General features: G+C 40.8%; 13 protein-coding genes, 3 non-coding genes and 2 pseudogenes across 67 annotated transcripts; 4 read left to right on the top strand and 14 right to left on the bottom strand.

Annotated features, from left to right (window-relative positions):
• Positions 1-25,929: 25,929 nt before the first annotated feature.
• Positions 25,930-26,120, bottom strand: LOC138205483 (U2 spliceosomal RNA). Its single transcript, XR_011178877.1, has one exon. It is a non-coding gene; the product is annotated as a U2 spliceosomal RNA (small nuclear RNA).
• Positions 26,121-27,308: 1,188 nt separating this feature from the next.
• Positions 27,309-27,478, bottom strand: LOC138205489 (U2 spliceosomal RNA; annotated as a pseudogene).
• A 3,030-nt stretch (positions 27,479-30,508) lies between these two features.
• On the bottom strand, positions 30,509-30,591 carry LOC138205490 (U2 spliceosomal RNA; annotated as a pseudogene).
• Positions 30,592-31,179: 588 nt separating this feature from the next.
• LOC138205477 (U1 spliceosomal RNA) lies at positions 31,180-31,343 on the bottom strand. The gene has a single exon (XR_011178871.1). It is a non-coding gene; the product is annotated as a U1 spliceosomal RNA (small nuclear RNA).
• A 3,251-nt stretch (positions 31,344-34,594) lies between these two features.
• Positions 34,595-34,758, bottom strand: LOC138205478 (U1 spliceosomal RNA). The gene has a single exon (XR_011178872.1). It is a non-coding gene; the product is annotated as a U1 spliceosomal RNA (small nuclear RNA).
• Positions 34,759-37,054: 2,296 nt separating this feature from the next.
• Positions 37,055-40,082, bottom strand: LOC138205459 (THAP domain-containing protein 5-like). Its single transcript, XM_069161486.1, has 5 exons — positions 39,853-40,082; positions 39,131-39,314; positions 37,944-38,716; positions 37,584-37,770; positions 37,055-37,478 (listed from the first exon to the last, which is right to left on the bottom strand). The coding sequence occupies exons 1-5, from the start codon at positions 39,927-39,929 to the stop codon at positions 37,359-37,361; spliced, it is 1,341 nt and encodes a 446-aa protein (XP_069017587.1). The 5' UTR covers positions 39,930-40,082; the 3' UTR covers positions 37,055-37,358.
• Positions 40,083-40,576: 494 nt separating this feature from the next.
• ppp5c (protein phosphatase 5, catalytic subunit) lies at positions 40,577-46,811 on the bottom strand. The gene is made up of 13 exons (XM_069161429.1): positions 46,715-46,811; positions 45,481-45,722; positions 44,511-44,658; positions 44,188-44,309; positions 44,029-44,094; positions 43,795-43,893; positions 43,562-43,667; positions 43,193-43,335; positions 42,837-42,924; positions 42,714-42,754; positions 42,400-42,578; positions 42,226-42,307; positions 40,577-41,907 (listed from the first exon to the last, which is right to left on the bottom strand). The coding sequence occupies exons 1-13, from the start codon at positions 46,809-46,811 to the stop codon at positions 41,845-41,847; spliced, it is 1,476 nt and encodes a 491-aa protein (XP_069017530.1). The 3' UTR covers positions 40,577-41,844.
• A 12,548-nt stretch (positions 46,812-59,359) lies between these two features.
• On the bottom strand, positions 59,360-71,204 carry tgfb1a (transforming growth factor, beta 1a). The gene is made up of 6 exons (XM_069161054.1): positions 68,946-71,204; positions 64,617-64,901; positions 64,244-64,478; positions 63,434-63,584; positions 60,734-60,844; positions 59,360-60,625 (listed from the first exon to the last, which is right to left on the bottom strand). The coding sequence occupies exons 1-6, from the start codon at positions 69,274-69,276 to the stop codon at positions 60,578-60,580; spliced, it is 1,161 nt and encodes a 386-aa protein (XP_069017155.1). The 5' UTR covers positions 69,277-71,204; the 3' UTR covers positions 59,360-60,577.
• Positions 71,205-73,196: 1,992 nt separating this feature from the next.
• On the top strand, positions 73,197-79,476 carry LOC138205258 (cyclin-dependent kinase-like 1). 3 transcript variants are annotated; one of them, XM_069161056.1, is made up of 10 exons: positions 73,197-73,459; positions 73,690-73,878; positions 74,202-74,323; positions 75,213-75,285; positions 76,291-76,381; positions 76,749-76,949; positions 77,512-77,594; positions 77,701-77,757; positions 78,231-78,383; positions 78,613-79,476. In XM_069161056.1, exons 2-10 carry the CDS (start codon positions 73,711-73,713, stop codon positions 78,706-78,708), a joined length of 1,044 nt encoding a protein of 347 aa, XP_069017157.1. In that variant the 5' UTR covers positions 73,197-73,459; positions 73,690-73,710; the 3' UTR covers positions 78,709-79,476. The 3 variants fall into 3 exon arrangements, with proteins under 3 accessions (XP_069017157.1, XP_069017159.1, XP_069017158.1); XM_069161058.1 differs by having other exon boundaries at positions 78,231-78,377; XM_069161057.1 differs by having other exon boundaries at positions 73,197-73,449.
• A 458-nt stretch (positions 79,477-79,934) lies between these two features.
• On the bottom strand, positions 79,935-83,829 carry LOC138205255 (cytochrome P450 2F5-like). The gene is made up of 9 exons (XM_069161055.1): positions 83,527-83,829; positions 83,088-83,250; positions 82,659-82,808; positions 82,213-82,373; positions 81,606-81,782; positions 81,310-81,451; positions 80,836-81,023; positions 80,609-80,750; positions 79,935-80,447 (listed from the first exon to the last, which is right to left on the bottom strand). Exons 1-9 carry the CDS (start codon positions 83,722-83,724, stop codon positions 80,266-80,268), a joined length of 1,503 nt encoding a protein of 500 aa, XP_069017156.1. The 5' UTR covers positions 83,725-83,829; the 3' UTR covers positions 79,935-80,265.
• Positions 83,830-85,976: 2,147 nt separating this feature from the next.
• Positions 85,977-94,886, bottom strand: LOC138205259 (uncharacterized). Its single transcript, XM_069161059.1, has 6 exons — positions 94,504-94,886; positions 91,627-91,695; positions 89,343-89,601; positions 87,902-87,935; positions 87,576-87,762; positions 85,977-86,860 (listed from the first exon to the last, which is right to left on the bottom strand). The coding sequence occupies exons 2-6, from the start codon at positions 91,679-91,681 to the stop codon at positions 86,505-86,507; spliced, it is 891 nt and encodes a 296-aa protein (XP_069017160.1). The 5' UTR covers positions 91,682-91,695; positions 94,504-94,886; the 3' UTR covers positions 85,977-86,504.
• A 1,499-nt stretch (positions 94,887-96,385) lies between these two features.
• Positions 96,386-122,930, top strand: LOC138205260 (tyrosine-protein kinase receptor UFO). The gene is made up of 20 exons (XM_069161061.1): positions 96,386-97,004; positions 100,174-100,384; positions 100,802-100,902; positions 101,017-101,199; positions 104,362-104,442; positions 104,568-104,683; positions 106,822-107,017; positions 111,443-111,582; positions 111,773-111,917; positions 112,194-112,211; positions 112,958-113,087; positions 113,349-113,440; positions 115,438-115,533; positions 115,854-115,931; positions 116,406-116,498; positions 117,262-117,383; positions 117,940-118,049; positions 118,492-118,651; positions 119,248-119,384; positions 120,218-122,930. The coding sequence occupies exons 1-20, from the start codon at positions 96,842-96,844 to the stop codon at positions 120,663-120,665; spliced, it is 2,820 nt and encodes a 939-aa protein (XP_069017162.1). The 5' UTR covers positions 96,386-96,841; the 3' UTR covers positions 120,666-122,930.
• Positions 122,931-122,970: 40 nt separating this feature from the next.
• On the bottom strand, positions 122,971-128,983 carry LOC138205261 (galectin-4-like). Of its 42 annotated transcripts, none has more exons than XM_069161107.1 (20): positions 128,903-128,983; positions 127,955-128,043; positions 127,201-127,405; positions 126,847-126,960; positions 126,325-126,348; positions 126,210-126,236; positions 126,077-126,112; positions 125,910-125,945; positions 125,750-125,785; positions 125,590-125,625; positions 125,430-125,465; positions 125,110-125,145; positions 124,950-124,985; positions 124,790-124,825; positions 124,659-124,688; positions 124,436-124,465; positions 124,313-124,342; positions 123,637-123,725; positions 123,394-123,559; positions 122,971-123,303 (listed from the first exon to the last, which is right to left on the bottom strand). In XM_069161107.1, exons 1-20 carry the CDS (start codon positions 128,945-128,947, stop codon positions 123,157-123,159), a joined length of 1,284 nt encoding a protein of 427 aa, XP_069017208.1. In that variant the 5' UTR covers positions 128,948-128,983; the 3' UTR covers positions 122,971-123,156. The 42 variants fall into 42 exon arrangements, with proteins under 42 accessions (XP_069017208.1, XP_069017180.1, XP_069017179.1 ...); XM_069161079.1 differs by having other exon boundaries at positions 124,436-124,462; positions 126,210-126,239; XM_069161078.1 differs by having other exon boundaries at positions 126,210-126,239.
• A 1,568-nt stretch (positions 128,984-130,551) lies between these two features.
• On the bottom strand, positions 130,552-194,550 carry ryr1b (ryanodine receptor 1b (skeletal)). 8 transcript variants are annotated; one of them, XM_069161114.1, is made up of 108 exons: positions 194,178-194,549; positions 181,699-181,821; positions 181,494-181,595; positions 178,089-178,163; positions 177,878-177,956; positions 177,514-177,626; positions 175,659-175,758; positions 175,364-175,460; positions 175,195-175,269; positions 174,588-174,744; positions 174,316-174,480; positions 173,890-174,011; positions 173,583-173,769; positions 173,164-173,299; positions 172,956-173,051; positions 172,506-172,624; positions 172,162-172,295; positions 171,766-172,007; positions 171,480-171,672; positions 170,684-170,900; positions 170,482-170,586; positions 170,001-170,104; positions 169,811-169,894; positions 169,560-169,719; positions 169,174-169,321; positions 168,830-169,035; positions 168,235-168,409; positions 167,875-168,083; positions 167,443-167,789; positions 167,020-167,155; positions 166,660-166,820; positions 166,175-166,337; positions 165,997-166,083; positions 165,423-165,649; positions 164,320-164,764; positions 163,697-164,230; positions 163,359-163,559; positions 162,962-163,073; positions 162,695-162,841; positions 162,316-162,589; positions 161,968-162,085; positions 161,732-161,864; positions 161,452-161,546; positions 161,221-161,356; positions 160,944-161,127; positions 160,655-160,766; positions 160,425-160,545; positions 160,149-160,318; positions 159,835-160,055; positions 159,532-159,622; positions 159,162-159,302; positions 158,898-159,061; positions 158,306-158,384; positions 158,122-158,211; positions 157,888-158,028; positions 157,343-157,420; positions 157,162-157,237; positions 156,950-157,073; positions 156,751-156,866; positions 156,584-156,651; positions 156,285-156,406; positions 155,962-156,011; positions 155,005-155,065; positions 154,756-154,882; positions 154,556-154,664; positions 154,390-154,471; positions 154,044-154,174; positions 153,595-153,915; positions 153,256-153,496; positions 152,669-152,756; positions 152,480-152,572; positions 152,082-152,096; positions 150,371-150,541; positions 150,047-150,106; positions 149,801-149,935; positions 149,586-149,698; positions 149,379-149,475; positions 149,187-149,293; positions 149,044-149,095; positions 148,859-148,939; positions 145,756-145,855; positions 145,131-145,210; positions 144,877-144,953; positions 144,689-144,762; positions 144,213-144,230; positions 141,364-141,444; positions 140,992-141,080; positions 140,305-140,433; positions 139,895-139,999; positions 138,985-139,014; positions 138,149-138,178; positions 137,920-138,001; positions 136,523-137,832; positions 136,325-136,443; positions 135,839-136,013; positions 135,611-135,697; positions 135,074-135,328; positions 134,810-134,940; positions 134,235-134,277; positions 134,009-134,142; positions 133,844-133,904; positions 133,610-133,756; positions 133,366-133,500; positions 133,059-133,215; positions 132,889-132,953; positions 132,691-132,791; positions 132,474-132,525; positions 130,552-132,321 (listed from the first exon to the last, which is right to left on the bottom strand). In XM_069161114.1, the coding sequence occupies exons 1-108, from the start codon at positions 194,223-194,225 to the stop codon at positions 132,226-132,228; spliced, it is 15,282 nt and encodes a 5,093-aa protein (XP_069017215.1). In that variant the 5' UTR covers positions 194,226-194,549; the 3' UTR covers positions 130,552-132,225. The 8 variants fall into 8 exon arrangements, with proteins under 8 accessions (XP_069017215.1, XP_069017217.1, XP_069017216.1 ...); XM_069161116.1 differs by lacking the exon at positions 152,082-152,096 and having other exon boundaries at positions 148,877-148,939; positions 194,178-194,550; XM_069161115.1 differs by lacking the exon at positions 152,082-152,096.
• A 4,792-nt stretch (positions 194,551-199,342) lies between these two features.
• On the top strand, positions 199,343-212,019 carry rasgrp4 (RAS guanyl releasing protein 4). Its single transcript, XM_069161124.1, has 17 exons — positions 199,343-199,791; positions 204,617-204,792; positions 205,911-206,022; positions 206,244-206,306; positions 206,411-206,542; positions 206,670-206,811; positions 206,940-207,113; positions 207,268-207,384; positions 208,001-208,276; positions 208,392-208,472; positions 208,732-208,836; positions 208,971-209,080; positions 209,195-209,345; positions 209,432-209,468; positions 209,827-209,943; positions 210,043-210,245; positions 210,426-212,019. Exons 1-17 carry the CDS (start codon positions 199,721-199,723, stop codon positions 210,534-210,536), a joined length of 2,178 nt encoding a protein of 725 aa, XP_069017225.1. The 5' UTR covers positions 199,343-199,720; the 3' UTR covers positions 210,537-212,019.
• On the bottom strand, positions 211,556-221,491 carry hnrnpul1 (heterogeneous nuclear ribonucleoprotein U-like 1). The gene is made up of 16 exons (XM_069161122.1): positions 221,425-221,491; positions 220,673-220,947; positions 219,981-220,310; positions 219,177-219,393; positions 218,973-219,046; positions 218,337-218,476; positions 217,840-217,939; positions 217,602-217,714; positions 217,234-217,500; positions 216,749-216,871; positions 216,522-216,650; positions 214,524-214,692; positions 213,468-213,731; positions 213,187-213,335; positions 212,817-213,065; positions 211,556-212,491 (listed from the first exon to the last, which is right to left on the bottom strand). Exons 2-16 carry the CDS (start codon positions 220,896-220,898, stop codon positions 212,375-212,377), a joined length of 2,667 nt encoding a protein of 888 aa, XP_069017223.1. The 5' UTR covers positions 220,899-220,947; positions 221,425-221,491; the 3' UTR covers positions 211,556-212,374.
• A 720-nt stretch (positions 221,492-222,211) lies between these two features.
• Positions 222,212-224,538, bottom strand: opa3 (outer mitochondrial membrane lipid metabolism regulator OPA3). The gene is made up of 2 exons (XM_069161483.1): positions 224,364-224,538; positions 222,212-223,441 (listed from the first exon to the last, which is right to left on the bottom strand). Exons 1-2 carry the CDS (start codon positions 224,503-224,505, stop codon positions 223,113-223,115), a joined length of 471 nt encoding a protein of 156 aa, XP_069017584.1. The 5' UTR covers positions 224,506-224,538; the 3' UTR covers positions 222,212-223,112.
• A 721-nt stretch (positions 224,539-225,259) lies between these two features.
• ppp1r13l (protein phosphatase 1, regulatory subunit 13 like) lies at positions 225,260-238,333 on the top strand. Of its 2 annotated transcripts, none has more exons than XM_069161457.1 (13): positions 225,260-225,481; positions 230,524-230,586; positions 230,698-230,819; positions 231,105-231,693; positions 232,095-232,187; positions 232,320-232,408; positions 232,880-233,249; positions 233,358-233,830; positions 234,165-234,302; positions 235,476-235,609; positions 235,809-235,975; positions 236,602-236,795; positions 236,927-238,333. In XM_069161457.1, the coding sequence occupies exons 2-13, from the start codon at positions 230,550-230,552 to the stop codon at positions 236,960-236,962; spliced, it is 2,442 nt and encodes an 813-aa protein (XP_069017558.1). In that variant the 5' UTR covers positions 225,260-225,481; positions 230,524-230,549; the 3' UTR covers positions 236,963-238,333. The 2 variants fall into 2 exon arrangements, with proteins under 2 accessions (XP_069017558.1, XP_069017559.1); XM_069161458.1 differs by lacking the exon at positions 225,260-225,481 and adding an exon at positions 229,896-230,132.
• The last annotated feature ends 8,461 nt before the right edge of the window (positions 238,334-246,794 follow it).

Below are 246,794 nucleotides of genomic sequence, written 5' to 3' on the forward strand. Positions count from 1 at the left end.
AAAAGTCATACTATAGCATGTCGGCGAAAATATGAAAAAAAGTCATACTATAGCATGTCTTCTAAAATATGAAAAAAGTCATACTATAGCATGTTGTCTAAAATGTGAAAAAAAAGTCATACTATAGTATATCGTCGAAAATGTGAAAAAAAGTCATACTATAGCATGTCGGCGAAAATATGAAAAAAAGTCATACTATAGCATGTCGGCGAAAATATGAAAAAAAAGTCATACTATAGCATGTTGTCCAAAATATGAAAAAAAAGTCATACTATAGCATGTCTTCTAAAATATGAAAAAAGTCATACTATAGTATATCGTCGAAAATGTGAAAAAAAGTCATACTATAGCATGTCGGCGAAAATATGAAAAAAAGTCATACTATAGCATGTCTTCTAAAATATGAAAAAAAGTCATACTATAGCATGTTGTCTAAAATGTGAAAAAAAAGTCATACTATAGTATATCGTCGAAAATGTGAAAAAAAGTCATACTATAGCATGTCGGCGAAAATATGAAAAAAAGTCATACTATAGCATATCGTCCAAAATATGAAAAAAAGTCATACCATAGCATGTCGTCTAAAATATGAAAAAAAGTCATACTATAGCATGTCGTCTAAAATATGAAAAAAAAGTCATACTATAGCATGTCGTCTAAAATATGAAAAAAAAGTCATACTATAGCATGTCGTCTAAAATATGAAAAAAAAGTCATACTATAGCATGTCCAAAATATGAAAAAAAGTCATACTATAGCATGTCGTCTAAAATATGAAAAAAAAGTCATACTATAGCATGTCCAAAATATGAAAAAAAGTCATACTATAGCATGTCCAAAATATGAAAAAAAGTCATACTATAGTATGTCGTCTAAAATATGAAAAAAAAGTCATACTATAGCATGTCGTCTAAAATATGAAAAAAGTCATACTATAGCATGTCGTCTAAAATATGAAAAAAAGTCATACTATAGCATGTCGTCTAAAATATGAAAAAAAGTCATACTATAGCATGTCGTCTAAAATATGAAAAAAGTCATACTATAGCATGTCGTCTAAAATATGAAAAAAAAGTCATACTATAGCATGTCGTCTAAAATATGAAAAAAGTCATACTATAGCATGTCGTCTAAAATATGAAAAAAAGTCATACTATAGCATGTCGTCTAAAATATGAAAAAAAAGTCATACTATAGCATGTCGTCTAAAATATGAAAAAAGTCATACTATAGCATGTCGTCTAAAATATGAAAAAAAGTCATACTATAGCATGTCGTCTAAAATATGGAAAAAAGTCATACTATAGCATGTCGTCTAAAATATGAAAAAAAGTCATACTATAGCATGTCGTCTAAAATATGAAAAAAAGTCATACTATAGCATGTCGTCTAAAATATGAAAAAAAGTCATACTATAGCATGTCGTCTAAAATATGAAAAAAAGTCATACTATAGCATGTCGTCTAAAATATGAAAAAAAGTCATACTATAGCATGTCGTCTAAAATATGAAAAAAAGTCATACTATAGCATGTCGTCTAAAATATGAAAAAAAGTCATACTATAGCATGTCGTCTAAAATATGAAAAAAAGTCATACTATAGCATGTCGTCTAAAATATGAAAAAAAGTCATACTATAGCATGTCGTCTAAAATATGAAAAAAAGTCATACTATAGCATGTCGTCTAAAATATGAAAAAAAGTCATACTATAGTATATCGTCGAAAATGTGAAAAAAAGTCATACTATAGCATGTCGGCGAAAATATGAAAAAAAGTCATACTATAGCATGTCTTCTAAAATATGAAAAAAAGTCATACTATAGCATGTTGTCTAAAATGTGAAAAAAAAGTCATACTATAGTATATCGTCGAAAATGTGAAAAAAAGTCATACTATAGCATGTCGGCGAAAATATGAAAAAAAGTCATACTATAGCATGTCGGCGAAAATATGAAAAAAAAGTCATACTATAGCATGTTGTCCAAAATATGAAAAAAAAGTCATACTATAGCATGTCTTCTAAAATATGAAAAAAGTCATACTATAGTATATCGTCGAAAATGTGAAAAAAAGTCATACTATAGCATGTCGGCGAAAATATGAAAAAAAGTCATACTATAGCATGTCTTCTAAAATATGAAAAAAAGTCATACTATAGCATGTTGTCTAAAATGTGAAAAAAAAGTCATACTATAGTATATCGTCGAAAATGTGAAAAAAAGTCATACTATAGCATGTCGGCGAAAATATGAAAAAAAGTCATACTATAGCATATCGTCCAAAATATGAAAAAAAGTCATACCATAGCATGTCGTCTAAAATATGAAAAAAAGTCATACTATAGCATGTCGTCTAAAATATGAAAAAAAAGTCATACTATAGCATGTCGTCTAAAATATGAAAAAAAAGTCATACTATAGCATGTCGTCTAAAATATGGAAAAAAAGTCATACTATAGCATGTCATCTAAAATATGAAAAAAAGTCATACTATAGCATGTCGTCTAAAATATGAAAAAAAAGTCATACTATAGCATGTCGTCTAAAATATGGAAAAAAAGTCATACTATAGCATGTCGTCTAAAATATGAAAAAAGTCATACTATAGCATGTCGTCTAAAATATGAAAAAAAGTCATACTATAGTATGTCGTCTAAAATATGAAAAAAAAGTCATACTATAGCATGTTGTCTAAAATATGAAAAAAGTCATGCTATAGTATGTCGTCTAAAATATGAAAAAAAGTCATACTATAGCATGTCTAAAATATGAAAAAAAAGTCATACTATAGCATGTCGTCTAAAATATGAAAAAAAGTCATACTATAGCATGTCGTCTAAAATATGAAAAAAAAGTCATACTATATCATGTCTAAAATATGAAAAAAAGTCATACTATAGCATGTCGTCCAAAATATGAAAAAAAGTCATACTATAGCATGTCGGCGAAAATATGAATAAAAGTCATACTATAGCATGTTGTCTAAAATATGTAAAAAGTCATACTATAGCATGTCTAAAATATGAAAAAAAGTCATACTATAGCATGTCCAAAATATGAAAAAAGTCATAATATAGCATGTTGTCCAAAATATGAAAAAAAGTCATACTACAGCATGTCGTCTAAAATATGAAAAAGTCATACTATAGCATATTGTCTAAAATATGAAAAAAAGTCATACTATAGCATGTTGTCTAAAATATGTAAAAAGTCATACTATAGCATGTTGTCTAAAATATGAAAAAAAGTCATACTATAGCATGTCCAAAATATGAAAAAAAGTCATACTATAGCATGTTGTCCAAAATATGAAAAAAAGTCATACTACAGCATGTCGTCTAAAATATGAAAAAGTCATACTATAGCATATTGTCTAAAATATGAAAAAGTCATACTATAGCATATTGTCTAAAATATGAAAAAAAGTCATACTATAGCATGTTCAAAACATGAAAAAAAGTCATACTACAGCATGTCGGCGAAAATATGAAAAAGTCATACTATAGCATGTTGTCTAAAATATGAAAAAAGTCATACTCTAGCATGTCGTCCAAAATATGAAAAAAGTCATACTCTAGCATGTCGTCCAAAATGTGAAAAAAGTCATACTATAGCATTTCGTCTAAAATATGAAAAAAAAGTCATACTATAGCATGTCTTCTAAAATATGAAAAAAAGTCATACTATAGCATGTCGTCTAAAATATGAAAAAAAGTCATACTATAGCATTTCGTCTAAAATATGAAAAAAAAGTCATACTATAGCATGTCTTCTAAAATATGAAAAAAAAGTCATACTATAGCACGTCGTCCAAAATATGATAAAAAAGTCATACTATAGCATGTCCAAAATATGAAAAAAAGTCATACTATAGCATGTCCAAAATATGAAAAAAAGTCATACTATAGTATGTCGTCTAAAATATGAAAAAAAAGTCATACTATAGCATGTCCAAAATATGAAAAAAAGTCATACTATAGCATGTCGTCTAAAATATGAAAAAAAAGTCATACTATAGCATGTCCAAAATATGAAAAAAAGTCATACTATAGCATGTCCAAAATATGAAAAAAAGTCATACTATAGCATGTCGTCTAAAATATGGAAAAAAGTCATACTATAGCATGTCGTCTAAAATATGAAAAAAAGTCATACTATAGCATGTCGTCTAAAATATGAAAAAAAGTCATACTATAGCATGTCGTCTAAAATATGAAAAAAAGTCATACTATAGCATGTCGTCTAAAATATGAAAAAAAGTCATACTATAGCATGTCGTCTAAAATATGAAAAAAAGTCATACTATAGCATGTCGTCTAAAATATGAAAAAAAGTCATACTATAGCATGTCGTCTAAAATATGAAAAAAAGTCATACTATAGCATGTCGTCTAAAATATGAAAAAAAGTCATACTATAGCATGTCTTCTAAAATATGAAAAAAGTCATACTATAGTATATCGTCGAAAATGTGAAAAAAAGTCATACTATAGCATGTCGGCGAAAATATGAAAAAAAGTCATACTATAGCATGTCTTCTAAAATATGAAAAAAAGTCATACTATAGCATGTTGTCTAAAATGTGAAAAAAAAAGTCATACTATAGTATATCGTCGAAAATGTGAAAAAAAGTCATACTATAGCATGTCGGCGAAAATATGAAAAAAAGTCATACTATAGCATGTCGGCGAAAATATGAAAAAAAAGTCATACTATAGCATGTTGTCCAAAATATGAAAAAAAAGTCATACTATAGCATGTCTTCTAAAATATGAAAAAAGTCATACTATAGTATATCGTCGAAAATGTGAAAAAAAGTCATACTATAGCATGTCGGCGAAAATATGAAAAAAAGTCATACTATAGCATGTCTTCTAAAAATATGAAAAAAAGTCATACTATAGCATGTTGTCTAAAATGTGAAAAAAAAGTCATACTATAGTATATCGTCGAAAATGTGAAAAAAAGTCATACTATAGCATGTCGGCGAAAATATGAAAAAAAGTCATACTATAGCATATCGTCCAAAATATGAAAAAAAGTCATACCATAGCATGTCGTCTAAAATATGAAAAAAAGTCATACTATAGCATGTCGTCTAAAATATGAAAAAAAAAGTCATACTATAGCACGTCCAAAATATGATAAAAAAGTCATACTATAGCATGTCCAAAATATGAAAAAAAGTCATACTATAGCATGTCCAAAATATGAAAAAAAGTCATACCATAGTATGTCGTCTAAAATATGAAAAAAAAGTCATACTATAGCATGTCCAAAATATGAAAAAAAGTCATACTATAGCATGTCGTCTAAAATATGAAAAAAAGTCATACTATAGCATGTCCAAAATATGAAAAAAAGTCATACTATAGCATGTCCAAAATATGAAAAAAAAGTCATACTATAGTATGTCGTCTAAAATATGAAAAAAAAGTCATTACTATAGCATGTCGTCTAAAATATGAAAAAAAGTCATACTATAGCATGTCGTCTAAAATATGAAAAAAAAGTCATACTATAGCATGTCGTCTAAAATATGAAAAAAAGTCATACTATAGCATGTCGTCTAAAATATGGAAAAAAAGTCATACTATAGCATGTCGTCTAAAATATGAAAAAAAGTCATACTATAGCATGTCGTCTAAAATATGAAAAAAAGTCATACTATAGCATGTCGTCTAAAATATGAAAAAAAGTCATACTATAGCATGTCGTCTAAAATATGAAAAAAAGTCATACTATAGCATGTCGTCTAAAATATGAAAAAAAGTCATACTATAGCATGTCGTCTAAAATATGAAAAAAAGTCATACTATAGCATGTCGTCTAAAATATGAAAAAAAGTCATACTATAGCATGTCGTCTAAAATATGAAAAAAAGTCATACTATATAGCATGTCGTCTAAAATATGAAAAAAAGTCATACTATAGTATATCGTCGAAAATGTGAAAAAAAGTCATACTATAGCATGTCGGCGAAAATATGAAAAAAAGTCATACTATAGCATGTCTTCTAAAATATGAAAAAAGTCATACTATAGCATGTTGTCTAAAATGTGAAAAAAAAGTCATACTATAGTATATCGTCGAAAATGTGAAAAAAAGTCATACTATAGCATGTCGGCGAAAATATGAAAAAAAGTCATACTATAGCATGTCGGCGAAAATATGAAAAAAAAAGTCATACTATAGCATGTTGTCCAAAATATGAAAAAAAAGTCATACTATAGCATGTCTTCTAAAATATGAAAAAAGTCATACTATAGTATAATCGTCGAAAATGTGAAAAAAAGTCATACTATAGCATGTCGGCGAAAATATGAAAATAAGTCATACTATAGCATGTCTTCTAAAATATGAAAAAAAGTCATACTATAGCCTGTTGTCTAAAATGTGAAAAAAAAGTCATACTATAGTATATCGTCGAAAATGTGAAAAAAAAGTCATACTATAGCATGTCGGCGAAAATATGAAAAAAAGTCATACTATAGCATATCGTCCAAAATATGAAAAAAAGTCATACCATAGCATGTCGTCTAAAATATGAAAAAAAGTCATACTATAGCATGTCGTCTAAAATATGAAAAAAAAAGTCATACTATAGCATGTCGTCTAAAATATGAAAAAAAAGTCATACTATAGCATGTCGTCTAAAATATGAAAAAAAAGTCATACTATAGCATCGTCTAAAATATGAAAAAAAAGTCATACTATAGCATGTCCAAAATATGAAAAAAAAATTATACTATAGCATGTCCAAAATATGAAAAAAAGTCATACTATAGTATGTCGTCTAAAATATGAAAAAAAAGTCATACTATAGCATGTCGTCTAAATATGAAAAAAGTCATACTATAGCATGTCTTCTAAAATATGAAAAAAAGTCATACTATAGCATGTTGTCTAAAATGTGAAAAAAAAGTCATACTATAGTATATCGTCGAAAATGTGAAAAAAAGTCATACTATAGCATGTCGGCGAAAATATGAAAAAAAGTCATACTATAGCATGTCGGCGAAAATATGAAAAAAAAGTCATACTATAGCATGTTGTCCAAAATATGAAAAAAAAAGTCATACTATAGCATGTCTTCTAAAATATGAAAAAAGTCATACTATAGTATATCGTCGAAAATGTGAAAAAAAGTCATACTATAGCATGTCGGCGAAAATATGAAAAAAAGTCATACTATAGCATGTCTTCTAAAATATGAAAAAAAGTCATACTATAGCATGTTGTCTAAAATGTGAAAAAAAAGTCATACTATAGTATATCGTCGAAAATGTGAAAAAAAGTCATACTATAGCATGTCGGCGAAAATATGAAAAAAAGTCATACTATAGCATATCGTCCAAAATATGAAAAAAAGTCATACCATAGCATGTCGTCTAAAATATGAAAAAAAGTCATACTATAGCATGTCGTCTAAAATATGAAAAAAAAGTCATACTATAGCACGTCGTCCAAAATATGATAAAAAAGTCATACTATAGCATGTCCAAAATATGAAAAAAAGTCATACTATAGCATGTCCAAAATATGAAAAAAAGTCATACCATAGTATGTCGTCTAAAATATGAAAAAAAAAGTCATACTATAGCATGTCCAAAATATGAAAAAAAGTCATACTATAGCATGTCGTCTAAAATATGAAAAAAAGTCATACTATAGCATGTCCAAAATATGAAAAAAAGTCATACTATAGCATGTCCAAAATATGAAAAAAAGTCATACTATAGTATGTCGTCTAAAATATGAAAAAAAAGTCATACTATAGCATGTCGTCTAAAATATGAAAAAAGTCATACTATAGCATGTCGTCTAAAATATGAAAAAAAGTCATACTATAGCATGTCGTCTAAAATATGAAAAAAAGTCATACTATAGCATGTCGTCTAAAATATGGAAAAAAGTCATACTATAGCATGTCGTCTAAAATATGAAAAAAAGTCATACTATAGCATGTCGTCTAAAATATGAAAAAAAGTCATACTATAGCATGTCGTCTAAAATATGAAAAAAAGTCATACTATAGCATGTCGTCTAAAATATGAAAAAAAGTCATACTATAGCATGTCGTCTAAAATATGAAAAAAAGTCATACTATAGCATGTCGTCTAAAATATGAAAAAAAAGTCATACTATAGCATGTCGTCTAAAATATGAAAAAAAGTCATACTATAGCATGTCGTCTAAAATATGAAAAAAAGTCATACTATAGCATGTCGTCTAAAATATGAAAAAAAGTCATACTATAGCATGTCGTCTAAAATATGAAAAAAAGTCATACTATAGTATATCGTCGAAAATGTGAAAAAAAGTCATACTATAGCATGTCGGCGAAAATATGAAAAAAAGTCATACTATAGCATGTCTTCTAAAATATGAAAAAAGTCATACTATAGCATGTTGTCTAAAATGTGAAAAAAAAGTCATACTATAGTATATCGTCGAAAATGTGAAAAAAAGTCATACTATAGCATGTCGGCGAAAATATGAAAAAAAGTCATACTATAGCATGTCGGCGAAAATATGAAAAAAAAGTCATACTATAGCATGTTGTCCAAAATATGAAAAAAAAGTCATACTATAGCATGTCTTCTAAAATATGAAAAAAGTCATACTATAGTATATCGTCGAAAATGTGAAAAAAAGTCATACTATAGCATGTCGGCGAAAATATGAAAAAAAGTCATACTATAGCATGTCTTCTAAAATATGAAAAAAAGTCATACTATAGCCTGTTGTCTAAAATGTGAAAAAAAAGTCATACTATAGTATATCGTCGAAAATGTGAAAAAAAGTCATACTATAGCATATCGTCCAAAATATGAAAAAAAGTCATACCATAGCATGTCGTCTAAAATATGAAAAAAAGTCATACTATAGCATATCGTCCCAAAATATGAAAAAAAGTCATACTATAGCATGTCGGCGAAAATATGAAAAAAAGTCATACTATAGCATATCGTCCAAAATATGAAAAAAAGTCATACCATAGCATGTCGTCTAAAATATGAAAAAAAGTCATACTATAGCATGTCGTCTAAAATATGAAAAAAAAGTCATACTATAGCATGTCGTCTAAAATATGAAAAAAAAGTCATACTATAGCATGTCGTCTAAAATATGAAAAAAAAGTCATACTATAGCATGTCCAAAATATGAAAAAAAGTCATACTATAGCATGTCGTCTAAAATATGAAAAAAAAGTCATACTATAGCATGTCCAAAATATGAAAAAAAGTCATACTATAGCATGTCCAAAATATGAAAAAAAGTCATACTATAGTATGTCGTCTAAAATATGAAAAAAAAAGTCATACTATAGCATGTCGTCTAAAATATGAAAAAAGTCATACTATAGCATGTCGTCTAAAATATGAAAAAAAGTCATACTATAGCATGTCGTCTAAAATATGAAAAAAAGTCATACTATAGCATGTCGTCTAAAATATGGAAAAAAGTCATACTATAGCATGTCGTCTAAAATATGTGAAAAAAAGTCATACTATAGCATGTCGTCTAAAATATGAAAAAAAGTCATACTATAGCATGTCGTCTAAAATATGAAAAAAAGTCATACTATAGCATGTCGTCTAAAATATGAAAAAAAGTCATACTATAGCATGTCGTCTAAAATATGAAAAAAAAGTCATACTATAGCATGTCGTCTAAAATATGAAAAAAAGTCATACTATAGCATGTCGTCTAAAATATGAAAAAAAGTCATACTATAGCATGTCGTCTAAAATATGAAAAAAAGTCATACTATAGCATGTCGTCTAAAATATGACAAAAAGTCATACTATAGCATGTCGTCTAAAATATGAAAAAAAGTCATACTATAGTATATCGTCGAAAATGTGAAAAAAAGTCATACTATAGCATGTCGGCGAAAATATGAAAAAAAGTCATACTATAGCATGTCTTCTAAAATATGAAAAAAAAGTCATACTATAGCATGTTGTCTAAAATGTGAAAAAAAAGTCATACTATAGTATATCGTCGAAAATGTGAAAAAAAGTCATACTATAGCATGTTGTCTAAAATATGAAAAAAAGTCATACTATAGCATGTCGTCTAAAATATGGAAAAAAGTCATACTATAGCATGTCGTCTAAAATATGAAAAAAAGTCATACTATAGCATGTCGTCTAAAATATGAAAAAAAGTCATACTATAGCATGTCGTCTAAAATATGAAAAAAAGTCATACTATAGCATGTCGTCTAAAATATGAAAAAAGTCATACTATAGCATGTCGTCTAAAATATGAAAAAAAGTCATACTATAGCATGTCGTCTAAAATATGAAAAAAAGTCATACTATAGCATGTCGTCTAAAATATGAAAAAAAGTCATACTATAGCATGTCGTCTAAAATATGAAAAAAAGTCATACTATAGCATGTCGTCTAAAATATGAAAAAAAGTCATACTATAGCATGTCGTCTAAAATATGAAAAAAAGTCATACTATAGTATATCGTCGAAAATGTGAAAAAAAGTCATACTATAGCATGTCGGCGAAAATATGAAAAAAAGTCATACTATAGCATGTCTTCTAAAATATGAAAAAAGTCATACTATAGCATGTTGTCTAAAATGTGAAAAAAAAGTCATACTATAGTATATCGTCGAAAAATGTGAAAAAAAGTCATACTATAGCATGTCGGCGAAAATATGAAAAAAAGTCATACTATAGCATGTCGGCGAAAATATGAAAAAAAAGTCATACTATAGCATGTTGTCCAAAATATGAAAAAAAAAGTCATACTATAGCATGTCTTCTAAAATATGAAAAAAGTCATACTATAGTATATCGTCGAAAATGTGAAAAAAAGTCATACTATAGCATGTCGGCGAAAATATGAAAAAAAGTCATACTATAGCATGTCTTCTAAAATATGAAAAAAAGTCATACTATAGCCTGTTGTCTAAAATGTGAAAAAAAAGTCATACTATAGTATATCGTCGAAAATGTGAAAAAAAGTCATACTATAGCATATCGTCCAAAATATGAAAAAAAGTCATACCATAGCATGTCGTCTAAAATATGAAAAAAAGTCATACTATAGCATATCGTCCAAAATATGAAAAAAAGTCATACTATAGCATGTCGGCGAAAATATGAAAAAAAGTCATACTATAGCATATCGTCCAAAATATGAAAAAAAGTCATACCATAGCATGTCGTCCTAAAATATGAAAAAAAGTCATACTATAGCATGTCGTCTAAAATATGAAAAAAAAGTCATACTATAGCATGTCGTCTAAAATATGAAAAAAAAGTCATACTATAGCATGTCGTCTAAAATATGAAAAAAAAGTCATACTATAGCATGTCCAAAATATGAAAAAAAGTCATACTAATAGCATGTCGTCTAAAATATGAAAAAAAAAGTCATACTATAGCATGTCCAAAATATGAAAAAAAGTCATACTATAGCATGTCCAAAATATGAAAAAAAGTCATACTATAGTATGTCGTACTAAAATATTGAAAAAAAAGTCATACTATAGCATGTCGTCTAAAATATGAAAAAAGTCATACTATAGCATGTCGTAAAATATGAAAAAAAGTCATACTATAGCATGTCGTCTAAAATATGAAAAAAAGTCATACTATAGCATGTCGTCTAAAATATGGAAAAAAAGTCATACTATAGCATGTCGTCTAAAATATGAAAAAAAGTCATACTATAGCATGTCGTCTAAAATATGAAAAAAAGTCATACTATAGCATGTCGTCTAAAATATGAAAAAAAGTCATACTATAGCATGTCGTCTAAAATATGAAAAAAAGTCATACTATAGCATGTCGTCTAAAATATGAAAAAAAGTCATACTATAGCATGTCGTCTAAAATATGAAAAAAAGTCATACTATAGCATGTCGTCTAAAATATGAAAAAAAGTCATACTATAGCATGTCGTCTAAAATATGAAAAAAAGTCATACTATAGCATGTCGTCTAAAATATGAAAAAAAGTCATACTATAGCATGTCGTCTAAAATATGAAAAAAAGTCATACTATAGTATATCGTCGAAAATGTGAAAAAAAAGTCATACTATAGCATGTCGGCGAAAATATGAAAAAAAGTCATACTATAGCATGTCTTCTAAAATATGAAAAAAAGTCATACTATAGCATGTTGTCTAAAATGTGAAAAAAAAGTCATACTATAGTATATCGTCGAAAATGTGAAAAAAAGTCATACTATAGCATGTCGGCGAAAATATGAAAAAAAGTCATACTATAGCATGTCGGCGAAAATATGAAAAAAAAGTCATACTATAGCATGTTGTCCAAAATATGAAAAAAAAGTCATACTATAGCATGTCTTCTAAAATATGAAAAAAAGTCATACTATAGTATATCGTCGAAAATGTGAAAAAAAGTCATACTATAGCATGTCGGCGAAAATATGAAAAAAAGTCATACTATAGCATGTCTTCTAAAATATGAAAAAAACGTCATACTATAGCATGAAAAGTCATACTATAGTATATCGTCGAAAATGTGAAAAAAAGTCATACTATAGCATGTCGGCGAAAATATGAAAAAAAGTCATACTATAGCATATCGTCCAAAATATGAAAAAAAGTCATACCATAGCATGTCGTCTAAAATATGAAAAAAAGTCATACTATAGCATGTCGTCTAAAATATGAAAAAAAAGTCATACTATAGCACGTCGTCCAAAATATGATAAAAAAGTCATACTATAGCATGTCCAAAATATGAAAAAAAGTCATACTATAGCATGTCCAAAATATGAAAAAAAGTCATACCATAGTATGTCGTCTAAAATATGAAAAAAAAGTCATACTATAGCATGTCCAAAATATGAAAAAAAGTCATACTATAGCATGTCGTCTAAAATATGAAAAAAAGTCATACTATAGCATGTCCAAAATATGAAAAAAAGTCATACTATAGCATGTCCAAAATATGAAAAAAAGTCATACTATAGTATGTCGTCTAAAATATGAAAAAAAAGTCATACTATAGCATGTCGTCTAAAATATGAAAAAAGTCATACTATAGCATGTCGTCTAAAATATGAAAAAAAGTCATACTATAGCATGTCGTCTAAAATATGAAAAAAAGTCATACTATAGCATGTCGTCTAAAATATGGAAAAAAGTCATACTATAGCATGTCGTCTAAAATATGAAAAAAAGTCATACTATAGCATGTCGTCTAAAATATGAAAAAAAGTCATACTATAGCATGTCGTCTAAAATATGAAAAAAAGTCATACTATAGCATGTCGTCTAAAATATGAAAAAAAGTCATACTATAGCATGTCGTCTAAAATATGAAAAAAAGTCATACTATAGCATGTCGTCTAAAATATGAAAAAAAAGTCATACTATAGCATGTCGTCTAAAATATGAAAAAAAGTCATACTATAGCATGTCGTCTAAAATATGAAAAAAAGTCATACTATAGCATGTCGTCTCAAATATGAAAAAAAGTCATACTATAGTATATCGTCGAAAATGTGAAAAAAAGTCATACTATAGCATGTCGGCGAAAATATGAAAAAAAGTCATACTATAGCATGTCTTCTAAAATATGAAAAAAGTCATACTATAGCATGTTGTCTAAAATGTGAAAAAAAAGTCATACTATAGTATATCGTCGAAAATGTGAAAAAAAGTCATACTATAGCATGTCGGCGAAAATATGAAAAAAAGTCATACTATAGCATGTCGGCGAAAATATGAAAAAAAAGTCATACTATAGCATGTTGTCCAAAATATGAAAAAAAAGTCATACTATAGCATGTCTTCTAAAATATGAAAAAAGTCATACTATAGTATATCGTCGAAAATGTGAAAAAAAGTCATACTATAGCATGTCGGCGAAAATATGAAAAAAAGTCATACTATAGCATGTCTTCTAAAATATGAAAAAAAGTCATACTATAGCCTGTTGTCTAAAATGTGAAAAAAAAGTCATACTATAGTATATCGTCGAAAATGTGAAAAAAAGTCATACTATAGCATGTCGGCGAAAATATGAAAAAAAGTCATACTATAGCATATCGTCCAAAATATGAAAAAAAGTCATACCATAGCATGTCGTCTAAAATATGAAAAAAAGTCATACTATAGCATGTCGTCTAAAATATGAAAAAAAAGTCATACTATAGCATGTCGTCTAAAATATGAAAAAAAAGTCATACTATAGCATGTCGTCTAAAATATGAAAAAAAAGTCATACTATAGCATGTCGTCTAAAATATGAAAAAAAAGTCATACTATAGCATGTCCAAAATATGAAAAAAAATTATACTATAGCATGTCCAAAATATGAAAAAAAGTCATACTATAGTATGTCGTCTAAAATATGAAAAAAAAGTCATACTATAGCATGTCGTCTAAAATATGGAAAAAAGTCATACTATAGCATGTCTTCTAAAATATGAAAAAAAGTCATACTATAGCATGTTGTCTAAAATGTGAAAAAAAAGTCATACTATAGTATATCGTCGAAAATGTGAAAAAAAGTCATACTATAGCATGTCGGCGAAAATATGAAAAAAAGTCATACTATAGCATGTCTTCTAAAATATGAAAAAAGTCATACTATAGTATATCGTCGAAAATGTGAAAAAAAGTCATACTATAGCATGTCGGCGAAAATATGAAAAAAAGTCATACTATAGCATGTCTTCTAAAATATGAAAAAAAGTCATACTATAGCATGTTGTCTAAAATGTGAAAAAAAAGTCATACTATAGTATATCGTCGAAAATGTGAAAAAAAGTCATACTATAGCATGTCGGCGAAAATATGAAAAAAAGTCATACTATAGCATATCGTCCAAAATATGAAAAAAAGTCATACCATAGCATGTCGTCTAAAATATGAAAAAAAGTCATACTATAGCATGTCGTCTAAAATATGAAAAAAAAGTTATACTATAGCACGTCGTCCAAAATATGATAAAAAAGTCATACTATAGCATGTCCAAAATATGAAAAAAAGTCATACTATAGCATGTCCAAAATATGAAAAAAAGTCATACCATAGTATGTCGTCTAAAATATGAAAAAAAAGTCATACTATAGCATGTCCAAAATATGAAAAAAAGTCATACTATAGCATGTCGTCTAAAATATGAAAAAAAGTCATACTATAGCATGTCCAAAATATGAAAAAAAGTCATACTATAGCATGTCCAAAATATGAAAAAAAGTCATACTATAGTATGTCGTCTAAAATATGAAAAAAAAGTCATACTATAGCATGTCGTCTAAAATATGAAAAAAGTCATACTATAGCATGTCGTCTAAAATATGAAAAAAAGTCATACTATAGCATGTCGTCTAAAATATGAAAAAAAGTCATACTATAGCATGTCGTCTAAAATATGGAAAAAAGTCATACTATAGCATGTCGTCTAAAATATGAAAAAAAGTCATACTATAGCATGTCGTCTAAAATATGAAAAAAAGTCATACTATAGCATGTCGTCTAAAATATGAAAAAAAGTCATACTATAGCATGTCGTCTAAAATATGAAAAAAAGTCATACTATAGCATGTCGTCTAAAATATGAAAAAAAGTCATACTATAGCATGTCGTCTAAAATATGAAAAAAAGTCATACTATAGCATGTCGTCTAAAATATGAAAAAAAGTCATACTATAGCATGTCGTCTAAAATATGAAAAAAAGTCATACTATAGCATGTCGTCTAAAATATGAAAAAAGTCATACTATAGCATGTCGTCTAAAATATGAAAAAAAGTCATACTATAGCATGTCGTCTAAAATATGAAAAAAAGTCATACTATAGCATGTCGTCTAAAATATGAAAAAAAGTCATACTATAGCATGTCGTCTAAAATATGAAAAAAAGTCATACTATAGCATGTCGTCTAAAATATGAAAAAAAGTCATACTATAGCATGTCGTCTAAAATATGAAAAAAAGTCATACTATAGCATGTCGTCTAAAATATGAAAAAAAGTCATACTATAGCATGTCGTCTAAAATATGAAAAAAAGTCATACTATAGCATGTCGTCTAAAATATGAAAAAAAGTCATACTATAGTATATCGTCGAAAATGTGAAAAAAAGTCATACTATAGCATGTCGGCGAAAATATGAAAAAAAGTCATACTATAGCATGTCTTCTAAAATATGAAAAAAGTCATACTATAGCATGTTGTCTAAAATGTGAAAAAAAAGTCATACTATAGTATATCGTCGAAAATGTGAAAAAAAGTCATACTATAGCATGTCGGCGAAAATATGAAAAAAAGTCATACTATAGCATGTCGGCGAAAATATGAAAAAAAAGTCATACTATAGCATGTTGTCCAAAATATGAAAAAAAAGTCATACTATAGCATGTCTTCTAAAATATGAAAAAAGTCATACTATAGTATATCGTCGAAAATGTGAAAAAAAGTCATACTATAGCATGTCGGCGAAAATATGAAAAAAAGTCATACTATAGCATGTCTTCTAAAATATGAAAAAAAGTCATACTATAGCCTGTTGTCTAAAATGTGAAAAAAAAGTCATACTATAGTATATCGTCGAAAATGTGAAAAAAAGTCATACTATAGCATATCGTCCAAAATATGAAAAAAAGTCATACCATAGCATGTCGTCTAAAATATGAAAAAAAGTCATACTATAGCATATCGTCCAAAATATGAAAAAAAGTCATACTATAGCATGTCGGCGAAAATATGAAAAAAAGTCATACTATAGCATATCGTCCAAAATATGAAAAAAAGTCATACCATAGCATGTCGTCTAAAATATGAAAAAAAGTCATACTATAGCATGTCGTCTAAAATATGAAAAAAAAGTCATACTATAGCATGTCGTCTAAAATATGAAAAAAAAGTCATACTATAGCATGTCGTCTAAAATATGACAAAAAAGTCATACTATAGCATGTCCAAAATATGAAAAAAAGTCATACTATAGCATGTCGTCTAAAATATGAAAAAAAAGTCATACTATAGCATGTCCAAAATATGAAAAAAAGTCATACTATAGCATGTCCAAAATATGAAAAAAAGTCATACTATAGTATGTCGTCTAAAATATGAAAAAAAAGTCATACTATAGCATGTCGTCTAAAATATGAAAAAAGTCATACTATAGCATGTCGTCTAAAATATGAAAAAAAGTCATACTATAGCATGTCGTCTAAAATATGAAAAAAAGTCATACTATAGCATGTCGTCTAAAATATGGAAAAAAGTCATACTATAGCATGTCGTCTAAAATATGAAAAAAGTCATACTATAGCATGTCGTCTAAAATATGAAAAAAAGTCATACTATAGCATGTCGTCTAAAATATGAAAAAAAGTCATACTATAGCATGTCGTCTAAAATATGAAAAAAAGTCATACTATAGCATGTCGTCTAAAATATGAAAAAAAGTCATACTATAGCATGTCGTCTAAAATATGAAAAAAAGTCATACTATAGCATGTCGTCTAAAATATGAAAAAAAGTCATACTATAGCATGTCGTCTAAAATATGAAAAAAAGTCATACTATAGCATGTCGTCTAAAATATGAAAAAAAGTCATACTATAGTATATCGTCGAAAATGTGAAAAAAAGTCATACTATAGCATGTCGGCGAAAATATGAAAAAAAGTCATACTATAGCATGTCTTCTAAAATATGAAAAAAAGTCATACTATAGCATATCGTCCAAAATATGAAAAAAAGTCATACCATAGCATGTCGTCTAAAATATGAAAAAAAAGTCATACTATAGCATGTCGTCTAAAATATGAAAAAAAAGTCATACTATAGCATGTCGTCTAAAATATGAAAAAAAAGTCATACTATAGCATGTCGTCTAAAATATGACAAAAAAGTCATACTATAGCATGTCCAAAATATGAAAAAAAGTCATACTATAGCATGTCGTCTAAAATATGAAAAAAAAGTCATACTATAGCATGTCCAAAATATGAAAAAAAGTCATACTATAGCATGTCCAAAATATGAAAAAAAGTCATACTATAGTATGTCGTCTAAAATATGAAAAAAAAGTCATACTATAGCATGTCGTCTAAAATATGAAAAAAGTCATACTATAGCATGTCGTCTAAAATATGAAAAAAAGTCATACTATAGCATGTCGTCTAAAATATGAAAAAAAGTCATACTATAGCATGTCGTCTAAAATATGGAAAAAAGTCATACTATAGCATGTCGTCTAAAATATGAAAAAAAGTCATACTATAGCATGTCGTCTAAAATATGAAAAAAAGTCATACTATAGCATGTCGTCTAAAATATGAAAAAAAGTCATACTATAGCATGTCGTCTAAAATATGAAAAAAAGTCATACTATAGCATGTCGTCTAAAATATGAAAAAAAGTCATACTATAGCATGTCGTCTAAAATATGAAAAAAAGTCATACTATAGCATGTCGTCTAAAATATGAAAAAAAGTCATACTATAGCATGTCGTCTAAAATATGAAAAAAAGTCATACTATAGCATGTCGTCTAAAATATGAAAAAAAGTCATACTATAGTATATCGTCGAAAATGTGAAAAAAAGTCATACTATAGCATGTCGGCGAAAATATGAAAAAAAGTCATACTATAGCATGTCTTCTAAAATATGAAAAAAAGTCATACTATAGCATGTTGTCTAAAATGTGAAAAAAAAGTCATACTATAGTATATCGTCGAAAATGTGAAAAAAAGTCATACTATAGCATGTCGGCGAAAATATGAAAAAAAGTCATACTATAGCATGTCGGCGAAAATATGAAAAAAAAGTCATACTATAGCATGTTGTCCAAAATATGAAAAAAAAGTCATACTATAGCATGTCTTCTAAAATATGAAAAAAGTCATACTATAGTATATCGTCGAAAATGTGAAAAAAAGTCATACTATAGCATGTCGGCGAAAATATGAAAAAAAGTCATACTATAGCATGTCTTCTAAAATATGAAAAAAAGTCATACTATAGCATGTTGTCTAAAATGTGAAAAAAAAGTCATACTATAGTATATCGTCGAAAATGTGAAAAAAAGTCATACTATAGCATGTCGGCGAAAATATGAAAAAAAGTCATACTATAGCATATCGTCCAAAATATGAAAAAAAGTCATACCATAGCATGTCGTCTAAAATATGAAAAAAAGTCATACTATAGCATGTCGTCTAAAATATGAAAAAAAAGTCATACTATAGCATGTCGTCTAAAATATGAAAAAAAAGTCATACTATAGCATGTCGTCTAAAATATGGAAAAAAAGTCATACTATAGCATGTCATCTAAAATATGAAAAAAAGTCATACTATAGCATGTCGTCTAAAATATGAAAAAAAAGTCATACTATAGCATGTCGTCTAAAATATGGAAAAAAAGTCATACTATAGCATGTCGTCTAAAATATGAAAAAAGTCATACTATAGCATGTCGTCTAAAATATGAAAAAAAGTCATACTATAGTATGTCGTCTAAAATATGAAAAAAAAGTCATACTATAGCATGTCGTCTAAAATATGAAAAAAAGTCATACTATAGCATGTCGTCTAAAATATGAAAAAAAGTCATACTATAGCATGTCGTCTAAAATATGAAAAAAAGTCATACTATAGTATATCGTCGAAAATGTGAAAAAAAGTCATACTATAGCATGTCGGCGAAAATATGAAAAAAAGTCATACTATAGCATGTCTTCTAAAATATGAAAAAAAGTCATACTATAGCATGTTGTCTAAAATGTGAAAAAAAAGTCATACTATAGTATATCGTCGAAAATGTGAAAAAAAGTCATACTATAGCATGTCGGCGAAAATATGAAAAAAAGTCATACTATAGCATGTCGGCGAAAATATGAAAAAAAAGTCATACTATAGCATGTTGTCCAAAATATGAAAAAAAAGTCATACTATAGCATGTCTTCTAAAATATGAAAAAAGTCATACTATAGTATATCGTCGAAAATGTGAAAAAAAGTCATACTATAGCATGTCGGCGAAAATATGAAAAAAAGTCATACTATAGCATGTCTTCTAAAATATGAAAAAAAGTCATACTATAGCATGTTGTCTAAAATGTGAAAAAAAAGTCATACTATAGTATATCGTCGAAAATGTGAAAAAAAGTCATACTATAGCATGTCGGCGAAAATATGAAAAAAAGTCATACTATAGCATATCGTCCAAAATATGAAAAAAAGTCATACCATAGCATGTCGTCTAAAATATGAAAAAAAGTCATACTATAGCATGTCGTCTAAAATATGAAAAAAAAGTCATACTATAGCATGTCGTCTAAAATATGAAAAAAAAGTCATACTATAGCATGTCGTCTAAAATATGGAAAAAAAGTCATACTATAGCATGTCATCTAAAATATGAAAAAAAGTCATACTATAGCATGTCGTCTAAAATATGAAAAAAAAGTCATACTATAGCATGTCGTCTAAAATATGGAAAAAAAGTCATACTATAGCATGTCGTCTAAAATATGAAAAAAGTCATACTATAGCATGTCGTCTAAAATATGAAAAAAAGTCATACTATAGTATGTCGTCTAAAATATGAAAAAAAAGTCATACTATAGCATGTTGTCTAAAATATGAAAAAAGTCATGCTATAGTATGTCGTCTAAAATATGAAAAAAAGTCATACTATAGCATGTCTAAAATATGAAAAAAAGTCATACTATAGCATGTCTTCCAAAATATGAAAAAAAGTCATACTATAGCATGTCGGCGAAAATATGAATAAAAGTCATACTATAGCATGTTGTCTAAAATATGTAAAAAGTCATACTATAGCATGTCTAAAATATGAAAAAAAGTCATACTATAGCATGTCCAAAATATGAAAAAAGTCATAATATAGCATGTTGTCCAAAATATGAAAAAAAGTCATACTACAGCATGTCGTCTAAAATATGAAAAAGTCATACTATAGCATATTGTCTAAAATATGAAAAAAAGTCATACTATAGCATGTTGTCTAAAATATGTAAAAAGTCATACTATAGCATGTTGTCTAAAATATGAAAAAAAGTCATACTATAGCATGTCCAAAATATGAAAAAAAGTCATACTATAGCATGTTGTCCAAAATATGAAAAAAAGTCATACTACAGCATGTCGTCTAAAATATGAAAAAGTCATACTATAGCATATTGTCTAAAATATGAAAAAGTCATACTATAGCATATTGTCTAAAATATGAAAAAAAGTCATACTATAGCATGTTCAAAACATGAAAAAAAGTCATACTACAGCATGTCGGCGAAAATATGAAAAAGTCATACTATAGCATGTTGTCTAAAATATGAAAAAAGTCATACTCTAGCATGTCGTCCAAAATATGAAAAAAGTCATACTCTAGCATGTCGTCCAAAATGTGAAAAAAGTCATACTATAGCATTTCGTCTAAAATATGAAAAAAAAGTCATACTATAGCATGTCTTCTAAAATATGAAAAAAAGTCATACTATAGCATGTCGTCTAAAATATGAAAAAAAGTCATACTATAGCATTTCGTCTAAAATATGAAAAAAAAGTCATACTATAGCATGTCTTCTAAAATATGAAAAAAAAGTCATACTATAGCACGTCGTCCAAAATATGATAAAAAAGTCATACTATAGCATGTCCAAAATATGAAAAAAAGTCATACTATAGCATGTCCAAAATATGAAAAAAAGTCATACTATAGTATGTCGTCTAAAATATGAAAAAAAAGTCATACTATAGCATGTCCAAAATATGAAAAAAAGTCATACTATAGCATGTCGTCTAAAATGTGAAAAAAAAGTCATACTATAGCATGTCCAAAATATGAAAAAAAGTCATACTATAGCATGTCCAAAATATGAAAAAAAGTCATACTATAGCATGTCGTCTAAAATATGGAAAAAAGTCATACTATAGCATGTCGTCTAAAATATGAAAAAAAGTCATACTATAGCATGTCGTCTAAAATATGAAAAAAAGTCATACTATAGCATGTCGTCTAAAATATGAAAAAAAGTCATACTATAGCATGTCGTCTAAAATATGAAAAAAAGTCATACTATAGCATGTCGTCTAAAATATGAAAAAAAGTCATACTATAGCATGTCGTCTAAAATATGAAAAAAAGTCATACTATAGCATGTCGTCTAAAATATGAAAAAAAGTCATACTATAGCATGTCGTCTAAAATATGAAAAAAAGTCATACTATAGCATGTCGTCTAAAATATGAAAAAAAGTCATACTATAGCATGTTGTCCAAAATATGAAAAAAAGTCATACTATAGCATGTCGTCTAAAATATGGAAAAAAAGTCATACTATAGCATGTCGGCGAAAATATGAAAAAAAAGTCATACTATAGCATGTTGTCCAAAATATGAAAAAAAAGTCATACTATAGCATGTCTTCTAAAATATGAAAAAAGTCATACTATAGTATATCGTCGAAAATGTGAAAAAAAGTCATACTATAGCATGTCGGCGAAAATATGAAAAAAAAGTCATACTATAGCATGTCTTCTAAAATATGAAAAAAAGTCATACTATAGCATGTTGTCTAAAATGTGAAAAAAAAGTCATACTATAGTATATCGTCGAAAATGTGAAAAAAAGTCATACTATAGCATGTCGGCGAAAATATGAAAAAAAGTCATACTATAGCATGTCGGCGAAAATATGAAAAAAAAGTCATACTATAGCATGTTGTCCAAAATATGAAAAAAAAGTCATACTATAGCATGTCTTCTAAAATATGAAAAAAGTCATACTATAGTATATCGTCGAAAATGTGAAAAAAAGTCATACTATAGCATGTCGGCGAAAATATGAAAAAAAGTCATACTATAGCATGTCTTCTAAAATATGAAAAAAAGTCATACTATAGCATGTTGTCTAAAATGTGAAAAAAAAGTCATACTATAGTATATCGTCGAAAATGTGAAAAAAAGTCATACTATAGCATGTCGGCGAAAATATGAAAAAAAGTCATACTATAGCATATCGTCCAAAATATGAAAAAAAGTCATACCATAGCATGTCGTCTAAAATATGAAAAAAAGTCATACTATAGCATGTTGTCTAAAATATGTAAAAAGTCATACTATAGCATGTTGTCTAAAATATGAAAAAAAGTCATACTATAGCATGTCCAAAATATGAAAAAAAGTCATACTATAGCATGTTGTCCAAAATATGAAAAAAAGTCATACTACAGCATGTCGTCTAAAATATGAAAAAGTCATACTATAGCATATTGTCTAAAATATGAAAAAGTCATACTATAGCATATTGTCTAAAATATGAAAAAAAGTCATACTATAGCATGTTCAAAATATGAAAAAAAGTCATACTACAGCATGTCGGCGAAAATATGAAAAAGTCATACTATAGCATGTTGTCTAAAATATGAAAAAAGTCATACTCTAGCATGTCGTCCAAAATATGAAAAAAGTCATACTCTAGCATGTCGTCCAAAATGTGAAAAAAGTCATACTATAGCATTTCGTCTAAAATATGAAAAAAAAGTCATACTATAGCATGTCTTCTAAAATATGAAAAAAAGTCATACTATAGCATGTCGTCTAAAATATGAAAAAAAGTCATACTATAGCATTTCGTCTAAAATATGAAAAAAAAGTCATACTATAGCATGTCTTCTAAAATATGAAAAAAAAGTCATACTATAGCACGTCGTCCAAAATATGATAAAAAAGTCATACTATAGCATGTCCAAAATATGAAAAAAAGTCATACTATAGTATGTCGTCTAAAATATGAAAAAAAAGTCATACTATAGCATGTCCAAAATATGAAAAAAAGTCATACTATAGCATGTCGTCTAAAATATGAAAAAAAAGTCATACTATAGCATGTCCAAAATATGAAAAAAAGTCATACTATAGCATGTCCAAAATATGAAAAAAAGTCATACTATAGCATGTCGTCTAAAATATGGAAAAAAGTCATACTATAGCATGTCGTCTAAAATATGAAAAAAAGTCATACTATAGCATGTCGTCTAAAATATGAAAAAAAGTCATACTATAGCATGTCGTCTAAAATATGAAAAAAAGTCATACTATAGCATGTCGTCTAAAATATGAAAAAAAGTCATACTATAGCATGTCGTCTAAAATATGAAAAAAAGTCATACTATAGCATGTCGTCTAAAATATGAAAAAAAGTCATACTATAGCATGTCGTCTAAAATATGAAAAAAAGTCATACTATAGCATGTCGTCTAAAATATGAAAAAAAGTCATACTATAGCATGTCGTCTAAAATATGAAAAAAAGTCATACTATAGCATGTCGTCTAAAATATGAAAAAAAGTCATACTATAGCATGTTGTCCAAAATATGAAAAAAAGTCATACTATAGCATGTCGTCTAAAATATGGAAAAAAAGTCATACTATAGCATGTCGGCGAAAATATGAAAAAAAAGTCATACTATAGCATGTTGTCCAAAATATGAAAAAAAAGTCATACTATAGCATGTCTTCTAAAATATGAAAAAAGTCATACTATAGTATATCGTCGAAAATGTGAAAAAAAGTCATACTATAGCATGTCGGCGAAAATATGAAAAAAAGTCATACTATAGCATGTTGTCTAAAATGTGAAAAAAAAGTCATACTATAGCATGTCGGCGAAAATATGAAAAAAAGTCATACTATAGCATATCGTCCAAAATATGAAAAAAAGTCATACCATAGCATGTCGTCTAAAATATGAAAAAAAGTCATACTATAGCATGTCGGCGAAAATATGAAAAAAAGTCATACTATAGTATATCGTCGAAAATGTGAAAAAAAGTCATACTATAGCATGTCGGCGAAAATATGAAAAAAAGTCATACTATAGCATATCGTCCAAAATATGAAAAAAAGTCATACCATAGCATGTCGTCTAAAATATGAAAAAAAGTCATACTATAGCATGTCGTCTAAAATATGAAAAAAAAGTCATACTATAGCATGTCGTCTAAAATATGAAAAAAAAAGTCATACTATAGCATGTCGTCTAAAATATGGAAAAAAAGTCATACTATAGCATGTCATCTAAAATATGAAAAAAAGTCATACTATAGCATGTCGTCTAAAATATGAAAAAAAAGTCATACTATAGCATGTCTTCTAAAATATGGAAAAAAAGTCATACTATAGCATGTCGTCTAAAATATGAAAAAAGTCATACTATAGCATGTCGTCTAAAATATGAAAAAAAAGTCATACTATAGTATGTCGTCTAAAATATGAAAAAAAAGTCATACTATAGCATGTTGTCTAAAATATGAAAAAAGTCATGCTATAGTATGTCGTCTAAAATATGAAAAAAAAGTCATACTATAGCATGTTGTCTAAAATGTGAAAAAAATTCACACTATAGCATACCGTCCAAAATATGTAAAAAAACAAATTTATATTGATAAAAAATAAAATATTTAAAGGTTTTAAAAAAAAAGTGAAAAAAACAAAAAAACAAAACTACAATGTCACGACCAGGCTTAAAAGCCTTGACAAAAACCGAGGAGATGAAGGCCAAACAAAACTACTTTATTTAACATCCCACTAAAAACAATGAGTTCTCCGTATCTTATTACTATAATATATTATTTACCTGTCTATTAACACTACACAACAACATGCAGAGCTCCAGCACCATCTAGTGGAGAACAAAACAAACCGCGGGGATATTTAAGAGGAAGCCGAGGTATAGCAGAATATAATATGATAAAGCCTCCAAAAAGGCAAATCACTTTAGGTAAAAATAAGAACGTCCAAGAACGACGAAGAACATTTCTAGTAAAAACAATAGAGCTTTCACATCGATACTCGGTGCTCGGGCCCTAATGAGAAAACGTCAGAGATATAATGATGCTTAAGTAAGTTGGCTGTTTTATTATTAACACGTAGATGGGGGTGCACCGTTCCTGGAGGTACTGCAATACCAGGTCGATGCGTGGAGTGGACGGAGCAAGCCCCTATTCCATCTCCCTGCTCCAAAAATCAATTTAATATATGGTCCCCGGGTAGGGGACGTATCAGATATTAAACTGATAAGAACAGATACTACACTTGATCTTAGCCAAAAGGCCGAGAAGCGATACTGTTAACACGGCAGAGACAACGAGGTCATTCTCCACACTGTCAATCTCACTTCAGGTTGGAGAGACAAAAACTTTTTGGGGGTCATCGTACAATTATGTAACGATGTGCAGTTAATGGTGATGGTGCTGACAAGACAAGCAGGTTCGTAGAAAAGGTTGAAAAAGATTTTTTTCATTGAAAAAAGAAAGTTGTTCCGTTTTCCCATAATGCAATGCGGGTTAGTCACTTCAAAAGCTAACCGAAATTCGCCAATTTGATTTATTCATGCTCCCAATAAGAACGATCAACTCAACAGAAACTTCAGCTGAACCAAAGCAAAATCAAACTGCAGCAAAAAAAAAAAGAGTTTGATCCACATCTTACTTTCAGAAAAAGGAATACAAACACAAATCTCATCTTCCAGCTAACACTATAGCCACTTCCTGTTCCTTTGTTAACTAACATCCAGTCCTTCTGCTGCCACCTACCGGTCTGGAGTTTGAACAACTCTGGTTGTTTTAGAGCAGGATCGTAATCTGCAGTGGAGGATAAAACAATACAGTTCAACACCACCAACCGCAGCCAGCACGATCACAGAGCCTTTATAAAACTGTTTCAACAAAACTGGATCAATAATAACCTCTGTGAATGAATGGTTTATTGCAGGACTTTTATATTAGACTGAATTAGTTTTAGCTAGATGTACCTAAATAACTGCACATCTGCACAGGTTGCACATCTACAAATATTATATGCTTGTCTGAAAATGGTTAACAGCAAGACATTTTTTTATTAATAAAATCAATTCACAGCATATACAAAGTATTTTTAAGACCGTAAAACCACTTAAGAGGAACTACACAGTCGATCTTTTTACTTTTGGGGAATGAGCCAGAAAGCAATGAAATCTAACAAGAGAAAAAATATTTTGTGATAGTTAAAACATAAATCTAACACTGTTCTGAATATTTATTTTTCTTAAATGGTAATTATAAAAAAAATTAAAAGTATTTGTAACGAAAAAGAAACACTCAGGGCACTTATAAATAACCACAGTAATAAGAGGTCAGAAATATATACAACTCAAACTAAAAGTGTGATTATTCTATGGTTATTACACACGTTGAATATTATAGATGATGCCTACTAAATACTGCACCATAGAGTATTATTAACAGTTTCTTTAATTTATTATTAACAGGTATCGGAGGGTGCACCGTTCCTGGAGGTACTGCAATACCAGGTCGATGCGTAGAGTGGACGGAGCAAGCCCCTATTCCATCTCCCTGCTCCAAAAATCAATTTAATATATGGTCCCCGGGTAGGGGACGTATCAGATATTAAACTGATAAGAACAGATTTGTTTTTTTTTAGGTCCTTCACGCCTCTCAATACTTGCCTCGACCGCTGTTCCCTGACAGAGCCGAAGAACTTGGCTGTGCACTTCTCGTTCGTCTCCCTGTATTCCCCCCGTGCCTTCACCAGGTACGCTCAGGACCTACGCTCGTATAAGTCGCGGAGCTGCTCCTTGAGTGAATCGCAGGTGTGTCTATTAAGCTCCGCCCCGTGATTAGCACGCTCATACTCTGCCTTCAGAAGCCGCTGGAGACGGCGCACCTCCCGTTCGGCTCCCCTGGCCCTCCCCCGGGAGTATCCCCTGCAGTAATCCCGTATCCTCGCTTTTACCTCTTCCCACCACTCCACCACCCCGTCACACAAACCCCTCAGCCCCTGAAGTCGCTTTACAAGGCACACCATACCCTCCCGAAACCTTGTTTCGCTCAGCACACTGCAGTTCAATTTCCAGTAGCTCTGCCCAAAGGTCGGCCCTTGGAGCCCACACCCAAACATAATCCCATCATGGTCTGAAAAGAAAAGTGGTAGAAGCTTACCCGTAGTGACAACCAAAGCTTGGGTGAAGAAAATGTAATCCAGTCTCCTAGCGATCCCCCGGGAGTTTCTCCATGTGTCCCCATCCAGTGGGTGCCCAAGAACCCTACCACCATCCACCAAATTAAACGCTCTTATCAAAGAGGCAAATTTTGCTGCACTGCTGTCTCCCGTTCCTCCCATTTCACAATTTAAATCTCCTCCCAAAATGATGTGCCTATTTGTTGCGCAGTGCGGGGTGATGTCATCCACCAACCTTGATCTCGCCGCCACTTCCTGTGGCCCATAAACACAAATGGCCCTAAAATTGGAGCCCTGATACCCAAAATCAACCCCAATGGCTCTCCCCTGTGAAACCACAAAGGACCGCTCCACCCGCACGTCTTTGCTCCCGAACACGATCCCCACCCCTGAGCTATGCACCCCCCCCACACTCCAGACCGACTCCCCTGCCACCCATTCCCTTCTGAACCTCAGTGCATCCTCCCCATCCCGCAAGTGAACTTCCTGTAACATACCCACCACCTGCCTTTGTTTGGCAATAAACTGAAAAACAGCGTTCCTTTTCACCGGGTTCCGAATACCCCTTACGTTGTAGGATGCAACGGTAAACGCCCCCATATGAGAAATGGAAAAGAAAAATACACCAATACACGTGTCCCAAAATGCCAAAAGAAAACCCACACGTTCATACTGTTCATCACCGGGCCGGAGTCTATCCCTTGTAGAAATCCTCCGCGTTCGCCTGGTCCGCCCACGAGAAAGGGACAGTGTTCGACGATGAAACGGGCCTACCTGGGCCATCATACGCGTCACCCCCGGAGGGGGGGGGACATCCTCAAGATGCAGGGTGGTGTGTCGTACTCCAGCCCAAAGTCCACAGACTCCACCGTTCCCTGAGAGCGTCGTGGGAAAGACACGAGGTTGTCCTGTCCCGCTCCCTGTACTTGTGCGATCCCTGCGACATCCACTTCCGCAGCAGGTCCCTTTGTGACCGTTATCCGCCCCCCGACGAGGTCCGGTATGGAGGCCATACCAGGATCTTGCTCCCCCTGCTCCCTGGAACCAGCCACCCGCTGCTCTCCTCCATCTCCCCTAGCCTTCTTTGATGTCCCCTTTCTCTCCCCAGCTAGGCCGTCTGTCAACGCTCCCCCTCAAACACTTGTGACCCTTCCGGGCCCTCTCCTTTCTAGCTGCCGTGACCGACCCCCCTGAGGGACCCGGATCCACCCCGACCTGAGTCTTGGGCCCTGCTGTTTTCTCCGCCGTCGGCCCTCCGCCGTCCCCGCCAGCGCGCTGCCCTGCCTCTCTCCGGGTCCTTGCCTCATCCCCGGTCGCCTCCACCTCCTGCAGCTCCCGTATTGCGTCCTCAATCGGCCCAAATGACCCAGCGCTGTGGCGCTGTTCGGACCGGCCCTCCATCCTCACGATAGGTCCTGCTTCAGGGATCCCTTTAGCCACCTCTGCGAAAGAGCGACCCCAGTTTGGGCACGCCCTGTAAAGGTGCCCCAGCCCTCCACACCCATGGCATTTCTTTGGCCCATGGCAGTCCCTTGCCTCGTGGTCGGTGCTGCCGCAGAAATGGCACCCACCGCCCTTACAGTTGAGGGCGGCACGGTGGTGCAGTGGTTAGCATTGTCGCCTCACAGCAAAAAGGTTCCGGGTTTGAATCCGGTCCTGGGCCTTTCTGTGTGGAGTTTGCATGTTCTCCCTGTGCTTGCGTGGGTTCTCTCCGGGTTCTCCGGCTTCCTCCCATCATCCAAAAACATGCACCTCAGGTCAGGTTACCTGGCGCCGCGCTAGTGGCAGCCTGCTGCAGCAGCTCCCCCCTGAGAGCCCCCCTGCTGTAGGGAAGAAATTTCCCCTCGGGGATTAATGAAGTGTATAAAATCAAATAAAATCAAAAATCAAAATCAGTTCTCTTGCGCATGCCCGGACTTCCTGCACCGCTTACAAAAATCGGGTTGCCTGGCGTAATGGAGGAAACCCCTGTCCGCCCCCAGCTGGAAGAGAGCAGGGGGGTGTGCACAGGAGTCCTGACCCTCCGGATCCTGGTTTAGGAGAACCTGGAACTGCCTGCGGCCTGTCCAAAACCCCATTGGGTCTGACATACCTGGCGGCCGAGACCACCTCTGCATATTGTCCCAAAAACTCTGCCAGCACATGGTCGGTGACATAGGGGTTGTAGGTATGCACCGTAATGACCCTGAAGTTTGGCCTATCCAAACTCACAACGTTGAAGTCCTTCAGCAGGTCCTCCTCCGCTGGTTCCCGGCATGCAGCCACAACCTTGCCGCATTTTTCTTCCGTCACCATTGTGACATCATATGGGTTCTACCGCAAACAATACACATCCTCCACCTTCAGCTGGAGCTGACCACGAACGACTTTTACACAAAAGTCCTGCCTCACCATTGGGATCTCCTTCTCTTCCTTCCACTGAAACCTCACTGTGTTTCTCAGCCCCACCTTTGGAATCGGCTGGTTAGTACCCACGGCAGCCATGGCTCCATCCTAAGGCCTGGGCTCCGTACACCGCTCAGCTCCAAACCATAAACAGATACTACACTTGATCTTAGCCAAAAGGCCGAGAAGCAATACTGTTAATACGGCAGAGACAACGAGGTCATTCTCCACACTGTCAATCTCACTTCAGGTTGGAGAGACAAAAAAAAAAAAAGAAAAAAAGATGGGGGTCATCCTACAATTATGTAACGATGTGCAGTTAATGGTGATGGTGCTGACAAGACAAGCAGGTTTGTAGAAAAGGTTGAAAAAGATTATTTACATACTAAAAAATATAGCTCGTTTTCCCATAATTCATCGCTGTCATACATATCAAAAGCTCACCTAAAATCACCAATTTTATTGATCCATTCTCCTACTAATAACGATCAACTCAACAGGAAGTTCAGATGCACCAAAGCAAAATGAAACTGCAATCAAACAGTTTGATCCACATCTGATATTCAGAAAAAAAAGAATAAAATCATGTAAACCAACTTTTGTTTTTACTTTGTTGATTTGTTGACTGACTTCAGAGTAAAAAAAAAATAATAATAACAGAAGTAAAGTTAGAAACACAGCTCCTCTACAGTGTTTTTAAATGATGCAACAATATAAGACTGAACAACTAGATATATTATATCTGCTGAATGAAGGAGTTGTTTTATTTTCACCAAGTTATCAGGGGAGAGCGCGAACGCAGTCCCCCACTACCAGAAATTATGCAGTCGAGATTCCCACATTTGGGGAATTCGCAGTGGTCAGCACAGCCGGAGTGCAATGGCTGAGCCTCGCCCTGGGTGAACCACCTTCATGATCATGGTATCTCCCCTGCCAGGTAAGTATGAGTTGTACACATCACCGACGGGGAAGTCTTTCACACACAAACCGGGCAGACTGCCGGTGCTGACCGTCTACAAATGAACCAAAACCGCAGGCTGCGACTCCACACGATGTCAGTGTAGATGAAGAGGGTTTGTACCGAAGCCCACAATCATTATTCACCTTATATTTTAAGATAAAATACTGCTTACCCTATCCCATGATGCAATGCGGTATTTACATATCAAAAGCGATTGAAAGATCACCGACTTTAACTTACTACAAATGACAGAAAGCCAAACAGACGTTCAACTGAACCAAAACTAAATTATACTGCAGGAAAAAGAGTTAGATTCACATCATTAAAAAAAAAAAAAGAAGACTAAAAACACACAAATGGTGTTTTCAGCACTAGGATCACTTCCCATTTCTTTGTTTGCTTGTGGCGGGAAACATCCACATCTGCCATCTGCTGGTCTGGAGTGTGAACAGCAGAAGCTTTTGCATTTTGACAAATAGAATAAATTGTGAAACGTGAAACGTGAAAGTCCGTCCATCTGAAACGTATGAACAAACTTTTAAATCATTAAAATGTGCAAAAAATGGAGAATCGATCGCTCCGAGCTGAACGTCGCCGTTAAGTGCCCAACTGGAAACCAACTTCAGCTTCTTAAAACACGGTCAAAATAGTAAAACAAAAAACAAAAAACAGCGCACATACGTAACCGATGCTACATTGATAAACATATCAAAGGTAATTTATGTCCCCATTTATAGAAACCTTGGAGGCACGTCATGCTCTGCTCCAAAACACAAACTAAGCTTTCAAACACAAATAAATAAAAGAAACATGAAATAATTCAGGTGAAATAAATTTACCGAAGGTTGTTGTACACTCTGCTGGTAGTATGGGCCTGTTCATATTTATCAAATTCAACACTCACGTGTCTTTGAGTTCCCTCAAAGTGGTGTAGTGGTTAGTGCTGGTGCTCTGTGAGAAGGTCATTGGTTCAATTCCAGTTGGAAAATGCCATGTTTTTAAAAATATATTCTTTTTTTTTATCATCATTGGAAATTTAAAAAAAAAAGTCATACTAGGCATGTCGTCTAAAATATGAAAAAAAATAATAATTATATTGATAAAAAAGAAAAATATTTACGGGTTTTAAAAAAAAGGTGAAAAAAAAACAAAAAACTGTACAACGTCACGACCCGGCTTAAAAGCCTTGACAAAAACTGAGGAGAAGAAGGCCAAAAAAAACCTACTTTATTTAACATCCCACTAAAAACAATGAGTTCTCCGTATCGTATTAATATAATATATTATTTACCTGTCTATTAACACTACACAACAACATGCAGAGCTCCAGCACCATCTAGTGGAGAACAAAACAAACCGCGGGGCTATTTAAGACGAAGCAGAGGTAGAGCAGAGTGTAATATGATAAAGTCTCCAAAAAGGCAAATAACTTTACTAAAAATAAGAACGTCCAAGAATGACTAAGAACATTTTTAGGAAAAACAATAGAGCTTTCACACCGATACTCGGTGCTCGGGCCATAATGACAAAACGCCAGAGATATCATAATACTTAATTAACTGCTTTATTATTGACACGTAAATGGGGGTGCACTAGTGATGTTACTAGATGTGCCGACCCTTGCTTGTGTGGAGTAATGGAGGGGGCGTGTCCTCGAAGCCCGTGTGGAGGCTTGCTTCATTTAGGGGAGGAGCCAAAAATGATGACGTCAGAAGCCTCGCTGCTCGGCTGTACCACGTGACTGCTTCTGGAAGTGGTTCAGATTTTGCCAGGAGGTTTGACAGCAATATAAACCCCTCAGGCTCCATTCAAAATGTGGGTTGTTGGTGGAGAGTTGAGGTCAGTTGAGAGTTTGGATAGTTTGGAGAGTTTAGAGAGAGAGATAGTTTGGAGATTTAGGAGAGTGAGGAGAGAAGGAGGTGATAAGATGGAGTCAGCTAGGAAGAGGAGGATTTCCCGTGTGGGAACACTTTGATTTGATAACTCCTAATAAGGTAAATCTAACTCTATTTCAGACACATTAGGTTTGCTTATCAAGAACTGTATTTTTCACAGTTTCTTATTTTATTCAAAGGTGAGGTGTTTATTGTGCTCCAAGGAGTTGGGGTACAATAACAACACCTCATCCATGCTGAGGCGTTACCGTGCCTTGCATGAGAATAAGGAGGAAACTGGAGCTTCACCCAGCCAAGGTAAGTCATTACAACATTACAAATGCACCATCACAATTTTTCCCTGTTCACTTTTGTTTATTGTGCAAATAAAGACAGGTAGCAGACACTGTATTTATTCTCTTTTAACCAGCCACCAGAAAACAAGAGCTGGATGAAGCCCTCGTCTCCATGATAGTGAAGGACACACAGCCCTTCAGTATTGTGGATGATGTTGGATTCAGGGCATTTGTGTCCAAACTGGATCCTAATTATGTTCTCCCTACAAGGCAGGTATGTATGGGTGCATGCATGAAACAGATGAGTACTTTATTGTGTCTCACAGTTCAGCACTATATATTTTTTCCTTGAGGCTCTGAAGGCCATGGTGGAGGCCAAGTATGAGTCAGCTAAGGAGAAGGAGAAGGCTAAAGTGGAAAAGGTGGCTGCTGTTAGCCTTACTTCTGACATGTGGACATCCACAAAACCAAAAACTGTTGAGAAACTGTTATTTCTGAATAAAAAAGAATAAAATGTCCCCTGTCCTGTACATCATTGTCCAAGTTACACGAGCATATTCAGTCCCCTCTTCCTAGTTCCACAAACACTTCCACTGTCCTCTGCCTGCTTAAGCCCATGCCATTTTCCTAAAGTGACAGAAAAACATGATTACACAACCTGCCATATCATATGATACTACCATTTTGGGAAAATTTACACACACAGAATACATTCAAAAAATATGTTATTATGCACATATGTGATAATTTATGTACAGAAATTATTTGGTCATACATTTTAGTAATTCATAGTCATTCCCAACAGCCATAACAGACACAAACATTCAATACATCACATCACGTGGTTCAGATACAGCTGCCTGTCATTATACACTTGGCCAGTAGGTGGTTTCGTGTTCACATGAAGCTTCTAGAAATGAACCCTTTCTAGAACCAACTGACTGAAGTGGTTCGATGCCTCATGAGGCTTCATCTCACCATCACTCGGTGCAACAATATAAGACTGAACAACTAGATATATTATATCTGCTGAATGAAGGAGTTGTTTTATTTTCACCAAGTTATCAGGGGAGAGCGCGAACGCAGTCCCCCACTACCAGAAATTATGCAGTCGAGATTCCCACATTTGGGGAATTCGCAGTGGTCAGCACAGCCGGAGTGCAATGGCTGAGCCTCGCCCTGGGTGAACCACCTTCATGATCATGGTATCTCCCCTGCCAGGTAAGTATGAGTTGTACACATCACCGACGGGGAAGTCTTTCACACACAAACCGGGCAGACTGCCGGTGCTGACCGTCTACAAATGAACCAAAACCGCAGGCTGCGACTCCACACGATGTCAGTGTAGATGAAGAGGGTTTGTACCGAAGCCCACAATCATTATTCACCTTATATTTTAAGATAAAATACTGCTTACCCTATCCCATGATGCAATGCGGTATTTACATATCAAAAGCGATTGAAAGATCACCGACTTTAACTTACTACAAATGACAGAAAGCCAAACAGACGTTCAACTGAACCAAAACTAAATTATACTGCAGGAAAAAGAGTTAGATTCACATCATTAAAAAAAAAAGAGCAAAAACACAAATCGTGTTTTCAGCACTGAGATCACTTCCCGTTTCGTTGTTTGCTTGTGGTGTGAAACTAACATCCACATCTGCCATCTGCTGGTCTGGAGTGTGAACAGCAGAAGCTTTTGCATTTTGACAAATAGAATAAATTGTGAAACGTGAAACGTGAAAGTCCGTCCATCTGAAACGTATGAACAAACTTTTAAATCATTAAAATGTGCAAGAAATGGAGAATCGATCGCTCCGAGCTGAACGTCGCCGTTAAATGCCCAACTGGAAACCAAATTCAGCTTCTTAAAACGCGGTCAATAGTAAAACAAAAAACAGCACACATACTGATTCTACATTGATAAACGTATCAAAGGTAATTTACGTCCCCATTTATAGAAACGTTGGAGGCACGTCATGCTCTTCTCCAAAGCACAAACTAAGCTTTCAAACACAAATAAATAAAAATAAATATGAAATAATTCAGGTGAAATACAGTGGGTACGGAAAGTATTCAGACCCCTTTAAATTTTTCACTCTTTGTTTCATTGCAGCCATTTGCTAAAAATCAAAAAAGTTCATTTTATTTCTCATTAATGTACACTCAGCACCCCATCTTGACAGAAAAAAACAGAAATGTAGAAATTTGTGCAAATTTATTAAAAAAGAAAAACTGAAATATCACATGGTCATAAGTTTAGTAGGTCTGCTGGGCTGAGCAGGAAACGCAGAGCATCTTGTGTACATCATAAGGGGTTATTTCTAGAATATTCAAGGGGGATCCTGTGAAGAGTTATTTAAGCTACTTGGCAGACTGACTCCAGGTCACAATTTACAAGCACTTTATCAGCCTCTAGTGGAGAGCAGAGCGAACTGCAGGATTAAACTCGTGAACCAACAACATGTGAGCTGGAACAAACTGCCCCAATGTTGATTTAAAATCTAGATAACCCCCTAAATTACACTAGATTCATTCTTATTGAAGGCTGCCTGCATGTTTCAGCTGTTTAACGCAGATGTTCCAGTTGTTCTCGTCCATTCTGGGGTGGTTTTAGCTGTGTGTGTGTTTTTGGTCGTTATCCTGTTAAGAGGACTCTGGACCGGTCACGGAGACAGTTTTCTGACACATCTATTTTTATTAGATGTATATATATACAATTTTTATTGTATCATACTGGTGATTAAAGTCACATGTTTGGTAGCTGCTGTGTTTTCTTGCTAAACTTAAACTACAACTGCTTAGAAAAAGATAACTAAAAGGACTCATGATAAAAAAAAATGTTAAAGCTTGTTTTGTTTTACTGCTTCTTAAAGTCACAGAAGTTACCCTGTAGTTAATTTAGATAAGTTTTATGCACCAATATTGACCTAAAACCTACTGAACCCAATTAAGCCTCTGGAGGATTAAGGCCGTTTTGTAGAAGCAAATATTTGCTTTTTTCACCTCTTCCGATCCTTCAATGCATCACAATGTGCTTCTTTGATTACAGGACTGTGCAGCGAGACCACGTGGCAACCCACCATGAGAACATCCAGTTCAAACCCTCAAGTCTGGCACAAAGACCACCACAGCACTGATCAGGAGAACTTGTTGACTCTTTTTGAGAGTCTAATGGACCCTAGTGGCCATCAGTGGCATTGCACCAAAAAAACCTGTCAGAATATGTGCCCATTTCCTCTGAAATGACCTTTAATGATGCGTTAATGAAGCAAATTCAGGTGAAATCTTTCAAATAAAACTGAACACCAACCTTTACTCACTTAATCAAAGTCTTTTTAACATCCCTTTAATGTTAATGTTTTGTCAAAAATCATTTTTCACACGTTCTGTCAGCTGATAACTTTTAATGTGATTGTCTTTTTTAAAATTTGTATTATTTTATTCATGTTTAATTATAGAATGTATTGGAACCATGTTGCATGGTGATTCTGCTCTTTCAATAAAATTGATTGATTGATATACATTTTCACAAACAAAAATATTTTAATAAGTCAAACAAATGTTTGTTAAAGATGAGTTGGGTCGTGGGTAAACAACCTTAAAAAAAACAACACATTCAGCACGGTCATATATTAATCATCTATATTTGTGCAAAGCTCATAGCAGATGGACCAACACATTTTCCTCATTTCATCCACAGATTTTCTTTTGATTACACAAAACCAAAATTACGTAGCATTATTTCTTTTTTTAGCCTCGTTACTTGTATTTTGGCAAAGCGGGCAGCAGACAGACAGGTGAGATGTCCGTGGTCAGTTGGGTGTCACAGCTTTGCCTCTGCATTGTTCAGCGGCGTATACAAGTACGCACCGTCGTCCTCTTCGTAGATGATGGCAACAGTCTCGCCGGCATCCGACACCGCTGCACTGGTCTGCAGGTAAGCCTGAGGAAAGGAGGGGATGTGTGTGTGTGTGGGGGGGGGGGGGGGGTTAAATACTACAAATATAACACACAAAATGAACTCAAAAAAATAAATAAAATAAAATACCCTCTCAAGGAGCTGCAGGCGCTCTTCGTTCAGCAGGTTGTTTTGTCTCAGCTGACTGACGGTGTTCTCCAGGCCCAGAAGTTTCTCCAGGTGTCGGCGGTGTCGCTGCTGCAGCACTTTCACCTTTTTCTGCAGCTCAGCCACAATCGCCTCCAGCTGCTCCTTGCTCAAGCTGTTCTTGTGGTAGCTGTTCACGCAACACGAAAAGACACTGTATGAGCTGGAATACAGTCAGAGCTCACAGGAAACTGGCTAATTAAATCTGACCTCATGTAAACTGTGTTCTTGATTAAAACCAAATACATTTTTCTATGAGTGAAATTACAGCGAATGTAATTTAGATCAGGAGTCGGCGCTCACCAGTGCTCCTCCAGCTGAGGATCTTGCTGCTCCGCGTCGTCGTCCTCCGACTTGCCTTCGTCTCCGTCCTCCGTGTCCAGTCGCTCCACGGTGAGGACCAGCGACGTCGGGGGCGGCGCCACATGTTTGGACACGATGGGCACGGTGGACGTGATGGGCTTGGAGCTCAGAGCGGACGACAGCACCGTATCCGGGGAAATCACCTTTTGGGTGGAGGTTTCAGCGGGGAGAACATTCGGTATCGTCTCGAAGTAGGCGATGACTTGAGTTTCGTGGACGTCGGAGAACTCCTCCGTGGTGTAAGACGCATCTTCGACCGCATCGGAAGCTACGGCCTCGTCTGCGCAACCGAGCGCGGAGTCATTCAGGACCAGTTTGTGGCCTCGAGTTAAAAGGGTGGCGGTGATTCCATGAAGAAGCTCATCTCGCCCCTCGCCGGCAGGGCACTCGGACACGACGACCACCTCCGTGTTCTCTCCGCCGCTGCTTACGTCATCTACCGCGTGGAATAAAGTTAAAGGGAAATTCACCCCAGTTTCGAACCTGCCCGCGGACGCCAGCGGATCCGAGCCAGTCAGGACAGAACGGTCAGATTCTCCAACATCACTCAACTCCACCAAGCCGGTTTCTCCCTGTTCAGACGGGTTGACGGCGATCTCGTACAGGTGCACCGTGTGCAACGTGCTCTGCATCTCCACGCCGTCCAAAGCCGCCGTCCTGTCGTCTCGAAGACGCTTCGGCTTGTTGTCGCTGTGATCCGCGGCTTTCCGTTTCTAGAAGGAAGCGGGAAGAGTGTCAATCAAAAGCAACACGACAGAGTTTCACAGTTTCAACCGAGAGCAGCTGTCGGGTTGCAAACTAAAATACTTTCACATCGACTTCAGCCATCACCAAAATCTGTCATAACGTGCTCTTTGTAAATTGGAAATAATCGCTTCATACATGTGCTTTTTTACAACAACAACAACAACAAAAATCTTGCCAGATCACATATTTCAGTAGTTTTAAATTCAATTAAATTTAAAGCAGTAAAATGTTGAATAAACAGGAAAAAAAAAACAAAAAAAATCTGTGTTTATGTGTCGCAACTTTTTCAAGAGTTCAGTATTCAGCCAAATTATTTGCCAATAACGAGCAGCCCTTAAAATTTTATGACAACGCCCGTAGTTTTCTTTGTGCGCTTTTACCTCCGCCTCTTGGAAAACGGTGGGCACGGCGTCGCTCTCCAGGTACCGGATCCCCCATCGCACCTTAAAGCACGAAGGTGCAAAATGTTCGTGGCAGATATACTGGTGTCGAGAGGGGGTCCAGTTCTCACGTCCCATGTTCCTCAGCCACCGCTGCAGGCGGGCCGGGTCCTGCAGAGGGAACCTGGAAAAGATGGAAAAGACGCCAGGCGTCGGTCACACTCGTGCTTCCTTCAGGAGAAATACGGTCATAATGTTTGAAACTGGAGAACCACACGCCAACTCTCAGTCCACATCAGCAGAGCATCAGATACGGAGTGATCAGATTACAGACGCTCAACTCTTTGAAGGTTTTTTTTTTTTTTTTTTTGGCTCGTCATCCAAGAGTGACGTCATCAAACTCAAGTCTTTTTAATGGGTCAACTTCCAAGTTTAAGATGATCTTTAAAATCGGTTGCTCCATAAACCAAGACTCAAATCAAAAATAAATACAAATAAATACACTTAACTGCACATTTCCCAAAAAAATGACGATGTGAAATTTGAAATTAAAAAAAATATATATATATTTCAGGACAGCAAAAAGTTGTAAATATCGACGTGGCGCGGACCGACTCGTTGAACAGGAAAAGGCTGCTTGGATTAGAAGACGCCTCTTTAATCTGCTCTTATCTAAAAAAAATAAAATAAATAAAAAGCGTTAATTTAAATCAACAACTTACTTGTAGAAGCTCTTCCGGTCGGTTCCGCCGTTCCCGGAGTCATTCCTGCAGTTCGGTACCGAGCAGTACTTCGGCATCTCGTCGCGGACGTCAGGTGTCGCGGCAGCGAGCCGTCTTCGTGTCCGACTCGGTTCACAACAAGGTGAAACTCGTGTTTCCGCGTGTTTGTCAACTCACGGCGCGCAGTTAGCGAGCGAGATCAGCTGTCACACGGGTGACGTCAAATAATCGCGACCTAACCCCCCTCCTCTCCGGTCGCCGCATGGCTTTCTGAACTTCAAGTGAAAACGTCATCCACGCGAGTCGGTGACGTCAAGGAGCCACGAGGCGGAAGTTAGCTTCCTTTTTTTTTTTTCCACAGGTTCCATTTGGCACTAAAGAGGGAAGTCACGTGACTTCCAGCTCTGCGTCTTTTAACACAATAAAGGTCCCGTAGATTTAATCTAATATTGACTTTTTTTTTTTCCCATCCATCTATTTATTTTTTTGTGTATAGTTTGTGTCTGAAATTATTCATTGGTCTTACTTTAAAAAAAAAAAAAAAAAAAAAAAAAAAAAAAAAAAAAAACTTATTGTATTATAATTTTAAATTTGTTCTTATTGTGTGCACTTTTTTTTCTCCTAATTGTTTATATGCTGCTGTGAAGATTAAATGCCCCACCTCTTATCTGTCTATCTAAATGCAAAAACATGTGAAACTTACAAAACAAGCGCAGACGACAAGTTGACATAAATAAAGATACCAGCTCGTTTAAAAAAAAAAAAAAAAAAAATCACTGGACTGGCTTTTTTATTCAATATTTTTTTTCCAAACATAACACAGAATCTTTCATTGATACAGTATATATACATACACGTCAGTGTGTATTACTTTGTCTAAAAAGTTGAGGGCCGTTGGGACAATGCAGCTGTGCGTTTCAAGACAGGGTTGCATTTTGGACGTTTGTGTACTGCAGAAATCGATATATGAGGTGGTGAAGAAGCCTCCTGGGGATTCTAGCATGTGTTTGGAGACTCGGGTGCCATCAGTGTTCGCGTTACACCAAAGCTGATGTTGAAGAGCAGACTGTGTGCGGGAGCTTGTCGGGTCGAGTGGCACGATGACGATCGAGGGTGAAAACGTGGGAGAGCAGCAGCAGTTGTCTTCCCCAACAGGAAGCAGTGCGGCAGTACAAAGTAAAAATGTCACGAGCTACATGACTGAACCAGCTAAACACACCACTAATGGTAAAACAGCACCTTTAAGAATGTATCCGGAGACAACTAATCTCTCTCTTTTTTTTTTTTTTTTCTTGAGACTGGATTCACACCTGTAATTAAGATTTTATATTCCTGTAAAATAAAAAATAAAATAATAAAAAGAGAGACTGACATACTGTAGGTTGGTTTGAGAAACACTGATAGACATGCTGATGTTAAACCAGTTCACAAAGCTCGAAAACTGCAGGCCAACAGTACAATGCTGGGTTTCAGGGTCACAAGATCACTCCTTGCAAAAACGGAACATTTTCATTACAGATCTTTGGTACGCACCAGCGGTTTGATGCCATCTGCTGAGTATATCAGATATTTAAAAACCAAGGAGCTTGAAGAAGGGGAGGCTCGTCTGCTTTCTCAGGGTTGGATTCTTTACCCGGTGATGGAACAACAAGGAGCAGGAAAAATTGGTCAACGAGAAATGTGGGATTTTTTTTTTTCCTCCCCCCACAAACGTGAAGGAATACATCCCATTTCTGGAGTGGGCTGGTCTAAGTGATCTCCTCCCATCTGAACTACAACATGTGGGTTTGTTTTTTTTCTGCGTTCAACTAGCTGAAGTTTGTTGGGGAGAAGGATCCTTTAGGCCGAGCATGAGACGAGAGCATGTCCGAGCGCTGGGAGGGAATGAGGTGGCGGAGGAAGGGTGGGGTGGGGTGGGGTGGGGGTGGGGGGGGTGATTGGGTTCAGGTCCGACGGGAGGTCATCAGTGTCACAGACAGATTAGCGTGGCCTCTACATCATCCCCAACTGCATTAGCGTGTTGGCGTACGCCATGGGCTTGACATTCGGATGAGGCTGGAAGAAGAACGTGAGGAGGAACATCAGTTGAAGCTGCAACAAGCTTTTCAAAAGGTTTTAGTAGCTTGAACGGCCTGTTGCAAAGTTAACTTCCTTAAATAGTAGTCAAACTTGTGTTTTTAAACAATTTACTTCACAGACTTTTCAGATTCAAAGAAAGGTTCAAATTTTACAATGAAGCTCTTCAGTAAATTATTACCAAAACCAAAGGGCACAAAAACATGAACCATCTCAAACATACAAATCTCCCAGAACAATGAATTTGATTTCAGATAGAGTATATTAATACGACACACTAGTGAGTAGGTTACTGACCACAGCAGTGAACTGGTGAAATTCTGGCTTGAGGTCTGATCCCCTGAGGTGGATGTAAGCTCCTTTGTTTCCCATCTGATCACTGTGGAAAAGGCGCAATACGACATTAGAAAAATGAAAGTGTCCCGCCAAAGCGACAGCTGACTCATCGGTTTAGACGACGCCATTACTTACCAGTAGTTGGGTGCTGAGAACACGGTGATGCACTTCCCTGAGTGAGTGACCTCGTAGCCCTCACCTTTGACCTCATGACTACGCACGATGTAGTCCAGCTTGTTCTGTTCCAGGAAGCGCTCCGTCACGTCGGGCCCAAACTGGCAACTGACTCCTCTCTTGCTGACCGACCGGCCACTCTGCACGAGAGAGAGAGAGAGAGAGAGAGAGAGAGAGAGAGAGAGAGAGAGAGGAGGACAAAATCATTTTTAATCCAAAATGATGCTCATCCACCAGTGGAGACTCTGAATTAGACCTTTTGGGTGGGAACCGACCTGAGGCTGTGGATCCGACCAGAGCAGGTCACACATTGGACCTGTGAAAGAGCGGCAGAAGGTGATGAAATGGATCTGCTCTTCTCTACAGAGAGAGAGAGAGAATTTGGGGTCTGACCCTACCTGAGTCTGGAGGCTGTCTATTCCTGTCAATCTTCCTGAGGTCCTCCAATGTGACGCCGTCTTCACTGAACAGTCCCCCGTGCATCACCTGACATGCAGAATCTTTATTAGGACTGTGAGTGCAACCGCACAACAATAATCATCAGAGTCATATCTTCTCAGCAGTAAGTAGCATCCTATAAATAACAACAACACGATCGTATGAAAATATTACACCGCTTCCATTTATTGACTTAGGAAAATGATCAAAACGTGCCGCCATGAGTCAGAAACCTTTAACGGACGCCTGAGCTGGTAAACAACATCTAAACCATCCGCCGCAGTCACGTCTTCCAGTTCTCGTTGCCAAATCTTACCAGTACTTTGCTGTTGATACACTGTGCAAGAGGCAGCCACTGGAAGACCTCGCTGAAGAGTTGAAACATCTGGGCTGTGTACTTGGCTTTGACCTCCCCTTCGAAGCCGTACATCTGGTTCATGTTGTCCGTCTCGTGGTTGCCTGCAGGTATAAAGCTTCGTTACTGCACGTTGTACAATCCAGGTTTAATACGCTGATGCAAAAGTCTGTAATTTAACAGTCGGAGCGAAATGAAATATGAACACAAAAAAAAACGGCTTTCACTGTTGCTCTATAAACGCTACGACGGTAACCAGGGCGACGCATAATATATCGACATGTAACGGATGTGAAAACAATGCTCGGGCACACAAGTGAGCGCTCTCACCTCTGAGCAAGTGGAAGTTGTTGGGGTGGAGTAGCTTGAAGCCGAAGAGGGTGAGAATGACCTCGAGGGAGAAAGAGCCACGATCCACAAAGTCGCCATTGAACAGCTGGATGCTGCGGTTAAGCACTTAAAACGAACAGGTTCAGACATCACGGCACAAACCTGGAGGATGACCGGCCCGGACAAATATTTTTTAAACCCGACGTGTGGCCGTTCACACAACGAAAGGATACGTAAGGGTTGGTCTCTGAGGGTAAGCCGTTCAACTTGAAGATGTTGAGGAGGTCGTAGTATTGCCCGTGGGTGTCACCACAAATAGTAATTTTTTCTGCCTGTTGAAGAGAGAAACAGAATAGAGTCCAAAACAACAGATATTAAGTTCGTAGGCGTGCCAATAAAAAAACAATCTAGCTCTGCAGTCCCGTTACAGAGGAGGGAATATAATTATTTCTCTGGAAAGCTCTTACCTCTTTTAATGTGATTTCAACAAGACTCGGTAGTTTCGATAGAAGATCTTTCACTTGCACCAAAATCTGAAAGAGTACAACAATAATATGTACTACAGGTAATACTACTTTCAGAGAGTGTGCTGTATTTGATTATGTAATAAAAATAAACATGCTTACCTGGTAAGCACACTTTCTGTGCAGTTTCTTCTGGTCTTGGAACCAATCCATCATCTCGTTCATAAACGTCAACGTGACTTTTCCATCTTCGAGTTTGGGCCCCACGTAGTCGTCCTCGATCGCTGCAATGCAAGATCATCTTTAATTTCAAATATCACAAACAGTCAAGGATCGAATGGTTCACGCCGGCGCGTTTTGTTACCTTTCAGCTCCTGTTTTACATGTTTTGTTTAATCGGTGCAAAAAAAAACCCCGATTAAATCACACTATTATTACAACTGCAACATATTTTCTTTATATTCATGTAATAACAGGAAACTTACTCATGTTTTCAATGTCCAGAGAGTCAACAACAGATTTTTTGATCTCGTCACTGGCAATGGCTCGTTCAAAGGCCTTCTGTTTCACAATCTTGTTACATTCCTGAAACTTCATCCTCGCATCCTTGTCGTTCGGTCGAACCCTCACTACCTGTAATCAGACCAGGGAAAGGATATGACACAAACAGAGGCTAATCATCACCTGCAAAGAACATTAAATGAATGTTCATAAAAGTATATTAACAATAAAGGTTCTTATGCAAACGGCTTTCAGGTGGGTGAAAATCATTTGTGTGGTTCTGTAAATGGAGAACATTTAACCAAACCTGAAGAGGTAAATACAAGTAAACATACTTTTCTGACGTACAGATGGTATTCAACTCACAAAAGGAAGATTGCACACTTTCCTGTGGAACAGCAACAATATCCTTTTTATTTATTGCTGTTGGCACACAGGCGGTGAAAACTATGCATTTTAATCTGGGCTCATTTCATGTTAAAGACATTATGCAATAATTACTATCTATTAAAAGTGCCTTAAAAATATTGTAAAAACCCAATTTTTGTTTTATATAGTGGCCCCCCCGAAATGTTTTATTACATTTTCTTAACATGAATTAAGCCTATTATTTTCTCATAGGAAGTGTTTTTATTTTTTTTTGCATGTTACATCACATATTATGAAAAGCGCACAAACAACAATAAACAGCTTTGGTATGAGTCTATTCACGCTGCATCTAACTGGCTTCCTGAGTGGATTAAAGGATAATCCCCCGAAATACAGGGTTGTAAGGAAACATAAAGAGCCTAACGCGCAGTGACAGGTCAACGAATAGGACCGGAGGGCGCTTTCTTCAGAGAAAATCCAGATATAGGCTGTGCAATCGCTCATGTCCTGCATGTTTCGAGGTTCAGACAACATGACAGCGGAAAGCACGCAGCTGCCATCAATCAAAGTTGCTATATTTCTTACCGTTTCGTAGTCCTTAAGTGCAGCTTTAAACTTGCCCAGTGCCATGTTGGAGGTGGCCCGGCGGTAATATCCCTTAATGTAGTTTTTGTCTATCTCCAGGGCCTTCGTAGCATCTGCCAGGGCATAGCCATAGCACTCTGTGCGTAGGTATGCCAGGCTTCGGTTGCTGTAGTAGATGGCGTTGGATGGATTGAGCTCCAACGCCTCCGAGTAGTACTTGATAGCATTTTCATAGTCTTTATCTGAAAAACAAAAACAAATGTTAAACTCTTATTGGACTGAGTCTGTAATTCCAAACTACGGCAAAACAAAAATACTTAAAAAAAATAATGAATCTGAAGCAGTTAAGACACGTGATCAGTCTGGTATTATGCTGTCTATATTTTATTATCTATATTATTCATTGAAAGACAATAAGACAGATAAAGCTTTACTTGTGGTCCTGAATGATATCAGCACGTATTGCTGCGTGGGTTGGTTGATATGACCCTCAGAGTCACTAACGATGCAGACATTTTACATTGCACCCAGAAAACGTTAAAACGTGGTTTCGTAGCCGTGTTGTTGTTGTTTTTTTGTTTTTTAGACAGGCATCGGAACAGTCCACTTTCCATGACCGCGGCCTCGCGCATGCGCACTTCGACCCGCGGTTAAAACACCGGGGGCCTCCCCAAACTCAAACATCAGGACACATCTGTCGGGAGTCCGCGTCACAAAGACCGACTCGCATTTTCCACAACGTACGTGAACTAAAGCACACGGAAAGACTGGTCTTCGTCACAGATTTATTATTATTATTATTATTATTATTATTTTGGGGGAGGAGGGGGGGGGGGAGAAACCTCACTTAAAAGATCTAACGACAAACTGTCACAACTAAAAAAACAAACAAACATAAACAAACGGGGGTTTTGGCGCCACAGGGCCCCGAGCAGCGCGCCAAAAAAAAACCCCGCGACGGCACGCGCGATGCTGTCACCGTTTAGAAGGTTGGCACGCGAGCGGCTAACTAGCCGCGGCTAACTAGAGAGCTAGTTAGCCGCGCCGCCCGATCCAATGAATGGGCTTCACGGTTAGCACGCTCTCGTTAGCTTAGCTTAAGATGTGCCACCCGGCTCCGCGGCAACCGTTAACCGTGACGGCGTCACGCCGCCGTCGCAGCGAGCGATCGCGTTGATATCTGCCGCAAACTGCCCAAAACGAGCCGGTGACTTGACAGGTCTTCAACGTTTACCTTTAAAGTACTTATTCGCCTTCTCCTTGAGTAGCTCCGCATCATTGCCTCCCTCCGCCATCTTCTTCTTGCTGCCGTGTTCCGATCCGTGCGCCATTGACCGGACTGTCGTAAAGGTCGCAAAGTGCGGTTTTGCTCGAACTGTCGTTTTGTCGTTTGTCACTAGTTTTACTTTGAAGGACAAAAAAAGTCTTCCTGTTTGAGAGAAAATCACGAAAATTGTAATTAAGGGTAATTTATTAGACTGGTAAGTGATGTTAAAACACTTTACGGCTTGAAAATGCATCGAGTTCTCAAATAATGTGTGTATTTTATATTGAGGTTATAATGTCTGAAATGGAAACTGCATGTTTTTGTGGGAGTTTTTTTTTTCCATAATGATTGTCCAATATTTAATTTTCTGCAGTGTCCCGTTAATTTGAATTAAAGTAAAGTGCCTGTATGTCGGGATGTAGTTACGACACTGAGGTAATTTGAGTTTGTTATTCAAATACAGTATCCTAGATACAATATTTTCATTTGAGTTCTTGTAGTTTATTAACCAGCAGAGGTCAGGGCATACCTTCACATAAATACCCATAAAAAGCTGCATAATCCGTCTGGTTTGTAGGCACCCATGAAACTGCTGATAGAGCAAACTACGTTTATAAGAGGTTAACCATAACATTTTTAAGATGATGAGTAATGTGATAGAAACGAATCATTAGTTGAAGATTAGGTGAATGATTCCTGCAGGGGCCTGTTTTCCCATTTGTGTTTCAGGAATTATCACACTGAAAAAAAAAAAATAGCCTCCCCTCAAATGTATCCCTGACTGATCTGCAAAACAAAAACGAGAGGAACAAAAAGTCCGATTTAATTAACGTGTTACACGAAAGTATAGACTCACAAACTCCCTCTGATTGTATTCCAGATGCTTCCCGGCTTGAGGACGCTGCAGCGGAAATTTGGTCTTCCAGCGACCACAAACACAGCGATGAGGGGACACGGCACAGGTGCACCTCTTTACTCACGCACACATGGCGTCTGACGCACAACATAACTGGTTTGCAAAAAAAAACAAAAACATCACGCAACCTTGAACCCCTCTCACTTTTCAGGTTCTCTACGGTGTCTGTAATCAAACTGGTCTGTGGGTCGGGAGGGGAGGGGGGGTGGGGGGTGGTGGGAGAGGTCGGGGGGGGAGGGGGGGGGAGATTTTGGTGTATTTGAGTTTTGGTTAGAGGCATGTGGCACACAGAGAGGATACAGTCCAGTCCGGTCTGCTGCCCTGACGCACAAACAACATCCCACAGTGAAGAGTAAGAGGCCAAACACTCGGATGACTCACCGTGACCCCTGTCGTACACTTTCTGACCTCAGAGGGTGAGTTCACTTTCTCTTAGTAAGATTAGCTATGACTCGTCTTTCTCCGAGCCATAACACGTCTAGTTCTGTGATGGTTTTACTAGCAGCGCTCGCTGGAGGAAAAAGGGGGAAGAAAAAACAAAACAAAACAAAAAAAAAAACAACCCACGACGAGATTGCCCGAGAAGGAGCTGACGTTACAGCCTCGGCCCCACATGAGCGTAAACGCAGACAGTGAGTGGGAGAGACAGTGTGGGAGGGAGGGAGGGGTTTGCTGTCCTCTCGGGTGAGCGATGCATGAGTATGGGGCGTTGGAGGGGTCCTGAGAAAGTTAAAACAAATACGAACGGAGGAGCGCGGAGATATACGAGCAACCAGAGAAAGAGACGGATGAAGGTCAGGGGGGAATGTGAGTGACATTCCTGGGCCGCAAGCCAATGAACGATGAGGTCTGAGAGTGAGCGGAGGATATTGTTACATAGGTTTGGTCCAGACCTTGTTACTATTTATTATCCTGTAGCATATAAGACCGTTGCGTCGTGAATGTTTCGAAACACCCCCTTTAAGTCTTTCGCTCCGCCCCTTTACGCGTCATGTTCACTTTTTATTTTGTAGTTGCTGAAATAGCAGCAGTCTCCTCTGCTCCACTCTTTCCTAATAATTCACTAATGAGCGCCCGACTTCAGGGAGTCTGTGGGGGGTCGCACTTATTTGAACCATGTGTTTTTCTAGCGGGCAGGGAAAAGGATTAAAGCCAAATAAAAGATAAATATTTTTTTTAAAAAGCTCTTGAGCTCCACCCTATTACTTATTTATATCTATCTCGCATGTGCTTGTTTTAGATATTTGGGTCAACTGTTCGCGGGGCATTTCTCTTCTTTCTTTTTTTTTCCAATAGTGTGAGTCATGAATTGTCGGGATTGCTCACATTATACAGCAGCATTACAAAGTCTGTCCTTAATGTTCCAGTGAAACATCCTGTTGATCAGCATCACCATCAGCCACTGTGTGAAACAGTATCCCATTAATGACACATTGCGTGTTCACCGCTGCTAAAGAAGAGTGAAGGGTTGGAAATTTCATGTAATGCGGAAAAAAAGAACTGCGATGCATACCTGCCTACGAATTCTGCTGCTGCTTCACCTTTCCACATTAAAACCTCCTTCTGTTTCTGTGTTTCTTGGACCTGTAACCACGGTGGTACGGGTGGGGACCGGAGGAAAGTATATAAAAGCATTTGTGTTTATATTTTGTTGAGCGTCTGTTTACATTTCTTGAAATTACGCTTAAAATAAGGTTGTTGCCTTCAGTTCCTGCACTGAAATCAGATACAGTTTAAGTCCTGATGAGCAGTTATCATTTTATAAGAATCTGAATCCACATTAAAAAAAAACATACATTGTTTGCTTCTTTAATTATTTTTCTAACTTTTGCATTTAAACTTTGCAGGTTGAATAATGGGAATAATACATTATTTTCTCTGCTACACTGGTGTTTGTCAACAGTTTGATAAGACAGTGTTGCAGAGTTTTGATTATATTGTTCTGATGTAAACATTCATACTTCTTTCCACAAACAAAAACTGAATGAATCTAAACCCGTTTCTTTTTTATTGCCTGTTTCAAATTTGTCCAGTTGACTCTCACGTCCCTCGTCATTTCTTCTGTTGATTCAAAAAGGCTTAGTTAGGTTTTATATCATATTTGCTAACAGACTGAGAATTTTTTTTCCAATCAAACAAGGCAGTTTTGACTCATGAACTAACACAGTAAAGATGGCTGCTTTAGCCACTGAAACCACCGCTCCATACCTGAGTGTAAGCCCACACACAGCCTGAATGGAATCTATTCTTTACGGTGGAAATGTGAAGCAGACTATGGGAGGCTGTTTTTTTTTTTGTTTTTTTAATGGCTCATACCCAGCGGCCCCCTCCTGCCTGACTGGCACCACAGCCTTGTTAAAGGAAATTTAGAAAATGACCGACTAACCAGATAATTAGATTGAGTCAAAACAAATTGCAATGGGAAGTGAAAGCAGCCCAGATTCCTTCAGACTTAGATAGGGATGAAAGGAGATCTTGCATGAACTCCTGCTTTTTGCACCGGTCTGGCCTTATTTGTCCGTATCTGTGGATATTATGATAATTAACCACTTTGTATTTCCTACTTTTTTTTTTTTTTTTTCTTCCATTTTCCGTTGGTTTTTCCTTTGTCTGTGTCATCAGTCGGGGATTTTTTTTTTTTTTTTTTTCCCAACGTCCTCACATGTACATCCTTCTCTTCAAACACACCCCTCTCCCATTCACATCTTATTTTGTAATCCTTCTCTCATTTATATGCTTTCGGTGTATCCTCCTTTCTGTCTCTTTTTCTCATTGTGAGCAGCACCAGTGTTTGATGTGTGCTGGGCACGAGAACAAGGGATCGGATACACACCCCAAACAGGAAATGAGAAATTCAAGCAAATAGACCCGTGTCTGTGTGCCTCGGAGAGAGAGACAGAGGAATGTAGATAGGTGGAGCGGGGTCGGACGGTGGTTAACAAGACACGCTGATTCGAGAGGCTGCAAGTGTTCGAGGTGAAAATGTTGTTAAAGAGAGAGGAGGCGCATCCTGAGAATGATGTTTACCACTTGTCCTGCGTCTCTTCGTCGCCTCATGACATCAACCATCCAACATCCAGAGTGACATAAACTGCCATGTGACTAACCGTACATGGGATCTCGCCTTATTTTTTTTCTCAACATTACATTTTTAGTGCTCCTTTTTAGGCTGCGAAAGACACCAACAGCTGACTTGGGGTCAGACAAAGCTGTATTTGTTTGCTAATTTCACCTTGAGTTGACACCGGCCTTTGTGGGCTCTGCGTCGCACCCACAGCCCACATCTTTACTGGCGTCCTCGTCGGCAACCCTGATGGGGTTGAGCTCATAAAACAAGAAAGCGCCTTGGGATTATCCACCAAAAGCGCCAGTGGCACATAAGCAGAGCGCCTGTGTGACCTGCTGCAGCCCTTTCATCTGGCCATGTGGTTGTTGTGTTCACGCTACTTAACGGTAGCGACGACATGTTGTGGCGGCTAGTTTATTTTACATCGCAGGCTGCGCTCCTACTGTTTATGAGCAACGAGCGATCGAGCACAGCACACATGGTCAAGCTTTTCCACAGAAAGGAAGCCTCATCATAAGTGACTCAGGATGTCTGGGTACACATACTCTGGCCATTAGATGACTACGGGACTTAAAAGGGAAGGAAGACTTCAATAGTTCTCTGCGAACGAGGTGGAAAGAGAGACGGGCTGTTGAGAAAAACACCCCGGCGTCTCCAAACGGGGATCCAGCCGCGCGAATTGCCGAGATCTGATGTGGCGAGACGGCAATAACAAACAAACAACGCACCAGACAGACCAGCGTGTGACAAATATTCAAGACAAACTGTAAATATCAGTCAGTAGAACGACAAACACCACATAATAGCGTACGCACACTAACTTGAGAACACGTGTTTTTTTTTAGTCACTAATGAGACACTAAAACTTTGCCATGTCAATACCAGCTGTGAAGCACAAACACAGACTCAGAAACTCTGCGCAGCGTCTGAAAATATCCAGTAACACATAGGCAGGCCATCCAGGATGTTGTGGGGGAGTGTTTCCTCTTCCTGTTGCTCTTACTGTTGGACTTTCCTGTCAGTTAGCGTTTACTACTGACAGACCTTTGGGTGCCTTCCAGACTCATCCCTGAGTCTTTTTTTTTTTTTTTTTTTTTTTTTTTTTTATCTCTAGAGAGTGTAATTCCTTACTGTAAAGTCTTAGTTCACATCCTGTACTCTTGGGTGGCCAGTCAAGGGAAGCAGGATTAGATTTAGGTGTTCTTTGCAGCAGATGGCCTCTTTTCACCTATTTGTACCGCGGAGACCAGCCAGTAGATATATCAAGGCGAAAAGGAGGACCACCCTTCGTGGCTCAGTCACATGTGTTCATCAGGTGGTGTGAACTAAAAATCAACCGCAGATACTATCCGCCAACTTCCCAGTGGACCTCGGTCTTTTTGATCTCCGTCTTTATCGGCACTGTGGTCAGCAAGCAGATTACTCTTAATGAATTTGCTCACAGATGTCTCCGATGCTTCCACTGAAGGCATGTTGTGTGTGAAGCTCTCAGCCACTCCAATGTATTGAAAGTTAGCCTTTATGATTCAGAAGTGCTCGAGGGCTCGACTGATGCTGCGATCGACTGGCTTGAATTAGTGCCTATTGAAAGGTCTGGGTTCTGTTATACCTGCCGAACACTATTCCTTTCTTGTCCGTGTGTGTTGAGCACATGTGTGTGTACATGTGAGTGAATGTGCCAACGCAGCTGTCAAGTCTGGTATATTTGTTTGCTGCCCTAAAGTGTAGGAAGGAAGAGGCGCTTCACTGAAAGCAGTAAAAAAAACCAAACGTATTTTCAAAATACTACATACAGGTCTTGCTTACAGAATTTTTTTGTATTAGTATAGCTAAAAATAGAGTGTAGTATAAATAAAGATAACATATTACCAGCAGAAATGACATAAACTCGAAGTCATGATAACGTCATTTTTACAACCTTTTAAAATAGCTGGTAAGGATAGAGAATACTTTACCAACTTTATGTATATATATATATTGTGGTTTAATACATACACTGTGTTCGTCTATGTAATGTAGTGGAGTACAAGTTTAAAAGTGCAATAAAAAGAAACTTCAGTTGTGTCTTGTAAAACCACATTGTCCATTAAAAGGCGATAGTCACTGTAGCGTCCAGGTCGTCTGGCTTCAGGCCAGCTTTCACCGTTTTGGCAGTTTGGTCGAGTTTTGCGTATTCTTGCTCTGCTGCCAGCTGGTAGTTGTGACAGTTGGGAAGTTTGATTTTATGAACTCAGTAGCGGATCAACTAAAAACGTGGCGGTTAATACTTTATGGTTATCTGCGGTTTGTGTTGTTATTAGATGCACTAAACGTCCGTTTTTAATAGTCTAATCAAGGTCAGTACGCCTGGTTTGTTTGCTACATAAAGTAAGCCCCCTTTGCTAGATTGCCAGATGACAAGCTAATTGAGCTAGGCAGATACAGCTATGCTAACTGGTCTGAACCGCATATTCAATTCAATTCAACTTTATTTATATAGCGCCAAATCACCACACAGGTTATTTCATGGCACTTAACACATTAAAGTCCTTACAGCAAGACTTTACAATGTTATACAGAGAAACCCAACAATTCAACAATTAATATCAACAGCTGTTTGTATATGTATGAGTTCATGTATATGCGTGAGCCTCTGTGCATATATTCATATTGCACATCTACGTATGAGTGCGTCTGAATATATATATATGTTCCAAGTTGCGGTATGTGCATCGCATCATTGTTCGTGAGAGTGCATTGAATGGGAGGAGAAATGAGGAAGGCCTGCATGAACCATACACATAATTTCACCCGGCTGCCCGCTCCCAAAGTGCCCCAATCACAGGAAATGGGTGTAAAGGAATGACTCAGCTCGCTGTGACCTCCGACTCTCCCTAACACCCCCACCCTCTCCTTTAGGGCTGCTTTAATTAGAATAGCAACTCATTTGTTTTTCTTTGTCTCCACATTCAGTCTTCCTCTCTCGGCCTTTTAAAATGAGCGCATCCCAAGTTTGGTGATGACTCACAGCTTTCTCCTCCACCCATCGCTCTCATGCACTCTCCCTATCTCTTTGTAATTCAATTGGTCAAGATTTTGCCTTCAGTTCAGCGATGTTAAAAAAAAAACAACTAAAACAGCCGTCACACAGATGTATGCTCCTACCATACCTGCTCAGGTGTGTCCGATCCTCAAAATACCAACATGCTCAAACGCACAGTCTAGCTTTGATAGTGTCATGCTGAAGCGTTTATGTATTCACCAAGGCTCAGTTGCTCAAGGCTAACTGACAAACACACACACACACACACACACACACACATTTGTGTACCCGTGCACGTACACAAACACTCGCATGTTGCTTCAAAGGATGGCGTGTTGTAAACAGAGGGACTGGGAAGGAGGAATTTTGTTCTTTGGGGAATTCAGAGCTGGTGGGGAGAGAAAGGAGGGGTGGCGGCACGCTGACCTAATGTCCCTCTGAGCGGAGGCAATGGAGGAACAGGCTGCCGAGCTTTTCTCTCTGCTGTCGTAACCCTTGTGCGCCCATCAATACAGCTGAGAGCTCCACTGCCTCAGGAGGCTGCAGATCACAGTTGAATAATGAAAAACAGACCCTCCACCAAAAGCTACCCTCAAAACCTCACACCTCCCTAACCTCCCATTTATTCCAGAAGTAGAGTCAGGTTACTACGTGATACAAGCAGTGTGTGTGTGCAGGCGCACGTAGGTTCGTCGAGCGGGGAAGATGATATTTCTTTTTTGTTCACTGTGTCAGTTTAACGGCAGAGTTTGATTTGTAACTTAAGTCACACCTCACTTAATTGGAGTCAGCAGCATTGCCCCTGCTTTTACTACGTCTGTGCATCCGTGTGTGTGTGAGCTTGGACGAACGAGTACGTGGGATGAGTAATAGAGTGCGATTGAACTTATGTGTAGTCCCACCGGTGAGACTGAGAGCGTCAGTGCAGCCAAGCTCAATAAGGGGTCTGTGGAGAGCCGCTGCTCTGCCAGCGCTGGCATGCCTCTGGTCCGCTGGCTTCAGCCACTACACGGCTGCATGTTTCCAAAATCCTTCACTTTTCATTTGTGTACCACAAAAATGTGCCATTATGTTATGATGCCATAATCACACGGGATTTATCTGCACTGATCAACGTACTTTCTACGTTGACACAGAATCGTACAACTAATATAAGCTCCAAATAATGATCGTTTTGATCGTCAATTAATATGCTGGTCAGTTTCTTGAATGAATCGTATAATTAAGTCTTTAAACTGAAAGCAAATCCCCCAAAAATCACGTTTTCAGATGTTTTGTCCAACCAAATGTTAAAAAACCCAGACACAGTATGTTCAGTTTACATAAAGCAAAAAAAAAAAAAGAAGTTGTAATTCCTCAAATGAAAAGCTGCAATCTGGACCACCATTTAGTTCGACTATCCTTTAATCTTTTTGGCTCTGTAAAATGGGGTCACTTGGGCAAACATAGTTACAATTAAACCCAAATCTGCAGCCCTACAAATACTTTTAGACTCTTTTAGCTCATTGTTTTGGTTTTCCCAGCCAAGTAAAACATCTTGTTAAACAGCTGAATATGTTTCACAGCAATTGGAGGAGAACATTACGGCGCTAACTGAAGAGTGAACGCTGGACCGGCTTTTGGTTTGCAACAAAGACCTCTGATAATAAATTTAAGGCCGTCTGACTGACAGCTTGTTTAAAAGGTTTTCCGTCCCCAAGTCAACCGAAACAAAAACAACTGATAAACATTTTAAACTGCTGTTGTTGTGTTCACATCCAGTACAATACTACATTAGCCTTTAGTTTTTAACAACTCCAGAAAGAGGTTTCCGTTATAAAGTCAGTGAGTTACAGATGCTATTGTAATAAACGCTCGATGGGGGCAGCTATGGGACCCTCAAACATCGTCCCTCACCGACTCTTCCCTCCTCCTCGGTTGGGGCTGTGAGAGTGAACTTCTATTTCGAGGCTGCCTCTCCTCTGGGTGTAGGTCCTACATGGTCGTTGTTGTCTTTTCAGGGCCAGATCCTCTCCTCTGTTTATCACCCAGGGAGATGGTAGCTGTTTATAGGCGCTGATCTGTCCCTCTGTGTCCAGGGACACGGAGAGAGGTTCTGAGAGGGAAGGAAATGGATGGGCGGTACCGTGAGAAGGAGCCAGTCCAGAAATGTAATTGGTACCTTTCCTTTTTTAGAAAACATTTCTTACTTACTGAGGTCCAGCAAATGAGTCAGGGCATGGCATGCTGTTTAACTACACTCAGACACTCTCACACGGTTTGTCATACTTTCCCTTTGTACTTTTCACTTTGAAGAGAGCTTTTCTCCTCCGTCTTTGATCCTCTGTATCTTGAGCTATGATGTTCGCTACTGGTTATATACATGACAAAGAGCCCAGCCACCATCCGGTGAAGAGGAAATGAGCAATTTTCATTTACCAATTGTTGTTTTCCTTCAGTTAATTTCTAATTTGTAGTCATCAGTGCTAAAATATATTTGCTAAATTTCTAGCGAGCAAATGTGTGTGGTATTTTATTCCGTACTTCCCTCATTCATTCAGTCACCTACATCTTTTTTTTTCCCCCTCCCCTATCTCTTGCCTTGTTTAGTTCAGGTGAAAACTCAAAACTCTCAGGCAATCTTCAGAGAGCTGGCTGGGGTTAACAAAAAAGATTAGAGGGTAAAGAGAGAAAAGAGGAGACGAAGCAAGAGATATGGTTGGGTGGCTCACACTGTGATAAGCATCGCAACTTAAGCTGCAGGTGTGAAGGAGAGGGACGGCGGTAAAGGCAGGACAGGTGAAGAAGGGAAAATCTGTCAACTCACTTCTAACATTTTGCCCGATGTTTAACATGTAATGACTCACTGAACCGGTAGACAAAGGTGGTCGAGTCATGGATTAACTCATATGTATTACAATCTTGTTAACGTGTGTGTGTTAATATTTTAAGATTGTGTTAGCAAATTTATGCAATATAGTAATCTGGGTGAATTAGAAGAGGAAATAATCAAAACTTTTATGAATGTAACCTCAAACTATTTAAAATCCAGTGTATGAAGTGAAACAAAACAAAAAGACTACAATTGATTTAGCCTTTTAATACAGTTATAATATCTAACTTTATATTTATGACTAACTAAAGTAAGTAATCATAATAAAGAAATATCATATTCAAAACAGGCAAAAAAGTGAAACAAAAACATACATTTGTTCAGCCAGACGTCTTTTATCAAGAGTTACAATGAACATGTAAAATATAAACCAATATTATTTTTAAGAAAAAATAAAAATTTAAATTACAAAACAGTTGTAACTGGGAGTAGAAAGGCATGTTTGTTGATGTGTGTGTATTTGTGTGTGCTTGCACACAGACTCAGCACCTGGAGCAACAATGGATTTGAACAGCTGTGTGTTTGTGAAGCAAAGCTGCGCAGCAGCAGGACATCAGAGTCTGTTATTAAGGTCGTAGTCAGCTCCGTCTACGTCCACCAGGCTGCTTTACTGCTCCACTTTTAATGACCAGTTGTGGCAAAAGATTCATGGACATATAATTGCAAATGTCATAGATGTTGTAATAAGACAGAACCCGAAATAGCATTTGAAGACCAGCGGCGCGGCGAATCAGCTTTCATTTAACGTGATCAGTTTTCATTGTGAACTTGTAAAAATACCACAAAGAAAGAAATGGCTCGAGCAACATTACGTGAACAGAGCCTTTCATTTTTTTGCAGATAAACGAAGATGAAACACTGCATATGGATGCAATTAAAGGACCAATTATGTAAAAACTGATGAAGAGCAACAACAGAATGATTTTCTGGTTACTCATGCAGTCATAAACTCGGCACGTGGACTGTGTTAGTGGTAAACGAACACCTGCTTGACCTTGAAATGCTGCAGGCATCCATCTCAACTCTCCTCTCGTGTAACATTTGTATGCGTATTGAGGTGCTGCCTATAGTTGTCTTTGGACAGAGGGTTTTCTGGGATGTGCTTTTCTGTGGCAGGAGGTGTCAGCAGTTTGTTTCAGTCCCATAAAAAGCCAGAGGGCCTGAGAGGAAGCAGCTGTTGAGAAATGAACATTGGTTAGAAGGACAAGCCTACTTGAGTTTAACTTCCCTCAGGCCCTGTTCCATTAACACCGTGATAGATTTATGAGCCTCTTGACATTCATACACTTCGTTTGGTCATTACAGGGAAAATAAAAAAAAAACATTTTTAGAGTCAAATTTTAATGATCTTGTCTTCTCCAACAAAACTTATGTCTTTCGGTAATGATCTTGTTTTCTCGGGAACAAAAACAACTCTTTTAACACAGGCATTTTCCCTGCCAAGATAACACAGTGCATGTTATGCTTTGGCAGCATTAATAATCAAGACCTGGCAACAGATCATTCAGACTGATTTTGAGAGGTGATACAAGAGGGGATTCAATTATGCCGATCACGTTTCATTGCACTTTGTTTTTCGGTCTTCGACGAGCACTTTCCAAACAGGCGCTCTTGTGTGTTGTCTCATTGGAACAAAATTCCTGTGCTTTCTGGGTAACATGACCAGCTTTGGAACAAGATAGCACAGATCGCTGTCACCTTGTTAGCAGCACAAGCATCCCCCACACCACTCACTGGCACAAAGCTTATGTAAGGCATTTGATGTTGGTGCGCTGGAGCTGTGGCTGTGTGTCAGTGGGTTCAGTGTTTTCATGTGTATGTGTAGAGTATGTGTGTTTAATTTTCCATGTAGTCACTGCCCTTAAGTCTGGGACTTACCAACGGGTCTGGACCTGCTCTCCTCATTCCCAATTCAGCCTCATGGGCTGACAGTAATCCCTTGAGTACAGAGGGAGAGGGGTGGGGCTGGTAGGGTGGGGGTGGGGTGGACAAGGTGCATGTAGATAGTAAAAAATTTTGGTATGGCATGCATCCCTTCAGGTAAAGGGAGTGCCAAGAACGGGTCCATGTGTCCAGGAACTCCGGTGTTGGTTTGGCCGCTCACAAAGCCCAGCAGGACTTTCTGCTCTTCCTCAGTCAGTCCACGGTTGTCTAGAGTAAACAGGCATCCAGTGGTTGTCCAGAAATAGTTCACATGCACCTGGCACACTTTTCCACTGATCTGTGGATCTGTCTTCTACATTGGACAGTTCACAACCTAGTTTTACGATTTTATCATCTGCTAAAAGAAGTGTTATTTGTTCCCTGTGCATTCTCAGTGAGACAAATCCTCATCAGCAAAGAATTAGATGTGAGATATTTAAGGAGAAGAGTATTTGCATAAAGTGTAGGAGGAAAACCCGATGAAAAGTGGGTTTCATTGTTCCACAATGGTCCTGAACTGCAGCAAATGACGTTGCCATCTAAAGTCACAGTTTTGTTTTTGTAAAGTTACATTTCAGTAAAGATTTTTTCCACTTAAGTAGACTGAAACTGAAACTACTAAGACAAAACTGCATTATCTGGTTGCATTCACGTCCACATAATTGTGTATGTGCCAGTATGTCTTTCTTAATATTGCAAAATATTCTTAGAATCAAAACAAACACATGACCTGACAAGTGCAAAACACACTTACACAACACAATTAATTCTCTGCCAAGTGGAAACCTCTCCCAAAGTTTTCCACTCTGATGTGATAATTTAACATGTTTATTTCCAATTTTTTTTTAAATATTTACAAAAAACAAATTTCAAATAGCAAGTGCACTTTAAAAATGTGAAAAGCTGAAAAATGTGTTGGTTTTATTTGTAAAGCAAATCCCAGGAGCTGAATCAGATCTTGAGTCATGAAGAAAATATCACATTTCAGATGAAAGTAAAGACTTTCTCTGAAAATAAAAGACAATAATTTACCCATGTGTGATTTAAAAACAAACAAACAAAAAAACAATAACTCTGAGTGACTTCCCTAAAACCAACACCACAAACACATCCTGTGACCATCACCATCTAAAGACGTGGTGTCATCACTCGTATAACCCGCTGATATCACTCTCGGCTTTGACAGACCAGGAGGCTGCAAGGACAATCTGGCATTCAATTATGAACACAAAGATACTGACATTAAAGGCATTGTAAAAATCACATGGGCTGTAAAAACAAACAAAAGAAAGTACGACAGATGGACGGTTCCTGTGAAACGTTGCCTCGTTGGCTGAGGAGTCCACCCTTTCAGTCTTCGGGGGTTTCCCCAGGTTGGACTATCCCCTGTGTTGTTTTTTTCTTTCTGTCCTTTGCAATGTTGCTCGTTTCCCAAACACCTGCTGCCTTATCTTCCAGGAAAACCCCAACAACCACAGTTTACCACCTGGGATTAAGCACCTTTTTCTATGACCTCTTTGAAAGCTGATGTGGCAACCAGAAGGCAATCATCTGTGACAAATGAAAGTTTTTCCCATCAAGGTCACTTTGGTCCTCGTGTGCTTTTTTTAATTTTTTAATTTTTTAATTTTTTAATTTTACAAATCGTGGTAATCCTTCTCCATGTCAAACTGACACACTTTTATATGTATCATTTCTCTACAACTCTGTCCATCCAACAAATAAATAAATTCATTTCAAGACAGATATTTTTTTTGACTACTGCAAGAAGAAAAAAGTATATACATAAGAAATTATTATCTGTAGCATAAAGAAGTCCCAGGTTTGACGTGTGTCCAAATGCTATAATAGCAGAGCTTGAAGGAGAAAAGCTGGAGATCCTGTTGACTTTAAATATTTTGTTCCCCTTGTCCACATGACATCTGTGTCTTTGTCTCTGTCACATGCTCCTCTCTGGTGCCTCAAACACAACTTCTTCCATCCCTGTATGTTTTGAGAGGAGGCAGAGCGCAGTGTGCCATGCTGTATTTTTAGCTACACTTGCAGGACTTCACGATCATGTTGGACAGCTGCTCCACCTGAAAGTAAAAATGCACAGTAAATCATCTCTAAGTGTTGGCTTCCCACAAAAGGTTCTGTAAACATGTCGCCTCAGAATGACTGTTTCACAGCTGCGGTGTAGATACCTTGTGTTGCCTGCCCACGTAGTAGAGGATTGGCAGTGGCTCCAGTGCTTCGGGAACACAGCAGGGCTGGGCAGAGGCTCCTGGGTTGTGATGCTTATACAGAGCCAAAATCTATAAACAACAACATAATGGAAACATCAGAACACTGAGAACTCGAATCGCATCAGTTCATCACCAACAAGTTGTTTGCCAAAGCAGTTGTAATGCAGGATTAAGTTTTAGAGGATTTACAAGAGTGCTTTTGTTAACCACTTAAACACTCTTTCAATATTTCATTGACTCACTATTGTATGTCAAAGTGCTGCATTTTTTTTTTTTTAAACATCCACGAAAGTAATGGTTATTATCATTAATAATTAATATGTCGACATATCAACACAACGTTATCATTTCATTTTTCTTATTATTCAATTAATCAGTAAATCTATAATGTCAGGATATTAAGCAAGATGTCCATCCCAATATTCAGAGCCCTTGGTTACGTGTTCTAGTTGTGTTGAAAACTTGGGAGAAATCTGAGTCACTCAAGAGGGTGATTACTTAATAAGCCTTTAATCAGTCATGGCTGTTCAATCATAGTAAAAACTGCTGCCTACGCGTTTCAGCCTCTCAGACACTCATCAGGTCATCAGGTCATCAGATACAAATCAGCTGCCTTTGGGCTGTTCCTTATGTGTGTTGGTCAGTGGTCACGTGACCAGTATGGACCAATGAACTGTCACCCAGTACATGGGGAGCAGGTAAAGACACCTGATAGGAAACATAATGTCACGGACTAGAAACCAAATGCAAATATGAATCAAAACTCTCTTCATAGTTTAACATACATTTGGGAGGCTGTGGCTCAGACGGTAGAGTGGGTTGAACACTAATCAGAAGGTTGGTGGTTCAATCCCCAGCTCCTCCTGTCCACATGCCTAAGTGTCCTTGAGCAAGACACTGAACCCTAAGTTGCTCCCGATGGTGTACCATGGTGAATGTGCTCCTGATGGCAGCACCTTGCATGGTGATCTGTCTCATTAGTGTGTGAATGGGAAAACAATGTTAAAGCGCTTTGAGACCGAAAGGTGATAAAGCGCTATACAAGTACAGACCATTTACCATTTAAACATTAAGAGGCAAGAAACATTTAAACTGACCCAGTTTTACAAAGACAGGAAAAAAAAAACAAAGGCACAGTTACAAAAATGGAGACAAGTCAAGTTCTCCATTCAAACCAGGTTATTGTGTGGCTTTTAATGTGTAAATCCAAAATGATTCTCTTTGTAAGAGCCTTTTTAACCGGTCGCCGCCTCTCACTGACTTTTCTACACGCTCGGTACCAGATACCCTCAATGAATTACAGTTTCCGTGGTCAGCCTCTTTGTAATGTAAAGGCATTGGGTACTGTGGATTTCCAGTTCTAATAACATGTTTATGTTCAGCCAGTCTGGCTTTTAGTTCCATTTTGAGGTTCAAAGAGGTTCAAGATGACTTTTTTACAAATTTATCCTGAATGACAAACTTGTAAAAAGATGTTGAAGTTGAAATTGTAATCATTGCTGTAATATGATCAATACCAACTGCTTTACTGAAATAAGGCCTAAAGTAGAATATAAAGTCATTTATAAACTGCAGTACATCTTATGTTGTTTACAGACTTGAGTGTCCATGTGGCTGTTTTTCTACATTGAAAGAACAAAATGAAACTGAAAGCCAGACTGGCTGAACATAAACATGCTATTAGAACTGGCAACCCACAATACACAAAGGTTTTACATTACAAAGAGGCTAAACACGGAAACCCACGACAGGTTAAAAAGGCTCTTACAAAGAGAATAATTTTGGATCTACACATTAAAAGCCACGCAATGAATGGAGAACTTGATTTGTCTCCATTTTTGTAACTGTGCCTCTGTATTTTTTCTTTTTTTCTTCTCTTTTTGGAAAGTTGGGTCAGTTTAAATGTTACTTGCCTCTTAATGTTTAAATGTATGTTAACCAGTAAGAGATTGGCATGAAGGTTTTTACTATGATTAAACAGACATGACTTGATTAAAGGCTTTTTAATTCATCACCCTCTTGAGGGACTCAGATTTCTTCAAGTTTTCAACTCAAACTATTTGATCCCCAAACTGAGGAGTACCAGAGGGACATAGGGAGGGGGGGGGGTATCGTAAAAATATTCGTGTATAATCACCTGAAACACAGACTATGTTTGTTCTACATAGGGAGTGGGTCCCTTTCCACGGACCAAGCCAAGTTGCGCCGCCATGTTTCTACCATCGTCCCGAATGGACAAACCAAACACTGGCTCTAGAGGAGATTCTCTATCTGTACAATCAGCAACATCACTGCTAGATGACACTGAATCCTTCACACGGTTCCTTTAAGAAGCTGAAGCTTGATCGATTATCATTTAAGGACTAAGAATACGGCCAGGTGCCCCGCAGACATCCTCCGAATGCGGTTTGAGCAGATCGGATCTCAATGCATCCTCAATTTGCCTAAAGCGCGCTGTCAGCTGTTCTTAGACCTGTCCACTTGTGATCGGATCACCCTGGGTGTTAACACCAGGTGTGAATTGAGCTTAATTCAAAGCCTCTTAACAAGACCTGACTCTCATGCCACACACTTCACTACTTAATGTGATCGACTCTACTGTGTGCACGAAACAAACCAGCGAAGGGGAAAATCGTGTTTGCGGATTGCACAATTTACCTGCGAGTATTTGTTGTCAGCATTCCAGATGTAGGTGCAGGACCCCATGCAGTAGTTAGCATGGTAGCCTGTTGGCTTATGTATCCACTTCCAGCCCAGATCTTTCCTGAAGTCGATGTACAAGCTCCGCACACAGCAGGTCTCCGTTTGGCTACAGAAGAGGAAACAGGGGAACGTCTTGAGTGTGCGACGACGTGGTGGATGTGGTTACAGCACAGATGCCGTAGAAGGTATACAGAGGACACTCTCACGCCACCCAAACAAACTCCTGAAGATTTACTCTTTTTAAAAAAAAAAAATATTTATTTGTTTACTTTAAAGTCTGTCTGATGTGTTGCAGTCACATTCAAATCAAAATTGAATTGTAAAATCCAAACTGTCCCCTTAAAGCACCGAGCCGGTGATCCACTGGGGCTCAGAAGTCTTTGTCAATGGTTTGAACCCCACGTAGTCCTGTCCACACGCTGAAGTGTCCTGAAGCACAACATTACATTCACCCAAAGACCAGGCCGTGTGCTAGCGAGGCGGTTCCTAGCATCACTGCGTGGGTGTGTGTAACTGAATGAGAGGCGTATTGTAAAGTACTTCCTTCTAAGGTTGTAACATGCTGTGCAAATGCAGTCCATTTACCAAGCAGCTGATAAAAGGACCGCAGACATGTACAGTGGATAAACAGGACAAGCTGATGTTATTTGTTTCACGTGTCACTACATTTTTGAAGCTGGAAAGTTGCCCAGAACAGCTTTTTTTTTTTTTTTATTGTTATTGCGATGAAGTACAGGAGGATGTGACGTGTGCAGAATTGCTTACGCTGTGCAGGTGTCCCTCGTATCAGTGGAGCGTTTGCTGCGGGAGGTGAGGTGGCTGCTGATGTTCTGAGGGATGGACATAGTCAGGATGTAGGGTGGTTGCTGAGTCATCTTTAGCAAAAGTTGCGTGTCTCCCCGACTACTTCCGGTCCCGGAGACGGAAAAACTGAAGCCGCTGTCGGTACTTGTGTGGCCACATTCACAGAACAGCCGAAGTTGGAAGTTTTGTTCATCCTCTGGTAAGACAGAAATGTATTGAAATTGAGGAATTTAAAAACTGGTTGTTTCCTTTTGTATGTGAAGATTAATGTTATTTGGAAATGGACAGAGGTCATACTAGTACCAGATCAATAAATAAAGCTTGCATATCTCACCGGTCCCTGCAAGCCAGCGTCGCAGGGGTTCACTGACATCAAAGGACAGCCATTTGTCTCTCATGAGATTAGAGATGAAGCGGGAAGCGTGGTAGCGGGCTGCGTTCCCCACCATGTAGTACAGCTCCACTCGCTGCTCAGAAACAATGGTGGGTTTCTTGATGAGCATCCGAAGCTCTGCGCTGGTCAGCAGGCGGTAATCTCCCACGCTGTTCCGTATCTCAGAGATGTTGAAGGACATCGGAATGATTTTGGAGTTCATGGTGGTGTCCGAGTTATTTTGTTCTGTGTGATTTAAAGACAGGCAATGATTTGTTTTGTAGATTTCATGTAAAACGTGAAAAACAGAGGTCATCTATGAGCTGATCTGTTTGTTTGTGATATATTATGCCTAATATATTTACATTGGTTGTGTCACATTGCTTAGTGTTTATCTGTAAAGAATGGGGACCCCCCTTGATGGCAATTGTTATGTTTGGTCTGTTTCTAAGTGATTCCTGATCTGTGTTGTTTCTATTTTCTCTCACTTTTCTCAAGAGTAGCACTGAAAAGTTATGTAATCTATCTTGTGTCCCCGGAGGTCCACTGTGTTTCTGATCATTGCCAGACTACACTGAGTAAATAATCTTCACTGTGACATCTCTTGGTAAAGTAGATGTAATAGAATTTGGCAATGGGTCATTTAGGTACTCTAAGGGAACAATCAGTGGACATGTGTTTCAAAGTTAGTTTATATTCTCTTCTGAACTTTTCCTGCATTAGCTAATTATATTTTCTCTCTTGGTATTATGACTGTGTAATTTACTACGTAAAATAATACCTCGATAGTTATCATTCTGTTTATCATAAACTTAATCAAAAGGTTTTTTTCACAGTCTACACACTTGAGTGAAATTGAAATTGAGATTGTGTTCATAGTGTTACTCAATAATCATAACTGCAGCCAAACACTCATGTGCACCAGCTGCTGGAGAGCAGACCACAGTGAGAGTTTTGTTCTCTTAAACCATTGCTGCCCATATTTGCAACTTGAATTCCTGAGTCTGCCCATATCATGACAGCAGGAACATTCCCCTACAGAGCCTGATAAAAAGCAGAGCCAAGCTACTGGAGGCTTTAACACCATAAATCTGCCAGTGCTACGTCACAAAAGATTAAGTCGGACAGAGTCGTGCAAAGAGAAGCACGGGGAGGCAGAAGATCGAGAGTGGAAGATAGAGTAAGAGGCGGTAGGAGGGTAAATGCAAAGAAAACAGCAAAGTGAAGAATGCACTCATATGGATACGACTCACATTTGTTGAGAGGTGGAGGAGTGTGAGTGGGGGTGTGGAGAAATTGGAGATGTGTATCAATGGAGCGCAAGTTCTGGCCCAGGCCCAAAACCTCTACTCTGCCTCAGCCTGTCAAAGCAGAGAACTCTGCTCGCAGGTCCGGGAATTACTCCTTGATAGAAATTTCAACCCAGCCTTGCATACTTGTGCTGCATACTCAGTCCAGGCGGTACCAGGATACTCCATGTCACGGCTGCTTGTGTATCATCTACCAGTATCAACATCTGGGTAGTTGCTGATCTCGTGTTTCAACTCTTTGCAGTGAAACTGAAAAGAGCTGATGTAGGAACGGGAAATGAGATGACATTTTACTGGTCCCACCCAAATGTGTGGTCTTAAGGGCATGAATGAAAACGCAGAGCATCATGACGGTGTGTAGTACGCGGAGAGCAGTGAACCTGCAGAAACCAAGCAGCACAAAGTCCCTCGTCCCCGGATAGTTTGAGAAAAGTGAGATAAATGTGTTCGGGGTTAGAGAAGTGTTTGTGAAACAGGAAATTAAGTCACTTCCCTTAAGAAGCATTTTTGGCTGCAGTACCATAATTACGCCGAAGTTTTATCCTCACTTCTACTTTCTAATTAACACAGCTTGCATTGTCTCTGGAGGCCGGCCAAAAGTCCACAAAAGTTTGAGGCAACAAAGTGCAAAAGTTCTTCTCGGCGATCGGCTCGGATGATGCCTCTCTCTTCCAGGTCGGGGTAAAGATAGCACCCTGGGCTGCGTGCTATGGGTGTGGGGGGGGATTTGTGTGTTGATTCAGGGCCTATCCACAGGTAAGCGGGGACAGCTGTTGTGACAGGTAGGGAGACAGCTCTGTAATTACCAGTGGGAGGAACCAGATTCCAGCAACTGGCTAAATATCTGCCTCCCTTATACTCTGCTCCACCCTCCCACAGCCCGCTCATCGATGTCTTATTTCCTCCTCTCCACCATGTTTGACACATGCTGTGGGACCCCTGCTGTTACTCCTCTCCTCTTGTAACTATAATAATCACTCCAGAACACTGAAGTCATTTCACTCCTGAACAGTGCAAAGTGGCTGATTTCCAAAAGGGAGAAAAAGTTCCCTCTGTAAACGAGCTGAATTACACTTGGACGGCATCACGGTGAATTTGTGTGGGCTTCGAGGGAGGGATGTGACTGCTAACTTGGCTGAAGGAATTTAGCCTAATAAACCACACAATTACCATGATGGAGACTAAAACTATTACGTTCTTAACTGCTCTGCACACAAGTATGTATCCCTGGAGGAAACTGTGCATCGTAAAATTAAAAAACAAACTCAAATTTATATATATATATATATATATATATATATAAAGTTATTTTAATAGTTAAAACACAATCCTCCATCTGTTACACCTTATGGAAAAACAGAAGCTAGAATGTCTCCCTCCCTCTTGTGTGTCATTATCAATTATTGCAAAACAGTTCTTGATGAGCCTAAACATGAATTTGGTATTCTCCTTTTTTCCAGTGTGCGGAGGTCGACTTTGTTTCAAGGAGCCGGACTGGGCTAAGTGAGTGGATGGGTAGAAAACAAGCGCTCCCCATGGGCACCGCTCGCACCGGACCTGAGTCACTCACGACCCCAGTGGTCATCAGCCTGCCTTCCTTCCTGCCAAGCTGCCCTGTCACAAAACACGCTGTGAACACACTGATAATAAGCTCAGGAAACTCAGGAGAGAGAGAGAGAGAGAGAGAGAGAGAGAGAGAGAGAGAGAGAGAGAGACAGAGAGAGAGAGAGAGAGACAGACAGAGAGAGAGAGAGAGGAGTTATTGTGGTCAAATAGACACAGGAATGAAATGCAACATGCCCTGATGGAGAAAGAGATATGATGGAGAACAAGTGACAGGATAAGCAAGGGAGAATCCAATGCTCAAGTTACAGGAAAACCCCAATCCCTGAGGGACAAAGTGAGCGGGAGGAAAAGAAAAAAAAGAGAAAACGAAGAGGAATGAGACAGGGTTAGGGGGAATGAGTCCATTTCGTGTCTTCTCTCATCTAATTTTTCTGTTTTCCATCCTGTTCTTTGATTTTCATCTGAGCAGAACAAAATCGTGCCCTTCATTTTGAAAGTTGCTTTGTTCCCTCTTTGGTCTGCACACCCCTGAGCACGGTCCATCCACTCTAGTCTTTCTTTTGAAGTGGTGGATTAAAGGGGGATCGTGTGGATGCCTGCATGATATGGGTGAGGAGTATAGGCATGTAGAGAACAATGGAGCATAGAGACAGAACCCCCCCAAAAAAATACAAAATATGTTTATCATAATAGCTTGGGAGTCATTGCACAATTACAGCCAAAACCCATTTGGCTGAACAAACATGCAGCCTCGCCAAGCAAACAGCACAAATAAAACCGTAAAAATGCCCTTGGTGTAATGAAAGCAACATCGAGCATCGCACCAGCTGCGGCGCAAAGTCCAGCTAACATGTAACGTCTATGATCTCTGAACTCTCCAAGTTGCCTGGAGATGTTGGGTGGAGCTCATAAGGGGTACACATGTTGAGGGAATTTATGGACCTGATTGGAATCGACACTAGCCATCGGGCAAATACCGATAAATTGGGGCTGCCGCGGTTAAGTTTTGTCTGTCCCAGTGATCCACTTAAGACTTATTTGGGCTGAAATATAATTACGTAACATTCTGTTAAAGCACTTAACAACACCAACATTTGTCAAACCTTACAAACTTATTTGTCCCTCTGCCATTAGTAACTGTTATTTCAGATCATAAGAAGGAACCAGTTTTCTAAGTCTAAACTATAAGTACAGCTACAGGACATTTCCCTCTGCGCGCGTGTGTGTGTGTGTGTGTGTGTGTGTGTGTGTGTGTGTGTGTGTGTGTGTGTGTGTGTGTGTGTGTGTGTGTCTGTAAATGTAGGGGCACAAATCAGTCAATCAATCAATCAGTCCCTCATTCTTGACAATTGAGTTTGGCCTCACCAGGATTCATGACTTCTGTATTGTTGCTCTTGAGTTGTCTCATACTCACCGGTCATGTTGAACTTGTGTAGCACCTTGGCAAAGTACTCCTCCTCCTCCTGTTCTGTGGTGACGTCTGTCTGGACCTCGACCTGCTGCTCCTTCAGCATGTCCTTGGTGCTGTTGTAGAGGGACAGCAGGTTGCTGGGGATGTCTTCATCGTCTGAGGTCTGATCCGGCTCGGGCGCTTTTGGCAAACGCAGCTTGCTGAGGATCTGGCTCCTGATGGCCTCGATGCGCTTTTTCTTCACCATCTCCAGGTCCACAGTCTTACATGTAGACATGCTACTCACGCTGCCCACCGTGTACACGACCATCAGCATCAAGAACCCCAGTTTCATGGTGACTACTCTGACAGTGCAACCACTCAAACACTGCAATTCGTAGAGCAGATCCTCCCTCACCTTTTCTTTCACTGCCTGCCTCTGACCGGGGGATGCTTGGGGAACAGTGAATCACTCCGTGGAGAGGTGTTACTGACGCAAGGTGTTTACACACGGCAGAACAATTACAGCAGTGTGGAGAGTCCTGAAAATTTGTGTCCACAGCCGTCGCCACCGCTGTGAATAGCACCTAACACTCCTGTCTTCTTTGCATAGAAGCAGGTGGGGAGAATCCCAGTGGGCAGACAGACATCCAGTGATGAGCCAGCCTCTGACTCAGCCACGCAGGTAACAACAATGACGTCCCAGACTCTGAAGGGAGTCCACAGCTGAGCTGTCAAATGATAAAAGAGCTCATGCACACAAGACAGTTCCCCAAGACTCAGAAAGCCTCCAGAGCACGTGTCGGTCCAAAATCATCAAAATCTCAACACAACCTGGTTCTGTACTCACAGATCGACTGATATGTTTTCAATTTCTCCACTCGCAATATTAAATGGAGTCCTGTTTTATTCAGAGAAAGTATGTACCACCTCCACGTGTCCACTCACCACACAGTCTCTCATTACTTGTCCCCAGAGGCTAGTTGAATGTGAAAGGAGCTGAAGAACACTGAGTCGCAAGCTTTCTGTCCCGCTTGACCCACAAAAGGTCCCTTCACAGATCATTCAGCACTTCTCTGTATGAATTTAATGTCAGTTATGTCATCTCTAAAGGTCTTCATGAGGAAGAGAAGTTAGCAGTATAATGATCCTGTGCTTAAAGTGGAAAAAGTAAAAGTTTGATCAGATGACCTTTGGCTTCCTTTACAGGCCAGATAAAACTCTCAGGGGCTTTGAGTCAGCCCGGCGCGAACCAAATATCCACGCTGAAGCGAAAGGAAGTTTAGTCTGTACTTAAAACCTTTACTTTTACACAGTCATTCAACACAAGTGGCAAAACCTCTGCATATCCCTAACGAAAAACACTTGACAAACATGAGTTGCTCTCAGCTCTGACTACCTCTTTTTTTTTTTTCCTCTTTACCAACAACAGCATGTGATCTGTGAACAGCTGCAGTACACCAGCAATTGCTTTCAACGCCTGCGACTCATGCCCACTTCACAGACAGGGCAGCTGTCTCCTTATCCAGTCTCTTCATTCTCCGACCTGATAATATTATTCTGATTAAGATTAAAACGACACGAGCAGGTCTGCTATCCGACCTGTTAAACTGTCAGTGTCCAGGAAACGCCGTCCTCCTCAAACACATAAGAGTTTTACACACCTTCTCTTCTTTAAATGAGCGCACCATGCAGACAGCAGCAGCAGGAAAGAAAGTCCCTCTCAGCTTGCACTGTTCTGGCAAATTGTGAATGCAGGGCTCGTCTCTGTGCTTCTCTTCCCTCTATCCATCCAACGGTATCACCTCGTTTATGCCCTCCGTAGCTCCTTCACACCTTCTCCACTGACACGACTCCCTCTTCACACCTCTATTTAACCGTGCGTCGCTGCTCGTGCGCTCCCTCTCTCCTCCTGCTTGTCAGAGCTTGCTGGTGACAAAGTGATTTGTGGTGCGCTCAGATAACTTTTCTCTTGCACTCACTCGCTCTCTCTCTCTCTCTCTCTCTTTCTCAAACTCGTTTTTTTCTCTTTTTTTTCTGGTTCCTGTTGCTCGTCTAATAGAGCGAGGAGCTCTCCGCCCAGGAAATGAGGGTAACGGCCTCAGTGTAAAACATCTGCTGTTCAACAGAGCTCTGCTGCCTGACTTCTGTCCACATCAGGAAACCAAGACTTCAGAGGCACCATCTCTCTCTCTCTGTCTGTCTGTCTGTCTCTCACACGCCCTCCTGTCCTGTCTCTGTCTGCCACCGAGGCAGTGACTGACATGTCAACAAGCCTCGCATGATAAAAGTGTCTCACCGACGCTGCTTGGCTGAGGATGCGTAAAAGTTTGCCAGGCCGGAGAAGGAGCGGGTGTTAAAGTAGAGTTGGTGAATGTGAGGAGATGGGAGAGCCAGCAGGGCAGGGCTGTGTGGGTGCACCGTCCCGGGGTCTGGTTGCTTCTTAGAGGTCGGGTTGTGTATTTTCAAAAGGAAGGCTAGACTAAAACAAAGCAGTGATGGTTTCAATCATTTCGTCTCCGTCTGGAAGGATGATTCAACAGGGAAGTGAAGATAATTAACTGCCATTGTGCAGTTGATGGTCCTGGGAATTTTGTTAAAAGGTTTTTCCCGAATGTATTTCCTATTGGTGTCTATTCTTAGTTATGAAGAATAAGCTATTCATCAAACACTGGTATTAAAGGGTGACATTTAACACAAGGAAACGCGCAAAAATCCCCTAAAATAAACCCAGCAATAACACCAGCAATAACACACGTCAATGATCACTCAAACAAAGAAACCGTGGGCTATATTTGTATGTCAGCTTCTCTATTTCTCTGATTACCATTAATGATAAGATGATAAAAAAAATAAAAAATAAAGATGACTCAAATGTCAGCAACTATTACTGTAACGTGTGTTGGGAGTTTAGATGGGCATGGACTGCCACCTGGTGGGCAAACATGGTACTTTGTTTAAAAGGAGAATGATTCTCATAATATAATGCACCAACAAGTTTGGGGTCATCAACCTCAACCCCTTATGTTGCTGATACACATGTATAACAGCAGTGCAGAAATCTTTTCCTTGTATTATATTGTGTGACAGATCAAATAATTGCAGCAAAATTAGAAGAAGGAAAAGTCTTACATCCACCCAGAGCTTCATCCTTGATTAACATGCAGAAAATGTTCTTCTTTCACTCTTTCGACTGGATACGTACAGTTTTCTGTGATCGAATCCAGAGCATCAAATGGACCAAGATCACACAGGGTGATGTGAAAACAGAGGAAACCCCAGCTAAACTTTGCTGTAGCAACACCAAAGTGCACGGACCTTTGAACACGACAACCCTCCATGTCTCACTGACTCTGTACAACCAACCTGTCTGACCAATCTGCCATGCGGCATTTCATACCCTTCACCACAGGGCCTCGATGCCAACACCTCAAGGTGTCTGTGTGTCTCCGAGCACAAGAGTGCAACATGGAGTTGTCTGCTTTCTCATCATTCACCGTAAAGTCCTGAACGACTCTCTGTGTGATTCGGCTGAGAGCTGTGGCGAACATCGAGGTCTCTGAAGGAGGACACTGGGGGGAGAAAAATATTCACAGTCAACAGAGAGAACAGAGCAGGCTATAAATCACGTTACCGCATCAGAGTTGGCCCTTAATATATTTCACACGTGACACAAATCTGGAGCCTCTTTCAACGGTGTTTCCAACGGGTGAAAATCTTGAGCATTGGCGTTGAGGCTTGTCAAGGCCGAGATCCATTATGTTTCATGCTGTTGAGTACATTCAAATAGATTATTTGTATAAATTGTGTTGTTTTGGATGTAAAATCTGAATCTTCCAAGTAGGTAATTACAGCTGTCAGATACAGTAGTTGAGTACCAATAATATAGGCTACTTATTTTCCACCTCTGATTATAGAGAAGACAAAATAAAATGCAAGATAAGCGCACAAAAGTTTTATAATGACTGAAAAGTTATGAAAAAAATATAACTTTTAATTAATTTAATTAGCAAATGAACACTTTTAATTGTTAGGTAGGCTAAACTAACGTTATTGGCTGCTTCCACCTCACCTGTTGTCTTGCTGTCTCCATGGTTACGACGAACGTGTATTCACGTGCGTGTTTTAACTTACGTATCCAGCTTTGTGAATCGATACCGTCTGTGTGCCGTCTTATATTTGGTCTTTTCCTGCGCATTTTGTAAGAGGTAAGTTAAAAAAAAAAAAAAAGTGTCGTATTTAGCGGCCTGTTATTTCAGTGTTTATGGCGTCGGAGTAGGAATTACTTGGATTGAGTTGGTGCGCACCGTGCGCACAGGACATAATATACCCAAAAGGAGGGTTACCAAGGTAGTGACGACGCACCGGGGCGCGGAGGTAGCAGAAGTGTGAAGTAGTGTCGGACCTCCTTACTGCAACAATCAATTTAAGAGCAGAGAGCCTGAGAGAAATGGCAGCACGTAGCTGTATCTTTGCGGACTTCTGTAGGACTCTGGACACTCGATGAAGACGCTTTCAGATTCTGGACGTGAGTGCATGTACGTTTTGCCCCTCAGCCTTTTAAGTTACGATCATGCAGGAGATTTGACAAATTTAATAAAAAAAAAAATAAAAAAAAAAAAAAAATATCCTAATTGTAAGGTTAGTGTCAGGGGAAATAACTGCAGGCAGAAGGAAATGCCATTCACATGTGCAATATAATTTGATTTAAAAAGTAATGAAGTATAATAATTGTGGTGACGTTGTGAAAACATTTGCCTTTTGACAGGTGTCTGTCTCTAGCTGCCCAATGGAGAAGTATGAAAAACTGGCCAAAATCGGTGAGGGCTCCTATGGTGTGGTGTTCAAATGCAGACACAGAGACACCGGCCAGATAGTCGCCATCAAGAAGTTTGTGGAATCTGAAGATGACCCGGTCATTAAGAAGATTGCATTGCGAGAAATACGTATGCTGAAGGTGAGATTAATATTACCTCATAGTGTCACGTTTGTGTTAACAGCACAGGTAGACACGTGCACTCTTTAGGTTATATGTGTTTAAACGTTGAGAGTGTAATTATTATTATATGAACTTGTATACACAGTTGGGAGGAAATGCCAATGTAGAAAATAAAGAAAACATTATTAGGAGGCAGCAGAAAGGCTGCTTTTTTGAGTCAGTTAGCATTGGGGCAGATCATATATCCACTGTAGATTTAATTAAACATTAATCATGCATTTTGTCCAGCATGTTGGCCTGTAGCACTGACACAGTGTCTATGTTCTGCATTGGTCCTGCAGCAGCTGAAACACGTGAATCTGGTCAACCTGCTGGAGGTCTTCAGGAGGAAAAGACGGCTCCACTTGGTGTTTGAGTTCTGTGAACAGACGGTCCTAAATGAGCTGGACAAACACCCTCGAGGGTAGGTCAGGGGCAACCCGGCGGTGTAGACGTGCAGCAGACGCTGATCATGCTGCCATGCGATCTGTTGAGGTGTTGCTGATTAAAGTCTGAAAACATGCGTTTACTCTCTGAGTTGTTCTGGATTAGAGAGTTGTGAGACGCTGAAGCAGCACCTACTCTGAAACTCAAAGGAAATCATTTACTTTCCTCTTCAGAAGTGTGTCAAGTTCTCTATTTTTTTTTTTTACACAAGTAAAAGTGAGATTTTTTAGTTGTGATGGAGTATTTCTTATGTTGCTTTTAATTTAGTGAAGCATTTAATACCAAGGGATCTAGTTGAAGAAGTTTGCCATTGATTCGTTGTGTGAGCATTTACTTGACAAGAGTATTGCTTACAAGCGACGGGCAGCAGAAAGGAGCAGGGTGAATTACAAAGAGGGAGCCAAGACTGTTGCCAAGAGATCTCAAAGGCGGAGAATCTTGGCAGCTGAGCGAAGGGGGAATAGATCAAACAGATCAAAGTAATTTAAGGAAAACGGCCCTTCTCTGCGCTCCATGCTTTGAGGACTTCTCGTACAACCTACGATCACAAGATAAGATTTGAGTTTAGTGTTTGTCATGTGAACTCACACAGTAAAACCTAAACTACAATGGCTAGTTGTTGTCTGACCATTTTTCCTTTTCCAACCAGGCTGTGCAGCAGAAACTCTAGCTGCTCTTGAAAACAAAGGCGCTGCTGCTGCTGTTAGAGACGGGCCTATGGTTACCTGGGCGACCAGACTATCTAAAGCACCACATCTTTTTTTGAAATGGCTGGAATAATAGATGGGAAAAACGTGACTGGTAAATAGGTTGTGTTTAGTTCCTCCTACAACAATCAATATTCCTTTGTCTCTTGTCCTCTGCAGGGTACCTGAGGCTCAGCTGAAAAGTATAGTGTGGCAGACTCTGCAGTCCGTCAACTTCTGCCACAAGCACAATGTCAGTATGTTTTTCCATTTTTGTCCTTCATGTTATTTAATTTTTTCCTGTGATTTTCATGTATTTGTTTGTTGATTTTTCTCCCACAGTGTTTGTGAGGTTTTTCCAAGTCTGCTTTAAAAACAATACTCACATGCCAGATGTATTGAAAAGACTGTTTATTATAATGATTCTTTCACTCCACATTGTGCATGATATGCTGGCGTGACTCACTATGAAGGTTTGTGGACAAAATCTGCAGCCTCATATTGGCTTTGTTTGATTTTAAAATTGCATGTCTTATAGTGGAGTTTAAAATGAAGACTGAAACACCAACTAATGTCTCTCTCAACATACCTGGCATCTGATTATGTTTTTAGGAGATTCTTTAAATATATTCTCATTTATTTTTTTACTGTTGACTATTTTACAAAACATTTTGATATTGTTAATTGGCTTGTTGTTGTTTTTTTTGCTGTAATATTTTGCTTTTTTTTTTTATTTTTTTAACGTAACTACATGAAAACTTTTTAGCTGCATTATTGCATTATTATTAATATTTTGATGTGGCCAGCCTGCTTACAGCGGGTGCTCACAGTGTGACAGTAGGTCATCCCTCCTCACATCCTTCTAAAACCAGCTTTTATATTTAACAAACTGATTTTTCAGTTTAAATATTAGCCTGAAAACCTTCTGGGGACTAAATGAAGGTGTCTGTTAGACAACTAAAGGACGAGTAGTTTGGAATATTGGAGAGATTTGCGCCACCTCAAACCACAAAATGTATGAATAACTACTCGATCTTTTCTAAAATCAAACATATTGGGCATGATTATTGAACCTCAGCTCCCCCTTGGGAAAAAAAAAATAACTCTCAGCGACTGCAATAAAGGTTTCTGATCTTCTGCTACTGTTCTTCCCAATCCATTTCTAATCTGTCAGCCTGAATATAAGCCTCTTTCTCAGTCCCAATGAAACTATATATCTCGTTGCCTAAATCCCTGCTCCTGATTGTTTTTCTTGCAGTGCATCCACCGAGATGTAAAGCCAGAGAACATCCTCCTCACCAAAACCGGAGTCATCAAGCTCTGCGACTTTGGCTTCGCCCGCATCCTGAGTAGGTCATCCAGGCAGCCGGTGTATTTATGTGCATTTAGTGTTAATGTACCGCGAATGACTTATTCAACGTGGAGCCTGTATCGGCTCCTGCTGATGGCCTCCTCACTTTCAATGTTTCAATGATTGCATTGCATAGGAGAACCAGTCAGCCAGTTAGTGTGCCTCGTGTCCTGTGTCTCTGTTTACCCTTCCTTGCTTTGGGTGCCGGTGTTACGTTACCATACATTAACATGCAGTCCTTCAGCATGCGTTGTAATCCCTTTCCTCGATGATGTCCATGTTAATTTAGTGGCCATTATTCAGTATGTAAGTGAATGTGTATGCCTACAAGTTATCTCCATTTGTCCGTGTGCTGGTGAACGCAGCGGGACCAGAGGATGACTACACAGACTACGTAGCGACCCGGTGGTATCGGGCCCCCGAGCTGCTGGTCGGGGACACTCAGTACGGACCTCCTGTGGATGTGTGGGCTCTGGGCTGCGTCTTCGCCGAGCTGCTCAACGGGAATCCGCTCTGGCCCGGGAAGTCCGACGTGGACCAGCTCTACCTCATCCGAAAAACTCTCGGTACACTGATGAAAAAAAAAAAGAAAAAAGAAACGCTTCATCTCGCAGATGCACAAACTGACTTTCGGAATTGTTCGGTGACACTTATTCAGATCACAAACGACAGTGCTATTTTTTTAAACGTTCCCATGACGAGCAGATGGATTTAATAAACTCATGCTCATGTCACACACATCATCTTATATCACACGGCCTCATGGTTTGTTTTGATATCACACCACAAACAAACTGCAGCGGTTAGCTGGAAGGCAGACTGAGAACTGAGAATCATTCTGGTATTTGGTCGCTTGACAGCTTTCACAACAATCTCGAGTTAATTAAAACCAAACGGGCAAACGCAGCAGAGTCTGTGTGAACCGAACCGAACAGGTTGGAACAAACAAAAAGAAACGCAGCCTCTTTTATGACGCACTTTGCACTTGTGGGGTTTTTCAAACAGAATAGAAAAGTAGGTCTAATGAAAACCAAACCTGACATGATGTAGTAGTTCAGCATTTTCTTTTAGGTTTTCTTGTGGATCTTAATGTGTTTGGTGGTTTATTTATGTCATTTCTGACCTCAGGTGACCTGATACCTCATCACCAACAGGTCTTCCGCTCCAATGTGTTCTTCAGCGGAGTCAGTATTCCTGAACCTGACACCACGGTATGAATACTGTTACCTCTGAAAATGCATATGATCTTAATGGAGAGGGGGATGAAGTGTGATCAATTTTCTCATATGTATTTATTATATCATATTTTTGTCTTAGGAGCCCTTAGAAAAGCGCTTCCATGGAGTGTCTCCTTATGCCCTCCAGGTTATGAAGGTATGTTATATTTATGTTTGATAAGAGTTTGATCAACATGGTTAACTTATTGGCACAGATCATATCGTTTTCAATATACTGTGAGCAGCGGCTGATAAGTAACATTAAAATGCACCACAGCAAATCTGTAGCTGCTATATGTTTATAATAATTTGTAAACAGTGTTGTCTTTACATATTGTGGCTTTCCAAAGAGGCAGTGCTGACAAGTTTATTTATTATTATTTCAGAGTAAATGTTACTCTAAGTCCACAGTTCTTTAATAACCAAATTTAAGGCATCCTTATCGAAAAATATTAATTCAGAATTGGTAATACATAATTATCTGGCCAAATGTAAAATAATTATTTTCAAAGCACGTTATTTAGGTTTTGGTTTGTAACACGTCATTTTTTTTTTTTGGTGTGTTTCAAGAGAACGTCAGTGCTCTGCCAGATCATTTAAAATGCTAACTTTGTGTCTTTGTGCTGACAGTCGTGCCTGGTGATGGACCCCTGTCTCCGGCTGTCCTGTGAGGAGCTGCTCGAGCTGCCTTACTTCCAGGAGGAAGGAGGAGCAAACTGGGGCCGTGAGGGCGAACGCCCGGGAAGACGACACGACAGAGGGTCCCGGCGCAGACAGGTGGGGGTGAGTATCACCACGGTGGCTTAATGGTGTAAGAAATCGTTCCATAACCCCAAACCTACAGACTTCGACGTGCTCAGCGCTCGTCATTAGGCTGGTCGCTGTAGCTCCACACTGTAAACATAAAAAAATTAATTAAAAAAAACATGGTGAGAAATGCAGAGAGGATCTTTCATGTGGATTACTCTTACCCTCTTCTCTCTCTCTCCCTCACCCTTCACTCTTTCACCAGGCTCAGTACCTGCCTCAGTTACCAAACAGCAACATCTCGCCAGCACCGGACGTCAAGAAACAAGTGAAGCATAAATATCACCTGCCCAACATTTAATAAATCAAGAAATTCGTCTACAAACTTGTGGCTGACAACTACGAAAGATGGGACTCGTGCAGTTATATGAATACAGTACAACGTGAACAATATATTCCTGTCGTGTTGAGTGAGAAGCATTGTCAATTCTGTGATCACTTTCACTTCCCACAGGATGTGTCACTCAATATTCATCGCATGACAAACAACAGGGCATCGCAGGTTACACAAACACACAAAATATGACTAATCCATGCAGTCAGTGCAGAAGAAAACCTGCTCCAGATGCTATGGGTACTGCATTTTTACATAAAATGATAGATATCTTCTAGTCATCAGTGTGCCATCACTTGGATTAAAGTACTATACCTGATCTCCATATAAAGTTGATGCGGGCTATAAAGGACGTTAGGATCAAACTATTTAACAGGACCAAGTCAAAAAACATCACTTCTTATATTTAGTAATACAAGATGGATAAATTCATGTAACCTTAGTTTCAGAGAACGTGTTGTAAATGTTGTATTATAAACCCCAGATTTTACTGAATAAAAAGAACAGTACAAGAAATACTGCTGCATACTTGATGTTCAACTTCCTCGGTCTTATTAAGGTTTAATAAAAAGCCGCCATGACAGATGATACTCTAAGTAATTTGATGGGTTCTTAACATACTGTGCCCACGGTTTCGACAGTGATCCCTCCCCCATCCCCTCACCCCCATTTGGACACGGCATTCAGTATTTCTTGTTTATCAATAAAATATATTAGCATGCAATTGTTTTTATGTTTTGTTGTAAAAATGCATGCAATTTACTTCAATACCACATGGCAGGGAAATGCAAGTGATGCTATAAATACAACAACACAGTGTGGAAATATGTCAATAGAACTAAACAATAAGCCATGATTGCAGCATTTAGTCACGAATGGATCATCAGGTGGTTTAGATAGACTCAAAGAGCGGTTTAACTTTAATTTAAAAAAGTTCCTCCTTCTGATGTAACAACACAATTATATATTGAATAACGAGCTGACAGATTACAGTATGTACAAACAGAAAGTCGCGTAGTGTCAGTTTTGTTAATGGGAATACTGGTAACAAGGTTTAAAGCAATAACACAAGAGCTGACTGTGATGAGCAGGTATATATTTGATGATAGTTCTTAACATGTTACAAGAAGGTACTGTATGTAACTTAAATTATTATCTAATTGGGAGTCCAGAAAAGTCACACCACACAAACATTAGAAAGAAAATGCAGTTTAATTTCCTTAAAGACCACAAAAAAAATGTTCAAAAGCATAAATCTGTGTGTAATAACTCTACGCAGGTCTGAGGATTTATGTGTGGCAAAAATATCTCAGAAGGCCAGTAGGGTACATGGCAATAGGGGAAGTCTCTTCACCAATTACAACCATTTTGGTGATGTCATTGCAAAAGTCCAAGGCAAGGGATACAGATATGTAAAGTCATTGTGTTTGATTTAAGTTCCTTCATATGAAATTATTCACTTTTCGAAGGTTGAAGGTCAGATAGAAAATCAAAAACATGTGGCCGTGCTTTAAAACATCATTACTAGCGGGGCGTTGCAACGATCATGTGTCTGCGAGGTAAATTGGCGAAGCTGCTGTACTCGGGGCTGAGGTCCACACTGTCGGGTCCACCGTGGCAGGAAAAGGTGAACGCTTGCAGAAGTGACACCATGAAGAGGAAAAGCTCCATGCGAGCGAGGGACTCTCCAACACAAGATCTCTTTCCTGAAATATAACCACAAACAAAACCCATCAGAAGACAAAATGAAACATGATTGCAGGGAAAAGGGAAAAACTATGCAAAAATCTGTTTAGCAAGCAGGTCCAATATTCAGCCATGTTTTCCGAGAGTGAAGCACACAGTAGAAGAAGCTCTTCCTAATTACCGGCGGAGAACGGCAGGAATGCCGGGTTCTTCTTGAAGTTGCCATTCTGGTCCAGAAAGTGCTGAGGGTTAAAAGACCAAGGAGTCGCCCACTGCTTTTCCTCTTTCAGCACAGAGTGCAACAAGGGAATAATTGTTGTTGCCTGTTGAGACAAGGCATCGTATCAGAGGGGGACATCCGGAAAATATTCTGCATCAACAGCACTTCAGCTAATAAAAGCAGAAAACCTTGGGAATGGTGTAACCCCTGAAAGAGATGTCCTGGAGCGTGTAGTGAGGGAGGCTCATGGGGACAATGTCCATAAAACGCTGAATTTCATGTATCACTGCATCTGTAAAAGGGAGGGACTTCCTGTCCTCCATATAAGGGCAACGTGTGTGTCCAACCACAGCATCAATCTCCTGTTGCATTGTCTCTGCAGAATAAGGAAAATGTTACACAATCAGTGCATTAATCAGCACAAAAATCAAACAACTTGTCGAGTCATTTATCGAGCAAACGCTGCTGATTTGCTGATTCCTGCTTCTCAGTTTGGATAATTTGCTGCTTTTGTACTTCAGAAACGCCAGATATTTTTTTAATTGTTATTCATTTAATGTAATATTTGTAAATCTGCTCCAACAGTAATGTAAAATACAGATGTGTTAAAGGAAATACAAGTTTTAAAAAGATTCTTTGTAAAAGTCATTAGAATAAGTGACCTTGTATTTTGGGGTATTTGATCAGTACATTCAGTGCAAATCTGATAGTTGAGCTGGTGGTTTCAGTTCCTGCCAGGAACAGATTCAGCACTGTGGACACCAAGTTCTCATAATGAAACTCAGTTGTGGGAATGTTCTTTTCCTAAAAGGAAGAAAGTGAGAACAATTTTACCAGCATGACAATTCAACCTGCAGGATCACAATTTAAGAGGGTAAAATACACATGAAAGCACTTTGCAGACGAGTACCCATCCTCAGCAGAGTAAATCAAACCAGTGAACTGAGTCCTGTCTTACCTGCCTGAGCCTCGTAAGGAAGCAGTCGATGTAATCTCTGGGTGAGCCGGGGTCCAGCGTGTCCTGGTGTTCCTGGATCTTTACCATAATAAACTTTCTCACCTCTTCAATTGTGCTAAATGTTTTGTGATGTCGACCTGGCAGCCACTCCATCAGCCCAGGAAAGATGTTATACAGCTGTGATGGGAGGCGGAAAGGAGTCAGTGAATGACGTGTCCCACAACCGGTCGTTGGCTGTGTAGAAATTACCTGCCAACCTTTTGACCCTCACTGCATACAAATAAAAAAAAAAAAATCCCTCCAAAAATATACAACTATACTTCCCTGTACTTTTGTGCTTTGATCTCTGCAAATTAACAACTTTAAGACATTTAGTCTACTAATTTGACCGCTGTAAACATAAACCTACAACGATGCTAAAAGTCAATCACAACAACTGAAGTTTGCCAAAATCTCTTATAGCATCACAATCAGACAATCGAAATGTTAAAACTTAAACAAACATTGCAAGCAAATTTTTGAGGATCATTGATAAATATCTGAAGCTACAGTAAATGGCACTCTGGGCTTGTTTACTTTTTTAACTCCCAAAACCTAAACCTTTTACCTGACCCCAGGGACTGCTGGCAAATTTCAGGCTCTGTGAGATAATCTGCAGGAGGTGCAGGAAGTCTTCATCATCGTAGTCGAAGTGCTGGCCGAACACCATGCAGCAGATCACGTTGGATACGGTGCAGCTCAGTAAGAAGGTTGGATCAAAAGGTGTGGCTGGGGGAACAAAGAGAAAAAAGAGAAAGTGTGTAACATGACTCAAGACTTTCTGCTTACAATCACAATCAGTATTCCCACAATTATCATAATTATAGCAGAATTTATGACTTAATGGTAGTCATTGCCTCATGCCCCATTTCAAGTTATTTATTTGGTTTGTTTCAACAAATCAAGAATCACAATATGACCCTGCACTTTGTACTGGAAGTACACACACACACACACACACACACACACACACACACACACACACACACACAAGCCATGCGCAGTCATTCCTACCTTTGGTACTACTTATGTGGCCCACCAGATGTTTGCTCTCCTCCTGGATCCACTCTTCCATCCCCTTACGTCCCATCCCGAAGTCCCTCAGAGTCATCAGGGTAAACCGTCGTAACTGCCGCCAGCGCTCTCCGTTACTGATCCCCAAACCTTTTGAAGATGTGTAAATGATAAAGAAGGTCAGAAATACACTATCAGTCAACAAACAAACAAACAAAAAGTTATGGTTTCATTGTGAAATAAAAATAAAAAAGCAAAAGCAAACCAGCATCTTTCTAGTGCAGCACTGCAACAGAACAGTTGCAGGTGCACATACAGGTTAAAGCCTTTAGCCTGAGGAGATCTGTGAAACAGTGGTTTACAGCCTGGTGTTAAGGTCAAAGATTGTTGTACTCAAACATTTTGCTACACATTTCATAACCCCCATACCATAGCCTTTGGTAGCCTTGACCAGGAAAGGAAGGGGTCCTCTGCCAGTGAAGTCGTCTGCCTGATCAACCAGTGCCTCCTTCACAGCGTCGTACCCCACCAGAACCACGGTGCGCTCACGGCCCAGGTACACAGTCATCACTGGACCGTAGGTTTCACTGAGCTGGAGTGTTCAACAGAGCAAGAAACATGCGTCATTTTCTTATACAGGCATCCAAGGAATAACCAAAGTAAAATGCACTGAAGAGAACAAAACAAATACCTCTAAATACTCTCTGACATACCGAATCATACATGTCGCAAACACAGAACTAGATAGATAAGTGAGACTTCTTGAGTTATGAGGGCAATAGTACATTTAAATCATAGAGTGCAAGTTTAACCTTTGTATGCACAGGCAATAAGTGCATAAAACGGACACAATCAATCTTTCACCCACCTTTAGCAGAGTTTTGAAAGGAGCATTTTTGTCCAATTGTAGCACGTTTCCTATGAGAGGCAGGCCAGAGGGTCCTGGAGGTAAACAACTCTGTCTGCGGCTCTTCAGGCTGAACAACCACAGCAAAGCAAAGATCAACCCGCTTAAAATCAATGTGCCAGAGTGCTCCATTATGCTCCATGAAAGAAGCAGCCTCATGTTGTCCCCTGCAGTTGAAATCTGAAGTCTTCAGAGCAATCAACTGATTGTACACCTACATACAGCTGTTAAATGCTGCCTGTCAGGTGGTCAACCTTTTGCCAGAGAGCATGTGCACAAGTAGTGACCGCTGCAGATCCTTATTCACAGGTGGAGTCGGACCTTTTCATTGAAGCCTCATGTTGTGGGAGGGGTTAGGATTAGGGTTAGTGATAGGTTAGGTAGCTGACAAACAATGAAAAATAAATAAGTCACAGCAGCATACACTGATTAACCCCGCAGTGAGCAGCCCATCTATATGAAGGCAACACCGTGTTTGGCAGGTTTCGGAGGGAGTTTACTTTCAGGGCTTTTAGCAAGAAATATTGACCTTTCTGCTAAAAAGGTTTAGGATAATACTTGTACATGACCATTTCTATTTTAAGAAGTGTTTCAGTGTTATGACTTTATTTCAATATTAATTTTTACAGTGGTAGTATATCTATTTTTGTTGTTTAAGAATCAAATTTAGCAATTAATACAGGAACCAAGAAATGATTAAAGTATATACAAAAAGACAAAAAAAATATGTGAAAAGAAATTGTAAAAAAGCCAAAGGGGAAAGTTGTTCCCCAAATTTTATCATCTTGTGTCAGTTAGGTAACAACAAATCATCAACTGGACAAAAAACATGACTATTTCTCAATAATGCTGATAGATAGATGAATACTTTATTTATAAAAAAAAAATCAAATGTCCAGCAGCTCATGCCCAAATAATCTGGATCAGAAGACAGAAGAATAAAATAAACAACCAAAGAAAAAAGTAAATTGTGGACCAAAGGGCCAAAATTCATGTTGTAAAGAGATCCTACAGTCTTCAACCGACAGTAGACTGTCTGAATGGAGTTTCTCTTTTCACCGCAATGATTTTGGCAACTACGAGGCATGTTGGCAAAGCTGCTGTACTCTGGGATGAAGTTCATACTGTCAGCACCATCAGCACAGGAAAAGGTGAAATTCTGCAGCAGTGACATCAAGGAGATATAAAGCTCCATCCGAGCCAGAGACTCACCAACGCAGGTTCCCACTCTGGAGACCTACCCTGTACGTCGGGGTGTTTGATCAGCACACTCAGAGCGTATCTGAGGGTGGAGCTGGTGGTTTGTGTTCCTGTCAGGAACAGGTTCATCACTGTCGAGACCAGATGGTCATAAATGAACTCACTTGTAGGAATGTCCTTTTCCTGAGAAGACCAAGTGGTAACGCTTTAAGATGGACAGAGTCAAAATTTAAAATATTAAAGGTGGCCACTAAGGTTTTTGTTGTTTTTAATGATTTGGGATGTGTTTAAATTAACACAACTACACATGCACGCAAAGACATATTTATGTATCACCAGAATTTGATGGCAGCATAAATTCAGCAGGCACTACACTTTTTTGGAGGACAAGCAGCACTGTTATGCATAACGACTAAGATGTTCAAATACTGACAGAAATGGCACCAGTATTTGTGCGTTCATTAGCAACTGGAAAATGGGGAAAATCCGACCTCCGAGTGGGAGAAAACACCCGGGAGGATTTTGACAAGCAGGTTTGACTTCATTTTACACTGCAGCGTTGGGTCAAAGGCAGAAAATGTATTGGCTTTGAAAATAAGCAGACTCGGTTAGCCTCAAACTGAACTTAAATAGCACATGCGGGAAAATACGTCACACAATACAATTACCTGAGGGGGGAGGAGGGAAGGGGCAGACACCAGGGGACTCGGCTGTTTGTTCTGGCCAGCACTCATGACCAATAGTGAGCAGCAAACGTTTCAGGCATTACACAACATGACATTCAGAATATGTCAACCAGGAGTGATGCCAGTGATTAGAATAAAACAGAGGATGTTGGACTTAAGCAAAGTAAAATTCTGATTTGAGAGTAAATCATTTTTCATCTATTAACACCCCGACCAGCAGCAAAATGAATATATGAAATTAAACAGCACAGATGTTTTAACTTTAATAAGCTGCTTGCAAAAATATGGAGTCATTTTTTAAGAAAGGTCAGTCTGTAGCTCAGTCTGGTGAACACTCCAACACAAGTCTACATTTAGCTCATGAGCTGTAAAACCGGGAGATTATTTTTGTCAGAATCTCAGATAAGCACACACGACCATATCCTGCATGTCCCCCTGACCCTCTCCAAACTTTGGCCTGTTTTCTGCACGGCCACTCTATGCCAGCCAACAAACAGCAGATGGATCACAAAGAGAGACACGCAGTCCGGATGACAGCAAGATTTATTTAGAGTTAATCTTTAAATGGCATTTCACGTTAAAATGCTGGTATGTGCAAATGGAGAGCAGAGGGCGAAATCTGAAAACAAGGAAAAAGGGAAAATGAACAGAATGTTGATGAGGAGAAAATATTCACTGAGGTCATCTTTTTTTTTTTAATATATATATAAAATGAAGACATATTATAAGACAAACAGTGGGAAAACACAATTGCTCTAAGATTGAGAGAAGAATCTCCTGATAATTGTCCATGTGGCTGTCTGGCATCATACTGCTCACCCTGTTAACCTCAAGCTGTCCTGTGGCATGGAAAGAGTGATACAACACAGACAGTCAAGATCATGAATGATTTACCTGAGGATCGTGGGCATAAAGCCAGGAAGAACACCTTCATTAATTTATAAATTAGATGTATAGAGAACCCAACAAGCATTGCCCTTATATGATAGAAAAATGGGGACTCTCTTGAGAATAAACGGCCTTTTCAAACCATTTCCCTCTACCTAGTCGCAACTAAAAAGCAAATCCTCCACAGTCAAATGCGTCAAAGTCGGAGTCTCCTTCAAAGTCGAAGCTGTTGAAGGGAGAGGAGTCGACGTCCTGGCTGCAGGCGTGGAAGGATCCTCCCGCGGAGAGCTCGGAGAAGCCGCCTGCTCCGTGGGCAAGCTCTGGGGCCCTGGTGGCGAGGGGAGAGGTGGGGGTGCAGGTGCTGATGTAGCCCAGAGCAGAGGAGGCCGCTGCCCCCCCCATCAGCAAGCACACCGCCCTCACCGCCCGGGCATCGCTGCTGTTGCCGTGGCGAAGACAATCAGATACACGATGAGGTGGCGCCACGGAGACACTACGCAGGGATCGGCGTAGCACGCTGGCTGGAGAAGAAATGGACAATTAACTGGAATACGGTTTTGACAAATACACCAAAACTTTTTTACGGTTGACCAGTTGTCAAACGATGATTTTAATGAGTAATGTTGGTAACGTTTTAGCTTCCCCCCCCCCCCCCCCCCCGGCCTTCAAGGATGTCAGTCATTTCAACGCTCTTACAGACGTCTTCCCAGACAAACAGAATTGCTAGAGACATTATAAAACGCCCGAAGGTATATTTTGATGACATTACATAAAAATGTAATTCAATTTTATTCATATAACACCAATCCACAACACAACAGGTAATTTCAGGGTACTCCTTACAACAGAACTTTATACTGGAGAACCCAACAATTCAACAATTCCCACGTGAGCGGCTGGGAGGAAAAAAATCTACCTTTAAACGGAAGAAAAAACGCAAGCAGTGAGAAGGAAAAACTTCCCTTTAACAGGAAGAAATGTGCCTCGACCGGCTACCAAGCCCAGCTCTGCTTCTTTTTGCTCACTGTTTGGGCTCTCCAGCTACTTGAGTACACTCTCTGCTTTACACAAAAGCGCTCACAAAAAAAGGAATTAAAAAAAGCAATTTCCTTTGAAATATTTAATTTAAATTATAAACAAAACTGATGAAAACATGCAAGCTGCTATTACCCGATAATGCAGCATCAATTTGTGAGTTACTATTGTCGAGTGATTACAGATGACCTGATAGCAGACCTTGGTTTTGGCCTCTCTCCCTGAAGGAGCCTCCCCGTTCAGTGACTCGAGACAAAGGAGGGGTGCCCTCACCAACCCTGGGGGAGCCGGGGTCATTATCACTGCATGAGTCGGGCAGCGGGTCTCTGTCTGTGATGCAGGGAGTGAGGCTGCGTTGTCTCTGAAGGGTCAGGGGTGACATGACACCCTAAGAAGTAAGACAAAGAGATCAACTGTGGAAAAGTAAAAAAAAAAAAAAGAAGCATTCATACATTTTCAGATATTATTAGAGAGATTTGTATGAGTGAGGCTGTGGCAGCAATAGGACCAGAAAACTGCTGACTCACCTCTCTCACTTTCCTGATCAACTTCAGCCAAAGACTGTGAAAGGAAAACATGACATGTCATTCTACTTGAACCAGATCCAAGCTTGTAGATCAGACCTGGGCATTTTACGGCCCGCGGGCCACATCCAGCCCTTTGACTGTCCCTGACCGGCCCGCGTGAGGTCAATGGTAAATTAGGAATCACACGTAAATAAGTGTACATCATGCATGTGTAACCCAGTTCAGTACCCCAATTTACAGATGTTCCCTAAACGTCTCACCATGGGAGCTCGTGGTCTGAAAGTCTTGGAGCAGAGCCCGAAGCCCCCCTCTCCCACTCTGAATCAGGCACTGACCTACCGGTGACCCTGCAGCTGAGACAGGTGGATTAGGCAGACAAGGTTTGGAGCAAAGTACGGCATTTTGAGATTCCCAAGAGATATCGAGTGCTTGCTAACCAAGTTGTGTCCGATAATTGTCATTCATTTACATTGAGGAAGATAAAGTAAAAACCAGTCAGGATGACAACGTTTTGTATGATGTGACTTAATTATTAACTAACGGTCATTGTTAGGAGCTGTTTTAGCGTGTGTGTGTGTGTGTGTGTGTGTGTGTGTGTGTGTGTGTGTGTGTGTGTGTGTGTGTGTGTGTGTGTGTGTAATTTTTTTTAAAGTTATTGTATATGTTGTAAAAGTATGTTGATTGCCAAGTGTTTGAAATTGAGGCAAAATGAGACCTGTCAGTGGGCGGTAGGAACAAAATCCGAGGAATTTATTTGCACTTTGTTTTCTGAGATCTGAATTTTTTGGGATTCAAACAAACAACCGCAAATACCCAACCCTTCTCTCACTGAACAAAAACAAATAACTGAAAAACAGCAAATGAGGTAATTACACGACAAACAAAATATCAATAGCACTTATTACATTTTTGTTTAGTGAATTTAATGTTGGTCTTTGAAATACTGCAAAAATATGCTCATTTTCAAAATCTTTTTCGTGAATGTTGATCGTGATATAATGTTGACGTTTTTAAAATGCTTGCACCACATTTGAATAGACTAATTGCAACATCTACTACTACCAGTAGCAGCTAATAAAAAAACATACAATTTACTGCTTTTTATAAAGAGATAAAATTAATATTGAGCAGAATTGAGTTCAGCCTGTTGGCCCTCCACAACAGTCCCAGTTTCTCATGAGGCTCCTTGGGAAAATGAATTGCCCACCCCTGTTATAGATCCACATAACAACACAGGAGAGGGTGTAATGTCATAATCTGATAACCATCTGCAGTAAACATGTCCGATAGTAAGTAGGACAAAGGAGACCTAAATTCCTGTGTGAGTGTGTGTGTGTGTGTGTGTGTGTGTGCGCAACATCTGATTATGAGTGGGGCAAAGGACTTTTGAAATCCAGAGACAGACACACAGAGAGAGAGAGAGAGCGAGAGAGAGCCCCACTTGCAGTCATCTGGGTTGTCTGTAAGCAGCAGCAGGAACTTGTTCTGTGGCAGGATGAGGGCGAAGCAGCAGTCCCTCCTGCCCCCTGGAGGCAACTTGGGCAGGTCAAGTATTTCTCGTCCCTCTGCGACGGACTCACAGCTGGTTTGCAGTGCAACCACCTGGTCCGGAGGGGACTCTGCATCCCGGCACACCAGCAGGCTTCCCTCCATGGTCAGCACAAGGTACTTCTCCTTCCACTGCTTAAACATGAAGCCCCCTGCAGAGGAGGAAAATAGGCAACGCAGAAAGGGATGTAAGTAGGGAGTTGGAGGTGGTGCAATTCTAGTTGAGTGATAAACAGTAAAAGCATCGTGGAGAATAGCCAACTGTGAAAAGTCTGAATGCATTTGATCTCATTCATTTTTGTTAAAAACAAAAACAAAACAGTGGCATGTTGGAGAGATCCAGATCTGTCCATCACACTAAATATGAACCATGTTTGACCATCTGTTCTATTATAATAATTACAATAACTAATCTTTATATTTCCAAATGAAGTAAGTGAATACAAACAGATTAAATTTTGAAATGTTCACTTTGTGGTGATCTATTTTGTTTAAGGTTGAACTTTCTATGTACTGAAAAAACAAATATAAAAATTCAGATTGCAAGAAAAGAGTTCTTCATTTAATATGATGTCATTAATGAGCATTAAGTCATCGATAAAATTGGATAAACACTATGATGAAATTATACATTATACACTTCAGCCTCCAAAAATGTCCAACAATGATTAAAAACTGATAAAAGAAAATTATTAAAACAGATTTTCACAATAAAGCATTTGTAACATAGCCGCTGTATTAAATGTTACACTGCACAAGAAGAATTTCTCTGCCAGGAAATAATCTGTAAAAAATGAAATGTTGCTTTATAAATGTCATTGTCTGACAAGACATTTATCTTTCAAGAAAGGCATGTTGTAAACCATATTAAAAAGTACAGGCAGTGAGACAACAGCGTTCAGAGCAGCATTACAATGTGAAAGTTACCTGCCAATTAAAAACAAAAGATCTCTCCTGTCATGCCACAAGTCGTCATGGCGGAAAAAAAAACAAAGCAATAATGTCAAATACGAGTCTGTTACTGTTTAGCTGTCAAAATAAATATTTAAGCTGTCCCCTATCAGAAAAAGGAGGAGCTTTTGTTTTGGGAACATACTGTGAGATTTTAGGACAGGACACAGATGAGGGTGTTAGAGTGTAAGTGCTCCACACAACTGTCCATTGTGTAATAACGATAATAAATGGAGAGCACATGTTGATGGACAGGGAAGATCTGATTTATTCCTCCACATAGAGGATTAAATGAGAGAGAGAGAGAGAGAGAGAGAGAGAGAGAGAGAGAGAGAGAGAGAGAGAGAGAGAGAGAGAGAGAGAGGAATTAGATGGACTGCCTGTTACCATGGCCTCCACCTGCAAGGGCTGTTTACACTTTACAATATATATTGTTCAGGTATTTTACTCTTATTAGTCTGCACAGTCAAGAGAGAGAAAAGAAAAGAGAAGACTTAAAATAGCTATTAAATATTGATCCACCACGACGCCACTAATGAAATCAAGGGAGATTTAAAACAGATGTAACATCAGCACAAAGACATGAAACACTGGCGGAAACCTGAATCATGACTTGGCTTTGAGACTCAACATCTCGTCATTCTGTAAAAACACATCTGGGACTGATGACATCACTCATTTTAGAGTTGGAGTGCTGATCTGAAACACGATTCCTCTTCAGTAGGTGAGTCAACAGCCACATTAGCTGAATAAATACCAAAGGATTTGTAATCTTTGTTTAAGACACATCTGTAAAAGTGTCATGAGTGACTGAGGTTTTTAATTCTGGTAATCAATAATATTTAGGAGCAGATTTTCAAAGGTTTTGGGCTTTTCTGGATGTTTTGAATGTTCAAAACTCTCCTTTCATAACGACATCAACTGCTTTTATTTAGACGTTCAAACAATATAAAACATAAACAACTGCCTGCATACTGAAGCAAACTCAAATGTCAAGAACAAACTGCAGTCAAACACGCAGCAGGTGGATGGAGAGAGTATCTAAGAGAACCGTGCATCACTTAACCTACATTTAATGATAAATATAACGCTGACCTTGACCTGCAATATACTGAATGAGTACAAGCATAATGCAAAACAAAAATCCAACAGGAAAAATAAACATCACATCTTTACACGACGACAGAGAACTGCACACACGGATGAAGGAAGACAAGCGGGCCTACCATATTTCCTGAGGAAGCCTCGATGAACACCTGCTGTGATCATGTCTGTGGTCATCACAGCAACAGGAGCTGAAATGAAAGGCAGAGCATCGGACGCTGAAAAATAGGGTGAAAGAGAGTGAGGGAGAGAACGAGCAAGAGCCAGAGAATAATCCCCACTATTTAGGCCTCCTTTCCTTAAACCCACGCTGGCGTGAGTTGAATTGGAAACGTTCCAGCTTATGCAGACAAGAGGCCACAATAATCATAACAGCGATGGATAAATCCCACCAAAAAAAAAATCCTGCGATTTTCATTTCAGCCATCAGCAGATGTCACATTGGACTTTCTCATACTGCTCTTCTCTCAGAAACACACACTCCAAATTAAGCCTTTGTTTGCAGTCCTGCAACATATGTCAGATTCCTAATAGCTTGTCATTAAACTGCTATCAAACCTAAAAAATCCCAGTGTACCCGTGATGCCCTTGGATGGCTTCAGAACCAGAGTTTGGATCACCTCCCGCTCAAGCAGATTAAAACACGGGGATTATTATTCTTACACAGCTGGAATCCGGTTGTAGCACCGCTGTGGATAGCCCCAACCAAGATTTTAATCTGTCCAGACCCGCGACCATCCAAGCAACAATCACCAGTATGTCAATTTGTTTTGCCAATGTCATATATCCCCACGGGATTAATCGCTTCTCGCTTTATTGTTTTGTATTTGCTTATCACGGTTGGAAAAATATTATGCAACAGGCGGGATCTCGGAAAGCCAATCAGAGACATCCCATATTCACAAATGGGCTGAGAGATGCAGAAATTAAAGTAAGCAGGAGGTGGAGGATGAAAAATTGAACTCAGTCACCGGAGGCGAAAAGGCTGACGCATACACACAATGATAAGCATATAAAAACTCATATAAAAATAAAGGGAGCCAGTAAAACAACAGAACGAATGTGAGCCCATTGCTTTCTTTTCATTTCATCGCTCGCCCTGCTGAGAGGTCACATCCTACAGAAATAACCTCCTTCCAGCTGTGATCAATGATTTACTGAAGAACCCTTCAGCGGACATGACACTCCAGGTTAAACAATTATCTGCCTCGATTTCTCCAAAAGCACTCCAAAAAACATTTCAGACAAATAAAAGTTATGTAAAATGTGCCACATGACATAGGTAACGTGCCGAAGTATTCGTTTAAAGCCTGTTTTAAGTGACTCTGTGATTTTATTCACATGTGTTTATAGTTTACAATAAATCAGAAACAGAGATGTTAATATGGCTATTAAAGCCGAACGAGGGAAGAGAACCACATCATCACAATTACGTTCACTGTTATTTTCCTACGAGAGAGATTCGCTCTGTTTCTGAACTCTGTATTAGTACAAAATAAAGTAGGATGTCTGACTCCAGCAGGGATTGAGCTCATTATGGATCTGCTTTACTGCGTATTTGCTAGTTCTGTGTTCCCTGTTGTTCATCCACGACGCTTGTGCTCCTCATCCTACCGGCTTGTTTGCAATTTTCTACTTGACCCGTTCACATCTGGTAATTTTAGCAGACCAACTGTCTCTCCAATCTTTTTTTTTTTTTTCCCAAAGCCATATTATTATTTGTGTCACGTCTTTACCCCTGACAGACAACCTCCCCCTTGGCCTAACTCTTAATCAACTCTGAGCCACTTGACCTTGGGCTTAATAAGACGACACATAAGAAACATTTAGTTCTCCAAGTGTCCAATTACTCTTGAAAACACTCGCAGTTTTAGCGATCCTTGTTGACAGAGCTACATCTTCCTCTAAGCCGGGACTTTACTATTTGAAACCGAACACGTTGAAGCACATCGCCTGAAAAAAGAAAAGTGTGTAACGGTCAAAATAATTGCAATCTGGGCTGTATATCACTGAGAGTCTAATAATTCATTGTTTAGAAAAATATCAAACATTTTAAAACACCTTCTCAAGGGATAACACAGGGCAGGTGATTTACAGGCTACATTTGTAGGCTCTGGGTGAAGACGGCACGAACAGACAAAATTCTTCAGCAAAACACAGGATAGTTAAAAACCGTGTGAACAAAAAGTCGACCTTTTGGGAGAGTTTGTGTGAAGTGAAAGGGAGTTGTCCAAGCACCTGTGTGCCAGGATTTAACCTCGTTTGGTAGCGTATTGGTGAGTTTAGAGAAGTTAAGCTACAGCGGCTAACTGTAGAAGCTGGTGTTGGCTCCGAAAAGCACGTGTTCTCCTTGATAATATGTGAACTTGTATTTCCGGTTGTGTTGGTCAACGTATTAAGCTGTAGTTAACTGAGCACCATTCTTCATTGATAACCCTGCAGGAAAAAAAAGTATGATTCATAGCTCATGAATGAACTCCTCGTGCTAATGACAAAATGTGATGTCTATTTAAAACTACTGAACATGTGCATTTAAACTATGATCTCAAATGAAAGAATGTGAGCATGTAATACGCTTATTCATGTTCAGCAGATGGTTTTAAAAAGTAACCGCATTAATTTCATAGGAAATGTTTACAAAAATGAATAATTCATGATGAAAAGACCATTTTCTTTCATCACCTGTGATATTGAAAACAAGTTCATGAGTGTTATGTTTTCCATCTGCTAAACAGTTATTGTTACTTTAAATGCACTAAGTATTGCATATGTTGATCCTAAAATGTGAGTGTAATAGTTTAACGTTTTATTGTTTGTTTAAAGTTATTACAAATTGCAGTTGAACGTTACCCTCCAGTTAATTATTGTGTCTGTTATTTCCTTACAACTTCTCCCTTACGAATCTAGACACTGGTCCATAGTATATTGAGTTTTCTGTTGACCCCCGTGTGGGTACCTGAAGTACAGTTCTGACATAAAGTGTTCCTCTATTGTCTTACTTGCAGTGAGTGTTTTGCATTTGTCACCAGCAGGGGGCACAAGCGCCTTCAACTTCAGGCACTCACGTGGCCTTGGTAGTTTTTTAATGTGTCGACCCAACAGGTTGAGGGAAGCAGTTTGTCTTTGGCTGTGTCCCGTCTGCAGAAAGAAGAAGAAGAAGAAGAAGAGGAGGGTAGCTCATTGTCAGCACCCCCGGGGTAGCTGGGAGAGCAGCAGGAAGGTGTTTCCCATGTCTTGCAGCCAATACGCGGTCTCCCTCCAAACTAACAGGTTGTTTTGTTTAGCAGGCATCTGAGGATGTAAGCAGTGCCGTCTTCCTTTGGTGTCCATGTATGCTGTTTTGCAGGTAGGAGTGTTTCACAACCTGGAAGCATATGCTTAATCCCCTTGAGCTTCATTAAAAAAAAAAAAAAAAAAAAAAAAAAAAAAAAAGATCCCTAAATCTTTAAGTCTCGGTGTTAAGAATCAGGTTTGCTGGCTTTCGGTGTGGCTTGAACCTAAACACAGTCCTGGAGCTGATGCCCATCCCCCTCACAACCCAAACATCCATCCAGGCCCAAAACTTTGTGTTTCTGAGCAGAACACCCCTCTTTCTTGTACAGGACCCCCTCTGTGACCCTCTTCCCTCCCGCCCCGCCTCCCTCTCCCTCTCTCTCTCTGGGAGCAGTGAGAGCACCATTGCTCAAGCTCCCATTGAAAAGACAGCATATACAATGGGGTCTTTCTCAATCCCTCTCTGTCTCCATTAAAGACCCTGGGAACACAACACTGTCCACAGAGCCACTCTTAAAGGGCCAGTGGGACCGAGGTCTTCCCAACCTGAGTTGCAGCACCTCCCACCGTTTTCATGGGAAAAGAAAAGAAAAAAACAGGAATATATGCAGCAAATCAATTATTCATGAATGGTATGTGAACTGTGATTGAGGGCCCTTCTCTCAGGCAGCATCAACCTCAGTCCAAACACACACAGCTCAGACATCACAGTCTACAACAACACATGTCCCTCTGAGATGGGAATCAGGGATGGACACATTTATTTAGACAACAGCTGATGATGCTGCAGACTGTTTTGGCTGAAACTAGCATCAAACAAATTCCCAGACATTGGGATGACATATTCCTGGTTATGTGGAGTAAATGTAAACAGAATAGTCTGAATATTATTGTATTTCTTAACTTTAAATATTGTTGGTCTCTTGCTTATTTTTTCATCCTTGACGGGCTGTAATGAGACCTTGATATTCCTGCTTAAATAAAGGTTGCAACATTTCAAACCTGATCTCCTGACATATTTAGTTTACGGCGCGATTGTGAAATTCAATGGGAGTTATTAGTCCTTTCAAAAAGGTGAGAAGTCCATTGATTTAACTTTTTATATGTAACCTATTTTGCATAATATAAAAGCAAAATATTATGCAAAATATTCATAAGTATTAAACATTACGAAAATAAATACACAGACAGAAAAATAGATCATAAAATTATTATGATATGGACAAAACTTTGCACAAGTGTTGGTTTATTAACATTAAATAATCTGGACAGGTTGAGCAAATGGCATGTTTTCAAATCATTTTGTCTAATTTATTCAGACAAGTTTATATTATGTGTTGACAAAATGTTAATCATGTTTTTGATTCAGTCATGGGAAATGCGCAGGTCTGCGTTTGCTAGTGTTTCAGTTGATTTACTGAGCTATTTACACCTTCTGAGGATCGGTGCGTAATTAAAAAGCGAATAGGGGATTGTTTTAGAACAATCAGCATGCGGCAGGGGTTCTCACATCCTTTGAGAAACGGGGAGAGTCTGGGGCAAAGGAGGAGGAGGGGGAGGGGGAGGAGGAGGAGGGTGGAAAGAACAGAGTTGAGGAATTTGAATCCTGTTTGAAGGGGGAGAGAGGGAAAAGAAAGCCAGGGGAATGTCTGAGGGAGTCTGAGGGAACCGGTGGGCAGGAGGGAGACTTTGGACGACCTACAGCAGCAAAGACTGGTTTAAAAATACTCCCTCAGTTGCTAGAAATAGTTTCGGGTTCGGACGTCTTGGAGCGCCTTTTCCGTGCGCTTTTTGGGTAACTAAAAGTTTGGACACAACAGCAGCACTCCCTTCGGAATAAACCAAAACAACAGCGTAAAGAGAAAAGCTACAGGACTCCAGAGCAGCGCAGAGACTTTTTTTTTTTTTTTCTCCCTAGTCTTTCTTCGTAAAAGGGAACTGAAACGACGGGATCTGCTTTACTTTGTTCCCATCTGATGATAATCGCACTTTCAGCATCCGCCACGTCAAAGCTAAACTTTTTTTGCGCACAACTTTGGATGTTTGAGCCACTGAAATGCGGTGATGGAGTCCGGTGATGTTTCCAAGATGACTGCACTCCTTATGAAGCTCACTTCCAGAGGTGATCTCCTCTTAAGAGAAACTATGAACGGGTCTAAGTGGTCGTTTTTGATCCTCATCGTCATGTTTTCGGCTTGGAGGCCAGTAACCGCCGGCACACTGTCAGGTAAGGTTGAACTGTCCGTGACCAACACTCTTGTTTGTTAACTTCGGTGCGAGGAAAAACATCGTAATGAGCAATTAGCGCAGTCAGCGTTCTGCTCCTATAACTCATTAAATCAATTTGCTCTGGGGCTGTGAGTGCAACCACAGCTGCAACATCTGGCAGACATGGAGGAATTCATTACACTAATAAAAAACAACAACCTTTTTAAGCAAGGTGATCAAAGAAAGCATACAAAAGATTCGTTTTTATTGCTTCCCTCAGTTCATGTTGATTTTAATAACCTACTTAAAATTAAAACTTGCATTCTGCTGATTATGAGGTAAGAGGCTCTGATGAGAGTTTGTTTTCAGGTGTTTTCCTTGACTGGCGTCACAAACACATGTTGAAGGATCATATTTTTTAGATCATGGTGCAGCTTGAACATCTTTAATGTTGCTGGGAACTCAGGCAAACCACGTATCCAGAACAGGATTCCCACCATTCATGGCATTTCCTGAACACTGTGGTATTTGACAGATGTAGCCTGCAGGCGCTTCAAGTAAAACTTGCTGGGAGAGAATATGGTGGAAGTCAAACTTTGGACTCTTTCAGAAAAGTCTACAGGTCATTTTACATCGAGTCGACAAGTCAACATTTCATGTCCCTGTCGATCATCTTTCAGAAGTCCTGTGGCTGTTGTATCAGCTACTGCAGCCAGTGTGTGGAAACTGTCCCTGCAGCGGCCTCCACCTGTCAGCTCATGTGTTTTGACCATTATGGTCACGCTGTCTCTCTGGGAGCTGGACCTTACTGCTTAGTGGATGTATGACCGGGCGGGACAGATCACTAGACCCAGATGTGATTTACAAGCTCAGATTGATGCTTTCAAAGGAGACATTTTCCTGATATTCCTACTTGGATGTAGAGATGGCTCTGGCCCAAGAGTGAGGGGATGTGAAGGATGAGGAGGGGTTCAGGGCAGTGAATGCTTTGGTTTGTGAGTCAGAGCTGGTCTGACTCAGACTGGAGCAGTGAAATGATGGATGGGGTACGGGGGCAAAAGTGGTGGAGAAAAAGTTTAGAGGGGAGGTGGCCAAATGTGGCAATGAATCCAAAGAATGGCATGAAAAGGAAAAAAGGGGCAAAGGGGCAGTGAATGGAGCGGCTGAATTGTTGTGAAGCCAGAAAGATAAAAGAGGGAGTGAGAGGAGGATAAATGGTTAGACTATGGAGGGTATTTTTGGTATGTGTGAGTCCACTGACATTTACCATCTGAGCATTTTCATGGAGAGTGAGTGGGAGTACAAGCAGAGTGGAAAGAGAGAGAGATCATGAAAAAAAAAAAGTGCGGGACCAAAAGGGAATTTCAGGGGACAAAAGGGATGAGATTGAGTAGTTAAGCACGAATGAATCAAGGAGACAGGCCACACAGACAGTTTGTCCATGGCCTGCTCTCCCCTTTATGAGACTCCAGACAAGTCTCATAAAGGGCTTACGGTCTTAATATTATTATTGTATGAAGAAGATACAGAGAAAGAAAGTAGGGCAGGTTTTTTTTCAATGTGGCACTGATGAAAAAAAAAAACAAAGTGAGGGTCATGCAGATTCATGAAAGAGTTCAGCCAAGCTTAAAAATAAAGGGAGCGATGACTTTTAAACACCAAAGAGAGGCAAGGAGGCAGTGAAGCACAGGCTCAGCTGGGCCCTTCATTTATTGCACTCTCCCAGAACAAGCTCTTTTTTGGGGTTGTGTTTCCACGTACAGATGCGCATCATAATCGATATGTTTTGAGTAAAAATCAGTCTTGCCCAACGTGTGCTCTTTAAATCAGAAGCTCGCTGAGTTACGGGTGTTTGTGTTTGAGCGAGACGGGTTCCAGTGGAAATCCTTTGGGGTCATCGTGAAGGAGTCGAAGGTCGAAGGTTGACCATGAAACAGACTAGGAGGGTGGGTTGACAAGCTTGAGAAAATCTTTACAGGCATCAACTCGGTGAGAAACAGCATGATTTATGAGCAAAGTTTTCACACCCTCAGATTATTTTAGGTTTTATCCACTTTATCAAGACGAGAAGCGCTTATACTCCTTTCCTTCGTCGGCTCTGTGGATACTTTGCCTTTTTTTAAAGAAAAAGATTCCTACAGAAGAGATCTGTGCCTGCCATTTGTATGCAGCAACGCCTCACATTTCTGTTGAATACCATAACAGTGAGAAACAGAAGCAGCCAAGTGAAGTTTATATTGATCATATTTATGATGACACTGTTCAATGTTTATTTGGGATGTTGAACAGACGTCTTGGCAGATGAGCTGCAGGCCTATCGTCTTTGTATGAGAGGAACAGAACTGATTATGATTATGTTTAGTTTGTGTTGAGCTCTCTGTTTTCCGGTGCTGAGCAGCAGGAGCGGCCGTCGTCGAACAAGAAGCCTTTGTCCCGTCTATAAGAGTTGTCCTCTTCAGGTCAGCTTCGCTATCAGTGAGGAAGATAACCGGACTCATTCAAAAAGCCTGGTGGATAAACTTTGGATTCACCTGGTTTCCTCATATCTCCGCCTGTACAGCATGAATCTAACATTTAACAGGCACCACACAACCACATGAACATTTTGGTGGTCAAAAGATCAGTTGATCAATAACTAAATCAATAACAAGGTTATCGTTGAAGTCAATCATTCATTAAATCAAAATTTTCTGATTTCAGCTTGTAAAATGTTCACTTTTGCTGGATTTCTGAGTTTTGCAAATCCAGTTTTGCCAATTTGTAATTTATCATAACAAATTAAAAGAACTTGTAAAATGATTGACTACTTAGTTAATGGTAGCTACCTTCAAGTGGTTGGATGTCTGTTAAGTATTTTTTAGGCTGTAATAACTGGATGTTTTTTGAAACAGACTAAAGTAGGCCTATTATTAGTTTTTGTAGTTTGTCATCGAAAGTTCAAAATGTTTTTGTGACTTGAACCACTTAAAGGTGTTCTGGATTTCTTATGTTAAAGTCCAACCTTATTATTGTCTACAGATGTATGCTGTGAATCCAGCAGAATAGCCTCTTCAAATAAGATAACAGCTGGAAATCGTGTTGTTTGAAGACACGGTTTAGGCTGGTTGGACTGTGCAGAATCTTACCATTTTAAATCATGAAAAAAAAACAAATGGCCTTTTTGCGCTTCTTCCCTCTCTCAATCAAAGATTTGGAGTTTGAACGAAGTCCCACTACTGTCATCTCTTCGCTGGGTAAACCTGTTACGATGCACTGCGCCCTGAAGGGTACCGGAGGTGAAGAAGAGGACCCCCCTGATGTGGTCTGGCTGAGAGATAGCGTTCCACTTCTGTATGCAGACACCAACCAGTTCCAAGTTCACACTGGCAGCAACAGTTGGACGATCATGAGTACGCTCAGGTAGGAAGCAGGAGCCACCTGCCGCACTTGCCAGTTGCAAGATTTAAGGATAATCTATTGAGGCAACCGCAACTGGCCTAAAATGTCACTCATGCATCTGTGATCTTCTGATTCCTGTTTCTTTACTTTATCATGCACCCTAGCTGAACCAGTTTTGTTCCTAAAATATGGAACCATGTTGAATTCCAGCCACGGTACATTACTTTGAAATTAGGTCTGAAAGAAATTATATAATCCAAGAAAATCCCATGTGTCTCTCCTGCTGTAGTTTAGTGCATTTAACTCTCGATGGCCGAATTTTGAAGTAAAGTGATCAGGGTCTGTGCAACTTTCTGTCTCTTCGTTTCATCAGTTTGATTTGTCATGTCTTGATCCATATGAAACCATTGTAATCATTTCCCTTTATACCCTTGACAGGATTGAGAAGGTCCAGCTCCCTGACATGGGCTCCTATAAATGTACTGTTCTTTCGGAAAGCCACCAGATTTCGTCCGAGGAGGGAAACATCCAGCTGGAAGGTGAGTTCACCTTTTGCACCTCCAGCTACAGTAATAAGCAGGTTTCCTCTGAGGGTTACAATATTTGGATTGTCAGAAGAGCAAAGACCCTGACTCAGCTAAATCTTTCCCCAGGCCTTCCTCATTTCTCTGTGGAGCCCCAGCACATGTCTGTAGTGGCCAATGTCTCCTTGAGCCTGAGCTGCGTAGCCCACGGACCTCCGGAGCCGGTCAGGGTCATCTGGCTGCAGGATGGCGCTCCTCTCAACTCCCTGGCGGACAGTGTGGCCCTGTCACCCTCCACGCTCAACATCACAGGTATCATCTATCTCTCTCTATTACCCAAGCACTCAACGCCACATGTACACAGCTTAGTCAGACTCATTGCATCGGTTCACTCCTCCAGGGCTGTCACTTTGTACCGATACAGCCCCACGATCAGTCGCAATTAGTCAGCGTGGGGCAGAAATTCTTGATTGTTCAGTCCGTAAAATGTAAAAAATACTCTGAAAAAAAGTGTTGAAATTGTTTCCACACAACAGTCCAAATGTGTTGAGTTTGCATTTGAATAAATCCTTAAAAAACAGTAAATCCTCACGTTAAAAACTGGAACCAGAAAATGTGAGACTTTAGCTTGAATAAAGAGTTGAATGATTAATCAGTGTTAATCAGTGCTGATTTCAGCTGATTAACTCATAGATTAATCAAGTTATTAATCATTAGGCGAGGAGGCTTGTGGCCCCCTGTAGCAAAGAAACTAGACAATTTCAAAATCACTGGTTTTAATCTATTGAGACTGATTATAACGACCTGCTCTAAACACTGTACAGCAACCATCCTCTGTGTTTCAAAGACTTCCAATTTAGCCCTTCCATTACTTAAACAAAACCGCCCAATAACCGCCCTCCCCTAAGAGAGCCTGGCTGGCACCGTGCCAGTGGATCCATTGAGGACGTGCTTTGCGGTTGCGTCAGTGAAAGCAGAGCAGCAAGCACAAGAAGGACAATTGGGAGATGGAAAATTAATGTGCAGAGGACCCACAGAGATAAAAGAAAGACAGAGCGAAAGGAGGAGGGTTCTGTTGCTGCTTGAATGCAAACCGCAGCTGCCTGCCAGATAGCTGGCTCGTGTTAAGTCCAGTGGTCGGGGTGAGGGGGGGAAGGAGGGGGGGGGGGAGCTGAGTCAGACGGAAGAAGGGAGGAGTAGGCATCGATGTTCAACAGACAGACCAGGTTTGACTCATCGGAACAGCCTGCCGGGTATTGACCAGGACCCGTTTGACGGTAACCTGCACTCACATCTCTGGAATGGACAGCTGCTGTGCCGGACCGCCGGTCCAAACCAGCACAAACACAAATAATCTGTCGAGAAGCCCACGAAGAGAAATGGCATTCAACACATTCCAACCATCTAGAAACAAGGGCGACGCGCCCCCCTTACATATAACAAGCTTTTTGATTTTGCAACAAAACAAAATAAAAATCTGTCCCTGTTTTGTTAAAAGTCAGCACTTTTACCTTCAGTGTCACAGTTTCATTCCCAGTCCTGAAAGTGCTGAAACTTTAAAGTCACTGATCAAACAAAGATGTGAACCTCGTCATGCTTCCAGCTTCTCAGATTGAGGATTTAATACTCCACTTTATATCTTTGCAAAGTGACACAAAACTAACACGCTGAACCACTTGGAATTTTTACTATTTTAAATGCACTAAATATTAAATCAATCAAGGACACGATTAGATTAGTTTATGATAATTAAAATCATCATTAACTCCAACCTCGCTGGAGTATGTAAACTCAGCGGAGGGAAGGAAGCACCGGGACCGAGCTCCGTGGTCTCTGGCTGACGTCACCACTGTCGGTCAACACCGTGAAGATCATGAGCTTCTACCGAGTGACCACTTATGACGTTTTCACATGGAGAAGGATGTTGTTTTGCGGTTTGCTGACTACGGGCGGGGGCCCGGGGGGTGAGGGGGGGAAGGAGACAGAGGAGCAAGTGGCGCAATCTCGAGGTGGCCTGACGAGCAGTTCGTTTGCCCTCACAGCTCTCGGTCATCCTCACCCTCCCCTCGTCTTCCTCCTCTCTCACAACCCCTCGTTTCACCCGACGAGGACCGCGCCGTTCTTTTTGCGGCCGCAACACAATGGAGGCATGGTGCCGTCGGCGCAGGACAGCACACTGTGTGATTCTGTGCGAGCCTCCGTGTGTGGCTGATTGACAGTGTTGGGATGTTAGATAACTGTGGTAAAACTTGAATGTCACATGTTTCAGTGTGTGTGTGTGTTGTGTTGTGGAATGTTTCGAGTGTGTGAGCACGCTGTGAGTCACTTAGTGAGAGGACTCATTCTCTGTTGAATGTCAGCTTGTGTCACAGTGTTTTGCCCCCTTCAGAGGAGCCCCGTCCCGTTGAAGGCAGCCGCTCTGCCTTTTTTGCACCTAGACCTCGGCACGACCACCATCTTTGTTCTCAAAACTACATTGCAGAATTTGTTTTTTTTTTATTTCAACTCTCAGCATTTTAGGTTAGAGATATTGTATAAAACTGATGTTTTGGTCAAATGGTGGTTAGACTCAGGGTAAAAAGTTTTTAACCGACAGGTGGAAAACTATTTAATTTACTATTTATAACAGAGTAAAGAAAATCCAACTGACCTGCGAGAAAATATAAATGAAATACTTTTGAAACAGTAATCATACGTAACCAGAGACGCTTGCAAAATATTGGCATTTCAATGAAATTTAGTCCAACTTAGATGTCCTTTGACCTGCAAATCATCAAATCAGTATTTACTGCGCAATCAGACATTGATCATTCTCAAAAAAAAAAGTTTTTATTTTACACGACAAACAAGACAACATGCAGTTTGATTAAAACTAAAACCTTGACAACAGCTAAACCAAATTCACACAATTGTCTATCATTGGCCTCATTTTGACAAAACCTGAAGGAACCGTACATGTTGGCATCATATTACGACATTGTAAAGTGACACATGTTAGTCTGTAAGTCTGGCTCACACAGAGGGATTTGAACAAGATGTGAAGCTTTCAGACGTGATGTCGCTGAAATATTACAGTGAAAACAAAACCTTTAAAAGGCCCAAGAGGTGCTCGTCTGACTTTGATGACATGCTTGACACCAATCAGCATGAGTTGGGAATTCATTATTTTTGGCAAATGAGTTTTATTACTCATCTGTTGGTAAATGAAAAATAAGATTCTAAAAGCCTGCGTTGGATCTACAACTATTACACTTTCAAAAACGCACATACAAACAAATCACAACACTGTTGACAGGCAGGTCATGTGATTCGATGGAAACTAACACGCTCACAGTCTTCTCACTCTCGTTTCGCGGTGTTTCTCACTTTAACATTACGTCCAACTCGGCATGCTGAGCAAGCATTATTTGGTTTCAAAAGACCTGACATTTCTTCCGCTTCACACATGTTGTGTTTCATGTTGTTTCCTTCCAGGTCTGAACAGAACCAGCACCTTCTCTTGTGAGGCCCATAACCACAAAGGAGTGGCCACCTCTGGATCCGGTACCATCACCGGTAGGTGTCACACCGTGGCACCGCGAACACACAAGCCCTCCTCACTTCATCTCGATATGCTTTTTCGCAAACTCCCGTGCTGTTGCAGTCGTTGTTGTTTATTCTCCCTCTCGTTGCGTCTTCAGTTCTCCCGTTGCAGCCTCACAACGTGAGAGCCGTGGAGATCACTCAGACCGCTCTACGTGTATCGTGGCAGCCTGGTTTTGGAGGCGACTACCCGATAATGCGCTGCACTGTTCAGGTGAGACAACTCGAGATAGATGTGACAGGAGGACACCACAACTAGCCTGGAAAAAAAAAAAAAATCACTGCAACTGTTTGACCTGCATGTAAAACAAACACATCATTCAGCCTCTATTTGCAGGACTGACTCTGAGGACCACGGCCTTAACTTTTGCAAGCGTGATTTTCTTTTCTTTGTGTAACTCTTCGTTTACCCCTCCCTGCTTTATTCATGTACCAGTGGATCAGGTTTCACTCTGGGAAAGTGGCCTCGAACTTGGACTAATCTTCTGTCGCACCACTCCCTCTCTCTCTCTCTCTCTCTCTCTCGTTTTCTCTCTCTCTCTGTGTCAGTGTCTCTTTGCCACTCTTCTGCTTTGTGGCCATTACGGCTCATAGCTGAGAGGAGGAACATTTTCTGGTGGAGAAGCGAGTGGTGCAGCACCACCCCTAAACGTCTGGTTCTAATAATGCTGCCCCTCATACCTCTTGTTGCTCTTGCCGCCTCCCCTCCGCCCTCCCTCACCCTCACAAGACGAGGGGCCTGCTTCAGCAGAACGGGGCAAAAATCTGAATTTAACGGATCATTGTGTCGTGAAGAGAAACATGGAAAAAAAAAGCTATGATGCAGAGAGCAGAAAGATATTACTGTGCTCCAGAAATAGAAAGCGTAAAGGAGAGATGGAGGAAGATAGAAAAATAAAGAACAAAAGGGAGAAATACAACGAGAGTGAGTGAAAGAAAACAGGAAAAGGCAGTGACAGCAGATCTTGTGGGTCTGAGCCATAGAAGGGGAATGTAGGCTGAGGTGTGACTCAGGGCTGAGTCGTGCTATTAGATTAAACACACTTGTTTTGCTGGCTGGACGGTGATTCATTGAGTTACGGCTGACTCTTTTTCACTCTCACAAACACACATTCATGCACTGCTCACTCATACAACAGGATGACAGCAGTTCTCGGGATCAGGCCATAAGGAAAAAAAATATATCCCTCACTGGGCTCCTTGATACTTAAAATCACTGGAAAAGCAAGTCTTACCAGCACCTGCTCACTCACACACACACACACACACTCACACACACACACACACACTCACACACACACACACACACACACACACACACACACACACACACACACACACACACCTTATCTCTTTGTGTGGCGGCTCAGTCTTTAGGACAATTATTTATACATTTTCAACTCTATATAACCCCCCCCACACACACACACATCCCAGCCCACCCTGCTGAAGTGCAGCAAGTAGCCTGCAGGAGCTGCTTCATAATGAGCAATGAGCAGAAGAAAGGCCCGACACCAGCAACTTTAATGTGGTTTTTAAGAGTGCTGCAATGAAGGATTTTTGCTGTTTTGTGTTCCTCTTTAAATGTGTTTACCACACAGACTTTGCAGAGACAGCAGGTTTCTGCCTGTGATTGTTGGTTAATGAGTTCTGCTTTCATTGCACCTTGAGCCTGGGTCACGTTCAAAAGAGTCCTGGCACAGATTTTACACCATTTTTGGAAATTACAGTTAATGACACCCACCTCCTCCCGCTCTCCTTCCCCCCTCTTCCCCTCCTCCCCCCACACCACCAGCAGCAACATTACACTTCTGCCTTTTATCTTTTCTTCCATAATATCTCATACATGATACTGTAAGTTTCTGTGGATGCAGAATATATATATATATATATATATATATAAATAAATATATATATATAATTATATCATTAAAAAAATACTCCTGCAGGCCAACTACAGTCCACATTTATAATTGTTACAAACATTCACTGATATTATTTTAATTGTTTTTTTATGTGTAGTTTATTATTAATATAACTTAATAATACTGTTAATAACAGTTACCTTGTATTGTATACAAAGTCCCTTTGAATTTAGTCACTTGTTGCAAAAAATTTTTTATTTGTTGTTCTGCACGTTTTCTTTGACTTTACTCAAAACTATTAACATGTTTAAAATGATCCATCAGTTCCTCTATTGACCAGGATTACCCAAAACTTTGTCGTCATTTCTGTTTGGACTGAAACGAACGCTTCCTGTTCCTGTTTGTGCCAAACACATGTAATCGCCACATGCGACCGCACAAACTAAATGCCGTGTTAAACTAAAAACCTGTTATCTCAATATTCCAGGCCAAACATTCAGGAGAGTCCTTCACCGTCGGCCCAGATAAGATGATCCACAACCAGAATGTGAACATCCCGCCAACCAGCCACCTCATCGGGGACCTGGAGCCTCACAGCCTCTATGCTGTCAGGGTGGCCTGTCACAGCAGCCAGGGCCCATCTGACTGGTCACCCTGGGTGGAGCTACGCACCAAAGAAGGAGGTGAGTCTTCCAGAGATGTTTGCTTTTGTGTGTGTGTGTGTGTGTGTGGTATCACTTCCTTAGAAGTGCGTCAAGGTCAACGCTACTGATTGAGCTCTAAGTCCGAGCGAGTCTCCTCTCATTTTCCTGCTGTGCACTGTGACCAGTCCGCGACAGAAGCTACACAGAAACTAGCAGCTACCACTGAGTTGCATTTGAGGGTATTTTGCTCAGTACCAAGGATTATTTTTACATTATTTGTTATTGCACATTTTCACCTACATACCCAGTTTGTACCAATAGAATTGATTTGTTAGTGCGAAATATACCAACGATTACGGGCTCAAATAGCGGAAGCAAGTCAAGTTACAAGGCTTCATAGGCAAATTAAAGCTGCCTGGATGCTGAAAGAATCATGCAGCATTTTAAAACTTGCATTTTAAAACTCATAATAATGGGCCTAAAAATGAAGTTTTAAAGATCATGGCTTTTTTTGTTGTGTTAGGATTTTGCAAGGTACAAATCGTGAATCAATTGCATCCTGTGTCAAGTCTACAAATCTGATATTAGCTCTTGTATTTTCTGTTCAGGCAGAGGGAAATGTACAGCAACCGTGTTCTACTGCTTTCTTATGCCTCGAGCTGTCAGTTCGACTGTTTTCTGTCTGTCTTGTCCAGCTGTCATAAGCTCCCAGAGGCTTTTTGCCCCAGCACACATTTAATTTACTGCAGATCTAAGTCTGTTTTCTGCTTTTCAGCTCGATTCTAAGTGAGTCAAGACTGAACAAACTGCATGATAACGAGGAGCGAGGGACTCAAGTTACAGTGCACCATTAGACATAATATTCCTTTCTGTGCCCCTTTAACTGAGTCTGTTTATGAAGGATACCAGATGCGAGTCACTGTGAAACCAGTTTCAAATGTAAACTCTTGAGGTAGATGGCTGACTGGTATTGAAGGTTCAGAGGAGGTGGAGACGGGCAAAGGGAGGGCGGATGTTAAATTCTCCTGAAAGGCTTCAGTTAGGATCGCAGCGCTCTGTCCAAACTGTAATGCTCGGCTGCCGTGTGTTTGAGTTTAAACTGAGGTGGGATTTTCCATGCCAGCTCATGCTGTCGCAATCCCTGGATAAATAGGAATGGAAATAGTGTAGAGGAGAGGAGAGATATGATCGGGGATTTCCACAATGGAAGCTGTTTATAATCTGAAAACACTTCAACATAGCATTTCTCAGAACAAAAAGAGAGAAGTAGCCCTCAGGATGTTCAAGTGTCAGTTCTTTATTTTTGAGAAGAATCTGCGTTTCACTACAAATTAAAAACTCTGAAATTATATCATTTCCTTTGAAACGATAGTGTTCGGTTCTTGCTCCAGCAGATCTCTCTGCACTTGTCCTAATGAGGTATAGGATGGAAAAAAAAAACCGAGGATAAGATTCATCTTGCGGTCAAAGACAGTTCAGGAGGCAGTGAAGGTTAAAGGGAGTAAGAGAGTGAAGAAGAGAGGTGGAGTTCTCACAGCTCAGCCATATTTTCCATATTTCTCTCTGTGGATTCAGAGCTGAAGACTGAGACAATAGTGTCTTTGAGTATCTCTCTGCTTTCTTTCTATTGATTAAATTGTGCAGACATGTCATCCTGGTGAAGACGTCCCCATTTGCTGCTCCTCCATATCCACCATTCATTTCTGCCAAGTATACTCGGCCAACTTGTACTTGTTTTCTTGCGCGACTCTTTGATGAGGAAGTTATTTACTGCATCCCCAAACAAGCCCAACAAGTTTTTTTAAATCCTGATTTTCAGCATCACTCTTTTCTTTTTATTCTTACCCCCCTCACCCCCCCCATTTTTTTTTTTTTTTAACCTCAGATGACCTTTGGTTTCTCTCTCCAGAACACACAGCTAGGCACTGTGGGAAAAAACTGTTGGGTTGATGGTGGGAGTGGGGAAGGAATGGATGGAAGAGCCGAGAAACTGGAGAAGGGGGCGCTTTGAGAAAACACTCATTTTGCTATTTTCCCAAAGCTCACTATTTTCCCTGGAGGAGAGAACAGAAATGGGGAGGGGTGGGGTGGGGTGGTGGGGGCAGTGGGAGAGGAAGTCAGATGACCTGTGTCACCCTCCTAATCCTAAAGCAGAAATGTGATTGTGTTTTACATCGCCCTTCTGTGATGGCATTTTACTTTTGCTCCCTAAAATAACTGCAGAGGCATCTTTAAAAATAAAAAAATAAAAAATAAAATGATTGAACAAAATAATTAGCCACTGAAACACTGAAAAGGTAAATCCTGATTCCCTCTGTACACACTCGCTGCATCACTTGTCTGCACCAAAGAGACACGATAATTAATCAGGGGATGACCAAATTTACTATTCTGATAGAAGTGAGTCATGATGAAGTAGCACGACACACACACACACACACACACACACACACACACACACACACACACACACACACACACACACTTAATCCTGTTTAATTCTATTGCCAACAAAAATGCAACGTCAAGCATTTAACGACTTGATTTCCAACACCGACAACAGCCTGTTCCGCTATAAAAAAGGAAAAGGAGCTGAATACCCTTAAAAGTTGTGACATTTTTGATGACACGAACATTGGCGCTCCGAGTGATCTGAAAAACATGTTTCCTGCGTGGTGCTGAGTTTGTTTTTATTTACGGGGAACAGACTGCAGATCCCAGGGTTTTAAGTCTGCTCCGGGCTTTAGGATGACTCTTTTCCACACACGTGTTGACCCGCACGGCACCAGACTGAGAGGATGACATAAAGCCTACATGAAGGGAAAAAAAAAGTCACATCCCTGCCTCCAACTTATGCTTGACTTCTTCAAAGTTTGGTTATTTGACGCTTGTTTTTCAACAGCAGCACCCAACAGGATGTGAAACAGTAGTCGGCCATCGATGCAGATGTTAACCTCTGCTGTTGTGAACTAATTGTGGTTCAAATGTTTGTTTTTATCAGCCTCTTGCTAAGCCGGGACTGATTTCATGCAGAGGACAAAGGAACAACGTGAGGCATTTTTATTCTAGTTTCTGGATTTCAGAAAACAACACCGGCCCACATCTCATTTTCATTTTTTTTTTACTTTCGAAATCTTGTAATTAGCAGGTTTTTTTTCATGTGAAAAAGAGCGTTTTCCCTGCCAAAGTTTTACGCCAACAGTTAACATCCCTGTTTTCTTAAACTCGAAGGTCCTTGGAAAAAAAAAAAGGAGAGGCAGAGGGCAGCGAGGGGAAAAAAAAAACTTGGAAAGTAGGAGATGGAATCATGTTGGATGGGAGACAGGGAAAGAGAGAAGGATGGGGAGGGGAAGGAGAGAAAAAGAGAGTGGGTAGGCAGCAACGAGGTGGAGAAAGAGAGAGGCCGACAAACGATGGAGCATAGGTGGAGCCGCTCTGCTGGAATGAACTTGACTTCGAGGTTGTTTTTGTTGCCGCTGGCAGGCAGAACAAGGATCACATGTGGAAACAATCACCCGCCAAACACTTCCTGATAACATCATCCATAGGCTGGGCCATGTTTCTCAAACTCAGAGTGACTTAGCTTATGCATGTGTGTTAGTGTGTGTGTGTGTGTGTGTGTGTGTGTGTGTGTGTGTGTGTGTGTTAGTTAGTGTGTGTGTGTGTGTCCAGCTAGTTTGTGTGACTTTGAAAGCCTGCAGAGTGCGAGAAGCAAAGACAAAGAGAGCCTCGACCCAACAAAGGAAAACAGCTCTGTCCTCTACTTGTGAAAAGGTTTCTTGGATTTCTGTCACACACACACACACACACACACACACACACACACACACACACACACACACACACACACACACACACACACACACACACAAAAACAAATTCCTCGCACTATTCCTCGCATGTCATTCAGCTAAGTTTTCTCTCCTCTGGGTATTTTGGCTGCCAGCAGCCTTTTTCACTCTCTGCTCCAGAAAGCCAGAAAAGAAAAGTCAATGGAGAGAGAGAGTAAAGTAAAAACAGTGAAGACCAGAAAGAAAGGGGGAAGGGGGGGCATGAAGGAGGCCGACACAGGCCTCAGAAAGTGTCCATCTGACTTTGTCCCGTCACGCTGACCCAGAGGGATCACACCAGCTTCTGAACTCGACTAATCACCCCAGTCTGTGGTGCCCTCGGATGCCTTTTTGTCCCAGTAAAACCGAATCCTCCAGATTATCTGACATCTTCTCCATCCAGCTGTTGTAGTTATCCACACCCCAGAGGCTCAAGGCTGTCAAAACAACACATGCCTGGCTAGCCCTCAGCCCACTGGCCCCCGGTCACTGAGCCCAGTCACAGCACCGCCGGCTCCTCATTCATACCCTGCACTGGATGCTTAGCTAACCTTACATCTACTCGGTAACAAATACAACTTTAGCTGTGTGAAAAGTGGAATTCTTTTAAGCTCTGTTGTGTTTTGTGTTTCAGTGCCAGAGAACCCTCCTGTTAACGTGACCGCGGCGCTCAATGGGACGGAGGTGCTGATGACGTGGGAGGAGCCTCCAGGGAGGCTGAATGGAGAACTGCAGGGCTACATGGTGGAGTACAGCACACCTGCTGCACCGCAGGTCAGTCAGGGAGACACACACACACACACACACACACACACACACACACACACACACACACACACACACACGAAAACACAACAAAGCTCTGATGTTTTCTGAACCTTTTCATCAAATCGACAGACTTCTGACTGAGAAAATATCAATTGAACTTGACACTGACAGTCCCTCTCTTTTCTTTTGTTGACAGTTTATTGTGGATACTGGATTGGACACTGAGCTGTCAATCAATCTGTCTGTTCCCCTGTCCAATGTGTCTTTTCGAGTGTGTGCCTTTACAGGGGCGGGTCAAGGACCCTGGACCCTCACACAGACTTTGACACTTACTCCTGCTGGTGAGTCAGAACTGTCAAAATTACTAATATATTCTACTGAAATAATAAATTTAAAAAAATACCTTCTAGACACAAGAATGATGCTAAAATATATTTGATATGATCTTATTTGAAATGGTCTTTGGCTCACAACTTATGTTGATTGACACAATCATGTTTTACAAGATATCACGTGTTGTTTCAGCTGTTTTTAGCTTTTACAAAGAAAAGGAGGATGTTTTTCTGCTGGAAGTCAAAATATTGACATAAGTTCTGTTTGTTTTTTTACATCCACAGAAATGGGTGAATTTAGAGGTGAGTAATAACCGACTTCACTCACGAAAACGTACAAACACACTCCTCAGTGACCTCTCAGAGCGGCACCAAATAACAGTGATAATGGAAGTGAGCTCATGGTGTTTTTTTCACTGCTGCACTTCTCTTTCTGATTCGCTGTCACCGTGTTTGCTCATGTCAGTTCCTTCCTGTGTATTTTGGTAAAAAAAAGAAAAAAAAGAAGGAAGAGAAAAAAGAGAATCGAGGATCTCAGAGAGACGGGAAAGGGGAAGAAGGGTTTGGGGAGGGGAGAGGGTGTTTGAATGGGGAGACACATCATAAATATTTATAACAGGCAGGAACAGTGTAGTATCTCTGTTTGCTTTGTCTATTAGAGCCAGACAGACAATTCAAACAGCAAGAAGGGCAAATGAAAAGGGAAAAGGGAAAAGGAGGCAGGGAGCATTGGGGGGGAGGATGAGTATGAATGTGAGAAGTAAAAAAAACAGTGGGTGGAGGTTGTTAGTGTTCGGCAGTAGATTTGGGGGGGAGGGGGGGGTGACTGGGAGTAAAATTCAATGTTTTTAGAGTTTGAAAAAGTAGTGTATACTTTAGTAGGAGAAGAAGTCGTGGAATTAGCTCAAAGACTGATGTTACTGCTGCCAAAAGCAATTTATTTACTCCCCGTTAGTGTCACTAAAATCCTACTGTAACTTCTCCGTCCAGCAACACAGGACCTCCGTGACTTCACTCTCATCTGTGTCTGTCGCCACCCCTTTCCTCAGGTCCGTCGTCGCCCCCTGCCTTTTCCTGGCACTGGTGGTATGTGGTGATGGCCATTGCCGGCGCCGTGTCCATAGCTGTGCTCATGGCTGTTTACGTGGCCAAACTGCGGCGCAAGGAGACTCGCTTTGGGTGCGTAGGCTGTTAGTCCTCCTCATGGGTGGAAGGGAGGGACTCAATTAGCTGTGCCAAACCAAAAAGTTTGTTTTTTCTGCTCCTTGAGAGAGTTGCCTCATTTTTGCATGTATTTTGACTCATTTGGATGAAGCAGAAGAAATTTGTTTTGAAAGACTAGTAGTCATTTGATGAATTACTTATGTATTGGCCATGCTGTGTAAAGACATTTGCTGGACTGACTTCTCCCTGTGTTTTCTATGATGTATTTATTGACAGAGAGGCGTTTGAACCCATGATGGAGAGTGGAGAACTGGTGGTCCGGTACCGCGCTCGCCGCACCTACAGCCGCAGGACTACAGAGGCAACATGTGAGTTCCTCTCTGCCCCGACCTGTTTGTCAGAAAGCTGACACTTTATAGTTTTATAGCCTCAGTGACAGGAAGAGATGCTGTTATGAGCGTGCTCAAACTTGCCTCAAAAAAATAGCATAACAGCATCTCCTGTCGTGTTTCGGGCCAAGATCCAGCAGTTCATTGGAAGGAAATCGTTGCCTCTCGTGGGACACAATAACAGCTCTTTTCTCCACATTTCAATACAGGAATCACATCCTCAGTTTGTGCGCTCGATCAAAGGGAGGAACACAAACAGCTATGGGTTAATTCATTCCCCGCAGCTGTGATAACAGTCCTGGAGTGTTCAGTCAGCTGACGTACTCCACGGCAACACTGTGCCCCTTATATTATATTGCGCTATCGTTTTAAAATCGCATTGATTAGATGTGCTGGAAATCCATTGATGAAGTTATGCCCTGTGCAATCAGGTGTGAACGGCAAAATGAAATCGGACTTGTCAGACAGAGCAAATGAAGGTGAAACCTGGAGAGGTTAATGTCACGCCAGTGACTTGATTTAAAATTTAAGCAGAAGGTAACAACAGATGAGGAGTTACTGAACTGCTCTGACTGCAGCGAGGAGGTCATTTCACCTTCGGGGAGTACGTTGGGAGTCGGAGGAAGTCTCGTCCAGGTGGAGCGATGACCTTCCTCTGGTGGAATCCAAAGAAGTGCTCTGCAGTGGTTTGTGTGCTGCCAGCAGCCTCTATGAGTCCGCATGATCACAGACGGCAATATATACCTGTAAACACAACCCACAGACTCAAATTTCACACAGCTGGATCATGTTCAAGCCCCGACATTGTCCCCGGAGTACACACACAATATTTGTGTAGTCCTCATGCACAAGTCTCAGCTTGCCACATCCACAAAGAGGGCGGAGGAAAGGCAAAACTGCAGGAAAAAAAAAAAAAAAAAAACTATTCACAGAGTAAGATGAGAGGAGCAAAGAGAAAGAGATGTGGCGATAATGTGTACTCTTGAGTGAATGCTGGAAAGCACTGGGAATAAAGGAGGGGTCAGATTGGAGGGATTCGGGCAGGATTTACGCTGATGATATTGAAAGGAAATGTTGTCCGGTTCTCAGGACAAAATCAAACCCCGGGACGCTGGTTTTTGCATGCATCGGCTAATAGCCGGTCACGGCAACATGTGTTGCGACATGCTTGTAGACAGAGTAAATTCTTGTCCAACACGTTGCAGATTGATAGTGTAGCAGCAGCTGGGAGGCGATCTCTGAGCACGCTGTTGCTTTGTCACATTCTGGCCCAGATGTGAAAACAGAGCGAGCGTCTGTAGCGCAGGCTGCTCACCACCACAGCTCAGTGACAGCCAGCTGTGGAGGGACTATTGAAGGGAACATTTAAACCAGTTTAAGCCCTCCGGCCTCATCTTTCCAACCCGACCGGGTCCCTGCAGAGGCAGGATGTCAGATATTATGTCGTTTTGTTTTGTTTATTTATTATTATTATTATTATTATTATTATTATTATTATTATTATTATTTTCTATCAGTTAGTTTCAGTTCAGGGTTTACTTATTGATGACTTAGTTCTACTATAATAACAGACATTTAGAGCAATGGTAAAGAAGTATGTCTAACAGGGCTTTCTACCTAACAATAGCCTTCAAATAGTTATTATTTGAACTCACTCAACCATGTAATGGAAGAAACACTTACAATTGTTTTCATTAACAAACTGATGAAAACTGAAAAGATTTAATGACCCATTTTTGTGAGTTTTACAAGTAGACATGGTTGTTTTTGTACAGTTACAGTTTTATTTTCATTGTTGTTTCAGTCTGGCAGTGTTTATAACACTTTGTATTTGGCTTAGTGTTGTTCATTGTGGTTTTGGAAAAGTGAGAGAAGCAGCTTGGTTCGATGCGGCTGTTTTGCTCTCTTTTCTGTGTTCTTAATTAAAGTGCTTTGAGCTCCAACACCATTAAAATTCCTTACTCTTTCCCCTTCAGTGAACAGCCTGGGCATCAGCGACGAGCTGAAGCAAAAGCTCCAAGATGTGATGGTAGACAGACATAAACTAACCCTGGGAAAGACCCTGGGAGAAGGTAAGGATTTGGGTTTTTTTCTACCCTGTGTTAGTCTCATTTCTAGGACAGCCAAGACTTAAAATGTACATTATTAGTACAATAAATGCCTGACAAAGAAAAGGCATTTGTAAACAGGGTTGGTAGACAGTCAGGGGTTACCCGGGGTATCATCAGTGCTTGTTTTCCCACTCATCTCCAGTCATTTCCATCTGACATCGGATCTAATATGAGAACCCTGTCAGGGAATCAACTGCTCTTCACTGTTTAACAAGACATTCAATGTTTCATCTAAAATTGCATCTGAACTGAGCGTTTGGTGTTTTAATTTCTTCCTCCAGGGGAGTTTGGGTCTGTGATGGAAGGGCTGCTGACTCAGGAGGAGGCTGCTCTCAAAGTTGCTGTCAAGACTATGAAAAGTGAGTAGACAGTAAAAGTACTCAGCAAATACCACAATGAATCTCTTCATCTTTGGAACACAGGCCGTTTGATAGGCAGCCCCCCCACCCGGGTTAAAAATTAACAAGGGGTCAGTTTTTGATCACAAAACAGACAAAGACACAGCTTGTAGAAAATATTGGAAGAAGAAAAAGCTGACCCCACATAAATCACAGTGCCAAAATATAGTCAAAACTGAATTTTGAGCGGGCTTGACTTTAAAACAAGAATCCCCCTCTTGAGATTTCTGACAGTTTTTTAACTGCGCCGAAAAAGTTGAAACATTTCGAATTTGTTAATATTAATAGTTTAATAAATCCAGGAGTCCAAATGGCCTCTGAAATCAAAGTACATTTTTTACCCCAGCAACCTGTCAACCCTGCAGTGTCGGTGCCGTGTGTTCCCCACCGAGCTTTTACACTGCAGTCTCACCTGTGAAACCATCTGCTTTCCAGTTGCCATCTGTACCCGCACAGAGATGGAAGATTTTCTGCGTGAGGCTGCCTGCATGAAAGAGTTTGACCACCCCAATGTCATGAGGCTTCTAGGTGAGTCAGGAGTTTCTGCTGTTCGGCACATTCATGTTCGGTTGCCAATTCACATTACAAAAATATATGTTTTAAAACTTAGCCCTTCTGGTTTGTAGTCAATCAGTTTTATTTGTATAGCACAATTCACGATAACAAAAGTTGACCAAAGTGCTGCACAACTTTAAAACGGTATTAAAACAATCAGATAAGACTTGAAACATTCAAGAGAAAATAAGCAATTAAATTAAAAAACAATAGTAAGCAAATTTTGCTATTCAGGATTTGAAACTTCGATCTCTGCAACCAACCCAAAAAAATTAATACAATTGTTTGTGTTTCTCAGTAAATAAGAAAAGCATTACAAATTCAACAACAATGTGTCTTCATAGAAACAATTCCTCTGGATAATCGACAAACCTCATTGTAAGCACTTTTTATTAGAACTACTTCTAGTAAAGAAATAGTCCTGATATACAACGTTTTCTGTGGATTATGCAGAGTAACAGAGACGCGGTCTTTGTAACGACTCGATTTTTTTTTTCGGTGGAGGCGGATATCTTTTGTGACAGATATTTTAAACCATAACTATTGGCATGGCTAGATACCAATAAAGGTACTGGAAGTAAGAATTATTATTTGTTTCTTTGTGGGTGAACTGGCCCCATTAAAATACCGTCTTATTTTAACGAATAGTTCAAGACTGAGCTGTTTTGAATTCATGAGAAAATGTTAATTCTTATTGAACATCTGTGTGTGTACTAATGTGAAGGTGTTTTTGTAGGTGTGTGTCTGCAGACTGTGGAGAGTGAAGGGTACCCCTCCCCTGTGGTCATCCTGCCCTATATGAAACATGGAGACCTGCATAGCTATCTGCTGTACTCAAGGCTTGGAGACTTTCCAGTGGTTAGTATGATTACAAACAACAAAAGCACAGTCAGCAGCACACATGTGCACGCTTTCTGTTCCACACAGTGTTACAGCTTTACGGGTTTCGGAGTTCGCATGAACGTCTGTCAGCAAAATGGGATCCAAAGTTCAGCACAGATGTAAAGTATTTGTTAAGTGAGTCCACACCCACACCATTTGGCAGCACGTACACTCTGAGATCATGAAAAAACGAGATGAGTGCTCACACAGTTGTACTTATAAATGGATGAAGTATTATTTGAGAATCGGGAACTGCGATACGCAGCAAATCCCTGAAGAGCCGTGTTGAGAAACACCAGCCGAATTCAAGAAAGATTCATCCAGAGTGTTGAAACATCCATGAGATGGTAAACCTTTACAACAACACAGTGTTGCTGAACCCTATTTTTCCCACACAGGGAGCACTCGGTTCAAATTGAGTAGCGGGGGTCAAAAAAATCGAGCTCTGGTGCCCTCTACTGTGCAGAGAATAAACGGTCAGCTGTGGAAGATGTGGAAATAAAACCTTTGTTGTCTCTGTGCCTTCCGACAGTACCTACCATCTCAAATGTTGGTCAAGTTTATGACCGATATTGCCCGGGGGATGGAGTACCTCAGCAGCAAGAACTTCATCCACAGAGACCTCGCAGCTCGCAACTGCATGTAAGCACAATCTGAACTTCCACTTCTCACTCTTTCAGTTCTTGTCGTTGCTCTTGTTTGGTTTTTCTCTTTCCTTTTTTAACCCCGCATGAAATGGTAGAATATGATCTTTAAAAAAGAAGTAAAACTAGGCCTCGACACTGTGCTCAGAGGACATGAGCAAAAGAACAGAGGACTAGATGCAAGAAAAGCATTGCAGTTTCTTAATGGATAAATTATAACGTGATATATATTGCATCATAATTTATTGCATAGGATTATTGTATGTTTTGGATGTAAAATCTTAAACGACAAAGTAACTGTCTTATCAACGTAGTGGAGTAGAAGTAGAAATACAAATCTGCCTCAAAATGATGAAGTACTGCCTGAATGTCATTTTTGGAAAAATACGGCGATGTAACACTCTCACTGTCTGTCTGTCTGTCTCTCTGTCTCGTCTCAGGTTGAATGAGAATATGAATGTGTGTGTGGCCGACTTCGGTCTCTCCAAGAAGATCTACAACGGAGACTACTACAGACAGGGACGGATCTCCAAGATGCCCGTAAAATGGATCGCCATCGAAAGCTTAGCCGACCGCGTCTACACCACGAAGAGTGACGTGGTGAGTTCCTCAGCCGGGTAGTTGTTAGTGTGTGTCGTGCTGTGTGTGCTTGTGTTAATCCCTTTGTTGACCGGTCCAATATTGTAGGGACCTAATATCATAATATTGTTGACCAACTACCGTGATATCGATACCGGGATGATATCATAGGGATTATTATTAGTGCTTTCACAAAATATTTACCCAATGAGATTTCAAGAACAGAATTTTTTTAGTAGATTTGTTTTTGTTTGTTTTATTTAGTGCTAAAATATTTCCCATATTTACTCTTTAAAGCTAAATAGACAGATTTTTGATGTGTTCAGGTAAATGTGAGAAATATGTCGTATATCAACTGTAACAGCTGGTGATATCATATGTGTATATGTATGTGTAATAAAATTTATATTTTAATGTCCATGCACATGTGAAAGTGTGTAAAGCACAAATGACGTGCTTGTTCACAAATTAGTAGACAAAAACAGACCACTGCAGATTAATATTTGACTGGTGTGTTGCGAGCTGTGTAAAACGCTGAAGGAATTCAAAGCTGATTAACCCTTCGCTCTGTTTCTCTTCACCATCTCCTCCATCTCTCCTCTCTCGCGCCGTCTCAGTGGTCGTTTGGAGTCACCATGTGGGAAATCGCCACGCGGGGCCAGACGCCGTACCCCGGGGTGGAAAACAGTGAAATCTATGATTACTTGAGGCAGGGCAACCGTCTCAAACAGCCTCCAGACTGTCTGGACAGCATGTAAGTGTCAGCTCCTTCACTTCACTGATGAGGAAATCACCTCCCTCTTGATTATAAGTACCCTTTTTTGCCCCATAAAGCCATCAAGCCCAGAAGCTGAACATGGTTGAAGTCTTTCTGTTTCTTGAAGATTCTTTAATGAACACACTTAGAAATAGGTGTCCCGAGTTTAAAATGCCTTTTTCTACTTTCTTGTACTAAGTTAAAGACACGTAACAGTTATTTAGGATTACTCTTGACATTAAAAAAAAAATATTTTCACCCTCAACGGTGTTCAAAGAAATTAAGAATTTCTGCTTAGAAATTACTTCCTTGCAAGACCCATAACATTTTAATAAAGTCCTTCCAGAGTCAGTAATATGTTATTTAGTGTTTCAATATAGGAATAACAGAGATTCTTTCTGCGATAATACCTTTTGCAAGTGTCTAGTATTCTTTTTAAGTTTGTAAGAACCATGACATGAGCTGGTAATTACACAGAAAATAGATGAGATTGAATTTGTAAGACTTGAACAAAAAATTATTTGAAGATCTGTTTATATTTTAATATCTAGATCCTTTTAAACTCAAGCAAATAGTCATTTATTATCAGAAAATCTGAGGGAAAAGTAATTGCAACTAATTGTTTGGAAGTGTGCCGATGGAACAGAATCTCTCTGATTAATACCTACTGACATGCTCTCAGCCTGGAGACAAAACTACATACCTGTTCATTTCTCTGAATTTGTTCAACAGGTGCAGGACAGTGTACAATGAAATGTTAATGTTTTAAATGGGTTTTAACAATGCGCCAACGTGAAGTACACTAATATCATTCCTTCACATCTCTCCAGCTACACCCTGATGTTCTCCTGCTGGCTGCTGAGCCCGAAGGATCGGCCGTCCTTCGAGTCCCTGCGCTGCGAGCTGGAAAAAACCCTTGAGGACCTGCCAGACCTCCAGGACCCAGACGAGATTCTGTACGTCAACATGGACGAGTCGTCCATGGAGCTCGGGGCCGTTGGTGGCCGTGACCCCATTGGCGGCCCCACCCCTCTCTGCCTGAAAGGTCTGGACTCTGTGACCACCGTGGAGGTCCACCACCCCAACCGCTACGTGCTCTGTCCCCAACACGAGACCAACCGAGCCCTTTCTGACTCCCTGGAGAGCCTGGACATGCCGGTGTCGTCCTCCACGGCCACGCTGCCTCTACAACCGTCCTGCCGCTCCACTCCCAACCCCACCCCGACCGTCGAGCTTCTGGAGGACAGGGACGGATCCAGGAAAATGCCCTGGCAGTGATGTATTCCCATCTCAAAATGACAGGAGCGAACACTGCCAAAGTGTGCTATCCTAGTCCGAGAACAAGATCCGGCCTGACTGTTAGAAACCTTATGTGCCTCTTCATACATATTTTGCACAAATATATACACACACACACACAGTTGAAAGCATTCCATGCAAGTGAGAGATTGGGATTATTTCATTAGTCAACGACCTCTCTTCTAAGATGAGCACATGTTGTTGCCCACACACACCACAGCACAATCAGAGAAATGAATTCCATGTCACTAAAGCAACAACAAACCATTTCTGTCCAACTACCTGTATGAAGTGAAGTGATTAAGCTAAAAAAAAAAAAAAAAAAAAAAAAAAAAAAATCAAACCTCTTTGTGAAATCAGCTGAGACACTGCCTGGCTGAACCGACAACTGAGCATGCTCAGAAGCTTGAACTTTCCTGTGAGTAAGCGCTAACGTGGAGGACTCGCCCCCGCCCAACAACACCGCTGCTCGGGCGGAGGAACCTCAACCATCTCCGTCTCTGGGGAGCAAAAGTAACTAAAGAGTTGACCGGATGCAGAAAAGTGTGTTTCACTGATGGTGAATCACGGTGGAAACACATGTTCAGGTTTTATTATTACACGGTTGTAAAAGACAAAAATTCTGCTTGGGTCAGATTTCCGGCATTGTTGTTGTCTGTTTTTTGACCATAAATTGATTTTGACAAGTGTCAAAACTTTAAGGATGGTGGATTTTTTATTTTTTTCCTTCATGTAATTTTTCTCTTGACATAAACCACACCTGAGGACGTTTTCCAAACAGCAAAGGAAATAAAACCTGAAATTAAATAAAAACCACAACCAAAGTCACAGCCCATCGTAGAGCTCACAAACTCCTGTATCTTCTCCACAGGGTTTGTAATGCTTGTTGTGCATCAAGCACACTGAGCCACTTGCAATGCAGACAAGGCAACTCTTTCCTCAGTGAGACAACTAATCTATACATCTCTGTCACAACTCAGGAACCTGAGACTTTGATGTACAGGGACAGAGCTACTGGTCCAATCAAGAGGGTACAAATAATCATAGGTACAGTAACAGGTGGATGGACTGAGGGGAGGTACGGACATGACGGAGGAACCCAACACAAATGGTGGGCGAAGCTCCTCACTTCTGCTTTTGTCTCAAGCACAGTGTTGTTACACATTTTTTATTTTTTTTATGCTGATTTTTCAATTTTACAACTTTGCACTAATGTTTTTATATCTGTATGTTTATAATTTGTATATCTTTCATGTTTGTTTTTTTGTTTGTTTTTTTCTCCAGTTTTTGTTTCAATTATTTTCCTGTTCATTCATCAAATCTGTTTATATGACAACTTGCATATTCGTAATGGCAGAGAACAACGCCTTAGTGTTTTTCTGTGGATGAACAGAGACCGGGAAACACGACTAAACATCCCGACATCGACCTGCCACTTGGATTCTGGGATATTTTGTGTTGAGGTTTAGCACTGTAAATAGAAGTCTGTTACCAGCAGAGTGGAGGAGGAGGACACAGCAGCTGAAGATCATCCAAACCAACAGCTGCAACTTGCATCACGCATGCACTTATTAATATATATGCAAATGTATATATATTTCCTTTAGTCCATTATTGGAATGGATATTCCATATTCCTGCACACATTTTGGGAGAAAAAAAATTGTTTCAATGAGGCGCTGTGTTTCTTAGTTGTATACATCAAAGGTACTTTTATATGAAAGCACATACAGTGGTATGTTTTTATCAGTAGCATTACCGAAGTTCCTTGTTTAGATAAAATGTACATTTCTTACAACATCTTTGGTACTGTAGACTCAGAGGGAGTCCTACTTTGATTGTGAACCATTGAAAGTGGATCTGAGACTGCGGCACTGGTATTACTTGCCCTGTTTAAATGCGGATACATCTTCTGTTTCAACCTGTGTTTGGAACAATTTGGTTAAAAAATAAATAAAAAAATAAATATATATTCCAAGAAGGATACAGCAAAAGCTGAAACTTCTGTGATTTCACTCAAACCAGCCTTAAATCTTTCCCAACTTTACCAAGTGCCTTCAGAGAGCCAGTATTTTGCATTTCAGTTTGTGTCTGGATTGTGATTCTCCTGGTGTTTTTTTTTTTTCTTCTAAATAGGGAGAATATTGTACTATAAATGCCTTTATAACTGTCGTGATTTGACAAATTTTTATACAGTACCTGCAGTATTTTGCCTAAGAAATAAAATGTGTTCATTCAAGAGTGAGTTTGATGCAAAAAAGTATTAACCTTATTTATATCAAAGGTGTTGTTGACATGTTTATTAATTCAGTTTTCCAGGTGTAAACAGTACAGCATTTTGTCTTACTGAGATATCTGATCACGTAGCAGGAATATTAAGAACCTGAGAGCAGTGTCTGACATCCTCCAAGTTAAAGCCTTAAAAACTAACCAAATGGTTCAATAATGTTCCTGGTTAAACTCATGCGGTCTCAGAAGTGGATGTAGGAGAGCTTCACGTCACCCATTATCTCCAACGTGTCAATCTCACTGAAGGACTGCAAGCGGTGGACGAAGTCGAGCCAGTGCTGCCCATTCACATACACTTTAAACTTTTGGTTCCCACAACGAATCGACATCTGAGAGACACACACATGCAGAGTCAAGACGCTGCTGACGTCACAGTCGACCAAAATCACATCAAAAGACTGTGTGACAGATTTACTTACGTCAAAGTACTGTCCCTCCTTGAAGGGGTTCATGCTGAGCTCTTGCTCCTCATGGCCCCACTTTCCTCCAATCATGCTGTTTCTCACCACAACTCGTGTCTTCACTCTGGGGTTCATGTGGAAGGCAATGTCCCGAGATCTGCCCACCATGAAGTTGATGCTTATTCTGCAACACACACCCAGGAGTGTATGAGATACATGTCTGTTCAACACTCGTGTGCTGTGATTTCAGTGTGTACATACTGGTCTGCTGCGTAGGGCACCATGCCTCGGATGATGATGGTCCTCTTAGGGGACATCCCTCCTGGGATCTTGGTGGAGTAGGGCACCGGCTGAAAACACACAGCAAACACAAAATAAAACATTTGAAATTATAATAATAAAACCACGCAGCAACACTGCTGATCCCCGTGAGGCTGGCATGCTCAGAAAAGTGAGACATCTTCAAGTTTAGCACATGGGGGAGGTCTGAGAGGTGTCACTCAAGCTGGGTAGGTTTTTCCCTTTTCCCTTGTATAGTCTACATTTTAGGACACAGATTGTCAGACTCATACCTCAAAGGTTTTAAACTGTACTTTGTCCCAGCTGTTGTTCAGCTGTTTTTTGAGCTGAAGGCTAACAGTGAAAGAAAAATATAATTTTCTCAACCTTTCTGAGCAAATTTCTCCGCAGTTAATCGTTTGGCTGCCTCGTGATATTGATCAAATACAAGTACATTTTGGAGAATTCCTGACTGCTTCAGTTTGATCACAGCATTTTGAAAGTACTAACCCTGTTCACCAAGTATTAGCCTGTGCTAAAATGTCTGAATTAAAGGTTTTCCAATTCAATTTGTTGCAGTTCCTCTGTGTGACCAGTAGGGGACAGCAAACACACAACTCTGACTGCTGTAAATGAACGAGGAACAACTTTTACTTACAGGGTTGTAGACCGGCTGCCCACCCATGCCCTGAAATCACATTAGAAGACATCAGATTGAAGTGAGTTGATAAAATATGACGTACAAGAAGAACATGCCAACTTTATTGTGAAGTGTTCTCACCGGTAGGTTTGATCCAGGGTATCCTCCCTGCTTGAAGGGTCAAAAAGTAAATACTGATGACATTCAAACTTTGGTGTTTAAACTTACAAATGCCAGATTTGTTTACAAGGAAAATACAAACTGTTATTATTTTCATACCCCCATACCCCCTCCAATGCCTTTTTCTAGACTGATTTATTTAAAATGAATTTCAGTACTGAAGAATAATTTTTGTTTTACTTACCCCCATGTCACATCCTGGATATCCTCCCTGCTAAAAAGGGGGTGAACATGTTAAATATTGTTTAATAATGTACTTTTAATTTTGGATAAACTGCTACAATATGTCCTGTCATATCTCCAAAGTACACTCACTCCACTTCCCCCTCCCGGGCCACCGGGGTATCCTCCCTGTTGAAACGGGGTGAACATGTTAAATATTGTTTAATAAAGCTGTATTTAATCTAATTTAATTTGGACTGACTTGGAAAAATTACAAAACATCCCATCATGAACAAAAACTAAATAAACTCACTCCACTTCCCCCTCCCGGGCCACCGGGGTATCCTCCCTGTTGAAACGGGGTGAACATGTTAAATATTGTTTAATAATGCTGTATTTAATCTAATTTAATTTGGACTGACTTGGAAAAAGTACAAAACATCCCATCATGATCAAAAACTAAATAAACTCACTCCACTTCCCCCTCCCGGGCCACCGGGGTATCCTCCCTGTTGAAACGGGGTGAACATGTTAAATATTGTTTAATAATGCTGTATTTAATCTAATTTAATTTGGACTGACTTGGAAAAAGTACAAAACATCCCATCATGAACAAAAACTAAATAAACTCACTCCACTTCCCCCTCCCGGGCCACCGGGGTATCCTCCCTGTTGAAACGGGGTGAACATGTTAAATATTGTTTAATAATGCTGTATTTAATCTAATTTAATTTGGACTGACTTGGAAAAAGTACAAAACATCCCATCATGATCAAAAACTAAATAAACTCACTCCACTTCCCCCTCCCGGGCCACCGGGGTATCCTCCCTGTTGAAACGGGGTGAACATGTTAAATATTGTTTAATAAAGATGTATTTAATCTAATTTAATTTGGACTGACTTGGAAGAATCACAAAACATCCCATCATGAACAAATACTAAATAAACTCACTCCACTTCCCCCTCCCGGGCCACCAGGGTATCCTCCCTGTTGTAACAGGGTGAACACGTTAAATGTTGTTTAATAAAGATGTATTTAATCTAATTTAATTTGGACTGATTTGGAAAAATTACAAAACATCCCATCATGAACAAATACTAAATAAACTCACTCCACTTCCCCCTCCCGGGCCACCGGGGTATCCTCCCTGTTGTAACGGGGTGAACACGTTAAATGTTGTTTAATAAAGATGTATTTAATCTAATTTAATTTGGACTGATTTGGAAAAATTACAAAACATCCCATCATGAACAAATACTAAATAAACTCACTCCACTTCCCCCTCCCGGGCCACCGGGGTATCCTCCCTGTTGAAACGGGGTGAACACGTTAAATGTTGTTTAATAAAGCTGTATTTAATCTAATTTAATTTGGACTGACTTGGAAAAATTACAACACATCCTGTCATGAATAATAAAGGCCTCCTAAATATACTTACTCCACTTCCCCCTCCCGGGCCACTGGGGTATCCTCCCTGCAAGAAGCAGGTCAGTGAAAATATGTTCATTGCATCCCATTATACACTCAGTAATATTTAAATAAAACTGCATGCAGAAACAGAAATGACATACCCCTGCGCCACCTCCTGGATATCCACCCTGCTGAAAGGAGGTGTACATTTTAAATCACATGCAAAGCTGAGTTGAGTCCAATTATAATCAATCATAATAACTTATGTATACTTACTCCCTTTCCACCTCCCATTCCACCCTAAAAAATACAAACAGAAGAAACAAATCTATAATTAACATGACCTTCATAAAGTGCGCAGAGTTGTCGAACACATCAATGAACACATCAGATTATTTTGTTGACCCATAAAGAGAAAAAACGTTTTAAAAAGTAAAAAAAAAACAACTGTCAGTAAAGGTAAAGACAGTAACAAAAACCTATGAATCACTGACACCTGTAGAAGCTCAAGACGAGACTTTCATTTTTGCATTGCAGGAGGTTTCAGCTTTGCTAAAACTTTAAGTAAAAACATTTTTGAAAACATGTAAACTCAGCAAAACAAATCAAGCGCAAGCATTTTCTGGACGCATTTACAGTTTTACTCACTCCCATTCCTCCAGGATACCAATTCATGACACAGAAGCAGAAAGCATTAGCCATTTAAACCTCTTGTTTAAATGATTTATGCTGAGGATACTTTCCCAGCAAAGACCAAAGCAGCATTCATCTGAAGGCTCCCCAGACACGAGGACTCACCCCGATGACATTAATCGTCTGGACGGAAACATCTCCTCCGATCTGCATCGCACAAACTCGCTCCACAGGGAGACGGTGTGGGAACGTATGGAAATCCTTCCCATTGACTTTAATCTGCAACAGAATGATGTCACATGTTCAGCATAGGGCGTGAACAGAGGTCCAGTAATAAATGACTATATATAATAGAGGTTTTCACTAAATTAGAAATTGCACACACATTAAAAACTGTTGAATTGCAGTTAGTAACTACGTTAACTCCCTACTTATCATTTAAAGACTAAACATGTCATTTATGTTTAATAACACTGTAAAAAGATTGTTTGCAATGTGTGTACATCTGCTTGTTCTGACCTGGTAGCCCTGTGAAGTTACCATGATGACCATTTCAAAGGACTTTCCTTTGCTGAAAGGCATGCTACGAATCTTCTCCTCTGACTGCCACTCTCCTTTCTGACAACTGTTAAAGACCACTTTGTCCCAGCCATCAAAGCGAGGGTTGAAGTGCATGGCGATGTCGCTGGACTCAGACTCACTGCAGTGCAGGTTGATGAAGAACCTGTTTAAAAAAACAAAAACAACGTCAGGTGAACCAGTATCACCGAGTCCTGGAGTAACTAATAAGATAGAAAAAGAGAAGAAATGCAAACAGTGCAGGTGGGGCAAAGGACAGAAAATCTAAGGATCTCGTAAACAAAAAAATAAAAATGTCTCCTCACAAAAGAGAAAGAGCTCAATATGTCATGATACAGTCAGGTATGTGCACTGTTTACTTTGCCTGTTAATGGGCTGTAAAACGCCTTTGGCAACTCAGATATGACTATTTCGAAAAAGGAAAGACAAATGATACAAGTGAAGCTCTGTGTGACAGGTCAGCTTTAATATCCTACAACACAAAGAAAGCTGCTCCACCCAGGGTCAGATTACACAAGGTGTAAATTTAAATGGCGTCAGAAGTTTTTCATTAAAGATAAAAAAAATTTAAAAAAAACGTCCCACTGATAACTACTTATTTGAACAACATACACTTAACACTGAACTCATTTAACAGATATCAGCTATAAAACTACTGTCTTAAAAAGTACAGTGTCCAAAGTTAGAGATTTACCTGGTGATGTCTTCAGGAGTGGACCCCTGGATGTAGATGGACACTCCGTCCCTCAGGCCTCCATAAATGGGCCCCAGATAGGGAATTTTCTGTACCACACACAAAAGCAATCAACCACATGGTACAATGCATGCAAGCATTAAAGGCATGTTTCCAAATGTCAGTCAAAATACAAGATAAAATATAGATCAGTGAATAACAAGGAGTGGTTCGAGATTAAATCCTGGAGACTTCACAATCCGTATTCATATATTTAGATTTAGTGGTTCTCCATTTCTAAATGCAACGCATCAAGGGCTGAATTACTAATTTTTGAGGTACCTTTATGTGTCTATTTTTTTCTCGTTTATAAAGTGGAGAACAGCATTTCAAGTTAAGATACAACATAGAAAATATGTGATAATATAAATGCATTGTTAAAGATGAAATCAGTGTTTCCCAAACTTTTTGCTTTGTGATAAATAGACACACCAATAAGTGTCTTTGTCATGTTTCAGGTATTGTAATCACTTCCACACTTTAAACTTCCAAATGGTTTCAGTTGAATAACTTTCTGAGGCCCAAAGAGGGACAACTCAGATCTGAGAATGATCCATAAATGTTCTTCTTTCAACTCAGTGTTAGTAATTTCCCAGCAGGGGTCAGTTTTCTGCAGAATAACTAATATTTTTAATTTTGAAACTTGCTGATACAGATGAAGGATCTCCTTGGATGTGAGAATGGCAACTATTTTACATTCAGTTTAATCCCGTTGGATATTTTCAGTTTACGTTTAAAAATATTAACACAAAACTCTTTCAAAACTTCCTCCTTCGTCCTCCATCTTTTTGGTCGGGCTAATCTTTAAATCCTTATTACTTTGGAAAACATATCACTCCTTTTTATTAATGCATTACCCAGGAAGCCACATTACCAGGAACAATCATACCTGTGTGTGCGGATACTTACAGGGCCGTAGACGGGCTGATAGCCGGGAGGAGCAACAAACGGCATGACAGCAGTCACTAAGAAGGACAAGCGGAAACAGGCAGGTTCTGTCCGAGACGATCCCTTTAATACAAATGCTGAGGGAGTGGCGGAGGAGGGTACCAAACCCAGGCCTGTACAACCTGTTTACTTTGGAAGGAAAAAATGTAAATTAACCTGTGGCTCACAGGAGGAGTGGCATTTGGCAACAAAAGACAGACTTTATGTGTGTGAGCAGCTCGTGGAAGGAAAACCCGACCTAACATCAAAAACTGTTAAGAGTTAATGCAGCAACGAAACATTCAGAATCTCAACTTAAGTAAAAATGGCAATGATGTAATATAAAAATACTTCATTACAAGTAAAAATCCTGTCTTGAAAATATCACATAAAACTATGTTTCTTATCATTATTATCAAATAATTGTAAAAAATAAAAGTACTGTGTACGTATTATTACAGATGCATTACAATGAAAGAAGTGTTTTAATCTAACATGGCAGAGTTGACAGTAAAGTTTCAACAATATATTTTTTCAAACTGTATAATATCTATTAAAAAAATGGTCCAAGTAAAGTAAAGGTATCTTAATTTTAAGTAAAGTACTTGAGTCAATTGCTTACTTTCCAATGTTGCTTCTACATTCTTACTTTACTATTATGGGTGCAGAACTCTTTTTAAAATCATAATACATACTGAAACCTGCAATTACCACAATATTTCTGTTTCTTTACAGTATTGCAAAAGACAACAAACTTGTCCAAACTAGACGTCTGTGTAAAAGACATAATCTCTGCTCAGCACTGATATCATGTTTTCTACTCTCCTGTGTTTAAAAGAATTGTAGGTTTGTGTGAGTATGATTCATAAAACATCTAGACAACGCTGTCTCCCAAAGGCAAACAGAAACACAACTAACCTTTATCTACCACCACTCAGGAAACCATGTATGGTTTGAAGTACTCCATGGAGGCAGTAGGTTATTCTAAGTGCTTTCTTAAGTAAACATGCATGCACACCCGCGCACACACACACACACACACCAACACCTTTCAACAAAAGCTGTCAGTAATACGTGGGCGTTTCCTGCAAGGACCCTACACATGGTATTTCAGATATTTGATCAAGATAAAACTCCGCCAAAGCCACACTGAATCCCCAACAAAGATAAATTCAAATTCTGGCCACCTTAAAAAAGTCACTTTAAGATGAGTGCCTTGGATCAGTACACAAACTAATTAGTACAAAGACTGCATAGAGTCAATAATCAACTATAAGAAAGAAATAGGATTTGTCATGGAGGGAATATTTATGAGGTCATAAACCACTTAAAGGAGCAGTGTAGGATTTAGTGGCACCTAGTGGTGAGGTTGCAGATTGCAACTAACTGAACACCCGTGTCTCACCTTTCCCTTCCAAGTTTGTAGGAGAATGTACAATGGCTTTGAGAAAAATTAATTTTTTCACATTTTTAAATGCATTTGCAATTAAACATTTAAATATCTATACTTGTATATAAAATCTTGAGTTTTTGAAAATATTGTCCCATCTAAAATTGATCTTCAAGAGCCCAGACACGCACTCAATACATACACACAAAGGCTTTCACACTAATAAGGACACGTGTACAAATTCTCCTTAAAATAATCTGTTTAATCCGTATTTAAACTCAGAGTTCAGTCAGAGGACACTCAGCCAAGTGGAAAGTAGTGATCTCCATTCAGCTCCACATCATCGACCTCCTCTGTGTGGACCACGCAGTCCATCAGCAACCAAAACACTGCTCTGTCTCTGACACGTCATAACATGTAATACAAGATGGAGAGTTTGTGAGTTTGTATGTTTTCTCAAAGAGGCGTAGTGAGACAGAACAATGCGTCACACAACGACGTTCCCGATTGAGAAAAATAACCGATATGGTGAATTCCTACAAATATCCATCATAAAAACTAACTAGCGAAAACAAAAGCAAATTTTTCTCCTCTGATTGCAAACTGGGCATTTCCTTCAGCGTAGGACGGATTCTCTTCCCCACTGTGGAGTTCACAAACAGGACACGTGTTCATGTCAGACGAAGGAGCGTGGATCGTTTAAAGTCCTCAAAGCCCTAAAGAAAAATAAATATATGTATCTATGATGTATGTAAAATATGTCTTTTCATCAAAAGGCCTCCAAGCAGCCTAGTCATTCCTCAGTTATACAGATGACACTTTGGCCAAAATGTATACATTAAATACATTTGTTTCTTATTTTTAATGCACTGACAAAAACTTATTTGTGCATAAAGTGTCGTAAAACAGACTGTTGGCTGGAAATAACAGACGGGCTAAAACGGTCGTCTTGAGAAGATTTGATCTGCATATAAACAATAAATAAATAACCTTGGCATCCTCCTATACTGTAAGTGTGTGTGTGTACATCATCGCTATCTTATATGGCACAGAGACACCAGTGGAGATAGGGGACAACATACATCCAGGGACGCATTGTAAGACTTCAGAGTGTCAGCTGGGTTGGTCTAGAACGCTGATTCACACCGGTACATGTCCATGCACTCAGACGATACTGCGTTTATCGTCTCGGCGAGTCGGTCCAAGAGTTTCCATTCATAATCGTTTGTTTAAAGACGAGTTTCTTTGTCTTAAAAGAGAAAAGGAGTGAGAGGGCGGGGGCCCCAAAAAAAGGTTCCCTCAAGGATCTCGGAGATACGACTGAGCTGCTGAATGATGTTCTATTAAAACGCTCTCTCACCGAAACACCAACGATCAGAAATGAAACACCAAAAGGCAGCAGCCACATACAAAAAAAAAAAAAAAGTCTCTTCTTAAAAACAATATAACAGACATATCCACTCTAATCTGAAATAAAAGCTAAAAAAACGATCTGATCGCTAAAGCAGTGACGTTGCTATAGGCACTGTTACGTTTACAGCAGTAGCGACTAAGAGAGCCCCTCGTGTAAAGACACAATTGATATGCAAGGCAATCTATGTATATTTTACACAATAAAGGCCATGTAGTGTATTCATAGCGGAATAAAAAGGCCCCTGGCTTCCTGTGTCTTTTTATGCCTCTGATATTGTTATTCGGCTTTTCTTAAATCAATCCCATCATCATTCTCCTGCAGGTGGTAAAATAGTTCGGTCAAAGTGTGCATAGCTTTAACGGAGGAGAGAAATGTGCAGACAAAAGACAAAACTAAGACATAGATGTGTTCGATCTCTCGATTTCAAATCGTTCCTCTCTCTGAATTTCCCTCCTCCCGCCTCTCTTTCTCCTTTTAGACGCACAGAACAGATGCAGGATTTTATCCGAGCTGGTCCTCATACTGCTTCCTGAAGCAGTCTCCAGCAGGGTAGAAGTCCCAGCATCGCTCCTGGTACATCTTCCACACGTATGACTCCTGAAAGCAGGGGCGGGGTGGGGAGGGGGGGGTAACCATGGCAACGCAACATGAAATAGTTAAAGAAGGATTTTCATTCGGACAAAAAAAGACTAAAGAAGCCTGTATCTTTATTTTATGTACCTTTGTTATTTATCTATATATTTACTGACCTGTCCTGTGTGTTCTGTTTCATCTTTATTGATGAGATACATCAGGAAGAACCTGAAAGAGAAACGAGAATTAGTTTTCACAGAGGCCAAAGCCATCAGGACAAAACAGTGAAATCTTTCTTTTTCTGTCAGCTTCTGATTTGAAGATGAGAGCAAGTGATATCTAATGATGCTATATAGCAAAAGTAAACATAACAGACAAGTTCACGACGCTCACATGTAGTTGGCTAAATTATGCTCTTCTAAGGTGTGCGTCTCGAAGCCGTGCGGCGTCGTGTCAAAGTAGTCACTTCCTATGCCGCAGATGAAGCACTTTGTCTAAAAGGGAGAAAGGACACTTCGAATTAAACACGTTCTTGTCTCATGACTGAAAGAGAGTTGAAGGTGGCTGAATTAAAGCAACTCATTATCTCACCTCCATGTCCTCTCTGACCTGCTCCTGCTGGTCTCTCAGCTCTCCAAAGGCGTCGATGATCAAACCTGAGAGACAGACACGGCGTTACTTCTGTAGTCTGAAGACCGAAGTCCTTCACAGCAAAGCGTTTTTCTCTTCAGACCTCTAAGATACGCAAACAAGCACTTTACCCTGGATGATAGCCAGCAGGATGACGATGACAAAGAAGAAGAAGGTAATGTCAAAGACGACTCGGTAGAGCTCATATTCATCCCCGGCCGGGTCCTCGATCTCATCCCCGATGCCACCGCCGGCACGCACGCCAACGTACATGTGGAACAGGTAACACTGAAAGAGCGGGTGAGGTCAAAGGTCAGCTCTTTAAAACACATCAGAATAATCTCCCCGGGATGAAGACGACCTCGTCGCAAAAATCAAGCTGCGTGCGACTGATGTGTGCTGTATATATTTTGCTGTATATATTTGCCCTCCACTCACAGTCATCATGTCATCACACTTCATGTCCGGTTCATCCTCATCCTCGCTCTTGTTGTAGAACTTGCGGAAGAAGTTGAAGGCCACCACGGTGTACAGGTACACCACCACGGCCAGCAGACCCACGGTCATCAACAGCTGCAGGGAACAGATGGACGTGTCATCGGTGTGAGGTCAGCGTAAAAGCACCTGATAGGGAAAACAGGTGGGCAGGAAGCCCCGCGATACATCATTAAAGAAGGGTCACCTGTTTGCCGTTGTGGGTGACGGAGGACAGGATGGTGCGCAGGGTTTTGACACCCATGGCGATGTCCAGAAGATGACAAGCAAAGAAGAAGTTGTTGTAGTGTCCAAGCAGAGACATCAACATGTACCAAACCAGGTAGAGGAAAGTCTGAAAGATGAAAGAGGAGTGTCAGTAACACTAAAATCAGATTCTCTCATTGTGTGAACTACACCATGAACTGCTTTCTGTACGCACATTATCAGTGAAGACAACACCAAACTTCCAGATCTGGTATTTGATGTCAATAGATGTTATCCTGCAGCGAGAAAGACGAGTTAGTTCTGCAGCAGTTTGTACTATAACTGTGGTAATTCAACTGTTGATGAAAAAAAAAGAAGAATTCAGCAGTAGGCTTTATACCAGCTGAACATGGAGGTGTCCGGCTCCGGCTTCTTTTCGTGCGTCATGGCGCTGACGTCCAGAGAGGCCAAGTCCATACCGAGCAGCTCTGCGATCCTCTCTCTGCCGTAGATGTCCCCGTATTTATCCAGAACCTGGACATCACACAAACACGTTCAGAAGTCAGTTTCACTTTGAAACAAATCCCTGCAGAAACATGGCTGACATTCAAAAAACAAAACCTCACCTTTCTTTTCACAAACTTGTCCCAGTAATTGTTGGGGAAAGTCCTGCGTCGAACGAGAAAACATGATGAAAATGTCATTAGTTAAATGCTCAACTGCTAAACATTATGCAAAATTCCCCTGTATAGTTTTAAATGTTCCATTAAAATGTTAATTAAAATGATGAAACTTATTAAAATGAGTAGCAATAATTTTGTCCTTGAAGTCTGTCCCTCATACCGACACCCGCTCTGACACCAATGCTGAGTGATGCCAGGATGTGGCGCCAGCTGCATTAGTTGGTGCGATAGTAGAATTAAATGTGATAAAACACAGATTTGTTTTTTTTGTGGTGTCGGCAGATTTGTAAAAAAAAAAAAAACATTTTATGAAATTCCATCATTTATTCATGGTAAAATGTTAAGTCGGTTTCAATAAGTAACTCATTCAAAATGTCACAGGAGATAGAGTTACTAAAATATTGGTTCTGAGTGTTGACCTGAGGGCAGGCTAAGAACTTCGGTTTTCTGTTCTTCAGGCTGGACTGATTCAGGATATCCATCTTTTCATCTATCTGATAATTCAACAGGACTCTTACGGCGTGTTGAGCACCAGTCTGTCCCACTGGCCCTTGATGTCATCGTCCTCAGGCTGCTCGGTGACATAGACACCATCAAACTCCAGCTTTCTGGCCAGCTCCTTCTCTCTTTTGAAGATAACCAGAGGGACCTGGTAGGGGGGGTGGAGGGTGGGGGGGAGAACAGGGGACATTGTGAATGAAACCTACAAGCAGACACACAAAAAAAAGAGGATTTTTTTTTTTTTTTTTGTGGTGAAGGAAGGAAGAGAAAACGCGACACACCTTGAGGCAGTTGTAGCCGATGATGCAGAGGAAGGAGATGATGGTGTGGACGATACCGAAGAAGGCCATGGCCGGTTCCATGTAGCCCGTGCTCTCTTCTAAGAAGTAGTACAGGGGACCTTCTTCATCCTCGTCTTCCCCTCCTTCTTCTAATCCCGATCCATCCTCCTCAGCACCAGAGCCTTCGAATAGGGCCGAGCCCTCAAACAGACCAGAGCCTTCGAAGTCCTCCTCACCTGGAGGACTGTCAGACACCTGGAGAGGTCAGAGACAAAATCAGTCCTGCAAGTCTTATTTTGATGGCATTTCATTTCTGAGGCATGAAACTACAGAAACTACAGAAATACTGATTAACAGAAAAGCGATGGTTAAAGTCCTGTCCAGGAATATTGGTGATCTGTCTCATCATAAATCTGTACAATGTCGATAAATTTGCAATTGTGATGTGGCACCTTTTTATTAAAGGTCAAATTATAAAGGTTGGCTCAGATATCGCATGTGCATGTTTCATCGAAAGCAATTCACAAATGCAGAGACCTTGTAGAAGAGCAGGATGAAGTTGAGAGCAAAGGCGATGAACAGAGCCAAGAACCGAAGGTTGTAGAAGTTACGAGAAAGGTAGTTCTGGGAGGGGATGAAGGAAAACAGTCAGACTGGAGAAGAGTCTCAGCAAAGAAAAATTTCACTGCCTGATTCTGCTGCGATAATTCTGTGTTGGGAAAATGCTGATTCAAAAAAGATGTACCGCAACAGACGGCCGCTCACCATGAATTTAATCCTCTGGACTTCCAGCTCATTCCACAGCTCAAAGCCCCCCTCTGCAGTTTTCTTGTCCTTCTTGGCTTTGGTCTTCAAAGCTTTCTCCTCTACCTCCTCCGGCTCCTCCTCAACCACCTCGGCTTCTGGCTCCGCCTTCTCTGCCTTCTCTCCTTTCTCGGTACTGAAAAACACACAGAATAATGTCTTCCTCTGGACTTTAACATCTGATAATAAAAAGTAAATGACTATGCGTATATGTGATAATGTGAGCAGGTAATAATGAACGCTGAAAAGACTGCAAACATTTCTGTACAGTAAATTGCATCCAGTTTTCAGCCGGAAATGCCAGAGATGTTTGCTCTTTCATTTTAAATACATGTAAACTCTATATTTATAGCCACGAACACAGCTGTGATTTTCAGCTGAGGACACATTGTGTTCAACAGATGCTGCTCAGGTTTGACGTTGAGCTACAACAGGCAGAAAACTCACTCTGCCTTCTCGGCCTCCGGAGGCCCCTCCGCAGGGGCCTCCGCAGGGGCCTCCGCAGGGGCCTCCACTTCAGGCGCCACTTGTTCCTCCTCTTCTGGTCCTCCCGCTGTTGCGGCCAGCTGTTTTAATAATAGTTTGCAGTTAACAACCTGATTAACAGAGAGTGTTAGTCGACAACTATCAGACAGAACAACTCACCAACTTCCTCTTCAGCAGCGGACTGCCCTCCGGAGTCGGAGGCTCTTCTGCTGTCGTCTCTCCAAAGTCTCCGAGTCCACCGGGAGTATTGAAACCAGGCTGGCGTCCACCTTCCCCCTCCTCGCCACCCTCTTCTTCCTCCCCTTCTCCTCCAGCATCCAAGAGGTCTGCCCCTCCGTCTGCGTCTTGGGTCTCTCTTGTGCCTGGTTCGGGTGGCAGGTCCCCATGAACTTCGTCTTGTGTTGGATCTGGCATGCTGGCGAGGATCTCCGTGACTGTAATCTTCTTGGCACCCTCCACTAGGCCTCCACCAAACAGTACCTTCCATATCAGTGTGAAGAAGCCCTTGCAGATACTATAGACGAACACCAGGATGCCCATCAGAATAGTGTAGATAAACGTCACCAGGCCGATCACCATCTCCTTCACCGTCATCTTTCGTAGTTTGCGGTAACGACGCCGCAGGTTACGGAAGGTGAACATGTTGAAGAAGTTCATCACGCTCTTCAAAAACTCCGCAAAGGCGGACGCCGTCTCTGGAGCTTCGCTCTCACCATTGCCTTCCTCTCCCTCTGCGGACTCTACTTGATCTCCTCCAGACTCCTCCTCTTCTTCATCATCCTCTTCTTCGCCGCCGTCCCCCTCGGGCTCGGAGATGGACGCAGCAATGTTCATCTCAAAGATGGTGTCCTCGCAGAAGTTCACAAACATCTCCATTTTCTCGCTCTCGCAGCCCTCGTTGACCACGTCGAAGATGAACTGCCGTTTGGACTCTCGGACCTGAGGCATCTCCCACTGGTTGCGGTTGGCCTCGCTGATTTCAAAGTAAATGCGCTCGATCTTCCTGCTGGCTCCCATGATCTCGATGCGGCCGAGGAACGGGCGGAAATAGTTGAGCACGCTCTCCGCCTGCTCCAGGAAGTTCTGGAGGCGGGTGTCGTGAGGGACGTGCTCCGACAGGTTCGTGAGCAGAACCGCGATATTGAAACCGATGTCTTTGGCTGGCTCCTGGAAACGATCGGCAAATTCCTCGAAGTTGATCATCTCGTTCTCGTCGGCCTCCGAGCAGGAGAGGAGGAATTGGATTTCTGAGGTAGAGTATTGCTTCTGACTGTCCATGGCCTTGGAGAAGTCCTTCTTGGAGATCAGCCCACGTGGATCGGTCACGTAGTCACGGAAGGCATCAGACGCCACGATGTCCTTGAGCTTGAGGAACATGTCGAAGAACTTCAGGATCATCTCCACGTTGCTGGAGGACTCCACCAACATGTCAACCATTTGCCTGGCAATGGTGCCGTTCACCACGTTGCCTGAGAGCGGTACAAGGTGAGCACAATATTACCGAAAGGCTGCGGCAGAAAGCAGAGGACATCAGCAGACTGAGATGGACATCTTACCTTCTAGCAGAGACAGAAGCATCACCACCATGTCCTTCTGCAGATCCAACAGTTCTTTCAACAGTCCAATTTGACTGGAGTCCTACAACGAAGCCAAAACACACGGCAAAACACAAACACAGAGCAGAAAAAAACAGGTGTTTACTGAGAAAAAAAACCTGTGATTTATAATTACAGTTTAATTTGACAGCGTATGTGCTTCTTTTGAGACATAAGTGAAAGACGCTACCTCAGAGTGTGCTCTACTCCAAAAATGATCCTGGGTTTGCATTTCAAATAAAGAATATGCATTTTTAACATCACAAATACTACACTGAATGTGTTGGGAAGTGAGACAGAGAACAGAAACACAGGCAAGTGGAAGAGGAAGGAGGAAGAGAGCATTGCCCTTTAATCCGAAAAAAAAAAAAAAAGGAGGCTGCAGGATGGAAGACACAGCCATATATGCAGATGCTGACCTCAGCACTCCTGAAGGCCTGCACCAGCAGATAGCAAGCAACACAAATATTTTAGACAGCCTACAGGAACAGAGTGTCAGGACAAGCCAGCAACAACTGCCAGCGTAATCACAGTAATAACGTTTAACACCTCAATGACAGAAACCGCCGACGCAGCTGAACGAACAGAAGCAAAGCGAGACGTTTAGAGGCTTTAAGGGAGCAACATAAAAATAAATCCAACAAAGAAATAATTCATCAATAATTATTTCCTCTTCAGAATCGAAAGCAAAAATAAGTCTATTAATTCGATTACAACAGGTACAACAATCGTTTTTGACCTTTAACGCCTTTAAGAAAGTCGCGCTGGAGACAAAACTGAATTTTTCTATACCTGCTGTAACAGTTAATAAAAGGAAACTCAAAAAAGAAAAAATAATTACTTTTTCATTTCCAACTCAAAACCTGGCAAAATATAAACTGCTGTTGGGAGAATCCATAAACATGCACATGGAGATGATGTAGGTTGCTGCCAAATGAAGAATGCGGTGAAGCATAAGAAATACAAATAAAAAGCATGAAATGCCCATAATGAGATGGCGTTTGGAGGGAAAACACAGAGTCTTACGCCATTTCGTAGTCCTGGATCGGGATGCATCTAACAGGGTTATACATGAAAATAAAAATGTTATCCATCAACATTTTTACTTCATTTTTGTATTGTCTAAGCCTGAATATGATTTTACATATCTTATATCAGGCCACATCTTCAAATTCTAATATTAAGCCAATTTATTTGATCTATCTGATTGCTTTTTTTTAAGCCTTTTAAAACTTCTGTGTTGATAAATGAGCACATTTCTCCTTTCTTATCCAACGCAAAAACTACCTAGAATTAAATATGACTCCGAATCATCTGTACACACTGATGTGAAAGTTATTTTATATCGCTTTCAATTTTTTTTAAATAACTATCAAAATATCCAAGATGTAAAAATACAAAAATGTATTTTAAACAGCAGTGTCAGTGGCAATCAAAACACAGAATTAGAGTGAGCAGGAAACAATGCAGCTGCTTGTTAGGTCAAACACGTCACAGACTGCAAACACATATTACTCAGAGCACATACACATTTGTCCAAAGCACAATCACACGCTAAGCACTGGTCAGTATCAGATGAATAGGAGGATTAACAGGATTAGTGTCACAGAAAAGAAGGGAGGGAAAAACTAGTTAAGATTTAAAAACCAGTTCATTAAACAAAACAAAAATAATCAAATAAATACATACTTTACTCTGCAGGAACCATGAGAGAGACAGTTCATAAAATTAGTTTTCTCAAAGAGTATAAATGATTACAATATGCGATACAGATATGTATATATTTTAATTATTATCAACGAGAATCGTGAATTTTCTGGATTCTCTACAGAAATTATTCTCAAAACATCCATGTAATGCACTGGGATGTAAATATTATGGCTTCAAAAAAAAAAGAGGAAAAATGAACAGATTCATTGGGATGTTTTTTTTTTACCTGAGCAAGTTTCATCATCATATGAGCAAAGACGTGAAGGAAGCCCACGACAGCGTCCCACAACCTGCTGTGGGCCAGAGACTGCTGGTTACCAGTGCAGGGACCCTGGAAGACACAACGTGGAAAGGTGTCGATTATATTCTGGTGCTTTCATCATTTTAGAAGATCTATTTTAACATTTTCCAGTGATTCAAAATAATTATTTTTAATAACACAATCGGTGTATATATATTAGCATTTAGGATTTCTGTAGGGACTGATGTTTAAAATCCACCGTTATTCTTTGTTTTGAAGGGGGCATATCCTAACATATATTCCGCATAAAGAAATACGTCTACTTCTTTTTAATGCCAAATATCCAGTTAGCCTGTAATATAGAACTTGTCATTGCTGACTCGGAACTTTCTCACCTGGATGTACTCAGTCAAGCTGTTGAAGACTTGCTTGGCCACTGTCATTGCTTTGGAGAAATTCCTCTTACCAGGCTCATCAATGATGTCTTTTCCTGAATAGTACCAATAAAAGTCACTGATCGACTCCTGCAGGAGGGAAGAAGGAGGAGGAGGAGGAGGAAGAGGAAGAAGAGGAGGAGGAGGAGGAGGAGGAGAAAAGCGTCATGTTACTTTTTAGTTGTACGTTACTATGGAATTGTTCCAAGTGAAAGAAGTATAAAATAAATGGTATATATACTGTGTTAAAAAATGATTTAAGCATAATTATACAAATATATAGCAATATATTACGATTTGTGTTTTGTTCTTCGTGTGCTCTCAGTACACTTTTAGTAAGACAGGAATATGGTGAAAATGGGGTCTTTCTGCATTTATTAAAATTATGTTTACTAAACTTAATTACTAAAGTCATTCTCCTCAATTAAATCCCTGACTAAATCATCTCGACCAAACTCTCACAAGAAATGTACAGCGTGCAATGTCTGATTTCCCTGATATATTCGTCTTTGGACCGTTTCCTGTCTGACCGAATAAAAGTCAATGAAAGCGCAGGCTGTCTTTCATAAAATATTTACAGTTTTTCAGCATTATGTGAAGCTAATTAATGCTTAGATCAGGGCAGCGGTATGAGTGCATCAGAGTGACCTGTAGTCGCAGCAGGTAGTCCACAGTGCAGATGATGACATTGATGGTTGTGGTGCTGCCTGTCTGGGTTCTCAGGTAGTTCTGAAAATCTGAAGATGGACAGCAGAAACAAAATGCACCATAAAATGAAGTCTGGAAATGTCCAAAACGTCAGATTACATAGACTTGTAATACTCCAGTCAGAGGATAAAGCATCAGGTGCATGTACAGGTTAAATGTACAGCATTAGTTTGTACATTTATTGTGCAACAACTGAGCCGGCACTTTAATTTGCAGGAGTTTACTATTAGTAAGGACGATGTGGTTAATTGCTTTCAACAGCACTCTTGTGACGTTTGAGACTGTAAAGAGTTCCCTTCTTCATTGACTCACCGTTATTGTGGCCCTCACAAAGAAGCTGCAGGAAGCGGAAGAGGTCACACGTAAATTCATCGTCTGCCATCACTTTCTCATCTGGGCAGAGCAACAAAAAACACACTAATTAATCTGTGCAACGACAACAAAAAAAAGATTCAACAGTTCCAGTACAGAGTATGTGTGAAGTTTTCTGTTATTTCTGTTAGAATAAACAGTGATGAACAAAACATGAGGGATTAGGTGTATTAAATAAAAGGCAAAGTCATTAAAGGTATTAAAAGAATAGATATTTTCTAGCTCTTTATCCCACCTTTTATACTTTATAACTTTCCCTTTCATAACTTAACTCGTAACTATGAGTCTTGTCTTCTTACTGTCATGTTAAATATATATCTCACTGAAAAATTGGTAAATAAAAAAATATTTTATCCACACGATTCAGAAACGTATAGTTTACTACTTCTACAAATGGCATTTTAATTACTTTTTACTTGTATATTCAGTTATTACTAAAAATTAACAACAATCCCAACAAGTACTTTGGAAAAAATCTCCAAACATTTGATTTTTGGAGACCAACCAAAATAATTCTGCCTATCAGGCAACATTATTTTCCCAGCTTTAAAGACAAGTTAACATTTTACAGAAAAGCAGTGGGCTGCTTACCTTATGTCAAGATACAGACCCCTTTTATTTCCAAAAATAAAAAACAACAAACAAAAAAATGGAAGTACAAATATGACATAGTTCTATGATTTAAGAAAAATAAGGCAAAGTCTAATAGTCTGGTTTATGCAAAATACACAGTATTGATATTAAGACTTTTAGATGAACTGTATTAATTCAAAATCAACACTGGTAAAAAATGTGATGATGGTATATCACACGTCTACTGAGATGCACTGAACACGGCAAGATTCAGATTTAGTAGTAAATATTAACAATGAGAAAAAAAAATCATCTTTATGGCAGTAAATAAAACTAAAGCATATAGTGTGTGTGTGTGTGTGTGTGTGTGTACTTGTTTTTATACGGTATGCATGTTGTATGCAAGTCTCTGTGACTGTGTGGAAGTAAAAGTGTGGAAGTACCGTCACCTCATACCATTCTTCGACTCTCATTAGCAAATGTTAGTGAAAACCACAAAGACCTCTGAGTCCTCGTCCATTTGTCAGCTGGAGGCGGGGGCTTCCACAGTGACTCCTCTTTTGGGGGTTTTCTCCCACAAACTAACTCTGTCTACTTCTCCAGATGTTTTTTGTTGTTGTTGTGGTTTTTTTTTTTTTTTACAGAAATAATCTAGTCAACAAACCTCAGATGGACAGCAGAACAAACATCAGTCACATCACATTGAAATGGGAAACGGATACATGAAGACAGGACATTAGGGAATAAATAAAAGCGAGGAAACACTTGTGACACAAACATAAAATCCAGATGTAACGTCAAGGCACACCATCATGCAGGACAGATCTACTGAACTCAACAAACTGTGGTTAGCTACGTTTGTTGGGGGGAAAAAAACACACTTTATCTAATGCCTGGAAATGCACGGTAGATAAAATGTTGTTGTTGTCAGGGTGGAAGTAAAGATTTGACAACTAACCTTCTTGCAGGTAGTAGCTTTTTATATTTGATTTAAGGATTGCACTTTAAATCCCATCCATTCCACAAAATACATTTTATAGCTCTCTACTAGCATGCCATCAGACGTTTTGAAAACGGTTTCTTCCCCAAGAACGCACAAGCATGCTGAGACTAAATCCGCACATGAACACAACATAAGGGAAAAAAAACAAAAAACAGCGGCGGGGATGCCGGGTTTTATATTCTCCCACAAAAAAACATGAATGGACACATTTCCGAAGGGTGAAAGCTGTTATCGCAGTGACGACTGTTAAATAATCTCATACCTGCAGCGAGCAAAGGGGTACGACCCCAAACAACCGCCTCCTGGTCACGAGGACAAAATACCTTATTGCAAAGTACATGATTCAGCAACAGTTAATGCTGGAACTTTAATTTAGAAGCTCTGATTTTATTACTCTTAGATTTTGCTATCTCGTGCTGCGTACATTCATGAGAGAGTGTCTATTTTTAAACGGATTTAAAACACTATGTCAAACAAGAAAAACTAGAAAACTCTGTCCTGTGTTTCTGTCGCAGGTCGTCTTTCCAACCACAAAAAGGCAACAGTTAAATATTATGAGAGGATGTTGCAGAGAAACTGCCGACGTACACCACGATAAAAAGAAAATGGTCATTTAGTCACCGTGAGGATTTATACGCGGGGGCTTTAGACAGATGGTTCGTCTGCGAGGGGCGACCCTGAAACCGACGACATTTGAATGATTGGAGATATAGAGGGCTTAAAGAGTTCCTACTGCTGCAGCAATTCATTTCAGTTTCTAGGACACAGGGTCAGTATGGTTCTCTGTGATTTATGAGAGGAAAAAAAAAAAAAAAAAAAAAAAAAAGCAGGAGAGGAAGATTTAGGTTAATGCATTTCTGCCTTCCTATAAAACAGTCATGAGACTGAGATTGTTGGAGTTACAGTAGATCTGCGATAAACCACTCAAGGAGGAGAATCCAACTTTACAATCCCTTCAACAGGAAAAAAGGCAGAGAGACAATGCGCGAGTGCAACTCCAGCAGCATGTGTATCATCGCCAGGTTTCCGTTATGATGTACCAGTGAGACTGTAAAAGCTGAATTTCACCGGGTCCCTTGAGTGTGAAATGAAATGCGTATTAAGTTCACGGCAAGGAAAAGACTAGTCAGGTGATCGAGAGCTGAGAGAGACAGAGGAGACAGAAAGGAGGAAGAGAGAGAAAGAAAATACGTGACAGCAAAGTTTCATTTACCACGTTCTAGCTTCTTATCTGAGAACCGTGAGAGCAGCAAAGTGACGGGTAGGAGAGACATGAGGGGTAACAAGGTGGAAATGGGCAAAGTGAACAATATGTAGGGGGAGAGAAAAACAAGAGAGACGAAAGTGAGTCCAGGAAAATCTCATGGCTGTCAGTGGAGGATAAACAGCGTCATACATCAACAGTCCAAATGCTGTGACTAATATAAAGACTCCAAATACACTCGCATGACAACAGACCTCAAACAGGCACATTCAGACACACAAAAAATACACATAGGAACGGACGACACACACTGGAGCTGGGGAAAGTCAGGTTACATCACAAACCAATTGAAAATAAGGGAGAGAACAAAGATGTGGCAGTGTGTGTGTGTGTGTGTGTGTGTGTGTGTGTGTGTGTGTGTGTGTGTGTGTGTGTGTGTGTGTTGAGTTTCTCTGTGGCAGTAAGAATCTGTTGATCATACTCACTCGTGCCCTCCTCTGAAACCATCCCCAGTCCTTCAGCCTTGTTCTGCCTCTCAAAAGCATTCAAGTCCAAAACGCTGTCGACATCAAATATTTCATCAGTTTTTACAAAACGCAAAAACTTCTCATACAATTTTCCAAGAAATCGAAAAGCAAGTTAACAATAAAAAAAAAACAAACACGTGACAGACCTGCAGGTCTGCATCAGAGCCTGAACGCTTAGGAAGAATCCCACATCCTTTTTATCCTTCAGATAGTCCAACATCCTCTACATGCAGACATATACAAAAAAAAAAAGACACAAAAATAAACAATTTTCATGAAACACAACAATTATATTGAAGGTGTTAAGATGGACCAACAAAACAAAAGGACAATACAGCAAAGTTTAGTTTCTCTTCCCAGCTTAATAGCGAGTTAAAGTTTGTGTAGAGGCCCTCTTCACCTGCTGTACAGCGCTGTTGCCTCCGTTGAGGATGGAGATTCCCAGTTTGAGTGTTGAAGAAACCATGACTCCCGGTTCGCCTGAAACAAGCACAGACACCACAAGTATCTTACTTATCTTTTACTTGCTCGCTGTTATCACCTTAAAAACTGAACTGCCTTACAACTTATTAACATTATTTATTTAAGCAGGGAATTTACCAAGAGGGGTTATAAGAGGTACAAAGCTCAGAAAAGTGAGATATTTAACACAGATTAGCACAGATGTTTAATATATCATTCATGAGAATTAAGGCTAAAATTAGGGCAGCTTGTAGTGACATAATTTAGGGCAATATAATATCCATTCAAGTAATTACTGTCCATGTTTTTCCAGACTCAGAGTGATGTGTGAAGACTTTGAAGGAATCCTTATACGTATTCACTGTCTTGGACATTAAAGCAAAATCTAACGCAGCACAAAGTTGTAGCCCTAACACTAAACAACATGACTGTGCTTCACACACACACACACACACAACAGCACAGAGGATTTATACAGTCAGCACAGTTTCAAGGTGAACAGAAAGGCCTTCATGGCTCTGCCCTGGCGACTCGTGGGTGTAAATCCAGCGTGTGTCGGCTACCTTTGCAGGCGCTGATCATCTGCAGCACCATTTCTGCAGCACCACGGTTGTGCAGACGGGACTGCTGGTACAGAAGCCTCTGTTTCTCCATCTCCTTTTCCTGTGGAGCAGAGCAGCAGGGACACAGCTGTAACCCTGCCAACGAGGACTGCACTGCCCCCCGCACTCATACACACACACACACACACACACACTGACACGCACGCACACACACACTCAATGATGATCCACTAGCTGCACTGAATTAATCCATATTACAGCTAAAGCTGACGAAGACTAAAAGGATAAATAAATGGCAAAATTGATTACATTTCTGTACATTACAATTATATTTAGCACAAAGGCAAATTAAATTGCAAATTAAAGTAAGCACAGCTTTTGCAGAACACCGTGCAAAAGTGTAAATTTTTCACCAAGTACCACTATTTATATACAAGATCTGTTGGAGAGAAGCTTTGGAGTTTTTAGAACGTGCACTTCTTTCACTTACGGCCTTGTTGCATCGATCTGCTAAAGTTAAAGTGTCCTGATCCTCCAACATTTTGCCAGGTCGTTGCCATGATGACATACAACTCTATAACACTGAAATGCTGAACTATTCTTTTCAAGAAGCGATCACATTTGTTTTGTATTTTCTAAACACCGTCTTCGGTCCAGGAAGTACTTGGGATCATTCACGACACATACATTCACTACAACGAAATGTGTATTAGTGATGGAAACAGAAATTCCAGCTCTTGACATCTTCCAGAGGTGCAAACGTTCGGTAGCAGCAAACACTTTGTCCCAGAGCGCAACACACTTCACACACTCTTTGTAGGGAAGCAAAAGCTGTTGTCTGAGTAACACAGCATGCAACGCCTGCTTCCAACAGCAGTTCAGGGTTGTTCTACCTTACGGCCTAAAGTCCTGCAGGTATGCTACTTCCAGCAGCAATATGTGGCTCCCGTCTGCTTGTCAGACACACTATAGGCCCACATACTTGAAGAAGTCTGACTTGTCACAGGAGGAAAAGCACAGATGATCATGACTGTTCAGCCGAGGGCTGAACAGGTGCTTTTCCTACTTTAATGTTTTAAAATGTCTGCTGTGAAAAAGGCCAATTTACTATGAGACTCATTCAGTTATTTAGCAATAGACTTTTGTGAAGTCATAACAAGTGAGAGAGGAATTGCAGCACTATGCAATTTCGCAAGAAAAACATTAAAGACTTTGGACTGAATAAATCAGTATACTGTGCATATTTACATCTTTGTAGTTATTGTTTGTTAATACAAAATATAAAGTTTCAAAATTAAATAAGGAAATTAAATTACAATCAATCTGCAGCACGTTAAAATATTACACTGCGCAGTGCAATACAGTGTTACACTTTACTGTAGTGCTGCTATGCTACATGATACAGTAACTCTCCGTCACTGCTATTCCCACTAAACAGTACTGCTTTCCACTATTATACTTCAGTCCAAGTGCTGCAGTGTAACTGCCATGAACAACCATCCTGTTGAAAAAAAGAGGTTAGATTTGACCCACCCGCTGCACATCATGCATAAAGCCCCACCCCAAAGCACCCCCAACTGTATCTGGCCCTCCCTCCGCCCCCCTCCCTCGTAAGCCTGACATGTGCAACACTGACAGACTTTTCTCTGCTTACAGAGGTTCTGCTCATCCTTCAAGCAGGTTTTGTGCCTCGTGATGAGTGGTAAGAGGCCGTGCGCAATCATAAGTGCAAGTTTGTGTGTGTGTGTTTTGGGTGCGAGCTGTTGCAGTGTGTGCTTGCATGAGTGGGTTTGGACTTGGGATGGTATGTGAATGGCTGACTGTGCACGCTTTTACTGTAGTCCTTGGTGAGCACAGAGAGGAGAGGTATTAATATCGTTCAATTTAAAGAAGAGACCAACAAAGATGTTTAGATGTTACAGCTACAGTTATGGGGTTAGTCCAGATGGGTGAAGACAGCCAAATTAGCAGGTGAATACAGGAGGTGTGAGTCAGGAAAGGATGGTGCAAATCTGGGAGAGACTGACCGAGCACACCAGATCAGCACAGACGAGCTAGTTTTACCGTTAGGAAACCTGCTGCATCGCTGTTAACAATCTCCAAAAACTGCTTCTCAGTTAAGTCTTGAAAGGCAACATCACATTTCAGAGCCCTTATTAGGTCAAAAAAGGAAACGTAAAGACATTAAACTGATGAAAATATCCCTAAATAATAGTCATAATTTAACTCAAATGTAAACATTTTTAGATTACAAAATCTACTGTGCAAATGGGTGTAGTGCTACCCTCCAGGTAAAGCATTGCATCTCTATAGCTACAACATCACAGTGTCCAAACCTGGCTTTTGAGGCAAAACATCGTCATTGAGATATTCACTGAAGTTGCCAGTCGCACGAAGGGTGGTGGTGGTGGTGGTGGTGGTGATTCAGAAAGGAGGTTTTTTTTTTGTATTGTGTGCAGTCACATCAAGACTTTGAAGAGTGATAGTTTAGTTGCGCCGCTAAGAATGACCTATTTGGTTGTTTGAATCTAATTGGATATGCTTACAGCGGTGTTTTGATGATTATATTTTTAAAATTAAGTTTATATATTTAGTTGCTTTCTGGCAGATGTCACGTAAATTAATTTAACCGCTGCTGTACTTAGTAAGTATCTGCTAGAGACGCACAGACGTGGTAGTTCGCATTAACCTCAGTCAATCTATCAATCAATCAGCCTTGGAAACTGTGATTCTAAAATCAAACAGCTAGTTAAGACTAAGTGGTTTGTTGTGACCTGAGTTTCATTTTGTTGCTGCATCATCTCTCAGCGCTCAAGTCATGCAATTTGGGAACAAACAAACTGAGTCCACAACATCGATCCCACCGGTGGGCAGAGTTCAGCAAAGGCATGCACAGGTCAGTCCACCATGGCAGGAAATAAACAAACGGTGTGAGTGAACAAAGCCAGAAGGGCAGAAAGAGAGAAGAAAAAAAAAGGAAAAAAAAAGGGTGGGTTGGGGGGGGGGGATGTGCTGAGTGTGATGTCATGGTGTGGTCACTCAGTGCTTGGAGAGTTGCTTCTCCGCTGACTCCCCTGTCTCCCTTCCCCTGGTCCCCCCATACCATCTCTGTCTGCCGCACCTCAAAGGCTGGCTCCTCCCCCTCCTGCTCTCCCCCTTCGTCTTCCTCACCAATGTGGCAGCTCTGAAGGAGGATCACAGAAATTCAGGAACAAGATCGCATCACATTCAATAATCTGTGCACTTGTACTTTCTGTGTGAAGCTCAGTGACCCTCCAGAAGTCTTACCTTTGCCATAATATCAGCATATGACATATAGAGATGGTCAACGTCAAGTTTACTGTAGCGAGAAAACAGAAAACGGGAATCATCGAGTGCCCCTGAGGAACAGGTCACGAAGCTCAGCAGCAGAAGAGGAAAGATGCTCTCACGTCTTTTCTGTGAGAGCTGTGCGGCTGAAATGAAGAATCAGCTGATGAAGGGGGTCAGGCTTCGTCTCGGTCTCCTCCTCTTCTTCCTCCTCTTCTTCCAAGGCCTTCTAATCATGGGAATCATGACACACCCTTTAGTATACACCGCACGCCCAGTTGCGCGTGTCAAGAGTTAAGGCGATCGGGACTTACTGATAAGTCGTCAATCATCTTGTCTTCAAATGAGTAACCCTCGGTCTCCAACCAGTTGCGCTTGTAGGCGTCCAAGAACATGTTAGTCGCCCTGTGCCTGTGAGAGGAGACGTCACTGACAGTTAGGGAGGGTTGGACCAACTAATGTAAAGCTTTCTAACTCTATTGTAGATATTTGTTTTTCTTAAGAACGTAGGAAATTCTTACGTAGGGATGTTATAGAGAGGCGTCATCCTGAAACAGGCCACCACTGCCCTGCGGCGCTGTTTAGACAGCAGCTTGTGCCACACCATTTTCTTTGACTTGAAGGGATGCTCAGTCTGAAGCAAAGAGACATCGACTGAGGAAAATCCTGCTCGAGGATATTTAACAGCGTTGTCCACACTGAGGCGTTACCCGGCAGGCAAATATGGGTTACTCACCACCTCAATGTGGTACAGGACGGCCGACACCTCCTGCACCCTTTTCACCACCTTCTCGGGGACCTCAGCATCTTCAGCTTTACCGGCCATCTCCTTATAAAGAGACATCTGCCAGCGCATAGCTGGGTCCTCCACCTGAAAGCACACATGTAAGGAATGTACAATGCATGTAAATAGATTCACAAGAGAATTTGTTTATTTCTTATCTTCTTTGATAAAAAAAAAACAATGAAAAAGTATACTCACCTTGCCTTGCAGATGCAGATTGTTGTGCAAGAACTCCCTCACCTCTTCATCTGTGTCTTTCTACAAGGTAAGACACAAAGATTCAGGGCATATTTATACTTTTGTGTGTTCATTCCAGAAAATCAAGGTGTCCTAGAGATTTCAAATTCCCAAAAGAAAAGCAAACTGAGCTCTGAACAATGGACAATATTCTTTTGTATGAGAAAATGATAGAAATGCATTATTTCATATTTTGAATCAAAATCTGTACAGTGAGACAAATGAAGCTCTCCCATGATTGGACACAACATATTCAGCAAATCGCCTTCAAACACATCAAAGTACCAGTGAGTATCTGATCTTGGCGAGATTGATGAGCTCCTGGTCTGCAGGAGAGCACATATTGAGGCCGATGGGAAGCATCTTCTTTAATGCTGCTACGATAAGGGAGGTCTGGACAGAGTATCGATCCCCCCGCCGCTTCTTCTTGGTACGCTCCTGCTCTGAGCCTCCAGACTGAAGACAGAGACAGAGTTCAAACCAACAGATCACTTCCTGGTTAAAAAGCACCTAACGCCTCACAAAATCTAAGAATCCCCCGTTTTGATTTGTGAGGATTTGCGACGTCAGAGGCTTTCGAAAATATTAAACAAAACATTCATGAGGAAAAACTACGACTGACACAAAACACAACAGGATAGGAAGAGATAACAAGAACCAACTGTCCAGTAACATTTTACCCAATAACACGACATGCTGATAGAGAGAAATCAAATAAAAAATAATTATTCTACAGTTGAAATACTAACAACAACATTTTCCTGTAAACATCAATATTTTTGCATGTTTCAGGTGCTGCGTCAGCTGCAGTTGTTACACACAATGCAGCCTCACTGTTAGTATTGCAGTGGCCAGACAGGGTACGTCCTGTCTGCAGGACATCACAAAGAACAGCGCAAGTCTACGCGGTCAGCTCCGTCGCCCCGGAGCTCTTCTCACACCCTCCCGTCCTCAGGCTGCCAATGCTCATTACTGACCATTGTCTGACATCGCAGCGGCCTCTCTGTCCTCAGTGTGGGGGGGAGGAGGGGAGGGCACCGAGAGGCATTGCGATGATCAGACAACAGGAAGCCACGACAGTAATGCCCATGTGAAAGCCGAGGAAAGGAGGTTTAACTTACAGCAACCATTTAAAACATAAAATCAAACACTGATTAGATATTGAAGTATTTAACAATTTAATGGGGTCAATGAACATGACATGGAGTGACGAGTCCAGTTAGTATGTATGATGACAACTCTGGTTGATAGCTTCAGTTTCCTCCGACAGTGCTGCTGATGGACCTATAAATGTGATGTAGACGGTGAGGAAAGGTGTGGACGAAGCCAATGGTAATACTGAAAAGAGAAGAGTCCCCCAGCGCAGTAATCTTTAACAAAAAAGCTGGAAAAAAATCCAAGCGTTAATGACAAAATCTCAACATCAAAGGGGGCACAGTAGCACGGGCTCCACAACTCTGTCCAACAGGGACGACCTGAAGGCAAACTGTTCACGGATCAAACTAATCATCGTGCTGCGATGGTGCTCGGCTGCAGGAGTGCGCGCACCGAAAACAGACACACAACCACTCAGCCGAGCACCATGAAAACCTATCAGGCCACTACGATCTACAGCAAAGAGCTTTCATCAAGCCGCTCCAGACCCCGACTCACACACACACACAAAAAACACTCACACTGACGTCACACATACAGTAGATGTCCCATTCACAGAAAACACTTTCACCAGCAGCAGTTTCAACTTCAATATACTGTTACACTTCATCCTTTTACCCGCCGATGTGTGGGGAGTTCCCTCCTGACAGTAACTGTGTGTGTGTGTGTGTGTGTGTGTGTGTGTGTGTGTGTGTGTGTGTGTGTGTGTGTGTGTGTGTGTGAATTTTGGGGTCTGTTTATAAGAAGTGTGGCAGTCCAGGGGAGAGCTTGATGAAATGCCTCCCCAAACTCAAGGGTGCCATGCGATCAGCACAGCGCTCGTGCACAAACACAGTCTAACCTCTCCATCTCCGGCCTAGTGGCCCAGCGTCCAACCCCGACACAGGATACAAGGAGAAAACACAGTTAGCAACACTCCTAAAGAGCCTGAAGGGCAGACTGTACACTGCCTCTCACATTGTCCTGGAAAAGGGTGTTATTAGTTCTAGAAAGTTATAATTTTAAAATGATTATTGTTTACAGAATAATCACTTACTTGATGTTCTTATCAATAGTAACTCAAAGGAAATAAAGGAAATAAATCTTTTTCCACTTGGAATGGATGGTGTTCGTGAAACATTAATTATGAGAGTTTAGTTTCTTAATGTGTTTCAGCTCAAACTAAGATGTAGGTGAACCGAACATCTAAATAACAGCCAAAGATTTCCTTGTCTATTTTATTTGCGTGTCCACTCTTACCTTGCTCATCTTGCTCTTACTATCAGCAGTCAGGAAGGACATGTTGTTGATCTCGTTCATCACCACAAAGTTCTGCTCCTCCCTCTTAAAGTTCTGCAATAGATAACACAAGAAATATGTTAAGATGTAAAAGACGAGACAGAAATCCCCAAAAACAGAAAGGAATTAAAAGAAAATAAGAAGACTCACGTGGGATTTGGACCAGAAAATGAAGACCTCTCCCACCATCCTGAAAAGTTCTTCTGCATCTGGGTCTGGACACGTCAGCCATCTTGCCCTACAGACAAAGACAGCAATGACAGCAATATATTGTAAAAGTGTGGGAAATTGGTATATGTTGTATTTTGCAAACAATCTTGTACTTGCAGTTTTGCAAATAACAAAAGTTAAATCCATTATTTATCTCCTTAGATGCAGTGAAGTATTTTGATCGTTCTTTCCATCTACAGATTGCAGCACAAACAGTGTGTTATCTCCTTTCTTTAATCGCTAAAGTATACACAGAACGTATTATAACACTGTATGCTGATGACGTTGTACTTTTCTTTCAAACCCAGAACAACCAAACTGCATTGGTTGATCATTTTTAAAGCTTTATATTTCTCTCGCAATAAAGATTTGAAAAAGTTTTCATGCAGGTGATGTCACCTCAAGCAATAGACAAAGGTAGCTCTTTACTCGATTTTGTGGTTTTGTTTTCCAAATCAAATATGATAATCGTGTGTTATAAAGAAGACCAACACTCGATGATTGTAAGTCACTCAGGAGAACAGTACCTGCTATTGTCCACGTAGCGGATGAGCAAAGGGTAGAGGGCGTACAAGTCCCTACACAGCACAGCAAACTCATCTCGGATGGTCCCGTTCTCGCTGTCCATCTCCGTTTTGCCCTCCATGCGCAGCTGGTCCTCCTCTGCCACCACCTTTCCTGAGCGCTTCTTCAGCTTCTCCATGGTGGGGATGAAGTGGGATTTCAGCATCTCTGGTTTCGCCCTGCTGACAATGGGCTGGGCGAACACTGGACAAGGGGTAAACAGGAATCAATAGTAACAGGAGTGGTGGCCTGAAGATCACCTGACAGCATTCTGGCGTTTTGTAAAACTTCTGCTCACTGACCTGCTAATCTCTTCATCCAGGAGGCCTCATCTATACCCAGGTTGTTAACCACAATCTTCATGATGCTACCCAGCAGCTGGTTGAGATGCTCCGAGGTGACAGAGGTGCAGAGCTGGTCCTCCAGGTCAGGGAAGTTCTCCAGGCCCCTCTCCCACCAGCGAGGGAGGTAGTTACACAACATGGGCAGCGTGATCTCAATCACATGGGGCATTTCTGTGTAGCGAGCTCCGGACTCAGCCAGGTCGTGGATCTCCTTCATCAGGATCTCCAGCTCTGGGATGTCAGGACACAGCTCCTCGACTTTACTGGGAAGACCCAGAACTGAGGAGAATAGATGCAGTAAAAGACAAGGTGTAATGAACTATTAACACGGAATTTAATGCATGTCAAATAAAATGTATAGGCAATGTTGTGCAAGAGATGGAAACAGAGAAAACGGTAAAACCCACTGGTTCTCTCTCTGGGAGTTTTGGTCGTGTACACAGAAAACATGTTGAATTCATTCAGTGCCGGCTCAAGGAAGGCGACTGGCATGGCGGCTGCTAAGTGGGCCAAACACTCTCCAAGAGCGGGTCGCTGCCTGCACAGGAGGAAAATACCACACAATCCTCATAAAATGCTAAATGAGTCTTGCATGCACATGCACGTTAACATTTTTACTGCTAAAGAAAGGACAGAAGATTTTTGGTGTACAAGCTTATGACTGCCAGCTACATAAATTAAAATGATAATTAAATTGTAATGTTTTTGGACTTGTTTTTAAAGTGTCATATATCCACAGAGGTTTCTACTCACTTCTCTACATGCGGAGTCTTCACAGTGCCCAAAGAGTAGATGCTGCACATTAAACGATAGCAGGATATTTGCAAGTCGTCCACTGAGGATTTAGAAACAAGAGGCGGCGCATCAGCTTTGAGTTCGAGCCATGAGGAACAAATGATGAACTGTTGACTTCACTCACTCATGACGTCATCTCCGAACTGGTGCTGGGCAATGTGGTCGAACAGTGACGTGAGGACAGGCAGCAGGGCATTGGTGGTGTAGCTGATGTTCTGGGACACACCTTTGACCTACACGATCACAAACATAAATACAAATAACAGTACACAAGAAAACGTATTGAATATATGCGCACTGTGCAAACACAAGGTCATAGCAGACCTGGTTTCTACTGGACACTTTGCCCAGTTTCAGATTCTCCACCATCTTCTCAATGTCATCAGCAGCACTCTCAAAGAACTGACGCAGGCCAGCCTTCACGATCTCGGGGCCAGATTTCATAACCGTCCTTTGAAAGGAAACCGAAGAAAAGTCAAACAAAGATGTAGATGATCTCATTTATTTAATTTTTTTATTTGATCTTTGCCTGGTGAAACGATGAGGGTGTGATTCAAACAGATTGTGAGTTACCTGGCATCCAGTGATCGTGAGAGAATGTGCAGACAGTTTACCACTGCACCCGCATCCGTTCCTGAAAACAGAAAAGCAAAGATGCTTGGTCAGTGCTGTCCTTCATGTCTAATCCACTTTTTAAAAGAGCTCAGTTTACTGTAAAGGCCAGATTTATTCATACGATAAATTCATCTTAAAAGCTCTGCATTAAAACAGAAAACAGGATAGACGGTTACAGAGCGTGTTAGAACCGGTTAGAAACCCAGTATTTTTCTTTACTATTAAATACAAAGCCAACAGATAATTATGGAAAATATGAACTACGTTGTATATGTTACTATATTACGCTACATAAAAAAAATTAAAAAAAAACATTTCCGAAGTGTATCACCACCATTATGCAGTTTGACTTGGGTACTTTTCAAGTGGTAGTTTTATCCTGTACGAAGTGATACTGGTGAGCAAAGCGAGAGAAAGACAGGCTCACCACGAAGTATCTACTGGCAAAAACAGGAGTGACTGTTTAAGACAAACATGGTGGTGACAGGGAGCAGAATGGTAATAAAGCATCTACTCCCTCATACAAGCCAAGCTAGGAACACATCACAGAGCTGCAGTACAATGCCATTTATGGATACCTGATACAATTACAGATATTCATGCTCTCACTTTGTGAGTACCAATCTCAGTCTAGGCCGTAAAAACCAAAAAACACAACTTTTAAATGACGAGATTGCAGAGAACATTGAAGCCAAGCAGAAGCTGAGCTAAAGAGAGAGAGAGAAGCATTAGACATGAAGATTCAGTTAGGTGGGAGGAGGAAAAGTGAAGATGGGAGGACGGACTCAATGTCAATCTGTTGATTAGTATGTAAATGGGGAGGGTGGGCGGGAAGACTGGCAGAAGTAAGGAGAAATAAAATACAGAGGGACAGAGATGGTGACAGGGCGCGAAGCCACCATGCAAATTCCTTACCAAAGAGAGATACTCTGTGCCTCACCAAAGCAGCCAACTTACAGAAGATACTGAGGTAGGAGGAGAAAAGAGGAAAAGGAGGGGGAAAGAGGGAGGATGATGAGGGGAATCAGGGCAGGAGAAATGTTTGAAGTACACAGAAAGCAAAAAGGGAGGTCAAGGAAATAACAGATATTGCACAATAGGAGAGAGAGATGGAGGGACGTGGTAGAAGGAGAGGACAGACACTGTCACTACCTAAAGGGAAGGTCCATGGTAAACAGGTCAAGTCACATAATCCAGAGAACAACCCAGTCTTTCAGATATGATTTCACTGCACGTACCTCGCAATCATCTCCTTCTCCTTGTTGGAGGAATGCCCTCCACTGCCGAGTACTTTAGCAGGGGTGGAGAGGAAGTACAAGCAGTGGTTCTTGAAGTACTGATTTACCAGAGGCAAGAGGATCTATAAAACAACAACCAAAGATAAAATATTCATTACAGAAAGTAACTTCAAGAAGCACAAAATGACAGATGATGATATATTATGTATGACATTTCTGTAACGACAATGAATCCCTTTCTCCCTGAGGCGTCAAAACAACATTTTAATATGCGTGTGTAAAAGTATAAAGTATCTCACCTTGGCAAAGAATTTGATCTCTTGTTCGTGCGGTGACTTCTCCACTCGACCGCTGCTCACCACAGCCTCTGTTAAAAATACAAAATAATAAATAAGTTACGCCTTATTTTGGCACTGGAACAAATGGCCTTGCCAACACTACTCAGTGTTTTTTCAAACCACAGTACCGAGATGAGCAATGAACTCCTGGGCGATGTCCATCCATTTAAGAAGCTTCTGCAGGAAGCCATAAGCAAAACGCTTCTCAATGGAGGAAATGTCCTGCTCCATGTCCTTCAGACCCCTGAGGACGGAAAACAGAAATGGAAGTGAAAGAACTATCACAGAAAGAATGAATCCTAAACACGTGACACCATTCATCTTTACCTCGTCACAGCATATCCATTGAGCTGCAGGAACTTGAGCAGGTCCTGAGCTTTCTCCCTGTCTCTGGCCTTCTCCTTCGCCGTCAGGGTGTCATAAGGCACAAGCAAAGGATGGGTGCCACCACCTAACAGGAGCACAAGTCATGTTGGAAATCAACAAACTAGTAATCGTGACTAAAAATAAAAAATGATAATTTCAGGAAGGGTTCCTGCCTTTGGCCTGCAGCTCCAACTTCTTCTTCCGGCCCCACGTGTTGTGGTAGTTCTCTGCCAGCTGCTCGGCCATAGACTACATGCAGAGGAGGAGAAAATGAACCTGCTCAGTTCCTTCCAGGTGTCAAGACAAAATGCCAGATCCATCAGTCCTGTAAAATACTGACAGAAGTATACATACCTGCAGCTCTCTGGACAGAGCCATTCCTGCGATGTCTACAGGCTGAGGGTTGTAGCCGTGACTGGGATCATAAGTGGCCTGAAAGCAAAAAAAAAAAAGAAAACACACCATATGTTGAACAGTTTCCATCTGGACCTCGAGAGAACTTCATGAAAAGGGAAGTGCCTTAATTTCCCCACTGCATAACCAATTTAATTAAGTCCAAATGAGAATTTATACTGCAGAAATCTTTATAATAATAGTGTGAACACTCATTTACATACTCCTTTATATTCTGTTATGATCCGCAGAGTTCGATATTATGACATTATTCACATTTTAAATAACAGAATTGAGTTTTTAAGGGACCAGAATAGTAAAAAGACTATTATAATAACAATAGTAATATTAATAATATTAAGCCAGTCCAGACGGCTAAGAGATCCATCATTGCTTTTTTTTGGTATACTTGTATAAGAACCATCCTATCCAACATGACCAATCAGGAAAGGCGGTGTCAGTAATTCTCCAGGATACTGAATGATGTTTCGCTGCTCTCTCTTTACCTGAGCAGTCTGGGAGATCTTGCGTGTGGTGGCCTTCTTCTCCACTTCTACCTCTCCATCCCTGGCTTTGTCCAAAGTCCACTCCCACGCCAGCATGGCTTTGACGGATTCTTTAATGGGCCAACGGTAGATCTCCTTGTCCTGAGAAACAAGAGAGAGCAGGGCTTAAATACATTCAGAAAGCCTGTGAAACACGGGGCTGCTCCAAAACTTCAAAGGAAAAAACATCGGTACCTTTTCAGAGAAGGTTTTGTAAGGCCGCAGCATCGGGTGAGTCTTGCCGTTCTCATCCAGCACCTCTCCGTAGGTCCAGTTGTTCTGAATCTGGAAATCCATTTGACCATTGAGGGAATCATTACAAAGAACAGTTTTGAATAACAAATGAGGACTTAATTTATATCTAATATTCAGAACTGACCTTTTCAAAAGCCCATTTGTCATGAGTGTGTTCTGCATACTTGTTTATGAAAGCATCCAGCCTCTCTGGGATGATGGTGCTGTAAAAAAATTAAATATGATATCTAATATTGCAGAGTATAACCTATAAACTGAACTGAACTTTGCATTGTCACTATTAGTGTAATAATAATTATATAAATAAAAAAAATAATTATTAACAGGAATTACACTAATTCTCTGTGCTTAGGTCATAGAGCTTCTTCTTCACAGGTACTGATTTTTATTTGAAAATGAGTTACTGATGTGCAATGAAGTTTAAAATATTATCACATTAACAGCATAAATCATTCTGAATCATAAAAAGATTTCCGGTCAAATATGTGTCCAGAACAACATACAAACAAATCGCTGACTGAGCATCTTCTGAATAATTTAACAAGACAACAACACAAACTTAATGTCAAATCAAAACCTCCATAAGAGTTTGGTGTGTATTACGTTTAGTTATTGTATATTTTTAGCAGGTAAGTATTTAAACTCCATCACAGTGTATTTATAGTTGTTTTCCGGAGGTTGCTGTGTTTTGTAAAAGTCCTCGTCTCAGAGCTCACTTAGTGGTCTCCACTGGTTTGGGGTCAAAGTTGCCTTCAGCGTCCACGGAGGCCTTTTTCTCGGTGTTAGAGGAGAAGGTGGCGTCCACATAGTCAGGAGGGATGGCTCCTGCTATAGCACAGAGGCAGGGCATGGCGATCTTGAAAAGCTCTGCATCATATTTCTAGAGTTTAAATTGACAGCAGAGAAGCAAAGTTACTAATTGCATGAGCTTAAATCATGTGATTTTATACAAGGGGACCAACAAGATACTAATTTGTGACCTTGTGTGCCAACGATTCAAAGATTCCCCAAAAGAGTTTCCTGGAAAGATGCAGCTCCTCCTCAGAGGTCACACCGAAGTTCGCCCATCCGTTTGGCAAGCAGTAGTACTTCCAACAGCGCTCATAGTGATTGGTCAGCAGCTGAAATAAAGAAACCACGCAGTGAAATACAAAGGAGAAAATTGTTTTATATATATGTTACACACAAAGAGAAAAATAGACATGCAAGACCATAACACAATCTTTGAAATCTGAATCTGAACTAAATGCACTTTAAACACAGATTTATATTAATTATATTCCATTCTGTATTTTTCCAATATCTACAAATTAAAGAAAAATAAAACAAACACTGTACAATTCAACAGACCTTGAGAGGCATCTTCGCATATTCATTGAGGATGGGAACATCAAACACCAGTCGTCTCAGCAGATGTTGCAGCATCGAGGGTCGGAGGTACCTGCGAACGTCGCCAAAAAGATTCATGAGAAACGCTTAAAAAAAAAAAAAAAAAAAAAAGGTTATTGTTCCGTTTATGTCCTGTGTTCCCATTCGAATTAAATAATTTTTTTGTATTTAAATAAATATAAAATGAAGATTTCTTTGTATCATATATTTTCCCTTCCCAAATAGTATAACATTTTGTCTCAATAGTTTGTTTTCAGTACTGACTTGCAGAGCGACATGAGGCACTCCTCAATAACGTCCCTCTGAGCCTTGGTCAGGGCTCGGCCGCGGGACAGACGGTAAATGGTGTGAAGCATGGAGTCGATCATGATGGCTCGATGGTCCGTCCCAGCAAACAAAGGGGCACACTTGGTGAGAAGAGGCAGAACGGCCGAACAGAGGTAGCGGTTCAGTGCCAAGGCCATTTCTGTTGTGCTGAACGCCACCTAAAATCAGAGGACAACAGAAAAACTGCTCGTGCTGACTGCAATACTCCAGAGACAGATGGTAGATGACAGGAGTAAAATGTACACTCTCACCGTATCCAGAGAAGCTGAAGCTCTCATGTCAGGCAGGAAGCCAACCTCCAGCACATGAAGCAAGAAGTCCTGGTTATCAATACCATAGACTCTGTCAAGGAACAGCACCATGGAGGCCTTGTGGTCCGGCACAAAACTGGCTGACATCTTGGGCTCAATAATCTGAGTATCTGTTGTAACGGACAAAGGAAATCACACAAGCAGGAGGATAAAAATATATTCCCACAATATATCTATTTACAGTGCATTCAACATGATTCTAAGTTTGTACTTTACCTTTGCCGTGTGAAGGAATCTGCACCGACAGGCTGATAACTCCCACCAGGTCCTCTATGGGCACCAGAGACCTCAGGATGGCCCTGATTCTCAGAGCTTCACCCTTGCCTGCTTGGATCAGCTGTAGGTGTGAAAATGTATGAATCAAACCTTTACTCATCAATGACCTCGTGGGCCATTGTTCCCGGAGATTTAGGAGTAATGAGTGTGTTAAAAGCTGCTTTACTCACATGCATCTCAGGGGCACAGCGACCCAGCAGATCGATGAGAGCCGAGTAGAAGGACATGATGGCGTTTCCCAGATGCACACGGTTCTCCTCGTGCTGTTCCTCACCACCAAACCTGCCCATCAGGAAAACATCTTTTTTCATTATGAGATTGAATTGCACTGCTTTGAAACTTACTGATACAAAATATGGTTGATGAATGTATTTGTCTAAATTGATATCAGTTGAGTCATGTGATATTGGTGACCGAGCCCGTGTGAGGAAGTATCATCTCTACTACACCAGCACTTACATGAAGCGTCTGTCTTTCTTGACAGTGGGTCCATCTCTCGCTGGGTCCTCTGAGATCTTGATGGCCTCCTCCATAGCGGCCAGCAGACCGTTACCACCCTCTCCTCTCAGGGCCGGGCCGAAGCACTCGGGGCGCCGGATGAGCAGACGCACCACTACGTTGGCGTTCTCCTCCACGCTCTCTCCTGAGAGGAGCCGGAGTACAAATGTTTGAGACAGCTCCTCACAACTCAAAATTGCAAACGTCAGCGGTACTCTATACGATAGTGGAAGCTGACCGTTAACGAAGACGGCAAAGCGGAGGAAATCCAGGTATCGCTCTCCTCCACAGGGGTTCCAGCCGATGTCAGGGTAGCCCTTAGACAAGAGCATCGGACACATCTGCAGTCCGCAGCCCGCCAAGTATGTCACCACCTACATCAGCATGCACATGTGGGAGAACAATAGAGATCCTAAGCCGACAGTTTCACTGCGCCCTTTCTTGTGTCTTAGTTTTTGTTTTCTCAAACCATTTCCAGGTCCTGCTCTTGCAAAGCCAAAGCCAACTCATTGTTGTCGATGCAGGAGGCTGCAGCTACATCCAGAGGGGTCGACCCACGCATGCCTGCATATGGAGAATAAATGCAGTTCATGTAGCAGCACCTGAATTTTTTACAGCGTCCAACACGTTGAAATATGTTTGTTTAGAACACTTTTCACTGCATGTTAAGTCTTTACGTTTAAACCTGTTCATAAACACGCAAATTAAACACAGATGAATCCACTTTTTAGAATAGAAATTTCACTGACCCAAGCCGATGCCACTGTTCTGCAACAGGTAGCTCAGATGGTCAAACATCGAGCGCTGGTTCTGTCGGCTGATGCGACAGAAGTAACACAGGAAACGACAGCAGTTGGTCACCATCTGGGGGAATCGGATCTCCTGGAGGGAAAAAAGCGGAAACGTTGTCAGAGGCATGCAGTGTTATGTGTAGCAGTGGTGGAAACAAGAAATGTGAAAGCTTAGACTGATTAGGAGGTTTTACCTTCGAGTCTCCACCTCCACCCAACACATTGACCATCACCTCCATGACGGTCTCGTGCATACCGAGAGCTCTCATCAGATTGGGGTGCTGGTAGAACAACTTGTTGTTCATGATGTTCCTGAACAAAGTCCAAAAAGCACATGTTACATTTCACAGTTAAGCTGTTTGTCCTGATAACACGTTAAGAAACAATGACAGATGGATACAGGATGAAACACCACAGAGGACGAACCATTTCACAAAAATAACTAATAAAATGGGAATAGTAGATATAATCTAAAACATATTGGTTCAATAATTATCACTGAATGACAAGTCAAAAGCACATACTATCACACCCATACTGACCCGATGCTCTGGATCATCAGCCGCTCCTCTTCAGGACCCATCTGGACAATGAGCAGCGAGCGGATCTGTCCCAAACACTCGAGCAGGTCCATGGTGTCCTGGACGGACACGGCGTTGATGGCGTAGGCTTTGGGCAGCGCTCGGATCAGCTCGCCGAGGTTGTCGTACTGTCTGTGGAGCAGGCTGAACATCAGACGCACCAGCTCCGGGTTCTGGATGAAGGACTCCTGGGCCCAGTGGATCATGGTGTGGGAGATCAGTTCCTGAAGGGTGCCTGGGTGAAGTGAACAAAGAGAGTGTCATCAATTATGTTTGACTATTGTGAATTTATATGAGCAAATGTTTTTATTTTTAATATAAAAGTAGTAGTTTATATTACTGGGTTTCAGTTCTTCCTCAACCTCAAGCTTCTCCTCATCATTCGTCTTCTTGCGCAAGCTCTTAACCTTGTCCACCAAACTGAAGAGTCGGCCCCTCAATGAGGTGTCCACCTCTTCCTCTTCTGCCTCTTCCTCAATATGGATACCTATGTGTAAAATAAGAAAACAGCATCAAAACATAAAAAAATAACAAAAAAAACAGTCATTTACATCTTAAGGGAATAAATATGTACAGAAAACACAAATACACAGAGAGAATTTCTCACCGCAGTGAAGCAGGAGGTCGTTGTGGAAGTATCCCAGAGTGTCGCGCACTGCCTCAGGAACCGGACTGTCTTCATCCTCTGGACTGTGTTTAAAGTTGGTCAGTAAAAGAACCTTGAAAGGGAGCACAGTAAGACAACCACATCAGCATATTTGGCCTGTTTGCTTCTTTGCATTATGATAAGCATATATTGAGGTTACTTGGGGTCTTTTGTTGTTGTTGTTGGTTTCTGAATAACACACGTGGCATAAACATTTCTTATCAGATTTCAAAAACTAATTTTAGCATAAGTTATCACTACCCAAACTTGAGAAGCAAATATGATCCAGTCTATTTACAGTAAATTCAAAACTCATAACGCACGTCTGGTAAATCCAAAGATTGTTTCTTGACGGTACCTGGTCATGAGGCGGTGAACGGAACTCGCGGGTCTTGCGTGCAGTCTCGGCGGCCGACATGGTGAAGGCTCTCATTAGCTGGTTGTAACGCACACGCTGATTGCCCTGAATATCGTGGACAAACTGGTCGGAGTAGGCCACGATGGCCTCCACTCGGTGCCTCAGCTCGCAGTCGCAGAAGTACTGCAGGAGGGTGCACATCTGAGAGAGGGAGAGGACGTAAAAAAGCAGGAGTTTAAGGATGTAGAATTTGTGACATGTTTAAAGTTGTCAGTATCAGCTCTCTAAAATAAATATTAATATAAATCCCACACTATATAATATAATATCACACTGACCTGTAGTTTAACAGACTCCGGCAGCTTCATCTGGAGTAGCCCCTCCTCCGGAGCCTCCTCCTCCTCTTTTGCTTCTGCTTCCAAAACTTCTGCCTCTTTCTCCTCCTCTGCTTTCTCTCCATCCACTTTTCCTCCTTTGCCCTCCTCCTTTCCTTCCTCCGTAGGCTCCGCCTCTTCCTCCCCATGCTCTCCCTTCTCCTGATCTTTTGGCTCCTCCTCTTCCTCGTCTCCAACCCCTTCGTCCTCCAGCTCGGCGTCATCTGCCTCCTCCTTTGCTTCCTCACTTTCTCCTTTGGCAGCTTCACCCTCCTCAGCTTCCTCCGCTTCCTTTCCACTGAAAACATTGGGATCGATCATCTTGAGGATGTGCTTGGTGTCCTCATCGTTGAAGATGCCCATCATAAGCAGCGTGCTGATCAGCTTTAGGATCGGGACGAAGTGAAACTCCACACTGCCTCCAACCGGATCCCGCATGGCCTGGCTGCCATCCAGCACAGCCTCTGTTAACATGCTGATCGCCCTGGTTTTCAGATCCTGCAGAAGCATAATACAAAGAAATAAGCAAAACCCAACAAAAATTTGAAAACATTTTTCTCCCAGGCTATCAGTCTCTTGCTTCTTACCTGCAGAGGGAAGACGGGGCTAAGAGTGTACAAGTCAGGGTCTGTGCCAACAAAGTTGATGGATGAGAAATGCAGCTTTGGCCGTAAGCAGGTGGTGAGGCCGACGCCTGGCAGAGAATGGGCCTTCTTTGCATCGGGGTAGAGGTGGATGCTGAGTGTCTCCGTGGTCATGGGGACGATGAACTCCCTGTTGGTGCCCAGGCGTGCCCGTTTGGCCGATTCCAGGTGGATGCTGATGAGCAGGTCGTAGTAGCCGCTGCGGAGAGGTCCTGGCAGGTAGGTGTTCTCGGTGGAGTAGAAAAGCTGGGATTCGTCCACGTGGCTGCACAGCGCATGAGCCACTCGGTTGTTACCCAGTGCGCACACGGCGCAGTAGAGCATGAGTGTGTGGTAGTGAAACTTCATCAGGTCCTGGCGCTCCGACAGCTCCAGGATGTCAATACACCTGTTATAAAAAATTTTTTTAAAAAAAGACATACTCATAGGTCAATGCTGTTTAGGTAACTGTGGTCAGTACATGGCAAATATTACAATCATAAGATAGGTTCTTTATTGTCATTGTATATAAATACACAACAAAATTTAGTTTGACAGCATTCCTCTTGGCAACTTCAACAACAAAAAAATAGAAGATTAAACAGATAAAATATATAAATACAGAAGATATGAATGTCTCTGTGCAGAAACTATCAACACTATACAAATTATTGCACTTTTCCTTAAATTATAGCAGCAGTAGCAGTTCAATCTTTGTTTGTATCCCTGAAGAGGAAGGGTGGGCGGTTTGGCTTAACACATACATTGTAACAGGTATATGTAAATTCTACTGCATCGAAATCCTCCTCCCAAAATGACACCTACAGTATAAGCTCCATGAATTCATTATGTTATAGCTCCACATTTTTAAAATATATTTTCCCATTTCAACTTGTGTTGAACTTTGATCAAATCTTGCATAATGTACATTTGAAAAGACCTGGGGATCAGTGATCTGCCACTTACATTTTTCACCAAAACTCAAATCACTATCAATGCATCATGGGAAATGTCAGGTACCAATCGCACACTCGGGAGGGCTGCCTGATGGGGCTTCTGTTTCTGACCTGTTCTCCTCTGGGATGTGCAGCGCCATCATGATGAGAGGTTCAGTACACTCCACCATCCAGCCCAGCCTCTCGCTGACTTTGCCCACTTCCGGGTTGAGGAAGTGATTGGGCATTCGGCTCCAGATAACCGGCGTGAGCATCTGGACATCCAGCCTGGGAGGACACTGGGGGACCGGGTTCTTCCGTTCGCTGCGGAACATCGCTGCTGAGATGGGCATGATGTTCTGATATAAGAGAGAGACAGAGGAGGGGAGGTTTACAATAACAGAAAGGATAGTAAAAAAAAAAAAAAAAAAAAAAAAATTATAGTAAACTATAAGTTTTGAAATAGGGAGAAAAACAATAGATGAAAATTAGACAATTAGGAAAGAGGAAAGATATTAGCGACGATGAGGTAAATGCCATTTAAACATCCATAACAATGAATACATTTAATCTGAACAGAAACACCAAGTCACCAATAAGTGAGTCAAACCCATTTTCATGGACCTTGATCCATTCAGACAGACCACTAATGAGGGCTTGACCCCCGGTACCATGCTGATCTGAATGGACGAGAGTAGCTTCTGACCTTGAGTTTTCCCAGCTCCAGCTGCACCATGTTCTGATTGGAGGGCTGAATGAAGACGGCAGGGAACAGCTTGGTGTTTGGCTCCACCTGAAACAACACACCCCTGGGTTTTACTGATCCACAGTAATATAACTCAACTTAGAAAATGACACACATTCACTGCGCAGACTTTCTTTACCTGGTAGAAGGTGTTGATCTCCTTTCCGTTGGCTGTAAAGGTCATGAGACCTGTTGCCAGGTCGACCAGGCAGCCAACCACCATGTCCTCCTGGCTGAAGCGGGTCTGCTGATTGCTGACCAGGTCGCCACCCCACACCATGTAACAGTTACTGTGCTTCATGCTGGGGGAAAAAAGCAAAAACAGCAAATACAGTGTGAAGTTAAAACTCAGCTCAAGTAAACTGATCCGTTCTTTATATAACTTTAAAAAAAAAAAATGGGGTTGATCCAAAGAGCTTAACAGAAAATACCAAAACAAAGGAGACAACAACAATATATCTTTGTCATTTCTGTCTGCTGGTAGTTTCTACTCTCAGCACATGTGAATAAAACATGTAGTCTGAAGTAAGATTAAATAAATATTAACTATATATACTTCAAATTTAGAGATGCTTGTTGTTGCTCTAGTCAATAAAATAGCATTTACATGTGCGAAAGACTGACCTGTCGTGTATGTTGCCTCTGTCATCTCCCACAGTGATGGTGACGCAGCGCACTTTGGAGAGGTCAAAGGTTGGATCATACTGGTGGTAGTCAGGAGTGACCCAGCCAACCCAAACACCAGAGGGCTCCTGCCCAGCGAAGATCCTCAAAGAGTAGTAATACTGAAAGAAAGAAGAATATTAGATGTTTCACTCAGCGGGAAAAAAACCCTCTCTAACAGCAGTCGTATCGAAGTATCTATACTTACTATTAATAATAACTTAAATAGTACGATGTTTTACCAGATTTCTGATAAATTGGAGGGATCATTTTCACATGTGCTAGAACTCTAACGTTAGCAGAGAATTATGTTTATCTCACGGTGGTGGTGCTTAAGATGATCTCAGGGTCATCTCTGTCATCAGGGACCACATCTTCCACCAAACGTGGCACCGTTGGAGGAGCAGGAGGAGGTGAAAGAGGTGTCATGGCCGCCTTCTTGGCTTTGGAGAAAAAGCTGTTGTGCACAGAAGATAAAGGTTTATTCCGAATTGATTTAAAAAAAAAAAATGAACAGACTCAACTCAAGTTCACTGGCTTTAATTTCTAAAAAAAAAAAAAAAAAACGCAGGATATAACATCAGTCCACTGCATGCAGATTGAGAAAACAAAAGGACAAATAGGGAGTTGAGTCAAGCTCTTGCTTGATGGGGGAGTAGAAAATGTCTGTATTCTTACATAAAACATCGTTAACATTCGGCAGGCTTGTTCCTGCTCTCTGATGACACAAAATGCCAAACTTACCCTTGTTTCTTTCCCTTTTCCGACATTGTGTCCTTCTCATTTTCCACAAAGATCTCCTTAGCAACAGACGGCTCCTTCTTTTCCTCATCCTGCTCCTTGCGACTGGCAGACTTCTTCAGAACTTCAAACTCTGAGTCCGGCTCCACGACTACGACCTCCTCCTCGGGTATGGTGAGGGCGCGGGTGAGAGGGGTAGTGCCTGCCGGGACCTTGAATGTCTCGTGGAACTGGACGGGCATGCTCAGCCTGAGGAACATCATATCAGTGTTGGCATTCTGAGAGCCAAAGGTCTTGTGGGTCAGCTTCAGACAGGGGGCGCTGTCCACAGTCCCATCCACACGGGACACCTGGGAGACAACATGTTTAAACATAACTTATCTCATTTCAAGGTTCTAACATTATTAAACATGAGATATGTCAATAAATAGTTACCTCAATATGATTGCGCTCAGTTGGTATGGGCACAAACTGGGGCAAACTTTTACTGAACCACATGGTAATGTCTCGCTTCATATTGATGGCAAAAGGTTCAAATCCTTCCTGCAGGCCACAGATGGCAAAGTAGCGAAGGCTGCTGACATTTTGACCGAGATTAATCCTTCCGATCTGAGACAGGCCCAATGCGCACACAGGGATAAAACCTGAAGAGCCAAACCAACGGAAAGCAACTTGTAAAATATTTTTAGACTGGCGTAAAGTTACATTATAATAAACTGGAGAAACAGCTTACAAAGTCCAGAGATTCTGCAACTGATGCAGATCAAAAGAGGTAAAGTAGTCATAAACTCTCACCTTCCCCAATTTCAATGTCCTTGAAAGCCATCTCCGAGCCCGAGTCACCGATCAGCATCTCTCCGTTGAGCGTGAACATAATGTTCATCTCAGTCAGGTCAATCATACAACCAACGACATCACCTGACAGCCACTGGCGACCAAACGGATCATTGCCAACGTGCCATCTTTGAGCCTGGACATCAAAATAATACATCGTCAAATTACTACAAAAACAGAGACATCACTTTCAGGCTATGATGCACTCAAATAATATTTTCTAGCTACAACAACTTGTCATGGTTTTATTCTTATTTCAGACTCATCTTGATTTTTTTTTTGCTTCTATGCAAGATTACTGAAGTTTGGTTTCCCAAAGGCTAAAAGGGACTTTCCTTGTCAAAGTGTTTCTACAGTTCTATATTTTTAATAGTTTGACTGTAAGTGGATTTACTGAGATGGACATAAAAGTCTTATTTATATTCAAAAAGTTTTGGAAGATGTTGAAAAAAAAAGTACACATTTTACTATTAATAAGCACTTGATTTAGTCTAAATTTGATCAGAGTGTACTGAAGATGATGAAACTAAGGTGAACTTAAGAGATGTGAACTGACCTTATTGCCATTAAAGACGTAGGCCAACTCATCTGCTCCCAGCTCGGTGTCCGAGCGGACACTCGGACGTGCCCAGCCCACTCTCATCTCCCCCGTGGTCAATGCCTCAAACTCAAAGTACCACTTCCCCTGGGTGACACCGTACGACTTCTCCGCCCTGAAGATTCGTACTTTGTCCCCACGGATGTTCTCGAGGCCGTGGCCGGCTGCAGCGAAAGAGGGAAAAGATGACGGGTAAGAAACAAAAGGAAGGAAAATGTCATTGACGGTGTTAAAGAAGTCTGAAATTGCCTGATATTCTGACATCAATCAACACGTGTTAGCATGAAGCTAAGATGACTTACAGCTCTCCTGATCTGGAGGCTCAATATTGTAGCCGTAGCCAATGAGGGTGCGGACAGCGTTGTTGACACTGTCTCGGTTGGTTTTCTTAGTTCTCTCGTCCAGCAGGTTGTAAGGTACCAGACGAGGGTTACGCTTATTCATGATGTCCTGAGGAGAGTAACGGAACAAAGGTTGATATCAAGAAAAAAATAAGAAAAAAGGTGCGACAGCTCATGTTTACATTGTTTGCAAAAGGAAATTAAACGCTGGAGAAGCAGCGGGTGAGTCTCAGTTGGATTATACTTGTATACATCGGCATCATCAATATGAATAAATTAGAGCCACCAGAGTTTCCAAAAATGGATTTACTATGGATTGGACTGGACAAGGATTGGAAAACGGTCACCTGCACAATGCTGTAGGTCCATCCTTGCCGTACCCGGTCCCTCGCCCACACATTATGCCCATTTTCTGCCAGTTTTTCTACAAGCTGATTCTGGTTTGGTGTCAGTTTCACATGGTTGAGATCAAGCGGGGCAGGCTTGTATCCATTGGTCATCACATAGCTAAAAAGACAGACCGGGTCATATTCAGATATGCATAAAAGATAATGTAGTGAGTCGGTTTGTACAGTGAGAAATATTTTTGTCTCCGTACGTCTTGGGCAGCTTAATCTTCTTCAGATTCTCCTCTGCTTTCTCATCACCCATACCGACATGGCAACCCAGCGCCAGGAGAGTCCTGTGGGACAAAATGGACAAAGGCATTACCACAGGAATATGAACCTCTCCCTTTGACCCTTACACCTCTCAAACTCATAACCCCCTACACAAACTCAAATACTCACTTGAGAGTCTCGCCCGACATTTGCAGGTTGTAGTTCCTCTCTGGTTCAGGCAGACTAAGGAAGTCCACCAGACAAGGATGGAGCTTCTTGTTGTCATCCCTGAACTGCGGGCAAAGATGAAGGTATTATTCTCACAAATCTGAAATATGACCCATTATTCATGCTTTGTTTGCCTCAATATAACATTGTCTTGTGTTAAATAAATTGGATTGAAGCAAAACATGAATCAGTCTCTCCTACTCTCTCAGTCAATGTGTCTGCTGCAGAGTAACATTTCAATAAAAATGGCATGTTTGCCAGAGTAACTTGTCTGAATAAAGATAATCTTCTCGCAGATGGACAAGTCACGTTGAACACTGGAACGTAATCTCTCTGGCGCCACTGATTAGAAATATTACACATTAATTAATAGCTCCAAATCACTCAGATTTCAGCTTATCAAGTCAATATTTCTCTCTCCCGGTGCTGACACCATACTCACATTCCCATAGGTCCACCCCTGCTCAATACGAGTGACAGCCCACAGTTCGTGGATATTCTCTGCCAGCTTCTCTCGGATGCGTTCCAAGTGAGGTGGCAACACAATCTATACAGCAAACGAGAGTCAGCAAATGAAAAGAAACTAATATATCTTATACTTCTCTAACATGACAAAAGTCAGACTTTAGTTATGGGTCTTTTACCTGGACAGTGTCCACCGGGCAGGGGGTGAACGAGGTGTGGGTGAGGGACAGAGTGGGACCCAGAAGGTTGCGCACACCACTGAAGTCATGCTTGTACTCCTTGATGGGTTCGATGCGCATCCTATCTCTAGGCAGCAGGGCCTCGTAGCACGGGGCGTAACCAGGTGGGGGCATGAACTTAAAGTCTCCATGGCGACCGCCAAGGAGGAACCGAGCCCTAAAGTGAACGAAACAAAGTCAGACCCGATCGTTACACATTAGACACGGATCTTCATATAGTGTTAAAGCCCTTTATGACAACAGTGCACTGATTTTTATAAGACTCATAATAAAGAAAACATTGATTTATTTTCTGTGCCAGTTCCTGAGTCTGTGTTTCTATTCTTCATCTCAGCACTGAGAGGCAATTAACACGCCAGCTGTAAAATCTCTTTTAGGGGACAAGACACTGTAGATTTCAAAGGGATTATTGGGGATTTAAACACAATTAATGAATTTAACATGAATAAAAATACAAAACTGCAATAACTAATAATTAAAAAAGTCTATAATTTGTCAACTTTTTATCATTTCCACAGTCTCTATCTGTATTCAAACACAAAGCTGAAAAGTTCCTAAGGAACTATTAAATCAGCCTCTGTGCCTGCATCGTTGCATTGCATTCATATTTGTCACAATAGTTTACTGTTGTGCCAGTTAGATAAAGAAATTAACATGTTAATCAATAAAATGAATCAACAGTAAACAAGGAATAAATGGCATTGAGAAACATGCTTTATTTTCATGTTGCACATACTTGACTCCAGCAGAGAAGCTGATGACGGGGAAGAAGAGGCCGTCCACATTAAAGTTCTCAAACATGCCCTGAACTGGGTGGCCGTTGATACGGAAGGAGATACTGGGCACGCTCAGATCCAGACAGCAGCTGACAACATCATCTGCCGCCAGCGTGTGCGCGCTGGGCGAAGCCACCTGCCGCGCTACGGTGCCTGAACAGCAGAGCAGAGAGCGAGGAAGTCATAACGAGACATAAAGCATCATGAAAGCAGAAAGTCAAGTAAACAACGTTGGGAAAATCTTACCTGACCACAGATGCAGTCCATCAAAACCGTACGAGTAGAGGTCATCTCCCACACCGTTTCCCCCCCAGGCCTCTCCTCCTCCAGGGTAGGGGCTGTAGCCCTCGGTCATAGCCCAGCCCACCCGCAGGTGGGACGCCTGCGCCGTCACAAAGGGCTCCACGTAGTCTACCATCATCTCATAGTACCACTTCTTATACTGCGTGGACCCCTCACATGTACCCAGGAAGATGTTGGGCCTGACACTGAGCACAGAAGAAACAGGACATCAGCATTAACAGCAGCCATGTGACGGAGTGGCTGATGAATGCTGCAATTTGTTTTACAAGATGTGTAAATAAGAGAAATGCCCCTCAAACCAGGATGTAAATTACACACAATGTGCAGTAGTTAGGGTACCTGGTGACATAGTTTACAATGTTGGTCTGCAGCAAGAGGTCACGACCCGGGAGCAGGTTTTCAGTGATGAGGTTCTGGTTGGACCTCACAGCAACACCGTTACACACACAAAGAGAGCGCAAGACATCCAGCACCTAAAGGCAGGACAAGAACAAACACTCCTGTCACCCTTTGTGTTTAAATGTGGCAGAGGTGAAGACAATTAACAATCGCTCATTCACTTGAATCAAAATGACAAGAATTGTCAAATCACCAACTGCAAACGTGTCATCTGGAGCGAATGAGTTTACTGTGGGTGAATATTACTTTCCCTTCCTGTTACTGGCAGTTAGAGAAACACCAACCTTGTGGTTCCTTCCATGCTTGTCAAGGAGCGAGATAATGGATTTGATGTGGTTCTCCTGGATGATGTTCAGAACCTCAGGGCTTTCAATCAGAACACAGTACAGCACCTCAAGAATACCTAAATTGATTTTTTTTTTTTTAAAGGAGATTAATATAAGACAAATTTTGTATAAAAATATCTTTTAAAAGAAATAAAATGGGTTGAAAACAAACCTCATAAAAAAATGTGCATTAAAATCAGAGCAAAAAGGCAATTTCTTTTAAATGAGGTCCAGTCTGCAGCTGACATCGATATTTGTGAGGATCTCTTAAGCTCATAAAGTTTTAATCTGCATCTAATTCCTATAGTACATCCAGCCAACCCTTAAAAGCAAGCAATCAATGCCAAAGAGCAGCTCTAATTTGTGGGTGATGGGTGTATCAGTGAATGAATGAAGTGCTTCTGATACCAGAGGAGGCCTCCAGACGGTCCAGCTTGCTGACCAGCCAGTCCAGATTGTCGCAGAACAATGCACAATTAGAGCGGTTTCCTCTGATCAGAGAAGCTGTGCAGGGAAAACACAGAGGAAGAAATATTGTTACCTAATTCATCAGAGAAAGCATGTAATTTGTAGCTTGGGTTTTCAGAAGTTCATAGTCTTTTTTTTGCATTTTTACCCAGCAGCTCATAAAGGAGGTTGACAATCTCCTTCCACGACTCTGCAGCCTCCTCTCCGGCAAATTCTGAGAAGTGGGCAGCGGTGTTGTACACGTTCAGGCGGTCGATGCACTCGAGCACAATGGTGATCATACCCTGGGAAACACAAACACAGGGACCAGGTTATGCATAAATAATCACAATGATTTTAACTGCTGTTTGTGTTGGTGGTGCTATTGTAGTAAAGATTAGAACTGGTATCATGTTAAAGAAGAGATAATGCTGAGACTGGGGTTAACAGCTGGGCATGATTGTGGGTCCTTACAAATCTAGCAAAACATGCGTATGAATTTTTTTGACATTATCCTTTTGTGGGGATAAAAACATGCTGATGCAAACCACCATCCAGGTGAGTGTGCAGGTGTGTGAGGCAGATTACCTCCTCTTGGAAGAGGTTCTGCCGGTTGCGGAGGGAGCGCAGCTTGGTCTGCTTCTCTTCGTGCTCCAGTTCCTCCTCGGGTGGGTGAAAGTAGAAAATGAGATCCTGAAGAGAGAGGATGACTCCCTCCAGAGGAAGGGACAGTGCCACTGGTGACTTGCTCTTCCCACTCAAGGAGTCCAATCCCCTGGAAGAACACGAACAGATCCGCAATAAATCCCAAAATACAATCATGAATGCCACTGCATCCTGTCTCCAAGAGAAATACTCTTCTCACTCCACCACATTTGAAAATGCATCCACTTACTTGATGAACTGCCTGAAGAGGCCCATCGTGCTATAAATCATTCGAGCAGCCTGAGACTCTTCAGTCTGGGAGCGGGACACAGTTAAGGCGTCGTCCATATGACCCTCCTGGTGCAGAATGACCTGCAGACACGGACACCAGAATTACATCACAGACTATTTCCCCCATGTCTCTCTGTCCTCCTCTTCTGAGGTCTGTTTCTGGTGGCTGTGTTACATAACAACTGTACAAGTATGTTAAGCTTGCCCTTAAAATACTGGGAAACAAGGTTAAATAATCCTTTTGTAAACCCAACTGTTTCTTATTATTATATTTATGATTATTTCTGTCATTAATGACTGCAATATCACTGTAGGCATAACTCTCACTAACTCAGCTGCTGTAATAAGGACAGTATCTTATTTTGTCCTCGGCATAGATCCTTACTTTTCTCTTCATCATCCCCAAACGAGCAGCTTTGGCATCCAAAGCAGCATATGTGAGCCAAAGGCCTGTGGACACATGCTGGACGAAGCACATGGACTCTCCATACTTTATCTCTGGAATGCCCATCCCCTCAACATCACGCTTCTGAGCCACCTCCACCTTGTCCTGCTCAGGGAAACCAAGGGAAAAGAAAACCATGGAGAGGTCAATGAGAAGAAGTATTCATTGTATTATAACGGAGGATCCAAATGTCCAGAGAAACTCAAACTGACCTTTGAAACACGGAAGCAGAACGCGGACAGCTTGGTGTTGGCCCTCTCTGGATCGACCACCAACAGGCCCTTTTCCTCATCCAGACACAGGTACCGGCCTGTGGTGATGTGGCGGATACGGAAAGACTGTCCCCACTTCATGTGGCTACCACTCCAGCTGCAGGCGCAAAGTGGTAAAAAATAAACTTAATTAAAAAGTCAACAAAGTCTTTCCATCACTACAATATCATGATTATCATTCCCTGGTGGTTGAAAACTTTTAGGCAATTCTTTTACTTGTTTTTCAAAAATGTGGTTAAAGGGAACAAAACAGACACTTCGCTCTCACATGCAGCAAGGACAGAAATACGTGAGCTTTTAAAACATATGAAACTCAAGTCCCAAAGGACACACGATATACGTAACCACAACATTTTCTTCTTCCTTTGCCCGAAGCAAAAAAATGTTTTAATAAAGATCTGTGACTAAGATATGATAGGTATGTTTATTATGCTTATGTTTCCAAAGATTGTTCAGTTTCAAACAGGAAATATATTCTATACAGTCAACAAGCAAATCTGGCACAAATTTAATGCTCATTATATAACGGTCATGAGGGGACAATCACCTGATTCTGAGGGGCTCCAGCCTCCACAGGGAGCGTGCCTGACTGCACACAGCACCGCCCTCGTAGTGAGCCATCCTGTAGCAGAGTGTGGGCAGACACAGTCACACGGTATCAAATTAATGGGATGTTTTTGCTCCTCAGAATGATTCAAGCTTTCTTTTCGTCTCACCTGCGTTTCTCCTCTCCTTCCTCTGGTGTAGCGATGGCCAGACACTCGTCCATGTGGCCGTGAAACAGCCTGAGAACGTGACCTCCAGTCAGAAAGCCTGAAACAAGGAAACCACCCAACAATGAGCACCCCAATCCTCCAAATTTCTCCTTCCTCAACTGATATTTTAAAACACAGCAATTGAAGGTGGAGATGATTTTCATATGTCAGTGTGTACTTGTACACGAGTGTTTCTGTAAGCTGTGTGCTGCACCGCACTGACAGCTGCAGAGCAAAAAAAACCTGTTTTTTTTACCCTCAGCTAGTTCACATCCTGAACTAATCGGGTTCATGTTCCACAAGGTCTGCATGAAGGAGGCGTCCACCATCAGATCTCCACTGGCGTAAGACAGATGCTGAGGAAAGAGGACAAGTAAGGGGGGAAAAAACAATGGTGTTTGGAGTAACATACAGTGGGTACGGAAAGTATTCAGACCCCTTTAAATTTTTCACTCTTTGTTTCATTGCAGCCATTTGCAAAAATCAAAAAAGTTCATTTTATTTCTCATTAATGTACACTCAGCACCCCATGTTGACAGAAAAAAACAGAAATGTAGAAATTTGTGCAAATTTATTAAAAAAGAAAAACTGAAATATCACATGGTCAGAAGTATTCAGACCCTTTGCTCAGTATTGAGTAGAAGCACCCTTTTGAGCTGGTACAGCCATGAGTCTTCTTGGGAATGATGCAACAAGCTTTTCACACCTGGATTTGGGGATCCTCTGCCATTCTTCCTTGCAGATCCTCTCCAGTTCCGTCAGGTTGGATGGTGAACGTTGGTGGACAGCCATTTTCAGGTCTCTCCAGAGATGCTCAATTGGGTTTAGGTCAGGGCTCTGGCTGGGCCAGTCAAGAATGGTCACAGAGTTGTTCCGAAGCCACTCCTTTGTTATTTTAGCTGTGTGCTTAGGGTCATTGTCTTGTTGGAAGGTGAACCTTCGGCCCAGTCTGAGGTCCAGAGCACTCTGGAAGAGGTTTTCTTCCAGGATATCTCTGTACTTGGCCGCATTCATCTTTCCTTCAATTGCAACCAGTCGTCCTGTCCCTGCAGCTGAAAAACACCCCCATAGCATGATGCTGCCACCACCATGTTTCACTGTTGGGATTGTATTGGGCAGGTGATGAGCAGTGCCTGGTTTTCTCCACACATACCGCTTAGAATTAACGCCAAAAAGTTCAATCTTGGTCTCATCAGGCCAGAGAATCTTATTTCTCGTAGTCTGAGAGTCCTTCATGTGTTTTTTGGCAAACTCTATGCGGGCTTTCATATGTCTTGCACTGAGGAGAGGCTTCCGTCGGGCCACTCTGCCATAAAGCCCCGACTGGTGGAGGGCTGCAGTGATAGTTGACTTTGTGGAACTTTCTCCCATCTCCCTACTGCATCTCTGGAGCTCAGCCACAGTGATCTTTGGGTTCTTCTTTACCTCTCTCACCAAGGCTCTTCTCCCACGATTGCTCAGTTTGGCTGGACGGCCAGGTCTAGGAAGAGTTCTGGTCGTCCCAAACTTCTTCCATTTAAGGATTATGGAGGCCACAGTGCTCTTAGGAACCTTGAGTGCTGCAGAAATTATTTTGTAACCTTGGCCAGATCTGTGCCTTGCCACAATTCTGTCTCTGAGCTCCTTGGACAGTTCCTTCGACCTCATGATTCTCATTTGCTCTGACATGCACTGTGAGCTGTAAGGTCTTATATAGACAGGTGTGTGCCTTTCCTAATCAAGTCCAATCAGTTTAATTAAACACAGCTGGACTCCAATGAAGGAGTAGAACCATCTCAAGGAGGATCAGAAGAAATGGACAGCATGTGAGTTAAATATGAGTGTCACAGCAAAGGGTCTGAATACTTATGACCATGTGATATTTCAGTTTTTCTTTTTTAATAAATTTGCAAAAATTTCTACATTTCTGTTTTTTTCTGTCAAGATGGGGTGCTGAGTGTACATTAATGAGAAATAAAATGAACTTTTTTGATTTTTGCAAATGGCTGCAATGAAACAAAGAGTGAACAATTTAAAGGGGTCTGAATACTTTCCGTACCCACTGTACATGTCTAAATACTCCACGGAGTGATAAAAAAAAAAAAGAAATAATGAAGTCAGAGGTGTCTCACCAGGTATCTTTCAGAGGACACGCTGACAAGGATGAGGTCGTCACCCACCCTGACCTTTTCACCTTCTGACCTCTGCTTCGAGGCGGGATGAATCGTCCACCAACATGCCTCACCTGCAAGAAGAACAACAGAATATGAACCCGTTCACTTACAGCATCCTGCTCCTTCACAGTCATCACTGTTTCAGTTTCAGCGAAACAACAAAGTGAAAGCAAGTAAACTGAAGTGTAACATATAAACTTATGTCAATTGGTTTGTGAAGCCCACACACTTACAAAACAAACTATGTAATGATAGCACCAGAGGATAATGAGCTTCAGAAAGCAGTTAAATGCAAGCTGAGACATCTTAAAGAAGGTTTTACCAACGGCATCTTCTTGTAAGCCCACATCGAAGGCCAGCTTGTCCGTGAGGGACCGAGATGTAGTCAAACAGCTCAGGTACTGGGGAGAAAGGTTGTCATTCAGGACATGGCCGGAGCTTTGCCAAAAAGCAGGTACAACTTTATGTGTTGAGGCCATTTGATAAAAGATTACATGAATTGCATTGTTTTAATTGCCTTTAAATGGCCCTACCATGCTTGAGTGGTGGTGTCTCAGAAGGATGGCGTGACCGTACAGTAAAGTACGATGACCTCCACCTTGGGACGACTGGAGTGGGAAAAGATAGAAACATATTTAACAGACCAGCCCAACACATCTGACTACACACTTCAAATACAGCTTGATCACACAGGGAGAAAACAAGGACATATTTTTTGAAGGTCAGAGGAACACATTATTAAAGAGACCAAATATGACAGGGTCACAACACACCGTTGACTTCTACTGACCCCTCTTTATCTCTTAAGCCTCTGTTTTATATAGTTGTACATATTCTGCACTGTTGAATTTAATATTGCTGTGTGCTGATAGAACATCTTGCATATCTTTTGAGGAGCATTAAAACTTATTTCTTCTCTTGCGCATGTTAACAATTGTGGTAATTCATTAAATAAGTGTGTGTCAAAGGTATTTCTAAAAAAATATTTAATTAACAACTTCACAAGAGTAAACAGTGGCATTTTCCCAAAACCATTACAATACACAACACTCTTACAGAATATAAGGAAAGAGTCTCATTAACGAAGCAGGAAACTGAGATAAAACTGTGCAGTAAATCTGAATTTTCAGAGAGGTGTCACAGAGACGTGACCAATGACATGAGACACAACAGAAAACGAACTTCAAACTCTGAATCCAGTCACCACAGATTTCAATCTCACAGGCAAACACAACATTTAACCAGCCTACCTTTTCTCAACATCCAACATAGATGCAACACAAAAAAAACACAATTATTGTGGCAGTTAGATAAATTATAGATTAACCAAAAAAAACAATAACATTCAACTGAGCGAACAGAAAGAAAACACTAGGCCTCTATTTAGGAATAAGCACCCATAATCCACTGGGATGAGTCAGGGGCAAGTGTGTCAAGAGGCAGCAGGGTCCCATTTGCTCATGTCGCATTAGCACCAGGCCTTGTTAGGACAGGTGGTGGCGGCGGTGGTGTTGTGTGTTTTCCCAAATGTGTGTGTGTGTGTGTGTGTGTGTGTGTGTGTGTGTGTGTGTGTGTGTGTGTGTGTGTGTGTGTTAAGAAGAAGTTAGGCCCGTCCAGTGCTCTGAGGGTGTCCAGTTTCCCCATCCATCCCTGACAGAGGTGGGTAGGACACTCTGATGGGCTGCATGCCATGCTATTTACATTCCCCTGCTCATCATCAGGAAGACATGGCTCATCCACATCTTCCATCCCATGTGAAGCAGGAGCTGCCCAGAAAAGTCATAACAAGTCAGCTGATAAATCTAGTTTTTAGCCGTTAATCAGACAAGCTTATACTCATCTGTCTCATAAAAAGGCTGAAATACGATACTGTAGTCTTCTATTTACAGTCTTGGTTTAATTATTTCTTAACACAGCGCATGCAAACTGATGTTTTGATTGCAAATTTGCTATTAAGATTAATGGAAGCTGGAGTTAAAAAGTTAATAAACCATTTCTATATTGTTTTATCACCAATGTTTGGCTTGCAATTTACTGAAAAAGAAAGCATACACCACCAAATAGGAGTTTAGCCATCTGAAACCTATACAGTGTGGATTAAACGTGTCTTCACAGTAAACAAAGGTTGTGGTATAAAAACATGTTCTGTATAAAATGTGGTAAAGTCTTTAGAGATAACAAAGAACAATGTTCTGGAACAAAAGGAACAACATCAAGCAAGGCAAAGTAATAACTGTGATGAGGGCATAATGACAAATGAGCTTGAGATATTTCTACATGTAAAGCAAATGAACGAAGCATTGTGACGTCTTGCTATGTCTGATATTGTCGGGTAGCTAATTAAATCACAACAGAAAAATGAATGAAAGTGTTAAATACTGCTTACTACAGCCATGAAACTAGCTTTTAAACTGGGAAATGAATTGGAGGTTTCCATATAGTTATATTTTGAAAATATTACCAGTAACTATGCAGCTTTTAATATCTCAGCATTTAAAGATGACTCTAAACACACTGGACTGGGAGCCATTTAGATACTGTTTGTGAAAATGAATTACGGGTGTACAGAACGATCGCCACCTCGGGATGAGGGCTGAGCGGATATGAATCGAGACGTGTAAATGACACAGCACTATTTCACTGAGTAGAACATCCAGCTGCCAACAGGACGGGAACAAGGACAGTTGCCAGGTTGGTTGGGACACACACGACAGGAAAAAAGACGTGTGAACAGACATACCCATTTGTCCAAATCGACTGCCTGCTCGGCAGAGAGCAAGAAGGGAGGGGGAGGGGGTGTCAGATAGCAAGTAAAGAAAAAAAATCGTAATAAAATAAAAGCCAAAAATAAGTCCTCCAATGGCGCTCACATAAACAGAAGGATTGTGATGCTCGGTATGCTGCATGGTGAACTTTGACATTCATTTTAAAAGGCCAAATCTGACATGAAACAATAAAGTGGCCCCACCAGTAGAAGACATGACTGGAGTATAATGTCAGATCCACATCAACAGCTCAAATCTGTCACAGGTTTCAGTAAAAATATGATAATAAAAATGGGCGTATACTTTCGTCTCTGATCAGAAAAACATAAAATCATTGTTTATCGTATTTAAGGCTTAATCTACAAGTACATTATAATAGTAAAGGGATGAAAATGTCTCGCACATATGTGCTTCTCCAATTAAATATAACCATTATCTTCAAGGTGCATTCACTGGCACTACAGTATGTAGCTTAGTTTTCCTCACATTAGAGGATCAATAGCAGAACTATCTTTCTGTTTTCAAAACAGAGAAATGTCCAGGATCCGATCACTCTGGACTGGAAGCAGAAACAACACGTTTCCAACAAGCTCGAAAGTGTTTTATTCAAGTTACACCTTGTTAGACAGAAAGATAACAAACAACTTCACAATGAAGACAGAGAGAGGATGCAACTTTTTTCAGCAAGCAACCCCAAAGTGCAGGCTTGATGCAATGTTACTTATTCATTTATTTATTTGTTTGTTTATATGTTAATTACTATATATAACAGCATTTAAAAAAAAATGTTGGAGGCTTCTGCTTCCTCGTTTTTGTGCTGAACTTGGTTGAGCCCTTTCTGGTGACATGCTGGGCATTCAGATCAAATCAGACTGTACTTCTCAGATAGACATCAGCAATCAGCTAAAATTGAGGACTATGGTTCTGTGATGGGGAGATTGAAAGAGGCAGTAAAATTGTGAGCAAAATATAAGTCGGAGAGGACGATAAAAATCGTTCTAACAAAGTTCATTTCGCTGCCATTTCTTATTCATAGTTGTTATTCGTAGTCTGTAACTCTCAATGCATCAAATCGATTCTTACATCTCTAAAAAAAGAAAAAGTTGCATTCCTTTTCCATATTTTCCTCATGTATCCAGCACTTGTTTCTTTATTTCTGGTTTGGACTCCTACCTCGGTCATGTCCACTGTGTTTGCCAGCATCTCCTGCAGAGCTCGGACCGAGAGGGACTGCTCCAGAATGAAGCTGCATATGGCCAAATCCGGGGGCACACTCTGCCAACGTAGGAACAGCACAGAGGTAAAACAACAGGTGATGAGCACAAGGTCACGCACGCTTCAGGAGAAACCAAAGCGATGAGGGGTGACAGCGTCTTACCTGAGCGTTGGATGTGGTTTCCAGGAAGCAGAGACGGTTCCCAAAACCCTCGCAGGACAGACACAGTTTAATCTGTTGCTCCTTCAGCACGGAGGCGGTACACTGCAGAACAACCTGGTCATCCTGAACCCAACACACAAACAAACAGTTAGGGACTAATTTATTCAATGTCCTTTCAACTACATTATGTTCCCCCTGCTAATTCAACTGCACACGTGTTTCCTATATATCCGTGTTGCTGGTTGTCCCTGCTTGGCTTGTTTTTTCCATATTTTTAGTACACTTTAAAAGCACTGAAAGAAAAAACTGTCTTGACTCGATATTTGATGCTGGCAATGTTACGAACAGTAGTGACCTTTTATTGACTCAGCTGACATGCTCTGTAAGCAGCGCCAAAGAGAATTACTTGCCTAGAGCAAAAATTTTTTTTAAAAAGGCGCTGTACAAAACGCCGTGACTAAAACTGTTGTGTTTAGAGCATCATGCTCCAAGAACAATACTGGGATTCTTCTCTATGTTTTATGCTTTCCACAAAAAATTATCAATACTGATACCAATACAATTAGCAATCTCTTGATACTTCTTTTATTATCAACATTTGTCACAGTGAATTTCCAGTTTGCATTCTTTTCAATGGGTTTCATAGTTATGTAATTGTATTGTAAAGGAGCGACAACATTTCAAATCAATTTAAATTGAAGGGCACCGCATTAACAACAACAACACTAAGAATAACAATACATAAAAAAACTCAGAAACATAATGCAGATGTGATGGTCAATGTGATGGATTACACAGGATTAACTGATCTTCATGTTATACTTTAATAAATGATTAAGAATAGCTGCCCACAAATAATATATCTTAAAAAAAAAAACAAGTAAAAAATGCGCTGAAACTGTAAAAACCACTGCTGTGGTATTTTAAATGGCCAGCTGAGTTTGCTGCAGGCAGCTGCTCCCAGTCGGCGTCATCACAATAGATGCACGCAACTCAATTCCACGAGCAGAATGCCAACAGACTGTAATTTGTTGCTTCTCGTCAAAGCCCGGACCCTGCAGAGGCCGGTGTAAATACAGCCATAAACACCCCCCTCCCATGTGAAACCCACACCTGACACTAAGCATGCTCAGCTGTTCCTTCGGCTCAGTCATTATGCAAGTGGGTGCATCACTTAACCTGGCTGATAATCTTCTCTACAGTTCTGGACAGATTCCTGACTTTCCTCCATCTCTCGTCTAACAACTCGTGAATCATTCCGTCGTCTCGTTCTTGAACCCGCTCGCCCTGCTGATTTTGCAACAGTGAAGTGTCGCAACTTATTGTTAAGAGTAACAGGCGGGCCTCTTAAAGGCCTGAATGTCTATGTTTATGGAACATAGCAGGAATAGGGAAATTGATGCCGATCGGTGACCTCTTAACATCTACTCCTCTCTTGTACCCAGAGACCTCCGGTGTTTCTTTGGCTGAAAAGTGTCCCCTCTTCCTTTGGCTGGGCTATCATCTATCACTCCTCAGCCTAGAAATGTCTCCTATGTCCTGTCCTCACGGCCTCCGCTTTGCACTGCAGAAAGTGGAGCAATGTGTCCTTTCTCTTTCACTGCAGACATGAGCAACAGAACTCAATATACAACTCAAGTGTTACTAAAGCTGAACAGAGACCTTACAAAACATGACTCTTGTTGGGTTTTTTTTTCCTTTTGCAAAAATCAGTAAATCTCAGAGAAGTTTTCAGTAACTTTCAAATAGGTGGAATAAAAAAAAAAAGCATTACCTCATACAACAACGATACCTATCTACAAGGATCTTTGTTCACCAGGACCGACCACAGATTACAGCTGGTCTGAAACTAGGCATCACTGAGGCGTCACAGAGAGGCCACGATGTCTGAACTGGACTGAACGAGGGTAAAATAGGTTAAACTGGCCGGGTTTTGAGGACAGCGCACACAAACTCACACCGCAGTCCCCATTAAGGAGATAGGGTTGAGCTAGTGGGTGTCTAAAAGCAGACTGAAGTAACCGAGTGACTCACTGCGCCGACACAAGATGTGCGATCGGATGACAACCATAGACGATATATGTCCTCGCGTTATGCTGCAGTCCTGCTCAGTGGCTTCCATCTATTTCAACAGCTACAGTCTCACATGGCACACACACTTACTCTGCCTCTGAAGGCAAGATTTAAAAAAAAAAAAAAAAAAAAAAAAAAAAAAAAAGCAGGCACCTACAAGAGGACTGTGAGAACTAAAGCACGCTCAGCACTAACCTGCACAGTCGAATGAACATCGGCACGGATGCATTAGAATACTTCGAGCATGTAACATGCAAAGTATTTTAAAATGTTTTCTTCGAAAAGAGCTATGACTACAGATCGTTGTTATTATCATTGAAATAAATATATTCAGAATTTTTATAAACGGCAGAACAAATTAAACAAAAAAGTTCTGTTTGTGGGGAAATTATTGCTGAAGTTAAAAAGACAAGGAAGGGAGCGACTTTTCCCCTGTGAACCTACAAAAGTGATCTTAAACCTAACTGGTACTGAATTACATAGACAAACCAGGCAAGAGTCAATATACAAGCTAAAACCTGAAGAAAATGGCTGGTTAACTGCCAAACTGGCTGGTGGCATGAACAAACACTGAGAGGAAGCCTCAGCCTGCACTTTGCTGGCACAGGGTTAAACCTGTTATACCACCCTGAATATTAGGTCACCTGGATTTATAACAGTACTCAGCAGCTACAGAGCTGGTGTCCTTCCAAGAGTCACACTCTGTGAATCTCTTCCAATCTGAGCATGTGAAAAGCTGACGTAGAGACAACGCAAACCCTTCAGCTTAACTCACACCTATTAATAGAGACCTCTTATTAATAGAGGCTGTTTTGGGGATTTGAAAGATGTGCACCTGAAAGTTTATTGTAAACCCCCTGCAAACTCCTGATTATCTGTTAATGTCACACGAGTGCATCTGATGGAACCGAGACAGGTAGGTTGTACGTGACGGTTATCATCCACCTGACCCATTGAGCTTTTACCTGGGCTGCGTGAAGACGTGTACATGAAAGTCATTTAAAGCCCCATCAACAGGAAGGGTGTCGGGTTAACGCCAAACCGTGTTTGGACTTGGCAGCCGAAGCATCTGGGCTATGTGGATGCTCGGGGTCAAAGGGAGACATTGGGACAATTAGATCTAAAGTGGCAGACTGTTACACAAACAAACACGCTAGTGTGCACAAATAGAGGTGTGTAATGCACCACAGTTTAACAGCCAGAAGCACAGATAGCGCATGAAAGCAGACACCTTTGTGTATTCTCTGGGGCCGTCGGAGAGTAGCAAGGGTTCCCCCGGACAAGAAGGCACGGTGCCCGCACGCCCAGGAAGCAAACCAAGAAACAGATGCAAAATACCGAGCCGTGTCTGCTCCCTCCAGCCATCCGAAGCCCTCCTAAACTGAGATACAGGACAGGATGGGAACCCAGGTGTAACTCTACAACTTGTGAATGTAGCTGCAGTCAGATTGTGTGAGACTTCTGTTTATCGAGGATGCACCTAAATTCAAAGAGGCAGCGGGGGCAAGATTACCTCGGACATGCAGTAGTCTGTGACGTGAAATCAGGTTATTTGGGATTTTACGGTTTATCTGCTGTGAGGGACATTTTTACAGCTGATGCTATGACGGGAAGACCAGCGTCCAGCTGACACCTGATACATATATAAACGGCTGGGAGGTTTGTCTTCCCCGCAAGCAGGTGGAGTTTTCTGATAGATTTATAATATTTTCTAATCTGTAATTGATGTTTGATATGGAACATTTATACAGAACAATACAGTATTTTTTTAATAGCTTTATTTTTACAATATAAAATCACATCCATCTGCATCTCCACAGACATTAATATGTTGTCTGGTTTCTTTGTTTGAAAGTTAATACATTTAATATGGTAGTTTAAATATAGTTTTAAATGTTTCACTATGATTTCTTTCAATCTTTAGTTCAATTCAAAACTGCTTTTCATTTCGGTTCATTTCAGCTTTTCATGCTGTGAACCACCACTGAAAACCTGCCCAGTAATCAAATCACTCTTGTCAAATGAATAACATTTCCACTCCTCCGTTACAGCTCCAGATTTGTGCCCGCTGCTCTCATTAAACTGTGCTGATGTATGCCACCCCAGGGCATTGATTATATTTCTGCAGACATAAAAAGAGTGAGGGACAGCAGATTGCTCACTATGTGGGTGGAGGAGAGTTCAATAAGGCAGCTGAGAGAGTCGTGATGGGGGTTTCCCTTTGAAAACCAAAAGAGACCATACAGGTGCACTTTCAGCATCCTTCATCCCAGAGTGCAGTCTGAAGGACCTTGTGGCACCTTTACTCTCATATATCACAAACTCTCGCTCTTGTTTGCCCTTTTACTCACTAAAACATCTATATACTGTATTCCCAAACAACTTTCCTCTTTTCTCCCCAATCCTAATGTTGCACCTTTCTTCCAAACAATTGTGTCCTCTATCATCATTCTCTTAAATAAAAGGCTAATCTCTACTGAGCTTTTATAAAGTTATTTTATTAATATTTTGTCTGTCTGTGGTCTGGGCTGTGTTACCTGAGGATGTCAGAAGAGTCATCGATTGTGAATATAAAGATGTGACGGTAAGCTTAGGTTGTATACACCAGGTCTGCCCTCCAACTATTACCATATTCCCTCTGTCTGAAATAGCCATCAGTCTCCTGAACTCACCACAGTGCCAACAGACACAGATGGACAAACAAAGGTCACTACTGCTAACAGTCCAGGAGGCTGGGAACGCTGGTGTTTCAACCAGCGCTGATATTTATGAAGTTAACAGAGAATATAGAACAAAAGTTTGAGGTATTTTAGATGTTTACATCCTCAGCCATCACACAATACAGCAGGGAGGCGTCTGATCTGTCCCAGACTCATTCTGCAGCATGTGACAAACGAAACCAAACATACAACCAGGATCGCAAAGAATCATCTTCATCAACAAGAAAAAAAACAAAGTCCCCTGGAACAGATGGTGTGGTGCCCACACAGCCCTCATCTCAGTTTTCAGTTAGCCTGCAGTTACATGAAGACTGAGCAAATTGAGACAGGTTCTCCGAGAGGCTTGAATATCTTTGTGCAAGAGTACCTGCATGAGAGAATTAACAGGGTTTTAAAAAGGCAAACGGTGATCACACCAAATACTGAGTTCATTTTTTTCCCCTGTTAACTGCACTTTGTATAAGATGAACGTGCTTAAAACGACATTTTTGAAGAAGGTTACAGACAGCATCTCAATTTGTGGATAAACAACACAACTAAAGGAATCTCTTTTCCTCCTCTCTCTCTTTCCCCTTTCCTACTGCTCCTCTCTAACAATACACAAATTTCCAACCGCCCTTTGAGTGAGTAAAGAAAATGTAAATCCAACTCGGGTGTAAATGAGTGTGTTTATGAAGCTATCCAGCCGGCAGCGTCGGGCTGCTGATTTTTCTTGTTGCTGTACATTGAAGAAAAGCTTCTCCAGCCTGGCTGACAATGGGACACCAAACAACAAAGCAACAGATAGTTCATTTACACATGAATATAAGACTTTGAGTGACAGGATAAATGTGCTATGATGACTTATTTTTGCAGAGAAGTTCAAGAATAGTAGTTATTTGAGAGAGAAAATCTGAATCCCTGCTGAATCTCTGAACTTTGCACAAACGAGAGCGGTTACATTCAGAGCTTTGTCTTTTTCATATACTGATATACTGATTCATTAAAACTATTTCTTTTTAGTGCACTCTTCTCATTTCATCAGCTTCCTCTTTTCTGTCCTGTTTTCCACTACCTCCACCGCTCTGCACTGGGCCTTCCCCCTCCACTCCACTCCTAATTTAGTTGGCTGCACCTGTCACTATCACGTTCCCTCCTTCTGCTGACCGGCAGATACTTAGAAGTCTCAGCAGAGACCCTCTCGCTCACAGGGGAAAACATTGAACATACAGGGAACTAACTAATAACGACTGCTACTGAAAAGCAGAAATAAAAAAAATAAAAAATACACCAATTTATGCCCAAAAAATGCAGAAAGGCGGTAATTAACCATTTGAATTGTGCTTTAAAGCATACTAGGTTATACAAAGAAACACTGACCACAGAATTGAAGTTCAAGTCTTGACAACAGCTACACTACTTGCAAAACGACCATCAACTGTTAGAAACATCGAGGTTGATAAGATCCTTATTTTGGGATTTCCAGATCGGAGGCACTCTAAACCTGAGCTGTGATAATTCACAAATCAAATTCCAAGGAACATTTAAGTTGAATTTCATTAACATGCAGTGTTTTGACAGCGTGGCATTCATCTCCCTCTGGCTCAGTTAAACTGATACAAACTACCCGCTATCAAACATTAAACAGCCTCTGCCCTTTGAAAGATGATAAATCTGGCAGACAGCAGCAATTTAAAGGAAAGCACAGTTATAAATAAATTATTTTAGCTGGCCCGAATCCAAAATCCATTTCTCCCCCCCCAAAAAAAGCCTATTTGCAGAGTACTTTCCTGACCGGCAGATGTGTAATCCTCAAATTCAAAATGGCGCGAGTTCAGGCACAGAAGAGATTTATTGTGCAAGACAAACAACATCCAATATTCAAAATGAAAATAGAGGACTGAAAAAAGAAACACGTGCAATATTTGTCTTCGCTGTAGTTTCTGACAAAGGAAGTTGTCATTTTAAAAGCCAGCGTCCACACTGTTTAAATAGTGTGTGATCAGGTGTGTTACTGGTGCATTGCAGAAAGTGGCTGCACGACTGACCAACGAAAACCAACGGTGCAGTATCTTACTGTTATTTTAAGGACAACGCGTGTCACACACTGCTTGTTACACACACGGAAACATGCACAAGATTAAAAATAAAGAGATTACAATGAAGATTATTATTGTGTATCTGTTCAATCTGCAAGAGCACCGGTCTTTCAAAAGGAAACGGAGATGACACTGATCAGCTGATTTCATGTTGATCTTACTTTGTGCTCAGATTATCTGTTGTTAAACTAAAAGTGGAATGCACAAGCTTAGATCATTAAAGTAAAGCCCTGAGAGTTAAAGTCTTTCTCCTCTTTTTCAACAATCCAATTCAATTCCGTGTCCAAGACTAAATGTTATCCATCACAATGACCGCTGAGTAAATTTGTTAAACTTTAATTCAGTACAAACTTGTCAAAGAACAAGGCAACGATAACTTAAATGTAGACTTAATGTTCACAGTTCCAGAATCTACAGTCTCCAGCAGAGCGCTACCATGAACAGTCTGCTCTCTGATTTTTATACCATTCCCAACATGTGAATGTATTCTCAAGTTAGTTTCTTAAACATTGTATAGTTTAAGTTTAGGACTCACTACTGACACACACACACACACACACACACACACACACTACCATTGGCCCTTTTTGTAGATTTGCACTTGTGTGAGGCCAAAACATGGACTGGTTTCTTGGAAAATGATTAGTTGCCTCAGTCTTCAGTCAGTTTGGTCCTCGGAACAAATTCAATCGAAGTTTGATTTGGACCTCACATGGGTACCTCACACAGGGAACCAGGAAGGATCCCTGGATCCCTGGAGCTGCAGGTAACGATGCTAATCAGAAAGAAAACCTCTACAAACACAGACAAACAGACACTCCACCTCTCTCTCTCTGTCTGTCTGTCTGGTGACTGGGAGACCAAAGCACACCACCCGTTTATTGTGTAAACTGCTATGACCAAAGCCAGCAGACTAACAGGTGCTGTATGTGTGTGTGTGTGTGTGTGTGTGTGTGTGTGTGTGTGTGTGTGTGTGTGTGTGTGTGTGTGTGTGTGTGTGTGTGTGTGTGTGTGTGTGTGTGTGTTGCTGTCCCAATGCGGATGTGTTCAACTCCTGGGCTCAGCACTTCTAAAGCCATGTTTCACTCGCACCCTCCCTTACCCCCATCTGTCATCTCCCATCATCACAAACTCTGCTGCTGCTGCTCAGAGATGTGTGTGTGTGTGTGTGTGTGTGTGTGTGTGTGTGTGTGTGTGTGTGTGTGTGTGTGTGTGTGTGTAAGATAGAGAGACAGAGAGCGCGGGCAGGGGGGGAGGATGGTGGGTGGACAGATAAAGGCATTTGGGATGAAAAATGAGGAGAGACTCTGTGTCTCTGTACAAGTAAACAGGAACACTATCAAACTAAATGCGTGTCATAGTTTTGGCTTTCCTCAGCGAGCGTCATCTCAACTGCAGAAATCGGCTTCCCAGTCAGATCTCAGGACAGAAGCAACACAGATGTGATAGTATTATACTCCATAACATGGTAAAGACAAAACAAAGAGAGTGATGAAAAGTGGGGTAAATACATCTGCAGTATTTAGTTAGGATGCCCTGCAGGAGCAGTGATGCAGAGGGTGTCGTTTTTACCACCTTAATTTGATTTTGTCATCATTTTGTTTTGTTTTATTTTGGATGACATTATATCTAATCTAAATCCAGTGTTCAATTTTTCTTTTCAAATACATTATTAGATCCATTTAACTTTCAGCAATGATAAAATGTAAGAACAAACCAAAATGTTAACTAAAAGAATGGTAACCAAAATTTTTGTTTATGGTAACAGAGCTTTGCCATATAGGAAGTCAACTTGAAAGTAAATGCAAACTTGATGTGACTATTAGAGTCCAAAAACTGCCTCTGTACTGCCTTTCACAGAAAGACAAAATAAATTCAATAGTGGATATCACTGTGTTAAAGAAGTTGTATGACATCCAAATATAGTTGTTTGCAAACTGCTTAAACATCGATTATACTGTAACCATCTAAAATAACTTGATTGTAACCGGGAGCTCACGTCACCTTTCAACCTGCAAACTGCAAAGTCAGTGTTTACTGCAAACACGGCTCAAATCACCGTTCGAGGGAGTCTGCAGGTTCGTATTGACCACAACTGGCTGTCATAACAATATAACATCTCTGTTCACACACACACACACACACACACACACACACACACACACACACACACACACACACACACACACACACACACACACACACACGTTTCCCAAAGGATGCTGGCAAGTAGGACACCGACTCCTCTGGTTGCTCCCTCCAGAGCGAGTGCACTTATAGTGATGCACTAAAAAAAGAAACTGCTGTTATAGACTGGAACTCGAAAGCCCCTTAAACTCACTGGCCTGTGCGATTTACACGACAAATGTGGCATCGTGAAACAGTGACACAGCTTTTAGCGTCGCGAACGGAGCAACGAAGAAGTCCGGGATCCCCGAACGTAAACGTTGCAGGTAATCGCGCGGGGAGACATTTCAGTCGGCTGCTAATGACGGAGAATAAAAGGAAAGACTGCTGGCTACTGCACGCTGAGCCGCTCTCTGACAGCCAATGTGGGGGCTGAAGTGCTGGCACTGTATTTTTTGGGGGAGGAGGCTGAATACTGGATACCTGTAGTTCAACAGAGAGCATCCACTTTGTTTGAGTGGAGAGAGAACTGAAGCGTTCTGCGACTGTATAGCAGGTGGCCGTGTTAAGACCTACCGGTGAGTGGAGACTGTACAACTATTCAAACCACACTGCGATCACACAGTATTGTGTGAGTCACAGGCCCTGGCTGTATTAGAGGAACACCATATACCCAGAATAGAATAGAAAAGCACCGCTCGGTAGTTTTTTTTTGTGTGGCCTTTTGTAAAGTGAAAACGGTCACTGGAAATGTGTTGAAGATGGCGGTAGTACAGACCATTTTTCTGCGTTTCCCATCTGCCACACTGAACAGAATTTAACATCTAAAGGATCTAATCTTCTCTTCTTGTCTTGTTTTACTATTAAACAAAACCTCTGTGGAGAAATCACTAAACTCAGCAGCACTTGCTCCCAAACTCCAACAGCTTTTCTGGCTATTTGAAGGATTCCCAGTAGTGATGGAAAATAATGGAGAGACATAAAAATAAGATAAAGGGACTGGCAGGATTACAATGCTAACCTTTTTTTCAGCTCCTTCCCTGAATAGACAACAACAGGTTCCTCAATCTGTAGAAACATCTACAAATCACACTTTCCACAGGAGAGAGTGGAAGCACGAATTATGAATTGTGATCGTTGTGTGTTTGCATGTGACAGCACACAGTCAACGTCCTGGTGATGGACATGTCTTCATGACTGTGGGAAAACTTTAATTAAGTTTCAAATCAGCCTTAATATAGATTTTTTTTTTTCTCAAAACTAATGTGTGTAAAACATGTTCGTACAAGAGAACAAAATATAGAGCGCAGTGATGTCGTCGACTTCACCAAACTTATTCTACTCATTACATCAGAGCTATAGAAAACAATACGTTAAAGGTCTGAGCTAAACCCCCGGCTGAACAGGGAGCACCGGCACACCGGCCGTGAAGGCCAATGTCAGGTTATGCAACGGTAAAAAGGTTATATTACGCAAATATATGAGCACAGTCTGCTGCCCCAGCTGCTCCAGGTGAGGTGAGAGCTCCTCTGTGCTCTCATCACACCTCCCACCTCCAATATAACCCAGGAAAGAAATCCCAGCAGTGAGACAGCTGACTCACAACACGCTTCTCATCACTGACTCTAATTAAGAGACTGATCATCAGAACTATTTGGTGGGCGCTTTCATCCAAAGGCACCACAAAGCTCTTACATTTTTAGCACTGTGTCCCTGGCGGGGATTGAACCCGTGTCAGTGTCCAAGATAAACCCATTGAAGTACACAAGACATTAATAATTCACACGGAGCTGCATTGTTTTTCCTTTTGATGTGGTGGTGTGATGTGGTGTGCCCACTGAAGGCATTCAAAGTGTTTGGCCTTTCGGTCTCACAATTCATTTGCTAGTTTCTGAAGAGAAGAAAAAAAATATACTGTTTATAGTTTTGCAATGGAGGCAACAGCTGTGTTGCTCTGTAATGCCGTCCTGTGGTTATCCTGTTCATCAATATAATTTGCATGTGGTCATTCTGCGGGCCTGTCTGGGCTCTTTTGCACTTGAACTATTATTTCACATCAAACTAGATTCAAGTACAAGTGAGACAAAGATTGCAGTAATGATGGCAAAAAAAAAAAAATAAGGAAAAAAAGAGGAAGAGCTGCATTTTGAGAGAAATCCACTTCACTCTGGTGGTTTTGGTTTTGGAAATGAACATGGAGACGCTTCAACAGCTCACATACTTGTGGAAATAGAGCCTGGCCATAATTCAGAGTTATTGATTAATGTAACAGTAAGTCATAAACTCTTAACACTCTTTGATTAATGAATCATTCAAAACAAAAAGTTATTAAAAACCAATACAATTACTTTTTAGGTTAAAAATGTTCCTTTTTAACATACAGCTATTGATTTAATATTAATATCAGAGAAATCTTCTTTTGATCATAATTGTCTGGCTCTTGGTGGAAGCTCCTGCAGCATATTTTCCAGGTGAATACTGGGGCCAATAAGAAAAGGGTGTCTCCACTCGTTTTCATCCTCATTACCTTCACACCTCCCACCATTAGGTAATAGGTTTTAAGTTTTGCACACTTCTTGCTCTCTTTCTCTCTCTTGAGCAGCAGAAACATCAACTCTGACGTTTTAGGTCATTTGTGAGGTCTTCCCGCTCTGTGTTTGAGAGCTCTCCACTGTGACCGTGTGTTTGCTTCTCTGAGGACGACATACAGCCTTTTGGGCAGCTGTCCCCTGCAGGCTCTCAGTAGCTTGTTGCTCTGCCATTTCACCCCACACTGACAGGCTCTACTTTCCTCAGATATAAATAGATAACGACGCTAACAGATGCACCAGCCCATGTCTATCTATCTGTGCACGCGCGCGCACACACACACACACACACACACACACACACACACACACACACACACACACAACGTTACCCACCTATCCTTAAGCCTAGAACATTCTGGAAGTAATATAAGAGATGAGTCCGAGACAATGAGCTGCGGTTTCTAAAATGATCAAAATGTGATCACGTAATGTGGGTTAAGTTTCAGAGCTCACATGAGATTAAAAGAAATCAATTATGAGGTTTAAAGAGAGCAACTAATAAGCAGGTCATGGCACATTCAGGGCAACGCAAAAAATAGTCAACTATATACAGAAGCAGCGCTTGGCTCTGCAAACTGCAGCGACAGATTTAACTTGAAAATGCAATGCCAGGAGACCAAAAGTGACCAAAGTGAATAAAAGCGTGAGACCAGAGACCAGTGAAAGAGCAGCGAGGCTGCTGCTGAGGATCAGGACTTATCTTTTTACACCGGTTAAATCACGTGGAGGGTAAAGTAGCCTAATTTCTTCCCCAACACCAAAAATAAATAAATAAAATGAACAGATTTCTTTTCACTCGCTGTCCGATTCTCCAGCGCCAACCCACCCAAACTCCTCTCCAGCAGCCGGAGCAAGTTGCGCTCCCAAATAGGAAAGTAAGTAGGACTCACCGTTCGCAGGAACTGAATCTCCTCCTCTCCCTCTCCCCCTTCTGCCATCTTTCGCCGAGGGTTATTCGCAGCTCCTCGGGAGAAAAGAGAAAATCCTTCTGTTTTCTCCCTTCAGGATTTGGATTGCTATTTTTTTTTTTTTTTTTTTTCTATCTCCTTCGCTACGTCCCTCCCTCTTTCTCCTTCCTTGATTGCTGCACCCCTCTTTCTCTCTCACTCTCAGCGTCTCTCACTCTCGGTGTCGGTGTGTGGGTGTGCTGGAGGACAGCACGAGTCCTGTGCTCTCACTGTGTTGTGAGAGAAAGTGACAGGAGGCGAGGCTCTCCCCAGCTCCTCTCTCTCTCCTCTTTCCTCGTATCCCCCCCACACACACACTCTCCCCCCCACAACTGCAGATGAAGGAGGGAGGGATGGCAGGCGGGTGAGGGAGGGGCAGGCACCTTGTTACACATTTACACCGCTTCCATCCCACCATGCCGCCATGTTCGTAGAAGTGGGCCACTCCTTCACACAGGCTGCCCCCCTCCATCACCCTCCCCTCCTTCCACACGTCTGAGGCTATAAAAAGAAAGAGGGGTGAGGACTCGCCTTTGGGGAAGAGTGTGCAGGGAGAACACACACACACACACACACACACACACACACACACACACACACACACACACACACACACACACACACACACACCTCAACTCTTCAAAGTGAGTAAGTCAGCTGCCCTTTGTAAGAAAACCCTTCAGAATCGAGAACATTAACACCAAGCTGAAGTCAAAGTGAGCCTTACAGTAATTCAGATATCTGCATCTCCTGACGGGCAGCTGAGGAAGTTGCGTCAGCTCAAATGTTATGATATCTTTGGAGTCATGCAGCACAGATTTAGCAGAAATAGATTTTTGAGATTTGCACAGATGTAATCCGTGAGTTTAATTCCTGAATTCACGCTACTGATTACTGAAAATAAACTTATTTTGACGTCAAATACAAATCCTGAAAACATGGCTCCAGATAAATCCATCAAAGCTGAAGTTAGAGACCACGACTATCAAACAACTCAATACGGCAGCTAACGTTGTGATGAGTGTGGGTTGATCAGACACGCCTGATTGTAAAGATTATTCAGATTATTATACGGTAGTTTGGTTGGACTGGTCAGTCGGTGAAAATACGTTCTGCAACCATTTTTCCCAACTCAGACCTCCTTCAAAGCACCTTGTCAACACACAACACAGGAATCTCTAACTGTCACATAACTGGAGAGCTTTAAGTTGAATAAATATCAGAAAACCTGACGTAACGTCCCATATTTTCAAACCCTTCAGTTATGTTCACATCGCTTGTTGTTAAGAACCAAACTGGGAATAATTTGACATGATGCAGAAAAACCTGCAAAATCCAAATTACATTTTTTTTGTTGATGATAAGCAATGAAATCAATTTCTGCTTAATTCACAATCACTCTTTTTACTGTGTTTCGTCACTCCACCACATGGCAGTTGTAAATAATATAATTCATGTCCCAAACAACCGTGTGAACTGTTGAAGTGAAGCCTCCAGTTTGGCACAGTCCTCTGATGCTCTTCCAGGCCGATCAATAACACAATGAGCTGCTTTGCACAGACATTATGTCAGGCTTTTAATTAGCTTTTCACACTTTCCCATAAAATTTCTGATTTCGTGCTGCAGTGTTATAACAAAAAGTGGGTAATTATTGACACATTATTTTGTATTATCTCAAGTCACTTTACTGCAGCGATATCTCCGTCAGCTGCCCTTCAAACATTTTCTTTGCAGCCTCTGCAGTGTTTTGAACCCAGTAGGTCAAGTTAGGACCAGTTGAGACACAAATTTTATTCTAATTGTAGATTTCACAAATAATTGATTAATATTATCATGGATATAACGTATAAAGACATCTATGGGTAATGAAATGTTGGCTGAATTTGACGAGCAATCCAAATTTTCTGTTTATTTTCAGTATTTGGTCTAATTTCAGAGGCCAAATAATTGATTTTATGATCAAAGTATAATCTTGCAGCCTTAAACCCATTTTTTTTTTTTTTCTCATCATCTTTTTAGCCCTGAAAAAAAATGCAAAATGGCCAATTGCCTGTATGAATAAACAATCTACCAGGACATATTGTTTGCAGACTTCAAACTTGCCTAATAGCAAGCCCCCAAAAATGCTGTTCTCTCACAAAATAGTCAGTTGTGTCTGGACAAGGGGTGAAGGTGCCAGTGGATCTGCAGGAGTGTCACACCCCTCCTGGTCATAACAGGCAGCAGGGATGCACCAGACAGCAAATCTGGAAGTCTGAGTGGAAAAAAACACACTCTCACAGAAAATAATAAAAAGGTGACAGTGTGCTCATACACACATCCTTACCTCCCCAGTCTCCATCTGGCATCCTTCAGCACGCTTTCCTTCTCGCCCATCTCGCACTGCAACAGCAGCCGGCGGCGGAATGGATGTTTCGGGGGACGCTGCTCGCCGGGATACAACTCCGTCCGGCGGGTGAAGCGGCGAGAGGAGGCGGAGGAGAAGCTGATACGCCACTGAGGCGGAACTAACATGAACACTGGGAGTATGAGTCCTGACTCAGAAGTAACCCGCTGGTGCCCGTTTTTATGCCAACTCACGAGTCTTTTGCCTTTTGCGTGCAGTTGCAGCGCTGCGCCTGAAGGTGGCGACATTGCACCGACTCAAAATCTCTTTCCAGGGATCTTTAACGTGGTCAGCTGGGAGCATCTTAAGGGAACAAACGTCTTTATGGTGGCCTAATGCAGTTTATTGCACCGGTTACTTTAAAAGAAATCAAAGTGATAAACGTTAGGCTCCAGTCAGTTTACAGGTTCAGGGTGCAGGATTTAGAGGAATCTATTGGAAATTGGATATAACATCCATGATTGTGTTTGATTAGTGTATAATTACCTGAAACTGGGAAGCTGTGTGTTTTCATTACCTCAGAAATGATACCTGAACATACAGGTAGGCCGTTTTCCACCGACCACACCATGTTGCACCGCCATGTTTCTACAGTAGCCCAGGACGGACAAACTGAAACGCTGCGTTCAAAGCGCCTTTCGCGTTTTTGCGTTTTCATGGCAGAGGCAAACCACAGGTGTTTTAATGATGGCTCAGTGAACCAACAATGGAACCAACGTGCATAACAGCAGTGTTGGCTTTGCTGCCTTCGTCAATACACCGGATCTTTCCCAAGTCAAAATTTGACAAAAGACTTCCTTTCATTTTCATCTGCAATCTCACTGCTGGATGCCACTAAACTGCTCGTTTAATTTAAACCTATTATGCAGGTATTTTAGAGCCATAGCCTATAAATAAATACAGGTTACATTCACACACTTGTCAAACAAGTTCACATAGTGCTGATTAAGGCTATCGCCGCCAGATAAAATCTCTGCATTTGAAGATTTTACATTTGGTGTTTGGTTTGCAAATTTCCAAGAATGATCAGGAGCTGCACTTCCAGTTGATATTGTGAGCTACTCCATGAAACACACAATTTAAAGTTTAAATCTTTTCCACACTTGTTTAACAGGATGAATTTGAAGTTATTTTACTTTATTAGTAACACAATATTTGTTATGAATACAACAAGCCTTGAAACTTGAATGAGGATACACCGAGTCAGTCGCGGTTCCTCTAGACTTTCCAAATGTTGTTGGACCAAATGGACTAAATTAGTGAAATGAGTCACTTTGTGGGAGTTGTGATGCTTTTTATTTCATTTATCTACCGTTTATCCATAATTTACATCCTTTATCCATCCCACAACAGTAGTGAGAAAGTAATAGGCAGATGTGTTTCTTTTTATAATTACTCTCACAGGCAGAAGGGGGAGACAAAAGTACCACACTGCAGGTTTAAAACCTAAAAGCTCTGCACGCGAACACACTTTTACATTCAGTTACTGTCAATGAAGGTAAATGCCATACATTTAAAAGATTTCCACTTTGCAAGCCATAACACTGAACGCATCAAAACAAAATGCACTCAAAACCGGAACACTTAAATCTGAAAACAATACAGACACGGAGGCTTTAATACTCACGCTGTTAAAGCTAAACTGTCTTTATTTAGGCCAAAGTGTTCAAAATATAGATGCCTCTTTTTGTTAAATGTCTTTGTACATTAAGCAAAAAGCTGAGCAGGCTGTTATGTTTCCTGTTTCTAAGAACTATTGCTTAAGATTACAGTAAGATTACCCAATTGTCAGGAAATAGCCTTAAATATTTTTTTTCTTCTGTGACATTTACACGTACTCTGCTGAAGTCCTTCAATGATCCCCTTTCTAATGCAAAGCCAAATGCATTCCTCGGTATTTTGGACTTGGCATGCAAGGTCTGCAGGAGTGCCGCTCTGTGCATCTTTCCATGCTTTTGAATGCTGCATCGCCCGTTCTCTCTGCCAGCCTGTCAGCTTCCTGCAGCAAAGACACAACCTCTGCAGACTTGGGGACATTAATGTCCCCTGTTTGGATGCCTCTTCCTCTTGGTGTGATAAAACAAGGATTCCTTTGAGTCTCCCTGTCCAGCTGCACATCCACATTCACAAGCACAAACACTACCTCCCTGTTTAATTACTCGCTACCCTGAGAAATGACAGCGGGAAAAGAAAAAAGAAGAAAAGGAAGATATCAGGATGATAGATGTGATTTTGGGGACCCTGGAGACCGTGGAGGAACAAATCCAGAGGGGGACACGTGTCAGGATTCAACAATGTTATCAGACCCCTTTCAGGAACTGATTCTTTTGCCAAGATCAGACAATGTCACAGAAAATGGGATCAAAAAGTGACATTAAGGTATGCCCTACATTTTTCTCTGATGATTCTTAGAAGAAAAAAAAAAGGCCCAGAATTCACCTCACGTCCTGGTGCACACTAATGGTGCTCATATGATTGCTCATCACTGTCTCTAACTCCCCTCCTCCTTCCTCTACTGGTAATGCATTTGCGTTCACTATTTTCTCTCTCTCTCTTTCTGTCTCTTCTCTCCCCTCCCCCTTGCACGCACACTCACACACACACACACACACACACACACACACACACACACACACACACACACACACACACACACACACACACACACACACACAGAAACTGATGTGAGTTCCCCTATCTATCAGAGCCAGTTCCTCCATTTAAGATGCTGACTTGTTTATGTTGAAGGGACAAGTGAATAACTTTTGCCAGCTCTTGCACTCTACTTTGAGGCTCGTCTGGAGCATTTTTTGTTCACATGTCTGCTTTGTTGCAGGAAATGGGAGCATGAAGTCTGCTCTGTTGCTGATTTGTGGCTGATAGGTGTCTTCAGACAGCAGAGGGAGAGGTAGCTCTACCGACGCACAGAGTAGTTTAGAGTGCCGTGGATGACTGGCAGGTGAGCCACCCTCACCCCCCAGCGGCTCTCCGACCTGTGCCCGCTGCTGCGGTCCTGGGCACATAAACACACAGAGGACACAGAGGAGGAGAAGGAGGAGGAGGAGCAGGGTCAACCATGGAGCTGTAGGGATATGCTCAGATGCCCATGCGGATTGCCAGTGGAGGAGGTGTTGCTGAGGAGAAGAACTCTGCAATGAACAAGACCAAAAGGTAATTCAAGAAAAAGACAAAAAAGAAAAGAAGAGAGTGCGTTAAAACTGAGCGTTTGGGGCTTCCACACCCACTTGCAGCTCAGTTTCTGAACAAGTGTAAGTCTGATTATGCGTCAGCAGCAAGTGTTTTGTGTGCAGCAGTGATGTGTGAAGCTTGAGGTTATAGCTGAAATGCAGTGTGGTTTGTGCAAAGGCTCTTGACACTTCGAAAAGAAGCAAGGAAATTTGGTTATATCTTCTAGTGAGCGTTATTTCTGCCATTGATTTCAATCTAGACAGTATGCAGTCATAGGGTTTGTGTTTGTAGGGAGGCAGCAGCTAATGTCTTTGACTGGCATATCAGTGGAGCATATCAACTTCTCAAGTGATTTGTGTGTACTGCACACAAGCGAGCCATGACATTCAACAGTTGTGCGTGCCTGCTGAGTGCTGCCTGTTCACCTTTCTGTGAAAATGTTTTCTACTTCTCTGTAAAACACATTTTCATGTCAGTTTGGTAAAGTTGTGATTTGCATTTGACCTTAGATACTGCTAAGAAACTTCATGTTTAGCTGCCTGTGCTTTCACTGGTACTTTTTTGTATGGCTTCAGGTCTTGTCAGATTGAATGAAAGGGTTTTGTGTTGAATGTGAAAGTAGTCAGAGGTGTTTATTAAGCTTTATTAAGCTAAGTTTAAGGAGGGCCGATTGAAGTAGCCACTGTGCTTCCCCTTCAGTAGAAAAGTTACCTAGAATTAATACATAAGGACACGATAAGGTGACTAAAAAATAACAAAGACAGTTTGAAACATTCAAATCTTTGTGGAAGTGAAAATATATCCAAAAATATACCGTCAGCAGCAAAGGCAAAGATGACAAACTTTATCAACACAAACCGAATTAGTTTAGAATTAGGAAATAGTTTAAATCTGAATTATTAATGTAGTTTTTAAAAGAGGGAGAGTACAGGTATGATTTCACTGTCTGACTCATGCCGAGCACTTTGTACTTCTACCTCAAAAACAGCTTTCAAGCTTTGTGGATATTTGATGCAATTTCTTCTGACACCACCTATAACGGTTGGTACAGTGGTTTTATGGTGGACCAAAGTGATGAATAGCTCTTTGCTGGAGATGCATCCCCTCGATGCAGAGGGAACAAGCACGCAGGTTGTGAGAGGGGAGAGACTGAGGGAAAAAGCGCAGCAGACAAACAAGGTCTTCAAAGGGCCTGGGGCTCAATTAATCAATTAAGGGAAGAAAGAGAGGAATTTGCATATCCCCCCCCCCACCCTCCCCCCACGCCAGTGTGAGAGCAAGAGAGGGAGAAAGGGGAGGAGGGGAACTGGATCTGTAGCCAGGAGTCTTGACAGGGATGGGAAAGGGAGTGAGAGGGGGATTTCCACAGAAAAAAAAGGGGAAGCTGTTTCCTGAATGGCCTGAATAGAATAAAGATGAAGGAAGAGGAAAAAAGCGGGCGAAGGAGGAGTTGGTGAGGAAAAGGAGGTGTGGAAGGTCTTCCTAAAACAGAATCAGTGATGTGATGGACCCAGATCCGAGTTCATCAAGATAGAAGAAAAAAAAGTGACGGCTTAGTTTTTTTTTTTTTTTTTTTTTACCACCGTAAAGTTTGTTCCCTTGAAAAAGGTCAACATTTCACAAGTTGTCTGACTCCAAGGAAAAGGTGAATGCAAATGGTCAAACAGTAACTCCAATTGTGTTCAGATTTGCATGAGAGTCCACTACACGCTCACTCTACTTACACACCACTCTCTCTTTGGGTCGTCAGGTTCATTACACAGAAAAGAGATCTTTGACTGCTTTACTGTGTTACCTGCTCGGCACTCGGCGGGAAATTCCCTGACAGACATCATGACATCAACAACGTTTCCCCCAGCAGCTTTTCTATTTGTTGTTGCAACCGCATCTCATCATATGTGTAACGGCTTTGACGGCAAGTGGAGAGTTGGAGAGAAAGGTGACAAGCTGTAAAGGGCACCGAGATAGGAAAACCGTGAATCAGAAAATTAATTGACTTGATATACAATGCTGAATAATCATATAAGTTACTGCTATCATTTCAGTTCATTTACCTAGTTAGTTTACGTTTTTTTTTACATTGTAAAATACAAAAAACTTACATATAATATACATGGAGCTATTTTGTGTATACATTTTACAGGAGTTGATAAAAAAGAAAGAAATGGAAAAGTTATTCAACAAGCAAAAATCATACTCATCATCTGATTGAGCTTCTTTATCATTATAAACAGTTGGTCACACAAAAGACTTCACTTTGGACTCTGTGGAAATATGATAGGCATTTTCACAATTTATTGACAAATGATGAAAATAAGTTCAAGACCTTTCATAAATTGTCCAAGGGGAGCTATGTAGATTAGCCCTGTGACCTTATGGGTAAGATGCCAGCCTTTCCAGTTGGCCATTGTCCCACTTGGGTCAGGATTATCAAATTATATACAGTTTAAACTTAAAGTCCCTCCTGGAGGACAAAAAAAGAGTTCAAAGAGAGTTCAATTTCATATTTATTAGCTGAACTCTAAAAACCCTGTCAAGCAGTTATGAAATGTGATTAAAAAAAAAGAGGCTATTTCAACATTGTTTATTGTTTTCTGAAATGCTTTGGAAGATGGTGTACAAGAGGTTAGTTAAGATTTTTAACTAACAGAAAAGTCAAGTCAGTGTTATTTACATGGCCCAAAATAGCAAATTACAAACGTGTCTCAGAGGGCTTTAAAGTCTGTACAGCAAATAACAAACATCTCGTGTAATAGATTAATCTTTAAGCAAGGACACCGCAAACCCTTAGAAGACATATAAAGGCCTCCCCGGGACAATATCGATTATTTGAGGCTGAGGAACAGATCAAATGAACAGACACATTGATTGAGCCCTTGTTTGTCTTCTCTCATCGTGGTCTGCATGAGTTGAGGGGCTTGTCTATCCTTGCAGTACATGTTGTGCTGTTGAGTGTTAGTGTTTTGAAGTCACTCGCCAGACGGTGTAATGAGCCGGAGAGGTGGAGGAGGATGAGGAGGAGAGGCAGGGTTTTGTTGCTCAGCAGGTTTCAGTCACCTGGAGCTGGACTACCAGGATGCAGAGAGAGATGGGGTCATTACTGACATCCCCCCCATCTTCTGAATCCAGGCATGACTGGGAAATGTGCGGTGTGATAAGTGGATGGAACAGCACGTACAGGCAGCTTGTGGTATAAATAGATCGGTGAATGTCACCCCGTATGCCTGCAGGAAATTGTGCATCCATAAGTGTCCTCTCTTGTATTGTACATAAGGCAAAGACTGGAGGGTGGCAGCCTATGCTTAGTTCTGCAATACATACGTGTGTCTGTGTTGAGAATTTGAGTGGGCTGGGGAAATGAGACATACTCACATTCACAGGTTAAGAGAAGGGGATGTAGGTCTGGTCATTCAGGGAACTTGTCAACAGTTCTCTGAACTCACAGTGTTTCCTGGTAATTTCATCACATTAGCTGCAGTACAGAAACCGACTATCTTGCTCATTGTGCACAAATACACTCAAGCACAACACTGAACGGTATCTTTTACTGGATCAATTAGCAGAGGGACTGTGGATCAAACCCTTTCCTTCAACTCTTTAGCAAAACTAAAAGATGCAAAAGTATAAGAAGAATCAGTTACTGGTTATTGTGAAATATAGTCAGAAATTGCTCAACTGAGCCCCTGAAGAGGAAGCATAAATATAATCATGAAACTCTCTTTTTGTGTTCTAAAATCCTTTAAAAAGTAACTAAATAGTAAATTTACACTAAAACCAGAGAAGTGTAGCTCCCTGATCTACATTGGTCAAGATCAGGGAACATAACTCCAACTTCACTGTAGTGTGTGACCACAGGTGTGGTCTATACACTATTACAAAAACCAGCTTGCATCATTCTTTTTAGTTCTCCTTTTTTTTTTTTAAACTAGCATTGAAAGCCAAAGGAAGCAATGGACTTGATTGAGATATCTAAAACAAAGTAGAAACTGCTCTCTGGTTGTAAACAAGGTGAGTGGAGTTCACACGAGGAGCGATCTTACCTTCTCAGATTGATTGTTTTCAAATCTTGATTCGGGAAATCTATCCAGTATTTGACAAGAAGAAAAGAAAGGAAGAATTGCAATGGCTTGCTGGAGATGACTGATGTGTTGTTACACTGACGGCATCCAAACGTGATATAATTCTGTACTTTATTAGCCTATATTTTCAGGTTAAGCTTTTGCTTTCTATTCATAGCATGAAACTACTTAATGAACCACTCAGTTGCTAGGTGTTACAGTGGTCATTATGATTGAACACCTGCAGTGGCATTTGAAGGAGATTAAAACAGGAACAGGAATGGTATGGGGTCAATGTTTCACAGAGGAATCAATGTTAGCTCTTGTGAAGAATAAATCCCAATCAAAACTCTTCAATTAAACGTTTCTAACAGCGCAAAACAAGTAGTACAGTACATGTGTGGGTCTACAGCATCTAATCCTGTGAGACGACTAAATGTCGGTATGAGCAGCTCCCAAAATCTTTAACCTAGTTGACAAATAATGAAAAATGTCTGTCATCATTTGTCTTTTTGGCAGCTTCAGAGGGTGAAACACTCAACGCTGTGTATTTGTTTGCAGCTAGCACGATGGGTTACACAGCTGCAGAGCTGCAGCAGAGCTTATCAGATGTGGGGAGCTGCGTTTCCTCAGATGCTGACCTGAACTATCTCACCACACTTTGCTCTACTTATTTCTAGACTACTTATGCTCCCTCTCTGTCTGTGTGTCTCTCTCTATCTCTCTCTGTCTCGCTTTCTTTTCATCAGGAAGCCAAATGGGGAGAGTCCTGGTGTGCTGAAGAGCAGGAAGCTGGTCCAACGGAGGAGGAATACATGTCCCAGTCCGCAGGACATCAGCCGGGCCCTGCAGAGCCCCACATCTGCTCCCAGTGCCAGTGCTGCCAGCCTGGATGAGCTCATACAGCGCTGCCTGAACTGCTTTGGTCAGTCTCTATTCCTACATATCCGCACGGGTTCACAAAATGTGTCATGTGTCTTTACTGTTGATCAGAACAAGGTTACATAATTGGGGGATGAGGGAAAGAGAGGGGTGCATGCAGGGTGAGAGAGACTGACAGGGAGGGAGGGAGGGAGAGAGACAAAGAGCAGTCTCATACAATCAAGCTTTGTTCTGTTGGGCTGCAGAAGCCAGCCAGCCAATCAATGTTAAACTATACAACTCTTGTCTCTCTTTCAGTGGGCTCACTCACTCCAGTTCATCCAGATCACAAAAAATGTGCCTGGATACCATCAGTGGGATCTAGCACACACATATATAGTGTATTTTTTAATTTGTAGCGGTTTTGAGAGGTGAAAGTCCTGCCTCCACCACAGCAATGGAGGTGAATTGAATTTCTTTTTTGGTGCTCAATGACTGGAAAAATCAGAAAAATCAGAAACACACCTGTGCAAAAAAAATATAATTATATATATAAAAAGTATACAATTTATGTTATTGTCTAGGAAAGGGTTAAAAAAAAATTCTACAGTGAGTAACAAAGATAAAAGATGCTCCTGAGTGGTCATTTTGTTTTGTACTGACCCTTTAAAATATGATGTAAACATTCCTAAAGTAATACCAAGTATGATATACTTAAATGTATTAAGAGCACTACAAATGAAATGTGTTACATTTTTGCCCTTTATATTAAATAGAGAGTCACTGCAGGATCCAAAGCTGGTTTTAACTGATGTTAACGTAATGTTTTGATTTGGTCACATACACATTGAGTTGTCTAGAAGTATATAAAATACGTACGTAGTATGAAAAGGTTCAATATACATTAAGTAAATCAGATAAACTTGTTGAAAGTGGGTCAAAGGCAGAACCTGGAGCAGGTCGTCAATATGTCACAAGGTGAACACAATCACAGCTGGAGAAAGTGTGACGTCTCCAATCTGCCTGAGCTCGTGTCTCCGTGGTGGGACAGAAAAAACAATAACGGAGTCACCGAAGTGAACTTAAAAGATTTGCTTGACCACTGAGAACATGGTGCGGCCCATAGTTTTGTTTTCTAATCACGTTAATCCTCCTTGTGTGAATGCTGTGTTTTGCTTGCAGATTCAGAGGGTAAACTCTCCAGCCCCAGAGGGTCCCAGTTGGTCCACATGACCCTGATGATGCACAGCTGGGTCATGCCATCTCAGACGTTTGCCCAGAAAGTTCTCAGCCTATATCCTCCACTGTCACTCGGTGCAGGACTCTGTTCCCACTGGTGCACCTCTCCTGATCACATGTTCATGTTGATTAATCAGATCAGGAAACAGTTGAGCTTTGTTTGGCACTCCTAGTCTGCAAAGCAGATTTGAAGAGTATAACCCCGCTGGTGTTTTGTAGACTGTTTTACGATATCTGCCTGCACTATGCGTTTAGATCCTTGACTTTTTCTCTTACTTATAAGGACTGTGGCACAGACAAGAGAGGACTCAGGCGGGCACAGATCTGCCACCTTCTCAGGTGAGTCAGGACAACAGGTATTTGAGTGTTGTACAACACGGTGTGAAAGAGCGTGTTATCCTGCTGGAGTAGTAAACATGTTTTCTGTTCTGCGTTGTGGCAAGGCGGTGGATCAGCCAGTTCCCGGCGGTATTTGAGGCCGACCCCCTCCTCGAACAGACCATGGGGGACCTGTGGGCGCTGGTCCGATCAGATGGAGAGGAGACACACTCACAGCTCATTGATACCTCCTGCTTGTGAGCTTTGTTTTTATTAACCTTCAGACCCCGAAGATATCGTTCTTTGATGAGTTTTTCTGAAAGTAGAGTTTCTTTATAACTAAAATGTCTATTTCTGTTCTGCTCCTTGGCTTTCTTTTGCTAGAAGCCCTCATGTGAACATATCGCAGGCACCTTCACCCTCTGTGAAAAAAAGGAAGGTGTCTCTTATCTTTGACCACATGGAGCCAGATGAGATGGCTGAGCATCTCAGCTACCTCGAGTTCAAGAACTTCTGTCATGTTTCCGTAAGTTCAGTGAACTTTAAGGATAATTACTTTTTCTCTATATAAACTATGTGGTTGTTGAAATTGTTGAATGTTTTTTACCAAAATTTTGGAATACGATCTTCCGCCTCTTCCGTCTGATTGGCCAGTTCCTGGACTATCGCAGCTACGTGGTGCGAGGCTCGGTGAGGGACAACCCTCCTCTGGAGCGGTCGGTTATGATGTGTAATGGAGTCTCCCAGTGGGTCCAGCTGATGATCCTCAGCAGACACACAGCCCAGCAGAGAGCGCAAGTCTTCACTAAGTTCATTCACGTGGCTCAGGTAAACCAGCAGAGGGACCAAATATCACAAAAACTGTCAGAGGCTTCTTTTTTTTTTTTGGCAGCCAAGAACTGAACTTGTTTAGGTTTTGTTATTTTGAAAATGATGTCATGTTTTCACTCCCCAGTCATTTACTATACACTTTCCTCTGCAGAAACTTCGAGCTCTGCAAAACTTTAACACTCTAATGGCAGTAACGGGAGGCCTCTGTCACAGTTCAATCTCTCGCCTCAAAGACACTTCCAACCTGCTGCCTCCTGACATCACTAAGGTATTTTAAATATTACACACAACCACGAGTCAGTGTTGATAATGACCACATCACAAGGCTACGATGAGTCAACTTTTCTTCCTTAAATTATTCTCCTCTCTGAACTTTGACATTTCTGGCTTCAGCATCTTTTTCTTCTTCTTTCTGCAAATGTTAACAAAGAAAATGATGTTTAAAATGTTACTTCTGTGAATTTTTAGCCCTAACTATGAAACTAGCTGACTCAGGGGTACCTGTGTAGGTCCCAGAAATCAATTTAACTTGGAATATAAACAAGAGGAATGATGTTTTGAGCTGTAACATCAACTCTTGAAGAGAATCATTTGGTAACAATTTGGTGTTTTTCTTCTTTTTCTTTGGGATGCAACACATTTTTACTTACTTCTTGAAGGAATATGATTATGAATTCTCTTTGTTTAGTTGTTTACTGTAGCCTCATTGGTTGGTCATTACAAACTCGTGCTGTGCATCCAAACCTTTTTCAAACCCACCAGGCAAAAGATGTCGAGCTGAAATTTGGTGAAATTGACTTTAAATTATGCGCAAGACATTTCATTTGTTTTGGACAAATGTTCTTATCCTATCACCACTTTTCTTGATCTTTATCGTATTTCAGGCGCTGAGTGAAATGACAGAACTGCTTTCCTCGCGCAGCAACTACAGCAACTACCGGCGGGTTTACAACGAGTGCAGCGGCTTCAAGGTGCCCATCCTGGGTGTCCACCTGAAGGACCTGATCTCGCTGAATGAGGCCCTGCCGGACTACATAGACGAGGAAAAGATCAACCTGAGCAAGCTGCAGCACCTGTACAGCAACATCAACGACCTGCTGGCCATCCACAGCTGCACGCCGCCCTTCGAGGCCAACAAAGACCTCCTGCATCTGCTCACGGTACGAGACGGAGGCAAGGAGACGGTTTTTAAGAATTGAGATGAAAAAGATTACACACACACACACACACACACACACAAACAACGTCCTAATGTATGTTCTTGTAATGCTTCAGCTCTCTCTAGATTTATACTACACTGAGGATGAGATTTATGAACTTTCATACACCAAGGAACCCAAAAACCCCAAGATCCAGGTCAGTAGAGCTGAGCTGTCTGAAGCACATCAGGCGCACACGTGTCTTGTTCTCTTTTCACAAGAATATGGACTTTTGGTACTCTCTGTAGGTGTGACATGTTTTTCAAAACAAAAGCACATTCTCAGTGTTGAAATACATCAAAGTCCGCCACATCAAGGCGCTGTACGTTAGGGAAGTGTGTTATGTGGTGGGTGTGCTCTTTCCTCTTGTTTCTCACAGTCCTTCGTGTCTCATCACTGCATCTGTCGGTCCACAGCCTGCAGCTCCAGTTAAACCGCCGGTGGTGGCAGAGTGGGGTTCCGGGGTCACGCCCAGGCTCGACCCTGATACAATATCTAAACACGTCAAACAGATGGTGGATGTGAGTATGTGACTCCGCTACAACCTGCTGTCTTTCACTTCCTTATTATTCTGCCGTGTAAAGCAGAACTGCAGCGCACTGTTCCCTGACAAAAGTGCACCTCGCATATCTGCTTGTTCTGTTGCCCCCTGCAGTCCATAATGAAAAACTACGACCAGAACCAGGACGGCTACATTTCACTGGATGAGTTTGAAAAAATCGCAGCCAACTTCCCCTTTTCCTTCTGTACTCAAGAAACCGACAGGTGAGGAAGGAGAAAACATGTGCTTTTATAAAAAAAAAAAAAGGATTATGAAAACCTCGACTTACTCTCAATTTTATTTTATTTTTTTTGCACTTTGGAAAATGTCGTGCCCAGGGAGGGACAGATCAGCCGTGAAGACATCACCTCTTACTTCATGAGGGGAATGTCTGTATGTGCCAAGCTGGGCTACAACTTCAATGACGTACATAACTTCCGTGAAACCACATACAAACTGCCGACCTACTGTGTCACGTGTGGAGGCTCTGTGAGTACCAGTTGTTTTGTGTTTTTGGTTTTATGCAAATGGTCAATCCAACTGTAATATGACATGTCATGTATGCCCTCCTGCAGCTGCGGGGAGTCATCAAAAAGGGATACCACTGTAAAGGTAAGCTCATGAAGACTAAGATGACCCTCTAGATCACAGTTAATCCAAGTAGAGTAAATAGAGTAAAAAAAAAAATAGAAGGCCCATTAATTATCTTTCCAACATCCTGCTGCTTCCTCTTTGCTAATCATTTTTGGTTCAAGCTTTGCAAAATTTCTTGGAGATAACAGTAATCTGATTTGTGGTGTCTATACATTGCAAAATTAGATATATAGAGACTCAAAAGCAGTGTGTTGTTTCAGAAACGATGCCGCCGTTACTCTGGATAATCCATAGATCTTTTGTGATTTGACCTAAACTAACCTGTAAAAGCTATAATGCTTCTGTTAAAAGTCTCAACCTGCCCTCTGTCCTCCAGACTGTGGGATAAACTGTCACAGACACTGCAGAGATCTGGTGGGAATGGAGTGCTTAAAGAAACATAAAAACACAACCGGGTCCTGCCCGTGCACCCCCGACACACGAACCAGAGGAAGTGAGTCTCCGTCACACACACACACACACACATACACAACTATCTGCCTGTAAAATGAACCTCGAACTCACGACACCGATGCTTTGTGTTCCTCGCCAGGTTCAGAGGAGGAGACCTTTGTTTTCCCCCTGAGCAACGACACAGAACAAAACAAGGGCACTTCGGGGTGGAAGAACAACAGCGGTGACTCGGTGCTGTCGGACTGCTCCACTCAGACCGACCCGGGAGTGTGGACGCCTGAGAAAAGGGACAAAAGGGGAAACCACCTCAACTCACTCGTACATGCGTCTCCAGAAAGAAAGGTGAGCGAGGACGTGACTCCCTGCAATGTGATCATAAAGGAGGGGGAGGGGGGTGCTGATTTACTTGTATATTTACGTGTTAGGTGAGGACTATCATACTTATAAAGTGAGAAAAACTGAACTAAAACAGCTTAAGAAGAATATTTTTTGGTGCTAAATGTTGTTTCTTTGGTTTTCCAGGTCAACACTCTGCCACATAGAAGCCGCGGTTGCTCCATGCCTGTTTCCTTCTTGCAGGAGAAGATGGAGGAGCTGCATCTGTACACAGACAAAAGCAGGGAGCCGGACTGAGCGCTCACATTTCCCCTCATGGACAAAGCGTACACACAGCACCACGTTTCTGACAAAGCCGTGTCTGACTGGTGTCGAACTGATGAGATTTACCGGCCCTTCACTTGAAAATACCAGCAATTATAAATGGACTCCTTTGTGTTTAAAGTATGTTTTTAATTTTATCTGTATCCGGTTTATTGGTTTGTCTATTAGGCTTCAAAATGCTGAGTTTCCTTCTGGAGCTTATGGGCACCACATTTTTGTTTTTGCAACAGGTGCTACGAGTCTACACAACCTCAATCCATAAGGTCATCGATGAAAACCTACAGACACAACGGTTCCTGTTTATACAGTGCATACACATTATAAAGACAGGGTAGGAAATTAACACTAACCGCAACAAAACTGGTTGATTTCAACTATGGCAGCTATATGACAACTCATGGATTTGGAAAATGAAGCCCGGCAAAAAATGTGGAATTGCTATTTATTTAGTTTCGGACCGAGACAACTTGTCCCACGTCCAACAGTAGATGTCGCTTTTCCAATACCGAGCCACCTTTTCCTTTTGTATCTCCGGGTTTATTAGGCCTGATGGCGGCAGATCATTTGTGCACATGGCTAAAAGCCTGTTTTCTAAATGGCTACACTGGATTTAATGGATTTTTGCATGTGAATAACCATCTTGCCTACTATGGCATCTGTATCCGTTAGTTCCTCAGATTTCCAGAAAATATTAACCACACACACAAAACTGTTCATTTGAATTACATCCCCCAGTTTGTTATTTTCTCCTGTTTATTTCCTGCCCTGACAAAATTACTAAACTTCTCAAAAGTTCATTCAAGGTTCAGCGGGACTGCACTGGAACAAATACACAAGGTTTAGCTAAATGCATCTGTTTTGTCCTCTGTCCATAATTTTAATTTTTGTTGAAAAATGAGAAAAATACACCAGCGATGTTAAATCATAACGCATTGTGTTTTGTTTGACTTCACTCACTGGCAGAAAAAAATGAATCCTTTGAACATCTAAAGGCGTATACAACTGCGTTTATTGTATAAAGACAAGAAGACAGCTTGAGTGACTGGTCAAAATCAGATTTTCATTTTCAGGTAGAAAAAATTGGGTTTGAGAGAACAGGCTTAAACTACTTGACTCAATGAACAGCAATCACAAAGGGATGGAAAAAAAAAAAAAAAAAAAAAAAATGCACAGACAACTACTTAAGAGTGGCAAAATACTCTTTTCAATCAAAGACTGGCTTAACACTTAAATACTACATTATCAACATCTATAAAATAAAAAAAAATGCTCCATAATGCTTGAATTCTATTGCAGAAAAATAAAATGTGCTCACTCACAAACTGAAAGGTAAAGAGCAAGACAGAAAAAAAAGGGTCATGAAGGTAAAACGCATGCATTTTGTTCTTTAAGCTTCTCAAAGCAAGCAAAATTTTTCAGGGTTTGCTGCACTTTTCCTGTCGTTTTTTTATTTTTTCACACTATGCATCCAAGAAATATACAATTACCCCCCTCGATCTGTAGGAAGAAAGTTCAACAGATGTCCACAATCAATGCATAATCAATAACATTCAATAAATGTCTTGATAGCTATCATCTACCACCTCACGCTCAATGCTTAAGAGTAAGACTTACTTCAGTAAAAATAATGAAAAGACATCAAACTGCATACAATTGATGTGTACACTGGTGAGGAATGAAGGCTACTGTGTTAAACCAGATAGAGAATGTTATGGTTGGAGACTTAATGTGGGACTGTACAAAATCAACTTGCTGCAGAGGTCAGAGGTGTTCAGGACACGGGTGGATGCAGGTACAGATGCAAGGCGAAGCTACTGGGCACCAGAAGAGGAGCCTTGGCTGCCCTGTCCAGGGTAGCCGCCGTACTGGCTGTAATACTGGTTCCACTGGTTCTGGTTCTGGTAGTACTGCTGCCACTGCTGAGCATACTGGGGAGGGGAAAAACAGACAGCGGGTGCAGCAGTTAAAGAGCGTGTTTACGTTGAACTCCTGAAGACTTTAGAGGAAAGCTTCACAAAGTTTTGTGTTTTGCTCCTGTATTCGTTTAATGTTTCATCTGTCCTGTGACCCAGCAGTCACCTGACAGCTGAACGTGCTACTCACAAATGTTTTCTGTATTCAGCCATAGTTTAGCAAAAACATCTTTCAAAACACACCTGAGCACGCAGGATTAACAGAGATGCAGAATAATATAAAATATCCAAACGTATGTAAAGGCAGGGTATTGAAGTGGTTTCATTGCTCTTCCCCTACCTGCTGATATTGCTGGTTGTAGCTCTGTTGTTGTTGCTGCTGCTGCTGTTGCTGCTGCTGTTGCTGCTGTTGTGGTTGCTGCTGCTGCGTCTGTGTCTGCGTCTGTTGCTGGTGGTGGTTGTACGTCTGTCCAGTGGTAGGTGTCTGGCTGTAGCTCTGGCTGTATCCGGGGTACTGACTGTAGCTGCTGTAGTAATTCTGGTTGTAGCTGCCCTGGTTGTACCCTGGACTGTAGGTCTGGCTGTAGCCCTGGTGGTAAGAGAGAATACATTGATTTAATTTCAATTCAAGTTGATTTTTATTTATTTATTTTTTACCCATTTTTAGCATTTCTTAAATATCCACACATAAAAAAAGTTGTGTTAAGTACCTGGCTGTATCCTCCCTTGTTGTAAGGGGCTGGGCGATTGTAGCTTCCCCCTGATTGCTGGTTGCGGTTGTATCCGCTACGTGTATCAGAGGCGCCGTCGCGGTAGCTGTTGCCCCACCGGTTCTGGTTATAGCTGCCACGATTGTAGCCTGCGGGGAAAGAAAAAAAAAAAAAAAAAAAAACATTACAAAAGCATGTGAAGAGCTTTATGAACCGGTAAAGCTGTTAAACCGTCATCCCGTCTTTTGAAGTTATCGTATCATACACGAGACGTGTCTTACCTCCTCTGTATCCGCTGCCTCCGTCTCCACTGCGGCTCTGATAGCCACCACGGGCCCCATCGCGGTTGTCATACCGCTGGAAGCTACTGCCACCGCGCCCACGGAACCCGACCTGCCTGTTGTCGAAGCGTTTCTCGGGGGGTGGGCCGGCCTTGCGGCCGTCCTCATTGTACTGCTTCAGCAGCTTTTCAGCGTCGTCACGCTGCAGCTCAGCGAACGTCACCGCCTCCAGGAAGTCGCAAGCCTCAGGGAGAGTAAAGTTGGCTTGGAGAGTGATTGAGGCGACCACAGGAGGAGGAGGAGGAGGAGGAGGAGGAGGAGGAGAAGAGACAGCCAGGCCATCCAGCAAGAGACGGATGGAGAGGCAGAGAGAAAAAGAGGGGGGGGGGGGGGGGGGGTTGTAGTGAAGACCAGAGCAGCCACACCACCGGGAGACAAAACGGAAAAATAGTTAGTACGATACAGAGGCAGTTTAAATCAGAGAAACATAAGAGCAGATAATGAAAGCAGATGGCAGGGTAAAGGGAACAAACATCACCTCCAGGGGGAACATGGAGGAAACATTTGTTTAAGCAGACATAGGAGAGGGAGGAGACTTCAGTAGAGGTGGGGGACAAAAAGGACAACTAAAAGTTTGGTGAGAAGAGGAAACAGCACTGCAAACCAAGGACAGCTGATGTAATGGTGTTAAAAAATTAACTTCCAACAACTTGGGCATGTGACTGCTTGCAAGTTGCGCCATTTGGAAACATCCTTTTCGGGGAAGCCAGTTAGTCAATACAAGATCTACTGTTACATGACGTCAGCAAGGCCGAAGTCTCAGTTTGCAGTGCACCAGAAGTAAGCTGAATGGTAAGTGACAGAGGGGGGAAAATAAGAATCAAATTCATGTGGACTGTTTAAAAAATGTCCAGCTCTGATATCTGGCCAAAGGCTATGATGGGGGGGAAGTGGGGGAGGGGAGGGGCATCTTCCAAGTTTGATTTTAGAGACAACACATAGAAAAAGTAAAAAGTAGATCTGGTGATTTATTTGTTGTTTCCACAGCATTCCTACCTTTCATTTCTAAAACAGCATGATCGGGCACATCCTTCCCCTGCTCATTGGTTTGCTTTAATGTTCGTTCTTTTAAATCCTCGTCCGTGGGACAAATTACAATAGCCTTGCGTTGAAAACCTTCAAAAGGACGCATTTTTCGTCTCCTTGCTGATCCATATACATTTGTCTAGCAATGGTGACAAGAAAGAAGTAGAAGCTTGTTTGTTATTGTTTACTTGTAATGGCTTTCCACTGGAAGGAAGCTGGAACCCTGCAATAATGAAGTGAGAGAGGTTTGGCTCGGATATCAGTCTACGTTTTTACTCAGGTACTTGTGGCCTCTCGTCACTCCACAGACTTACCTCAAGAGTCTGATCATCCAGGTACCCGCCGACTGCTGACGAATGTTAGCTACGAAGAGAGGGACCCCACAACTATTTAAACTGACTGTTCTGTCCGTTTACTCAGTTCCTCAACAAAACTGAACCAGGTTCACATCAATCAATAATGACAGCAGAATATTCAAACCGATTTGTAATCATTTACTCCATTATTTCTTAATGCGGTGACAATGTGCCGTTTGTAAATATGTTTAAAAAAAAAAACATAATTACTGGATTCTTGTAAGAGCAACGGCTCATTGTAAAGAGTGTGAACATTTATTTTGAACCTAAATCAAAACCTTCTTTGCACCGAATGCCGAGTTACAACTTAAGACTTAATTCTGGTTCTTTCCTACATGGTGAAATAGCAAAAATATAAATATTCTATATGTTGTATTCTTCCCGCCTTTAGATTACATAAAATGCAAACTACAGTATCTGTACAATGATTTAAAGAATGTCATAATAAACCCTTAATTAGTCTAATTTACAGGTTACATCCCAAAAAATTCAGAATAAAGTCGGCATCAAAGAAATACTCAACATTAAACAGACACCGTCAATCGATCGATCTGCCTGCTCACTTGACAGTAGGCAGTGGTTTCTACACGAAACAATCAACACGACCAGGCTCATCCTTTTAGCATTTCCGTAAAAGCTGTACTACAGTTCCACGTCAGATTAATATCTAACAAAACAACATTTCCACTAATTTAGTAGCTGATGCTGAGGAGCAAAACTTTTAGCTTTTAAAAGTAACTTTCCTTGACGATCTTAAACATATACCAACATTAGCAGTGAAATAAAAATCGATATAATCCAATTCATCACATCCATTATTGACATCTGCACAGCGACCACCGTACCTCCGACGTGTACTTGCGCTCGATTTGCATTAAACTCTCTTCTCTCATAAACTTACCATTCAAAAGAGCGTGCTACTTAAAGAAACAACTTTCTGATGGGGTCCCCACACTTACCTCGACTTACCTCCTCTTCAAACGAACTCTAGTCCCATTCCAGACAACAACAGACAGATATAACCTACCTGCACATACTCACAGTGTCCACGGAAAAGCAAAAGTCCACCATTAGACCCACCTACCTTTTTACATATTTGCTGAGCACAAGGATCTGAAAATCTAAAGGCTGTTAGTCATTACTTACCTTCGAGATAAATTTATTAAAAAACACACTCAAAAGTTCCATGTATCTCACTTAAAAATAGCTTTTAAAAAGCCATCAACTCTGTCTTATTAAATTAGCAACAGAAGGTGTTTTTCTTACTCACCAGTCAGAGCTTACTTGTTTCTCAACATCTTTACATAGTCATGGTTTACTTGTACATTGTTGAAATTCACAAGACAAAACAATACTGTATTATGACAAGAAATAGCAAGCGCAGATATACTGAGGGATGAGAACATTCTGTCACTTAAGAGAGCCATTAATCATTTTCTTTTACAATGCATGACAAGCAAATGACAAGAGGGTGTTCAATGCTTCTTCTACTCTATAATACACAGAGACCCCCTGAAAGATAAATAAATAGTCCATTAGAGAGAGAGTGATCATCAGAGCACATTGACTGACTGTGGTGAGTATAAGCAGAATGCAGGTGGAGGGGCAATACCTGATCCAGGATGTAGTTTCGTCTCTTGCGGGCGGCGATCTCGATCAGTCTGTTCAGACACTGGGTGGCCTGCTGTATCAGAACATCCCAGCGGCCGGAGTAGTTCTTCTGGCGACGCAGACCCATCACCTGCACAACAAATAGACCGATTACAAAATGATGTACATGTACATTTTGTGTGTGTTTGTTTGTTTGTTTGTTTGTTTAGGACGGTGGCGAAAACCAACCTTCATCTTGTCCATGATGGCGTTTGTGCCCAGGATGTTGTACTTCATCTCAGGGTTAGTCTCGGCATGCTTTATGGCCCAAGTGGTCTTTCCGCAGGCGGGGAGGCCAACCATCATCAAAATCTGAAACAAGTGAACAAATAAGCTGGGTTAATGGTGTGTCAATTTTCCCTCATTAAATTGATCAAAACTGGATATAATCTAAAATGTATTTCATCTCTTTAAATTAATTTAAATGGATTATTACGAACAGGTTTTTTTTTAGGATGTATTCAAATGAACATTTATTCTTTAGGTTTAGTAAAAAAAACTTCCAATTACATCCGTTATCAATAGTATTGGGTAAAAATAAAAATGGGAAAATATTATTTATAGCTACTTTACTAAACTTTCTTTTCCAATAAAAAAAATTTAAAAAAAAAAAAAGAATTTTGTAGGTAAAAAGAAAAGTCACACTCTGTTCGACAACTTCAGCACGGCCCTACCTCGCATTCAGATTTGCTGGCAGGTCCCTTAGTGCCTCTGATCTTGTCCTCCATGCCGAGATTGTGGATGTAGGTGTATCCCTCTGGTGGGGGGAAGTAAGGCTCCTGCTTCTGTCCAAAGTTGAACTCAACGGCGCAATTCTTCACCAGGACATGAGGGAACAGGGCACGGCCCGCCAACGCCTCCTTGGTGGTCCGGAAAGCAACACCCAATTGCACTCCGTTCTTAGAATAACCCATTTCCACCTCGTCGCCACTGTCAAAGTCCTAAAATCATAGTCATCAGAAAGAAAAAATGATCATGAGTTTTACGTAGTAAACTGCAAAATATTCTTGTATAATGCTAAAGTAACATTGTGATTACTTACAATGTAACAGCCGATGACGTCATTTTCACCAAACTTCTCACCAAAATCTGCAAACTTGCAGTCTGAGGATTTCTTTCCTGTCCCTCCGTATCCAAAGGAGAAGGGCTCCTCACCTGAAACGCAACAGAATAAAATAAAATTGCTGTCGCTGTTGATTTAAGACCACAGTTCCTTCGGTTCAAAAGTTCTATTCGTGCCAAAACGTGATCTTGTTTGTTGCAAAAGTTGCTCGTCTCACCGAGCTGCGTGCTGCAGTGGTTGAGGGACCATCCGATCCGGACCACGTGGGGGTCCGGCTCACTGCTGGGCAGGTGCTTCACGGGAATCTCTTCATTGATCTGAAGAATGGAAGTAAAAAAAAATGTATGAAGAATAATAATAATAATAAAAAAAGGTCAAAGGCAAGCAGAGAAAGGATCTTCAGGAAACATTTAGTGGGGTAAGAAGGAGCAAATCATCCCACTTGAAGATGCAGTATTTCCAGATTATGTAAAATTTAAATATGTAAAAATGTTTTCACATCATTGTGTTTTCATCTAAAATTCCCAATCAAAGAGTATAAAGAGAGTCAAGCAAAGTTTCTAATTGATCCGTTCAAGAATAATGAATACATAAAGTCTCATGTATGAGCGACCATTATACCACGTAAACACAACAGGTGAACCTACAACACGCGTCGCTAGCGCCATCTAGTGTGATGCAAACATCTGTCCGGTTGTCGCTCTTGTGTATTACCTTCATCTCGTAACACACGCGGCCCTGAGTGACGCCGTGCGACGCTCGTGCTCCTGCCCACAGGTAAGCAAAGCCCTCGATGGTCAGTGGGTAACCGCTGTAGCGATCGCGGGACACTTTGAAGTGCAAATCACAGTTGTCTGAAAAGAGGCACAAAAAAAATATATATTTTGTATTAATATGATGTTGGAACACATTATTAAAGTGTACCAACACATTTGGGAGAAAACATCTCATGCTTTATCAGTAGGTGGTGTTAAGCAGCTTCTGAGATGGAGGTCCACTTCTCTTCTTCTGATAAACACAGCGCTTACTATCATTGGAGATCCAGAGTTTGCATAAATTCAAAATGTGGTAGTCAGCTGACACGGTCAACAACTGACTAACTGACTGTGTGTGTGTGTGTGTGTGTGTGTGTGTGTGTGTGTCCATGGAAATACTTCTGTAATGTTCTGTAATCTATGTAACATTATAACTAAGCTGAACATTTTGGAACTGAACCCACTGAAACACAGATGGTGGACAACGACTTGAGATAAAAACCAGCCAGCTCACAGCAAGAAGGCTTCCAGCTCTCACGACATTTCTCACAAGTTCTCTTTAATTGGCGGAGATGCGTTTTATTCTCTTACTTACATGTATCAATTGTGACAAGAGTGTCATCTATGTTCTCCTCTTCGTCTTCGGCAGGAGGCTGTGGTGTTCGGGACCTGTACAAAATCAGCCGAGTGTGAAGTCAGCAGCCTTTTCAGACACTTTCATTGACCAGTTCGCAGCTGTACGTTTCACTTAATCTACTGTTGGTAATAAACAAATAAACAAATACAACAATCAGTTTACCTCTTTTCCTCACGGTGCTCATAGTAGCCGTAGCCCCGGCTCTCCTCGTACGGTCTCTTGCGGCTGTAGTTTCCACCTTTGTCAGATTCGGCTTTGACTTGCTCAGCTTGGTCTGCGGCGTCTTCTTGCTCACGCTGCTGTTCCGTCTCTTCAACATCTGGCTCTCCATCTCCAGCAGACTCCGGGTCATTTTCCACTTTCACTTCTATTTTCACTTCTAAAATGATTCGCGAACAAATAATAACCGTAAACACCAATAAGCAGAGTACAACCGACCATCTGCAGGATCTTTAAAATGTATCTTTGAAGAACTACATTTGACTGCAGTTAGAAAATTTCACATTTTTACTGTACTGGTATGGTTGGATTCGTCCAAATTTCTAAAAAGGCGTCTGCAAAGTTGCTAATACACTTTACTGTGAGGAACCTGTACTGTTTTTGACTCATCTTAACTTAAGAGAAATGGGCAGCACCAGAGCAGACCAAACTAAATATCAACCACAACGTGGTCTGTGACGTGACGGTACTACTGAGTCATTGAGGTATCCTCGAGTTAGCAAAATGTGTGTCAGTAATGATCACGAGTCAAACTTAGTTTTCTCTGCAATTTGTCTCCTCTCAACTTCATTTATTTTTTCATGACTCTGGCAAAAACCTCCTGAAGTAACCCAACATCAAATCATCAACTATTTTTCTTGCAAAGCTGTCAAGAGTCTATAGTGACATAAGATAATCATTTTTTTTTTCTTTTTTAAATGTCCATACAGCATGTTTAGTTAAAAAAAAAAAAATGCAGAAAGTTACCTGATTTGTTCTCAACCTTCTCCACCTTCATCACAGGCTTCGTCTCCTCCACGGACATCATGTCGGATTTTGGTATATCCACATCTGCGGTGAAGTCAGGCGTGCTGCGACCCAGGTCTGGAGTTGGCCGACTTCCGTAAGGCTCGTTTTCTGCCTCCTCTTCCTCATAGTAACCACCTGAATCTCTAGCCTCATCTTCCTCTTCGGCGGCATCGTCTTCGGCAGCCTCGTCTTCGACGGCCTCGTCTTCGGCGGCCTCGTCTTCGACGGCCTCATCTTCGGCGGCCTCGTCTTCATCACCCTCATCATCACCACAGTCCCCAGCTGCTTCTGCACATGAAAAAGCAAACTTCTAAACCCGTATTTCTCATTCGAGCTTGTAACGACAATAAAACACAAACTCTCTCGGGGAATATGTGTAAAAAAAAAAAAATCTAAACTTTCTCGTCCTTTTTTCTTCATCACCTGCAAAATGTGCTTTGATTTCCTTGAATTAAACACATTAAAAAAAAAAAAAAAAGGGGCAAATATGCGCAAAACCACTGGAGGACATTTTCAAGTAGACTTTGTATGAATGGCAAAAACAAACCCATTCATTTCATGAAGCTTATAAAACGTTTAGGTCTGAGGACAACCAACCGGTCTCGGTAAGTTGAATCCCGTCTGACATTTCTGGAGAAACAGCGCTTTACCTTCTCGCTCTATTGCCTCGTCTCCTTCTTCGTTTTCTCGGTAGTCCTGGCTGAAGTCGTCGTCTATCTGCTGCCCTTGCTCCGAAGCATCGGCGTCGGTTTCGGACTCCAGAGCGGCTTTGAGCCTCTCCACCAGGTCCGCCTTCAGGCCTCTGGTCTCCAGGCCGCGGCGCTGCAGCTCCTCCTTCAGTTCGTTGACTTTCAGCTTCTTCACGTCAACGCTCATGGTGCTTCTTATTGTTTAGTTTTGTTTTGTTGTTTGTTTAGCGTGTGTGCTGACAACAACAACAACAAAAGAGAAAAAAAGAAAAAGAAAAAGGGGTCAACTACAGACAAACAAATGATCATCCAACTTTTTCAAATCGGTATCTGTTGCGCGGCAATGCGTCTAAACCGTGGACCGTTTGGCTAAGCTAGCAGCGCCGGAGAGATGCTGCACAATCTCACCTCTGGGTCTAAACCACGTCACCCTGAGTTTGTGAAATATCTAGAAGAGCTGTTTGCAAAACAAAAACTATTGCTGAACTGTTTTGTTACGGTGGCTAGGGTTCGTATCCTGGTTTTTTTTTTTTTTTTTAGCCTAGCGTTAGCCAACGTTAGCCAACGTCCCCGACAACCGATGCGAGCGGAAGGATCCTGAACTCACAATATGTGCAAAGCTGGACGCGATACTCTTGATTTTTGCGTGCAAGTCCCGCGATTAATATGTAGTGAAGAAGCCAAATGTGATCAAAAATAAGGTTGAGGCCTACCTCCTTTCACGCGAGTTGCGCGGGTACGTCGTGGTAGAGGATTGAGAGACTCGCTACTGCCCCCTGGCGTCACAGAGTAAAACCGAAACACAAAACAGGAAGTTAATTGGACCAGTCCACTATAAATGCGCGGGTTTATTATCTGCTCCTTCTACTAAGATTTTACTTAGTGACTGTGTCTACTGGACATGTTGTTTTTTTACTGCTAAGTACTGTTTTCACCTCTAAATATGAGGAGGGGGGGGGGGAATCTGTCTTTTAACTTAAAAACTTAGCATTTTTACCCGTTACGCACTTGGAACAATCCAGAGTGGGACGTGGTGTTTACATTGAGTGCATGCTGGGTAATGTAGTTTTATTGTAAACAGAAAATCAGGCCTACTCAAAGTTTATAGCAAGAGAGCCGTGTTAAACACGGCTTCCGCAACTGTCGTCAAATAGAATATAGGTTATTAATATATTATATATTATTATATAATATATAATATTTTCTGTCGCTATTGTTATATATTATACACCCTCAAAAGTACTTGATTCTGGGATAGACAGAAACAGATTTTTTTTTTTTGAAGTTTTTGAAAAGCTATTACCATGACACCAGCTGTTTGTCAATAGATGGCTATAAAATATAATATAATGTTAATAGATAAATTAGTAAATGGAATAAACTAATAAAAAGGATCCTTTTTATGGTATCAATTTCAGGGTTAGGGGCAAAATACAAGATAAATAAAACATTATGAGCCTGTTTATAATACAACTAAAACAATTCCCAGTCGACATAAGGTGCTTGTAGCAGGTCTGTATTGGCAAACAGTACAACGGTATCCAGACAGTCATCCTCTTCTGGGTCTTGTGGGAAAATTTCAAACAGGCCATATCTCGAGCCCTGATTTAGATCTACAGCAAAAAACACTTGACAATCTGGAGTCACTCGGAGTAAAGGTTGTATTTTCTAAATCTGTATTTAATGCACTCAATTAGCAGACAGCATACCATTTTTATTTCACACCATCCTTTTTTCAGTTGTCATCAGATACAAAGAACATGAACCATCAATCACATGAAATTAACATGAAACTGGGGGGAGGCAGATAATAATAATAATAATAATAATAATATATATTTTTTTTTTTTAAAGAATCCACTGATATAATCTGATGTTTGTTGGTTTTAGAGTGTTTTTTGAAGTTCACAAAATGTTGATAATTTCTGAAGTGTGTTATATAATCAATAGTCACTCAAAAACAAAACCAATTAAGCATGAAAATCAGCATTTCCCAAGTGATTAAGGTCCATGAGGATCACTGAATTAAAAAAATATGAAGTAATATTCTGGGGCTGTCAGAAAATATATTAAATTTAAGGTCACCATTTCCTGGTACTGTAAATCCGTATGTACAGTCCACTTTATGATGAACATGCAAGATCAGCCATAGAAATTCACTATGAATATCATAGCAATCCCACTTTACAGCTAGTTGCTCAAAATATGAGCAGATGATTTAAGCAAACCAAACCCACTGATATGCTTATTGTCTGCCTCGTCCACCCAGCTCTACGGCAGCGTGTGAAGCAAGGTAGTTATCAGGCTGCACATATCACGGCACTACGTTGGTGCATTCTTACTCCTTCACACACACACAAGCCGACAATATGCCACGCTGTATAGCAAAGAACTGCTCGAGTCATTTTTTGCTGGGAACAGGGAAGAAAAGCAGTTGCCTGTGGACCTCTCTCAGCTGAGCATCTAGAGTCTCTGTGGTGAGTGTCAGTTCTCCTATTTGTGTCTGTAGGCTTGTGATGGTTTCGTTCTGCTCCTCTTCTTTGCGCCGTGCGTTAGTGGCCTGCCTGCTGTACTCCAGCACCATACATCCGCCACCGATGAGGAAGATGATGGCCTCTCCCAACAACTCTGCGCCCAGCTCGGCAGCCGCTTCCTCGTTTAGTGGCTTAATGCTGGAACCCCGAAAGCCCATGATCCGCATCTTGGTTCTCATCTCAACCCAGTGATAAACTGCGAGGACAAACAGCATACAGTGTGAAACAACATGCCGGTTAAGCTTTCGATATGATATTTGACGTCCTGCTCACATTTGCACTGAAGCGTGCCTTCATGTACATTATTCGTGATTAGTGCGAATGCGCCGCTTACTGCGATTATAATTCATAAATACAAAGTTTTAATAATACGGGCTTTCAGGGTGACATTCGACTGCCATTTCCCATGTTATGTAATGAATGTAGATGGTGACATTTCTTTGACTGAACAACCCAACATCTCAGCTTTTCTTTATGATCTCAATAAAACTTATTAATAATTATGAATTTTTCTTGCTCTTAAATGTAAAATTGTAGATTCATATTTCTTTAGTTGCTCACAGTATTATTTTGTGCCAGCAGAGTAAATGTTGTAAAAATGAAAAATGATCATTTGGAGGGTAGGAGGCTTTCTTTTCTTTTTGTTGTTGTTGTTGTTGTTGTCTTTTTACTTGAACTACCATGAGCCAAGTTTTCTGACACACTCTGCAGAGAATATGGTCCATGACGAGCCTTGGTTGTTATTTTAGCAGCGTTTTGAACAACTTAAACGGAGAGAAATCTCCAAAATGCCTAAACACTACAACACAGAGGCCAGTCGACGTGTTTCCAGTGAAGTCAACATTTGGACAGGACGTTGGGAAGCCTGCTGTCCTCTCGTGTCCTCACAGCAAAGCTAAAGGCTTCATACGAGCATGCTCAATGACAAACAAGACCCGCCCTCTTCAAGCTTGCTTGGCTGCTATTGGTCGAACACATAAACCCATGAAAATGATTGGTTAAGCGGTCCCTTCAGCTTTAATGCCATTGGTCGTCGCGGCTCTCCTTGCGTTATCTGTAGTCGCGGGTGACTGGCAGCGGATTCGAGGCCATTCGTGGCTGTTAGCCCGGTTACTCACTCTGTGCCGGCGGCAGGCAGACGTAGGTTTTAAAGAACTCGCTTCTCCGGGCTCCGGCTTTTATTCGGTTCGCGACCGGTTTGCTCATCTGCCTCACTCCGAGGTAGAGGAGCTTGGCGATAGGAAAGGCACCGACAACCATCTTGGCGGAAACACTTCACCTCAGCGGGGCGGAGCACGCAGAGTTTAGGCGATGACGTTTAATGATTGACAGGGTCCTTCGAAGCCCCGCCCATGTATGCAAATGTTTTTGATTTGCACCGCAGACAGATTTTCACTCACGCGCAATAAATAAACACTGGTTAATCTTTGATCTCTATTTTATTTTATTTTATTTTATTTTATTTTATTTTATTTTATTTTATTTTATTTTTTGACAACATCGCCATGGATGAGAATAAAACGAATATGCTGTTCATTTCCCTAAACGGCCCCATCTGGTGTAGGAAAGGGTATATCACATATAATTCACGTAAATCAACTACAACCACAGAATATGCAATAAAAAATGACGTCAAATATTGTCCTTTTTTGGCGCATTTATTCAGGCCAATACCATTGCCATACTGAACATGCATGATGCAGCACACTACTGGCTATTAGACAAGCCACTGTGCGATTAATATAATCAGGTACAACAATATTAGTCAATCCTGGCGTTGACATGGCATGCAACGTATATATCGTTGTCGACAACGTCTAAAACATCATAACTTTTAAACTAATTAGACTATAAGTAAGTGTAACTCGCAAATAAAAAGCTGACACGTTCTTTATGCGTCTTTAAAATGATATGCAACGCTGCCATCTTCGCAGAAAACGTCAATACAAAAAAAAAAAAAAAAAAAGAAGTGTATCCTGAAATAACGATGTTAGACTTCACCTGTGCCAGCTGTGGCAGAAACACCTGGCTCGGGTTACAGCAGCGGAGCGAGCCGAGGGGCTGGACTCTGAGCCAAAATAACTCAGCTCGGTACGCAGCTATGACTAAATGTCTGGAGCCTCCGCCACAGGAGAGAAACACAAACGGATCCGACAGACTTCAGGAAGACGAGAAGCCTTGAACACGGTTCAGCTTTCTTCTCGAATTTGGGGACAGAAAGGAACTCGTTTTTGAGGTAAAAAAGTTTATAGTTCTTCCCGGAGAGGAAAACTGCGACAGGGTCAGGATTTACGATTAGTTCGCGTGGGTTATGTTTTATTAAGATCAAGTCTGTGTTGTATTAGTTGGTGTATTTTTTTTTTTATATTTTTTTTTTTTAGTTTGTTCGGAGGTAAGTTTGGAGTTGTAAAAACGCATTTTCCTCCTGAATAGTTCTTTCCAATGTTTCTCTCGTTCATGGGGGATTTTGTGTGCGAGGAGGAGCTTGTTCTAATGGAAATCAGATGTTAAGGAAGAAAGGCTGGCATGCCTCTCAGTCTGCAACCATAGAGAGAAGCCCGAGCAACAACAGCCAGCTATAGCTGCTGGCTGGACATTGATGGACTGATGTGCAGACTACCATTCACCAATAGTCTGTCCGTTATTGGCAGTCATAACCATTTAAATAAAAATTTAAAAAAAAAACAACTCTAATGAGGATTTACTATCTATAGGGACTTTGTGGATTTGGTGGTTGTATTTATTTTGGCATTTTTTTATGATGTTTCATATGATATTTCTGTTGGATGTTAACCATTTGTGAGGAATCGTGTATGATTGATAGTCATTTTTAGTGTTTCTGTTCATCACCATCAAATCCATTCTTGTGCATTATTGTTTGAAGTTTGTTTTGAAGTGAGTGACTATCAGGAATTCAATTTTTTTATTTTTAGGATCTCTACACAACTGTAACCTGCATGCAAATTAAGCCTTCCTGTTACAGCTGGATTTAGATGGCATTCATCCAGCTTCTATACTCTTAATTGCTTTGTTACTTGAAACGAGCTGGTCTGCATTGTGTGCTGCACTTGCTTAACCTGTTGCCTCACCAATGGTTAAAAATCTCACCTATAATTTGACTCTCTCCTCTGTAATCAAATTCATGCATGCACACACATGTCGGCAGTTTCGGCCCTGCTTTGCACCATCGACAGCAGGAGCCTGACGCACAGAAGGCATTAAGGCATGTAACATGATAGAAACTTCTGTAATGTTGAGTGGCACTGAGAGATTCCTGAGTCACATGTTGTGGAGAACAGTGTCGCTCTGAAAGTGGATTACTGGCACAGTGCTGGATGACGCATTGCCAAAATGAGCATAGGCAGCATCATAAACAAAAGAGGAATATAGGAAATTCGACTATAGTTAGGAACTAATTGTTATCATATCAGAAATGTCTTTGGTCTTTACATGGTTTATGTACTCTTGTGTCTGCAGGAGAGTAATTGTTATCAGACTGAGAGCATCAATAGACCTGTATTGTGTAGGGTCTTTGTTATGACAGTTGCTGATTGTGTATGCACACCTGTTTGTGTATTTAGATAGGCATTTCATTGACTAACTGGGCCAGAGAGTGCATGCGTAAGCATGATAAAAAGAATACTTTGGGTGGAGTTTTTGTATTTAACAAGTGAACAGTTGGTGAAGTCTGAAAGCAGAAGACGTGATTAATCAGTGAGCCATTACCGGTGGATCATATGTCAGCATGAACATCAGTGCACAATGGTCTCCTCCTTCTGTGACACAGATTCCTACTTATTTTACGTAATAATTAAACAGTACCTTCCACCTGCATTTGCACAATAAGCCTTGGCCTTATATCGTCAACAACAATGCCCATCCCATTAGATAGTGGTGAGCCAGTACAAACATTATAGTGGATGTTATCTTTGGCATTGGACCCAAAGTGTTACTTCAGACTAATGTCTTTCTTGGTATTCCAAATCTAGAAAAAGCAATCGTAAAAGGTTTTGAGAATTCAACTTTAATGTCAGGGTTAATGTTTAGATTTTTTTATAATAGAATCCTGCGCAGCCCAGCTGAGGAAGTGGGAAGTGTTTGGGTGAATCAGAGGATTTTCCTTCACCATTTAGTCTCAGCAAAGTTCATTGCAAACACAAAGGCAGAATGATCAAGTGGAAGGATGTGAAGGCGAGACTGACAATTGTGAAGCTGGGCTGGGAGGAAATAAGCGGATGCCTAGATGGAAATAAGTTCAGCGTAACTCAACATCAATTAGTTTGGTAATCTTGGATTGTTGGTGAGGAACATAAAAGGAATGGGAAAACTGAGGCACTGCTTGTAGTTGTGGTCAGACACACCCTGGCTTTCTGCAAAGATAGTGATTATTGTCTTTAATCCTTAAATCTCCCTCCTGCCTCTCACAGTATCTCTCTGCTTTTCCGAGTGTCCTTTAACAAAGTTTCTGAGTTGCCAAGTTTTCCATCCAAAAAAAAAAAAAGCCAGTAGTTTATTTAAGTACTATTTTTTTTGTTTTCATCTTGTGGCTTTCATCTTGGCTTCACCGCTCAAAAGAACTAATTGTTGAATGTTGAAGTTGTAGAACCAGCTGACATTGTAATTTAAGCAAACTAACCAAAAAGAAAACGAATATCAGGTTTTTCAAGAACGCTTTTTGAGAAAGTAAAGTGACGCAGCTTCAGCGGCCACAAACTGTCAGTTCATTTTAAACTTTCAGATAATTAATCTTCCTGTGTTTTATACTCCCCCCCTCCTATATGCTTTTATCTTTATCCTCTAGTCTATGTTTACAATAAGGTGTAAAAGTTGCCTCATTTGTCTGGCTGTGATAATTGCTGTTCCTAAGAAAAAAAAATTTTTACTATATGCCCCTCTCTGCTTCTAGTCTTAAAACGTTCTTTTTTTTTTTTTACCAAAATTACTCTATAAAAATTATGCTGATAAAATAAGCAAAGATGAGAAGCAAATTACCAACACAAACTGTGGAGATAAGAATATAAACAAGAAACAAACGCTATCACTTGAAAAATAACAAACTAAGAATCCAGCCTTGGGGTTGTGTGACTCTCCCAAACAGTCAAGTTGCAGTTCACAATATGTTTGTTCAGACTTTATTATTATTGTGGTGAAGCAGCACAGATGATCCACACAGTCAGCACAGTTTCAAGGTGGACACCAAAGGTTAGTGTCACCAATTGCGTATCTGACCAGTTGTGAAATATGTACTTAATCTCTATTCCTGTTTCTGAGTAATGGCAAAGCGTTCCCAGTATCAGCTTATCCTTGATTCCAAGTGAACATTTGTGACAAATTCAGAGACATCATTCCTGAAGGTGTCCTTGAGATATCACATTCACAAACCTGGGACGCTGAAAAATAACCATCAGGCCCACGAGCAAATGTAGAATTTAAATGACGAGAAAAACACAACAAGGTGGAAGATGATAGAACATGAAACATAAAACAAAGTGAAATACATGAATCAAATAAAAACACAATTGGAAAAAAGTTTTGACGGTGAAATGATCACGTGACAGTAACGCAAACAATTCAAACGCAGCAAGAGTCATCAACTTACAGAGAAAATGGTGATGTCGCCACAAAGCACGTTGAAGAGTGTAGCAGGGAGGAGAGGGGCGGGGTGAACGCTTCACTGGAGCAGGCAGGGGAGAGTTCAGGGAGTGATCGACCTGACCTTTGTGAGTCAGTGAGAGTGTAATCTGTGTTTGTGCGAGTTGCTCTTCACAGAGATAAGCGTCTGAGTGAGGTGAATGCCTCACTGGGAGGCGTGGCGAGGAATGTGGCCTGACTGAGGCATGACAAGTCCCGGCTGAGTACACCATGTGAAGAACGCTCATTACCTGACTGTCTTCAGTTTGATGGCGTTGCCTAATGTTCAGCTGGTGTTTGAGTTTATCCAGTGGCAGAGAGCGAGGCGCACCAGGCAAATATTTTTTTTTTGGATATACAAACACACTTCATGTGTCAAGCAAACAAGCTGGCAACAAAGACAAACGTCCCCTTAATAAAACAGTTTAAAGATTCCCTGCAACTTTTCTGGAAATGTTCTATTTGGTATTTGTTTTCCAAAGTAACATCCATAACAAATACATCTCTATTTCTCCTTTACAGGTACAATCTGTGACATCTTTACACAAAAATTTAAAGCAGGAGGAAACCCTCAGTATCTGAGCAAAAATGACAACATTCTTTGAACAACTTCAAATCTGTCCCATTGGGGTTTTATATATCTATCTAAACAGCAATCAACATAAGAATACAGTTTTGGAGTTGTTGTAAGGGGAACAAACAGCCTCGAGCAAATGAAGGTGCCTCTGGAAAAATGCCAGACATTCCAAGATGGGGCTTGTTGAAGGCAGCACAACAAAGCAATAAATCACAACTAGAAATCCCACCTGTCAGCTGTCAGTACACTTGAATAAATATATGCAGCTAGTTCTGATATACTTAAAAGCCAAAGATGCAGTGATGATTATTATTTTAAGTTAATGAAAAAAAAATGTTAAAGGTATTGAAGTCTGATTTTTAGGTCTCTTCTCTTCAGCTTTGCAATCAAAATGTGTACATACTGTCATCAAATAGAAGACGGCAACTTATCAGCTCAAAGTCTTACAAACCAGAAACACAGGAATAAGAAATTACAAAGAATATTCTATTCCATGCATATATTTTAAGCTCATCCACTTACAAGCTGTGTACTGAACCTGTTTCTTTGTCTGTCTGTCTGTCTGTCTGTTTGTTCAAATAGACCAGTCAGACGTATGATAACACCTGGCTTCACAAATAGTATGGTTGACTCAGCAAGCAGGACAGACAACTGCAAGTGACTGTTCTAAAGGGTAGAGGTCTGTAATGTAATTTACTGTACGCTTATACTTTTTTTTTTTTTTTTTTGGTTGCTTTTGCAAATTTCACATCACGAGGTTAGTGTTGCCTGTTAAGACACGGCAGGTATTCAGGTTTTTTTTTTTTATGTTAAATGCCTTGAGGGCGTGAGAGAGCTGGGAACCTGTTGCTCAGGATAAAAGACTGCTCGCTGTTCAACACAGCACGAGAGGCAACGGCTGAGGTACATTGACTGAGGATAGAGCTTTTTAATACAAATCCTGGTATTGTTTGGTTTTGCAATTGACAGGAGCAAGCCGAGTCTGATGCTGAATGCACATTCATTTTGTAAGATGGTACAAACATTGCTAGCTGAAAGAGGTGTGAAGCTTTTCTGGTTTTCTTTTTCAGGAGCAGAAAACTGATACTTCACAGCCATGAGTTCTCAGACAAGCTTTGGCACCAGCATGCTGTGTGAGTTTCCCCAAATCCTTTCTTTGTCTTCTTAGCTCAGAGTTTATTTGTGCACATGGCTGTGATATGCTAATGTTAATTGTCTGTGGTACTTATGTGGCTTATCTACAGTCCAGTCTATGAATGACGACCTGAACGCATCGCTGGCCACAGCTGATGAGTTATCCAAAGAGTTTAACTCGATGCTGAAGGAGGCCTCCTCCTCCAACAACAACACAACGCCTGGGTCTCAGGTACACACATATACACGCACACTCCCAGTACTAGTTTTCTCCTTTCAGCTGTTCATTTAACAGTTATATTTTTGCAGTGCTTAAAAGTGTATAATTATTCTATAATTATTGGATTGATATTCATCAGCAATATATTCTGAGTCTCAGTCATTGGCAGACTTTCAAACCACACTGGTTTAGTAGTTGTTGAATGCCAACAAAACAAAGTGTAAATTAATCTTTGCTGTTTAGCACAGTAATCATTCCTTGTAATATTTATTCATTAGATAATCATTTCCCCTTCAGACCAGCTCCACTATCTCCAGTCAGCAGCCTCCATCCACTCAGCCATCCAGCTCCTCCATCACCTCTCTGAATTCAGATGGCAGAACTAACAGCAGCTCCAGCTCCATACCTTTCTCCCCGAGCTCAACACCTTCCTACCAGACTGACTCTGTCTTCTCCAGCAATAAAAATGCACCGTCCTCCTCCTCCTCCGTCTCCTCAACGAGTCCGCTCTCATCCCCCCAGATCCACAGGAGAGGACGCTCTCCAATCCCTCAAGCTGGATCAGACAGCTACGAGTACGGCCAGCACAGCCTCAAAAAGTCGCATCACTCCCAAGGGCAAAATTCCCGCTCTCATTATAACAGGAGCCCACGAGGCTCAAATAGTTACATAGATAGAAGCCCTTCACAGAACCCCAAGGCTATTTCTTTGGACCAGCCAGCTCGCTCTCCCTCTGTTCAGACCTCCCTCAAACTGCCGAACCCTTATGATAACACCTCGATGGGCCGCAGGTCGCCTCGGCTGGACAGAAATCCCTCTCCATTGTCTTTCAGTCATCAAATGTCCAGTACACTTCCTCGAAATTTTGGCAGTTACATTCAACCCGGTAAGAGCCTGTAGTTATCCAGCAGTAAAACAAAGGCAACTAAACCCAATACAATGATTTAATTATTATGTGATTGAATTAACTTGATTCCCTTTGTTGTAAATCATTTAGGGAAACTACCTGAGAGGTTAACTTACTGTGTGAAAAAAGAAACATGACCTCAACATATAATTGAGGGATTTGAGATGTAATTTTTAAAATTTGACTTAATTTGAATATCAGTCAAATCTTGATGTGGATGTGTCAGTTCCAATTGTCATAATTTACTTCTTCTTTTTTTTTTAAGATTATACAAATAAGCGACCAGTAAACTAATGAATGTGACATTTATTGTTTCTCCTTTTTCCACCACTTAATAAAATTTTTCTGTTTATGTTTTTGTATCTTTTTGTCCCTCCCAGATGAGAATGTGCAACTTCAGAAGAGTCCCAGCAAGTGGAATGAGACAGATCTGGATGTGTCCTATGAGAAGAAACCTCACCACAGCTATGACAGTTGGTTGATTTCTGCTACTTTTTGTCCTTATTTTTCAACTTTTAATTTTGTATGTGAATTTGTGGAATCAGTGCTTGTCTGTACTGTATGCGGTCTCTGTTTTTTTTTAAAATAAAACCTTTCTGTTACAGCGACCGAGTGGATGCGGCCGTCTGTGCCGAACACCAGTTGGCGAGAATCCAACCTCGATGGCCCTCCTCCGGCCCCAACCCCCAAAAAGGTGGGTGGTATTAACAGTCTTTTAAAAACCTTTCTTCGTGTGGATTTTGTGTACCTCAAACTTTGAAGTCACAAGTAATCTACTTTCAGAAGTTCAGACATTCAAGTCCAAGTCTCCTAGTGTTGTTTTTCCACAGATAAGAACATTGTGAAAAGACTGTGGAGTCGGTACTTTCCCAGATATGACACACCTTTCCTTGCCTTCTTGAAATCAAGCCAAAAAAAAAATCAGTCACAGCATTTCTTTTTTTTTTATGCTGCATTTGTGAAATTTGGGCATTTTAGGGGACAGAAAAATGTCCAGTTTGATGATAAGGAAAGTCAAAAAGGCACATGACACAAAATGAACACCTTATTATTGACTGTCAGGAAGTCATTTACTCAACTATTGTTGTTTATGAGTTAGTGGAGGTGATAATTCTCTGTGTCCACGGTCTGATCAACAACAATTTCCCTTTTCTTTCCTTCCCAGGATCCTCGCTCTAATCCTCTCCAGTATTCCCATGGTTCTTTGCCCCGTAAAACACGTATATCAGTACCTCCCGAGGTTTCATCCCCAGCCAACTCCCCTTTCCACTCTCAGCCCATCATCTCACGTATTTCTATTCCTCCCACTTCCACTAAGCCCCACCAGCGTAAACCCATTCCTCTCTCTGTCATAATGCGCCTCCAAAACCCCCACTGGAAAGTCATGTCAACCTGCCACCCCAGAGTCCTGGGAGGAGAAGGAGATATGGCCATTTACCAACCAGCAGTACCCATCCCGAGGGAATTCTCCCACCAAGCTGTGAAGCCACAGCAGCAGCCAGCTGAGCTGAGACAACCAGCCATATACAGTGATGGTAAAACGCATTTACCAGCTGCACACAGCTGCACACAGCTGCACACTCTATGACCAATGTTCACAGGATGTTTGTTCTATAAATGTGGCTTGTGTCCCATGTTTGCAGCGCTGAACCCAGGCGACGTCGAAGCAGAGTTAGAGCGGCTGGACTATGTTCACCACATTCCTGTGATTTTTGGGAATCCCACCATGCCAGAGGGTGGTGTGGCGTTAGAGCAGGGCGTGCCGCCTGCTCCCCGGCCCCTGAGCCCCACCAGGCTGCAGCCAGTGGTGGCCCCTGAAACCCAGACTGATGTGATGCCTGACCTGGAGGAGCTGCTCCGCATCAGGGCAGAAATCCCCCGGGCCCTGAAGAGACGAGGGTCCGTGGACCAATCACGGACCCTGAAGAAGGCCTCCCACTACCAGCCGAACCAGTACAAGAATCTAATCGACAAGCTTTTCCACCGGAAAGATCATCGGCAGAAGGGGGAGCAAGGCAGCGACACCAGCAGTTCCTCAGACGGGGACGAACCGGCTATGCCTCCGGCCCATGTGCCTCGACCTCAGGCCCTCACAGCGATTCCTCAGGACTTCATAGTAAGAAAGTGACTTTCACTAGCTGGATTGTGTCAGATTGAAAAAGAAAGACCCTCCAACTAACAATGTGGTAAAGCGAGTTGATACAACCAGGCGCTGTAAAAGATGTCATTTTTATTGTGTCACATTATGAATGCGCTGTGCCACATGAAATGCATAGTAAATCAGCAGATTACATCAATTACATTATAAGTTATACATTAAATACACTACGTACATGTTACTGCCGTAAATTATCTGGCAACGATCTTCATTAGTTTCATTTTGTTTTATTGTCTGCTGTGTTTTTCTTAATAATCTTAATTAAGCTGCCACCCTGCTTTGTCCCCCTCAGGGCTACCATTCGATTCTGAGGCGGTCCAGTCGAGAGCGCAAAGGTTCTGGAAAGCGAGCTCGGCTCAGCCCGCTGGTCCTAATGCTGGACGGAGCATTGGTCGGAGAACTGGAGGTAGTTCAGAGAGCCGTGCAGGAGGTTCGTGTATTAAGTACTACAAGTACTGTTACTGTACTGCAGCTACAACTGTAACTACTCTGCTCCTGCTACTAGTGATAGTAATAGTGCCTAAACCCGTTGCACCAATAATGACATAAATCTTTGAGGTGTCAAAAACTTAGCATGTCAAAATCCACAATGCATTAAAAAAGTTTGCATGAATCCAAAAGACTAGCAACAATATTCATAATATTGGAATAAAGTCTAAAGAGACAACTGAACAGAGTGAAACTGGTTTACATGTTAAAATCAAGGCCACACGACACTTTTCATTTGTTGTTTGAGTTGATTGTTCGCTCCATTTACCTTCAGTACAAAAAACTTAATCCACTAAAACCACTTAAAATTATTTTTAGTTGACATCAGCAGCCTCTATAAATATATTTCATGAGTGCCACGGTTAACGAGAGGGAGGACCCAAACGCACGACGCTGGAGGCAACAGGCTCAAGCCAACAAAAACATTATGAAGCCAGTACACAAACACAGGGAGTGGAGCACTGTCAGATAATCAGGAAAAAAAAAAAACATAGGGAGGCGGTAAGAAGACTAAAGCTCAGGAATGGGCAGAAGTCATGTGGAGTAATAAGCTAAAAAGCAATGAACTCACGATCATGAACTGGCAGAACTAAGTACACAGAGTGCTGAACTGCAAAGCCAGGAAGTAAAACAAACACACACAAGAGGTGAGTAAAACAGGAAACCCAACAAACTAAAAGACAGAACCAGGACAATGTGGGAAAATAACTCAAACCAGTGTGAAGTAAGCGTGAGACGGTAAAGTGTGGTGCTCCAGTTCTGGATTCGGACATAAAGAAGTGCTGAAAAATATGTTATATTTAAATTTTCTGAAGGAAAGTGTGCTGAGTGTGCATCACCTTGTTCAGCTCATCTGTGCTTCTGCAGTCAGCCCAACAGATGCTACTTCCGTCCTAAAAGTTTGGGGCTCGCACAAGAAGATGCTGACAGTCGAGTTAGAGGAAGGATCGACTGGAAGCAGCCGATTGCAATAAGACACAGAAAAACATCTGTGTTTATCCTCACACTCATTTCATACTGCATATAAGAACATGGGCAGAAATGAGGGTAGAAATTATTGTGATTAATTACAGTTTAGCTGACAAATCTACTTGGTGTAAAATGTTTTTCACAGATGAATGACCCCAGCCAGCCGAATGACGAAGGCATCACTGGCCTTCACAATGCCATCTGCGGGGGACATTACAATGTGGTGGACTTTCTGGTTCGCATTGGAGCCAATGTCAGTGCACCAGACAGTCACGGCTGGTAAATATTTACTTTTCCTTTACACCGTGCCCTTTAATCTCTTATTTTATCTGTCTGTGTGGCCATTTCACATTATGAAATGAGTTTGCTGAGATGAGGGTGTTTGCTCACGACGGCGTCATAAATTCACGAGAATCATAAATGCCTCGGATGTTTTCAGAACATAACGTCGTACCCTGCATGTGTCTCTGACCCACAGGACTCCGCTGCATTGTGCAGCCTCTTGCAACGACCGTCCTCTGTGCGAGTTTCTGGTGAGGAATGGAGCTGCTGTCATGGCCATGACGGAGAGCGATGGCGCAACCGCCTCCCAGAAGTGTGATCCGTACGCTGTTGGGTTTGAGGAGTGTGAGAACTTCCTGAGCGGTGAGGCATGTGCACCAAAGCACAACCTATGAAACTCATTAAAGAATAGTCATAAAATGATGTAATCTACACCTCACTTTTAACCTCAATGTAATGTGGTCAAGTTTAGTCAGTTTAGCGTCAATCAGCCATTCACACGCATGCACATGATATAGCAGATGTCAAAATACAATGAATAATAAATAAAAAGGTCACACTTATTGATCATAGCTAAAATTAGCATCCAAAGTCACTTAAAGGGGGCAGGTGTGTTTCTGGTGTGTCACTCAGGGACACTATTATAGGACTTTAAAAAGTATGGGATTTTTGTGCAATTATTTAATATCCTAAAATTTTAAAGCTTTTCATGGCAAATCTGCTTTTTTTTTTTTTTTTTTTGTCTGAGTGGACAAACTTATTTAGATGACATTACACCAAAATTCTGCTGGGAAATATTAGGCTTTTTATATAAAATAATAAATAAGTAATATGTCAGGAAAAACTCTTAAGAACTTTTAAAATAAAGCTATTGTGAACATTTCATTGGTAACATGTAAACTTTTGGTTGAGAAACAGTGTTCCTCCGACAACCTCTTTCTGGTACAGCACGTTTGACCCACTTGTCCTGTTTTTCTTTGTACTACCAGGCGTGGAGGAGGCCATGGGGGTGGAGAACAGCGGGGTGCTGTATGCTCTGTGGAGTTATCCGGCTCAGGCAGCTGACGAGCTGAGCTTCAAAGAGGGCGACATGGTCACCATCCTGCAGAAACCTGAAGGGTCTGATTGGTGGTGGGCCTCGCTCTGTGGCAGGGAGGGCTTCGTTCCAAACAACTACTTTGGGGTAAGATATACATTTCTAAATGAAGGGCTTAACAGTCCAATCTTTGCCATCTCATTTTTGTTGCATGATAAATTTCATAATGCAGAAAAAAAGAAAGAAAAAAAAGACCGTTCTTCTGCTTTTTTTTTCAGCTCTTCCCAAAGGTTCGGCCTAAATCTCTCTGTTAAGTGATCTCGATGATCAACCGTGGTCAAACTGATGCAGAGGACTGTCTCAGAAACTCTGTTTAACAGCTTCACACTGTTAGTCTAAAGGACTTTGTGTGATTATGAAAAGGCTGTACTGCTGCAGGGCACGAGAGATGTTTTTATCTGTCAGTCAAGGAGAGCTGAAGGAGAAGTCTCTATTCATTTCGGCCTTACTGACAAGAACAAATCTTTTTTTCATTTGTAATGGATCTGCTGGAGGATATTTTTCTAGTAAAGCTACAACTCTGTACTTTACTTAATCTTTCTGTCAAGCTTCACCCGTCCATCCAAAGATTACAAAGGGTTCATCTTTCCTGTTGTTCTGCTCAGCTGTGTTCAAGTCAGCCGAGGACATGTCTGATCCACTGGCTGGTTACTAATCAGAAGTGCATTATGATGCGTGGTGTTGAGTCTACTTATCAACGAGGTCAATGTAGGTGTATGTTGTCATCAAACATGACCCATGATTGCTCAGTTTAGAATCAGGTTGCTTCAATAAGAGTAAAATCAACACTCTTATTACTGGAACAGTTCTTCTGCTGCTACATCAAAGAAGCATCAAAAAGTTTTAAGTGAAACAGAGCTGTTTGAAGTTAACATGGATTTTTTTTTTTTTTTTCATTCTTTTATAATATTTCTGTATGGGGGCGACCAGATAACTGAGTAGTTAGGAAAGTTAGCAAATTCTGTCAGCAGTTTGATTCCCCACCGGTCATATCATATCATTCCTCCGCTTTAATTCTACACATTTTTTCTCTGCATCTACTGTTTTCATTAAATAAGGGCAAAAGGCCTAAAATGTATAAAAATGACTTTATGTAGATATCACTGTTTCTGCAGCTAGTTTCTCAGATCTTAGTGCTAGTATCCAAGGTAAGATATTTGTGAAGCAGATTTCTCTGACTACAGAGACTGATGGATCTTATCAACGAACACATTTATGACCTTAATAGCCCAAAAAGATGTTTGAATTTGAGGAGGGATGTTTTCCTACTAACACGACCTTCAAGTATTTTCAATCAGCCACAGTAGGAATGTACCAGAATTTGGCTTGTTTCTGCTTGGCTTTAGTGGTTTTTTTTCCACAATGTTGGTCATCTGTTGTGTTTTTATGCCACTTGTATACATTAACCTTGTTTTGAAGAGAATGTGTGTTTTCTATGACATTGAAACTGGTCTTTTTGTGGATGTGTGTGTATTCACAGTGGTAGAATGAGTGTTCGGTGATGTATTTGTTTTCGGTTTTCATCATCAGTTTTCAACGTTTGAAACTGTGCATTTAACCTTTAACCCCTCTGAAGGGACACACACTGACCAAATGTTCAAATATTCAATAAAGGAGTGATGTGATTTTGGTTTTCAGTGGAATCATTTGTCTCAGTGAAGTGTTGGCGGCTAAAAAAAAACAGCTGTGAAATGTCCTTTACTGACCAGCAGATGACACTGTTTCATCAAGAATAGATTCAGCATGAGTAATACAGTGACACTCGTTTTACCAGCAAACATAAACTACTATACGATAAATCTTCATTTATCAATGCTTTTTTGTGCAGAATTACTCCTTTCTATTATGCATCATAGTTATCATCTACGTTCTCTTGTTTCCGCCTCTTTGAAGCTATGTTCCTTCACATGTTCCTTCTCACTTTCTACACCCACCTCTGCGACTGCTGGGATACTTAATGAATCAATTAGCTGCACCATTATGCATAAGTGTAATTACTGAAAAAGCTACACACATGATGAATATTTTTGTAATTAAGTCTGACTCCAGTCTTTTGATATGCAGACTGTCTGTGTTCAACTCGCATTAAGAAAACACCACTGCTCGTATGCTTCATCACAATCCCTGAAGACCATTATGTGTCAACACTGTTTGAAGCCGACTCCTCTTCCACTTTTAATGTCATTTTACTTTATGTAGATTATACAAACATATAATTAAAATGACATACACAGAGTCAAGTACACACATTTAGAATTTACTCACACGCATACAGAGACACACTGATGTGTAGCTGTGGTGGACTAATGTAATATTTCTGGTGAATAATTCAGGTGTTTTAAGTGAACCGAACTGTTGAGTGGCCTGTACCAGAATACATAATGTTTCATTGAAATTTATCTCCACTTGGCCTCAACCAGTGGGCCGTGGCATAGAAAAGGAATGCACTTTCACACTGAGAAAAACATCTCATCTTCAATTATTAAATGTTGTATTTTTTTATTCAAGTCAACAACTTAACAAAGAAGGTGTGATTACACGACTTTACCACTGCAGTTTCCACAGATAATGAATAAGGACTCACTTCATCAGTTTCATCATGTGTTTTTCACATTTTCTGTAGCGATTATTATTTTTTAAAAATCATTAAAAAGATGTCATAGTCATTTAAATCAGTGGTTCCAATCATTGGGATCACAATAAATCCAGCACAATGCAGTGCAGTAAAAACTCCTCTGTTGAAGCTTCTTAGAAGCTGAAATTTACCTAACATTAGCCTCTCTCTGACATGAATCTTTTGCTGAGCTCTTGGATTAAACTCCATTACATTGTGTGCAGGGGTTTCTATTTTTTCTGATAAGGGAGTGCCAGACACCCTCTGCATGCAACTACAAATGCATAATTTCCCTCTGGTCCTTGCAGCTACAAGCATTCAGTCAAACTCAAGGCGCCTCCTGAGTGTCCTGCATAGGTGAAAGAATCTGCAGCAGTGAAGAGTTTTGTGCTGAACTGTGATTCTGTTCAAGCAGAACTCATTTGATGCCTCATTGAAACCCTATTATGGCCACAATGGAGCAAAATGAACTGTTAGTGATGTGGTTTGCAGCTGGTGACGGAGGTAGCGCGGCTACTCACCCAGTTTTTTTTTTATTATTTTTATCTCATTTCGTACTCTGTATTCAATTCAACTCTGCCTCACAGCCCCCACCAACGTACATACACACGGTCATTTCAGACAAACTGGCCATTATCAGAGACAGCCTCTTTGGCCCATCAGGATCTGACATGACAGACCAGCCCTAAACTGCAGCGGTCAAATAAGCAGAAAGGCATGCTTTACTGTCATGAAATAAAGAATAGAGCTGGGAGGCTCTACCGAGAAACAGAAAAATAGAAATAGAAAAGCTGAGACGGGAAAACCGAATGAAGGGGAATAAAGAGTTTGACCGAGGGAATGAAAAATATCTTTCTGAGCACACCGTGCAATTTTCTATTTGATGGGATACCTGAGGATGGAAGGAGGGATTAATCTAGAAAACCCAACCGCATCAAATGAACCCCGTTGTACCTGTCCTAACTGACAGCGGGCAGAATCAACAATCATCATCTGAAAACTGTTCTGATGGCGACAAAAAGAGAAAAAATAAGTAAGGAGAGATTAGTTTCATACGTTTGTGTTTGAATCTGGATATCTGTAAACAGAGTCATCGTAGCAGACAAGGCTGCGGTTTACAGTCTTAAGATGGCAAGTTGACCCACAGGTCATCAATGTTGTATGTTTATGCCTTTTAAGTATTGAAGAGACGCCCTTCTCAGTTAGAAAGGAGATCGGTTCAGCCAGACCAGCGGCAGAAAGGTATCTTATAATGTGATCTCAGCAAAAGCTGTGCTTCATTATTTAGAAACCACAAACAAGTGTGTTTGTGTGCGTTTCTGTGGCAGCAATATCAGTTGGAAACGCCATGAATGTTTCCAACAGTCCAGGTCAGAACTGGACTGATGTGTCCTTATATTTTGTGAGTATTATATGTGACAGCCAACAAACTGCCTTGGAGGAACACCCTCTGTTTGTGTTTGTGTGTGTGCACGTGTGTGTTTCTGTATGCATGCACCCCCTCGCTCCGACACTGAGGTGAGCAGGCAGATCCGTGGCCCTGCAGAAACATAGAGCAGAACTGAACCCGGTCAGCCCTGCGTCAAGGACACACCCTGAGAACGGGGCAGCAAACAAAACAAACTAAAAGGCGGGGTGAGCCTGCAAATATGTCCACTCCACTCGTTTCTTTCTTTCACCACCACATCCATTCTCGCCATGCTCCCACTCTGTGCTCCCGTGGAGTAATGAATAATAGAGGAGTGCTTGTCCTCCCTTGCTCCCCTAGTTAATCAGAGCTCGCCTGGCTGCCCTCTTCTCTGCCACTCCTCACTTTAATAAATCATTCAGGCCTTCAGAATGACAAGTACGTCAGCGCAGGCTAAGCAAGGGCCGTGGTGGTAAAAACCCGGCCATCGCCTCTTACTACAACCTCCTACACTCCAAAACCAAGAACAACCCTTTCTCACTATCAGCTCTCTCTCCTCTCTGTGCCCTTTGTTTTTTTTTTCAGTGTCCCCATCACTTATAGCCTTCTTCTTCACTTTTTTTTTTTCCCTCTACAAGACAAATCGCGCTGGCAAGAAGTCCCACTCCATCTCTTTCCTCTTCTCTGCCTCTCTGTGTCTCTCCCACAGGGAACCGTTTCACTCTGCCAGGGTTCGACCAAATGAATAACGTTCTCATTCCTCATCTCTTTCCTCCTTCTCCTTTACGCCTCCACTTTCTCTCTCTGCCCGAGCAGAAATTCCTGTCGGGATGACATCACATGGCAATGTCCCAAATGAGTGCTGCTGCAAAGAGGTTCATAAAAGGGATGGATAAAAAATTTAAAAAAAAAAACATGCAGTGTGTGCAGAGAGAGAAAGAGAGTAATTTCCCCAGTATTTAAGCATCTAGTCATAACTATAGTTGTTAAACCATTGTACTGGTTGCAGTTGCCTAAATTGCAATAAATTGCAGTTTGCAGGTTTAATGCCATCAATTTTATAGGAAGAACATGTAAATGTCTTTCTTACTTTCTTTCCCCCCCAAAGTCTCCAGTTCCACCTCTGCTTGAATCTGTTCTATCAATCTACATATGGGTGATACAAGTAGTTTCATAGCATGATAAAGCTAAATCCAAATCATGTAATGACTCAGTATGTTTGTCTCTTGAGGCCATGTCAATGGAGAAACTGATGCTTAAGAAAATAACTGACGTTTCTTCCATTCGTGAGCTATTAATCCAATAAACAACATGTTGATGTCTTCGAGTCAGGATATTACCACAGAATAAAAGATTTATGAATGGGATAACTCACTTCAGCAATACATCCATGAGTCACCGGGGATTATTTGTTCAGTTATGATAGTGTGTAGAAGACAGAACTCGGACTCTTTGAGTCCTTAACAGACTTTCTGAGCAACACAATCTGGATCCACTCACCAAGCACACCCCCGGTACTCGGTGGTAGGATATTAATCACTTTAATTGCAAAAAGGCGTGAGACCTCCATCCCATCCTCCATCTCCTATCCACTCTCTTTGAATGTTTCTCTCTTTGTCTCCTCTTTCTACATTCTCCCTCCTTTTTTCATCCTTCCTATCTCTCTCTCTCTCTCACACACACACACACACACACACACACACACACACACACACACACACACACACACACACACACACACACACACACACACACACATACATACAAACAAATGATTCTACTCAAGCTTTTTCTTTGTCAAGGCTTCCCTCTCACTTTGCATTTCTAATCCCCTTAAATGGCCACTTAAGCATTTATTTCATTACTTTCCACAATTTCATTAGAGTCATCAAAATTCAGCAGAAACTGCACTGTATGCATGTGTGTGTGTGTGTGTGTGTGTGTGTGTTGAATATTCCCTGGTGTGTAAATGACCTGGTAGTTACTGGCTGTCTGAAGTGATTAGTGGCTGTTCCACAGTCCCTCTCAAATGTTCATAACAAGGTGCTGTTTCAGTTCACTGTGAGGTTAATGAATAAAAGGAGGAAGATGTGGGCAAATGTGCTGCATCTGGGAAAATATATTAAAATGGCACAACCAAAATGAGGTAGAGAGAGAGGACAATAGACTGGAGTGCAGAGGAGGGTGGTGCAATATTATTTTGTACGGTGACCTCAGTTAAATTGTGCAGTCTCTACGGTTGCTGTGAAGCACTCATCAGGCTGCTCGGTCCGTAGCTTCCCGCTGTGTAATAATATGTGAGACTTCAGAGAAAGTGTGTGTTCCTGCGTTTCATGAAATCTGTAACGAACTACAGCAGAGAAGAATTACTGCAGGTTCTTGGTGAAAAAAAGATTATTTTTATTGAAAAACACGGTTAAGGGGGCCGTCGAACAGGAAAAAAAAATGACCACCTCGGTCCTTTCCAGGATCTTTTCCTTGACCGAAGTGGAAAAGGTCATGAGGTCAAGGAAAGATGAGAAGGAGAATTCATAAGGACATCCGCCATGTTTAAATAATCCAGCTATCCTATTAGTACGCCTGAACAAGATTTAGTATGTCCCAATACAAAGTATGTTAAATGTAGTATGCCATAAATACCAGGATGTCCTACTATTTCAGGTCTTTGCAGCATGCAGGCCAGCATGCCACTTGGTTCGTCATGAAGCAGGAAGCATGAATGAATAGTTGTCTTTTGTGTTTGATTTGAAGAACACAGCTCCATGTATGATTAGTTTTAAAAAAGTTTTACAAAAATTTACAAAAAAAGACAGTTTCCCTAAATTAGATGTCAGAATGATTGCTGGGTATAGAAACATTTACAGAAAGATAAGGATGCATAGCAGTAATTATTAGTATTTTTTTACAATACAAAACATTTACCACCTCCGTTCAGGCATACATAATAATCAAATTTGGGTTTAAAAATTAATTCTGTTGCTCTGTGTTTTATCAACTGTCATTGATTGCTGTATTTTCTGTTTTTAATTGCAAACATAGAACTTCAACTCTGGTTTTGACTATTTCACTTGCAAACGATGAAGTCATATATATTATTGTTGTTATTTTTCTGGTTGGTTGTATAGGCCACTTATTTTATTTTGCAGAAATGTAATGCTTAAATATACATAGCCCTTCATAGTACAAGTGGATAGCTCTGTGTTTGTGGAAACACATCAAAGTTTCAAGACAATGAGTGCATGAGCGAACACAATGAAGGCTTTGGTGGGTCTGTACTATTAATCTGTCTGTACGGATGATTCTTGTTTGACATAAACTCAATGTTTTTGTGAAGTCATTTGTATATTTTTATTGTTTTGCTAACATCTCCTGCAGCTTCACAGAAAGTGATTAACATGAGTAAAGCTAACTGGGCACATGTTGGTAATTAAACAGCATTTGTTTCATACAGTCTAAAATGCTACTCTAAATAACCAATCAAGTTTGGCTTTAATGTTTGCCGTTTATTGAAGCTGTTTATTTTGCACGTTTAGCGTATCCCCATACGCCAAATTTTTGTAATACTTAGTAGCTCGCACCCGCCATCTGGTTGAGTTTTATTCCAGGTAAATGTGTCGTTTGGTCTCACGTCCCTCATGAGGATGGATGTTGAAGAGCAATGAAACTGACTGTGACTATGCCAAAGAGACGGGCGACAGATGAATAATCCTCTGGAAGCTCAGTCCTATTTCAACACGATCGAGCTGCTGAAGCAATCACAGGGAGCTGAGCCAGAGGTGGTGTCCCATCAATAAAGTGGACAGGAGTCTTTACTGTTTGGGTGGTCACTCTCCTGAACACCCTTCATATCTCGGACTCTGTCTCCCTTTCAAACACTCACCAAGTCTCTCTGTTGCCTGACTGTTAATAATTGATGCTTCACCCAAAATCATTTGACCGTCAAATATTTTTTGTGGGTTTAAAAGGTGTCAGTAAAACGCTTTTGTCCTTCACAAAGAGCAGAAGCAATGGCCACATCAGTTTTCATATATTTCAAGGTCCGACAGTGGCATGTTCATTGTTTCCTAAAGGCCGCATGTTGATATATTTTTGGCACAAAGGGAACCCCATAAATCTGGAGGAGTACATTTACGAAAAGGTTGGGAATCAACTTTGCCTTGACACTCCCTCTGAGGGGAGCGTTCACACTGCAGAATAAAGGCACTTATCATTTCAGCTAATTTTAAGGTCAAGACTGCTCGCATTCTTTCTCGCAAAAGAAAATCGTCCCAGTTTGAAGGAATAGTTCAGAATTTTGGGATATAAATATCTGCTTTCATGCTGATGCCACTCTCATGTGTATGCAAATGAAGCAAGCTGGAGCTGTCAGCAAAGTAGCTTTACACAAAGACTGGAAACACAGGTAAACACTTTGCATGGCTCCTTCCTGCGGTAGCAAAATATTCCAAAAGCTAGAAAATCTGCATATGAACAAACATGTCCCCCCAAAAAGAGACGCCTTTAAAAAAAAAGACACACACTTGCGAAGCAGACAAACACACTCGTAAGCTCTCTGGGTAAAATACAATTTGGACTTGTTGTCTTATGTGTAGGCTACTTAATCAAATAACAAGGCACTTTTTTAGCACGGAAAATTGCAGCTTTGCTTCCTTTAGTGGAACATATCTTCCCTTGTGTTAGTTTAGCTGCAGCTTGCCATGTTGCCTTTTGTATTAAGGCAGCCAAAGATGTTTTTGTTTCCTTATTTTATTGTATTACAGATATGTATGGTTATAGACCTGTGTGTAAGAGAAACATGTTTAATGAGCTGCAGGTTTTACACTTGCTAATTTTGTAATTGTATGTTAGGGCAAATATTCTTTTTAAGATGGTAATATGAGTTCTGGAGGATTATTTCTTGTTTATTACACCACACACACACACACACACACACACACACACACACACACACACACACACACACACACACACACACACACACACACACACATACTCTAGTACAAGCCTCTTCTGAATTCAACCCAGTTATAACAGCATCTCAGTCTCAGTTTTGGCTTCAGTAAAATGCATCCTGGCCTCAAGTCGTCTTTTGGCCGACACTCCTCACAGTTGAAGGCGGTGATAAATAATGAAGAGTTCCTTATAGACTTATAATCCTACAATTGTTCCAACCTCACCCTGCGACTCTGCTGCTGATTGTTAAAAATAGCTGAGCAGTATTTGCACCCAAGTTACTGCCTGCTATGGATATGTACGTGTAAAGTGGGACAACCTTGAAGACAGAAATAATAATTTCCTGGACACTCTTTATCTTAAGATCCTATTGATGCCACACTTAAATCACTGATGTCTCACAGGTGTCATGATGATGAAACTGTGATCCCAATGGAAGTGCTTACATCACAACAAGCTGCTGTGTTGAATTGTTGGTCCCTAAACTCTCCTCCTAGACAGAGACTCACTTTTTGTCCCCTTCACAGCTCACCGTGTCATCAATTTCCTGGTATATTAATCTCTCTGCTCCTGAGAAAAGCTCTTCCACACACATACACACATTGAGCCTTTCCTTAGGTCTCTCTTGCTTGTTAATTCAGGCAGAGCAGCACTCCAAATATAGAAAACTACACCTATCTCTGAGCCTGATGACACTTTTTAGACATCCAATATCAGTGAAAGGCACATCCATGTTCACCCTATGTGTGTTTGTGTAAATGTGGGTGTGTATTTGACTCTATTTACGAAAACATGCCTTCATATGTGTGGGTGTGTTTGTGTCTTCCACTGAACTCTCTTCATTTTGATCTTCCTTGTATCGCTTAGCATTTCTTTCCTTATCCAAGATAAATAATTTAGGTCTCCAGAGGCAGAGTGGAAAGAAATAAAAGAGTCATGAGCACCAACTTTCTCCATGTATTGTCTCTCGGGGACAAATGGGAGTAAAGACGTTGCATTTCCTCTCTGGTGGTGCAGAAAAGCCAGCCACACTGCAGCACGTGTACAAATCATCCCTCATCAGCTGTGTGCAGCTCAGACGGAAGATTGAGCTGCTGCATTTGCATTTTGC

The sequence above is a fragment of the Embiotoca jacksoni genome, unplaced genomic scaffold (genome assembly GCF_022577435.1).
Source record: "Embiotoca jacksoni isolate LCO1_2020_lvr unplaced genomic scaffold, fEmbJac1.0.p SCAF_28, whole genome shotgun sequence".
In the NCBI taxonomy this organism is placed as follows: Eukaryota; Metazoa; Chordata; class Actinopteri; family Embiotocidae; genus Embiotoca; species Embiotoca jacksoni.

Coding starts and splice junctions, on each gene's coding strand:
- LOC138205459 (XM_069161486.1), bottom strand. CDS start 39,929: ATGCCGAAGTACTGCTCGGTACCGAACTGCAGGAATGACTCCGGGAAC. Junction 39,315..39,852: donor GACCGGAAGAGCTTCTACAA/GTAAGTTGTTGA, acceptor CATCTTTTCCAG/GTTCCCTCTGCAGGACCCGG. Junction 37,479..37,583: donor GCCTGCAGCTCCTTGAGAGG/GTATTTTATTTT, acceptor TCCTTTCCTCAG/GCTTACCTGCAGACCAGTGC.
- ppp5c (XM_069161429.1), bottom strand. CDS start 46,811: ATGGCGCACGGATCGGAACACGGCAGCAAGAAGAAGATGGCGGAGGGA. Junction 43,668..43,794: donor CCTCAGAGACCAACCCTTAC/GTATCCTTTCGT, acceptor CGCAGCATCCAG/CTGTTCAATGGCGACTTTGT. Junction 42,755..42,836: donor TAGACAGCCTCCAGACTCAG/GTAGGGTCAGAC, acceptor GCTCTTTCACAG/GTCCAATGTGTGACCTGCTC.
- tgfb1a (XM_069161054.1), bottom strand. CDS start 69,276: ATGAAACTGGGGTTCTTGATGCTGATGGTCGTGTACACGGTGGGCAGC. Junction 63,585..64,243: donor ACGAGGGACACCTGCACAGC/GTAAGCAATTCT, acceptor CCTCTTCTGTAG/CCAAACGGAGACCTGCTGTG. Junction 60,845..63,433: donor CTGACAACAAATACTCGCAG/GTAAATTGTGCA, acceptor TGTTGTTTATAG/ATTTTGGCTCTGTATAAGCA.
- LOC138205258 (XM_069161056.1), top strand. CDS start 73,711: ATGGAGAAGTATGAAAAACTGGCCAAAATCGGTGAGGGCTCCTATGGT. Junction 74,324..75,212: donor CTGGACAAACACCCTCGAGG/GTAGGTCAGGGG, acceptor TGTCCTCTGCAG/GGTACCTGAGGCTCAGCTGA. Junction 77,595..77,700: donor TTCCTGAACCTGACACCACG/GTATGAATACTG, acceptor TTTTTGTCTTAG/GAGCCCTTAGAAAAGCGCTT.
- LOC138205255 (XM_069161055.1), bottom strand. CDS start 83,724: ATGAGGCTGCTTCTTTCATGGAGCATAATGGAGCACTCTGGCACATTG. Junction 81,783..82,212: donor CCAGCAGTCCCTGGGGTCAG/GTAAAAGGTTTA, acceptor CTCCCATCACAG/CTGTATAACATCTTTCCTGG. Junction 80,751..80,835: donor GGGGTTACACCATTCCCAAG/GTTTTCTGCTTT, acceptor TTGTCTCAACAG/GCAACAACAATTATTCCCTT.
- LOC138205259 (XM_069161059.1), bottom strand. CDS start 91,681: ATGACCACAGACATGATCACAGCAGGTGTTCATCGAGGCTTCCTCAGG. Junction 89,602..91,626: donor AGGCTTCCTCAGGAAATATG/GTAGGCCCGCTT, acceptor CCTCCTCTGCAG/GGGGCTTCATGTTTAAGCAG. Junction 87,936..89,342: donor GACAACCCAGATGACTGCAA/GTGGGGCTCTCT, acceptor TTCCTTTCACAG/TCTTTGGCTGAAGTTGATCA.
- LOC138205260 (XM_069161061.1), top strand. CDS start 96,842: ATGGAGTCCGGTGATGTTTCCAAGATGACTGCACTCCTTATGAAGCTC. Junction 104,684..106,821: donor TAATGCGCTGCACTGTTCAG/GTGAGACAACTC, acceptor TCAATATTCCAG/GCCAAACATTCAGGAGAGTC. Junction 115,932..116,405: donor TGCTGTCAAGACTATGAAAA/GTGAGTAGACAG, acceptor TCTGCTTTCCAG/TTGCCATCTGTACCCGCACA.
- LOC138205261 (XM_069161062.1), bottom strand. CDS start 128,947: ATGCCGTTTGTTGCTCCTCCCGGCTATCAGCCCGTCTACGGCCCT. Junction 125,946..126,076: donor GCCCGGGAGGGGGAAGTGGA/GTAAGTATATTT, acceptor CCGTTTCAACAG/GGAGGATACCCCGGTGGCCC. Junction 124,826..124,949: donor GCCCGGGAGGGGGAAGTGGA/GTGAGTTTATTT, acceptor CCGTTTCAACAG/GGAGGATACCCCGGTGGCCC.
- ryr1b (XM_069161114.1), bottom strand. CDS start 194,225: ATGGCAGAAGGGGGAGAGGGAGAGGAGGAGATTCAGTTCCTGCGAACG. Junction 168,410..168,829: donor ACGTCTTTAATGGCAATAAG/GTCAGTTCACAT, acceptor TTTGATGTCCAG/GCTCAAAGATGGCACGTTGG. Junction 157,238..157,342: donor CTCTGTCCAGAGAGCTGCAG/GTATGTATACTT, acceptor CTCTGCATGTAG/TCTATGGCCGAGCAGCTGGC.
- rasgrp4 (XM_069161124.1), top strand. CDS start 199,721: ATGCCCATGCGGATTGCCAGTGGAGGAGGTGTTGCTGAGGAGAAGAAC. Junction 206,812..206,939: donor AGAACTTCTGTCATGTTTCC/GTAAGTTCAGTG, acceptor CTGATTGGCCAG/TTCCTGGACTATCGCAGCTA. Junction 209,346..209,431: donor GTGTCACGTGTGGAGGCTCT/GTGAGTACCAGT, acceptor GCCCTCCTGCAG/CTGCGGGGAGTCATCAAAAA.
- hnrnpul1 (XM_069161122.1), bottom strand. CDS start 220,898: ATGAGCGTTGACGTGAAGAAGCTGAAAGTCAACGAACTGAAGGAGGAG. Junction 219,047..219,176: donor GAGCACCGTGAGGAAAAGAG/GTAAACTGATTG, acceptor GATTTTGTACAG/GTCCCGAACACCACAGCCTC. Junction 213,732..214,523: donor TGCTGTTTTAGAAATGAAAG/GTAGGAATGCTG, acceptor TCACTCTCCAAG/CCAACTTTACTCTCCCTGAG.
- opa3 (XM_069161483.1), bottom strand. CDS start 224,505: ATGGTTGTCGGTGCCTTTCCTATCGCCAAGCTCCTCTACCTCGGAGTG. Junction 223,442..224,363: donor CTGCCTGCCGCCGGCACAGA/GTGAGTAACCGG, acceptor TTGTCCTCGCAG/TTTATCACTGGGTTGAGATG.
- ppp1r13l (XM_069161457.1), top strand. CDS start 230,550: ATGAGTTCTCAGACAAGCTTTGGCACCAGCATGCTGT. Junction 232,409..232,879: donor CGGCCCCAACCCCCAAAAAG/GTGGGTGGTATT, acceptor TTTCCTTCCCAG/GATCCTCGCTCTAATCCTCT. Junction 233,831..234,164: donor CGATTCCTCAGGACTTCATA/GTAAGAAAGTGA, acceptor TGTCCCCCTCAG/GGCTACCATTCGATTCTGAG.